Source organism: Rhineura floridana, chromosome 6 (assembly GCF_030035675.1).
Source record: "Rhineura floridana isolate rRhiFlo1 chromosome 6, rRhiFlo1.hap2, whole genome shotgun sequence".
Taxonomy (NCBI): domain Eukaryota; kingdom Metazoa; phylum Chordata; class Lepidosauria; order Squamata; family Rhineuridae; genus Rhineura; species Rhineura floridana.
In genome coordinates, this window is record NC_084485.1 from 156,167,235 (window position 1) to 156,409,335 (window position 242,101).

At 43.4% G+C, this 242,101-nt stretch overlaps 2 protein-coding genes and 1 long non-coding RNA gene across 8 annotated transcripts; 2 read left to right on the forward strand and 1 right to left on the reverse strand.

The window, feature by feature from the left end:
- Positions 1–15,372: 15,372 nt before the first annotated feature.
- Positions 15,373–45,618, forward strand: LOC133388077 (torsin-1A-interacting protein 1-like). Its single transcript, XM_061634251.1, has 8 exons — positions 15,373–16,582; positions 18,711–18,785; positions 22,356–22,430; positions 23,570–23,614; positions 26,246–26,335; positions 28,179–28,247; positions 38,240–38,278; positions 39,143–45,618. The coding sequence occupies exons 1-8, from the start codon at positions 16,108–16,110 to the stop codon at positions 39,949–39,951; spliced, it is 1,677 nt and encodes a 558-aa protein (XP_061490235.1). The 5' UTR covers positions 15,373–16,107; the 3' UTR covers positions 39,952–45,618.
- Positions 45,619–53,198: 7,580 nt separating this feature from the next.
- LOC133388078 (uncharacterized) lies at positions 53,199–64,582 on the reverse strand. Its single transcript, XR_009763655.1, has 3 exons — positions 62,271–64,582; positions 56,247–56,327; positions 53,199–53,530 (listed from the first exon to the last, which is right to left on the reverse strand). It is a non-coding gene; the product is annotated as an uncharacterized LOC133388078 (long non-coding RNA).
- Positions 64,583–66,760: 2,178 nt separating this feature from the next.
- Positions 66,761–209,213, forward strand: CEP350 (centrosomal protein 350). Of its 6 annotated transcripts, none has more exons than XM_061634242.1 (39): positions 66,761–66,806; positions 85,297–85,382; positions 86,222–86,265; positions 95,621–95,735; positions 99,796–99,922; positions 103,103–103,677; positions 104,581–104,694; positions 105,021–105,137; positions 105,344–105,493; positions 109,232–109,881; positions 111,005–111,126; positions 112,309–113,306; positions 113,933–114,086; positions 115,453–115,595; positions 122,574–122,763; positions 123,336–123,544; positions 123,645–123,808; positions 124,318–124,428; positions 131,440–131,580; positions 131,849–131,982; positions 135,786–135,905; positions 142,838–143,001; positions 144,471–144,664; positions 145,824–146,008; positions 147,539–147,626; positions 166,052–166,198; positions 166,891–167,042; positions 175,244–175,366; positions 181,055–181,254; positions 181,688–181,878; positions 183,423–183,570; positions 184,415–184,575; positions 185,648–185,784; positions 193,072–193,154; positions 194,290–196,313; positions 200,265–200,666; positions 201,728–201,874; positions 203,923–204,045; positions 205,260–209,213. In XM_061634242.1, exons 2-39 carry the CDS (start codon positions 85,310–85,312, stop codon positions 205,422–205,424), a joined length of 9,285 nt encoding a protein of 3,094 aa, XP_061490226.1. In that variant the 5' UTR covers positions 66,761–66,806; positions 85,297–85,309; the 3' UTR covers positions 205,425–209,213. The 6 variants fall into 6 exon arrangements, with proteins under 6 accessions (XP_061490226.1, XP_061490225.1, XP_061490224.1 ...); XM_061634241.1 differs by lacking the exon at positions 66,761–66,806 and adding an exon at positions 66,815–67,001; XM_061634240.1 differs by lacking the exon at positions 66,761–66,806 and adding an exon at positions 66,815–66,985.
- The last annotated feature ends 32,888 nt before the right edge of the window (positions 209,214–242,101 follow it).

Below are 242,101 nucleotides of genomic sequence, written 5' to 3' on the forward strand. Positions count from 1 at the left end.
ATTATTATGGCCAGACTCCATGGCCAATGTAGACGCCTAATATAAGTGTAATACAAGTAATCGGCGGGATTCAGTCCTAGTCCTACTCAGAATAGATCCAATAAAGTTAATTGACATGACTAACTTAGGTTCATTACTTTCAATGGGGCTACTCTGAGTGGGACTTAGTTGAATGACTGCATGGAAAGTTTTATCAGTGCATTTGTCGAAATGAGTCCAAATGTATACACGTCCTTGCTGAAAAGTAGAGGTAAAAAATATTCCTAACTTCACAAGAACACTAACAGGGTCTGAGTTCACAGTGAATGACTAGGAAAGAGATCTTGGGGTTGTGGTGGCCAACTCAATTAAAGCATCAACGGAGTACAAATCTATACTGTAATCACACTTGGAATACTGTGAAAGTGGCTGTTGCCTGCTTGCTGCTTCTTAAAAAGGATATTGTAGGTCCAGATAAGGGTAACCAAAATGGTGAGGGGACTAGAGCATCTCTCCTGTCAGATGGCTACAGTGTTTCAGGCTTTTTTATTTGAGGGGGAAGCAAGTTGGGGGGGGACACCTGGTTTGCCACTGGGGAAAACAGGAAGTTGGGCTATACAGCCCTTTGCTCTGATCCAGCAGGATACTTAACAGAAAATTGCCAGGTTTCCTTCTGTCTGTTATTTTGTGGACTTAGGATTTTTTACTCAGCAATGCTCAAGAAAATTTTTATTCAGGATTACAGCTTAAGCCAGTGGTTCCCAAACTTTTTTCCCCATGGACTTCTTAAAAATTGCTGATGGTCTTGGTGGACCACTTAATTTTTCTACCTGTTGTAGCAACTGTAACATGCTGTGCTAGGTGCCATCTGATTTTAAATTTTATTTCTATTGCTTTTTTATTTTCTTATATTGTATTTTATTGTATTTCAATGTGCATTCTATAAAATTGGAATTGTAATACAATAAAATACAATATAAGAAATAAAAGGAAGAAAAAGAATTTAAACTTAACAAGAATATTTAATGTGGACATGCCACGGATCACCTGCATGAAGTTTGCAGACCACTGGTGGTCCATGGACCATAGTTTGGGAATCCCTGGCTTAAGCAGTTCTGATTCCTCATAGCTTACCCAACTGTCTTTTAAAAATACTAAGTTCTTATCATAACCTGCTACCAAGGAACTAGGGTTGCCAGGTCCATGGGTTGAGACTGATCCTGTATCTTTAGGAGAAGAGAAAGTCAACCAAGTGCAGGTGTTCTTGCAACTCTGTAATGGGAAAAACCACAAGGTGGAATTCTCCCTTCCCCCTCCACAGATACAGAAGACCTGTTGGAGGCTGGGCCAGGCAACCAAGAGGTCTTCTGTATTTTTTAAAAGTTGTGCAGGGTGAAGGGAGAATTCCATCTTGTGGTTTTTCCCATTACATATTTGCAAGACCACCTGCACTTGGCTGACTTTATCTTCTCCTAAAGATACAGGATCAGTCTCAGGCCAAGAACCTGGCAACCCTACAAGGAACTGAAAACAACATACCGGGTGTTCCTCCTGTTTTTATCATATGACTTATTTATCATAACAACCCTCTGAGATAGGCTACTGTGACTGATTCAAGGTCATCTATAGAACTTTATGGCTGACTGGAATTTTGAGCCGAAGTTTCCCTGCTGCCAGTCCAACATGCTAGCAAATAAATATATACCACTGACTTTTAACTTGCTGCTAACACGCAAGTAGTTTGCTTGTTTTATAATTTTATTTAATTTAATTAACCTTTTTTGTGTGCTGCTTTGAAGGCCTTTGACCCGAAAGTAACATACTAACATAACATAGATTTCAGTGTTTATTTGTTTGTCCATAAAACAACCTTGTGAGATTTTATAGACAGGGAACTGAGGCTGAGGCTGAGAAACCTGCCCAAGGCTGCTCAGTAAATTCATGGCTGAGTAAGAATTTGAAGCAGAGACCCAGGTCCAGGTCCAGCATGCTCCCTAACCAACAGACAGAGCTTGGAAGTAACTAGTTACAAGCAACGAATTACTTGTAATTCTTTATTTTTTTGAGTAACGAGTGGGCAATTCCTTTACATTTTGATTGTAATAGAACTAGGAGTAATTTTACTACTTTTGTGGAGTAATTGTAACATTTCCAGAATTACTTTTGGGCATTACTTGGGGGGGGCAGGGGAAGTCTTCTGCTCCTCTGATTTGTGGATGAAAATCATGTGCCTCAAACTGGGCTTCTGTGCAGTGTTGCTCTTTCTTCATGCTCTGTGGATGGGTAGGAGGCGACAAGGGAGGAGGCGGAGAGTGAGACGGGTAGAGTGGAGAAAACAATTGTTTAAAAAATGGATAGTGGTGGTGAAGAATGGAGTGGAGGGAAAGAGGATCCGGAGGTCAAGAACATGGATAAAGGAGGAGAAGGAGGCAGCAGCAGAATGGAGATAAAGAACTGTGGAGGTGAAAGATGACAACGTGTGTGTGTGTGTGTGTACTGTGTTTGCACTTGGCACACAAAGCGGCCTCCACCACCCTCTCTGGCTACTGTGTTGCATTTGCAGTATTTTAACTTTTTTGTATCTCAGGGGGAAAATTTTGCTTGAGTGAGTGTCCCTTAGTTGGTGGCAGAGCAGGGTCTGGGAGGTGGTTAAGTGAGAGAGATTATGCCGGCTGGCTGAGGGAGGGGTTGCACTTGGTTTGATGTGCAAAGATCTGAGTAGTGGCCTCTGCCTCCCTCCCCACCACCCTTACCAGAAGAGAGACCACCATTGCTATCTTATGGATAAAAAGAATTATTCTGCTAGCTCTGTACGTGTTTGTTTATTTTTAATGTTGTTTTAGGCTACTTACATGTGCAGCAGCCAAGGCCAGCACCTTGTAGCCATTTTTTAAAGTAACTGAAATGTAATTGTAGTGATTACTTTGGAGGAAAAGTAAAGTAATCAGTTACTTTCAGAACAATTGTAATTGTAACGGTAATTACTACTTTTTTTGGACCATGTAACGTTAACTGTAATTTATTACTTTTTAAAAGTAATCTTCCAAGCTCTGCCAACAGAGGATGCCAACTTTGTTTCAATCTTTAGAGAAAAAGACAGATTTATAAACATACAGGGCTTTTTGTGTGTGACAGTACTCACTGGTACAGGGTACTAGCACCTCTGTTTTTGCTGCTCCTGCGAGCCACTTTTGTGCTGCCTTGACACCTATGGTACTTTTATCAAGATATGAGTACTTGCATCTCATTTTTTACCAAAAAAGCACTGTATAAATAAATATAAAAGTTTCTTACCAGCAGTTTGCTACATTGCTGTAGTGTCCTGGAATTTCCATGCCCATTCTGTGTGCTAGGGAGAAAGCATCACTCACTCATCATTAACAAACAGTGCTGCTGGTGTGAATAAAGTATGTCATGGTTCCAGAAATAACGGTTGAGAATCAGGGCCGGCCAGGCATGCGGGGGCCCTTGGGCATCAGCTTGCCCTGGCTCCTCGGTAGGTAGGTGGGTGGGTGCGCGTACGCACGTGCGCCCCCTGCACCCCCCACAGCCCCCTACCTGTCTAGTCTTTACCATTGCCCTTAATGAAGATGGCGGCCATGGTTTCCCTAAGGGGAATGAAGCATCCGCCGCCATCTTTGTTGATGGCACACGTGCATGCTATGCATGCACATCTCTGCCATCAACTAAGATGGCGGCAGCGGCTTCAGTACCTTAGGGAAGCTGCGGCCGCCATCTTCGTTAAGGGCAAAGACAAAGAAGCAAGATAGCGGCGTAGGAGGATGCTGTGGTCGGAGCTCCGGTTATCTTATTTTATTTTTAATATCTTTCAACATCTTTTGGGGCTCGTATGAACTCCCCCCCCCCTATTTTGGCTGTCCACCCCTTTTGCCCTCTTGTAACTTGGTGTGGTGGTTGAGGTGGTTGAGGTGTTGGCAATAAGAACGCCGCAGAAATTGCAGCCAGAAGTGAGTGTGGCCTACCATCTACTGTGGAGCCTGACGCTGTGGGGCCGATGCCTGACGCTGATGAGAGGGACATATAGGACGGACGAACATCCCTCCCCAGCCCGTACCTTCTTCGGTGCCGCCGCTGCGGCCTGTGCTCCCCGTCGCGGTCCGTGCCTTCTTCACCGTCGCTGCTGCGGCCTGCGCTCCCCGCCGCAGCCCGTGCCTTCTCTGGCGCCGCCGCTGCGGCCTGCGCTCCCCACCGCGGCCCGTGCCTTTTCCGTTGCTGCCCCTGCGACCTGCGTTCCTTGCCGCGGCCCTTTGCCCACCGCCGCTTGGTTGCCTCCTGCAGGGGGCGGCCTCAGGACGCCTCCTGTTTGGGCAGGGGAGCTGCTGGCGGCGGGTGTGGAGCGGTGGGCCCGGGCTGTGGTCCTCGTCTTCCAGCGTCCTCATCCGTAGTGGAGGGGAGGGAGAGGCTGTAACATCAGCAGCGCAGCACGACGTGCCCTCCATTGGCTGCTACGGAGGAACAGGACCTGAGAAGGGGAAGATGGCGAGGCGCTTTGGCCGCTTTGGCCTCGATTAGGAGGAGCCACCGGGCGCGCTGGGAAGACAGTGAGGAGTGGAGATAGCTGCTGTGCGGGACAGGAGAGAGAGTCATGGTGGAGGCTCAGGAGCGACAAGAGGAAAGAGGCCTACCGGCTGCAGGCGAGCCAACCCCACCTTGTGGAGCAAGGAAGACACGGGCAATTTATACATACTTATTTGGGGGTGGGGGGCCTGCCTGATCGGCAGACAGGGAGGAAGACATGTGTAGACCAGAGGGGGGTACTGTGGGAAGGGTGGGGAGCCATGATATTAAAAGGCTAGGCGGCAGATCCTGGAAGGGCGTGGGTGGCAGGCCACGCCAGTTTAGGGGAACAAGGGATAGATGCGTTATATCCATCCCCTGTTCCGGGCCTGTCCACAACCAGAAGATAACTGGGGGATGCAGGACTCCATCCGACCTTCGACTGCTGTTGTGTAACGCCAGGTCTGTGGTGCAGAAAACATTGCTCATCCATGACATGATCCTGGATGAGAACGCAGACCTGGTGTGTATTACGGAGACCTGGCTGGATGAGGCCTCAGCTCCTATACTTGAGGCCATGTGTCCAGCCAGTTTCCAATACGCACAGCAGCCGAGGATTGGTAGGCGGGGAGGGGGAGTGGCAGTTATTTATCGGGAGTCTCTGGTTTTCGCCAGACCCCCTCTCCACGAGACCAAGTTTGTTGATTGCATGTACTGGAGGTTGGGCCCAAAGGGCAGTTTAGGGATTCTACTTGTGTACCGCCCACCCCGCTGCACAGCAGACTCCCTGACCGAGGTGCTCGACGTGGTCTCGAGCGTGCGGTTGTTCTCCCCTAACCTACTGGTTTTGGGGGACTTCAACGTGTACGCTGAGACCGCTCTCACAGGAGCCTCTCGGGATTTAATTGAAACCATGACTTCTCGGGAACTGCACCTTAGTAATGCAGGGCCCACCCATGTAGCCGGTCATGCTATTGACCTTGTGTTTGTCTCGGGAGGGGAGGGAAGTGCTCTGAAAATGGGGGCTGTTTTTTCTAACCCCGTGTCATGGTCAGATCACTACCTGGTGAATATGGACCTCTCAATGCCGCACACCCTCCGCAGGGGACAAGGACCTATTAGGATGGTCCGCCCCAGACGCCTGATGGAGCCTAAGGGATTCCTGAATGCGCTGGGTGATTTGGAGCTGACTGAAGGACGCCCGGTCGAAACCCTGGTGGTGGAGTGGAACAGGGAGATCACTGGGGCGGTAGACCGGGTGGCTCCGAAACATCCTCTCCCCCTGAATAGAGCTCAGATAGCACCCTGGTATACACCACGGTTGCGGGGTCTGAGACAGGAGGTGAGACGACTTGAGTGCCGATGGCGGAAATCCCGCGCCGAAGACGATCGAACACTGGTTAGAGCAGCAATAGCGGCCTACCAGGTGGCAACAAAGGCAACAAAGAGGGAATTCTTTGCTGCCTCTATTGCGTCGGCAGAGTGTTGTCCCAGGAGGTTGTTCCAAGTGGTCCGAAGCCTGGTCGGTCCAGTTGCTCAGGAACCCATGGAGCATTCTAAAGCCTCTTGTGACATATTTGCTAAACACTTTGCTGATAAAATCGAGCGCCTGAAGAGCACGATTCCGTACGCCGTGGATACAGGAAGTGGGCCAGAGTCGGCCAGTTGCATTCCGGTCCGATGGGATTAATTTCAGCCTCTTCCCGCTGAGGAAGTGGACAAGGTGCTCTCTACTGTGAAGCCAACCACCTGTCTGTTTGATCCTTGCCCTTCATGGCTCATTGTGGGCTGCGAAGGGATCAAGGCAGTGGTGAATGCTTCCTTGGAAGAGGGTGCCATGCCATCAGCCCTCAAGGAGGCAGTAATAAAGCCCATCTTGAAAAAGTCCTCCTTGGATCCCCAAGAGTTGAATAACTTCCGCCCAGTCTCTAATTTACCATTCTTGGGCAAGGTGATTGAGCGAGTGGTGGCCAAACAGTTACAGACACACTTGGATGAAGCGGATTATCTAGATCCATTCCAATCGGGTTTCAGGACTGGACATGGAACTGAAACAGCCTTGGTCCCCCTGGTGGATGATATGAGGAGGGCGTTGGATAGGGGTGAATACACCTTCCTCGTCCTCCTAGATCTCTCAGCGGCTTTCGATACCATTGACCATAGTATCTTGTTAAATCGCCTGGAGGGATTAGGAATAGGGGGCACTGTTTTACGGTGGTTCCGTTCCTATCTCTCAGACAGGCATCAACGGGTGGCATTGGGGGATGAGGTTTCAGACCCTTGGCCTCTCACTTGTGGAGTACCACAGGGCTCTATCCTTTCCCCCATGCTATTCAACATCTATATGAAACCTCTGGGAGCCATCATCAGGAGTTTTGGGCTGCAGTGCCACCAATATGCGGATGACACTCTGCTCTATCTCTCATTTAAGTCCTCACCAGAGTTGGCTGTGAACACCATGTCCAAGTGCCTGGAGTCCGTAAGTGTATGGATGGGAGAGAACAGGCTGAAGCTAAACCCCGATAAGACCGAGGTGTTGCTCGTGGGTGACAAGAGAAGGTTGGGAGATATAGACTTGGTACTCAACAGGGTGAGATTACCCCTGAAGGACCAGGTCCGCAGTCTCGGGGTCATTCTTGACTACCAGCTGTCCATGGAGGCTCAGGTCTTGGCAGTGAGCTGGGCAGCTTGGTATCAATTACATCTGATACAGAGACTGCGACCCTACCTTCCTGTGCATCTGCTCCCACGAGTGATACATGCCCTGGTCTCGTCCCGCTTAGACTACTGTAATGCGCTCTACGTGGGGTTACCCTTGAAAATGGTCCGGAAATTACAACTGGTACAGAATGCGGCGGCACGCTTGATTAAGCATAGCTGTCGCCGTGACCATATAACTCCGGTGCTAGTAGACCTACACTGGCTACCAGTTGTTTACCGGGCCCAATTCAAGGTGTTGGTGTTGACCTTTAAAACCCTATATGGTTTCGGCCCAGTTTATCTGAAGGACTGCCTCCAGCATCACCAATTATGCCGCCAGACGAGATCAGCCTCACAAGACTTCCTCTCGGTCCCACCAGTCAAAACAGCTAGGCTGGTGCGGACCAGAGAGAGGGCATTCTCGATTGTGGCCCCCACCCTCTGGAATTCCCTTCCTTTTGACCTTCGACATGCCTCCTCCCTTATGGGTTTTCGCCGAGCCTTAAAGACCTGGCTATTCAGGCAGGCCTATAGGATTTCTGGGGTGGATTAGTTTTATGATGTATTAATTGAAGGCTGGTTTTAGATTAACTACTGATTGTGGTTTGTGATTTGTATATTGTATTTTACTATGTTAATGTACGTCGCCTAGAGTGTCCGTTAATTCGGACAGATAGACGACTCACAAATAAAATTTTATTATTATTATTATTATTATTATTAAGGGCAATGCTAAAAAGCCGGATGACAGGTAAGTGGGGGGCGTGGGGGGGCGGATCGTGGAAGGGGAGTGGAGGGCCCCTCAGGGGCTCCTGTAGCTCCAGGGCCCTTGGACCAGTGCCCAACCTGGCCGCCCTTTAGAACCAGCCCTGTTGAGAATACAAAGACTTAAGAAGAGCTCTGCTGAATTGGACCAAAGGCCTATTTAGTCCCACATCCTGTTTCTGGGTGGCCAGTAGGGTTGCCAGGCTCAGGGCCTGAGAATGATTCTGTATCTTTAAGAGAAAAGAAAGCAGCCAAGAGGTCTTCTGTATCTTTAAAAGTTGTGCAGTGGGAAGGGAGAATTTCACCTTGTGGTTTTTCCCATTACAGGGTTGCAAGGACACCTGCACTTGGCTGAATTTTCTCTTCTCTTAAAGATACAGAATCATTCTCAGGCCCTGAGCCTGGCAACCCTAGTGGTCAGTCAGGTGCTCTTGGGAAGACTACAAGCAGTTCCTCAGCAGCTGATATTTGAGGCATACTGCCTCTGATCCTAGAGATAATTATCAGCCACCAGAGTGGCTATATACTATAGCCAGCATGGATTTTTCACATTCCGTAATGTTAAATTGAAAATACCCCCCATGCCATTCTGATGCTTCCCATAAGCTCATTTCAGAAATGCTTGCTTAACAACCATCTAAATTTTCATGGCAATACACAAAACACTCAGAGAATTGAGAGTTCAAAGTGGACTTTTTTCTTCAGCTCATAATTTGTTGAAATTAATTAAAAATAGCCATGTTCACAGAGTACCTATAATCCTGTTACTGACTTTGCCCCATACTCTGACCTTCATCTTCTGCAGTTTAAAAGAATGCATGGTTGATTTTTAATTGAGTTCAGAAATTTAGCATTGAAGTAAATTATAAGGGAGGGCATGCTCAGTAAGAACCAACTGTCAGCATTCTAAAAGCCAGACTCACAGCTGCTTGGCTTGGCTAATCAGGTCCACACCCAGGCCAGAGCTTTATTTCATTTTAGACAGTCATGTCTTTCCCCAAAGAATCCTAGGAAGTGTAGTTTGTGAAGGGTGCTAAGAGATTCCTATTCCCCTGACAGAGTTCCAGCGGCCAGAGTGGTTTAACAGTCAGCCACTCTGATTGAACTTCTGTGAGGGGAACAGGGCATCTCCTAGCAACTCTCAGCACCCTTCACAAATGACACTTCCTAGGATTCTTTGGGAGAAGCCATGGCTGTCTAAAGTGAAATAAAGGTCTGGTGTGGATGTGATCAGTGACAGGTTTGGTTTAAATTTGGGTGGGAGACTGCATGTGCCTGCTGTAGAATAAAAAGGTGGGGGAAACGCTGAAAAAGAATTATACTGTTCACTATGTTTTCCTTTTGGAAAGGAAAGGAAAGGGGCTTCCCCTCTGCCCAGTGCCCAGTCTCTTCTCCTCCCCTCCCCCTCCCCTGCCCCTCCCCTTCCTGCCCTCCTCCCCCTGCCCCTCCCCCAGGTCAGTTTCACCTATCCTAAGCATGATTGCACAAGAGTAAATCCCACTAAACTCAAAAAGCATGCAAATGATCAAACCTGCCCTCCCTGCCTCCCTCCTATCTCCTCCCTCTTCTTCCTGTCTTCACAGTGGAAGATATAGGGCAGATCCCTGAACCTGAACTAACATTTGCAGGAAGGGATTCTGAGGAACTAAGACAAATAGTGGTAACGAGAGAGGAAGTTCTAAGCTTAATGGACAATATAAAAACTGACAAATCACCAGGCCCGGATGGCATCCACCCGAGAGTTCTCAAAGAACTCAAAGGTGAAATTGCTGATCTGCTAACTAAAATATGTAACTTGTCCCTCGGGTCCTCCTCCGTGCCTGAGGACTGGAAAGTGGCAAATGTAACGCCAATCTTCAAAAAGGGATCCAGAGGGGATCCCGGAAATTACAGGCCAGTTAGCTTAACTTCTGTCCCTGGAAAACTGGTAGAAAGTATTATTAAAGCTAGATTAACTAAGCACATAGAAGAACAAGCCTTAAGGGAATGTCCTGTCTCAGTAACCTATTAGAATTCTTTGAGAGTGTCAACAAGCATATAGATAGAGGTGATCCAGTGGACATAGTGTACTTAGACTTTCAAAAAGCGTTTGACAAGGTACCTCACCAAAGGCTTCTGAGGAAGCTTAGCAGTCATGGAATAAGAGGAGAGGTCCTCTTGTGGATAAGGAATTGGTTAAGAAGCAGAAAGCAGAGAGTAGGAATAAACGGACAGTTCTCCCAATGGAGGACTGTAGAAAGTGGAGTCCCTCAAGGATCGGTATTGGGACCTGTACTTTTCAACTTGTTCATTAATGACCTAGAATTAGGAGTGAGCAGTGAAGTGGCCAAGTTTGCTGACGACACTAAATTGTTCAGGGTTGTTAAAACAAAAAGGGATTGCGAAGAGCTCCAAAAAGATCTCTCCAAACTGAGTGAATGGGCGGAAAAATGGCAAATGCAATTCAATATAAACAAGTGTAAAATTATGCATATTGGAGCAAAAAATCTGAATTTCACATATACGCTCATGGGGTCTGAACTGGCGGTGACCGACCAGGAGAGAGACCTCGGGGTTGTGGTGGACAGCACGATGAAAATGTCGACCCAGTGTGCAGCAGCTGTGAAAAAGGCAAATTCCATGCTAGGGATAATTAGGAAAGGTATTGAAAATAAAACAGCCGATATCATAATGCCGTTGTATAAATCTATGGTGCGGCCGCATTTGGAATACTGTGTACAGTTCTGGTCGCCTCATCTCAGAAAGGATATTATAGAGTTGGAAAAGGTTCAGAAGAGGACAACCAGAATGATTAAGGGGATGGAGCGACTCCCTTACGAGGAAAGGTTGCAGCATTTGGGGCTTTTTAGTTTAGAGAAAAGGCGGGTCAGAGGAGACATGATAGAAGTGTATAAAATTATGCATGGCATTGAGAAAGTGGATAGAGAAAAGTTCTTCTCCCTCTCTCATAATACTAGAACTCGTGGACATTCAAAGAAGCTGAATGTTGGAAGATTCAGGACAGACAAAAGGAAGTACTTCTTTACTCAACGCATAGTTAAACTATGGAATTTGCTCCCACAAGATGCAGTAATGGCCACCAGCTTGGATGGCTTTAAAAGAAGATTAGACAAATTCATGGAGGACAGGGCTATCAATGGCTACTAGCCATGATGGCTGTGCTCTGCCACCCTAGTCAGAGGCAGCATGCTTCTGAAAACCAGTTGCCGGAAGCCTCAGGAGGGGAGAGTGTTCTTGCACTCGGGTCCTGCTTGCGGGCTTTCCCCAGGCACCTGGTAGGCCACTGTGAGAACAGGATGCTGGACTAGATGGGCCACTGGCCTGATCCAGCAGGCTCTTCTTATGTTCTTATGTTCTTATGTTCCTCCTCTCCTCCCTCCCCCTTCCTTCCCCTCCCCCTCCAATCCCCTCCCCCATGATCAGTTTTACCTATCTTAAGCATGATTGCATGGGAGTAAATGCCATTGAACTCAATAAGCATGCAAATGATCCCCTCCTCTTCCTCCCATCACCTCCCTTTTGCCCCTTTTCACCCTTCATTCACCCCTCCCTCCTCCCCTTCCAATCCCCTCTCTTCTCCCCTCCATCTCCACCATGGTCAGTTTTACCTATCCTAACCATGATTGCACAGAACTAAATCCCATTGAACTCAATAAGCATGCAAATGATCAGACCTGCCTTACCCCTCCTTCCCCTCTTCTCTCCTTCTCTTTTCTTCCTCCCCTTCCCTCTTCTTTCTTCCTCCTCCCCTGCCCACTTCAGCCCTTCCTCCCTCCCTCCCCCATCAGTTTTACCTATTCTAAGCATGATTGCACGGGAGTAAATCTCACTGAACTCAATAAACATGCGAATGATCAAATCTGCCTGCTGCCATCCCTCTCCTCCCCTCTGCCCTTCCTCCTCCTCCCCTCCCCATACCCTGTGGTCTGTTTCACCTATCTTAAGAATGATTGCAGGGGAGTAAATTCCACTGAACTCAATAAGCATGCAAATGATCGATCCATTCTCAGCAAACTTGCACAGGATTCCATTTCTTACGTCCTGGATTAAAAAGCAGAGAAATTCAGTGATAGGCAAAAAACCCTTGCAGTTTAAGAACATACTTATAGCCTACAGATATTTCTATCAAACTTCAAAAAGCAGGGAAATTGGGCAGCTATAATGAATGCACCAGGGGAGCAGGAGACCTGACCTCCTCTCTGAGGTATTGTGCTGCCCTGCAAATTTGTCAAAATGCAAATACAATTTGGGTTGGTCTTTCACAGTCCAATTCACTTCCTGTGTAGCTTGGAAGAATTTGGTAACATGTGCCTCTGAGCATATGGTGAGTGGTGGCAACACCTGCAATCAGCCCAAATAACAGAAACAAGACATGTGCTGTGCTGTTCTTGTTTTAGCAGGGAGGAAGCAACAATATTAAGAGAGTTGCTAGAGTTCAGATACTCATTTTAAATATGTTTGATTTACTTTGCCATTTTAGTGAAGTTTGCTATAGTAAATCATTTTCTTTTGCTTCTGTTTCTGTGAATATGTGAAGTACAGCAACACTAAAAAATATCCCAAAACAATTGTGGAATAATGCACTGACTATGCTGCAGAATAGTTTCCAATGGACATGAGGAGTGTCTCAGTTTGCACAAGATAAAACAGTGGGAGGTGAAATATATTCTAGCAAAATTCTAGGCGTGCTCTATGTTTTTAATTGACCATGACCACCTTTCCTGAAGTGAAGTGGTTTAAGCATAGCAGGCTGAAAACATGTATCTTGGGCAGGCCAAGTTAATTCCCCCCCCCAACAGCTAGATTCATTGCTTATGTAGTAACATATTGTAATAAGTCTGATTTTACATCAAAGTGCAGTTTCAGATTCAACTGTTAATGCACCCAAAATAGAAACAGAACATAATCTCTAGTTTATACACAAAAGGCTGTCTTCACCATCATATGACATTAACCAATAAAAAGGCTTTGAAATTAATAAAAATAAATTTGACACAGATTTCTAGGATGGATGATGAGAGAAATATATGTTTCTAGGTTAGATTCTCTATAGAAACAGTAGTAACACAGGAAAAAAGCAAAGTAAGAAGAACACCAACATACAAAAATGTAATTCTCCATCTTTGGAGTTGGCAGGTGTTGCCCCCACTCACCATATGCTGCACAGAGGCATATTACCAAATTCTTCCAAGCTACACAGGAAGTGGATTGGACTGTGAAAGACCAACCCAAATTGTGTTTGCATTTTGATCAATTTGTAGGGCAGTACAATATCTCAGAGAGGTCAGGTCTTCTGCTCCCCTGGTGCATTCACTATAGCTGCCCAATTTCCCTGCTTTTTAAAGTTTGATAGAAATATCTGTTGGCTATAGGTACATTCTTAAACTGCAAGGGTTTTTTTTGCCTATTAGTGAATTTATAGCCATCATGACTTCTTACTTTGATACCTTTATCCTCCCTGAATCTGTTTAATTCATTGACAAATCTTATGTTTGCTAGTCATAGAACCACTCCAGGGTAAAATTTCTCAATGCACAAGAAAAAGAGTAGGCTCTCTCACTGGCAGCTAAGATAATTACCAATAATACACCACCTTTTTAAGAACTAGGGAGAAAGGCATTACTAGGAGTTTAACACACAGGAATAGAACTGACACAATTGTATGTGCAGGAGGTTTTTGAAATGTCACCTATTTCAATCAGTCCTCTGTACAATATCAAAATTAATATGAAAAATGCATGTTTCTGGGCAGCAGAAGGAATTTGTGGGTTAGAATTTTTTGTAATCCAGGACAAAACAATTTAAAAAAAATATTTAAATAGGAAAAAACAGCTCCTATGTGGGTATGAATTCAGTCCAAGAGGGGAAGCAGAGCATTCAGTGCAATCCTAACATGTCTACTCAGAAGTAAGTCTGTTAAGCTCTTTCTGGGACTTGCAATGCAATCCATTCATGTCTACTCAGAATTTAGTCTTGTGTCCAATGTGCATAGCATTGTAGCCTTATTCCCCTATGAAGCGTTCTTAGGGCTGCAGTCTAAGAGCACAATACTGTACATGCTTTAGGCTGCAATCTAATGCATACATCCCTGAGAAAAAGCTCCAGTGAACACAATGGTTGCCAGGCCCAGCCTCCAAGAGGTCTTCTGTATCTTTAAACGTTGTTCAGGGGGAAGGGAGAATTTCACCTTGTGGTTTTTCCCATTACACTATTGCAAGAAAACCTGCACTTGGCTGAATTTTCTCTTCTCTTAAAGATACAGAATAATTATCAGGCCCTGAGCCTGGCAACCCTAGTGTGGTGCCCTGCCTTGGATCTGCTTAAGTGCTGTATAGCAGGTGGCAGCAGCATGGTCTGAAGCAGCCTTCTCCAACCTGATGCCCGCCAGATGTTTTGGACTACAATTCCTATCAGCCCCAGCCACCATGGCCAATCATCAGAGTTGTAGCTCAAATCATCTGGAGAGCATCAAGCTGGGGAAGGTTGGTCTGAACTAATCAAACTTAAGGCATCTCTGGAAATTATGGGTGGGGAGGTATATAATGATGATAGCAAAGCATGTGAGAGAAGTGAAGTAACAAGGTCTTCTGAGGAAAATAGAAATCTGTAATTTTCAATAGTGCCAGCAATGCACATAGTGCTTTACAAAACTGCAGAAGTTCCTGCACTGAACTCATAGTTTCAACCATGGGGAAGACAGCAACAAGCAACAGAGAAAGGGGAAGTTAGATAGATAAAGAGTGCAGTCCTGTGTATGCTTGCTCAGAGGTTAAGTCCCATTGTGTCCAATGGACTTTATTCCCTAGTAAGTGTATTTAGGTCTCCTAATCTAGTTTTTTGAAGAGAACTGAATGGGAGTTACTTTTGAATAGACTTGTATAAGATTGTTTTGTGCAGCAGCAAACCTATGCACATTTACTTGGGAGTAATATCCATTGAACTTAATAGGATGACTTGTGAGTGAACATGCATAGGTTTGCTCTGCAAACACATATGCATTGGTAGCACTTCCAAACACTTTATTACATGAAAAATTATACAATGTTCCTGATACATGCTTTACATTCATCATTTGGGCTGTGTTTTACACTTCGGCAGATGTTTGTTAACTGAATCTTATACCTTTGTTAAGTCTAGCAGGGTTTGGAATGCAGTTGTACTTAATATTTACTAACACTGTAGATCTATGGTCTTATTGTTCTAAACTGAGATGTCCCAGCTGCAAAAAATACTGAGGCCCTGAACCTGCAAGGATTTTGTATATTAACTTTGACTTTAACTAGGCTAATAGTCTTGAGTAAAATTAAATGTAAGAGCTCAAATGCCGTAAGTTATGCAACCTGATCTTAATATTAAACAATTTATATTTATATAGCGCCATCCACGTACATGATACTTTACAAAGAAAGATGGTTTAACAGGCTTGTAGGAATCAAGACAGACGGGTGCTTTAAAAACTGAATCCTTCCTAGTGACCTATTTGGTTTTACAAGCAGCTGCTGGGCCAGGCGTTCGTTTCATTTGCCGATTCCGGGATTAAGCACCGCTTGGGAGAATGGCCGTGGCTTGTTTCGCTTGAGAGCACACTTCTCTTGGCAACCACTACAAAGTCGCTGCCCGGAGCCTTTTCCAGCTCTCTGGTTGGTTTGTTATTCCCACAGGAAGATGGGAGGGGAGACGCGGAGGCACCGATGACAGGCTCAGGATCCAGCTGCCTATCAAAAGTAGCAGCCTGGAGCGGACCAAATCGGCTTTCATCAAGGGAAGCTGTGTGCGTTGCGTAGGTCGTTTTCTTCTGAAAGGGAAAAGAGATACGGAAGAGGGGAAATAACGGAACGTCAGGGAGCAGGGGGCAAGGAGAGAGAAAGCAAGTAATATTTTGGGACAGCAACTGATAAGAGCGAGGAAGAGGAAAGAGAGAAAATAACTTATTTGCGCTGTTCTTTCGGCTCTTCGTCAGAAATAAAGAAAGGTGAGGGCAATGCGCTAGAAAGAGCGGGGATCTAAAGCAGAGGAGACGACAACATTAAACACCCGGGGAAGCAACTTCTCCCCAGCCGCTCTGTGTGTTAGCCGGGGTGAAGGCAGCCAGCAGTGGGCCAGAGTGAGGCTTCTGCTCCGTCGGGTCGTGCCAGGGAGGAGGCCATGCTGGGGGGGAAGCGGGCGGCGTCCTCCGACTCTCAGCGCGAGAGGGGGGGGCTGGCGAGCCCGCTGTTCTGTCACGTGACGCCCAGGGAGCCCCTGAGGAAAATCGCCTCTCAAAATGGCGGCGGGTTTGTATGCCGCACCTCGACTCCCGCCTACCAGGTCGGAGGCCGCCGCGGGGGGCGGCGAGAAGTGAGGTTTTCCGAGGAAGTGCTCGAACACTCGGCCGAAGGGAGCCCGCCGCGGCTGCACACGGTTGGGACGCCGGTCAGGAGGCAGAAGAGCATGAGGGCAGCGGAGGAGGAGGAGGAGGAGTTGACGTTGACGAAGGAAGTGGAACTGAACGAGGAAGCGCCTCGGGCGGCGCCGTACAGCCTGCGGTCTGCCCAGTGGGACCCCCCAACGCCGTTCAGGATGCCGAAGAGGGCAGAGGATCCGCGGCCCCCACGAGACGACTCGGCTGGCTCCTCGGAAGGTGAGCCGCTGCTTCGCTAGCGTAGAGCGCGCTGTGTCGGACCTGGCTGGCCAGGCGGCTGCGCCCAACTCTCAGTAGCTTCCTGTGCGGTTTAATTAAAAGGCTGTGCTTGCGGGTGGGCTAAAGGAGAAGTGGACGTGGTGGGGATGGGATTTGTCTCTGCAGCCTCTCCCGCAACAATTCTTTCTTAGTTCAGTATAGTGCTTTTGGAAGGACTGGCCCTGGAAGGCTACTCTTTCGGATAGTAACTGCTTTTGAGAAGTGAGGGGGGCAGGTATTGGGCCAGCACATGAACCCATTTCACTAAAACAGGAACGTGAAACATACGGCTCTGCTGATGCTGTTGGACTGCAGCTCCCATTATCCCTGACCATTGGCTATGCTGGCATAGCGGCTGATGGGAGTTGAGAGTCAGACATCTGTTTCCCCACCTCTACCTGAAGTGCCTTGTTAGTTTCTGTTGTCATAGACATCCCTTTGGCCGCACTTCTTTTGTGTCTATAATGGTATTGGGGTGAGGTAGGGGACACAAGGAGGGAGGGCTGGATTGTTTCCAGTTGTGGACATCTGGCTTACAATTACGAAAGTGGAAGAGGACAAAAGGTGTTCAGTCTTCTTGCCACCCAAAGGCAATTCTCTGCTTCTCCTCCCTCTCCATTGTAACTGTCCAGATGAATGGACCACATCCATTGTCTAGCTAGGATGAAGGACGTGTAACTGCCAGCAAAGGAAGTAGAGGTGACTTGAGCAGCTATGTGCAATGTGGATTGGTGTGTCATTATGTGAGAGACACAGTGACAGTTCTTGCACTTGTAAATGGTATTGGTTAAACCCAAAAAGTCTGTGTAAGCTGAATCTTAATGTAAAATAGATGCTCTCCCATAAAGAGTTTTGATCGTACGGTTTAAAGGCTTGCTCTCTTTCCCCCTGTCTTTCAGTGCTTACTTTTGCAGAAAAGGAGTCTCAATTGCTTTTTTAAAATCTAAAAAAAGGTAAAGGTGTCCCCGCACTTGTAGCACGAGTCATTTCCGACTCTTAGGATGACGTCTTGCGATGATTACTAGGCAGACCGTATATATGGGGTGGGATTGCCAGTTCCATCCCCCTTTAAAATCTAGTTTTGAGTTATTCTTGCAGCATGTCTCAGCCAGTTAGTGTACTTCACTATTGGAGGCTTTCAGCTAAATAGCTAATTGACATCTGTTATGAAAGCTTTAGGAGACTCTAAAGCTTAGGCATTATCATTGACACTTCTGAGCTGCTCTGGGAGCCTTTGTTTGCTGAATAGTGGGGAAAATGCTTTACATTTCATAAATACTGGTTTGCTTGCTTAAAGCTATTGGAACCCTTTAATGTTTTGGTTTTTTTAAACTCTGTAGAACCTTTAACAGCTTTAAAAGTTGAAAGATGGGGTGCTAGAACCAAGTTGTGCTTTTATCTCTCTCTCGTGCTTCTTTCATGTTTTTGGACTGTAGCAAAAGCATATTCCAGCTTATTTGGAGGGACTGACTTTTGCAGCTGATCTTATGTCTGTTTACTTGGAAGACAGCTGTCCTGTATTCAGTGGGGTCTTATTTCCAGTGAAGTGTGCATATGGTTATATCCTCGGGCTGCAGTCCTTATTCATGCTTACCTAAGAGTAAGTCCCATTGTTGGGCTTGCAGCTGAGAAGGTGTACATGTGATTGAGCTGTTAGTGTTTACTTGAAAGGTGAAAATTAGCAGCTTCCATAGAATTTCTATCTAAATTCTGCTTTGGAAGTGTGAAGGACAAGGGGAGAATAAATTTTGCAAGCTGAAACAAGCCTTAGGTTTAGTTTTGGTTTCCTTTCCTCATTTTCAACAAACTATTCTGAATGCACAAAGGGATAGAATTGCATTCAACAAAAATTAAGTGATTGAGAAAAAGGGGTTGTGAGGAAAGTCGTGGTATGAAAAAGGTTACTTTGAAAATATATTTAGGAATCGTTGAGTAATGAAAAGCAGAATAAAGTTCTTTCCAATGTTCTAAATTTTGAACTGTTTAATCTGTATGTTTATTTCATCTTTGGAATTTTAGGAAATTTTTATTTAACATATGAATGTTGGCATAATATTTCATTTCTGAAGTGTTTTTTTGTACTTTGAAGATGAACCTTCTCCAATCAAAACTAGAAGCAAAACAACCAATAAAAAATCAAATGGCCAAACACAATTGCAGACAGGTAACCTTGGGTTTGCTCAGTGTGTTATCTTCTCAAAGCTTTTGCTATTTCAGTATATGTATATCGTATCTGAACTTGGTTAAATTGGCAGAATGGTCTTGTCACAGAATGAATATTGGTTTTTATATTCACAGGCTGATGGAAAGAACTTGTTTTCAGCTAGGAAATTGGCATTAGGCACTGATTGAGCTCTGCTAGAGTAAAAGTGAATAGTGGGGTATAACACTTCTTGGCTTGGCTTCAAATATGATAATGGCAGTTCATATTAAATGATTCATCTTGCTGTGATAATCATAATGATAACCAAGTGTTCATAACACAGTTGAATACTTACGTTTGGTTCTGCTTTTGAGCATTGGCGATACAGGTAGCCCTATTGTCTGTGTGCTTTCTCAAAGTAAGTCATAGGCCCAGTTGCACAAGACTGTAAAACCATAGTTAATTATTACTGCAAACTCATTGACAGTGCTTATTTTGTTCCTCCTTGCTAGTACATAAGCGAAACAAAATGATCCCTGATTTAGCATTATGTCCAATCTGTGGATAGTGGTTTATTTTGCTCTGAACAGCATTAGTTCTTGGCTTACTACCTGTCGCTTGCTTGAGTGAAACAAATCATTTCCTGCAGCTTTGACACGAGGCTGACCTGGGGATTATGGTTTCCTGTGTAGGGAGATTCAAAGTGGGCATGACTGATGCATTGTAGTAAACTGTTAAATAAAGTTTGCCATGACATGCCAAGAGGTCACAGTGTTAAATATAGCTTACCTCCAGGAAAGTGAATTTAGGATTGCCATCATAGTTTTTTTCTTGATGAAACCAAGAAGATTGTTTATTAAATTTATATCCCGCCCTTTCTCCCAGAAGGAGCCCAGGGAGGCAAACAAAACACTAAAAGCACTTTTAAACATCTTAAAAACAAGACTTTAAAACATATTAAAACGAAACATCTTTAAAAAAACCTTTACAAATAGATTTTAAAAAAAATTGTCAAAGATGTTTTGTTGTAATATGTGTTAAAGTAATTCCAACACAGACTCAGACTAAGGTAAGGTGTTAACTTAAAAGGTTTGTTGAAAGAGGAAGGTCTTCAGTAGGTGCCGAAAAGATAAGAGATGGCACCTGTCTAATATTTAAGGGGAGGGAATTCCAAAGCGTAAGTCCCATAACACTGAAAGTCCACTTCCTACGTTGCATGGAATGGATCTCCTGATAAGATGGTATCTGCAGGAGGCCCTCACCTCCAGAGCACAGTGATCGACTGGGTTTATAAGGGGTAAGACGATTTTTCAGTTATCCTGGTCCCATGCTGTACAGAGCTGTGTACACCAAAACCAGGAACTTGAACTTGGCCTAGTAGCTAATGGGCAGCCAGTGCAATTCTTTCAGCAGCAGGGTGACATGTTGGCGATATCCTGCCCCAGTGAGCAGCCACACTGCTGCATTTTGCACCAGCTGTAGCTTCTGGATTAACCTCAAGGGCAGCCGCACATAGAGTGCATTACAGTAATTCAGCCAAGAGATTACCAGTGCATGGGCAACAGTATTCAGGCTATCCCAGTCCAGAAGTGGCCACAGCTGTCTTACCAGCTACTGAGGTCAGCTGAGCCTCTGCTGACAAAGATGGATTCAGGAGCACATCCAGGCTGCAAACTTGCTCTTTTAGAGGGAGTATGACCCCATCCAAAGAGGGCAACTGACCAATTATCTGAACTAGGGAACCACCAACCCACGCACCTCCATCTTGCTAGGATTCAGACTCAGTTTATTGGCCTTCATCTAGCCCACCACCGAGTCTAGGCACTGGTCCGGGGCTTGCATGGCCTCTCCCGATTGAGAAGTTACAGAGAAATAGAGCTGGGTATCGGTGTACTGCTGACACCTTGCCCCAAATCTCCTGATGACCACTTCCAAGGGCTTCATAGAGATGTTAAACATCATTGGGGGCAAGATGGTACCCTGCAACACCCCACAGCACAACTGCCAGGAGGGCGAAAGACCATCGCCCAGTGTTATCTGAAAATGACCCTGGAGATAGGATCAGAACCACTATAAAACAGTGCTTCTGATACCATCCCACCAAGTCAGCTCAGAAGGATACCATGGTCAATGGTATCAAAAAGCCACTGAGAGATCAAGTAAGAATAACAGAGTTGCACTCCCCCTGTCCTTCTCCAGATAAAGGTCATCCATTGGGGTGACCAAGGCTGATTCAGTCCCATAACCAGGCCTGAACACAGATTGGAATGGGTCAAGATAATCGGTTTCATCCAAGAGTACTTGCAATTGCTGCACCACAACCCTCTCAGTCACTTTCCCTAAAAAGGGAGTATTTGTGACCAGGGGGTAGTTGTCACAAACCAATGGGTCCAGAGGGGTTTTTTCAGGAGTTGTCAGATCACTGCCTCTTTTAGGGTGGCTGGGATCACTCCCTTCTACAAAGATGCGTTGACTACACCCTGCATCCACTCCGTCATGCCCCCTTTAATAAGCTAAGAAGGACAAGGGCTGAGAGGACATGTTGCTGATCGCATTGTCACAAGCACCTTGTCCACATCATCAGGCTGCATAAGCTGAAGCTGATCCGAAGAAGTTGCAGCAGATGTTGTACTGGGCATCTCATTGGCGACTACAGTAGATGTGGATGGGCCATCAAGATTGCTATGGAGGCAAGCAACTTTATCATCAAAGTGCCTTGCAGACAATTCACAGTAGGTCTCTGAAGGGTCTAAAACCCCATTTTCAATACGAAAAAGATCCATTGCATGGTAACTTGAGGATGTAAAGGAGGCAGGGAAGTGGGCCTTCTTTGCCGCCCTCACCACCACACAGTAGGCACAGTTATGATGTTTTACTTGTGCCCAATCAGCCTTGCAGCATGTCTTTCGCCACTTGTGCTCTAGCCATGCTATCTAGCCATGTGCTTTAGACTAGCTATCTAAGTGTTTAAAGAGGAAAATAAAGCTTCTTTGGATACCAGTGGCGTATTCCCGTTATTTAAGATCTTTTATTATCTTTTATTGTTACTCCAGCATCCTAGGGTCAGTAAGTTCACATTTAAAAACAAGTAAAAAACTAGTACTGAAAACTTTAGTTGTCAGAAAAAGTTGCTTAATTGGTGTAACTATTGAAATGAATTTAAATCTGTTTTTCCTCAATGCCTATTATACTGATTAATGGCTATTACCTGTTTGATTATGCTCCAAACCTGGAAGCATTTACTTGTTTCATAGTCATTGGTATATGTTCTTTGGAAAAAGTAGTTTAGCAGATGATGATTTTGATGGTCTTGTGAATATTTGGTGGGGAGAAAGAGAGACTAACAGGTAGTTGGGAGCATTTTTTGATTACATCTTCAAGAATGCCTTGCTTGTATATCTTTAATGTAACATGTAAGTGACAGGTATATAGAACTTGTGAAGGCCAAACATGCACAATCACTGTCCCAGAGTCATTAGGAGCTCATGGGTTGCATATTCTACTTGTGTTCTCAAATTGATGTATATAAGTGGTGGTAGGAGCTACTTGATAACTGAATTCCTTTCATTCCTAGTTTGTTTCCTTTAACAGGGAATAAAAACATCTTTGGAATTGCAGATGACTCTGAACTTGTTCGACCGTCTATTAGAAGAAGTCCAAGGACAGGTAAAATGTCACCTTCTACAGCAGTCTTGAGACAAGCTCTGTAGTGCTCTGATATAATATGTACAAGGCTTGCAGGTACAGTAGGGCCCCGCTTCTCGGCGTTCCATTAATATGGCGTGAGCGGGGCGATCAGCTGGGGGGGGCTGGAGCTCCCTGCACTCCAGCTGATCGCGCTGGAGGAGGGGAAGATCAGCTGTAGCGTGCTACAGCTGATCTCCTCAGGGGCGGTCAGACTCGCGCACTCCAGCCGATTGCACAGGAGGAGGGGAAGATTAGCTGTAGCGAGCTACAGCTGATCTCCTCAGGGGCGGTCAGACTCCTGCTCGAGCTGATCGCGCCCGAGGAAGGGAAGATCTGATCTTCTCCTCCTCTGGTGCGATCAGCGGGTTAGGTTCCAGACTCCCACGCTACAGCTGATCCACTTTTCTGCAGTTTTCGCTTTCCGGCAGGGGTCTGAACCTAACCTGCTGTATGAGTGGGGCCCTACTGTATATATTCATGTGTACAGTATATTCAGAAATTAAGAAATGTGACTTTATTCACCTGTTTCAGATTCTGTCCTAGTTCAGGTTCATGCTTCATGCAGCTCCTTTTTCCCTTTTTGCTGCTCATTTTGCATGGGTAGGGAAACAAGCCAGGGAGTTACAGTTAAGCATAACTCCTTGTTATATCTGAACTGAGAAACTATGATTATGGATAATGGCTTCCAAGGAAGTCAGGATTTGGAAGTCTCCTGTAGATGATGGCTTCAAATTGTGGCATGTTTGGAAGTCATTGGTTTCCTATTCAGATGCAATGGGAAGCTACAATTATCTGTGACTTGCTGCCCCACTCACACAAAGGGAGATGGGGGGCAAAGAGGCTAAGCACGTGCATGTCCTGGATTATTAAACCAGGATTTGATTGTTCAAACACATCCTCTGTAACTGACACTTGGCTACTAATTTTTGTGCCTTTATTGATACTGGTAAAAATACAGCTTTGCATTTCCAAAAGGATTGTGGAACCTAGAGCTGAAGTAAAAGCATTTTTCCTTGTAGAGTTATGCGAAATCTCACTTCATCAGAAACTGCCTGCCTTTTTCCCCACTTCTCATTAGAAGTATTCATTGATTCATGAATAATTACTTTTCTTAACAGGATTTTCTTATGACCAAGCCAGAGACTCTACAATGAATAAATCAGGTTGGGTAATTTTCCTTTTCAATTCCTGAAGAGTAGCCATTATCATCTGTTAAAACAAAAATGGTTTTCTGGTACTCTAAAGCTAATGTATTGTGGCATAAGCTTCTTTGGACTAAAGGCCGCATTTGTAGATGTGTGAAGTGCTATCCTCACAGGGAGATACATTCTTACATACACACTGGTACAAAGGGAAAAATGTAAACAGTGGGACCAAAAGGCTTGTGAAATGCAACAGTTTGTGATAATGCTATGCAGAGCTCAAGTTTATATATATCTCACCTTTTCAAATAAAACATTTCCAAGTGCATTACTAGACAGTGATAGCTAAATAAAACAGCAGTCTGATTTTTAATGCTGCCATTTTGTCAGAGATTAAAATCCCAGGCCTATATTATTTAAAAGGTTATTGCCACAAAACAATAGACTAAATGCTGTAAAAGCTACGCATAATTGAGGAACTGTGCTTAATTTGAAATAGTGGCAGCACCTGGAGGATGGTGTTCATTGGTGATATTTTATCAGCATGCTTACGTTGGAGGAGGTGCTTCTTACCGTGAGGATTCGATGGTGGTAGATAATTATAATTTTTGTCATCGCTGTTTGAGTAGACATGTAGTGGTTCTGTCCCAATGAGTCACAACCCAACCCATGTAGCAGGTCACACTTTGGATCTAGTGTAATCAACTAAACAGGAAGGTGGGGTATGAATATTGGGGATTGCTAGTTAATTCCCTTATTTTGGTCAGACACCTGCTGTGGTTGAAGCTTGTAATGTTTCCCCTTTGCAGGGGTGGTGGATCTATTCATATGGTCTGATGGAATCTAATTGATTGCTACATGTTTTTGGAGTTTTCAGTTGGTATAGCTAGTGGTTGTGTCAACACTTCAATGACTTTGTGAAATGTGGAAATGACTAGAGCAGTTGATATAATTGCTTCTGAGTATCCTCTCCCATGCTGTGGAACTGACTAGACTACTAGTAGAGGCCACTCTACTACCTTCTAGCAAGTTTCTGAACTCAATTCAGTGTAGTGGTCTTAAGCTTTAAAAATCATATTTGGCTTAAGATTTATTGAGCTGCTGCATTTTTGCATCAGTCCACCTTCCCTCTCAGAGTTATCTGAGACCTCTGTCCAGATAGAGCCTTTTCAGTGGTGGTGTCTTGCCTTTGAAATCTGTTCCCTATGAAGACCAGCCTGGCACCTTCATTGCTATCACTTAGGTGAGGTAAACAAATCTTGATTCTCCCAGGATTTGAAAAAGTGCTAATTTAAATATTTTTAACTTCATGCAGTCATGACCTTTACTCTCTGCTTTGGATTGTTATTATTTTAATTAGTATGCCTTATATTACTGATTTTTAAAAAATTGTCTTATTACTTTGTTAGCTGTCTCTGAGATCATAAATTTATGTTGCAGATGCAGGTATAAATTATGTAAATAGTGATCTCTTACCTGCATTCAATAGCTTTGGTAACTTATATTCAAGTTAACTCCCTGCCTCCTTTATGAACTCTGTAGTTTCTCAAGTAGCCCTGCCAACTGAGCATAACCAGGGGAACCTTATAACACAACACATCTTTTAGTTTTTTGAGGTGCTTCCTTTTCTTCTTGAACATTCCTTTTATTCACTATTCCAATGGATTTTTTTTTTGCTGAACTTCATGTACATCAAACATTAATTCAGCCTTTGTAGTATACAGATAAACCAGAAACCCCCCGATACCACAGACATATGCTTGAATTATAGCTTTGTTGCCTTATTAAGCCTTTTAAGTTGAGACCTTATCCCAGTCTGCGTCTGTGTTGGAATTGCTTTTTAATATGTTTTTAAGCCTGTTTTTGAAAAACAATACGTTTTTAACCTTTTTTTAGATGGCTTGAAAGCTTTTTAAAAAATGTTTTTAAAGATGTTTTGTTTCAATTTATTTTAAAGTCTGTTTTTATGATGATTCAAAGTGTTTTTAGTCCTTTTGTTTGCCATCCTGGGCTCCTGCTGGGAGGAAGGGTGGGATATAAATCAAATAATTAATAAATAAATGTCTTTCTTGAAATATGAGGCATTTAGTTCAGAATAACTACAGTAGGGCCCCGCTTTTTGGCATTCCTCTAACATGGCAGCACCATCGGGGCAATCAGCTGGAGCGCAGGGAGCTCCAGCTAACAGCGATCAGCTGTAGTGCACGAGCTCCCCGTGCTGCAGCTGATCGCTATCAGCTGGAGCGCAGTGGCTGGAGCTCCCCACGCTACAGCTGATTGTGCACTGCAGCTGATCAGATGGAGCGCACAATCAGATGGAGCACGGTGGCTGGAGCTCCCTGCACTACAGCTGATTGCACGCTACAGCTGATCAGATGGAGCGAGGGGAGCTTGCATGCTACATCTGATCGCTGTCAGCTGTAGCACGGTGGCTGGAATACAGTAGGGCCCCACTTTCCTGCGGTTTTTGCTTTTCGGCAGGGGTCTGGAACATAACCTGCCATATGAGTGGGGTCCTACTGTACTCATTTTAATGTGTTAGTTGAAAAACATGACTGACCAAAACTGAAACCTAAAGATGGGCATGTCAATAAATATGCTGTTAAATAGTTGTATTGCCCCAGCTCTGATTCAACATTTTTATGTTTTCAGAATGTGAAGCAAGTGAAGAGGAAAGTGAGAGAAAAACTGGGAATAGGCACGATAATTTTCAGACAACAAGCAAATTCCAGCTAATGGAAGGTAGCGGTTGCCTGTTTTTCTATTCCTTTCAGGGTGTCAGTTTATGTGCTGTGTGATCATTTTGTGCAGTTTTCTGGAAATCTAGGTAACATACAATATAGGGCTATTCATTGTGGCCCCCTGTTAGCATTTTACAGCATAGAAGAAGTGTGTAAATCCATTAGCTTTTGTGTGCATTGTCTGAGACTTTCTTTGGATCCGAGCCTGTTTCTACAGGTGGCAGTTAGACATGCAATAGAACACAGAGTGAGCCCTGTTGGCAAAGGCCAGTCTTGTCGGCAAGCTGTTTCCACAGTGGTCAACCAAATAGCTATGGAAAACCTGTAAGTGGGACAGAGCATAGTAGTACTCTCCCACTCATATTCCCCAGTAACTGATATTTGGAGGCATGCTGCCTCAGTTCCTCATGACTAGTAACCACTTAGCCTTGTCTTCATGAATTTATCTAACCCTTCTAAAGCTGTACAAGCTGGTGACCATCAGTACATCTTATAGCAAATTCCACAGTTTAACTATGTGCTGTAGGAAGTGCTTCTTTTTGTCTGTCCTAAATCTTCTAATATTCCGCTTCTTTGGAGGACCTCTGGCTCTAGTATCGTATGAGGGAGGAAACCTCTTTATTCACTTTCTGCACACCATGCATAATTTTATACACTTCCATAATGTCTCCCCACCCGTGCTTACTTGCTTCCCCCCTTAATTAAAAGCCCCAAACATTGTAGCCTTTTCCCATAAGGGAGTTGCTTATCCCCTTGATAATTTTGGTTGCCCTTTTCTGCATTTTTCCAACTCTACAGTTTTTTGAGGTGCAAAGACCAGAACTGTCACCGTATCCCAAGTGCAGTTGCACCATAGATTTGTATTGAGGCATTATAATATTGGCAGTTTATTTCAGTTCCATTCATTATGCTCCCCAACATGGAGGTCACTGTTTTCACAGCAGCTGCACGCGGGGTTAACATTTTAATTGAGCTGGCCATCACAATCCTAAGGTCTCTTTCCTGGTCAGTTCCAGCCAGTTTAGACTAAGTCAGTGTATATGTGTATTTGGGAGTTTTTGCCCCACTGTGCATCACTTTACACTTGCTTACACTGAAGTTTTCCATTACCATTTTAATGCTCACTTCCTCAAGTTTGGAGAGATCCTTTTGGAGCTTCATGCAATCACTTTTTTGTTCTTACCACTCTGCTTAATTTGTTGACATCAGCAAATTTTGCAACCTCACTGCACTCCCCTAACTCCAGATCCCAAAGCACTGGTTCCAATACAGATCCTTGGCTTCATGGATTGTTTTTCTTCATTGCAAGTAGTGTCCATTTTATTGTTATAGGTGCTTTCTTTATTTCTAACCAGTTATTGAATTATAAGAGGGCCTGTCCTCTTATCCCATGACTGCTAAATTTGGTCAGGAGTCTTCAGTAAGGAGTCTTTGTCAAAAGCTTTTTTGAAAGTCTCAAGTATACAATGTCTGTTGGACAATCCTTTTGCTGATGGGGACCATGACTTAGTACTGTGGTGGATACAGCCCATGATCTTTTCAGCAAGACTGGATGCATTTTGGAAGAAGCGTTCATGTGGTCTGTATGTAAGGCTTACCTGACCTGTTTGTTTCATTTCAGGCATGCGTACTGTTAGTTCTGAATAAAACTTTTCCAAATTGTTAAACTGCTCTTCTTTTTTGTCGTGTAGGAACCTATCCCTGTTCTTTCCATGCTATTCCTACCTCTGGTACCAAAGTTTCTGTTAAAGAAATAATGTCCAGGAATGCATGTACTTTGTTAACTGAGGTATTACTGTACTTCCAGTGTGATTATGTATTTGTTTTTGCATCCTCTTTTTTAGATTCGCAGTGTTTTGTTCAAAAACCACAAGGATTTGATCAGAAGACAGCTTTAAGGGCCAGAATACGAAGTATGTGTTCAACTTTAATTTTTGTGAGTGTATGCATAGGAGAGCAACTTGTTTGCTTCTTAAAAAATAACTTCCATATTTATATCTTTCGGTTGAATGTGTGGTCATTATTCATTTATTAATTGTGCGTATATAACGCCCCATAGCCAAAGCTGTTTGGGCAGTTTACAGTAACTAAAAACATTAAAACAAATATACAAATTTAAAAACACATCTTTTAAAAACAATTTAAAACACAATTAAAAAATTTAAAACAATTTAAAACACATGCTAAAATGCCTGAGAGAAGAGGAAAGTCTTGACCTGGCGCCAAAAAGATAACAGTGTTGGTGCCAGGCACACCTCGTCAGGGAGATCATTCCATAATTTGGGGGCCACCACTGAGAAGGCCCTCTCCCTTGTTGCCATTCTCCGAGCTTCCCTTGGAGTAGGCACCCGGAGGACGGCCTTTGATCTTGAACGTAGTGTACGGGTGGGTTCATGTCAGGAGAGGCGTTCCATCAGGTATTGTGGTCCCAAGCCATGTAAGGCTTTATAGGTCAAAACCAGCACCTTGAATCGAGCTCGGAAACATACAGGCAGCCAATGCAAGCGGGCGAGAATCGGTTTTATATGTTTGGACCAATCTGGCCGCTGCATTTTGCACAAGCTGCAGTTTCCAAACTGTCTTCAAAGGCAGTCATTCTTTCTATGGTAAATGATTAACACTAACAGGATGATATGGTAGATCTAGTTTTCCCCAGGTAGCATGCCATGAGCGCCACCTAGTGTCCAAAGACAGGAATGCACAGGAGTCAAGACTTCCGCTGCCCCTTCTGGTTTTATCCCAGTCCATTCCTGCCTTCATCCTAAGTTGGATCCTACCTGTCTTAGCTATCAGCTCTATTTGTGAGTTCTTTCCTGTATTGTGTCCCTGTTTTTTCACGAGTTGTTTCCTTATTTCTTTTAATCTCTTGCTTTAAAAACAACTTTCTTTTTCATTTTATCCCTGCTGCCCCTTTGGCTCTGGCCAGCCTCCTGCCTTGTGGGTCAGCCTATTGCCCAGTGGCTGCTGTGGCCCCTCCACCTCACGACTATCCCCTTTCCTCTCAGTCGCCCGGAGGCTGCAACTTTCTTCCCATCCTTGGCACCTGATCCCAGTCTGTGGCCGTGGATCGCCTCTTCAGCTGTGGCAGCCAGTGGTGCAGATTGTCCCATCAGTGACTGCCTCCTGCCCACGCACTCCAGAGTTCACGGCTCTGTCTCTGGTTGTAGTCTTACAGTCTCTTCTCTTGACTACCATTTTGTCTCCTCTCTGCTTCCTACCATTGCAAGCCTTCCCATGCTTCTCCCTTTTTGTATATGGCTCCTTTCTTCTGGTTCCTATTGTAGCCTTCTATCTTGCTCGTTCCTTCTTGCCCTCATTGCCTCTCACCCGTTTTTTTTAATTCTTGGCTATTCTGTACTTGGCTGTCCTGTCCTGTCCTTTGGCTCCGCCTTCAGTGCCTGCTTCCTTTCTGTTTTTCCTCTTCAGACAAGGCAGAAGTAAAAAAAAGGGCAATTTTTTTCCCTACGTTTTGGGCTGAAGTGTGTTTTTGGTGTTTTTGGCTGCGTTTAGAGGTCTAACCACTCCCCTCTACTGTGTGCAGTTAATTTTGATCTTGGCTGCATTTAGAGGTCAAACCGTTCCCCTCTGCCATAGTTAATTTTGTCCTTGCTAATCCACCGCACTCCTCTACCTGTGCATGTGTTGATTAATCAGGAGTCTAGCCATCTCACACCTGATACCACTCCCATCTACTGTGTACATGTAACCATGGCTGGGCCATCCCATGCTGCTTTTGTGGATGTTTCAATTGAGCAACAGCATTCTGACATGCAGCAGCAGTCATCTCAGCAGCCATCAGTCCCATCCACCTCACGGATCTTGGCAGAATCCAAATCTCGTAAGCACAAAGCCTCTAAGCCTTCTAAATGCACCGAGAAGTTGTTTTTCTCGGCCAAACAGAAGGCTTTGAGGAGAGCCCACCCCTACTTCCTGAAGTGACTCATCGGAGGCCATAGTGGAGGAGCAGCCTCCTGGGCAACACAGGCTGGAGGCACTCTGTCCTGTTGACTCCTCAGATGAGGAATTTGAAGAGTTTCCAGACCAGTCCTCTGGAAAGGCCCCTGATCTCCTTCCCTGCCAAGTGGTCTCTAAAGCTCAGCATACTGCCCATGCTTCCTCACAGTTCTCCGAGCCACAGGCATCCCTTGATCCCCAGTCTCCTTATGTTCCTCTGCAGAGCCTTCTCTTGAATCAGGCCTTCCTTTCTAAATTCAGAGATGCTCTGCTTGTGTCTCTTGCAGCTGAACCTTCTCCTGACCCTGTGTTTCAAACTTGTCCTCTGCCTCCTTCTGAGGAACAAAGGGCATCATCACCTAATCCCTTTGACATTCCTCGGGGGAAGGGTTCAACATATCGTCAATACTGAGGTTAACCCATTGGATCCCGTCATCACTCCTGATGGTGAGGAGGCCGAGTAGAGTGGTGAGTCAGACGGGGAAGAGGACCTCTCACAATTGACTCTGACTAGCATGCCCTATTCTGTAAGGCCCTAGCCACCTTGGGGCTGGAAGGTTTGGACCCTGAACCATTGCCTGCACCTGGCAAGGGTGCCAGGGTGCTAAAGTTACCTAAGTCTACTGTCCTTGCCTTTCCAGTTCTGGATCCCCTGGATAGGTTGGCACACGAGGAATGGGGCCATCTGCTCCAGACTCACCAGGTGACTGCTTTCCCCAACAAATTTTTAGCTCTGACCTTTACAGATTTCCTAAAAGTCCCAGTAGTGGATGGGCCCATCTCGAGTCTTGTCTCCAAATCTCTCCTCCCTAAAGAAGGGGATTCGCAATTCAAGGACGCCTCAGAATGCGGACTAGATTTTGCCCTCAGAAAGAATCATGATGCATCCGCATATGCAATTCAGGCCTCCTGTGCTGCTTCTTTGATGACCAGGGCGTCCATGATGTGGATAGGTGAGTTGCTGGATGAACCTCAGCCTGATCCAGTTTGGCTCCATAAGGCTCTAGTCAAACTACACAAGACTGCAGCATTCATGGACGACACGACACTCGACGCTATGCAGTTTGTTGCTATAGCTATATCCACAGGGGTGGTGGCTCATGGTACACTTTGGCTGTGCCATTGGGATGCTGACAGCACAGCTTTCAATGGCCGCTTGCTCTGGATCTCTGTTCTTCGGTGATGAAGCCCTCAAGGCAGTGCTGGTTGATCCTAAGGATAAGAGCAAGCCTGTGTTGGCCATGAGGATCGTCAAGCTGCTCGCAGGTCTTCCTTGTACCCCTACCAGCAGCTATTTCAGGCCCAGTGGTAGAGGCTGGGATTTTTGTCCATCAAGATGCTATTTGGACAAGCAGCGCTTTCCCCATGCATTCTCAACACTAGTTTTCCGGATGTCTGAGGCGCCCTTCCGCCCCTAGTCTGGGAGGGCGGCAACAGCACCAGTACTGACACCATCAGGTTTCTCCACTTTGCCAGCATTTGGGAACACATAACCATGGATGCTTGGGTAAGAGACTCCATGATTCGTGGCTACTCCATAGAATTTTGACAACTTCCCCCTCACAGATTTCTTCCCTCCCCCATGTCCAAATCTCTGAAGAGGTGCTCTGTGATGTCAGAGCACCTCTCTGTTACTCTCCATAAGGGTGATAGAACCAGTGGATTTAAAAGACTGCTACTCAGGCATTTACCCCATCTTGTGCCAAAAAAAATCACTCATGGAGAGCAGTTTTAGATCTCAAATTTCCGGACACTTTCCTCAGACTCTGCTATTTTAAGATGGAGTCTCTCGTGTCCATCATGGAAGCTCTCTACGAAGGGGACTTCCTCACCTCTATCAATCTCAGGGAGGCCTGTCTTCACATCACCATGCTCCCTGCACATTGATGTTTCCTGCGGTTTGCTGATGGCTGGGACTACAGTAGGGCCCCCTCTTTTCGGCGTTCCGCTAATACGGCAGCTTTCAATTAGAGTAAGGCGCCACTCATATGGTGCTTGCTCCGCTTTTACAGTGTTTTTTGGGCATTGGGCACCATTTTATTGACGGAATTCTGCTTTTCAGCGGGTTTCACTTTTTGGCGGGGGTCTGGAACATAACCCAGCGTATGAGTGAGGCCCTACTGTATTTCCAGTATAGGGCCTTACCGTTTGGCCTTTCTACAACTCCAAGAGTGTTCATGAGTGTAGTGCATATCAGTCTCCTGGGCATACACATCTATTCCTACCTGGATGACCTTTTGGTGAGGAAGCCTACCAGGGCACAGACTCAGGTTCATGTACACCTCACTCTAGCAGCTTTGAGGAACTATGGCTTACTTGTAAATCTGGAAAAGAGCCATCTGCATCCAACACAATGCCTACAACACCTGGGGACCATTTTGAACATGAATTGTGCATTTTTTCCCCTCTCCTGAAAGAATAGTGTCTACCATCCAGATAGCTCGTCACCTGCGGTCTTGGAGAACAACAGATGTCATGTTACTTGTCAGAGAGACTGATGCTCCTATGGATGTCATTTTGTTAGTAGATACTGACTGACAATCTGTTGAAGGGCACTCACTTTCAAGAACCTGAGAGGACCCTTATTACAACAGATGCCAGTCTTCTGGGGTGGGCCCCCACTGCAACTCCCTCTTTATTCAAGGCACATGGATGGCATCAAAACAAGCCCTAAGCATCAGTCTGTTAGAGCTACAAGCTGTGTGGCTAGCCCTTCTTCACTTTCATCAGAAGCTTTCACTGGCTGATGTTCTCATCCGGACTGACAGTGTGGGCATGAAGGCAATTTGCACACCATCGGGGAGCACGCAATCAAAGACTCTGCAAACAGAATCAGCCCTCAAGTTCAATCTGGCCAAATGCCACCTGCTTTCCCTGAAGGCGGAGCACCTCAGTGGTGGATTAAGCATTGCTGCAGCAGGTCCTGCCTTGGGAATGAATGAATGAATGAATTTATTTTGGTCATCGACCAGCAGATATAAGACAAAATACAAGGCCAAAGGACAACAATTTTAAAACTGCGTCACTAGTCAGAAATATGCAGCGTAAAAAAACAACATTTAAAATACAGATAATATCTTCCTCCTACAAACAATAGCAGCTGCACAAAAACTAGCCACCTTAGTTGTGACCTGAGGATTCTGATCTGCTAGCAGATAGTATACATATCTGGCATCAGGACCCCTGGGCATTTTTTCTAGAAGCGGAGTAATAAAAATATCACAAAGGTCACGGTAAAAAGGGCAGTACAATAGAACATGACCCACAGTCTCCACTTTCCCCGCATCACAAGGGCAAATCCGCTCACAGTAGGGAACTCTCTGGAATCTTCCTTCCAGCACCACAGAGGGTAACACATTAAGTCTAGCTAACGTAAATGCTTTTCTATATTTAGCAATATTCAGATTTACTAGGTAATTCGTGGAAGAGAAAACTTGCCCGTTGCTCCAGAAATTGGGATATGCTGCAGCCAAGCTTAGGTTGATTTGCAGATCAATGTCTCTAATTCGTTGGGAGATGGCTGCTTTAGCCTTGAAATAGCCTAGGTCTAAAACAGCTTTCATTGAAAAGCAGAGAGCTTGTAATTTATTACTCACTGCCTGTTTCCATTTTGACTGGAAGGTGTCTGTTAGCGTCAGTGGGGCGAGTCCTAAGGGGGAAAATACCATCTTCAACCAGAAATTAATCCTATACATCCAGGCATGGGACTCTATAAGAAGTAGCCCTACCTCTAACCGTAGGACTACGTTGGGCACACAGCTAGGTACACCAAGTATACTTCTGAGAAATTTAGTTACGGATTCTAATGGGGCATAATTACCATAGGCGCATAGCTGTGAACCATATAGCATTTGAGCTATAACCTTAGCCGTAAAAACCTGCGAGGCCGAAGGGATGTATTGTCCTCTTTTGATATAGAAAAAAGAGAGTAATGCCATTACGCTCTTCTGGGCATTCTCGATAACGTTACTTATTTGTGCTTTGCCTTGGGAATGGAAATTGCATCTCAAGATGTTCCATCAGCTGCATCGCCGGTTTGGTCCTTTTGCAGTAGACCTCTTTGCCTTGTGTCAGAATGCACAGCTTCCATAGTTCTTTGCAAGGTACCATCAAATGGGAGCAGAGGCAGTCAATGTGTTGTCAACTCTGTGGCCAAGAGGGCTCCTCTACACCTTCATTCCAGTTCCTCTGATGGGATGGGCCATCTGGAAACTCTTATCAGGAACAGGTCCAGGTGATTCTGCTGGCACCCTTCTGGCTTCCATCTGACCAGCGCAACCCAGGCTGCCCTCAGATCTCATTCCCTGGTCAAACATTTCCTGAAAGGGGCATCTCTTCTCCCGCCACCAGTAGCTCATCAGTTCCCATCCTGGAGTCTTCAGAAGGCCCTGCATGCTCTGCAGTGTCCTCCATTTGAGCCCCTTTGGTCTGTTTCGCTACGCCTGCTTTCCTTCAAGGTGTTCTTCCTTGTGGCAGTCACCTCTGCCCACAGAGTTTCTGATCTAGGGGATTTGTCCACCACCCGTCACCTATGTGTGTTTCACAAGGACTTTGTGGTGCTACGTACAGATCTGGCTTTTCATCCTAAGGTGTCTCCCACCTTCCACTGCAACCAGGACATCATTCTACCCTCCTTCTGTCCTCTTCCAAGTCATCCTCTTGAGAAAGCCTGGCACTTTCTGGACACTCTTCGAGCCCTTAAAGTCTGCCTACCCAGGACTAGGGATGTTTGCCTGACAGAATCTCTGTTCATATCCTTTCACCCAAGGACATTGGGCAGGAAGGTTACCAGTTCAGTGCTGTCACATTGACTATGTACCTGCATCACCCTGGCCTATGAGCCCCTTAAAATTCTGGTGCCTCCAAAACATCACAGCCCATTCAACTAGGTCGGCAGCAAATATGGCTACCTTCTCAACCAATGCTCCTATTGCAGATATTTGTAGGGCTGCTGTTTGGTCTACACCAAATTCCTTCATTAGGCAAAATAAAGAAGATTGTTATGCTTCTGCAGATGCCTCCGTCAGTAGGCGCATATTACAACAGGTGTGGCCTCTTCTTAGGCAGCCTGGGTCCACGCTCCTGGGACTGTTTTGGTACAACCCTCCTGATGGCATGCTACTTGGGGAAAACGGACTGTTGGTCTCACCTGAAAGGTGGTTTTCCCAGGTATGCCATTAGGGCCCTCCCTGCTGCGGGGCAGGAGGTTGCCTATCCTGTCTGGAAGTATGCAATCTGCATATGGTGATTTGTTTTCAAGTTGCACTGTTCTAAATTGTTCTTCGAATTGTTGCTAAGGCTGCTTTCTCATATTACTATTATGTTGTGAGTCGAAATGTGTTTTAGTTGCTGTTCTGTTTTTTCCTTTGAGTACGGTGTGTGAATTATCTGGAATACCATGGGATAAGACTGGAAGGCGCAGCTGAAGTCTTGACTCCTGTGCATTCCTGTCTAGGTGGTGTTAATACTCTTCTGATGGCATGATACCTGGGAAAACCACCTTTCAGGTGAGACCAATAACCCGTTCTGGAGAGTGGTGGAGAAGAAATTTAAGACTTGGGTTTGGGAGTTTAATGACCTCTTTAATCTGAAGCATTGTATTGTATTCAACGTTACCATCCTGGGCTCCTACTGGGAGGAAGGGCAGGAAATAAATAAATAAATAAATAAATGTAGTTGTCCTGCTTACGCAAGAGTTTCCACTTGCAAATCAAGTTAGACGCTGTAATTGATACAGTCTCAGGGGATGTAACTTTGGCTCCTGTCTGTCCAATAATGATGGATTCTTTTCAGTTTGTACAGCCCGAGGATGTGGACAAGATCCTTGGAGAGGTGAGAGCCACCACATGTGTGCTAGACCCTTGCCCTTCCTGGCTTATTAAAATTGCCAGAGAGGGACTGGCTGAGTGGGTGGGGGGAGTGGTTAATGCCTCCTTACACCAAGGCAGAGTTCCAGGTTGCCTAAAGGAGGCAGTTGTAAGGCCTTTGTTAAAAAAGCCCTCCCTGAACCCCTCCATAATGGATAATTACCGGCCAGTGTCCAATATTCCATTTTTGGGTAAGGTAATAGAGCGTGTGGTGGCCTCGCAGCTCCAGGGATTCTTGGATGAAACAGATTATCTGGATCCATTTCAATCTGGTTTCAGGCCTGGTTATGGGACGGAGACGGCTTTGGTCGCCTTGGTGGATGACCTACGCAGAGAACTGGACAGGGGGAGTGTGTCCCTGTTGGTTCTGCTGGACCTCTCAGCAGCTTTTGATACCATCGACCATGGTATTCTTCTGGGCCGCCTTGCTGGGATGGGACTTGGGGGCACTGTTTTGCAGTGGCTCCATTCCTTCCTGGAGGGATGAACCCAGAACGTGGTGCTGGGGGATTCCTGTTCGACCACTTGGCCATTGGCCTGTGGGGTCCCTCAGGGCTCAGTTTTATCCCCTATGCTATTTAACATCTACATGAAACCACTGGGAGAGGTTGTCCGGGGGTTTGGGGTTGGGTGCCATCAGTATGCTGATGACACCCAACTCTATGTCTCCTTTCCACCTAATTCCAAGGAAGCTGTCTCGGTTTTAAACCAGTGTCTGGCGTCAGTGGTGGACTGGATGAGGGTGAACAAATTGAAGCTTAATCCAGACAAGACAGAGGTGCTCCTGGTCAGTCGTAAGGCGAATCAGGGAATAGGGATACAGCCTGTGCTGGATGGGGTTACACTCCCCCTGAAGACACAGGTTTGCAGTTTGGGTGTGCCCCTGGACTCAGCGTTAAATTTGGAGGCCCAGGTTTCTGCAGTGGCCAGGAGTGCTTTTGCACAATTAAGATTAGTGTGCCAACTGCGCCTGTTCCTTGAGCTGTCTGATCTGGCCACGGTGACACATGCCTTAGTTACATCCCGTTTAGATTACTGTAACACGCTCTACGTGGGGCTGCCTCTGAAGACTGTTTGGAAACTTCAGTTGGTACAACGTGCTGCAGCCAGAATGCTAACTGGGGCTGGTTACAGGGACCGTACTACCCCCCTGTTAAAAAAGCTCCACTGGTTGCCAGTCTGTTTCCAGACACAATTCAAAGTGCTGGTGATGACCTATAAAGCCCTATACGGCTTAGGTCCAGGCTATTTATCAGACCGTATCTCCCTGTATGAGCCTGCCCAGGCCCTGAGATCCTCAGGAGAGGCCCTTCTCTCAATACCCACGTCTTCCCAAGTACGACTAGTGGGGACGCGAGATAGGGCCTTTTCGGTGGCTGCCCCTAGGCTTTGGAATTCCCTTCCTAGGGAGGTAAGAATGACCCCCTCTTTGCAGTCCTTCCGCCGACAAGCAAAGACCTTCCTATTCCAACAAGCCTTTGGCATTGGAGGCTGTTAAGGATCGGGCGTGAAGGGTGCTGCGTTGCTCATGTCTATTATATCATTTTTAAACAAGTCTGAACTGTTTTAGCTATATGTGTGTATGGTTTTAATATTGGAAGTAGTTTAATCTTATTTTAATGTAGATTTTATATGTTTTTAATTATATGTATTTTTAACTGGAAGCCGCCATGAGTTCCAGTTTTGGAAAAATGGCGGGGTATAAAGATAATAATAATAATAATAATAATAATAAAGATAATAATAATAATAATAATAATAATAATAACAATAATAATAATAATAATAACGATAATAATAATAATAAATCAGAACTTCTCTTCTCCCAGTGCACCCCTCAATCTACTCCAGAGGGTTGGAGAAATGCAATCTGGACAGCACCTATTACGAATGCTTTAATGTCCTTTTGACAATTTAAATGGATAGATATCACAAACTCCACATATTTATTTAATTACTCTATAGTAGATATAAATCTGTGATCTCAAAAGCATTCTCCTGGATCATGAAGCTAATGGAATTTGATTTGAAAGTAACTGGATTGGACTTGTACTTTAATCTCTTCCCTCTTATTTATATTCCAGCTCATATGCCAAAGAACCATCCACAGGCTGCTCCCAAAAGTAAGATATCTTCTCCTTTAGGACTGTCTGTGGTTGTTGAGAGGTCTGTTCATAGAGAAACAAAAATCCAAATACTGTATTGAAATGTGCTTGGCCACCTTGCAACTCTGTAGTACTTATACAGCTTGCTTGCTTGCTTAGTCTAGGCTTAGTTGGGAATTTTTTGTGGTCCAGTGGACCAGATTGTTATCTGTCCCTACCCAGCTGGCCAACTCTGACAGGTGGATGGGACAGCCCATCTGCCATATCATCTGACATCATAATGGCATCAGGTGATTAACAGGTGGGAGATCCTGCCCAACTGTCAAGAGTCTGTTGCACAGAGCTTCCCAAGTGCCTAATAGCCAGCTGGTTGTCAGGTGCTTGGGATCCACAATTCAAGGGTCTTTGCCAGCCTTATGGTCAATGCTGAGCATAGGGCTGGCAAAGGTCCTTTATGTAGCGATTGACTGCACAATCAAGTTTCCCACAGAACTTCAGGAGACAATTCTATTGAGACTGAAAAGTTTTGACGTAAAGAAGTTGTTGACATAAAGTTGTTGCTGGCATTCAATAATATGGAGACTGTATAAATGCTGCCAATTACAGACTTAGTCTGCCTCCTTGTGCTGTGTGAGACTTTCACAATATTTCATTTATGAACATTTTTGTAAAAACATAAACAAAAGTTAACACTTTACACAGATGGGAATCCTTGTATGTTGCTGTTTTTCTGGAGGTCCGGTTCTTATGAATTGCCATAGTGTGCCTCTCCATCAGCTGCAGATTATGTTGAAAATCAGCCAAATAATAAAAGAAACTTCAAATGATGAAACTCATATGTATTTTTCTCTCTCCTCATCCTCTGTGTTGTGTGCACACTAGGTTTTACACAGTCTAATTTGGGACACTCATTTACAAGGATTCTGCTTGTAGCAGTCTGTCTTGCTGCTGGTGGATGGTATGTGTTTCAGTATGCTTCATACCGTACTCTAGAATATGAGCAAGCCCTGCAAACTATTGCCCTGCAAGCATTTCAGAACCACATGAAAGAGCTAATGAGCAACTACCCAAGTCAAGACAAAAGGTTGTGGAAGAGAATCCAAGCGCTCTTTGAGAAACGCCTCAACTCTTCTCAACCACATATGGAGCCAGCTATTTTATTGCTTACTGCTGCAAAAGAAGCTGAAGATGCCCTCAAATGTTTAAGCAACCAGCTTGCTGATGCCTTCTCATCCTCTCAGAGTGCTGCTACAATAAAAATTGATGGGGCTAGCAAAGCCACTCTGGACAGTGATGTTGTCAAACTCACTGTTGATGAAGAGTTGAGCTCTGGGTTCGAGGGAGGCAGGAAGGTAGCAGTAGTGCATCAGTTTGAGTCGCTGCCTGCAGGTTCCACCCTGATATTTTACAAGTACTGTGACCATGAGAATGCAGCATTTAAGGATGTTGCTCTAGTCTTAACTGTTCTCCTGGATGAGGAGACTCTAGGAAAGGACCTCAGCCTATTGGAAGTTGAGGAGAAAGTGAGGGATTTCCTCTGGAATAAGTTTACCAACTCAAACATGCCACGTTCCTATAACCACATGGACACAGACAAGCTGAGTGGGCTGTGGAGCCGCATATCTCACTTGGTTTTGCCTGTGTGGCCTGAAAGTGTCCTCCCACAGGAAAACTGTTTACAGGTGAAATAATTTTTGAAAAAAGAGAATGAAAACACGACACAGCATGTACATCTACTAATAGCTGGCTAGGGCGGGTTCTTCCAGTTTGGTAGTCAGAACTGCCTCTTAAATGTGTGCTTCAGGAGTCAAAATAGGATTTGCTCCTTTGCAAAGAAGCTGGAAATTCACAAGTTAACAACTTGTAGAGCATAACATAGCTCTGGTTAGTTGTCAGTCCTGTAATTCTTACAGTTCAGGATCTAGTATGTGAGGAAAAACAATGTTGCTAAGACCATCTAGCTGCGTTTGAAGGTAGCTTATGTGGCTGCAGAGTCTTTTCAGAAAATACCACGAATGGGAACAACAAGGCAATGAATAGAAAAATCACATGGTTTGCCTTTTTTGTTCTTGAAGCTAATTAGAATAAAATGAAAAGTCAAAGCTGTGAGTAAGACTTCATATATCAAAAAAACAACTGTCTTCCATTCATCAAGATCTGTGACTAAGTCTCCTATAATTGCAGACTCCTGGGAGTTTCCGTGTAGCCATGACCTAGGTCAGATGTGAGGAACTTTTGGCCATCCAGATGTTGTCGAACGACAACTCCCATCCATCCTAACCATTGACCATGGTTGCTGGGAGTTGTAGTTCAGCAACATCTGGAGGCCAAACTAGTGTCTGGTTTGACTGAAGTAATGATTCAGTTCAAAATCTGTAGGCAGGAGTGGCAGACCTTGTCACCTCACACCGCACTCCTGTCCAGATTCTAACTTTGGGATTGGCTGCACAATGCTAGTGCTTTTAATCCAAAACTACAAGTCTCTTCAGTCTGTTGATCCACTGCCAAAATGGCCTGCCTTTTGTGTGCCCCAGGAGGATGAGATCCAGCCTTCCTAAGGACACATATTTGTACTTGTCCAACAAGATGAAGGAACCACTGATTTAGATTAACCCCTGGTTCCAGTAAGCTTTAAGACTTTGATTTGAAAAAGTGTTGGATTGGTCTGCTTTAAAGTAAGTTCATGGGTCCTTTCTTGAAATAATTACTCCTCTGAAATTTAAGAAGATTAAATTTGAAATATTTTTAGATAAGCACAGGTTTTAATAGTATTTCACATAGGGCAGAGTGGATTTATTGCAGAAATGCGAGACTGAAGGCTGCACTCCTTGTATGGATTTTTTCATGAAGGTGGAGCTTTTCATGTAAAATCTTAACCTGACTATGTGTACAGTGTGTGACCTACATATTTTGAATGCCCCATTCCAAACAGTCCTACAGTCCAGGGCGGGCCAAACATCTTAATCATATGTGAATGTATGTACTTGAATGTGAATTATAATACGCAAACCTCAGGACTTTGATACTGGTTATTATATCATTGAGCCGCTTGGATTTTACTGTGTTTGAGAAGCTTGTAAAACCTGCATTTTGGAGATATGTTCTCAGAAAATTACCTATCTTGCTTTTTTAAGACTTCCCAATGTGCTATCCTTTGTCCTCAAGTGTATCTGCAATAAGTGTATAAAAAATGGAAACTACTGCTATCTTTGGAAGCGCTATGAAAGCTCCTTGCCATGTTCATAGAACTCCTTCTTTTTTAGTTTTTGCACACTGCCCAGCTACACATTCCTTACTCGTGGTCAAAAATGCTTTACTGGATTATATTAAAACTGGCCTTCACACTTTTAAGAGAAGATTCCTGGGCCCTAACACTTAAGACACTGGAGTGTGGAAGCCAAAACACATGAGAAATGTTAGCTTATATATATGAAGAAGGTCTTAGGAAAGTATGTACTTCATTTTTTCCATAGTCTTACAAGGCAAATACTTTTAATAATTATGGTGAGTTACTTATAAGAAACACAGACTGTTTGGAAATGTGAACCTATTTTAACTATTATGTTTTAGTTGTAATATTTCATATTTGTATTCTGCCTTCCTTTTGGAACTAAGCTTGAAGCATGGAAACATCTGCTGGTATGTTCTACTGATTGACAGAGCAGGGGGAAATGGGGCAGGTGCAGAGACACCATATCCTATGCCCCTTAATTTCCCTGACACACCCCAGGAACTGGCATAGTTTATTCCCGTCCATTGCAGTCAGTTGCTCTTCCAGCAGAACGTCCTACCCCCAGTGTAAGGTAGGATTGCTCTGTATGTTGTTTGAAGCTCATTAAAAGGTTGGAGGTTCCAAACCCACTGGTTCTATAATTTAGGAGCAACCGTAGCCGAGGCCACCAACTTGCCAGAAGATGGAAGTATCAGAAGATAATAGCTGTGCTAGATCTTAAAGAGCAGGAAGGTATGAGTGTATAAAAGTGCTCCCCCATCTATTGTAGGCCCAGACTGTAAAGGGCTTTTAAGTGTAGGTACTAGAATTTTGATTCCCCCCCCCCTAGAACAGGAGCTGGGAACCATTAGAGTTCATGTCAACAACACCTCCCAAAATGCCATTCTGTATGGTAGGTGAGCCCTTCTAAGCAATGAGGTGGGAAGTGGAATTTGTTCAACATTTTGTACAAGCTGACTCAATTTTAGGCAGTATTCTCACCCTGCCCAATAGCACCCTGCACCACATCCTGTACTGTTTGGGAGAGCTCACCAATGCCCCAGAAAGGCTTTTTCAGGGAGGAGGAGGAGGAGGAGGAGGGGATGGGGAAATCTTCCTTTCATGAACTTAGGATCTGCACCTATACGTTCCGTGGTCCTGTATATAGTTTTGCTTAAATAATTAAAAAAAATAGATTTGTGCTTTTGTGAGCTACTTGGCTATTCCTTAGAGCTTCTATAATTATAAAATATTTCTTATGCTCTATTGGGGCAGTTTACATATTTTCAGATTAATGAGCAGACAAAATAAAGAGTGGCAATAGTGGCTGCTTTGCTTAGTAAGCGTATACTTTACCTTTTGTGTAGGACTTTTTTGGCAGTGGGTACAGGAGCTTCAAGGCTACTACAGGTTGCACTGTTCATGAATTGAGCTTCATTAACAATCAACAAATTGGGATGCAACATCTGTTAATTCCTGCAGATCAACAGTACAGGTTTAGATGAGAGTACTGCCAACTTCTTACCATGTATGCCAGGGTACTTTTCAGTACTACCTTCAAGGTTATTTTCACATCAAGAGGAGGAGCTTTGCAGTGAGTTGTCTTGGTATATGAGCAGTGTTCCTACAACAGTTAGGTGTTAGCTAGTTTGTGCTTACTGCAGATAATGTTTTACATCTGCATTACCTTCCATGCAAAGTTTGTTTGTTATTCATAAGCAATATCATGTGGACAATCAAATTCCATTTAATAGAATAGCTAGTGTTAAAACACCTGTTGCTTGCTGGTTTTCAACTTACAAAAAGACATAGTACTATGGTACTTTGAAGAACATTTTGCTGTTATGTCTCTAAATATTAATTTTAGAGAGAGAGGGATAGAAACATACATTAATTGGAAAGCTGTCTGTTGTACAGAAGGCCAGTATCTTAATTAATAAAAGCAGCTATTCCAAATTGAGGACTGAGTAATACTTTGCATTAAGTTCCCATTTAAAATATCACAGTTCAAAGAATAGCATTAAAACTATAGAATTGGTGGAGGCTAGTAGGAGTAGAAATTTTACTTTTCTAAAGGAAGAATGCGTGCACATTATGTTCCCAGTTCTCATTTTGCAGCTTCCTTCAGTTCTATCAAATTTCAAAACTTGATAGTAGAAGATGGGTTTTTGTGTGTACAATACTCTTTCTGGCCTTAACAGGTGGAAGGAGGGAGGCCTTCCCAAAATACCAGCAGGCTTCCTTTAATGCTGTTCATGGATCTTCTTTGGTTTCAGCTGTAACACCCAGCTGCCTCTCACTATTTTTAGGAGTGTGCAAGAGTGTTATGGAGTGGAAAACTTTCCATTGCCCCTGTCTTGTAGTCACAATAAGGCTTCTTTACTTATAGTCTATCTCTGCTTCACTGCCGGGACCTACTAGTGTTTAGGTTACCCAGCTATGATTTACTTGCTTTGTAAGATTGGTAGAAGTTCAGTGAAACAGCTTTAAATGCAAGGTCACTTGGTTCTTCCTTCACTTGCCATCAGTGCTTATTTCCAGCAGGTAAAAACTTTACTGTGTTTCTAAAATCTTACTAACTATTGAAAAAGGTCACCAAAAAAGGCATTTGGCTTTTCTACAAATGAGCAGGGTTGTTTTGTCTGCTGCAGGCCTGCAGTTTTAAGTGGGAAAACACTGAATGAAACAAAACCTTTGAAGTGGGAGTATCTTTCTCATTTGGTTTTAGTGGAGTTCTTTAAATACTAATTAGAGGGGAGGGAGTGTAAATTGCTGTGAGTAGGAAATGATGGTGAATTTTAAAAGGTGCTAGTTGAGGTGCCATACAACAGTATTACTAATAAATTAAGCAAGCCATGGAATGTTCAAGAATGTAATGATACTCTACTAATCTGATTTAAACTTGGAAGGATTAAGTGGTCTATGACTGGATTAGAATGGGAATAATCAGTATTTGCCAGTGATTTTGTATTGGTGTATATGCTTACAAGCAACTTGAGCACACCAATCGTGTTACCATTTTTAAAAAATCCATTCTAAACTACTAAGATCTAGACTGTATGCTATGTAGGGAAAACCTTGCGTACTAGAGGCTTTGGCCACAATTCTGCACTTAGCTACTTCGGTTCTGTGGAAATCAATGGAATGGATTTATGCTTGTGTAGATCAAGCCAAGGTTGTATTACTGCTAAACAGTAGCTTGATTCACATCTAATGACCAAAGCATGTTTTAATTGTCATGGCAGTGCCTCTGTCTCATGCAGTCAGATACCCTTCCTCATTTCTTGGTTGGGGAAGCCATACAGTTTATGGTTACATTTGGTTTAGGAAAATAATGGTTTGCTTCCAATCCAGAACTTTTAATTTGAAATAGATTTCCAATTCTAGGTTGGAGGAGAAATATGGCTTATGCAAACTGTAGTGTCTCTACTTTGGAGCAAAATTTTCCTTAAACCAGAAAATGAGGGAGGGAGATGCAACATCCAAGCTGAAGAGTTGCAGTTGTGATAGCCAAAGTATGGTCCACCTAAAGCAGGTGTAAGCTGGCCCTACCATTAGGCAGAGAGAGGCAGCTGCTTCAGGTATATGATACTGGGTTTCATGATAGTAGCAAATTCTTCTACGTTTTATAAAATTGTTGCATTTTTACTGCAAAGGAGGGGGGAAAGTGCCTGTTGCATTTTCTGCCTTAGCTGCAAAAATAACTTTCTATATCGCCTACCATGATTTGTATGTGTGTGAAGGGATGCCCGATTTGCAAATTTACTGCTTCTAAGAGACAGTTTACATTTTATTGCAACAACATAAGATGTACTTCCTTGTTTAGTTCTATGCTGCACCACTGGAAAAGATGCATTTTTCCTATCAAGGAGCCATGTCATTTTGCCCCCCTGTGAGATTCTGAAGGTACTTTTTATTGTCATGGGGAAGTGGCTGTCAATATTGTGTACTAATATGTGAACTAGGCCTACAGTGATGACTATTCAGCTCTTTTTAAAAAGGGTTTTGAAAGCTTTATTTAAGACTTTAGAGGTTTATAGAAAAAGGAACTAATGTACACCTGTCAGCCTTTTGCAGTACTTGGTACAGTTATGCAAGATTGATCAATGTCACTGGATTATCAATAAAGGTGTTGCTTAGAAATGCATATATTTTGGTTACTTCAGCCAGATACATCTATTTCCCTTTTAACACTTACCTAACACCAGTGGAGTCAGTTGGTTCTTTAATTGCAAATCTTTACGCTTTAGACAACATAATATTTTGTTCAATAAGGAAATTATATTTGCTTGTAATAACTCTATAATCAACATTGATCCCCAAGGAATGGGTCCCTTCTAAGGCACAGTTTTCCTTGTCCTTAGAGTGACACCTTCCTTCCCTGACACCCTTATTCTCCATGACAGCAGGGGAGCTAAAATGCTGGGATTGGGCCAGAGCTATAATGTCCCTGAAGGCCTCAACCCATCAATACTGCTGCTTCTCAGCTTTTCCAGCTTAGCCACCTTGGCCTCAAGGGAACAAGCTGGTTCCCTGGGAGTCAGGAGTTTGTTGCACCAAGGACACACACACAACCTCTGTTCAAAAGGCAGATAGTCATACATGTGGCAAACACTGAAAAGCCCTTGCACTGCTCCTGGCTTCCCACTTGTGTAACTTTTTTTTTTTAAGTTTGAGTTACTTTATTGGGTGCTTTGGTTTTTTTAGGTCAAGGAAAGGAGGGAAAGAGCTGGGGTTCCCCTCCCTAGGTTGTTTTAAATTTATATGCCTTGCTAGCCTCATGAAAACCCTATTCATAGGGTTGCCATAAGTCGGAATCGACTTGAAGGCAGTACATTTACACTTTAGTCCTTACATTTGTGAAAAGTGACTTAATGATGAAAACTCATTGTCCTTCCCTATGTTAAGTAGCAACACATGATTTTTCAGAATTGTTTTTCTTGGGTGCTGAATTTGAGTTAATTTGCCCATAAGAGTTAGGACAGCATCTGGTGACAGTGAATGGTGATAATCCCTGATGATTGTTGTGAATGGCCTCAAATGAATATGGTCACAATCACACTTTACATTTAAAGCAGTATCATGCCACTTTAAGCTGTCATTGCTTCCCCCAAAGCATCATGGGAACTGTATCTTAAGGGAGCTGAGAGTTGTTGAACTGCCTTCAAATCAATTCCAACTTATGGTGACCCTATGGTTTTCATGGTAAGCGACATTCAGAGGTGGTTTACTATTGCCTTCTTCTGAGGCTGAGAGGCAGGGACTGGTCCAAGGTCACCCAGTGAGCTTCATGGCTGTGTAGGGATTCAAACTCTGGTCTCCCAGGTCGTAGTCCAAAACTCTAACCACTACACCACACTGGCTCTCTGAGAGTTAGGAGACACCCATTCTCTCCACAAAATTGCAACCAGAGTTCCCTGCGAAGAGGAATTGATTGTTAAATCACTCTGCAAATTGTAGCTCTGTGAGGTAACTCTCAGCACCCTTAGCAAACTACAGGATTCTTTCGCGGCAGGATGAGTACTGCGGATTGCAGGGCGGGAGATCCCAAGCCGCCTGCCATTCCCCCGTTCTACTTACCTTTCTCTATGCGTTTTTTGGCTGTGTGCACTGTGCACGCAGGTTTGCCATCCATCAAGATGGTGGTAGAGGTTTCACTAAGGGGCTGAAGACTCTGCCGCCATCTTGGTTGATGGCACACATGTGTGCTACATGCATGGTTCTAAAGGGCAGCCAGGTGGGGCACTGGCTGAGGGCCCCTGTGTGCCCCTTCTGCAATCTGCGGCAGGATTGCTGCTGCGGATAGCAGGCAGGACCTTCAGAGCTGCCCGCCATTCCCCCGCTTCACCTACCTTTCGCTCTGCTGTTTTTTGCGGCTGCATGCGCTGTGCGCACAGGTTTGCCATCAACCAAGATGGCAGCAGAGGCTTCAGCCCCTTAGGGAAACCTCAGCCACCATCTTGATTGATGGCAAACCTGTGCGCACAGTGCATACAGCCAAAACAACAGCACAGAGAAAGGTAAGTAGACTGGAGGAATGGCAGGAGGGTGAGGATCTCCCGCCCTGTGATCCGTTGTACCAATCCTTCCGCGAATCGCAGAAGGGGAGTGCGGGGGAGCAGGGCAGGCTGGTGCCCAAGGGCCCCAGCATACCTGGGGCCATCCTTGTCTCCACAGCTACCACTTTAAATACAACAGGGCCTCCCACCTGCTGCTCTGGGTGGCCGAATACAGCTCCTCAGCCCCGTAACTGCCACTTCTCTACCCAGCAGCGTGTAACGGCTGAAACAGAAATCGGGGGCAGACCACCCAACTCTCCGCAGGTGCCTCACCCGAATTCCTTGCCTCCGACTCGCACAGCTGGCCAAAGGAATCCACTTCCCCTCAAGTGCAAATCAGAAAGAATGTGAAAGCGCAAGCCCGACTGTTGCGCCTGCGCATGATCTCATCATTCCCTGTCAAGGACCCCAGATGCACCGGTCACTCGCGCGCTTGCGTATGGGACACCGTACTTCCTTTTCCCATAGAGATAAGAAAAGCAGTAGGGTGATACTTTTTTGGTCTGTGGTGTACATAGCGAATTTCCTGGTTATTTCTTTTGAAGTTTCAGCTGTCTTTTGTTCCCGTAGCAGCAGTAGGCGGCAGTTGCTCATAGAAGAGAATAGAGAAATTCAGGGCCGTATCGTTGTAGTGACTTGGAAGTATCGTGTTCCACTCCCAAAGAAGAAAAGACAGAATTTCTTGCTCTTTCAAACTCAGGTCTTTTGCGGAAGAAACGTAGGGTGGGTTCATTTATTTGTTTGCCCTGTAGTTGTTTATTTTGCTCTTGCAGATCATATGCACAATGCTGACAGCCAGTGGCGTACCAAGGGGGGGGGGCGGTCCGCCCCGGGTGCCCACAATAAGGGTGTGCAATAAGGGGAAGGAGTCCTTCCGCCCCCTGCCCCCCAAATCCTGATTCTTCAGATCTCTCCCGGAGCATATCACTTAGTCTTGCCAAGCCATGTGATCTGGAAAACCAGAACTGATATGGACCGGATTTACGCGGCAGCGGAGCGGGGGAAGCGGCGGAGGAGTATAACTGAACTTGGTGGGTCTCACTTCTAGGTGAGCAAGCCCAGGATTGCTCTGCAAATCAGTTTTAACTCTTACACGTTTCACCTTCCTGGGACCAAGGATATCTAACCCTAAGAGCCACAGGAGTAAAAGCCTTCTGCTCTCCCTTAAGCCCCACCCACTGGAAGCCCAGGGCAGCGCCGGAGGGGAGAGAGGCGCTCTCCGCGCTCGCTCAGGGGCGGCTTCCCATCTGGGCACCTGGGCGGCCGCCGCCGCCGCCAGAAGAGGCTCCCGGACGATAGGGGGTCCCCTTGGGTCTGATCCGGCGGCTGCAGGGCTCTCCTAGTCTGCTGAGGCCCTTCAGAGTTCTTGCCGGGCTTGACAGCCGCCTCGTTGCTTTGTGGGGTTCTGTTTGGTCCTCGCACCCTCCCCCCCCCGCTCTGATCTCCCTTCCCCCCCGGGGAACCCTGCCGGCACCTGCCTGCTTAAACGAGCAAACAACCCGGGGAGGGGGGGCAGGCCCCTTTCCCAAGGAGCAGGAGGGACAGACCTGTAGTGGGGGGGGAGACTAGGGGGCCCTCCCCCTAAAAAGCCCTCCACCCAATTTTTTTACAAAAATAATTACCGTTATTACGGGGGGGATTCTGGGGGCCCCATTACTTTGGCTGGTGCCCCTCCCGCGGAACTTTTCGTCTGGGCCCGGGAGACGGCAGAAAAAGTAAGGGGTGCACCACGACGCTCTTTGCAGAGCCCCTCCTCCAACCCTCCCACTCTTTTTTGCAGCCTCTGCGCCGGGGTTTTGCATTCCTAGAGAGGCTTCTGGCTGGGGGGGGAGTCATTTCCGGCCCTCATTGGGGAAGTGGAGGGAAGGCTTTGCAGAGGTAGGAGCACCTGGGGGGAGAGGGCATGCATGCATGCATGGGGGGAGCCACAGTGGAGAGGGCGGCGCAGCACTGCTCGGGAGTAGAGTCCGTCTTGCACCACGCGCAGGATCTCTCACTCTTGCTGTAAAGATCCTGGGGCGCACTCTGAGCGAAGCCCCCTCCCTTCTCTGCACCTGGGAAGGGGAGAGGTGCAGCCGCCGCTGCCAGTCCGGGATGGTGGCGGGTGGACTGGCCAGGATCCGGCAGTTTTCCTACACGACTGCTGCCTCTCCATTTTAAACGTCATGGCTTTGTAGCTTTTGCACGCAGACCAGCCCCCTGGGGATCCGGCCCCCTTATGGCCAGAGCAAGGGAGAGCTGAGAGGGGGCAAGATGCGAACGCAGGAAATGGGTCCATAGATCGGTGAGTCTTCTAGCTCAGTACTGCCTACACTGACTGGCAGCAACTCTCCAGGATTTCAGGCAGGGGACGTGCAGGAGATGATGCAGCCGTTGGGAATTGAACCTGGGAGTTTATGCGGGCAAACCAGGTGCCCTCAAAGGCCCAGCCCCATTACCACTAGCACTTCCCAGCTGCCTCTCCCAAGGCAGCAAGAGGCAGGTGCTGGAGAGGGAGCGGTGTCCTAGGAGAGGGGCTTCCGGTCGTTCTGTGGCTCTGCTTGGAGTTGGCTTCTGTGCATGCACAGAGTGCGCCTGATTCCTGCATGCCTTGGGCCTGTGGAGGGAGGGACGTGGGCCGGAGCTCAGTGGCAGAGCAAACTGCTTCTGGGCGCAATGTGCAGGCACAGTCCTTGGCATCGGGACCTGGGTTCGAATCCCCAGACAGCCATGAAGCTGACTGGGTGACCTTGGGCCAGTCACTGCCTCTCAGCCTCAGAGGAAGGCAATGGTAAACTCCCTCTGAATACCGCTCACCATGAAAACCCTATTTGTAGGGTCGCCATAAGTCGGGATCGACTTGAAGGCAGTCTGTGTCCATTTCCCCCCCCCACGAAAGGATTACTGTATAATGAATATAGATATTACACAATGCCACAAGAATGAAAGTAAGATTATTATATAATGTGACATAACCTGTTATTCATTTCCTTTATCGCAGCAAGCAATCTGACCCTAAATCTGTTATATCTAGTTCTTTTTGTTTGTTTCTCTTTATAAGGTTGCTGGATTCCATTTTTTCATTTCCTCCCTTATCATTTTATGTGACATTATCATCCCTGTTAACTTTATAATTGATCTCACTATTTTGAAAATCTTCTTTTGGACATTTCTCCAAAAATTGGCAGTACAAGTCCTTAGTAACTCCCAAATACAAAACTTGGAGAATTCTGCAGTCCTATCCATGTCTACTGAGAAGTAAGTCCAAACTGAATCCAACTGGGCTTACTCACAGGTAAGTTGCTTTTGGACTGCACACCTCAGATTGTCATCTTCTCTAGTTAGGCAGCAAAGGCTCTGAGCAACCATAATTCTTTAGTGCAGCCAAGCCAGCTAATTGAATATGACTCTACTGTACGTAGGAATGTCCCTGACCTCTGAGGCCTTCCTTCTGAATGCTGGTTACAAAAAATGCCTGTGCAAAAAAACCATTCCCCTCAAACCAGATGTGAAAATCCTAAGTGCTGATCACCTCTAGGAATAGAGGAACTGAATCAGAGACTGCTGTCTGCAAGCCTAGGAAATCAATGGCACAGTTTCCATTGATTTGTGTAGATTTGGACTGCTGGCAAAGGGCATTCCTTATTTGTTAATGGCGTCACCCTAGTTCAGCTTGTTATGGCCTGTGGTCAAACAAATAAATGATCACTTTGCCTCAGTCCAGTAGTCGCACTGTGAAGACTCTAAGAGACTCCTAAATCAGTTGATACTATACCTGTGCATAGATAGCAGTTATTCCATTCATTAAGGTATTGTTACAGCACTACATCTAGATGGGTGTAGATGCAGATGAAGATCCATAGAAAGCACTAGTGTAATTTCAAGAGCAAGAAATGTGGCTGTATAAAGCTAAGCATCTTTCTCTGCACACACATCTGTGGGGGCAAATCAATGCACAAATGCTGAGCAGAATGCCCTGGAAAGTTTGTCTGCACAAGCTGTATTTAAGCAAATAAAAGGAACACAAGAACAACTGTGCTGTAGCCTCAGTGGCATTGTTCCAATAGGATTTGGTGAACTGAAGTATAAGCTACTTGACTGTGGATGCCTGAATGGGGAAATGTTATCAGAAGTTATTGATTTCTTTAACTGTTCTATATAGTGGTTATATTTGTATAGATTGTATTTGCATTATACTTGCCTATTGGTCCCACTTTGCCCACACTCAATATAACAACAACAATAATTACCATATAAGAGATAATGCACTACACAACATTATTACCTAACTTTTCTTATTCTGAAAATCCCTGTCATTATTACGTACTCTTTTGAGAGTTTAGCCTGAGTTCAAGACAGAAGGTGCAAACCTATTTGAATCCGTGAAAGAGGAGCAAAAACATGATTTTAGTTTTTAGCCTACTATATTTATTATTATTATTAATTAAATTAACTATGCTAAAGAGAAGGGATTTACATTGGCTTCAACTCCACAATGAATGGACCTAAATGGGCTAGTGATTATATTATTAGAACCAATGTTTTCTTGATGATATAAGCTGGTATATGCTGCAGCAGATCTTACTTCCAAGTAGATGTCTCTAGAAACAGGATGTTCAGTCAAAAATTTTTTTTTAAAGTTGCACAGAAGGCAGTACAGACAGCATATGGAGAAAGAGATTAATAGCGTGTTTTTTAAAGTAATACATTGTAAGTAAATGTATCAACCAGCTTTTTTTTTTTTTTAGCAGCCAAAGTAGCTGTTAAAATTAGTAAAATGCTTATCTAACATCTGTTCCAATGTGTACATTAAGTAGTTTTTGGTCAAAAGAAGAGTTCCATGTTCTCTCTATTGAAGAATTCTTTATATATTGGGAGGGTGGCTAAAATATTTTTACTTAAATATCATCATTCTTTTAAACTTCACTTATGCTTGACTTTTGAAAGTTGGGTCCTAATTGTGCAAGTACAAAACAGCAAAGAGGGTTTTGCTGGGAGAAAGATTTAAAGGAATTGGCCAAAAAGGTTTGATTTCTTACCTGAGTACTGTAATTAGCAAATGAACCTAAGAATTAGGCATCAACATGTAAAAGTGCCCATTAGCACATTTCAAATGAAAAATAATTTTTACTGCAAACAGCAAAACATTCTTAAATATAATCTTCAGATATGTTTAATTATGCATTAGCTTGGATTAATTTGAATTAAGTCATTTTACAGGTAGTATCTTCCAGTGCTTATATAAATGGCTGTTGAGACACAGAGGCATTTTTATTTGTATAATAAGCACATGGCCTGCACAATAAGGGACTTTGCATTCTCATATTATCCACAGTGTTAAGACTTACTAGATTTACGATATCATGGAAATTGATACACAAATGCATTAAGCCCTACGGACTATCCCCACCAAACCAATTATCACTTCCCTTGAAAGCATGACATCAGGAGCTGGTAATGGGATTGTACATCCACTGCTAGAGACTTTGTCAATCTGGTGCCCTCCAGATATTTTGGACTACAACTCTCATGAGCTTCAGCCAGTGCTGCATGTAGCTTGTGGGAGTCGTAGTCCAAAGCATCTGGAGGACATCAGGTTGACAACAGCTGCAATATTATATACTATTAGCAATTCTATACTGTTTTACCATACAGTTGTTTAAATATTTTTAATTTTTTAATTTTTTTTACTGGCACGATTATATATACAAAGTTCCATAAAAGAAATTTTTCACTGTCTGCGTTTCTTTTCTGGCCATTATTATTCGTTTCATTTCATGATTATTACTGAAAATAATTTTGTCGTATAGAGGAGGGGGGTGTTAAAAAAATGATCTGCTCCGGGTGTCAAATACGCTAGAATGGCATCTTGTAAGGTCAGGAAAACTTTTTCCCTAGTCCGAGGCCCTGAGGCCATGGGCAGCCTTCTGGGGGCTGCACGCCAATGGAGGACGAGGCTGGGACAAAAGAAGGTAGAGGGCTGGATTCGGTGTTATCCTCCCATTGTAGGAGTGGATGAAGCTGAAAAAGATTGGATTATGTTACAAACTTGACGGTAGAGATATTCCTTTGTTCCAGTGGTTCCCAACCTCCCCACCAGCACCAGCACCTGGAAATTGTTGAGGATTTTGGCGGACCTTGTAATGATTTTTCTCCCAGTTGTAGCAATTGCAATGTGTTGTGCTAGATGCTGTATGATTCTCAATTGTATTTTAACTGCTTCTTTGATTTCATAGATACCGTATTTATTTATTGTATTATAACTTGAATTCTATGGCATTTAAATTGTACTACAATAAAATACAATATATAAGAAATAAGCAAAACTACAATTAAAATAAATATGAATATTTAATGCATCTTCAGACACAAATCCACGGCCACGCTGTGGACTATGAAGTCTACGCAGACTCTGCTCTACTTCTAGCACTGCAGCCGGGTTCCAGTTGCTGTTGGCTTTGAGATGGCCTCCGAAGCTTTGATATTTTTAAGACCTTGGGAAGCCACCTCCCTGAATCAGGCCCTTGGTCCATCAAGCTCAGTGTTGTGTACACTGACTAGCAGCGACTCTCCGGGGTTTCAGGCAGGGGGCATTCCCACCCCTACGTCGAGATGCTGGGGAACTGAATCCAAGACCTTCTGCATGCAAAACAGATCTACAGAGCTACAGCCACTCCACTCTTATCACTATGTTTCTAGCTGTTTGGTAGTTTTCACTAGTATCTCTAACTACTGAGTTGTTGTTAGTTTATTTAGAATAATAGGCCGCTTATGGGAGGCTTACAGCAGTCATTATGTGTAGACATATACAATCTCCTACTGGGAGGAAGGGCGGGATATAAATTTAATAATAATAATAATAAATAAAATTACAATAATATATTAATAAATAAAGAAATAATGTAAAGAACTGAAGATTTAAAAACAGGGCAACACTAAAGATCATTTGTAACAACAGGTTGCAAACGTTTAAAAAATCCAAGAGTCTGGCAAAATAAGAACTAGCCAAGCTTCCTGAGTAAGGTGTTCCACAGTTTTTAATGCCACTACTACAAAGGCCCTCTCCCTCATTTGTGGGTTCGCTTGGAAAAGACTCATGTCTTTTCCTCCTGTATGCCTCCTCCGTAAGCACCAATAATTGGTAGCATATGTATCTCTTCAGCAGTGTTTCTTAGCTGATTTGATGACTCCTGGTCATATTTAAATCTGTCTATGACTTGAATTGCTTTGATTCATTGGCATATTTCACATTAACTCTTAGAATCCCTACTTCAGTTATAGAACTTACCATTTGGAATGAAATAGATGTCATCTGTTAAATTTTTAATATCCTTTAATTTGAGATAAAGTTTTCTCACTAACTTCTCAGTAGCCAGATGGTGAATAGCTAGCATATTATAAGAGGCATTTTTTTCCATGTTGTATTAACTTTTACATGAGAAGTTCTGTCTTCCACTTCGTGGAAACATTCATCATATTTTGTGGAGAATAGGGGCTATATCTGTTATTTAGTTAGCTAGTTAACATTTGTTTTATGGTTATATATGTATTTGATTATAGTTGTGGGATGCCTTGGCACCTTTTGTGGTGGGAATTGTGGGATTTTTAAAAAATAAATAAATATTTGCTATCATTCCTGCTATTTCAGATATCCAGTGTGAGTGCTATTGACTGGCACTTCCCACACACAAGAAGGAGGTATTGGCAAGCTTCAGAAAACCCCATGGTTTGTCAAACAGCAAACATATATAAAATGTTGAAAAAGAACCCTCAGTGGGGGAAACCTGCAAAAACATCCAAGTGAGAACTGAGCATGCTCAGTGACTATAGAATGTTGGCTGATTGTTTGGAGCAAAACCCAGAAAACCAGATGGGAGAGGAAAAGGAATGTAGTGCTTGCATGAGGGCATAGCTAACAGACTGACAGTGCAATCCAACAGTAGCCGGCAGGATGGGGAGCTCCACGGCATCTACCTGCAGCTTAGGAGCTGCCGGCCTGGTAACTTGTTGTGGCACATAGGTCAGTTCAGTATGGTTTATTTCCTATCTCATTCCCTGTAAAGTGAAATTACCATAAATGAGGGAAAGTCTTTATGTCCCACTCTTTGGGACAGTAACAACAGGAAGAAGCATGCAAGTCTGTCATACCATCTTGATATCCCAGCGCTACAGCCTGTCCCTGGAAAAAGAAAGCTACAAGCGACTCTCTAGACTATACAAGAACCACCATTACAGCTTTAGGTCTGCATGTATGATTCCACTAATTCTTTGTGTATGAAGAGACGGCTGATACAAAGAGATGTGCCTCCAAAGAGTGACACAAGTGTTTTCAAAAAATCCTTTTATTTTACAATTCTACTTTGCATTTTCTAAATGAGGTTACCGTATGTATTTGTGGTTTTGTATTAACTTTGCTTTTTACATAATGAAAAGTTGTAAGAACTACTGTAAGCATTTTAACTCAGAACAGTTTGATTCTGCTGTTTGTTTAAATGGGGTCTTGTTATTTTAAAGGTTTCAGTTTACTTTATTAATTTGTATGCTTTATATGAATATTTATTTATTTTTGTTTCTGATACAAAGAATTAGTGGAATCATACATGCAGATCAAAGATATAATGGGGGTCCTTGTATGGTCTACAGATTCACTTAATTAATGCTAGGATGTGCCTTCTAATTTTAACATTTTCAAAAATGCATGGCTGGTTTTTATTTATTTCACATTTGAGCAACTTACACTGTACTGGTATTAATTATTCAGTGATCTATAAATAGACTTCATTATGTAATCCTTCCAGTGTGCAGTTTCCAAGAACTCCTAAAATACAAAGATAATTTTGAGTTGCAGAAATGCAGGGACACTTTTTTGGATCAATCAATCAAGTTTATTGCCAGACCGTAGGCCATCGCAATGGGCACATAAAATTTAATTCCATACAATTAGATATAAAACCATCTGCGCTAAAAACAGGCATGTTAAAACCCCGGAACTAAAACATTAAAATATTAAAAACATTATAACATTAGTCTCCAATATTCCTAGGACCCCAGATCTATTAAGTGCTTGGCCCTCAACTTTTGAGCGGCTAGGGCGAAATGGGCCACCCGATAGGTGACCCAGTAGTCGTTATCGGCTAAAAGGAAGGAGACAATTTGATCCTCCCAGCGAGGACCTTGGCAATTGATTACGATGTCCAAAAATTTGTTTCTTGGATGGGCGTAAAGTGGACAATCAAGTAAATAATGAGGTAGATCTTCCACCTTTCCAGATTGACAAATACACAGTCGCTGGTCCCGCGGAATCTGTTGGTAACGGCCAGATAAAATAGCACTTGGCATTGTCTGAAATCTCAGGGCTGTGAAGGCATATCTTAAATGAGCAGGTAGGGGGTATGACAAGTAATTTGCCCTTGTATGGCCAGCTTTAAATAAACCATACCACCTTGTGAACTTGGAATTAGAGATTACCTATCTGTCCATCCATATACAGTGATGCTCTATCTGTTCTCGAATTTTAAACCTGTTCTGTAGGGAAATAGATTGAGATGAAATATGATATTGATGGTATATCTTCTGAAATTTGGAGTTCCAAACACTATCTCCCACTGCCATATCAAGACAGGCTTTCGCCAATATCTTAGTTGGTGCATTTGTTAACGAAACCCAATATGTCAGCATAGATTCGTGTATTCGAGCGCTGACAGGGAGGAGACCAGATTCGGCTCTCAGAAACGCAGCAGGAGTACCCGGAGGTAGACACATTAACTGTCTAAGGAAGTTATTTTGAATGGTTTCTAAAGAGGGGACCGCCCAACCCCATATGGCCGCCCCATAGATGATCTGTGGAAGGACTTTATTCTGAAAAATTTTCAGAGCGGGGGCCACAAGGTGGCCCCCTGCAGTCCTGTAGAATCTTAGAATTGTCCCCGCGGATCCAGAAGCTGTAAGTTTAGTGGCGGCAATTTGTTTTTTCCAAGAGAGCGTATCTTGGAACTGAATCCCAAGATATTTAAAGGGATGGCATTGTTCTATTGGTTGGTTCCCAATGGCCCATTTATGATTACTGTATCTTTTCCCAAAAACCATTATCTTTGTTTTTTGATAGTTGATTTGTAGATATGGGAGTGAGTGATAGGAGAATCATGTCTGCATATAATAACATTTGGACCTTCCTGCTTCCCACTGAGGTGGGAAAGAATTTTGGGCCTGCCAATTCAGCAACGATATCATTTAGATAAAGGTTGAATAAAATAGGCGCTAAAAGGCAACCTTGTTTTACTCCCTTGTTTGCCAAAATTGGTTCTGTCAGGTTATTTCCCACTCTGATTCTCAAGCTGTTATTGGAGTATAGTCCCCTGATTAGGAATAGAAGTCGTTTATCAATATTAGTGCGGGCAAGCTTGGCCCATAAACGACCTCTATCGATAGAATTGAAAGCAGCCGCCAGATCAACAAAAGCGGCGTAAAGATGTTTTGTAGGACCGAGCATTGAATGTCTGGCTAGGAAATATAGGGTGGCGCAGTGATCAATGGTACTCTGTCCTTTTCGGAACCCTGCTTGTTCAGGGTATATCACTGCATTGGCTGCTTCCCACTCCTGTAATTTGAGCAGAAGAAATTTGCTGTATAGCTTAGCTCCAATATCCAAGAGGTTGATGGGCCAATAATTATTGGGATCTTGTCTCTCCCCTTTTTTAAAAATGGGAATGACAATGCTCTGCTTCCAACCCTCCGGTATAATGCCATTATTAATCTGGGTGAACAATTTAGCCAATATGGGAGCCCACCAGTCTGGAAAGTTAATAAAAAGTTCGGGAGGAATCATATCTTCACCCGGTGCCTTACCCCTTTTTAATGAGGAAATAAGAGGCTTGATTTGAGTTACCGTAACCGGGGGCCAGTTAGAGAGATTTACCTCCTTGTCGAGCATAAAAGGGACTGTAATTAAAGCAGGGGCTGTATAAATCTTGGTAAAATGATTAGACCACCCAGAAGCAGATATTTGTCCAGTTATGAGCTGCCTGTATGTTCCAGTCCCCCCGGCTACCATGTCCCAGAACAGACACTCATTTCCCTCCACCATCGCTTGGTTAAGCTGTTGCCATTGAGCTCTTACAAACAGGGCCTTTTTTTGTCTTAGCAAGGCCCTGTATGAGGAGCGGAGATGGACAAGGTGGTCATGACAGAACGTAATTGGGTCCCTTATTGCTCTGCGTGTGTAGTTAACTAATTGATGCTTGGCAGTTTTACATTCGAAATCAAACCACCTCGAGTTCGCCGGGCGAACAGTCTTGTGAGGATCCTTCAGGATCAACAAAGGTTTAAAAAGAAGAGTAATACGTTGGTAAGAGTTAAGAGCATCTGTCTCATGGTCCACAGCTGCTTGCCTGAGTGAAAGCAAAGGACTGCTTTCCAGAAATTGCAAAATGGAAGAATGTATGTTTGGGGACCATCGTACTCTGCGGTCAGCTATTTGAAGTCCCTCCATGTTTGGAAGAACCGGGGGGGGGGGCAGAGGGTGGCTCAAACTGAAAACTGTCAAGGTGGGAAAATGATCGCTTTCAATTCTATCTAGCACTGTAAATTTACAGACCTCCGGGATTAAAGCCCTTGAAACAAGCGTAAAATCTATCACGCTAGCTCCCCAGGATGTGAGGTATGTAAATGGACCTTTGGACAAGTCCAAGTCCGAGCCATGTAAACACTCCAGGTGGTGTACTTGGATAAGTTCTACTAACCTCAAACCTTGTCTATTTGCTATCTGGTCTTGAGAGACCCTGGCATTCAGGGGAATGACAGAGGCCGGGCCTTGATTTGATGAGGGCCCTTCAATCCACCCAGGACCCAAACTGGCATTAAAATCCCCACAGAGTATTACCCTATAAGAGGGAAATTGGCATTCCAGGAATGATAGGAACTCAGATAATTTGTCCCATATACATCCTTGGCCTAACTTTTTAGCCAAAATAGGTGGAAAATAAACATTTATAACTATAAGGGCGCCTATCGAGGAACCAGTTATCCTCACGCCCTGAACGTAGTGATCACAATTTGGGTTCAGAACTTGGATGTCTACAGTTAAATCAGCAGAAATGAAAATACATAGGCCCCCACTAGCTCTACCCTTGATGCTATGTTTGATCGCGGGGAGTGTAAAAACTCAAAAACCATTTAAGAATATCGACGTGTCTGACGTCGCCCAAGTTTCCTGGAGGCATATGATCTTAAAATGCTGGAGAAAAGGAGTTAGGTTAGCTTCCCTGAATTTGTTAGTCCATCCCATTATATTCCAGGAGAGGAACGTAAACTGTCAGTCTGTACTAAATACATCTGCCGAATGGATACGACTAAACTGTGCGTGCGTAGAAGAAGTCAACCTGGGCAAGGAGTCCATTCTATAAGACGCAGGATGCGGAGGTAACACAGTTTGTGCTTGAATTAAATTTTGTTCCTTCGGGAGATGAGCCACCAACTCGTTCGTCTCCTCTGGGTTTTCTTCAAAAGGGGGGGTCGGGTCCTCGTCTGCTTGCTCGTGAATGGCCGAGAGGCGCAGAGTAAGTTGTACCAGCCTATTTAGAATTCCATCCCTTTCATTCACCGGTAAATGGCTGAAGGACTGCAGCAGTGCTTGTTCCTCCTTCACCATAGAGTCATCTGTCCGCCCCTCATGATGATTTTCCTCGCAGGACAGTGTATACTCGGGGGCCGAGGGGAAAGCAGAAGTAGTATCTCTTCCCCCGGTTATAGTCTCCGGAAAGTTCAAGTTCGAATTCAAGTTCAGGTTCAAGTTGGTAGATCCACCAGAATTCAGAAAGACTGTCGGCCGAAAAGCGATCTTTTGAACACTGGGGCAAACCCTTGGATCTTTGGTCAAAACCTGATTTTCCGGAATTTTTGGAGGGTCCTCTTCTCTTCCAGTTTGATCCTGGGAATTCAGGTCAATCAACAGACCAGGATTGGACTGCATCGGGGAGTACACACTTCTCTGAGATATATAAGAGTGAGTAGTTAGTCCCGTAGGTGGTGCTAAATTTTCAAAAAATCTTGAGGTAACTATATCCAACTTGGCCAATGATTCCTTATTAAGCCATATTTGGTTTGCTACCTCCTGAGATATAAAGGTGACCACCACTCGGGCCCTATTGTTGTGATAGTAGAGATATTCTACCTGTGATATGTCGCTTGTATTTAAAGTCAGTATCATCGCCTTACGTACAGTATCTATAAAATGGCGTTTTCTAGTGGCTGAGAGAATATGACCCCATGGCTTGGGGTAATTTTCAAAAGCCAGCTTTTTCCTGTTCAAAACAAGATTCCACCATGGCTTTGAGTCTAGGGGCGTTATGTCCTGTGTCATCTGAAAGCCCACTAGTGCATCGTGCCAGGGATCCTGATGTGGAATATAGCCAGATGGGCTCATAATGGGGGCCTTGCTCAAATCCACCTCATCGGGCAGGAGAGGGAGGGAGTTAGGTCCTCCCTCAGTAGGAACGGAGGAACGCTCCTTGCCGGGATGTTTGTCCTGCATCGGTCTTGGCTTCTGTCGACCTTCTTCTGCTACATTGTCCAACAGGTTAAACAGCCTTTTAAAATTCATCTTATTACTCTGAGAAGGTTTGTAAGACTTTAAGTTTTTACTCTTTTGTAATTGAGGTACCGGACGCCTTTTTTTACCCCGGGAAGACTTTTGCCGAGACAGCGCTGCAGGCGCAGAGAGCTTTGCTGGATGAGCTTGAGCAGTGGTTATCAGGGTAGCCTGTAAATTTCGTTGTAAGGCAACTAAGGTTGTTAAGAGTGAGTTGCATTCGTTCAAATATGCTTTAACATGCTCCAGATCTGACGCCAACATGAGCAGCCAACCCTTTAGGGCCGGTCCTATGGTGCCATCTCTTAGGGAGGGATGGATAAGTTCCTTGCCTGAAACTAGATTTCCGACCTGATCCAAGGACCTGCTGGAGAAAGAGCCCTCCGCCATAAGTTGGAATATACAGGCATTCTGCTCTAGAGGAGATTCATGTAACATGTCCATAGCCTCTTGCAAGGATTTATCAGTGGATTGTTCACAAATGCCTGTAGGCGCCGCCATGCAGCTAATACCTTTTGGAGATGAGACGTTGATTAGGTTTTGGTTTTCAGCCAGCACTATTTCATCAGCCAAATTCGCTGCAGTGGGATCCCTCCAAGTGCTATGGGAGAGGGCTTTAAGGGAAAGGGACCAATCCAAAGGAGTGGATACATGCCTACAATCCCTTTCAGTGCGATGTTGTGATATTGTTGAAAAAAGTTTGTAATTTTTTGTTGTCCCCTTAGCTCCTTAGGTGGGTTTTCAGCCTGCCTTGATAGTGGGGAAGTTTCCTCCGAGGCCTTTCCCCGTCTCCTCTTTTTCTTTTCTTTTTCTGGCAATCTTTCTAGAGGAGAAGCAAGTCCTAAAGCTTTTCTCCCCTTCCTTGTTTGGACCATTATCTAAGTTATAATTCTAAAACTCAGTAGAGCAAAAAATAAATTAAAATGTAACTTGAGCCATCTGGCTATCTGGTAGTTTACAGGGTTTCAAGGCTGCAGACTGAATAGCACTTAGTCACTGCAAGTTTCTTCAGCCGGTTGAATTACTAGACTAAAAGGGATGGTAGGGCGTTTGTTTATCATATAACTCTCGTCTTTGAACAGAAAGATAAGATTAATTAGAAAGTAAATTTACAGAAGTCAAAGACGGGAGCAAAAAAGCTCACCCGATGCCGTCAACCGGAACCGGAAACCTTACCTGGCAGGGGAGACACCATGATCACTTTTTTGGAGCTCAACGTCCAAGTGGATTGGCTAATTTCAGTAAAAATATCCAAACGTTAATGAGAGTTACAATTCAACCTATACATGTTTATTCATAAGTAACTTCCACTGTGCTCAGTGGGAGTTACTCCCAAGTAAGTGTGTCAAGAATTGCAGCCTGAGCCTTTTATATCATGCAAAATGTTAGCTTGCTTTGACAGTCACTTTTATAAATCTTATTGCAATAAACACCCGATTCTATTTCTTGGGTACATCTTAGTCAAGAGTGGTCATGCAAGTTCTGGATTGGTACCTGGATGTATTGGTTTGCTGGATGAGGGCCAATAACCTGAGGCTGAATCATGACAAGACGGAGGCTTTGGCTGGGGGCGTTCTTGTGTCTGCGAATTGGGTAATTTGCCTGTTTTAAACAGGGTTGAATGCTCCCTTAAGGAATGGATACAAAGTCTGTAGGAGGTTGTCAGGTGAGATCCAGGTGGCCTCAATGGCTAGGAATGCACTGATCCAGCTGTGGCTGCTATGCCAGCTATAACTGCTTCTGAACAGGGAATGCTTCTGGACAGCCTGTCCACAGTGATCTGGATGTTAGTAACCTCAAGACTGGATTACTGTAATGTACTCTATGTGGGGCTGCCCTGAAGGCTGGTCCAGAAGCTGCAGCTAGTGTGGAATGTCAGAACAAGCTGAAACTAAATCCAGACAAGACAGAAATGCTCTGCGTCAGTCGTGGGACAAACCTGGAAATAGGGAATTTGCCTGTGTTGGATGGGGTTACACTCCCCCTAAAAACTCAGGTTCGCAGTTTGGGTGTGCTTCTGGACTCGGCTTTGAATTTTGAAGCACAGGTTTCTGCAGTGTCCAGGAGCGCTTTCGCCCAGTTAAGACTGGTTGGCCAACTGCGTCCGTTTCTAGAGATGTCCGATCTGACGAGAGTAACACATGCCTTAGTTACATCCCGGTTGGATTACTGCAATGCACTCTACGTGGGGCTGCCTTTGAAGACAGTTCGGAAGCTTAAATTGGTTCAACGTGCAGCAGTGAGAATGTTGACGGGAGCAGGCCTTCGAGCCCATACAACGCCTTTGTTACAACAACTCCACTGGCTGCCGCTTCGCTTCCGGACTCAATTCAAAGTGCTGGTGTTAACCTTTAAAGCCCTACACGGCTTGGGCCCTGTCTATTTGTCAGACCGGTTGTCTCGTTATGAACCTTCCCATTCTTTGAGGTCCTCGGAAGAAATACTTCTTACGATCCCTCCAGTCTCACAAGTTCACTTGTCAGGAACCAGAAATAGGGCGTTCTCGGTTATAGCTCCTAGTCTCTGGAATGCTTTACTGATTGAGGTTTGGTTGGCTCCTTCACTTGCGGCATTCCGCCGTCAGGTGAAGACGTTCCTTTTTCGGGTTGCGTTTAACTATACGTAGAATAGGAATTTTAATAAATCATGGTAACAAGTATATAATTATTGTATTTTTTAACTGTATTCGATCTGTGTAGATTTGGTATCTTATTGTTTTATTCTTTTTTATGTACTGGTTTTAGGTTGTTCGCCGCTCTGAGTTTCTGGGGAAAAAATAGAGTGGGCTAGAAATATTTTAAATAAATAAATAAATGTCATCACTTGGTTGTTAAGTGAGGCTGCCTACTGTGGATATATAACGTCACTTTTGAAAGATCTGCACTGGCTGCCGCTTTGCTGCAAAGCCAGGTTTACCGTTTTGCTGATGATGTAAATGCTCCAAGCAACCTAAGACTGGGTTACCCGAGAGAGCCCTTTCTTCTGCACAGATCTACCTGGTCACTGAGATCTGAAAGTGAGGCCCTCCTGGTTATGTTGCAGCCTGCCAATGCTCATCTGGTCGTATCTAGGGGAAGGGCCTTCTCTGCCATGGCACCCACTTTATGGAATCATCTCCCCTTAGATATTAGACAATAACCAATGATAATGGGCTTCCAGCACTTACTAAATACCTAATTTATTTACTCAGGCCTTTGCGTCCATTAGTATGACTTGCTGCACTTTAGCCATTTGTGAATACTGATGTATATTTTATTGTATTAGTTTGAATGTACTTGCATTTTAGTGGACTGTGAACTCTCTTAATATTTTTGGATCATGGGCACTATATCTATGGTTTTAATTAATTAAATGAATTGATTGCAATGAGGAATTTTATATTTCATGTACCATGGTAACAAATAAATTTCCAGATATTAAAAATAAATATCAATACAATTAATTAATTGCAGAAAGAATGAATAAAAACAACTCTGTACACTCTGCTGCTTAGAACATTTTGAGGAATGTTGATAAAGAATCCAAGAAAAATGTTCTATTGTGGGAAAGAAGGTAACCTGCTACAGCTTATTATTAGTATATTCATTTTATTCGCAAAGACGACAGAATATGGAGAAACCGATTGGTTCCCCATCGGAAAGGATGTAAGACAGGGGTGTATTTTACCACCCTATTTGTTTAATCTATACGCAGAACATATCATACGGAAAGCGGGACTGGACCAAGATGAAGGAGGTGTGAAAATTGGAGGGAGAAACATAAATAATGTAAGATATGCAGATGATACCATACTACTAGCAGAAACCAGTAACGATTTGAAACGAATGCTGATGAAAGTTAAAGAGGAAAGCACAAAAGCAGGACTACAGCTGAACATCAAGAACACTAAAGTAATGACAACAGAAGAGTTATGTAACTTTAAAGCTGACAACGAGGACATTGAACTTGTCAAGGTTATCAATACCTTGGCACAGTCATTAAGCAAAATGGAGACATTAGAAATTAGAAGAAGGCTAGGACTGGGGAAGGCAGCTGTGAGAGAATTAGAAAATGTCCTCAAATGCAAAGATATATCAGTGAACACTAAAGTCAGGATCGTTCAGACCATGGTATTCCCAATCTCTATGTATGGATATGAAAGTTGGACAGTGAAAAAAGCGGATAAGAGAAAAATCAACTCATTTGAAATGTGGTGTTGGAGGAGAGCTTTGCGGATACCATGGACTGCGAAAAAGACCAATAATTGGGTGTTAGAACAAATCAAACCAGAACTGTCACTAGAAGCTAAGATGATGAAACGGAGGTTATCATACTTTGGACACATCAAGAGAAGACATGATTCACTAGAAAAGACCGTAATGCTGGGAAAAACAGCAGGGAGTAGAAAAAGAGGAAGGCCAAACAAGAGATGGATTGATTCATAAAGGAAGTCACAGACCTGAATTTACAAAATCTGAACAGGGTGGTTTATAACAGATGCTGTTGGAGGTTGCTGATTCATAGGTTTGCCATAAGTCAAAATCGACTTGAAGGTACATAACAACAAATGAACATTTTCATTTTCACCAGACTACATTCTGGAATCATTAGTAATTATATTTGAGAATATTATAGTTTATTCCTAATGCTCCTGTAGGTCTCTTGTAAAAAAGGAAATCTTGTGTTTTCCCTCCTAATAGGCCATATCTTAGCAGATAAAATCAAGGAATATTCATGTATGCCTATGAAAGAAGTTCCATTCCTTCCAATCTAACTTCAGCCATAGCTGGGAAAGTTTTCAAAAATAATCTTTGGCCCTAGTTGATGCAGCATGGGCACCTGGGTATTGAGAATTCCCATAGAACATGATAGAACCCTGTTCTTGTCCCCACTAGCCTATCATATTAAGCAGGCCTTTGTGAGCCTCCCACATCCCCAGCCTCTTGTCCCTCTCTGTCTGATGCAACTTACGTGTGTTCTGGAACATGAGAACTCCTGCCGAGGCAAATGTAGGGGCTGGATGTGGATTTGGGAAGTGTGTACAGCCCTTCAGTTCTGCCAGTGCAGCTAGCCATTTACCTATGTGTGTGCCCAGGCAAGGGAGGAGACAAAATGGCTCTAGCGAGCCATATGAGAGACCTCTGCATACAGCTGTGCGCTATGAGTGGATCAAAACCTTTGATTCAAAAGACCACGGGGGGGGGGAGCCAAGCCTGTTAATGATATTCATCTTCTGCTCAGGTATGTAACTGTTGGGACTGTCGGACTCAGTCAGACTGAAATACATACTTTCTGAGACACCAATCGCCGTGCAAACGATGGGCTTCCTGAGGCTTAACTGGACCCTCAATTCGGTCCCAGGGCCGGCGCCAGCCTGCCCCGGGCCCCGGCACTCCAGTTCTGCGATTCGCGGCACGATTGGTACCGCGCGTCGCAGGGCGGGAGATCCCAACCGCCTGCCATTCCCCCGCTCTACTCACCTTCTTCTGTGCTGTTTTTTCGGCTGGCAGGTTTGCCACCAACCAAGATGGCGGCCGAGGCTTCCCTAAGGGGCTGAAGCCTCTGCCGTCATCTTGGTTGATGGCACGCATGCGTGCTACACGCGCGCAGTGCTGCCATCAAACAAGATGGCGGCCGAGGCTTCAGCCTCTTTGGGAACATTGGCCGCCATCTTGGTTGATGGCAAACCTGCGCGCGCACCGCGCGCAGTCACAAAAAACGGCAGAGAGGAAGGTAGGTGAAGCGTAGAAATGGCGGGCGGCTCTGAAGGTCTTGTCCAGCTATCCGCGGCAGCAATCCTGCCGCTGATTGCAGAAGCGGGGCGGAGGAGCCCTCGGCCAGTGCTCCACCTGGCTGCCTGTTAGAACCGGCCCTGGGGACGAGGTTCCATGTCGCTACTCTTCCTCGACCGGGTATAGTCCGATTGTGGTGCGGCTTTTTTTAATAGCCCGGCTCTGTGGTTCAGCCTGTTCTTTCCCCCGTCCACTTGTCTCCTCTCTGCCCCCACTCCCTTCTCTCTGCGGTTCGGCCAGGGCTGTCACGGCTTCTTCCTGGTTTAAAGGGACAGTCTCTGTTAGGGTTGAGGCTCCAAGATGCCGTTCCTGTTTTAAAGTGTTATCCCTTGTTCCTAGCTATCACGACCCAAGGGCCCATTATGGGTTATTAATTACTATGCGTCTTAGTAACTTTGTTCAATTTAAAATATCTAGTGGTTACAATGGAAAATGCAAACTGAAAAAAAAGTAGTAGTATAGGTTGGTTCAAAAGTTTGTATAAAAGTAATAACTTTCATAACTGGACCAGATTTGGAATTGCATTAACCTATTGGGATACAGATTGTGTTTGTGTGTAGACAGGTACCTGCACACAGGTGCACTTTTTTAGAGTAATGCGAGCAAAAACGACAGATCTTTGCCACCAGGAATCTTACAGTCTAGGGGGGCATGATCTAGCCATGCACCAGCATCCTGTTTCCCACCACGATCAACAGATGCCTCTGATAAGCCACAAACAAGCAGCTAGAAGACAACAGCTCTCTTTTGCTCCCCAGCAAATGGTAGTCACTAGCATTTTGGTTCTGAATGTGGGCACTCCACTTAGCTGTCATACCTAAATATTTTAGATGGCCCTTGTATTTCTCTACTCTCATTTTAACTGTCTAAGGTAGTGGTTATCTATGAATTCCATATATTATGTGTTGTTGTGTGAAGTAGTGCTTTCTGTTGTCTGTCCTCAGCTTACTATCAGTCAGTTTCATTGGTGACTTTTAGTTTTAATATTCTAGGAAGGGGAGAAGAAGTTATGCCTCTACACCATGCATCAGTTTATGAGCCTCTATCATGCCTGATCCCCCCACTATTAATGGACTTTTTTTCTAAAATAAAAAGCCCCAAACAGTTTTAAATTTTCCTTGTAAGAAGGGTGCTGCGCCCCCTTGATCATTTTGGTTGCCCTTTTCTGCAGCTTTTCTACATCTACAGCATCCTTTTTGAGATTGAGGATCTAGAATTGCACATAGTGTTCCATATGTGATTGTATCTTGAATTTTTATACAATATTGTACAGCCAGTCTTTTTAAGAAATAATTACTAGCATTTAATTCATTTTTTCATGCTGCACACTGACATTTTTTGAGCTATGCCCAAGACGCTAAGATCACTTTCCTAGGATGCAATCTAATACATGTCTACTCAGAAATAAGCTTCATTGAGGTCAATAGGACTTACTCCTAGGAGAATGTGTTTTGGATTGGATGCAATGGCAATGGACTGCCTTCAAGTTGATCCCGACTTATGGTGACCCTATGAATAGGGTTTTCATGGTAAGCAGTATTCAGAGGGGGTTTACCATTGCATCCCTCTGAGGCTAGTCCTCCCCAGCTGGCCAGGGCCTGCCACAGCTGCACAAGCCAGCCCCTTCCTTGTCCGCAACTGACAACTGGGGGACAATTGGGCTCCCTGGGACTATGCAGCTTGCCCACGGCTGCACAGGTGGCAGGGCACGTAACCCCTGAGCCACTCACTGTGGGGGTGATCTTTAGCTGGCCCTTGACACCCAGGAGACACGAGCTGGGATTTGAACTCACCGACTCTGGACTCCCAGCCAGGCTCTCCTCCCCACCGTGCTATACCAGCCTTCTTGGATTGGATAGTTAGTAACTTTTGGTTCAGACCCCATCATGTAAGTCAGTGATGGGGAATCAGTTTGGGGATTGCATTCCCTCATGCGTAACCTTCTGGAGCCACATGCCAAGAGTGGCCAAGGCCAAAGCCATATCCATACCTCGCTGACACACATTTATCCATGCAGGCGGCTTGGGAAAATGTGCAATTTGTGCAAGTTTAACTGGATCTGACTTTTCTCTTTCTGGCACTCCTTTCCACTGACTCCTATGTCCCTCCACTTTCTCCCCTGTGGTAGCTCCATTTCTCCCCCCCCATCTCCCATATCAATCACTGTTCCCCCCAGTTGCTGCACTTTGTGTTCAGCTCCTCAGCCTCGAAAAGGGCATGGTCACCACCTCAAGACAAATGGGGCTATGAGTGGTCATGGTGGTGGTCAGAGGCTTCATAAGGAGAAGGGGAAGGCTTCAAGGGTGCCATTGAGCTTATGGGCACCATTTTGGCGACTCTAGGCTTAATCATTCTGTACGCCTAATCATTCTATCCAATTCATGATTCCATAATCTACCAGGAATTAATGTTAGGCCAAGTTGCCTGTAAATCTTGGACGACTCCTCCACCCCTGTTTAAAAATTGATGTTATATTGACTACTTTGGCTCCCTTTTCAAAGGTTTGGATTTTAATGACAAGTTGTATTTCCTCAGTAGAACAGCAGTTACACGTTTGGGACCTCTGAGGTGTATCCCATCCAGGACCAGTTACTTGTGAAGGACTAGCGTCAATTCTTTGCTCCCCAGGCGGCTTAGGATGCCTAGATTGATGTCCTTCTGGTGACACATGAATATCTTTATATTTGTCCATGATTTTAAACATCTGTGAAGTTTTTATTAATATCATTCTTATTTGCTCTTTTAGGTATTGTGGCTTTATTGCTTTTATTATTTTATTGTTGTTGTATATTCTGTTTCCTCGTAAACTGCCCTGGAGTTTTTTTTATTGAAGGATGGGATAGGAATCTGTTAAATCAACATACCCTAGAATGCCTTTTCCTGTTGCCTCTATTTCACACAGTTCTTTGGATGCCCCCTCTGGGAAAAAATACTGTAGTTCAGGTGTGGATATGTCAAACAATGTCTGCAGTGAAATTCCAACACAAATAATTTATTTAGTTTCTATACGATCTCATCCTTTTGCAGTCCATCTAGCAGTTCAGCTGTCATCCTGGCTGGTTTCCTGCTTTTGCTATTTTAAAATAATTTGAATTGTTTGCCTCAGGGGCATTGGTTGTTCATAAAAAGATCCAGGGCTCTGAAAAAAGTGGCAATCATATTGAACTGCCTTTCATCACAGCTGTTGCAAAAAGGGATCAGACAAAATGGAGCGTAGTATTATCAGGCAGACTTACCTACCCATTCTTACAGTTGTTTACTGAGAGCTAAGACTTGCTGTGGAGTTGGTCATTAAGAGAGAGGCCATCTGTGTCACTACCAAAGAATAGGTTGGAATAAGCACACATTATAGTATACACAAGAGAACATGCATCGATGAAGACACCCAGGACTGGTGAGGAAACCTTAGTATCCCAAATGTGATGTACTAGGTAGAATGTTGAATTTGCTTTAGGGAGACTGTGGTTCAGTTCCCTGGATAACAATGAGCTACTCATTCTCTCAACCTAACCTATCTCACAGGATTGTTGTGAGGATATAATGGGATATCTTTTCTACATTGCCTTGGATGTCATAGAATTAAAGAAGGCAAAGAAAAGAGCAACTAACCAGTAGGTTGGAGCGTCTTCCCTAGTAAAACAGATTTTGTATTTTTGTGGTGGGAGGTGGGGAGAGAAGACAATTGAAAAGGAGCATGATAAAGATTTAGAAAATTATGAATGGGGTAAAAAGTAGAAATAAGTGTATACCTCTCTGGGGCCATCCAGTGAAACTGATTAATAGTAGGTTCAAGATGAACCAAATGCAACAGCTCTTCACATAAGTGTATTGCCACAGAATGGGATGATATGCATGAGACAGTTGAACTAAACTGAGCGTTACTGCACATTCTTGGGGAAGTTCTGTATAGGAGATTTTGGTTGGAAATCCAAACCAGTCTCAGTCCCACCTGTAACCTGCAATATTACCAGTGTATTCTGTCATCAATCAGTCTTTTTCTATCCCTTTCTCATCCCTCCCCCACCTGCAATATGTGGAAGGTGATAACATAAGAACAGGCCTTCTCAGTGGTGGCTCCCAGCTTACGGAATGCTCTTCCCAGATTGGCATACCTGGCAACAACCTTCCTTTTTACTTGGGCTTTTGGCTCTTAATTTGAAATGCTTTAAGTACAGGTGGCCTCTTTTAGTGAGACAAGACCTGTGTTTTATTTGCACAGACGTGTTTTGGTTGGTTTGTTATAACTGGTTTTAGTGTTTGTAAATTGCTTTGGGATGCTTTTGCAAGGAAAGCAACTAATGATTAATAGCATGCAAATAATTGATTGTATCAACATTAAGAAATTGTTTTTTTTTAAAAAAAAAAAAATCTCATAAAATAAATAAATGTAAATACTGCCTTCAATTCCGACTTATGGCGACCCTACGAATAGGGTTTTCATGAGGCTGAGAGGCAGTGACTGGGCCAAGGTCACCCAGGGAGCTTCATGGCTGCGTGGGGATTCGAACCAAACTGAGTTAAAATGTCTGTCTTTAATGTCACCTTTAGTTAGAGACTGGTCATGTGGCTGTTCAGTCACCCCTTTGCTAAAGTCCTTGATTCTCAGATATTTCTACCAAACCTTAAAGCATATGGTGAGTGGTGGCAACACCTGCCATCTCCAAAGATGGAGAATTATATTTTTGTATGTTTGTTGGTGTTCTTCTGACTTTTCCTGTGTTAGTAATGTTTCTACAGAGAAGCTAAACTAGAAAATTGTATTCCCCTCATTATTCATCCTAGAAATCTGTGTCAAATTTATTTTCATTAATTTCAAAGCCTTTTTATTGGTCAGTGTCATATGATGGTGAAGACAGCCTTTTGTGTTTCAAATTGGAGGTTATGGTCTATTTCTATTTTGGGTGCATTAACAGTTGGACCTGAAACTGCAGTTTAATATAAAATCAGACTGATTACAATATCCTGCTACTTTAGCAACGACTCTAGTTGTTGGAAAAAAGAGGATGCATGTTTTCAGCCTGCAATGTTTAAACCACTTTATTTAAGGCAAGGTGTTCACGATCAATTAAAAACATAGAGCACACCTAGAATTTTGCTAGAATATATTTCACCTCCCACTGTTTTATCTTGTGCAAATTGAGACTCTTCTGAGGTCCACTGGAGACTATTTTGCAGAGGTCAGTGCCATTATTCCACAATTATGTTTGGAGTTTTTTTAGTATAAATTTTGCAAAGTGTTGCTGTACTTCACATATTCATAGAAACAAAAGCAAAAGAAAATGATTTCCTATAGAAAACTTCACTAAAATTGCAAAGTAAATCAGACGTATTTAAAGTGACCATCTGAACTATATCAACTGTCTTAATAATGTTGGTTCCTCCCGGCTAAAGCAAGATCAGCACAGGACATATCTTCTTTCTATTATTTGGGCTGATTACAGGTGTTGCCACCACTCACCATATGCTCAGAGGCACGTGTTACCAAATTCTTCCAAGCTACACAGCAAGTGGATTGGACTGTGAAAGACCAACCCAAATTGTGTTTGCATTTTGACAACTTTGTAGGGCAGTCCAATATCTCAGAGAGGAGTTCAGGTCTCCTGCTCCCCTGGTGCATTCACTATAGCTGCTCAATTTCCTTGCTTTTTAAAGTTTGGTAGAAATATCTGTGGGCTATAGGTACATTCTTAAACCACAAGGTTTTTTGCCTATTAGTGAATTCCATTGCTTTTTAATCTGGGAGGTAAGAAATGGGATCCTGCGCAAGTTTGCTGAGAATGGATTGATCATTTGCATGCTTATTGAGTTAAGTGGGATTTACACACACACACACCAGGCAATCATGCTTAGGATAGGTGAAACTGACCACAGGGGATGTGGAAGGGAGGAGGGGGAGGAGGGAGGGGTGGAAAGCCAGAGGGGAGGACTGGGATGGGAGCAGGCAGGAGGGGGAGGGGAGAAGGAGGACAGATGTGGTCGTTTGCATGTTTATTGAGTTCAGTGGGATTTACTCCCGTGCAATCATGCTTAGGATAGGTAAAACTGACTGGGGGGGAGGGACGGAGGGCTGGAGTGGGCAGGGAAGGCGGAAGAAGGAAGAGGGGAGGAGAAAGGGAGAGGAAAGGGGAAGGAGGGAAAAGGCAGGTCTGATCATTTGTATGATTATTGAGTTGAATCGGATATACTCCTATGCAATCATGATTAGGATAGGTAAAACTGACCAGGCTGGCCCTGGCAGCCAAGACGTCTTCTGTATCTTCCACAGTTGGGCAGGGGGAAGGGACAATTCTACCTTGTGGTTTTCCCCATTACAATGTTGCAAGAACACCAGCACTTGGCTGACTTTCTCTTCTCCTAAAGATACAGGATCAGTCTCAGGCCCTGAACCTGTCAACCCTACCTCCTGCCCAAATTTAAAACAAAGCTGTCCCACAAAACAAAGCTGCCACATCCACACCAGGCCTCTATTACACTTTGGACAATCATTATTTATTTATCTATTTATTTAGCGTATTTATATACCGCCCCATAGCTGAAGCTCTCTGGGCAGTTTACAATAACTAAAAACATTAAAAACAAATATACAAATTTAAAAACACATTTTTTTAAAAACAATTTAAAAGAATTTATCATGGCTTCTCTCAAAGCCATGGCTCAAAGCCAATCATGGCTTCTCTCAAAGAATCCTGGGAAGTGTAGTTAGTGAAGGGTGCTGAGAGTTGCTAGGAGACGCCCTGTTCCTCTCACAGACCTTCAATCAGAGTGGCTGACTGTTAACCATTCTCTCAGGGGAATAGGAGTCTCCTCTCAGCACCCTTCACAAACTACACTTCCCAGGATTCTTTGAGGGAAGCCATGACTGTCTCAAGTGAAATCAAGTCTGGTGTGGGTGTGGCTCTCTTATTAGCCAAGCCCAGCAGCTGTGAGGCTTTTAGAACACTGACAGTTGGTCCTTACTGAGCATGCTCTGCGCTATCATTGGGTCCCAGCCAAAATTTATTAAATTAATTAAAAATGAACCAGGCATTTTTTTAACTTTTAAACTGCAGTAGATGAAGGTCAGAGTATGGGGCAAGGTCAGTACTAGGATTACAGGTACTCTGTGAACATGGCTGATTTTTAATGAATTTCAACAGATTATGAGAACTCGCAGAAAAAAGTCCAAAAGGGCTCTGAGTTTTTTCTCTCTTTTTAGACTTTGAACTGTCGACTCTCTCTGACTGTTTTGTGTATCACCATGAAAATTGACAGGGTTGTTAAGCAAGTGTTTCTGAGTTCAGAACTATACGTTTTGTAAGGTTTTGTTTTGAAATGAGCTTATGGGAAGCCTCAGAATGGCATGGGGGGATATTTTCCATTAAACATTGCAGAATGTGAAAAATCCCCGCTGACTATAGTATACAGCCACTCTCGTGGCTGTATAATAAAAACTTGAAAAGGAACTCTCTTTTGGAAGTTCTGTCTCCACACAATTGAATTGTGACTACGGTTTTCCTATCTCTATGGATGTTGTTGCTTCACTTTCATGTTAGTCTTAGCTTTAACTTCCGTCATTGGCTTCATTAAGATCAGTGGATCTTAGTGCTATCCTGTGCATGTTTACTAAAAGTAATTCCTTCTGAACTTGTTGAAGTATACCCCATGGAAAATGTGCATAGGATTACAGCTGAGCAGCACAACCCTGTTCAACTTTACTCAGCAATAACTCCTAAGTTATTCAATAAATAAAACACTACAAATGCAACAAGAATCTCACGTCAGGTTCAGGAAGAAAAATATACTCTGAACTAAAAAAAAAATAACTTCCAAATAATAAAATAGCTCCATGTGTAGAGTGTAATATTTTTATTTTTAATATTTTTATTTTTATTCATTTATAGAGTTAAATTGCAGAGTTTCCCAAACTTTTTTTATTTTTTTGTTGCTGGACTACAACTCCCATCAGCCCCAGCCGGCATGGCCAATGGTCAGGAATTATGGGAACTGTAGTCCAGCAACAAAAAAATAAAAAAAGTTTGGGAAACACTGGCATATTGCATTACCATTTTAAATTGTAGAATTCTTATATCTTCACCATGGTGCTATGAGGTGGATGAGGGGACTAGTGACTTTCCAAGAGCTGCAAAATTAATAAAGTGCACTAGCCAGTGTACAAGAATGGGCAGCCACAATGGACAGTGCAGTATTTTTACCATTCACTTTTCCTTGGAATGTAATTGACACCATTCTTTGATATACTTTACTCTTTGATACTCTTAGGTTGCTTCCACACGAGCTCTTTTCTCCAGAAGTTCCATCACTTGTTCATTCACTTTTTACAAAGAATCCTGAAGTTGTTCTTGTTGGAAGTGGGGCTTTGTTCTTTTGTTTATGTTCCAGAAGGGAGATAGAGTTAGGGTCCTCCAGATGGCTAGGCTTGACTACCTTTACCTGTGATGCTCAGACTGACTTCCTTCTGTCGTTAGACTGATATGCTTAGGGAAGCTTATCTGCCCCTCCTCCATCCGCCCTTTCCCTTCTTTTCTTCTTCAACTGTCTGAGAGAGAGGACACACCTTTGTCTCTGCTGTCTCCCTCTGGAGTCATGAGGGCAACTCCCACGTCTGGGCGTTGCGCCTCCAATTTAGTTAGAACTAGGTATGCCTTTGTGATGTTCCTGCTTATATTGTAAATATGGTAAGTGCTGTTTATATAGAAGACATATGGTAAGTGGAGTGAAAGAGGAGGGGGGAGTACATGAGCAGTAGAATGCTGGATGATTGGCTGAGTGTTTGAATGGCTGGGAGTATAAATGGAAGAATGACAGTTGAATCTGGGAGGTGGTGAATTGAGGAGGTGGATGGTGTTTGGAAGTGGAGTTGTGGAGAGTGAGTCGGAGTTCTGAGGCAGTTAGTAAGAAGTCAAGTACCTAACAGAATATAGATGAAACCATACGCTTGTGAAACATTCCTTAAGTAATCTTGTTATTTCTAATATTAAATAAAGGGGGGAATATACAGACCAGAAGGGAGGGCAAGGTAATTACTAAGGCTGAACAGAAACTGTATCTAATGGTGGCAGCGGTGAAGGGAGATATTGTAACAAGTCAAGTATCCAGAGCAACCCAGAGTTGTATGCTTTAAATATAAAGATACAAGGGGGTTGGGAACAGCATAGGCACACAGTCACAAGGTAACAAGCTATAGAGAGACTTAGGCAAAGTCTCTGGGAGTTTTGGTTACAGAAAGTGACTGGTGCTGCTGCCTAGCAGTGGGATCTAGTGAGATCTGTGCTAGAGCTGTAAAGGGTAAGAAGAAAACCTGACGTTCCTGTCTGCTGGTAGCCGCAAGTGAGAGCTTCACTGGTGGTGCTGGGGAAGGACGTCACAGCCTTCCTATCTACTATGTATTCCTATAAATAAAGTAGCTTTTCTTAATTTACTAAGTGATCTCAATGCAGGGTAAAAGCCTGCTACTTAGGTAAATGCACACACTGGCACACACCCATCTCAGACCGTTGACAGTCTCTGCTAACATTTATACAAATTTACACAACAGTTCTCAGTTTGTTGAATTCCAGTATGTTTTCAGGAGGGTTAATAAAATGCAGTTGTAGTGCTGACTAATACAGGTCAATTTGTCACTAATCTCCTAGCTATGCTGAACAGGGAGGGATAAAATTATCTGAACCTTCAACATTGGAGAGTACATTTGCTGATACAGGATTTACTTGGAAGTGAACATAATGGAAAGGATAACCCAGTGTAACTAGTATGGAATCTCTGTTTTAAGTCCACTTCCAGCTACATGTGAAACAGCAATAGAAGTAACCCTGGCTAAGACTGGCCATCCCTATTTCCACCCCCCAGTGTGCTTGCCTGAAATGTTACTCCTTTTGTCACTGATCCTCAGTTGTTAACACAGTTCAGCCAACATGTGAGTAAAGCATGTTGAAATGTGAGAGAGGTCATGTACCACTGTTTTAAGACATATTTACATGTGTAGTGTTGATTCTAGTGCTGTGATGTAATTGTAAGTATGGATCTATGTAGTGGTAGTTGTTCAAGATCAGGGGTAGGCAACATTTTTTCTGTTGAGGATTGTATTCCCTCAGCGCTAGTCTACTGGGGGCTGCTTGCCACCAGTCAGTGGAGGCACCGCTGACAATGGGCAGAGCCAGAGAGAGGTGTTCTGAATGAACTAAACTGGAATAAAGACAGCCCCGCTTACATTTTTCACTATGCCTGCCTCAAATTAGTATTCTCAATTCAGTGCAAGGCTACTCAGAACTAAGTCCCACTGAATTTGATAGTACTCCTGGTGGGAGGAAGGGTGGAATATAAATCAAATAAAGAAATAAAGAAAATAATTACATTTTCCTAGCTTATGCAGTGGTTGTAAAGATTATTGAGATGACATGTGCGAAGTGATCTGAACACTCAAAATACAAAAATGAATAACAGTGTGCTGCATTCCATAGTGTTTATTGGATTACTAGCCTTTGCATTCCATGGACAGAGAGCTGGGCAATTGTTATCTGTTTGCTGGTAATATCTCTATTAGTCTAATGTGTTCTATGTAGAGATGGCTGTGAAGGCTACATAGACTTACAGTTTTTGGTTCTAATTAATTAGGTTGTACCCAATCGGGTTGCTTAGCTGACAGCAACAAGTTGTATTCAACTAAGTCCTACTCAGAGCAGACCCATTAAAATGAATGAACCTGTTAGTCATGCCTATTAATTTCAGTAGGTCTATAGTGAGTAGGTGAGAGCCAGTGTGGTGTAGTGGTTAAGGTGTTGGACTACAACCTGGGAGACCAGGGTTAGAATCCCCACACAGCCATGAAGCTCACTGGGTGACCTTGGGCCAGTCACTGCCTCTCAGCCTCAGAGGAATGCAATGGTAAACCCTGTGTGAATACTGCTTACCATAAAACCCCTATTCATAGGGTCACCATAAGTCAGAATCGACTTGAAGGCACTCCATTTCATTTTTCATACTGAGTAGGACTAGCATTGAATAACACCCAAAACTTCCGTAAGAGGATAGGAGAGGGAAGCAATTTTCAGTGAACACTGCAGATTTGGAAGAATTTATCACAGAAAAATTGCCATTCTGCTGAGAAAAGCTTTGCTGTCAGTTGAGCAATACTGCTGAATACAAACCATTCACTGGTAGGGTGGCCAGATCAGAAGCACCCCAAACCCTGAGATTTCAGGGGCAGGCCCCAGTGATGTCATTAAGCATCAGCCACAGTTGCTTGGAGCATATCACTCAAACAAAAAAATTTCTCTGATTGGAAATTAAGATAGAAATCTTTGCTAAATGAGGGTGTTCTCAGGTTCAGCTAAGTGACGGATCATTCATTCTCACCTGCTTAGGGAGCCTGGATAGGGGACATTTAATCTAGCCTATGTGTTTTGGGCAAGACCGGTTTAAGTACCCTCAGGTCACCAGAAGGCCGTTGTAGGATGAAGGGAGCCTAGAACTCAATAGGACTTACTTCTGAGTAGAGTATGTCACTTGATGGTGAGTGTAGGACAGGTAAAGCTTGATAAAGTGCTGAATTCAAAAGGAAGGTTGGTAGTTTGCTCCAGTGGCAACTGTAGCTCAAATCTTCCACTTTCTGAATTAGTGCCTTTTTTTGTTGCAGGCCAAGCATGGCTGTAACAATCTTTTCATTTTGCCTAGAACATCATTAATTTTGCAAGAAGAGTAGTTCTTTTAGTTAAATCTTTTGGATATTTTGTTTGTTTCATTTGAACTTTATAAATTGCATGATGCTCTTGTGATGTATGATGTCTTCTGAAAATTGAATGCTTACATTAATCCTCCAAAAGTGAGTGAACCTTAAACTCTTTTATGAATACTTCAGACCCTTCTGTTAAGGCAGTGATCTTTGTTTTTTTTCAGATCTAGAACACGTTCTTATGCCCTAAGTGCAAATAGAACCCACTTGAATTGTTCATTGTGTGCACTTGTCTTCTTAACTGGTCACCTTAAAGAGAGTTCATGTGATATAATCATTCAAAAAGTACAGGATTTTCTACAGAATCTTGTTACGTATGAACCAGGGATCCTGGTTTAAAATAAATAATTTTAGTTAAGGAAGCCTGCTTCATCAGCCTTGGTTTGAAATTCACTGGTTTAGAAACAGGCCATTGTTTTAAACTAGGATCACTATTGTATGTAACGTTGAATCCAGTTTCGTTCTTCCAAAGCAAAACTAAACTTGGCAGAAATCCACCTCCCAGTTGCACAGTGGGAGAGGGCAGGTTCACAAGCCAGACGCTTTGCTCATGCATGGAGGGACTTGTCCACATAGCACCAAATCATGGCTCAGTGCTATGTGCAAACCAGGCCACTGACCGCCCCAAGATCACCCAGTGAACTTCCATGACAGAGCTTGGATTTTACCCTACGTCTCCCTGCTCTTTGTCCGCCACTTAATGACTGTACCACACAGTTCAGCATCTCATGTCTGTATACCTCTTTTCCTGCTAGAATTGAAGAGTCCATCTCTAGTTTCTGTATGATTGCAGCAGCTGTGGGTTCAAATATACAGATCTTCCACTGTCATGATTAGTTTCCTGCCCCACTACAGGTGTTAATACAATCATCTCAGCAATTATAATCAATCTGCTACTGTAAAAGATTAAAGGTGTGCCTGCTGAACATATTTTTAATCTCTAATAATCACTGACTATTTTTTGCATGTCACTGCCATTCAACTCCCAACCTACAAAAATGTGGAGGAGGGATCAGGCCTCTTCCTAATGCTGGAAGGATACTTTGGGCTGTGATCAGAGGGAGTCCTGGCGATTCCAGGAGGGGGTGTGGGGGCAACTCAAGCTCCCACCGCTTTGCAATAAAAATATAGAAGTGTGAAGGGGAGTCATAAATTAGGGGTGAGCAGTGAGGTGGTCAGGTTTGCTGATGATACCTAATTGTTCAGAGGGGTTAAAACAAAAAGGAATTGCAAATCAGCTACTCAATGAGGAAGGCAAAATGATAACAGATGACAAAGAAAAGGCAGGAGGGCTCAGTTCCTACTTTAGCTCAGTCTTCTCCTAAAAAAGGTCTATGACCATCTTGGCAAACGTGAAGTACCAGATGAAGGGGTAGGATTGCAGCTTGAGATTGATAGACAAATGGTCAAGGAATATCTAATTAATTTGAACGAGTTCAAATCTCCAGGGCCCGATGAACTGCATCCTAGAGCAATGAAGGAATTGGCTGAAGAATGCTCAGAACTATTGTATTATTTTTGCAAAATCATGGAGGATGGGTGAAGTGCCAGATGACTGGAGGAGGGCTAATGTTATCCCGACCTTCACAAAGGAGGAACCCTGGAACCACAGACCAGTCAGCCTGACATCAATCCCTGGGAAAATTTGGAGCACATTATAGAGCAGTCAGTGTGTAAGCACCTTGACAACAATGCAGTGATTACTAGAAGCCAACATGGATTTGTCAAAAACAAATCCTGCCAGACTAATCTTATCTCATTTTAACCTCCTTGGTATACTGTGGGAATGCTGTGGACATAATATTTCTCGACTTCAGCAAAGCTTTTGACAAAGTGCCCCATGATATTCTGATTGGCAAACTAGCTTAATGTGGCCTGGATGGAACAACTGTCAGGTGGATCCACAGTTGGCTCCAGAATTGTACTCAGAGAGTGCTTATCAGTGGTTCCATCTCATACTGAGGCAGAAGGAATGAACAAGGTGCCTCAGGGCTCAGTCCTGGGCCTGGTGCTCTTCAACGTTTTTATTAATAATTTGGGTGAGGAGGTGCAGGGAATGCTTATCAAATTTGCAGATGATACAAACTTGGGAGGCATAGCTAGTACCCTGGAAGACAGAAGCAAAATTCAAAGGGATCTTGATAGGCTGGACCTTTGGCCTGAAAACAACAGAATGAAAGGTAACAGGCATAAGCGCAAAATTCTACACGTAGGAAAAAGAAACCAAATACACACTCATAAGATGAGGGATACTTGGCTCAACAATACTACATGCAAGAAGGATCTTGGAATTGTTGTTGATCACAAGCTGAAAATGAGCCAGCAGTGTGATGTGGCTGCAAAAAGGGCAAATGCTATTTAAGGCTGCATTAACAAAAGTATAGCTTCCAAAGTACTAGTTCCCCTCTATCTGGCATTGGTTAGGCATCATCTGTCTGGTTCTGGACAACACACTTTAAGAAGGATGCAGATAAACTGGAAAAGGTTCAGAGGAGGGGAACAAGGATGATCAGGGACTGGAAACAAAGTCCTATGAGGAGAGACTGAAAGAACTGGGCATGTTTAGGCTTAAGAAGAAAAGACTGAGGAGAGATATAGCACTCTTCAAGTACTTGAAAGGTTGTCACACAGAGGAGGGCCAGGGTCTCTTCTCAATCATCCCAGAGTGCAGGACACAGAATAATGGGCTCAAGTTACAGGAAGCCAGATTTCAGCTAAACATCAGGAAATACTTCCTAACTGTTAGAGCAGTACGACAATGGAACCAATTACGTAGTGAGGCTGTGGGCTCTCCGACACTGGAGGCATTCAAGAGGCAGCTGGACAGCCATCTGTCGAGTATACTTTAACTTGGATTCCTGCATTGAGCAGGGAGTTTGACTTGATGGTCTTATAGGCCCCTTCCAAATCTATTATTCTACGATTCTGTGATATAGTTAATCTCTTACAATCACTGGCTATTTTTTTGCATGCCACTGCCATTCAACTCCCATCCTATGATTTTCTTCTTTATATACTTGCCAACCAAGACTTTACTTCATGTATTTGATAAAGTGGACTTGAGCCCATGAAAGCTTATGCCACAATAAATGTATTAGTTTTTAAGGTGTCACAAGACTCTGATTGCTTTTGCTGCAAGAGAGTAACACAGCTGGCCCTCTGGAAATGTTTAATTTTGACCCTCAGGTGGCATGACTAGAGTAGACCTCTGTTTGCAACTTTGGAGAGCTGCTGCCAGTCTGAGTAGATAAGTCTTGAAACAAGACAGTTTCATATATTCATATGTCAAGATTTTTGAAAGACACTTCGGACTTGGGACCGGCAATCTTTTAAGTAAAATTAATTTTGAACAGAGTACTAGTAATTAATAGTTTTTACTGTTTTTTCTTCAGGATTTATTGGGATAACAGGGAATAACTGAACTTTTATACTAATTAAAATTATTAAAACATAGTTTGCAGTTTGATAACATGATGGCAAACTAGCAGATTCTGCTCATGTGTAAAATATATGATGTGGCAGATTTCCACCTTGCTCTTCTCCATCACCTGTCATTGTAGCTTTCCATAAAGTACACATTGCAGGGCAAAACTTTCAACATGTTAGTATTTTTTCTCTTTTCAGTTCAACTCCAAACTTGCGTTTGATTAATGTTTTGAACACTAGTGTCAATTGTTGGAGCAGTGGAAGTTAAATGATATTTCATGAAGCTTCCTGGATTTCTGCTATTTGGAAGTTGGTTCATTATGAGGCTGCTCTTAAATGAACTGCAGGTAGCTATTATAGTGTGCTCCTTGTGATGTTCCTTATATTGTAAATATGGTAAGTGCTGGTTATATAGAAGACATATGGTAAGTGGAGTGAAAGAGGAGGGGGGAGTACATGAGCAGTAGAATGCTGGATGATTGGCTGAGCGTTTGAATGGTTGGGGGTATAAATGGAAGAATGACAGTTGAATCTGGGTGGTGTTTGGTGGTGAATTGTGAGGTGCAGGTTGGAGAGAGGTGGATGTTGGAGGGTCGGTGTTGTTGAGAGTGAGTCGGAGTTCTGAGGCAATTAGTAAGAAGTCAAGTACATAACAGAATATAGATGAAACCATAAGCTTGTCAACAAAGTAATTAAGTGATCTTGTTGTTTCTAGTTCTTAATAAATATTTCTTGGTTGAACAAAAGCCTGATTCCTTCAGCTGGGAAACACATACCAGGGGGAATAGCAAAGTAACCAAGGCTGAACAGTTGTATCGAATGGTGGCAGCAGCGGATCGGAGGAAAGTGTATCCAGTCCCACAGAGAAACCCAGGGCTGTATGCTTCAGTGTAAGAGGCTGAAGGGGGGTTTGGGAATTACCTATACCCATAGACACAAGGTATCGAGATAGCCTGGCAGGGACTAAGGCACAGTCTAAAGGTTATAAGAGATACAGAGTGTGGGGTAGTAAGGCCTAGCAGGGGGATTTGTTGAAATCTGTGCTAGAGCTGTAAAGGGTAAGAAGAAAACCTGACATTCCTGTCTGCTGGTAGCCACAAGTGAGAGCTTCACAGGTGGTGCTGGGGAAGGACGTCACACTCCTCAGCTTTGGGCCCAGTTTAATTTTAAGGAGGAGATTACACATTATGTTTGAGACTTCCTGAATTCTCCAAGTGTCTACTGCCTATTATGCAATGCATGAGCTCTTCCTATTTATAAAGTTTCAATCTTTGCTGAAGTGGGCTTAGTGGGCTTTGTGGACACTTTTTTTGCAGTCAACTCAAGGTCAAAGTTTATTTTGTAGATCTGAGTTTTTTCTTGTGCCCCTCAATCTCAATTTTTTTAAAAAAAGCATTCTCAACATAGACAAGAATATTGCCAGTATTTTAGGATTAGAGGTAACTTCAGCTTTGTTTTCTTATCTATTTAGGCTTTCTTTACTGATTGGCGGTTTGAATAATATAGATGGGTAGGACGTTCTTCTACAGCTGGTATAGCACAGTGGGGAGGAGAGCCTGGCTGGGAGTTCAGAGTCTGTGAGTTCAAATCTCCGCTCATGTCTCCTGGGTGTCAAGGGCCAGCTAAAGATCACCCCACAGTGAGTGGCTCAGGGGTTACGTGCCCTGCCACCTGTGCAGCCATGGGCAAGCTGCATAGTCCCAAGGAGCCCAGTTGCCCCCCAGCTGGCAGTTGCGGACAAGGAAGGGGCTGGCTTGCCCTGCCACCTGTGCAGCCATGGGCAAGCTGCATAGTCCCAAGGAGCCCAGTTGCCCCCCAGCTGGCAGTTGCGGACAAGGAAGGGGCTGGCTTGTGCAGCTGTGGCTAGCTGAGCAGGCCCTAGCCAGCTGGGGAGGACTAGCCTCAGAGGGAGGCAATGGTAAACCCCCTCTGAATACCCCTTACCATGAAATCCCTATTCATAGGGTCACCATAAGTTGGGATCAACTTGAAGGCCATTTTCATTTTTTTCCAGGACATTCTTATGTCATATTAGCCTCTAAAATTTAGACGGATAATTTGGTAGGAATAATGGAACTGTTTGAAAAGTAGGCCATGTGCTAACAAACTTTTGGCATTTTGAAGTATGATAATTCTTAACACTTGATTCAATAATTTGTTCATTTATGACATGACCAGTAAGTCTGTTAATTGTGTTATCAAAATTTCACAGGGCACATATGGAGTGTTCCTCCCCATAGGCAAAACTATAAACTTGTAAGTGCCATTTAACTTGTGGTGCAGTCCACAGTTGGGTTAGATATGCTCTAATTGCAGATGAATATTTAGAATAATCAAAGGATGTTCTGAAGTAGTGGCATAGTAGTTTAGAAAGAAAGGATGTCCTGTGATTTGGAGGCTATGGAGTCTGATTCTGCAGTCACCTTTTCATATAAAAAATCAAATTCATAGTGAATAGGTCTGGTTTGATATAGCTAAATGGAACCTCCATGTACAGAGGCACTATGCTTCTGGATATCAGATGGGGTGGAGGGGACAGGGGATGTGGATACCATGGCCCCGGCCCAGAAATCCCCAGATGCACTGTCTTACAGCAACAGCCCTGATGAGGAGATGGATCTTTTTCCTGATCATTCCCATGTAAATGTACTGGCACTGGAGCCCGCATCTCATCCCCTGAACCCTAGGAAGCATCTCCACTACCAGACTTTGATGACTGGACCACAGATTCCTCAGAAGATCAGGAGAGCCCTGTGGAGCTATTCCCAAAACAGTCTCCACAGCCTGAAACCCCACGATTAGAAACGGGTAGCAGCTGCAGGAAAAGGCACCAAACCTTTAACCTAGATGCAGCTTGTGGGGTGGAGGCAGCTTCCATCTTTAATGCCCTCACACTTGCCGTAAGATACTGCCAAGATAGCTTGTTTTTTCTCTCTCAGTTGCTGGACTATTAACTCATGGTCCCTTTCCAAGATCCTAACCTTACCTTGCCTTCTGTTCCACAACCCTGGGCCTGTGGATCACCACCTTGCTCGGGCTACCTCCTCCCCATGTTGGTGGACGTCACCATGTATCAGGAAAGCTAGATGGAGATTGGTAGCCTGGCACTTCTTACAGTAATGTTTGTAGTTACTGTGTTAGTTTGTGAGAACATACCATGCACATTTAGATGTAACTTTTGCTAATTATAACAATCAAAATTGTTCTTTTTATTCTCTGGATACACTTAAATGATTTTGTTTCATTTGACCTCAATGAATGTTTGTTTGTGTTTTAGGTGAATTGACAGGATGTGGAGCCACAAGCTGAATGAGGTGCCTTTACAAAATCCAAGGTCCTCGCAGAGTAGGGATTCCATCAGAGGTTTGTTTTGTTACCTAACTTTGAAAGTAGTTTTGCCAGACTCTTTCTCAGACCTTGGCAGCATGTGCCTATTTCCTGCAATTTTGCCCTGCAAGGTGCAGTAGCTTCCAGATCTGGGTTGAAATACAAGTAGCTACTGACTCTGGAAAGGTGGTCAAATGCGGAATGTTCGTTTTCATTCTTTGCTCTCAGTTTCTGTTAATATGCATTCAGGTTGCCATTTGCAAACTTTGCAATAAAATTGAATTAAAGAGTGTTAAAACTGCAGTTGGCACAGCTTGTAATGGAAGCTGCATTTTCTGTGACGAAAAATCCTCTTTAAGCTATTTACAGCTAGTAGAAAATTAGCTATTTAAAACAAAGGAATCATAGATATAATAGCCTAGCTTAAGCTAATTATTTTGACTCGCCAGTTAAGTTCTTAGTGTTAGCATCTCTCTTAGTTAGCCAATGCTACTACACTTTTAAGTTTGAGGGACTGCTCTCTTTATAAGTTACCTAATTTCTATACAGTTTTCCTATGCACTGGATACCATTGCAATAAGAATCAAAAATATAATTTATCACATACAAATTAAAAGTTAAAGCATGAGCTTCTCTCCCCTAAAGGGAGTGAATGAGAATGCCAAGTAATTAAGCATGCAAAGAAAAAATATTTTAACTGAGATATGTTAGTTTTAAAATGTTATTGAGGCATGCAAACTATTTGTCATTGAGGCAGTTATTAAACTGACAGGTACTGTTTTATTGCTTTATCACTTGTTGTCCTGGACAACTTTGGGAGGAGGGACTGGATATAAATTTAACAAATAACAACTTACTTTGATTTTTTTGTGCAGACTTAACCACAGCATGGGATGCTTTTTCACAGACCAAGGCAGCAGTAAGTATTCTTTTAGCACTGAAACATGTGAAAGCCAGTGGAAGTAACATTGTATACACCAGTTTTCCACAGTTCTAAATGTGTTAAATGGAAATTGAGAATTTTTGTGAGTGGCTTGAAAATGCTAGGTGGTTCAATTTTTTTCTTTCAGCAATGTAGGCCACATTTAGATGATCATATATTTGCTTAACGAGCCAAAAGATGAACAAGCGTTTTGCCTGCACATGTAGCCCCTTTTCTCTTCCATTTGCAGTGCAAGCACTCAAGCAAGGAGATGTCTAACCATAGTAGGCCAGGACATTATTATTATTTATTTCGTTTCATTTCTAGACCGCCCATAGCTAGTAGCTCTCTGGGCGGTGTACAAAACTGGATTAAAATACAATAATATAATAAAATCAATAACACATAGCAGCAAGTTAACTAACAAAAAATTAAACGTAAAAACATTAAAATGCCTGGGAGTATAGCCAGGTCTTAACCTGGCGCCTAAAAGAAAGTACCGTAGGCGCCAGCGTATCTCCTCAGGTAAGCTGTTCCAGAGTTCGGAACCACAGTTTGAAGTGTGCGGGCTAAAGGCTTGATCATATCAAATTGAGAGATGATTGTCTGAGCCAGGTTCAGAAATCGTGGCCAAAATACCTACTGTTGCAAGCTACAAGTTACATACACCAAGAAAAAATAACCCACATATAATGTAGCAAATATATATATTCTGTCTATCTGTCTGATATATCCTGGGAGGAACCCCCCCCCCCCCGATATTCTGGTGCCGTATGCAACAGGATCAGGAATAGGTTTTCTTATTGGAACTGATTACACTGAAGCTGGGGCCACCCCAGCAGTAGTAAAGGGGTGTTGCTGTGTCAATATTTGCCATCTGCCTCAGTGCAGGTGTGCCATACCAAGAATGTTTGTGTTCCATGAGAAAAGATGTGGATGGCTACTGTGATGGTATTGCAGCATACACAGTCCTAGCAGCTCATTCATTCATTCATTTCATTCATTGGCGACCACTTGTGGCCGAGTAAGATTGTCTTCTAAGATAAGGTCTTTAATAGTGGGTCCGTAAGTGACTGTGGAGGCCAATTCTGGATCTACACAGCCTCCCACAGTGAAGACATAGGTTTCCAGATGGAAGATGGTCGCGATGAAGATTTGTTTGACGTGCCTTCTGCTTAGTTGTTTGTCCCGTTCGCCCTGTATTCGTGCTTCTTCAAATTCCACAACACCTTTAATAATAGGTGACCTCCATTGGGGACATTCATTTTTTTTTTAATACTAAATGAGAGCCCAAGCTTTCCATATGCTTCTGTAAATATATTTAGAATAGTTTGATCTTTCTCTGAATGTGTGGAGACTACATTATCATTGGCATATTGAAGTTCTACGACAGAGGTTGACATTACCTTACTTTTTGCTTTCAGCCTACTGAGGTTAAAAAGCTTTCCATCTGTTTGATATATGATTTCCATACTAGTAGGAAGTTTCCCCTCAATAAGGTGTAGAATCATAGCAATGAAGATAGCAAATAAGGTAGAAGCAATGACACATCCCTGTGGATTGCTCTGAAAGCCATTGTTGTCCAGAATTGTTGCTGTCATGTTGTCATGAAGGAGTCGCAAAATATTCACAAATTTATCAGGGCATCCAGTTTTCAGAAGGATGGTCCAGAGAGTGGTTCGATTCACAGTGTCAAAGGCCTTAGTCAGATCAATAAACACCATATATAAAGGTCGATTATGCTCCTGGCATTTTTCTTGAAGCTGTCGTGCAGTGAAGATGATGTCCGCTGTCCCCCTGGAAGGGCAGAAGCCATTTTGAGATTTGGGGAGGACTTCCTCTGAGATCGGCAGGAGGCGATTTGCAAGGATCCTTGCAAGGATTTTACCTGCTGTAGCAAGAAAAGAGATACCTCAATAGTTCCCGCAGTCTGTTCTATCACCCTTCTTAAAAAGGGTGATAATTATGGCGTCCCTAAAGTCTTCCGGGATCTCCTCCCTCATCCAGATTTTTTCAATGAGCTTATGAAGTTGTTGTGTAAGTTCAGGCCCACCTTCTTTAAAGACTTCAGGAATCCCATCAGGTCCACTAGCTTTGTTCTTCTTCATTTGATTGATGGCTTTACTGACTTCATCCAAATCAGGGGATACTGCAAGCTCGTCTCTAGTTTGTTGTTGTGGAATTTGCGAGAAGACCTCATCAGCCACGATAGAGTTACGATTAAGGAGGGTTGTGGTAATGCTCTTTCCAGCACGGTGCAGTAGACTCTTTATCCTTAAGACGTTTGCTACCATCCATTGAACGTAAGGGATTTGTACTGTAATTTGTTGGTCCATAAATGGCCTTGGTGGCATTAAAAAAGCCCCGTGCATTGTGAGCATCTGCAAAGTGCTGGATTTCTTGAGCTTTCTTTATCCACCAGGCATTCTTAAGTTCTCTAGTTCTTCTTTGGACCTCAGCCTTTGCACTGGCATAGATTTTTTTCTTTAGCAGCACAGTTAATGTCTTTCTGCCATATCTGGAAGGCTTTCCTTTTCTTGTTGATGATATGTTCAATCTCACTATCATTCTCATCAAACCAGTCCTGATGTTTCTTAGTTTGGTATCCAATAGTTTGTTCACATGTTGCAATAATGGATGTCTTCAGTTTAATCCAGTGTTCCTCAACATTTTCAGGGAGTTCCGTCAGTAGATGTTTCTCGAGAGTTGTTTGAAAGCAGGCTCACTTAATAGGATCTTGAAGGGCATGGATGTTCATTTTACACCTTGGTTTTCTTCCTTGGAGCCTACGTTGAGGAACAATATTAATGGCCATAGTGAATTGAATTAATCTGTGATCTGTCCAGCAGTCATCAGCACTCATCATGGCCCTAGTGAGGAGTACATCACGACGATCCCTGGCACGGACAATTACATGATCTAGGAGATGCCAGTGTTTTGACCGAGGGTGCTTCCATGATGTTTTAAATTTATTTTTCTGACTAAAGAGTATGTTTGTAATAACAAGATTATGCTCTGCACATTTAGTCAGAAGTAGAATTCCATTCAGGTTGCTATTGCCAACTCCTTCTTTCCCAATGGTTTTTGGCCATAAATCAAAATCACACCCAACTCTTGCATTGAAATCACCCAAGAGGAAAATTTTATCCTCTTTAGGTATCTCTGATAAGATGGTGTCCAGGTGGTTATAAAAATGTTCCTTGAACATCAGCATCTAATGTTGGTGCATAAGCGCTTAGAATAGTTGCCTGCTGTTTTTTGGCAAGTTTTAACCAGAGAGTTGAGAGTCGTTCATTAATGCCAATAGGAATTTCTGACAAGAGTTTCACAAGATTATTTTTAATAGCAAAGCCTACTCCATGTATTCGTCATTCTTCTTCAGGCAGTCCTTTCCAGAAGAAGGTATAACCTCCTTTATCTTCCTTCAGTTATCCTTCTCCTGGTCTTCGAGTTTCTTGGATTGCTGCTATGTCAATATTAAAACGTCTCAACTCCCTTGCGATGATGGCAGTCCTGCGTTCAGGACGTTCACTATCTGTATTGTCCAGCAATGTCCGTATATTCCATGTTTCAAAATTCAATTGTCTTTTGCGACTGCTAAGTCGTGACCCCACTGGACATGGTAATCCAGTCAGGGAGAAAGATGAGGCAGACTATGTTTAGGGCACCTTTTCTAGCCCTCTTCCCATACGGGGTGAGTAGAGTGGTTCCTGAATAGGACTGCTCAGTTGTGGACATAGCTGCCGAACAACTCAACTGCCTCGGTCCTTGAGCCACAACGACTGAGTCTGTATCCACCACTCATGTGCCAGTCCATGACTAGGGGCTTCTGGATTTCACAGTCCTGCCCCCGTCGCGATTCGCTGATTGCCATGGGACTTTTGGTTTGGTTTGGTTTGGTTTGCTTGGAAGACGCCTGTGCGTGAATTTGTTTTATGTGGGGAGATCGGCGCACAATGATCAACACACAATCTTGACAAAAAAAGGCTTTGATCCAATGGCATGGATACCACGACGATTGGAAGTCTTGTATCTGCTGCAGCCTTCATCCACCTTCACAGCCGTTGTAACGTAGACATTGTTATCCTCCGCCTGTTCTGCCGTTGAGGACTTTCTTGAATTGTTCTTTGTCTGGTTCCTCTCTTGACCTTACCACCATGGGTGACCCCGCTGGGAGTACATGACTCCTGATGACATCACTCACAGGGTTCATTGGAACACGCAAGCCCTTTCACCACTACAAGGTGACGATCCAGCTCAACAGCTTCTGTGAAAGCTATGTTTATGTGATGTTGAGCCCCAGGGTTCGCAGGGGGAGCAAGAGCTGTCATTGCCTACACCCCCACTTCCCCAGCTGGTTCAGGATGAAGAGTCAGAGGCGGGAGAGGGTTTCAAGGACTTGGAAGAAGGAGGTGAATTCGACAGACCGTTAGTTCCCACAGTAGCGTAGAGTAGCCCAAGTAGAGTTCGCTCCACCTATAGATGCCCCTGCTGAGCCGTTGGGGACAGATCTCTCTCTTGCGGCAACTCCAATCCCCCTGAACATTCAGCTGGACACTTCAAACGCAACCCCGCTAAGGGAGGCCCTGCCCCCTGCTGTTGCGCCGGCACCTAGCGAGCCTGTTTTGTCTGATGAGCTGACAGAGGCTCTCCCCCTCTTCGCCCCGTGCGAGACGCTGCGAGAAGCGGGTTGGTCAGAAGGTGGACCTTCGGAGGAGTCAGAGATTACGGGCGAAAACCTTCCCTACTAAAGGTGGCACACTCTAGTCTTAGGTGCTGAGTCAACTTCTCCACATTCTGTAGAGACTGCTTAAGTAACTTAGTTAACATCAGTAGTGAGCTAGGCTAGTTAGGCTTATGAGACGCACTGTTTTTGATTGTAAGAAAGCAAGAATTATTATTATTTATTATTATTTTATTATTTTTAAAACTTATATACCGCCCGACCAGCAATAGCTCTCTGGGCGGTGAACATAGATACAATAAAATACAATATAATACAAAAACATCAGTCTAAAATCAAATTTCACAATCTAAAAACAGCAAAGGCTAAAATCAAATTACAAACATTACAATCATTAACAAAAAATTAAAATGCCTCGGAGTAGAGAAAGGTTTTAACCTGGCGCCGAAAGGATGATAGTGTCGGCGCCAGGTGAACCTCCTCGGGGAGACTATTCCATAGTTCGGGAGCCACCACTGAGAAGGCCCTTGATCTTGTCACTGCCCTCCGGGCCTCCCTATGAGTCGGGACCCGGAGGAGGGCCTTCGTAGCAGACCGTAGTGTACGAGCCGGTTCATAGCGGAAGAGGCGTTCCGACAGATATTGAGGTCCCGCGCCGTATAAGGCTTTATAGGTTAATACCAACACTTTGAATTTGGCCCGGAAGCGTATTGGAAGCCAGTGCAAGCGGGCCAAAACAGGTGTTATATGGTCAGACCGCTTAGTTCTTGTTAGCAGTCTGGCCGCCGCATTTTGCACCAGCTGTACCTTCTGAACTGTCTTCAGAGGTAGCCCTACGTAGAGCGCATTACAGTAATCCAAACGTGAGGTTACCAGAGCATGTACTACTGATGTAAGATCCTCCTTACTCAGGTAGGGACGTAGCTGGGCTACCAATCGAAGTTGGTAGAACGCATTCCGTGCCACAGAGGCTACATGAGCCTCAAGTGACAGGGAAGAGTCTAGAACGACTCCCAGTCTACGAACCTGTTCCTTTAGGGGGAGTGTAACCCCATCCAGGACAGGATATATATCCACCATCTGATTGGAAAAACCATCCACCAACAGCACCTCAGTCTTATCAGGATTGAGTCTCAGTTTGTTAGTTCTCATCCAGTCCATTGTTGCGTCCAGGCAACGGTTCAGCACATTGACCGCCTCACCTGAGGAAGATGAAAAGGAGAAGTAGAGCTGCGTGTCATCAGCGTACTGGTGACAACGCACTCCAAAACTCCTGATGACCGCACCCAATGGCTTCATATAGATGGTAAAAAGCATGGGAGACAAAACCGAACCCTGCGGGACCCCACATTGGAGTACCCACGGTGTCGAGCAATGTTCCCCAAGCACTATCTTCTGGAGACGGCCTGCCAAGTAGGAGCGGAACCACTGCCACGCAGTGCCTCCAACTCCCAACTCCGCAAGCCTCTCCAGAAGGATACCATGGTCGATGGTATCAAAAGCCGCTGAGAGATCAAGGAGAATCAACAGAGTTACACTCCCTCTGTCTCTCTCCTGACATAGGTCATCAAACAGGGCGACCAAGGCTGTCTCAGTGCCGAAACCGGGCCTGAAACCCGATTGAAATGGAACTAGATAATCGGTTTCATCCAATAGCGCCTGGAGCTGGTCAGCAACCACTCGTTCCAAGATCTTGCCCAGGAATGGAACGTTCGCCACTGGTCTGTAGCTGCTGAAATCCTCTGGGTCCAGGGAAGGCTTTTTCAGGAGTGGTCTCACTGCTGCCTCCTTCAGACAGCCAGGGACCACTCCCTCTCACAAGGAGGCATTTATCACTTCCCTGGCCCAGCCAACTGTTCCCTCCTTGCCAGTTTTTATTAGCCAAGAGGGGCAAGGATCTAGTACCGAAGTGGTTGCACGTACCTGTCCAAGCACCTTGTCCACGTCCTCGAACTGAACTGACTGAAACTCATCCAACAAAACATGATAAGACTGTGCTCCAGACACCTCACTAGGGTTAACTGCTATAAAATGAGAATCTAGGTCCCGACGAATGCGTAAGATCTTATGCTGGAAGTGCTCAGCAAACTCATTGCAGCGGGCCACCGAAGTATCTACAGTGTCCTGAAGGCCTAGATGGAGTAGCCCTCGGACAACTCTAAAAAGCTCCGCTGGGCGGGAGAGAGATGCCTTAATAGTGGCGGCGAAATATTGTTTTTTCGCCGCCCTCACTGCTCCTATATGCCGCTTGGTGAAAGCACAAACCAGTGTATAGTTGCATTCATCAGGAGTTCGTCTCCATCTCCGCTCAAGCCGCCTCCTATCTTGCTTCATCGCCCTCAACTCTGGAGTATACCAAGGAGCTGAATGAGCTCTGCAAAGGAGAGGGCGCGCAGGAGCGATCGTGTCGATAGCCCGGGCCATCTCCGCATTCCACAGATTAACCAGGGCGTCAACAGGAGCGCCGGTCCTATCAGCTGGAAAATCCCCCAGAGCCCTTTGAAAACCTTCAGGATTCATTAGTCTCCGGGGGCGGACCAATTTAATAGGTCCCCCACCCTTGCGGAGGGAAAAGGTTGCTGAAAGTCTAAACTTCAGCAAGCAGTGATCTGTCCATGACAAAGGGAGAGATGTAAAACTCCCCACATCCAGATCACTATCCCCATGTCCAGTAACAAAAATAAGGTCGAGTGTATGCCCCGATATATGTGTTGGGCCACTAACATATTGGGACAGCCCCATGGTTGTCATGGAGTCCATGAAGTCCTGAGCCGCCCCAGACAAAGTAGCCTCAGCATGAATGTTGACATCCCCCAGTACTAATAGTCTAGGGCATCTCAACAATACCTCCGAGACCACTTCCGTCAACTCAGTTAAGGAAGCCACTGGGCAGCAAGGTGGGCGGTACACCAAAAGGATTCCTAGTCTGTCCCTCTGGCCCAACACAAGGTGCAAACATTCCAGACCAGTAACTGCATGGACATGGTGCTTGGTGAGTGAGATGGAACTCTTATAGACCACAGCAACCCCACCTCCCCGACCCTCAGATCTCCCATGATGCTGGACCAGGTACCCCGGTGGGCAGATCTGGGAGAGACTAACTCCTCCCTGTTCGCCCACCCAGGTCTCGGTTATGCATGCCAGATCGGCTGCCTCGTCCATAATCAAATCATGGACGAGGGTTTTTTTATTATGAACCGATCTGGCATTAAAAAGCAGCAGCTGGAGATCTGAGAGTTGGCTGAGAGGACAACCAACAACCCTGCGGGTATGAGAAGGACCGGAACAAGGCACAGCCACAACATGTCTGGGCCGCGTTCCCCTTACCTGGCACGTCCTTCTCATAACACCATACCTCCCTCTGCCCATCACTACGGCAATTGGGGCCCCCTCATGTCTCCCCGCTAGATGGAAAGATCTCTTCCCCAGGCACATTATAAACTATAAATACAAAAAGAAAAAGAAAAAACTCAAATACATAAAATACACACTCTCACAACATGCATTCATATAAGCACCCAGAAAGAAAGCAGCAAGAGCAGCAGCCTCTCCTTCCCTTGGGCGATGGTCTCTTCCTCCTGCAGGCACTGGGTCTCCCAGGCCACCTCAGCCAGCCGGCTTATGTATCCCTCCAAAGAGGGACAGGTGGTAAGAATCAGTCCTGGCTTGCTGTGTTCCTGGGGCCTGGTCCTGCAGGATGCAGATCTGCCAGGCAGAAGTCCCACAGGGAAGGGTGGTGGAGGTAGTGGTCCCACAGCAGCAGCAGCAGCAGCAGCCGCCTCTCCTTCCCTTGGGCGATGGTCTCTTCCTCCTGCAGGCACTGGGTCTCCCAGGCCACCTCAGCCAGCCAGCTTATGTATCCCTCCAGAGAGGGACAGGTGGTGAGAATCAGTCCTGGCTGGCTGGGTACCTGGGGCCTGGTCCTGCCAGGCAGAAGTCCCTCAGGGAAGGGTGGTGGAGGTGGTGGTCCCGCAGCAGCAGCAGCAGCAGCACCGCAGCAGCAGCCTCTCCTTCCCTTGGGCGATGGTCTCTTCCTCCTGCAGGCCCTGGGGAGCCTCTGTCTTCTGTGTCAGGCTCTGGGCAGGACACACAGCACATGGGTTTATTGAAAGTAAAGGTGTTTCTTTGGCAAGGAAAGAAGCTGGATTAGTCCTCCTTTCATGAGGATATTACATTAGCTGTAGCAGCATAAGGCACTGTTGCAGTCCCTGAAGTCACCTTACAACGCTGGACTGTTTAGCCTTTTCCCTTCCTCTAGCTTGAACATCTATATGAACAGGAAACAATAAGTGAAGTGCTTCCTGTACTTTCCCTAGACTAGTGTCTAAAACTACTGTACAAGTTTCATTCCTAGCACATGTATTTGAACAGTGCCAAATATTAACATCTATTCTTGTTGTTCATGTTTGGAAAATGTCACTTATGTTTTCAGCATAACCTGCTTTGAACCCATCTTCATTATCTTATGGGATTCCACTATGCCTGATTGTACAAAGCCTCAGTCCAAACACAACTCCATTTTACTCTGGTTGGTAGACATTTCAGCCATCCTTTGTAAGCATATCCAGTCTGTAAAACGGTGGTTTGCCTGCTTATTTTATGGATGAGAGAAGGGTTTTAAATATTTAATTCCTAATATACGTATTCTTTTATATGTCAACATCCTAGCTGCAGCACATTGAGAACAAATTGGACGTGGCTCCTAATAGCACAGCTGTGTTGGATTCAGTCATGGACAGCAAAAAGCCATCTGCCGGTGCTACCAGGAAAATAAGTAGGAAAGGTATGTATTCGACTAAAAGGCCCTTGCCACAAATGAGTTTTTGGGTACTCAACACTCTAAATTGGGATGTTTGTTGCATACAACCCACACATTTGGGGGATGAAAAGACTAGAAGATTTGGCATGGGAGACAAAAGCTCCTGTCATGTATTATGACATAGCATACCCTTGATCTAGTCTTATTTATTTAATTAATTAATGTATAGCCAGCCCTTCCTTCCAGAAGGAGCCCAGGGCAGTCAACTATCACTGGGTATTAATATTCAGATCTTAGCTGTTCTCTTCAGCTTTTTTCTCTGGTCTTTTCCCCCACACCTTTGTCATCCACTCCGTATCTCCCAGCTTTCCAATTGTCAAAACCTCAACTCCGACTGTCTCTTCCTTAATAACTGTTAACTCCTCAGCTGACTGGAACCTTCGGCCAACCAGAGTCTGCTGGCACCCAGATCAGTCGGAATGAATTTACCTGATCCATGCCTTGCCTAATAAATTCTCAAAGCAGCTGCTTCGCTCTCCTCTCAGAACTTGTCACCTGTCAGTACCGCTAACTAGGCTTGCAACACTGTAACAGTACAAGGCCTCAAACTTTGACAGTCACAGAGGTCACAGAATATTTTTTGTACCAAACACAAACAGGCATATACTGCATTTCTCCTCAGGGTCCAACAATATCTGGAGGGCCACAGGTTCCCTAGCCCTGTCATAAACAATGAGGACAAGTTTATCTCCTATATTACAAGGGTTCACAGCATGGTTTGTTTCCTCTGTTTTGCTGGCCCAGGCTCCTGCCCGGCACGTTCACATATGGAGCAAAGCTCCTTGGCTCCTTTACCTTTGCAGTGCAGGTGTCTGTGTAAAGGATTAGGCATTGGCAGACACCACAGAGGAAGCATCAGTTTTGCATCAGTTATATTCATATGTTGCTTCAGTAACTTTGGAGTATATCAGATACCCTCATTAACAGGACTCATTGGCTGACCCGCAGTGACTGGGAGGAGCAAGAGCTCCGGATGTATGCTAACACATTATTCTGCACCTAACTCATTTACAAACAGCTACCACAAGCATATGCCTCTGTTTGGGCACCTGTTAACCCTGGCAAGAACGAAAGTATCTTCTAATGAGCACTGATCCTACCAGTAAACTAATTAACAGTTATTTGCATCTCTTAAAGTCAGGATGCTCCTGCTCAGCTTGGTTCCAGGAATTGTTTTGCACCCTGCCGTTTGCACTCAGCACTCCAGGTCAAGTACAATCTGGACTTAGGATTCCTATTCAGTTGTGTGCACAGCCTGCTCATTTGCTCCCTAAGCCATGTTAACATACCCACGTTTTATTTTTGGTGGGGAACCTGTGACCCTCCACATGTTGCTCAATTAAAATTTCCATCATCCCTGACCAAACTGTCCCTGTCATGAAATCTAGCCCCCAAGAGCCACGATTTACATGCTTCAGACCCAATTCCCACCCTTTGGGCAATTGATCTGGAACCCGATCACCAAATTCCCCTTGCCAAGGCTGTGCAAACCAACACCAACCCTGCAAGGTAGAAGATAGGCTGCCACCACCCCTTCACTGGTTCAACTCTGAGCTAGGGGAACTCAGAGCCCAGAAATTAGGTAAACCAAGGCTCAAATAGACAAGAGCCAAACAGACACTCCTTGTCCAGAAACCTCTGGTTAAACGAAAATACACTTCTGCTTAACTGCTTGGTAGTTTGTGGTCAAATGGCCAAGGTGCTGGATTCAGAACCAACTTCCCCCTCAATGAACACACCAAGTTAATAAGAAATAGCTTTATTAAAAATATTAAGTGCACATTAATATATAGCAGCAATACAATTCCTCAAAATCACACACCCAACCAGGGGTTCAGGTATAACATAAGAGAGTTCAACACACAACGGAAAATTACAAACTATCTATCCTGTCTATTTACTTAAGAGGTAGTTGATGTAAGTCTCATCTCTCCTCAGAGAGAATAGCATCAGGTAAGAAGCAGTGGAACCCCCCCTAGGTAACCACCCATCAAGATGGAATCCCAGGGGAACATTCAAGGGAACGTCCAGGGGAACAAAGGCTATGGGGCTCAGACCCTATACTTAAGGAAAAAGAACCCTAACGGTCCAGGATGAATTAACCAATCAGGGGCTTTCTGATGTAATCCTCTTCCCGAAGCTTCTTAACTTTTTCGCGCCTTGCAGGCCCCCCTCCCATCGCTGATCTCAACCTGCTCAGGCCCGCATGGCCTTGAGTACCAGGCTCCCAGCAGATTAGCAGAGATAAACAGGTGTTTCTGTTAGGCCTCCCCAACTGCTTGCAGCTGGAAACGAAACTTAAAATTTTCCTCTCACAGAGGAAGATGTAACTCCCATAGTCCCTTGTAACTGAGCCATGATACACAAACCAGGTTAACAAATGCACAGAAATTTACAATTTCATGACAGTCCCCAGCCCTGTCTTGGGCACTCCCACCCACCCACTGCCCTAAAGCAAAATCTTTTAAATTCTTAGTTATTAAATTCAACTTGCTCATTCTTGCTGACCACCTTTCATGGGACCTTCCAGGACAGGTTACTCCAATCCTAACTAGCTCCCTTCCCTGCTTTCTCTATTCTGTTTTTTGTCTCCCCTGTGTATGTGTGTGGGTTTTGTTTTTTTGGTTTGGTCAGTCTGTGTTTCACCCACTTTTGTGAGGATTGTAAGGAACCCAGGGCATGCAGTCAATTACCACATTCTGTGGGGTTCATGGCAGCCTATGGAGACTTGCCTATTTTCAGTCTCTGCATCATAGATAAAGAAATTCTTAAGTTTCGCATAAGTTGTATACAAGTGCTCAGTTGCTTCAGTAATGTTGGCCTACAACTGTGACCCTGGCCCTGGCCCTGGCCCTGAACTCCTCCGTAACTGTGCAACTTGAGAAATCTGATCCTACTCCTTCTCTTCTTGGAAGAGTTAATGGCACTTTAACCCTTTTATTTGAGCCCCCCCTGCATCTAGGCCTTCTTCGTATCCTACTGGATTCTTCATGTCCCTCTCAGTTTTTTAAATGGCAGGAGTGGTGAACCCAACAGTCCATGGGCCAGATCAGGTCAGCAGAGCCATTTGACTTGTACTGCTAGCTCCTTCTTCCTCCCCATTGGGTATGTTTGTGTGTGTGTATGTGTGTGTGCATGAGAGAGAGTGGTCTGTATGTCTCAGTGTAGTGCCCATGTGTGAGTATGCATTTAGTGGCCATTTGGCCACAGTCTCTCTGCTGGCATACCCTTGAGATGTTGACCAGCTTTGAATTTGACCCTTAAGCTGAAAAAAATTAGCTACCTCTGATACTATGGCAATAGTAAGATTCTCTGCATCTGTCTATCTCTGTCAAAGCAAGTATAAACTCTTGGTCCAGACAGGATGATGTGTGTCAGTTTTGCTTTTACTAACCATTTTACTTTTTGTAAACGTTATGGCAGTTTGATCTACACAATGATTTTACTTTCTGTCACCATTTTGTAACACTAAACAAACTTTTGGTTTGCTCAAGTTGGGACTTGCTGATCTATTTAACTGCCACTTGATCATTAAAGTGTAGTCCAATTTCCCTGTGGTGTGCTGCACCTCTGGGCCCACAGTCTTGAAATATCATGTCACCAGGGTGAAACGATCAGCATGTGTGTAGACTTGGTAATGGTATGCTGAGATGACAGAACACCTTGGCAATGGCTTCTGCATTGTTGTGATAGAACGCTTAGTTATAGCTTACCCGTTTTGACATTTGCCTATCTAGAACTATTTGATACTGATAGTTGAGTCAGATGGCTGTAGACAGGGACCTCCAAGTTACAACAGCATTACAAAGTTACTTGTTTGAAGTAGATATATTTTTCTTTATGCTTTTAATATGTTTTACAAACTTCAAAAATCAGTGTGTTACTTTGCTCCGATGGCTAAGCTCTTGTTTCTGAAAGCTTGCAACTGCTTTTAAGAGACACTGAAGAATTATTTAATGTATTGCACTGAAGTGTTAATTGATCCCCCAGAGATCCATGTAGGATTCCTCGGTTTCTCTTTCAGCCTGCAGGTCTGCCAGCCAAAAGAAGGAGAGGTCCCCCCGCTGCCCTCTTCGTGCTACCACTTTGGATAGCAACGTTGAAAAGAGAGAACGTGTTGAATTTCGTGAACCCCTTGTGGCCTCTTTCAGGTTAGTATGAAAGAAAAGGAATGTTTTACTGACTATTGGAATCAAACTGTAAGCATGGCTATTTTTAAGGAGCTAATATTTATTTATTAACTGGATTCCTACCTTTCAGATGTCAGTTGCACAAGGAGGTGGGGGAATGAAGGAGGAAGAGGGGAACTGGCCTACTAACTCTGTTGTATGTTGGAGGTGAGCATTAGTGGGGAGGAGAGAAGATGTATGCCATACAGTTCAACACTCCGTTCATGCTCAGATAAAGTGCTCAGATTTAGAGCTGGTAGCCAGCTCCAGTCTGGAGCTCTTTAGTATTATGTAGCATAGCAGGAGATTTTCAAGGAGAAAATTGAAGAGGGGGAGAATCCTCTGCCAGCCCTGCTCATGAGCTTTCCAGAGGCCTCTCTCTCCTGCTGTTGCTCCCCAGCAATTGGTATCAGCATGTGATTTCTTAACCTGGAGGTTCCATATATAGCTAGGCTTAGTTAGCACAACTACAAGGCTCCTGTTCCAACCTGGAATGCTGAACAGGAACGCTCCTGTTAGGGACTGGAGACACACAACATTTTGTTGTAGGTTTCTGCTTGTCTTTCCTTCTCATAGAAAAGTTGAATGGTCTAGTGCTTTTCAGCTGGACACAGAAAATAGAGTCACTCATGGACAAAGTAGGGCGTTCTGCATATGCTGCACATTTTCTCAGGTTTGCCAAAAGTATTTGTAAATTGGAAAAGAGAATACATTTACAGGGGCATTGCACATTCCTCTACCTCATTGTTTCCAGACCTGTGGGTCATGACCCACAAGTGAATCATGAAGCCTATGCTAGTGGGTCACGGTTTTTATAAGAACATCCAAATAATTATTGCTTTTGCTCCTTAACTAGTATGATGAATACCTCTTATGACTTCATTTTGCTGACATATTATAATGCTGTATTGACACTTGTAACTGAAAATTTGGAAAGTCTTGAGTCTTGCATTTCATTTTAGCACTTGGGAACCACTCTCTGGCGGCTGGCGGCAGATGCAGTGACGGTTTGCCGTGAGGTGCTCCTGCAGGAGGTTGTTCCGAGTAACTAATACAGCTCGCCTTTGCACAGGCACTGAAGGTAGCCCCCGTACATCAGAGGCGATCTGTAGTAGTCACACAAAACAACTCCCCCTGGGAGCACCTTGTGGCAACCTATCAGGGTGATCTGAAGCTTGCTTACTTTTTGTTCACTACTTTGCTGCTGAAGAAACAGGGAAGTTTGAGTGATGTCACTCTGATGTAACAAAGTTATCTTTGTGCAAATGAAAACTCAATGTGTGTGATAGGGCCCTCAAAGACAAATTTTTGGAAGTGAGACTATCAGAATTTTGCCTTCATGCTGTCACACTACGTATCCTGAGCTTGCTGATGAAGCTATCTCTGTGCTGCAGCCATTTGGTAGAACTATTATTTCCCAACAATAACTGCTGTGAGGATGAAATACAGTAGCAGACTATATATCAGTAATGATCTGAGACTGTCTGACAAGCATCAAACCTGTGTTGACCTATTCATTGGCAAAATGTAAGTTCAGCTATCCCACTGCTACTTCCCAAAATTGACTTTATCATTAAAAATATTCATAATTCGTTATATCCAACACTGCTTTTGCAGAAGAGTATCTCTTCAGAATAAATTTTTGTAGTTTATGAAGCAATATCCTGTAGTCAGTTGACTGGTGTTCTTCAATCCCCATTAAAAGATCTGTGAATAACAAAGTCCACATCAATAAGGGTGTTCATTAAATCTTTTCTGGGATGCCTCAAGTAATGGTTATAAATAGGTTAACTTTCAATTAAAATGCATGAAACGAACAAAACAAATTCATGAAACCAACAGCTGCCAAAGACCTACGGTCAAAAATTCATGTGACAATAAATTGATGGCTCACCATACCAAGTAAATTTGGATTTGTGAATTGCCATACCAAAAAGGTTGGGAACCACTGCTCTGCCTAATTTCCTCCCTTGTGTTAGGGATGCAACAGAAGTTTTGAGAACTCTCAGCATTTCAAAGCTGAGAGAATTGATTGAAGGAAAACCACCGCCTCTGATTTTAGTCATCTCTTGAAGAACTCTGAGCTGTGAAGGGGCAGAACTCCAAAAGCTTAAAGTATCCTGGAAAGAGGAGTAAAGTTAGGGTTTTCAAATGCACAGTGTGAGATGTACATTTGCTAACTCCAGTTCCCACTGCCAGTCTCCCATGCACTATGGGGAGGAAGAGATAAATATACTCCACTGTACTGCTCATGTTCAGTGTGCAGTTGTATTACCATGCTAGATTGCTGAGCTTCAGGACTAGGTAAATGGGAAAAGTATTCATCTAGCCCCAGAGATCAGCAGTCTTGTGATACTCTGCATCAGGAGGGCACGGATCAACAGTTTTTATACTCGCCACAGGTAAGCAAAAAATGGAGGCAAGCACCTGCAGCCAAGAAAGCTGCTGACATCTTTCCTGTAGCAAAGGCAGACAGGGAACATTCTGGTTTCAGCTGATGCTTGATAGAGAGGCTTGGAGCCCAACCAGCTCACTTAGCCTTCTTGCAGGAAAAAGAGGCAGAGAGTATACCAGCTTCAGTTGCAGCAGTCAAGGCAGTCCCTGCCACTCTTTTGTGCAGGAAAAGCAGTGGCCATGCTAGTTTGGCCCTACATGACTAAGATGCTCTGGCAGCTGCCAAACCACCCCCAGCCTTCCTCCCAACTTTGGAATTGGGGAGAAGGCAGGGATTGCTGCACAGCTGCTGATAATCCCTGCCCACCTTTATAGTTTCAGAGTAAGGAAGGACTTGTCACTCATATCGCTCACTAGACGGCAGTGGCACTCTTCCCATGTAAACATGAATGTCAAAAGGAGGGTTCCCATTTATCTCCCTTCTCCTTGCAGTTGCTTTCAGGACCTTAGTGTGTTTCCTCTAAAAGGGAAATATTTTTAAAGGCATTTTATTATGAAGAAGAACTTGAACTCTCACGCATTCTGTAGTTTAATTTCAAGATGAAGTCTCATAAGAAATTCAACAATAATAAGAATCATTTGGCAATCGGATACTTGCACAGGGATAGCAGTTTTCCATGAAAAAAGTCTATTATATCTTTTGTTTCGTATATACTGTATGATGATTAAAGTGGTTTATTACTTCTCACCTTTATTTTTCATGTTTAGGGATGCTCCATGGTCCCCGTCATATAAAACCTCTTGCCAACTTAGATGTTTAAAGCATAAAGAAGCAGGAAATAAGTCAGAAAAAATGAATCGTATAACATATGAAAAAGGTGAACCAGATTTTCACAGCAGAGATTTCAAAAGCCCATCTTCTGCAGATGAAACTGTAGTTCGATATTTGAATGACCGACCAGCAATTGATGCCTTACAAAGTTCACAGATTTTCTTTAAAGCTGTATCAGAGGAGGAAAAGACTGAGGAATCTAAAACTTCTCAGAGTACCACAACCCAGGATGATGAACTCAAAGAACTGCAGTTGGTGGAATCTTCAGCTTCTTCTGCCAGTACCTTCAGTGCCCACAGACTAGATATTTTAAAGCAGCATCAGCATGATGTCAAACTGGAAAAACTGAAGGAACGAATTAGAAAGCAGTGGGAGCTTCCAGAAGAATTGAGTGGCAGAGGGAATAATCTGGAATATGGTGATGACCTGATACCTGCTGTAGCTGCTGAGAATATAGTGACTCCAAAAGTCAGAAAAGTAACAACTGCACCTCCTGCTCCCTCATATAAAGGTACATAGTTTCTGAATTGAATCTGTGTGAGGAGAGAGAATTTATTTGGCTTGTGAAGCAAAGATTGTGGTTTCTATTGTAACACCCTACCTAAGAAAGAAACATATTAAAAACAAAGGATTATGATTTCCCACCTTCCAAACTTTACTTGCAATTTCCATCCATGAAGGTGATTTTTTCTTCGGATGCATTGTCCATGAGTCAAATTCACAAGCCTTGGATTGTGCCAGGCTCTCTGTAGAGGTTATTTGCTTTTAGTTATTTTAGATTATTTGACATTGTTTTAACTATCATAGCTGGAAACTATTTTGATAGCACAGTTTTCTGATACAACTTACGTGAAATTACTGATTGCACATGTACAGCAATCACACAGTAGTGTTTGCATTTTCATAGTTCTGTAGGCATGAGTCAATAATGTATATAAGTTATGCAGAAGTTTATGCAGAACTTCCCCCCCTTGCAATTCTTTTTTGCTGTCATGTCTCTTATCTGATACCTCATAATTCTACACATAAATTTATCATTTCACCTGTTTTTATGTAGCATAAATTTGAAATCGGGGTTTCTTTATTTTTGGTAGTGTATGTATCAGATGAGAGCCAGTGTGGTGTAGTGGTTAAGGTGTTGGACTACAACCTGGGAGACCAGGGTTCGAATCCCCACATAGCCATGAAGCTCACTGGGTGACCTTGGGCCAGTCACTGCCTCTCAGCCTCATGAAAACCCTATTCATAGGGTTGCCATAAGTCGGAATTGACTTGAAGGCAGTACACATCACACACATCATGTATCAGATGCTTAAAACACATTAATTTTCACCACATAATGCATTGATTGCCTTTAAGTTAACAGATTGTTTTAAGGCAAAGTCAGCTAAATATGGGTACTTTACTTTGTTAGGGTTCAATCCATCAGAAGCCAAGATTCGTACTCCTGATGGAAAGGTGTGGCATGAAGAGGAATTTCTCAGTCTCAGTAGAGAGTTATGTCATGACTTAGAACTCCAATTAGCAGGTAAGTATTAAACCCAATTTTATGAATATTCACGTGCAAAGCAAAGAACTGCTACACATTTAATACACACAACTAACCTATAAATTAACACCTTATAGCCCTACTTCCCAGACATCTTAGATTTTTTTAAAAAATTCAATTAAAATTGACAACACACTTGAATTCTCACACCTATGAAGTCTAACGTGAAAGCATTATGTTGTGTATTAAAATTCTGATAGGTCTGAGATTTAGTCTTAGCTAGGAAGGCAAATTGCTACTGTTCTCATACATGGCTTCATGTATTCTTCTAGCTGTGCTAATTGTTCTTGCACACTGTTTTTCAGAAGAGGATTTGGCAGTGAAAGAGACACCTGATGAAAAAAAGAAGGAGAAAAAAGCGATCAGACCAGTACGCAAAATCCAGAAAGTGACACAGCTTTCAAGTCCTGATTCCAAACCAGGTCAATTCAAGTGTAGCTTTCAAACAAACTTTGGCTTGTACTCTTTCAACACTGTTCAGTTTACATCTTTCCTTCCTTTGATCCAGGCACCACTCCACCACGGGTGTTATCCCTTCTCTTTATACAATCCTTGTTCTGTCTTGCAATTTACCTTCCTAATGAAGCACTGGAAAATTAATCTGTATGTCTTTGGTTCTTTATTTTAGGCGGCACCAATGCAATAACTACATCATCCTGGCGGGAAGGACAAAGACTGATAATGAAGCTACTAGGTCCAGCACCCAAAGTAGTAGAGGAACAGGATAAACAACCAGTATCCTGTGACAGAACTGGGAGAGATAAATCCACTAAATCTGGTAAGCTGACTTTGTACAGCATGGTTTTTAAAAAAACTTTAATGTTGTATAGTGTGCTTCTCAGGTGACTGCAGATAGTCTGTTTATGCTGTAAAAAGCAGTTTATGTACTTGCCTGGTCTTCTTTGTTAGTTTTTAAAAATTTTGTTGAAGTTTTTCTGTGTCCCAGTCCCACAGAACTTGGTGGGATTTAATTTCAAGTAATCAGCCTTCAGATAATGCTGCATTGTGTTTCTTTATACGGCTGACAGGAAGATCTGTTTTCATATACCTTTTTGGTGGGGAACTTCCAGCCTGTGGGCAGATTAGGCCTGGCAGGGGTCCTAATTAGGCTCATGGAGCAGTTTCCCCCAAACCGTCATATGCAACATCAGGTGTGGGGCAGATAACAATGCAGCTACAAAGGAACAATCAGGCACCTTACAGTGTGCTCCTGATTGCTCCTAAACAAGAGGGGCTCGCGTTTGGTACATTTTTAATTTTGGCACCCTTCTAGAATTGGTTCTGCTCAGACATTCCCAAGTGCAGCCCCTGCCAAAGTCCTGCCAATATTAGGGTGGTGACAGTAACCACTTATCCGTGCCCTGCTGAGATTGCCTGTATTCCAGAGTTCCCGACTGGGAATGGGATGCTGACATATTAACCTGTATTCAGGTACTCTGATCGTCTTCTCTGACAGCGCAGGGTTTGACCAGGGTGGGGAGATTTTATTTAACTAAGTGGTAAAATGTTATTCTATTTTTCTTGTTGAGCAGGATTGCCTTGTTATATGTCTCAACCCTTCAGCATGGGACAAGCTATGAATCTAAATTTAAACTCTGCTAAGAACACTTGTCTTTCTTTTCTTGTTCTATTGTACGATAGTTTCAAAAGTGTTTTTGTCGTTTGCTTGAGAATTTTGCATGTACATTTTCATAAAGATTGCTATCTATTTGATTTGGACATCTTGTGCTCTAAAAAGGGTATTATGCATCTGACCTAAGGATTATCAACTGGAAAGACAAGAGTAGCGCACATTTGAGTTGTATATAGCAGGGTAGGGAACTGACGGCCCTCCAGATGTTGTTGAACTACAACTCCCATTAGCCTTAGACAGCATAGCCAGTGGAAGGGATGGTGGGAATTGTAGTCCAGCTGCATCTATGGAAGATCACAGGTTTCCCCATCCCAAGTCTATAGTCTGAGGAGCTTTCCATGGTCTCCTGAACAGAGAGAGGCTTTGGTGATAGCAGTGTATCTTTTAACTCAACCATTACATTGGGAATCTGTACTGGTTTGGGGTGTTTGTTCAACTGACAGACTTGTGACAATTACTTGTTTTCCATCCTAGCTGACACCTTTGTTGTCACTGTCACTATTTATTCATCCTGCCTTGTTGTAGAACTTTAGGGCAGCTGGGGCAGACGAACTCCCTAGACGTATCTTACAGTACTAATCTAGTAGTAGAGAAACTAAGAAAGTAATACCACATCAACTTTAATCAGGCTGCTGGCTAATTGAACATTACACTACTGACAGTTTTGTAAGTTCTCCATCCAGTACGGGACGGGGTAAGATAGCCTGAGTGCAACACATCATGTGTGACTGTAATTGCAACAGAACCGCGTAATTGGGACCCAGCTGGCTTTAAGTTTAGTTAATTTTAGTAAGTGAAAGGGCCTGTGGCCACGAGGCACTACAGTTAAACAGCCTTGTTTTTTTCCCACCAAGGGACTCAAAGACATAAAACTAACAACACTCTTACATAAGAATTCATTTAATTTTCAGCTTCTTTCTTGGCTGTGGCTTGAGCTCCTCAGTAATATTGGGTTGCTGTTGTATATGGTCTCAGTCTTTAATCCCTTTCTTCTAGGCATTTCATTGTCAGTGTCTTACCCCACAAGAACCGTCAACATTTCTGTAGGCTGATCCAGGTTCCATTCATTTTTGCAGAATAATTAAGTCTTCAGGTTTGCCTTTATTAAGCTGCCACAGCTGGAGTCTTTTATCACATGAGTACCTCACAATGTTTGGTTCAGGCCATTTTACTTTAGAAATGCCAAAATCTATGTGGGAGTCGCTTTAAGGTGCATAGTGATCTTTAATATTTTTTTGCCCATCACCATTGTTGTGGAACCCATATAGCAGAGCTGGGGAACTGGATCCATTCAGCAGATCCTGGGTTCTCCCATCCTCAGCAAACCATTTTGACAGGTGGGCAAAGCTCACCCACTTGTTTATTACCTGACATCACTGTTTATTGAATTAGTATCACACCCTTCCTCTGAAAAGAGTGCAAGGGGCAAGCACTTCTGTGATTAAAAAATACAATTAAAAACATACTTAAAACATTTGAAAATGATGATGTCATATGATCCATCTACAAAGGAGAATTTAAGCCTCCCAAGCAGGGCTTGAAGTTACCACCAATCAGCTGATCACTGTTGACTTCAAACTCTGCTTTCTGCAGGGGTCAGCTGTGCTGCTGAGTTCCGATCACAGCAGGACTGAAATCAGCCCGTCAACTGATAGGTGTTGACTTCAACCTCGGCCTTCTGTTTGAATCGGCTGCACTGATTGGTGGCAACAGCAAGCCTCCCTTGAGAGGGAGGGAGGGAGGGGGGCTGTTGAGCATCCATTGCAACCCTTGATCAATTGGTCGTTATGACAAATTAATTTGCCTAAGTATTTGATTCTCTAAATTAACTAGTTAATTAGCTGGGGAGGCTAAATTCCATTTCAATTTAATGAACTTCTGGGTTGATTCAACAGAGTAATCAAGCACTTGGTTCCTGAGGTATAATTTTTTTTTTTAAAGGACTGATTGTTGCCATTGGCAAAATGTCTAAGGATCAATCTAAAAGTAATCCAGAGCACTAAAAAATCTTTTAAAACAATCTAAAACCATGGAGAAATTAGCAGGAGCAAGTGGCGTGGTAGCGCCTGTAGTCCGCTCAGAAAAGAAAAAAGACAATTAAAAACACAAGCAGCTGTGGCATACCCAGAGATAGCTGCCATTTTGAGTTCTAACGCAATGTTCTAATGGCAATGGGTGGCCCATTAGCTCCTGTGGTAGTGGAGAAATTGGCCAGAGGTGCAAACAGGAGCCTAACGAACCCTGCAAGCACTGTGACAGCAGAGCAATTGGGGAAAAGATGACCAAATGAAAGGGAAAAAATAAGGGGTCATTCTTACCGTCTACACTGCTGGACCACAGAAGAGCAGCTTCTGATTTCCCTATCAGAACTAGGACCCAACATGTGTATCCAAAATGTCTTGAGATCCTGTGTATAGATACCAATAGGACCAAGCTACCAGATTATAGTTTCTTAATAGAAACTCTGTGTGTATGTGTGTGTGTTGTATGCATGTTGTAAGAAATCATCTTCATGCAGTGTTCCATCACTGACATTTCAAGCGAAAATCTGAGAAAACATGGAACACAGCAGCCTTATGGACCACTATTTCTATCTGCCATCCCCAAAGCGTTTCATGTCTTCAGAGTTTTGCAGTTGGTTCCTCTGTAGTGCTTGCCTGAATGTCTTTAATTGTTTTTGCCTTTCTAAAGCATTCAAGTGGATAGATTTTTGACACTTAAAAAAATCTGTAGAGTGAGAGGTAAAATAAAAATTGTGCTTTCCTCACTTCTCATATTTTCATGTTTAAACAAATACCATCATTCACAGACCCTCCTTCCATAACAAGCCATGAAATCCACAGGTGGAATATATCTAACACTACTTTTGTCTCACCATCCCAGCAACCCGTGTTAGTAGGACAGAAGCTCATTTCAAGTTGGATGTGACCGTAAAACCCCAATCAAAAAGTCCTGAAAAATCACAGAGTAAAGTAAGAATGGAGAATAGTCTGAAGAAAAAACACTCTGCTCTTCAGGATAGAAAACAGGGAGAAGACCATGTAAACAAGGAGTTCTTGCCAGTGGAGATCCGTGGGATTCTTGATGACCTACAACTGGACTCTGTGTCTCAGGGTACAGAACAAGTGAGGGATGAAGAAAGTCAGAACCAAAACTCAGCACCTGCTGCCTTTATTAGAAGCCACAGCCCAACCAAAAGAAAACCAGATAAGCTGTCTGCCATTGAAGAGCCTCAAGTCACTTCTAAGAAACGCCATTATGATTCAGATGAAGTTCGCCAGTATATTGTTAGACAGCAGGAGGAGAGAAAGAAGAGGCAAAACGAAGAAAAGAAAGCACAGAAGGAGGCAACAGAACAAAAAAATAAAAGACTTCAGGAGCTTTACAAGAAACAGAAAGAGGCTCTTGCTAATAAGACAAAGAGCACATTGGCTCCTGAATTAGCCACCAAGCAATTACAAGAAACTTATTCTAAACTGTTACTGGAACAACCCTTGCTGGAGGAGCCACTGCCCCCTGTAAAAGAAGTACAGGTAAAATAGCTGTTTGCAACAGTGAATGGGTTCTTTCTTGCTGTTTGAAAATTTGTATGCATGATTTTTGAAAAAAGATTTTTTAAGAATTTGGAGCAGAAAATAGTAAGTAGTGGGTAACGCTGGAACTGAACTTTTGTTTCTGCCTGCAGTGTGGAACACAGGCAGAAGAAAGAAATGCCCAGACAGAAGTGGGTTAAAATGGTTGCAACTTTTACAGCTCACAGCATTTGTCATGGCTAGAATCCAGACAATGGGCAGCATGTGTGGGTGGAGTGTTGGTGAAGGCAGGAAGCTCAGGCCCATCATGGCGCAGACTAATGCCGTCCCTGTAACTTGTGTGTGGCAGTCCTTGTGAAGTGCTTAGACCTTGAAGTGACACCTCAAGATCCAGTTCTCTTCATGGAGGGGGTCTCTGCCCAATTGGAGCAATTCACTGTTTCTTGCACCAGCCCCCCATGCCCCATCCCACTTTGTGCCATGATCCTCCAGGAAGGCTTTTTGGAGAGGGGATGATAAAGTCCCTTTGTGAGAGCTTTCTCCTTTTGCGGTATATAGGATTCAAGCCATCACATATACTTATAGCAAACTTGATTCTCTGAATGCCCATCATAAGTAACCAAAAGAGCACCATGCATACGCACAAATGATGTACTGAGAGAACCCTAAGGTTTGCAGAAGGAGAAAAACTTTAGGGGAAAAAACCTTGAGGAAAACTCCCCGAACACCTCACTGACGATTCAGCAGTCCCAGTGGTCATAGAATGCTGACTGATTGGGGGTGGAGGAGACAGAAAACCATGGACGAGGGGGAATAGAATGGAGTATCCTGGAAGTGGGCATGATGCCAGCCTACTAGCTAAAAACAGGAGTACTTCACACTGCAACATTTTGTTGCAGGCACCACTTGTGTTTTAATATGAAAGTGAATTATTCTTGCCAAAGGACCAGCTGGTGTTTTCTTATTCTTGTGTAGCCTGCTTTTATTATGTGTGCAAAACAAATGTCGGTTGTTGGCTTTGTCACTTGGGACTCTGTCACATTTTTTAGAACAAGATTTTCTCTTCATTGTTTCTAACAACAGATTTCCATGTTATTAAAAATATTTTTATTTTTCTTCCCAGTCCACACCTGGATATCAACCATCTGGAGAATCTGACAAGGAGAACAAGGTGCAGGAGCGTCCTCTCAGTGCATCCTCTAGTAGCGATATGTCTCTCTCAGAACCTCCTCATACTCTCATTCGGTAAGAGAGCAAGTGTGTGTTTAAGCTGCTTTTAAGTATTTTAAAAGTACTTTTAATGCTCCTTTTTAATGGTCCTGACTTAGCAATATAACCTCCATAACAACAGAGAGATTTGAAGACTTTTCCCCCAAATGACACTGAAATGTTAAAATTCAGTACTTTAGAATTTTATATCTGGAATACTTCATATTATAAGAATATGCCACTGTATGAAATATAGGTTGAAAAATCAATGATGTTCTTTCTGCATAGCGATTGCTCTGGATGTGCTGCGATTCTGTGACAGTGCATAAAAGGTACAAAATTATTTTGGGATAAATAATTCAACAAAATAAACGGCAAGATTCTAGCCCTTATTGTTACACCAATATTATTGAAAGCTTGTGGGCAATGCGTACTGAAGCTTCAGAAGCCCAAATGGTGACTTGCCAAACTTCCAGCGGTTGGGATAGGATTGAATGCCCTGATTAGCATCTTTCCTCTCCCCATGACCAGAAAAACAAGAGGAAAAATTGTATAAAATACTAACAAAATGTTGAGCAACATTAAGTGAGTTATGCAAAATGCTCAATTTATAGTAATGGTAGAATTCAGCCTTCTTTTGGTATAGAATTTAGAAAGCTTGAGTGCAGAGTGTTTATCTTTTAACATTTACACACAGTTCTGCACTTGAGCACTTTTCATGCTATGTGATAACTACTCAAGTGCTTCATTTTGTGTATTGTATTATATAAAATCATGTGTAGGTATGTGAATTTAAAACTTGTTGTGATTGGATAATTCTTTAGGGGTACTAGGACTAGACCTCCAAGTGGGTTATTCATGTATGGGCATAATGTTTAAATTGGGGATATGCATATAAAATCCAGCATGTGTTGGCCTGAACAGTATAATTGGTATTCCACATAAAATCCAGTTACCGACTTTGTTGATTTTACTGGTATTAACTCTTTTGAAATCTTACATTCATGCATGGACAACCAGTGCCTTAAAGATGGAACAGGTGTGCCTTCAGTGGGATGGGAAGATGCATTGTTTCTGTCCCCATGTATAGGGGAAATAATCCAATCTGGGGTCAAAGGTCTAGTTTAAAAAGTGATTTCATATATGTGAACATTTAATTGTTAAAGGTAAAGACTTTGTTCTTTCAGGTTTATGAGAGTTCACCCTTTTTGTTTTTAGGAATAATTTATTGGACCCTTTATGGATTCAGCCGGACAGGCTGACTTCAAAAGTCCAACGTTCTTGTTCACAACCTTGTACTGTCTTAAGTGGAGAATTCTTCCCCCAGCCTTTGTCCCAGGATCATGTGGGCATCTTGCAAGAGGACTTTGACTCTGTATTATCAACTAGGAGGAGTCACAGCCCAGCTGTAGGATCCATGCCTTTGGCATCCCAGGCATTTATGACATCTGCTGTACAGCCCACCATTAATCAGTATAAAAGTAAATTGGACCGTATTGAAGCTCTGAAGGCAACAGCAGCTTCTCTGTCAAGCAGAATAGAAAGTGAAGCCAAGAAATTAGCTGGGGCTAGCATTAACTATGGTGCAGTGTGGAATTCAGAGCATGATTTGTTGCAAGGAGATCAGGGTGATGGCTACTGGGCAAAAGCCAGCAGCCCCCCTATGAAAGAAGATGATGTCTTTTCAGCCAGGCTTCAGAAGATGTTGGGTACCTGCATCTCTCATACAAGTTTTGATGATAACCTTCCTGGAGTCGGAAATCTTAGTGAGTTTAAAAAGCTCCCGGAGACTATCAGTCCTCATGCTGCCCCTATTAGCCTTCCAGGCAATTACAAAATGGAAGGAATATTGGGAAATCTATCCAAAAAAAAAGCATGCTCCCCTGGTGCTGATAGTAAAGCTATAATTCTGCATGATTATAGCATTGATTCAATAAGTGAGGGGCCACTCAGTGATGGTCCCGCATCTGAAGAGGAAGAAGAAAAACATGAGCACCCAACTTTGAAGACCGCAGAAGTGTTAAAGGTAAAAGAATTCTGTGTGGCAGATAAAACTGGCTATGAACCCATAAAAGAATTTCAGAAGGAGGCAGAGAAGTATTTGCCCATTTTTACACAGATAAGGAGTGCCCCAAGACCTTGGGAAGAACTGGCAAAGGGAAGTCCACATAGTGTCATCAACATCTTTACAAAATCTTACCAGCTGAGTGGAAAAGGTAAGGAAATGGAAGACTTATTGCTGCAACTGGTATGTTGTTGAATAATTGTCAAGATAACTGCACTTTCATGATATATACTTGAAATCCTGAGGTTCCGCTCTTCTAAATGATGCTATAAATCTGTAGCTTAGTTTTTTGCTGATACCAGTATTTATTGATATGGAGGAAATTTCCAGTCCCATCTGGAAATGTTGACATCTCTTTTACATTGAAATCACTTAATGCTCTTCAGATTGGACCTGAACATTGTTGCCTAGAAAGTAAATTTCCAAAATCTTCTGTATAGCACTGTAAAGAGCCTGTGACTCTAGTCATTTATTTTAATGGGTTTTGGATCTCTGTCAGATTGAACTTTTGTTGAAATACAAACATCTTTCTAAAATACAGATTATATGTGACTGTATCCAGCTAATTTGTTCCATTAGCACAAGAATTTCCACTTCTACAACAGAAGTCCCCCCCCGTGCCCCCCAAATCTGTTCTAGGGGTTATTTCCATCCCCCTGGAGCAGATTTGGACAGGAGGAAGAAGAGACAGGGAAAGTTCTGTTGCACAAGCTCAAATCCTTGTGCTGATGAAAAAATATTTTTTTACCATGGTGTTTACTTTTTCCCCTATTACAGGATTTGAAGAATGGTCAGGACAAGGATCACCAACTCAGCGATCTTTATTCCCAGTCATGAGCCCTCCAGCTAGCATTGTTTCATATGAGGATGACTTCATCTCATCACAGGGAAGTGGAACCATGACAGACAAAAGAGTTTCTCTTGAGCCCAGGTACCTAATGAGTTTACAAATGGCAATGAAACAAAATTGAAGAAAACGTATGTGTCTTGAAGAATGTTTTGCCTGCGCACTAAGGGTTGTCTTTCATTTCTCAGTGAACCGGGAATTGTTCCTTGTTAAAGAGTACATCAAATCAGTGGATTGTGGGATAGAGCAGAGTAAAGTATTGTCTCTTTAAAACAGCTTTCCAGTCTCAAACTAATACTGTTCTTTAGTGGTACAAATGGTACTCAGCTCAATTGTTTTTGAAAATCCAGAATTCTGATCCTGAGAACTATTCAGTTATTGCAGAATTCCTATGTTGATGTTTTCAGTTAGGATTGCCAATAGTTTAGTCAAATAATTTTAGAGATTAATTGATTAAATCTAAATAAATGTACATATTTTCATACTTTCAATATAGGTAATTTAGTATCTTGAAGGATATTGGAGAATGAGAACTCACAGATTAACAAACAAAAGCTGTTGCATTGTTAAAAGAAAAGGCATCTGTAACAGTTTAATTCCTTACTACGATGACTTAAAAAAATAAAATAAACATGCTCCTAACAATCAGCCTAGGTTAATTGACTGCCAGAGCAATCCAACTGCTGGAAAGCTGGCAGAGGGGGTGCTGGCAGAGAAGGAGCTGGCAGAAACCTCTGCAGGATCCTCTTCACGGGAGCCACCAGCCTGGCTGAACACAGGCTCTGTTGGGAGCCGCGCGCATGAGCCAGCTGGAAAGCACCAGCTCCATCAAACAGGCTTCCCAGGGAGTAAGCGCTCCCCATGGGCCTGAATGGAAAGTTAAAAATTTCTTTTACTCCACTGGCCTTTTGGCCAGCAGAGTTTCAGGGGGATCAGGACCTGGGGGAGGGATCTGAACGCGAGAAGGATCTTGTCAGTCCTCCCTGTGGCTCCGTCCCTGTCACACCTTCAGAACGCCCCATTTTCAGGGCTTCCACTGGTCCTCTCTCCCCTGGGCTGGCCGTCTCTGGCAGACCCTTGCTGGCACCAGCAGGCTCCTGGCAGAGCCCATCTCTGTCACAGCAGAGGGCTGCTGCTGCCAGTGGAGACTGGTGCAGCTGGGAGCTTCCCAGTACAGCCGGTGCTCCACGGCATCCAATTCTCCCCAGCCCAGTGGAAAGATGAGTTGGATTTCGCCCTAAACCATCTTTAGCTGTCTCCAAAGTGATCTTAAATTCAGCTGCTTTTAAAAGTTCTCATCTGGTGTCTGGAGTGGCTTTATTAAGACATTTCAGATATTAACTTTACAAATAGTTATAATAGTAAACTGTTGTAATTGGCCATAGCTTTGTTTAGATTGATATAACTGAGAAACTTTGGCAGTATTTTAATTCCATGCCTATATTGACAGTGGCAGCAGCCCCCCCCTCAAAGAAGGTGCCACCAGGAAGTCACTGTATGAGCTCCAATCTATGGAGTTTATATCCTCAGGAACACCATCTGCAGGTTCTTCTCGTTCATCTGCATCTTCTAAAAAAAGAGGTAAAAAGGAAAGTAAGTGCCATTTACTATGCTTGCATATCTGTCATTTGTATAGTAACGTAAGTATATATTTCTTCGAGTGGAGTCTTGCAGAGGGATGTTGCCAGGAAACCCTACCAGAAACTTACCAAGCATTGGGGAAGAGCCCCTCCTTACACTTTTCTTTAGCCAGCTTTAGGCCATAGACAATGATCAAGGACTGAGACTGTTGTCCCCACATCAGAGATAAAAGAAAAGTGGTCCTGGATATCATGCTTTTAAGTCTGTTACATCATGTTGACCAGTAGGGTATCAAAACAGAGCCATCCACAGACAAGAAGAGGTTGTCTCCATATTCAGGAAAACTCACAGGTACTCAAAAATTAAGATAACCTGAAGCAGTTCAATGGAGGATATTATTATTAATTATGTTTATTAGCTGCTTTTTTCAAAAATCATTTCAAAGCAACTTACAAACATTAAAAAGATAATTAAACAAGAATAATAAGCTAAAATATTCACAATCTATGCGTAAAATAGCAAAGGTGTGTGCTTTTTGCCATGCAGGAATCACATAATTTTTTTTTAAGTAGAAGAGAAGAAGATTGATTTCCCTCAAAGGACTCTTAATAGTTTATTTTATTTGTACCACCTCACCTTTCTGCCCCAAAGGACCCCAAAGCAGCTTACAGACATTTTTAAAACAGTTATAAACATATACAAAATACGATAGTAGCATCAAAACTGCCAGATTTAAAGACTGTCTGACAGCAGCATCATAATATTAGCTTGCCTTGAAGGCCTTCACAGAAAACATATCTTCACCCTCTGTCGAAAAGCATGAGCATTAGTACGAGTACCACTCAGAGTAGAGCCATTGAAATTAATAGGCATGGCTAAGGCTGCAATCCAATAAGTGTTTACTCAGAAGTAATCTCCAATGGGTTCAATGGGATTTACTCCCAGGTAAGTGTATATTGGATTGCACCCTAATTTAGGTTCATTAATTTCCGTGTGGGTAGGATTTAGTTGAATATAACCCTGAGTCAGGCCCTGGGCTCCTACTAGGAGGAAGGGTGGGATATAAATCAAATAATAAATAAATAAATATTCTATCATTTTAGCACCCTGGCTGAAAAGTCTCCCAGTGCCCACCAATCTTACCTTTGAGGATGGCGAAGTATGGAGCAGGGCCTCAGATGTTGTCCTGAGCCCTGAGTTATATGCCAATTTGTTACCAGGCCAAGTTCAAGGTGTTGGTACTGGTATATAAAGTCCTTAACACCTTTGGACCAGTTTACTTGCAAGACATGTTACCCCATATGAGCCCACTCAACCACGTTGATCTGCGGAAAAGGCACTGTTACAGGTGCCACATAATACTCAGTCTGCACTTGTACGAAATCGTTCTTTTAGTGTGGCAGCACCTACTCTTTGGAACTCCCTGCCTATTGACATCAGGCAGGCACTGTCATTGTATTTCTTTTGGCACTTCTTTACTTTTATTCTTTTTAGGCAAGCCTATTCAGACACATAGATGCTGATCTGTTTTAATGTCTTTAGTTAGTAGCTATTTTAATTGTTTCAAATGTTTTTAATTACTTGTTTCTGTTTTATTGGTGATTTTTAATGTTTTTTGTAAACCACTTAGAGGTTTTTACATTCAAGCAGTGTATAAATTTTGTTAACAAAATAAAACTACTATGTGAGATGGGACAGTCTTTCAGATATCCTGGTCTCAGATTGTTTGAGAGTATAAAGGTCAAAAGCAGCAGCACTTTGGATTGGGCCTGGAAACAAACTGATAACTGCAGATGGAGTAATATTGAAGTTACATGCTCTGTGCAGCATCTCATCAGCATTCTAGTGGCTCCTAAATTGAAATCTTCCAATAACCTTCATCAGTAGTTTCATGTAGATGTTAAACAGCATGATGGATCCTTGTACCCCATAAACCACTGACCATGTGGTGGAGGAAGTGTATATCATCTTCCCTCTATCCTGCCCTTCCTTCCAGGCAAGCTAACAACAAAGTAGCAAAACAGTACAGTTAAAAAGAAAATAAAACATGTTCTCCTGTGCATGTAAGATGATCTCAGGTGGGTTTTGAGCTCCTTGTGTTCAAACACAGAATAGCACGATTTTTCTTGCTTTTTCTAGCTTCCCCTTAGCTTTGGGAAACCAGTTTTTCTATTCTGCCTTCACTGTGTGTAGTCGAATTCTTTGTGCTCTCTGCTCATTTCTGTGATTCTGCCCTTCTTTCAGGCTGGTATTCTGTGGGTGTCTGTTGTATTTGTGTGTGTGTGTGTTGTCTTTTTCTGTTCTCACTAACCAAAAAACACACACCTCAATAACACTTATTTTATCACGCCCGCCATTTTCTCCTTCTGCCGTTTGTCCTCTCCTCCACAACAGCCCAAGAGCTGGCAAAGCAGTACAGCTGGCAGAGCAAGCCCTTAGCCGCTCATCCTCTGCGGCACGATCTCCCGAAGGCTATGGAGAAATCTAAGGAAAAGTTGGCAATGCCAGTAAGGAAGGCCCCGTCGCTGCCACTCTTACCACAACTTCCAGCCTCCCAAGATGCTTCCACAAATGCAGCAGGAATTCTTACAGCTTCTGCCAACCCCTCATCCAACAGGCCAGAGGGTGCTTTGGCGGTCTCATGGGTCATAGGAAGGGACTCCTCAGCAAGGTCAGCAGCGGCTCTCATGACAGTTCTTCAGCCCTTTACTACAGTGGGTCTCGGAGACTGCAGGGAGCCAGATATTAGACCCATGTTACTTTTACTGGAATGGCAGCCTCATTAACAGGGAGAGTGCAGAGCAGGAGGGGGGGGGAAGCTTTTTGGCAGGAAGCTCTGCACAACAGCTTGCCTCTGAGGGTTATCTGAGTAGGGCTCTAAGGGTTGAAGAGCAATTATCGGGATGAAGAAGACCAACACAGAAGGGATTTAGCAACAGTCTTCCCTACTAGGTCTTCTAGGTCTTTTGTGGATTTGCGGACTCAGCTACTATGCAGTCTAGCCGTCTCCCAGTGTCCTCTCAAGCATCCCTCTGGATGGGAAGGGCTCAGCAGCACACTTCCTCAGAGAATCTGTAGTCTCATTCCCCTTCTATGCAGCTGCATCTAGCTCCAGACATACTACTGCAGCTGAAAGATACTTTGTTAGCAGACACGTCTAAAGACCTGTCTGCTACCTTGCAATCTTTGCTGGCTGCTGCACCTAGTCCTAATGTCATCATTCAGCCTTCAGGGGCACAATTTCAAGGGGCTCAGCTGCCTCAGTCTGCTCAGCCCCAAAATCCTCAGGTCCAGATTACACACCCTCAGCATCTTCGGAGGTTTCATAAGCATGCTTCACCGGAGCCTGATGCAGTACCCAGGGGAGGGATTCGTCAGCTATCCTCTGCTGAGGGTTCAAAGGCAGTTCATATACATTTAATTGTACTGGGTGAAGCAGAGTGGAGTGGGGAGTCTGAGTCAGAAGAGGTTTCTTCCAATCGGGTGTTTCAGGAACATTACTTACCATTGCTGTGTAAGGCCATGGAGGCTCTCAACTTGAACACTACAGAGGAGGCTCCTTCACAGGATTCTTCATCCTCCAGAATGGCTTCTAAGTGCTCAGATCCCAAGCCTGGTCTCAAGTGCTCAAGCTCCCGTCTTTGCTTCTGAAGGTCATTAAAGCAGAGTTTGACACCTTTACTAAAAAGTCTGTACCCATTGCAAATAAATATTACCTTCTGGATCAGTCACTTATGGGCCAATTGAAGCCCCCACTCATTTATGCCCCAGTGCAAGGTCTAGTAAGTCACTCCCTAAATCCTAAAGTTTCGGATGTGCAGCTCTAGGATGTGATGGAAGAAAGTTGGACTTAGGCCTCTGGCAAGTGCACGATACCAGCACTCTATCAATAAGGGCTATGGCCTTGGCTTCAGTACTTGCACGAACTGCTTTGCTATGGTTGGAGGAGCTATTCAACAATTCTTAGCAGAATCCTGCCTGGGTTCGAAAATCTCTGCTGAAACTTTCATGGGTGGTGGCCTTTACATCAGACAATGCAGTCCAGTTTTTGGCTAGAGCTTTTACAGCTGGTGTATTTGGCTGGAGAACCCTGTGGCTTTGTCACTGGGACGTTGACCCCACTGCATGCTCTAACCTGGCTTCAGAAGTGTATACAGGAGGCAAGGTATTCAGGGATTCAGCCTTGGAGAAGGTTTTAGTGGAGTCCAGGGATAAAAGAAGCCAATGCCTTCCTTTTAAAAGGAGAAGGACAAGCACAGTCCTTATCACCTGTATCCAACCAGTCAGTCCTTCCACTCATTTCATTCCTTAAGGCAACCAGGTTGGGGCAGAGATGTTCGGTCTTTTCGACCATGGGTCAGGCAACGTTTCACTCCCCATAGCCAGCAGTAGCAATTCTCTGGGAAGCCTGGCTCCAGTCAGCAGGTATCAGGGAACAAACACCAATTCTGACTACGCCCTTCCCCCATGGGTGGTTGCCTGCAGAATTTTTCAGACAAATGGAGCAACATCATTTCAGATCGATGGGTGCTGCAGATGCTAAGACAGGGTCTCAGACTAGAACTCACTGCATCACAGGCTCATCCCATCTCCTTTTCCAACAAATCTGGTCAAGCAAGCCAGAGACCCAGGAGGCTATTCACCGTCTCCTGGACACTGTGGCAATTGATCCAGTGCCATCAGGGGAGCACTTCTTGGGTATCTATTCCCTCTTCTTTACAGTAGCCAAGAAGAATGGATCCTTCCAGACAGTATTGGATTTAAAACATCTCAATCAGTTCATAAAGTACCACAGGTTCTGGATGGAGACCTTGATGTCCATGAAGGAGGTTCTCAGGCAGGGGGATCTCCTCTCATCGATAGATCTCAAGGAGGCTTATCTACATGTTGCGGTTGTCCAAGCCCATCATCGTTACTTCAGGTTTGCAGTGAATTGTCAGCACTACCAATTCTGGGGGAATGCCCTTTGGTCTGGCATCAGCTCCCAGGGTGTTCACCAAAATTGTGATCACCCTGGTGGCATACCTCAGAGTAGAAGAGATTCACAACTACCCTTACTTAGATGATCTGATTCGCTCACCGTCTCTGGAGAAGTCATGACTGAACCTTCATACATGGAAATTGAGCAGAAAGCAGGCCTGCTGGTTTCTGTGATAGACACCATGCTGGCTCCCAGAAGGCCTTCCACCATGAAGTTATACTAGCGTATGTATATGTTGTTGTGCACTGAAGAGAGCAGCTCTTAAGGAAATTTTATCTTGTCTTCAAGATGGATTTGGCGATGGGTCTACATCCTAACACTCTCCATTGCCAGGCGTCAGGTCTCTTGGCCATCCTCTCGAAGACACAAGATAAGCCTTTAGGTTCACATCCTTATTTGAGGTGTTTTCTGCATGGAGCGACCATATCTTCACCACCTACCAGCACCTTTTTCCATCCTGGTATCGTCACAAAGTACTGATGGCGCTTCAGAAACCACCATTTGAACCTCTTAAGTCCATCCCTCTACATTCAGGGTGCTGTTTCTGATGGCAGTTACTTTGGCCAGACAGGTCTCTGAGATGAATGCTCTATCAGTGGATGAGCACTGTTGCATTTTCCAAAAAGTCAGGGTCATTTTATGCACTAATCTTTTCTGTCCTAAAATCCCTTCTACCTTCCACTGTCAGCAAGAATTTGTGTTGCCTTCCTTCTGTCCCTCTCCTTCCCACCCATCTGAGAAGGCTTGGCACTCTTTGGATGTGCATAGGGCCCTGAAAGTGTACATTTCCAGAATGAAGCCTTTTCATAAGACAGACTGTTTCTTTTCACCCTTTTTCGTTGGGGGAAAAAGTTTCAACATCCACTTTATCCAGATGAATTAAGGCTTGCATTTCCTTATCTTACACCAGTCAGAATTTACAGCTGCCAGCTAAGATCATAACACATTCTGTCAGGTCAGCGGCCACCTCAGCAGCCTTTTTGCTTAATGTACCTCTTCATGAGGTATGTAGAGTGGCCACTTGGGCTACTCCAAAGACATTTATCAAGAATGATAAGGTTGATAAGTATGCCTCGACTGAGGCAGCCTTTGGGAGATGGGTTCTGCAGTTCATTCTCCCAAAGTTATAGGAAACCCCCAGTAGGTTCCCATCCTTTATGGGTCAGCTTGGGTATGTCCCACCTGAGATCATCTTATATGCAATTCCAACCATTTCATTGTCCCCAATTCAGAGAACAAAGAAGTTGAACAAACCTTCTAAGGTAAGAGGACATCTAGGAGCAATTTATGTCATCTATCTCAGTTTGCTTCTGAGTACAGATGATTCCCCCCATCCAGGACTAGGGATCCCAGTAAGCCTAAATGGTCTTGTATACTGTAGCGGTTAAGAGACAGGTATAAATAGCAGAAGTCACTGGTTCAGATCTCACCTCTGTTATGAACTCATTTGGTAGCTTAGGCAAACCACTCAATATCAGTCCCCTTCACCTACAATATGAGGGATACTAACCTACCTCCCAGGGTTGTTGCAAGTATTAAAAGATGATGCACTTGAAAACACTCTCTGAACTATCTTTATACTGTGGCATTGTGTAAAGTATTAATATATTTCACTGTTTGTAACCTGTAGGTGTTTGGTAGATAAAGGCTTTAATCATGATCCAGACAAAAATGTGTGCCAGACCTATATATACATTGGGGCTTATCAGTCTCTGTTTTGTCTCTCCAGTATTTCCTTTCTGCTGAATCATGACCCCCTCACCAAAGGTTTCTTCCTCCAGGAGGTATATTAGGCTTAGAGAGAATGATTGGCCCAAGATCATGCAAGGGGCTTCATGACTGATCTCCTTGTTTAGAAATTGGCCTCCACTGCAGGCATGTGCGACACTTTTCCTAAACGGGAGTGTGCATCCTGGGTTGAAACGTTCTGCAGAGGTTTGAAATCTAAAAGAAAAGCTATTTTTGTTGATTTTTTTAAAAATGCTGTTTTGCCGAAATGTGTGTTACAGAGACAGAAACTTTCAGCACAGTTCCAAATGCCTGTTTGAGGGAGGAAAACAAAATGTTGCCAGGATCAGACTATGGACTGCAACAGGCAAAGAACTCTTTACCTAGTAATGGAGTATCTAATAGACAACAAGAGCAAAACCCAGATTCTGACAGCACTTTAGAAGAACTCTCTTGTTACTCTTTGATGAGGTAAAGTGAACCACTTCAGTTCAATTGCATATTACCAAATTATGGCTGATGTCATAACTCTCTTATAATTCTAAGTATGTGATATAAAGGTAACTAGTTCTAATAATGCTTATCATTTATATAGAGTTATTTTTAATGTATATTATTTCAGCAATAATAACATGGTGATAGGATGTACAGTGTTATTCATTCATACATTATGCTGTTCATTTGGAATAAAATTTTGCAGTAGAGGAGTAAAATCCTATTCTCTCATACCGCACTACTTTACTCTAGCAATAACTTCAGTATTGTCCACAGTGGAGAACACCAACCATATTGTTTAGCAATAGTAAATTACAGTTGTTTTTAAAATGTAAATGCAAATGCACCCTTAGACTCTTCTGTAGAGTAATTCATTCCAGGGCAGTATTTTTCAAAATTTGGCCCTATTTGTATTTCGTTTTTTCTCATAGAAACCTTAGAATTTTAGCTGAAATAAGAGGATAATGCTAGATGCTCAGTACTCAATGTGACTATCCTATCTTGAAAGATTAAAGTTTTTTTCAGTTCTTCTTTGATTTTTCTGTTAGTCTGCCAGATAAAGTAAGATCCCCAAGAACTGCAGGCTCTCCTCAGTCTCCTAGCTTACAGAAACCATTGGATCCTGTAGTAAATGCAGCAGAAAAAACCCAATCCCTTTCAAGCTCTCCAGTGACTGCAGCTCCTGGACTGAAGCCAAATCTTGCCTTCTCTGATATGAACCTTGGAATCAACAGGACAGGAACAAGTGGCATGAATGGTGAGCTGGCAAAAAAAAAAAAGTACAAGGCATGGTGCCATTTACCCCTGGTATGTTTTTTAAAAGCACAGGTGCTTAATATCATGTATTTACCTTACAGGACCCATGCGCTTCTCACCTGCTGGTCTTCAGCATCGTATGTCAGCAGAGCTTCATTACTTAAGTGCAATTGAGGAGTCCGTTCGCCAGATCTCTGATGTAGAGCGGGTGCGGGGCATATCACTTGCACAACAGGAAAGTGTTTCACTGGCTCAGATTCTGAAGGTAGCTGGAGAAGTTCTTGACTCTGCCTTAGTTGTGTATGCACTTCCTCTGATGTATCTTAGCCAGGGCTTAGAACTGTTGAGGTGGGGCTAAGAGAATTGTGACAGTTGAAGATGAATATTGGCAAAGCGAATAGGTTCTTGTTCAAAAGAAGGAATAACTTTGAAATCTACGATTCCTAAAAATGATAACCACAGTTGTCGGAAGTACCTGTATGTAATTTAGATAGCTAATATCACAAGTTTTATTGATTGGATGTTGTGATCTTGGTATGATCAGGATGGAAGTTGTGAACTTTAAGAAATAGGAAATAAAGGATACTGAAGCATGAGATATACTAAGGATGCCAAAGTATAAATGCTTATCATTAATGAAATATTTAGAATTCACTAACTGAGGTATTAATATCCTTACTGAAATATATTCAGTGTAAGCTGCCTTGAATGCTTTTTATTCAAAAGGCCAGATATAAATTGATAAACTAAAACTAAACTAAATTTAATCCATAGGCACAGCAGCAACGACATGAGCGTGACTTGGCTCTTTTGAAGCTCAAGGCCGAGCAAGAGGCTTTAGAAAGTCAGAGGCAACTGGAAGAGGCAAGACAGAAAGCAGCTCAGGTAATAAGGTCTTTCAGACATGAAAAACATGAAAGTAGAACTTTTGTCCTTCGGAGAAATGGAAAATGGAAATGGACTGCCTTCAAGTTGATTCTGACTTATGGCGACCCTACGAATAGGGTTTTCATGGTAAGCGGTATTCAGAGGGGGTTGACCATTGCCTTCCTCTGAGGCTGAGTGAGAGGCAGTGACTGGCCCAAGGTCACCCAGTGAGCTTCATGGCTGTGTGGGGATTCGAACCCTGGTTTTTCAGGTCATAGTCCAACAGGTGCTAACAAATGCTAATTTGAGGCCCACAAATGGTAGCCAATAAGTTAAGAAATCTCACCATTTTGATAGACTTCAGAAAAATACTTATTCTAGAGGCACAAGTTCTTAGGATTCACCAGCCTGTTGGGGCCAGTGGGCACAGTTAGAATTTTGAGAGAGTGATGGGGATGCCAGTCACAGAATGGCTACCATGGGGGAGTATGACATATTGCGAAGTGGCTGCCATGTGTTAGTTTGGAAATTGAGTCAAGGCCAGTGTAAACCATGGCAAATCCTGGCCAATGCACTAACACTCATTAGGACCCTCAGTCGAGGTTTGAATTTGCTCAGCAGCAACCCAGTGGAACAGATTCAAGATTGTAACTTGAAACAAATCACTATTATTATAATAATAATAAATAATAAATTTTATTTCTAGGCCACCTATCTGGCCGCACAAGCGGCCACTCTACGCGGCGTACAAGATAAAGTAAAATACAACATACAAACTACATAAAAACCCAAGAACTACCATATAAAACGAAACCGAACCCACCCATAGCTAAAACCAATGGCGCCCAAAAGAAAAAAGAAACAAAACAAAAGACAAAAACCCAATTATGCAAAGCTTAATGGTATTATGAAAACTTGTAGAACTTACAGAAAATAAAACAAATTACATGGAATATTTGAAAGTAAAGCAACTTATTAATGTACATATCTAGATTCATCTCAGTCTGGATTCGTAACTGATTTTGGAACAGAATCAGTCTTGGTCACCCTGATGGATGACCTTTATTGTGAGAGAGACAGGGAGAGTGCGGCCCTGTTACTTCTGCTCAGTCACTCAGCAGCATTTGATACGATCGACCATGGTATCCTCCTGGACCAACTCAGTGGGATGGGTATTGGAGGCACTGTATTACGGTGGTTCCGCACTTACCTTCAGGGTTGCGTCCAGAAAGTAACACTGGCACTTGTATTATGGGGTTCCACAGTGTACTATTCTCTCTCTGGTGCTATTCAACATCTATATGAAGCCATTGGGAGTGGTCATTAGGAGTTTTGGAGCAAGGTGTCGGCAATATGCTGATGAGGCTCAGCTCTATTTCTCCATAACATCTGAATCAGAAGAGGCTGTGAACACTCTGGATCGATGTCTGAATGCTGTAGTAGTGGACTGGATGAAGGCCAATAAGGGAAGATGGAGGCTCTTTGGGTAGGTGGTTCCCATGTCTGGGAGATAGGCAGGTTACCTGTTCTGGATGGGGTCGCACTCCAGGTCCAGGTCCCCAAGGACCAGGTCCATAGCCTTGAGGGTACTCGTAGATTCATCTTTGTTACTAGAGGCCCAAGTATCCTCTGTGGCTAGGAGCGCCTTTTACCAACTTTGTCTGGTTTGTCAGCTAGTGCCATTCCTGGGCAGGGATAGCCTGACCTCTGTAGTCCATGTGTTGGTAACCTCGAGGCTGGATTACTGCAATGTACTCTATGTGAGGCTGCCCTTGGCTGTGGTTTGGAAGCTCCAGCTGGTGCAAAATGCAGTGGCCAGATTGCTGATGGGAGCATATGGTTGACAACATCTGACACCACTTTTAAAACATCACTAGCTGCCCATCTGCTACCCAGCCAGGTTCAAGGGCCTTGTATTAATTTACAAAGCCCTAAACAACTTAAGTCCAGGGTATCTTAGGGACCACCTGAACCCTTATATTCCAGCTTGATCACTGAGAGCTTCTGCGGGAGCAGAGCAGCTCTGCTTGTTCCCCAAGTTGGCAATGCTCATTTAACATAGAAACAAAATCGAGCCTTCAGTGTCATTGGCCCAGTTCTCTGGAGTGCTCTGCCAATAGAGATTTACCAGGCACCTTCGGTTATAATTTTTAAGCACCTGGTGAAAAACTTTCTGTTTCACCAGGCTTACGCAAGCAATTAAGAAGATGCTTTTTTTTCACAACAATTGACCTTTGTTTTTATGGTGTATTTAATTTTTTTTTAATTCTATGGTTGTTGTTGTGTTAAACATGTAAACCGCTTTGTTTTTAATGAAATAGCAATATACAAATACTTTTATAAATAAATATCAAATTTAAAGCAATTTGATATAATTTCTATAAACTATTTAATAATGGTATGAACTAATAGTGTTGACAAAGCAATCAATCTGAGTAAATTATATAATTGCCTAACTTCCTCCCACCTAGTTCCCTACCATATCAGAACAATAAGTTCCATGGTTACCATTCCAAGGCAACAGGCCAGGCCTTGTGGCATTCTCTTCAGCTAGGTGAACCACACAAAGCAGGGCAGGTAGCAGACAGCAAGGAAGAAGAAAGAAAAACCATACCCCCCCCCCGAAGAACTGACTGAAAAAAAATGAATATATATATTATATTGATCAATAACTAGACCCAGGGCATGGACTTCTCCATTAATTTTTTGTAATTTAATTACATTGGCGGACCCACATAAGACATAGACTGTGAATTACAGTAGGGCCCCTCTTCTCGGCGCCCCGCTTTTCAGCATTCTGCTAATACGGCGCCAGTGGGGCAGTCAGCTGGAGCTCCCTGCTCTCCAGCTGATCTCGCCAGAGGAGGGGGAGATCAGCTGCAACGCGCTCCAGCTGATCTTCTCCTCTTCCGGTGCGATCAGATTCCCACGCTCCAGCTGATTGCGCCCGAGGAGGGGAAGATCAGCTGTAGTGCGCTACAGCTGCTCTGCTTTTCGGCAATTTTTGCTTCGCAGCGTAGGTCTGGAACCTAACCTGCCGTATGAGTGGGGCCCTACTGTACCATAATCTGCCTGGGAGGGGGGGGAAGAGTAACCCTGCTGTATCAGCAGCTCTTTAACACACTCCAGCACTGGCTTGTCAAACATGTTACGCTTTTACTTTTGTTTTGGCTTCATGGCTAATTGCTGCAACTCTTTATTATAATGCTGAGGTCTCAACTAGTGGCACAAAGATCCAAGGAGCTTACACAGTTATGGCATAGTATCTTCCATCTTGATTCATCATGGCTGCTTTACTGTACTGTAACTCACAATAGCTGCTGGGTGTTCAGGTCTAAGAGGGCCCAGATTAACACTATGGTAGTGTGGCATAACACAAAATGACTTTCGTATGGGCATGGCGTAATGGCTGCCACATCGAAATATTATGTTGGTGTTCCCCAGTAGTTAGAAGGGCTCTGTCTTCTCAGGATGGTAAACTTCCCTCATAGTTCTCTAAATTGTCCGAGATTACTGTAACTTTGATGGCAAAAGTGCTACCTCCATGCAGACACCATTGATACAGTATCTGTTGACATGTGTGATGCATCGTTCTGTTCAGTTTTGTGGGATCAGTTTCAGTTATTGATGCCTGAGAATGTAGACAAGACACTTGCAGCTGTATAGCTTACTACATGAACTCTTGACCTGTGCCCCTCCTACCTGGTTTGTGCCAGCTGTGGAAGGTTGACTGGATGAATCTAGGGTGTGGTGAATACTTTGTAGTTTGACGGGGTGGTGCCTACTGCCTTGAAGGAGGTAGTAGCACTGAAAAAGAAGAACCTACCCTGGAAACAGAGGCTTTTGCCATCTACCACCTGGTCACTCATATACCTTTCTTCGGCAAGGTGATTGAATGGGTGGTGATGATTCAGCTGCAGAAGCTCTTGGATGAAACTGATTATCTTGACCCATTTCATTCTGGGTTCAGGGCCAGTTTTGGGGCAGGATCGACCTTGGTCACCCTGATGGATGACCACCTCTGGGAAAGGGGTGTACAACCCTGTTGATTCTTCTGGATCTCTCATTAGCTTTAGATTCCATAAATCAAGGTATGCTCCTGGATTGTCTATGTGAGTTGGGGGTTGGGGCTCCGTTTTACAGTGGCTTCATTCCTACTTACAGAGTCAGTTCTAGAGAGTACTAATGGGTGATTGTACCTCAGTCCCCTGGCAGTTGATCTGCGGGATGCCATTGGGCATAATTTTGTCCCCAATGCTATTTAATATTTACACGAAGCCACTGGGGGGCATTATTCAGAGGTTTGGGGCAAGATGTCACTGGCATGCTGATAGCCAGCTCTGTTTCTCTGTAACATCTGAATTGGGAGAGGCCATGCATATCCTAAACTGGTGCCTGGATGCAGTCATAGGCTGGATAAGGATTAAGAAATTGCAACTGAAAACTGACAAGATGGAGACCCTATGGCTTGTTCATTTGCAGGTCTAGGAATTGGTCTGTGTACCGGCTCTGGATGAGGTTGCACTCCTGAAGAAGTAGTGCTTACGCATGCTGGGCTCCTACTGAGAGGAAGGGCGATATATACATCTAATAAATAAATAAATAAAATAATAGATCCATCACTGTCACTAGAGATCCAGGTGTACTGAGTGACTCCCATTGCCAACTTCAGTTGATCCACCCACTATGACCAAAAACTATGAACTAAAAATAAAAACTTCAACTATAGCATCACAACTGAATACTGTAACTTGAGTGACCAATTTAAAAACAGAATACAACTCCTATATGCTGAGTCCAGTGCATGTGTCTTGGCAAATGGTCATCTATTGGAATGATTTTTATCAGAATGGTTTTTTATTGACACTGAGAGGCATCAGGCAGGGCTGCCCATTTTCTCCATTTTTGTTTGCTTTAGCCCCTGGTCATAGCAGTTATTTTGGGGTACAGCTGGGTCAAGTCATCAAAAAATACTAGTATATGCTGTTGATGTTGTACTAATATTGACCCAGCCACAGACATCTTATAAAGAGCCTATACAATCACTGCCTGTATACACGATCAGTTATAAAAATTAGAATGGATAGGTCTGAAGTTTCAAAATAAAATCAAAGAGGAGCTTGCACAACCAACAATAGTACCATTGACATTAGAATGGTAAATATCTGCCCATGTGCCTAAGAGATGATTTAGCAGAAATTGTTAAACTCAAACCATAAATGATTATGTAAAGAAATTGAACAAGAAGTAGAGTTCTGGACATCATTACCAATATCTTGCGTAGAAAGGATTTCTACAACTAAAATGAATAATGTCTCTATGCTGTTTTTCCTGTTTATAAATATTCCATTGCAAATCCAACTCGCAGTCTTGAATATGTGGAAAAATGACTTTGGAGTTTACCTGCTGTTTTGAATAAGTGTTTATCATTTTGTACACTCTTTAACTGTGTACTTATTTCTTAGCCACAGAGGTAGTAGAAATACTAGAATGAGGTACAATTTTTAAAAATGAGATAAAATAAAGGGCTACGGCAAAAATGTGTTTACGTTCACACTTAGGGGAATTACTGTGGTATTTATCAGTTCCAAGGCTCACATAGTTTTCCCCCCTTCCCAGGGAATGACAGGGAAATGAGGGCTTTGGATCCAACAGATCAAACGGTTGGAATATCCCATTCAACCTCCACCACTCTCAGAACATCAAGGGTATGGCAGAGGTTTCCACAGCTGCACTTGGGAGCCTTAATCCATAGACATGTTCCCCAGACCATCGAGAGGGAGGTCCACAACTCCGACTCCTCAGCTGCTCTGCAAAGAAGCATAGGATTGCTCCTTTGATAATCTGATCCATAAGTACTTCTGCAGGACACCCTTCCTATGCCCAGTAAAATTTAACCTATATTGGTGCTATATTAGGATCCTGCCCTAATGCCAAGGGGCTGGACATCCCACATTCAGGTTCTTCAGATCAAGGCAAGTCTACATTTTCCATAAAAACAAATAGTTCAGGTACCAAATGCTATATATTTGGTCAACCTGGAATTGTGTGTCAAACACGTTTTCATCATTTTTATCTTTCCTTTTCAATGGATCTAAGCTGAGTATGACTATGTTGGATACAACTCCATGACATCTGCTCTAATGAGCACATGCTTGTTGTAACATACATATTGTCCAAAGAAAAGGATGAAGAAGCTGAAATTGTTTAGCTGCACTACGTTAGTCACAAATTGAAATAAAATGGTTGATTTTCTTTTCCTAGTTATTTACCATGAGTTCCATCCATTTAATAATAATAATAATAATAAATTTATTTTTGTTACCTGCCTCTCACTCGGAATGCAGGTCCCAAGGTGGATTACATAGATTAAAAAATACAAAGTGTACATAAAACCATACAGAGATTTAAAAATACAAAAACAGACAAAAAAACCCTATGTATAAATAAATCCATAAAATCCTCTAAAACATCAGTATAATGGCATGGATAGAGAGATTTAACCAAATGCTTGCATAAAGGGATGGATCTTCAAACGGGGAGAGAGAGGGCATATCTATAATAACAGGCTTATAATAATGGGAAGAGAGAGGGCTTATACATTTTATGTATTTTAATTGTATTCTGTGCATTTTAATTTACTGTAATGTTTGTGTTTTTATTGTGTATTTTATTATATATGTGTGCTATTTTATTGTAACCGCCCTGAGTGCCCTGTTGTAGGCTAGAAGGGCTGGATAGAAATATTTTAAATAATAATTATTATTATTATCTCACCTCACAAGGGAGGGCATTCCATAATCCATTCCATTTATTGTTCATTATTGCCTGAACTGATTTTTGCTGCTTGACCAGTTTTGGTTATCACGTTTAATGAAACATTACTGCCAAATTTCCCAAATTCACACATCCTCCCTTTTGGCACGTGCACACAAAGGAGATACAAAAACATGTTTGTCACATCAGAATTCTAGTTTGGCCCCTTTGGCACCTGGACTAAAACAGGACAATTTTTTAAAATACATCTAGGCCCATGCAGAGTCTCTCCAGCAGCTGGTTCAGTCACAGCAGGAGGCAGCAGAAAATCTACAGGAGACGACATGCAAGATTGCAGCTCAGCAAGCGGAGGCTGCTCTGCTCACCACAGACGCTGCTCGCCAGATACGTGAGGTTAGATTCTGCTATGAAATCCTGGGTGAGCTTGGCTTTGTGCAGATTGGTTCATAAAGCTAGCTGGCTTATTGCAGCCAAGAGCTCTTCGATAGAAAGGAGCTTTCTGCTCTTTCCTGTAGTAGTGTATTGGGAAAGGAAACACGCTGCCTATTTGTGGGGTGGGATAAAAAAGTAAATATTTGTAACATGCTTTGATTTCTGAAATATTAACTCATGGAAAGTACTTTGATGCTTATGAAACTTCTCGCTGTGCTCCTTTATTCAGATGACAGAGCTTGCACGAGCCCAGATCTCTGATGCCGTTGGGGCTCCTGCAGCCCCAATTACTGCATTGTTCGACCAAGAGCGGAAGCACCATTCAGCACTCGTAAAGCAACTAAAATCTCACAATACAAGCAGGTATTTTATATCACAGTTCAGTTCTTGGAGTAGATTATATTTCACCGGAGGCATGCAGGAAGACTCCAGAAACCACCCCTGCCCAGTGTGCCCAGGAGAGAGAGGTATACATGATGTCAAAAGGAGTACTAGGCGGCTTCCCAAGTTTGCTCCTTCACTTTCTTTTCCCTGTTTTGTCTATAAACAACAGCTGCTTCTTTCTCTCTGCTGTCTTGAGCAGCTTCTTCTTTCTCTCTCTCTCTCGTTTGATTTTCTACACTAGCAGCCAATGCTGTAGCCAGGCAGGCCATTTCATGCCAGCATTGGGGTGTTGAAGGGGATTCCTGAGGAAAGGTAATGAGTGCTTCTCCCATGCATGTAAGATACTCTCAGGTGGGACTTGAGCGCCACCTTGTGGTCAAGGCAATATAGCACTCTTAGATTTCTCAGCGACATTGGCGTTACCTCAGATTTGTGGTGAATGGCCAGCACTTTCAGTACAGAGCAGTGCCCTTCCGTTTGGCATCTGCCCTCAGGGTGTTCACAAAGTTTGTGGTTACCTGGTGGCACACTTCAGGCTGACAGGAGTGTACGTCTGTCATTACCTAGACAATCTACTGATTGGATCACTATCAAAGTCAAAAGCTTGGGAGGACCTTTCCTGCACACTGGTATGCATCAAAGACCATGGCTTCCTTGTCAACCAGCAAAAGAACCACCTCCATCCATCCTATTGTATTCTACATCTGGGGGCAATAATACATATGGAGGTGGGAATTATAGCGCTATCACCAGAATGAGTGGCCAAGATCCAATCAGCAGTACACTCAAGTCTTCCCACTTGGTGGATCTCATGAAGCTGGCCAAAATCCTGGGACTCATGATTTTAGCAATTCAGGTTACCCCTTAGGCGAGACGTCATTCAGTGGGCATTGTTGCCATTCCAGAGCAATATGGCATCCCAGCACCATTGCTGGGTGCTTCGGTATGATATTATCTTCAATGGTGGTTGTGGACCTCAAATCTGCAGCAAGGGAATTCTCAACAGACAGTGGTCCAAACAGATGCCAGCCTAACGGGCTGGGGTGCTGTGTACACCAGCAACATGGTACAAGTTAATTGGACTTTGGAAGAGGCTGGCTTTCCGATCAATCTCTTGGAGCTATACCATCAGACTGGCCCTTCAGTACTTTGCCACAAGGAGACGCCATGGGGTGGTATTTGTGTGCACTGACAATATCATGGCCAAGGTCCATGTGAACTGGCAAGGAGCCACAAGATCCCGAATTCTTCAGAAAGAGGCGAGGATCTTCATGAGCTGGGCAGAAGTACATCTGGACTCCCTGCTTGCAGAGCATGTCAAGGGAGAGGACAACGTGCAGGCAGACTAGCTCAGCAGACAGCTGATACAGCAGGGAGAATGGAAAGTACATCCAAAAGTGTTCAGACAAATACACAAAAGGGTTGGCAGGATCCATGTGGACCTGTTTGCCTCACCTCAGAACCACCAGGTTTCCCAGTTCTTCTCATGTTATATAAATCCAGCAGCAGAGGGTACAGATGCTCTCACGGCCAAATAGTCCCTTGGAACTCTATATGCCTTTCCACCAATTCCTCTGCTATCTTGGGTCTTATGTCAGATTCAAGAAGAAACACCTAAGGTGATTCTGGTAGCTCCACATTGGCCTCGTCGTCCATGGAGATAGTCAGTCTGGCGACATCCTCCCCAGGACCTAACTCAGGGGTGTCTGGTTCATCTAGATCCAGCCTGGATGAATCTTCATGTGTGGAGATTGACCAGGAAAGACTCTTGACAGTGGGTTTACCATCAGCAGTGGTCAATACCATGCTGGCATCCAGACAACTGTCCACACTAAGATTATATCAGAGTACATGGAGAGTCTTTTCATCATAATGTCAAGAAAGACACTATGTACCCAGCAGAGCTAGTCTTACTTTGTGACGTCAGGCGTCGGCTCCTTTGGCAATCTTATCTGTCCCCAGATAAACCATTGGGATTGCACCGTTTTGTGAGACGTTTTCTTAGGGGAGCAACTATTTCATCTCTGCCGTCCCAGCACCACTTCCCATCCTGGCATTTACATAGTGCTGACTGCCCTTCAGAAACCACCATCTGAGCCTTTGAATTCCATGCTTCTACCCATCTTATCCTTCAAAGTTCTGTTCCTGGTGGCAATTATGTCAGCCAGAAGGGTTTTGGAAATGAATGCTCTATCAGTGGATAAGCCATTTTGTTTTTTCCACAAAGAGGGTAATCCTACATACTAACCCTCTTTTCCGTCCTAAAGTCCTTTCCTCCTTTCATTATCAGCAGGAGCTCATCTTACCATCTTTCTGTCCTTCACCTGTCCATCCGGTCAAAAAGGCCTGGTATTCGTTAGATGTGAGACAGGCTTTAAAGGTGTACATCACCAGAACCAAGTCATTTTGTAAGACGGATTCCTTGTTTGTATCATTTCACCCATCTACCTTAGGTAATAAAGTGTCCTCATCCACCTGTCTCGGTGGATCAAGGCTTGCATGTCTTTAGCTTACACCAGTCAGAATTTGCAGCTGCCAACTAAGATCATGGCATATTCCACTGGGGCAGCAGCCACTTGGGCATATTTCTCCCTCAACACACCCCTTCACAAGGTGTATAGTGCAGCCGCGTGGGCTTCTCCCAATGCATTCATTAAACATTACAAGGTTTATACATAGGCCTTGGCTGAGGCAGCCTTTGGCAGCACATTCTTCCAAAATTATAGGCAGCCCCTCATTTTTCCCCACCCTTCATTGGTCAGCTTGGGTATGTCTCACCTGAGAGCATCTTACATGCACCGGATCAGAGACCTTTGGTCTTACTGTGAAACGGTCTTCTATGCACATGTAAAGATGCTGTCAGGGACCTTCTACAAGTTCAGGTTCTTCCTACATTCATTCTTCTTAGCAGAGAGTACCATATATTGTCTGTTTTGCATGCACCGTTAGTTTTATTTTCTGTGTTTTGGCTTGCCATGTAAGAACTGGCTTCCTGAGGCTAAGGGAAAGCTAGAAACATCATAAGAAATTGAACAGTGCCATGTTGCCTTCCACCATAAGGTAGAGCTCAAGTCTCACCTGAGAGCATCTTTACATGCACATGAAACACCGGTTTACAATAAGACCAAAAGTTTCATTTATGCTTGTTGGATTTGCTTGATAGTCCCCTCAATTGACTTATTGTAGGCATCAGGGAAGACTTCATACATAGAGCTCAACCACCTATCTGCACATTCTGTCTTCACCTCCTCCCTTTACAGCAGACCTTGCAGTGAATGGGAGAATGAGGGTGAGGCTCATACCCAACTGAAACCTGGTAAGAAAGGCCAATACAGGCTCTAGGAGCCTTTGTCAGCTGCTCCACAAACTACTAGGGTTAGAAGATGGAACCCCCAGAGCCCTGTTTCACAGACCACCTGGCGGACAATTTTCCCTCTCCTCTCAGGTGACTCATTTTGTGCGGAACAGGAATCCCGTGCCAATATACGATGGGTGCTCTGGAGTGGCGAGTATCAGAAAGCCTTCCCTGCTCTTCCCTGTTTCTGTGCTTGAGAGAAAGTAGATATAGTTTTGAAAACACCCACACCACTTTTTATACAGAACAAAGCTAAATACATTTTCTAGTGACTTACATTCACTGATACTTAATTGGATGTTTCTCATCTATTTATTTCACTTTAACCATTTTGTCTTTGAGGCTTTTTTCTTCAGCTGCTTAAGTCAATTATCTGGAACATTTGTTTTGATTTCCCAAATTTCTCAAACTTTCTTTTGTTAAATAGGAAAGCAGAATCAATTACACCTTCACAAAGTAAAGAGGAAACAGGTGACTCAAAACATCATTACTCTCCCTCATTTGATAGTTACTCAGAATCATCGCGATCAAAGGCACACGATCAGAGGTGAGAAGCAAGATTTATGCAGTTGTCAATTATAAATGTAGCAGAGGGAAACTTTGAGTAGTACTTGATGCAGGAGATGTCAAGTTTAAATTACTTTTCTTTAGCTGCTGTAACATTTCCAGTTCCTTTTCCTTCACTTACTTCAGATCTCTATATTTTATCGTGAAATGAAAGCCATTTGAGAATACTCTTAAGGAACTTGCTGTGGGTGCACAAATTGCAGCGCATGCCAGTTTACTCCCCCAAATCAGTTACATTTGATCAAAGTATGTCAGGAGAGAGGGTGTTAACCCCCGAGGTAAATATAAACTGCAGTCTTTACTGTTTGGCTGTCAGATTCATTTCAGAGGTTTGAAGTGTGTCCTCCTTTGCCATTGGCTCAGATGTTATGAGATGTTTATGAACATTGCCGTTCCTAAGGAAGAGAGTAGGCAATATAAATTGTTAAAAATATGTAAGAATGGGGAGGGATGTGCACACATCTGGGAGTGAAAAACTGGTATGGGACCAGTGCGAAGGGGGAAATGGATATAGGTGAGGTATTGCACATATGCACATTCACCTGCAAATCTACACAGGTATGCTCTTATTGCTCATGTGGATTGTCATTATATAGCGGTGCCTATGGGCATCTGTGTGAAGCATTTGTTCTGTAAACCAGCCTGATTTGTAAAATCCTTTTTTGCCATAAGTGTGAAAGGGGCTTGCACTAGCTATGTATTCAGGATTATAACTGTGATTAATTAGTGGAGAAGTTAGTAAAGAAGCTGTGTGATGGTTGTGATGTTCCTATATTAATGTATATATGGTAAGTGTTGTTGTTTTAGAAGATACATGGTAAGTGGAGTGAAAGAGGGGGAGTGAATGGGCAGTAGAATGCGAGATGATTGGCTGAGTGTTTTAAAATGGCTGAATGTATAAAAGGGAGAAGAGAAAGAGTGGATTGCTTGGTGGGGTTTAAGAGAGTTGTTTGCCAGGAGAGCGTGAAGAAGGAGGGAGGTGGAGTTCGGATTAGTATTGAGTAAAACCATATGCTTATGTGCCTTAAGAAGAAATCTTGTTAATCTTGTTAGCTTTGTTATCTTTAATAAATACTTAATTTGGTTTACCAAAGGCCTGATCCTTGGCTGGAGTTTCACAGACCAGAAGGGAGGGTAAGGTAATGACCAAGGCTGAAGGGGAACTGTAACAAATGGTGGCAGCGGTGAAGAGAATAACAATACCAGTATTCAGAGTCTCTGGGAATACTAGTATTGGGACGTTACTGGTGGTTGCCTAGCAGGGGGATCTGTTGAGATCTGTGCTAGAGCGGGGAGAGAAACCATAAGAGAGAGCGGTCCGGACTGGTGGAGTCCCTGGTGGTGCCTAGAGACAGGCAGTAACCACGAGCAGGTAGGAACCTGACAGGGAGAGCCAGGGAAGGACACCTCACATGTGGTGGCAGTAGCGGTGGGATACGAACAACAGAGAATCCAGATACGAATACTAGAGAATCCAGAACAGTGGTGTGGCAAACAGAAATAACAAAACAAGATTTCTTGTGAGAGTGACTGGCAAAGAGTGTGTGGCAAAGAGTGAGTGAACTCAAACACCATGGCTGAATACATAAAAATGAAAAGAGAGGAGCTGGTGGAGAAGTGCATAACATTCAATTTACCTCACGAGGGTAAAGGGGTAGATGAATTGAGGGTAGCACTTATAGGATTTGCAACTGCCCAGCAAAAACAACCTGTCAGGGAAGAGACCCCAGAAGGATATTTAAGCAATCCCGCTTATATAGAGTACTTGAGAGAGAAGTTAAGATGGGAGGCTGAGGAAAAAGACAAGCAGAGGGAGTTGGAAGCTGAGAGATTGAAGATGGAAGCTGAGAGATTGAGGATGGAAGGTGCAGAGAAGGAAAAACAGAGGGAGTTGGAAATTGAGAGAATGAGATTGGGGTTTGAGGAGAGGGAGAAGCAACGAGCATTGGATGCTGAATTACAAGTAGAAAAGTTAAAATTTGATAGAGAGAAATTTCACTCTGAGGAGACAAGGAAAGACAGAGATGGAGCAAAAATAAAAATTACTCCAAAGGACTTTGCTGTCTATGAGCCTGGTCAAGATCCTCAAATTTACCTCAGCACCTTTGAAAAAGCAGCTCAGTTGTGGGGGCTACCTGAAGATAAATACATGCAGTATTTATCAAACCTGATTAAAGGGGAATTGGCTGAGGTATACCAATATTTCCCCTCAGACAGGCCCGTCACCTATGCTGAGTTTAAAGAGGCAGTCTACAAAAGATTCAGACTGGGGCCTGATCACTTTAGAAAGCTTTTCAGAAACTGCCAGATACAGACAGGGAGGTCTTTTGTGGAACTGGGAGCAAAGTTGATGGATATATTTGGAAAGTGGATGAGTAGTGCCAAAGCTCAGTCAGTGGAAGAGGTGAAAAGCCTCATGATACTGGATCAATTATACCATCAGTTACCACCAGAAATAAGGCTCCTGGTCAAAGACCGTTCCCCTACATCTGTGCAGGAGGCCGCAGAGATGGCGGATCACTTCGCCTCCAATAGAACTGGCTGGGTGGGGGAAACATCAAGAGAGTTTAAACCCAGACCATATAGTGCTGGCAGAAGGGATGTGGTACCACAGCGAGTGAGTCCTCCATTAAAATCTGAAGGGCACAGGACACCCCAGAGTGGATCTGTGTACCCTAAAAGTGAGGAGAAATTATGCTACAAATGTGGTAGACCGGGGCACCTACGTTTTCAATGTGAGGTTGCCAACCCCATTAGTAATCCTGCTCAGACAAGGGCAGTGAAAACAGAGCCCAAGGCTTTAGAAGCAGCGAAAAAGGTTCAGTTTTGCCAGATAAACTGGACAGAAGTAACAGACCTTGATTCAAGTCTGAGAGAGGAAGTGAGTGTACAAGGAGCAAATTATTGGGCATTGCTTGATACTGGTGCCGCTCAGACATTACTGAGGCCAGATTTAATAAAATCTGAGGTAATATTACCTCAGGAAACTGTGACTATCCAAGGAGTGAGGGGTCAACCAGAAAGTTTGCCTGTGGCCCTGGTGGATATGACTTGGAGAGGCCAAGAGGGCCGATATAAAGTAGGCATTAATGCCCAGCAACAAGAACCAGTAATACTGGGAAGGGATGTAATGGGCGCCCAAGGAAAGATCTATGTAGTGACCAGACAGCAACTTGGCAGAGAAAAAGAAGCCATATTAAGGGGGGCTGAAACAAACAGGGTGGAATCTGTTAACCAGCCTCAGGTCACCATAGCAACCACTAGCAGGCCTGCTGAAGAAGACAAACTGTATCAAGTGGTCTCTGGGGAAGAAGCAGATCAATTCAGGGAAGAGCTGCATCAAGATATAAGTCTGAAGCAGATAAAGGAACAAGCGCTGACCCAACAGATTCCTTTCACTGACAAACTGAGGAATCAAGTTGTGTGTGAGAATGGGATTTTATATAGACTGTGGATGCCTGCTGAGAGAAAGGGTGAATGTGAACCAGTGAAACAAATGATGGAAGTGGTGAAAGAGAATTTGAGTCATGCACAGGAGAAGCAAAGTTACTGGTATGACAGAACAGCCAGAGAACGTGTGTATGATGTGGGAGATATGGTTATGGCGTTCATACCCAGGAAACATGACAAATTACAGGCTAACTGGGAAGGACCATATACCATCAGAGAAAGGCTTGACACAGTGACGTATGTAATCACCACAGACCAATTAAACAAAAGCAAAGTGGTTCATGTAAATATGTTAAAGCCTTACCATACCAGGGATGCAAAGGTGTTGCAAGTTACCTTATTCCCTGAGGGAAGTGGGCCTGAACTTCCAGATTTGGTACAGGAAAGCAAAGACAAAGGAGGGGTAGATCAAGTGGAATGGTCAGAGGAGGTAGAGGAGGAAGTAAAAGAAGAGATTCTGAGAGTTTTGAAAACCTATAGGAATCTCTTTAGCAACAAACCTGGCCGAACCAGTATAGTTATACATTCCATTGATACTGGAGATCATGCCCCAATCAGATCTGTTCCGTACCGTGTGAATGGGAAAGTTTTGAATGAGATCAAAAGGGAGGTGGAAGATATGCTGGAATTAGGAGTGATCAGGGAATCCATCAGTCCCTGGGCCTCAAGTATTGTCCTGGTTCCGAAAAAAGATGGAACGACAAGGTTTTGCATTGATTATCGGCTAATCAATAAAATTACTGTCCCAGATGCGTATCCTATGCCTAGGGTAGACGCTATGTTAGAGTTATTGGGGGCAGCAACCATTATCTCTACACTAGATCTCTGTAAAGGATTTTGGCAAATGGAACTAGACGAGCAATCCAGAGCCAAAACTGCCTTCAGTACACCAGATGGGTTATATGAGTTTGTGACCTTACCCATGGGACTAAGGAAATCACCAAGTTCATTTCAGAGGCTAATGAATACTGTGTTGCGAGGCATGTCAGGTTTTGCAGTGGCCTATATCGATGACGTGGCCATTTTTAGCAAGTCGGTGCCTGAGCATGTCCAACACCTGACAACAGTATTGGAGGCCTTAAGAAAAGCAGGCCTCACAATAAAAGCTAAGAAATGCCAGTTTGGACTAAAGGAAGTAATCTATTTAGGACATAAGGTGGGGAGTGGGAAAATCACCCCCTTATGGAGCAAGGTGGAGGCAATACAAGCGTGGCCGATCCCCTTAACCAAAAAACAAGTAAGGGCATTTCTGGGTGTGGCTGGATTTTATAGGAAGTTTGTGAGAAATTTTGGGGAAATAGCAACCCCCTTGCATGAATTAACAAAGAAGAAGTGTTCTGAGCGTGTGGTATGGACGGATGAATGTCAGAAGGCTTTTGATCTACTGAAGCAAGCCTTGTGCCAAGGACCCATATTAATAGCACCAGACTATGAGAAACCATTCATCGTGGCTACAGATGCGTCGGACCTGGCGCTGGGAGTCGTCTTGCTACAGGAGAGAGAAGGCACTAGACATCCAGTGGCGTACCTGAGTCGCAAGCTGACGCCGAGGGAGAAAAACTATTTGTCGGTCCAGAAGGAGTGCCTAGCGGTCGTGTGGGGACTGAACAAGTTGCGCCCATACGTGTGGGGACGAAGATTCACAGTGACTACGGATCATCGGGCCTTGTTATGGTTGCAGACTATGAAAAACCATAACACTATGCTGCAGAGGTGGTCCTGGGCCCTACAGGACTATCAAGTGGACTTCCAGTTCATAAAAGGCAAGGACAATGTACTGGCCGATGGACTTTCCAGGCAAGTGGCTGGGACTGCAGTGACGTGACCAGACAGAGGAACAAAGAAAGACATTTTTCCCCATAGAGACTTTTATTTGTTAACGCGACGTATAAATCCTGGAACAGGAATAATACTCTGCTGTTGTTTAAGGGGGGGGGGGAAATGTGATGTTCCTATATTAATGTATATATGGTAAGTGTTGTTGTTTTAGAAGATACATGGTAAGTGGAGTGAAAGAGGGGGAGTGAATGGGCAGTAGAATGCGAGATGATTGGCTGAGTGTTTTAAAATGGCTGAATGTATAAAAGGGAGAAGAGAAAGAGTGGATTGCTTGGTGGGGTTTAGAGAGTTGTTTGCCAGGAGAGAGTGGAGAAGGAGGGGGGTGGAGTTCGGATTAGTATTGAGTAAAACCATATGCTTATGTGCCTTAAGAAGAAATCTTGTTAATCTTGTTAGCTTTGTTATCTGTAATAAATACTTAATTTGGTTTACCAAAGGCCTGATCCTTGGCTGGGGTTTCACAGACCAGAAGGGAGGGTAAGGTAATGACCAAAGCTGAAGGGGAACTGTAACAAATGGTGGCAGCGGTGAAGAGAATAACAATACCAGTATTCAGAGTCTCTGGGAATACTAGTATTGGGACGTTACTGGTGGTTGCCTAGCAGGGGGATCTGTTGAGATCTGTGCTAGAGCGGATAGGTAAACCATAAGAGAGTGCGGTCCGGACTGGTGGAGTCCCTGGTGGTGCCTAGAGACAGGCAGTAACCACGAGCAGGTAGGAACCTGACAGGGAGAGCCAGGGAAGGACGCATCACAATGGTGTCCTGGTTTCTTTCTGCTCTGAGACTTGGGGACCATCCTTGCAGCATTGGTGCTTTTAAGCCAAATGTGACCATGAGGCAACCTTATTTTCATGGGTCACTAATCATTGGACTTAAACCTTCCTTTACATCCGCATAGGACCCTGCTGTTCCATTTTTACCACATAATTGTTTTTTTTCTAACATCCTCTTCCCTTTTGCACTTGAAACACTTCCATGCCTTATTGGAATAAAGGGATACATTGGCATTGTAATTTGCCCAGTTTCAGCTTTTCAAACACAATGTGCCAGGAGCAACTGTGCAGAGCCAAACTGCATGTTGTGGCAAAATTCCTTGATTCCAGTACCTCGTGTTTCTTCTTCTAGTTCAAACCTTGCAAACCTTTTGAACCACCAAACTGAATGCAGCCCATCAGCCACGCATCGTGGCCTGCAATGGGCTCAATAAGATATAGCATACTACAATATATAGCCTGTTGTTGGATCACAAATTGTGCAGGCCTATCCAAGTATTTCTTTCAGCTTATGTGTTATTGGTGCACTGAACTGGCTAATCTGCTGTATTTTTGAGGATTTAATGCTAATTGGATACTCTATGACATGAATGTGAACTGAAGATTCTTCTTCATGGTTTCTGTGCAGTCACATAATATGGCCATTCAGAAACATTCTAAAGTTAGGCTAGAGATTTGGTCGGCACCCCACACTCTGTGTGAGAGCATCCAGAGTTGTCATACGTGTGCAGCAGCCCACCGTTATAAAAACAAGTATGTACTTCCTGACTTCATTATTTGGAGGCCTGCTTTACAACCCTAGTCCAAGTTTCACTTTTGGACTTTTGTTATGCCTTTTTATTAAACAGCAGCAGCAGCAGTCGCCAGGAAAGTCCTTCTGTTCCATCTTCCAAGGAGACTAAGAAACTTTCCCGTCGTGAAAAGCCAGGCAGCTCCATTGAAGAGGAGGCTCCTACGGCAGTGAATGATTCTCTGAAGAGTAATAGTATCCCATCTATTCCCGATGAGAGAGGTTGGTTCTCGGATATGTACTTAAAGTACTTGGCGCTTGTCCCTAATTCTACTCCAGTCTTTAGTTAGTTATTTGTGACCTCTCACTTTGCCCTATCAATGGTTCTGCTTGTGGGGTATAAAAAGTGGTGAAATATTTATCTGGCTTTTGCATGCACTACTCCTTCCTCACCCCAGGCCATGCTCAATTACTTTTATATTTCATATTCTGGTTAATCAGCCCCTTTGGCACCTTGAGCTTGTTGGGAAATCTTCAGCTTGATATTTGACACCATGATCACTACACTGAATCCTGGCTAGCTGTTGCTTCCACCTTCTGTTGTTCTGGGGGCTACTTCCTGTTTCCATTGCTCTGGGAATCATTGGATGTTCCTTTTTTACAATAAAGACAGTTTGTTCAATGATGTGTATATTTTTATTTATACATGGATGTTGTGCAAGATTTCCTAAGTTTAATTTTTGTATTACGCTGTGGTATATCCAAGCAATGGGACTTTGGATAGGGTTTAGTTCTCAGTGGTTTAGAGTATGCTTTCTGGGAGAAAAAGTGATTTGCAGTTTGCAGTTCTGTTCTGGGCGAAATTGAGCCAACTTCTGTGGTCCAAGAAACATGGGTCTCCAGGAGGCAAGTTTAGTTCCCATGCCAACATTCCTGATTGAAGCCCTGTTAATTTTTTACCCCATACTTTCTGATACTCATTTTAGGGGGAGAAAGTGCTGCCATTTGGGGATGATATCTTCCCAAGCCTGGATGTCCTGGATGCCATTGAAAGGGCATTTGTATATATATTTATCTGCAAGGACAAGCATTTTGCTCGTTTAAATGTAATTCAGAGTCCTACTGTCACATCTACAGTATTGGCCATTCAGTGAGTCCCCATTTATGTGCGTTGCTCACTTGGATAAGCTATGTGTTCCATTACAGTTTACAAACTACTTCATACGTTTCCTGCTCTGTAATGAAAACTTGAATAAATCTTTTCTCAGGTGGGCACTAGGACACCACCAAGGCAGGCTGTCACCTTCCAGTCACCTGAAGGGAGGAAAAAATGTCATCACTCCAAGAGAACCAAGAGTTGCCCTTCTCTTGGCGTGACAGTTTGTTTTTCCTCTCTTGGCATGACAGTTCATTTTTCCAGCCTCGCTTGAAGCAAACTTGATTTCACTCGTGTTCTTTTGGTCTGTTTTATTCTGGTTGTGTGTGTGTGTGTGTGTGCCTGTGTGCTGATGTTTTACGAGTGTAGTGCTTGGATGTACGAGTAAGTTTGTGTTGAAGTTTTGTGTTTCTGCCCTTTTATCAGGGCTCTCTCCTTCCTGGGATATTTTCCCTCTCAGAGTCTAAGTCTTACTGTGTGGATTCCTCTTTCTAATTGATTATCCTCCTTGCTAATTAAGTCCTGCTCCCCCTAATTAGTTATTCAGTTGACTGTCCTGTCTGTGTTCAGCTGATTTTTCTGTTTTTCTCTTCAGACTCAACTTCTGTTGCAACAGAATATTCCCTGAAATTTGATGAGTCCATGACAGAGGATGAAATTGAAGAAAAGTCCTTCCGGTCCTTGCTACCTTCTGAAAGTCACCGCCGGATCAATATGAAGAAACGAGCTCACCGGGATTATTCTGATGAGGAAGCTTCCCCTGAAAAGACCCCCATATCACCTGTTAAAGTAAGTTTTCAATATGCTGTGGCCACACATTTGAGACTTTTCTAGTTGCTTTCAGAGCCTGTCTGTCAATTTTCATGAGCATGTCCTATAGAACATGCACACATGAACATCACAATTGCGCAGTAGGCACAACTTAAGTTAGTTTGTGAAGTGAGATATCACTAGAAGAAAAGTAGGGAGGGCACAAAAGTAGCAGAGCAGAATCTTTAAATGTACAAGACAGATCTTATCCTTTCAGAATTTCCTCAAACCAAAATATCTCCATTTATATCAGCACCCTGATCCTTAAGTATTAACGTGGAAATAAATCTAACTGATTTGGTTGGATTTGCATCAATGAGTTTGTACATAGGATTGCAGCATTACCTAATATTCAGATATAAGATTTGATTTATTCCTAATTTATAGTTCCTAGATGCCACTAAAAACGTAAATCTGAGTCTCCCCTCCCCATCAGTGAACAGTAATGGGAATTCTTCTTCAGTTGTGCAATGCATGCAGACCCTTTTTGGAATCACAACATTGGAAGCAGACCTTGGCATAGACTGGATTGTCTCATTGGAAGGAGATTTCTTGTCCTCATGAGATTGAGACCTGCAGGAAAGCCCTTTGCAAACAAGATCGCGCAGCATAAATTATCCCGTTCTCAGGGAGGGGGTAGAGATGCAACATCTCCTTCCCCCAGTCCCCTCCCTGTCATATGTTTAGTTAGGGGTTTTTTTTAACCCTGATTAAACATGAGCCCTACCTCTGAACTTATTTGGGAGTGGCTCCGAGCCAGGGTGGGTGGCCCCCAGGTTGACCCAGAAAGGATCAACCTGATACCCCACTCTGGAGTGGAGCCACAGGGCAGATAGAGAGGGTCTGTGCACAGACAACCTCATTTGTGGGCAAAAAAAAGGACCAGGGAAGGAAACTGCACAATACTGTAGTAAGCCCATGTGTATTTTCAAAGCACATGCATGCTCACTAATGAGCTGAGCTCAGCTTTTCATTCTGTGGTGGTTTGGGGAGGCTGCTTAATCCAAGAGGTGGCATGCTCTCTAGTAATGCTGCTGCTTATGTTTAAAAAGGTACAATTCCTTTTATACAAACATTTTGGCAACTATATTATGGTTTCTGTGGAAAGTGACATTTTAAATCTGTTTTCTTGTACTAGGAGCTAAACCTGCCTTTCTCAGGAGGGCAAGATAGCTTTTCTAAATTTACCATGGAAATGGTGCGGCAATACATGAAGGAGGAAGAGATGCGGGCAGCTCACCAGTTATCACTGCTCCGATTACGTGAAAAAGCACTGAAAGAGAAGACAAAGGCTGAGCTAGCCTGGCTAGAACACCAGAAAAAGTAAGGGTAGTTAGACAACATAATAGCTCATAGTCGGTCTTAGGGTTTTATGTTGACTTCTTGGTTTTTCTATCAATTTTGTCAAATTCTGCTTCCAAACCCCTCATGCAAATGTTCTGAATGACAGGAAAGAGTGACTCAGCTAAGGAGTGCTTTTGTAGTTCAAGGAATTGATGTCTTGGAGCAAGGTTGGTGAACAGGTCTGGCTCCAAAGTTACTTCCACAGGGCCACCAGGAGCCCAATAGATTCAAATGAGGTCTGATCTTTTAAACAATTAGCTCTCGTTCACCTGAAAGGACAGAAGCAGTGAGTCTATCTATATGTTTCATATTAATTTTAATATATTGCTCTGTCATATGTATTCTTGAAAGCCAAAACCCATCTTACTCTTGGTGGATCTTCCAGGCAACACAGTCATTCTTCAGCTGACGATCTTCTTCTTCTCCACACATGTGCTCCATAACTGTCAAGTACTTAGTGCTAGGGTTCCATTTCAGAGGCTACTGTCTGGAGAATTGAATTGCCTCCAAGAATACAGTTTGGCTGTTCATGCTACAGAAAGCCCTAAGGCCTCTGTCCTGTAAACTGCTATGTCTTGGGATATATGCTGCTACCCAACATAATAAGCTAATGCTCAAAAATGAGCAGTGCTATTGTCTCGCCAAAAAAATCATTGTTGCCAAATACCTGGTAACAGAATCACACTAGATTATTGTCTGCCTAGGAAATGGAAGTATAAATGAAATGGTAGCAATTGGATCCACCTGTTCAGGAGTTGGCTAGTGTAGAGTAAGGTAAAACATGCCTGTATATTCTTTTAAAGCCAATCCACATGATGTAGAACCATTTTCAAAAGATTAACTAGATTTGCGTTAATCTGCTGGAACAAAATGTTAATGGAAGTGGGCCCTAACCATTTTGATCAGTCCTATTTCGCTAGCACAAGATGACATGGCAAGCTGTATTGGTGCATATAGTTTTATGTGGTGTTGCAGCTGTGTGTATCTTTGAAGACCAGCATTCCAATCGGTATGTTTAAATTGCATTCAGAATAAATTTGGACATGGAATTGAAATTGAATCATGTGGGGGGAAATCAATTGTGTAGCTTTATATGTTACCCATACTTGAGCTTATCTAGCTGAAGGCAAACGTTTAAAAAAATTCTTCAGAGTGGTCTCTGTTACTTTGGCTTATCTATAAATTATGTGTATTTCAAGACATTGCATTTTGTAGACAACCTCTACATCAGAGGTAAGGAACTGGTGCTCCTCGAGACGTTTTGGACTCCTAATTCACATCAACCCCAGCCAGTGTGGTTAATGGTCAGGAATGATGTTGCTGTAATCTGAAACACCCAGAGGACACCAGGTTGGGGAAGGCTGCTTTATGCATTTGCTAGCATTGAATGTTGGAGAGAGATTTATTACCAATAGCAAAGGAATATAAAACAATCCATAACTGCCAGAATGGATTCAGGGAATTGCAATGCAGAAGTGAGAAAAGCGGAACTTTTCTTGATTCTCACAGGCGTTTACGAGACAAAGGAGAGGATGACAAAATGCCACCAATCCGAAAGAAACAACGTGGCCTACTTCTGAAGTTGCAGCAAGAGAAGGTAAAAATTGCTTTTAAGCCCAGCTGTGCTGGGTTTCTGCTCCTTGGTCAGTGAATTTTGATCTGGTATAATTAGGATTAAGAGACCTTGCTCATCCTGTGCTTTGTGACTCCAGAATATTGTGTACTATGAGCACCGAATAGATTCTTTAGGGGCTCCATTTGATAGTAAATGCCGTGCAGGAGAAATCCTAGCAGCATGTTCATCCATCTGCACAGTAAAATCACATTTTGTACCGGTCAATGCAAGCATCATACTCTTAGTCATTGGAAAGACTCTGGATTAGGACCAAAGGAACAATAATGCATTCATATAAATATTTCTAGGGCAAAACATTGTAGATCCTGCAAGAGAACAATAGGACTGCTTCCAAGATTTTAAGTCAAATGAGCATTGTAAAAGTTTTAAACTCATGACTTGTTTCTATATATTTTGATAATACTTAAAATAGATAAAAATATGATGAGTTGGATCCAGGCGTAGTAATATTTAGAGGAGACCCACTGAAATCAATGGGACTGAATTTAGTCATGGTTGACTAAAGTTATATTAACTTCAGTGGATCTCTCTAAGAATGTTTAAGTTTGAATACAACCCATTTTCCACAGAACAGTTGGAATTCTGTTCAGCTGTGTACATCCTTTTTGATACTGGTCTGGTTTGTGCATAACACTAACTCATGACTTTTTAAGCCTTGGCTTAGTGTTAAGTGTGAACCCTATCAAGCAGTTTCTCTATTGTTTGCTGCCACTAAACCATGATCTGAAGCCATAGTTTGTTGTTGGCTTACAAACCTTGGTTTGCTTTACCTAAGGCTTAACATTATTTGTGAGCCCACCACCCTTCCTTTATCATGATTTGTTTGGCTGCCTTACCAAGTTATAAAGACAAAAGGCTAGAGCAGCTGGAGGTGGGGGAAAAAATAGTGGAAGACACTACCTATGATTTATTTGAACTTTGGGGACAACGTATGGTTAACTTGTAGAGTTTTTTTTTAAAGAAACCATGGCTTAGTATCTTGTGCAAACCAGACCATAGTATAATATGCTTGGTAAATGTGCAGTGTATAACAATAGGAAGTTACTTCGTTGTATGTACTGAAAATAGTTTTGAAAATTGGTCGAAATGTCCTGAAAGTTTCATCCTAGTATTTAAATGGTATCATCTGTTCACATGTTACACCATCCAATAGTATACACTGCTGGTAATTGTTTTTTTTTAGGACTAGAACTCTTTATAATGTGGTTTTGGTTTTGCTTTATGCTACATTTATGATGAAATATGTATTGACAAATTCTTTTGTTCAATGCCATTTATGTACTCAGCATGACAAATCATTATGCATTGAGCAGACAGATCCTTGCCCAGAGGAGCTTGTAAGCTAAATTTCAACATTAGGGGAGGTGGCAAAGGAACAGGAGGAAAGGGAGCCACAGTGTCATTTTTTGTTACTATCATTATTATTACTACTACAAATACATCATTAAAACAGTTTTAAAAAACCTAAAATCACAACATCACAAAAAATAGAGTGGGTCCTAAAACTCTGCATCTCAGGTGTCAAAGGCCAGGCTGAGGAGGTGTCTTCGGCATTTGCTGAAAACTGTATAGTGAAGGTGCCAGACATACCTCTGTGGGGAGGGAGTTCCACAACTTAGGGGCTGCCACAAAGAATGCCCTCTCTGGGGCCACCACCACCGCAAGGTTCTTAGGGTGGCAGGACTACCAGAAGGGCCCCTTATGCTGATCTCAACACCTGAGAAGGTCTGTAGGGATGGAGGTGGACTTTCAAATATTTGGGACCTAAATCATTTAGGGTGTTAAACACTAATGTGAGCACCTTGAATTGGGCCCAGAAACAAAGTGTCCACAAACGAGTCCACAACCTATGGTTAGTTTTAGTGGCCAGCTGAGAAGCCAATCCCATCATGACATCCAACTATATTATATAGGTTTGTCAAAGCAAGTGTGAATTTCATTAGACTGAAATGAGTGATATATTAATAACGTAGACATTTAGGTTCAACACAACATTTTTTCCTGTTCATCCACTTCATTTACATGGCTTTTGACAGTGTTTCTTCCTTTCAAATAAAATAATATTTAAGGCTTATTTTTTTAAAAAATATACAACATTGACACTTATTGGTACAATGACCAAGTTATGGGGAAGTATGGGATTTGGCTTGTAAGGTGCCTATTAAACTCTCTGACCAGGTTGCAAAAGTGAAGAATGACCAGTTTGTCAAAAAGAATTAGTCCCATGGCATCTTTAGCATTAGCCTATGAAAACGCCTTAAAATTGGTAACTAGTTGTATGTGGTTTTTCATGTTAGATCACTAAAACTCTCTTTTCATAGATTTGGAAAAGCTACACTAGGGATTATTTTTTAATCGGTATTCATGATGAAACTGGATTTTTGACATGTAATATTCATTTTGGGCCCTGAATGGCCCAAGAAGTTCTACTGAAAATTGAATAAAGGGAGGGACAAGAGAAAATCTGCTTTATTCCAGTTGTTGTTGTTGTTATGTGCCTCCAAGTCGACTACGACTTATGGCAACCCTATGAATCAGTGACCTCCAAGAGCATCTGTCATGAACCACCCTGTTCAGATCCTGTAAGTTCAGGTCTGTGGCTTCCTTTATGGAATCAATCCATCTCTTGTTTGGCCTTCCTCTTTTTCTACTTCCTTCTGTTTTTCCAAGCATTATTATCTTTTCTAATGAATCATGTCTTCTCATTATGTGTCCAAAGTATGATAACCTCAGTTGCATCATTTTAGCTTCTAGTGACAGTTCTGGTTTAATTTGTTCTAACACCCAATTATTTGTCTTTTTTGCAGTCCATGGTATCCGCAAAGCTCTTCTCCAACACTACATTTCAAATGCGTTGATTTTTCTCTTATCAGCTTTTTTCACTGTCCAACTTTCACATCCATACATAGAGATTGGAAATACCATGGTCTGAATGATCCTGACTTTAGTGTTCAGTGATACATCTTTGCATTTGAGGACCTTTTCTAGTTCTCTCACAGCTGCCCTCCCCAGTCCTAGCCGCCTTCTGATTTCTTGACTATTGTCTCCATTTTGGTTAATAACTGTGCCGAGGTATTGATAATCCTTGACAAGTTCAATGTCCTCATTGTCAACTGTAAAGTTGCATAAATTTTCTGTTGTCATTACTTTAGTCTTTTTGACGTTCAGCTGTAGTCCTGCTTTTGTGCTTTCCTCTTTAACTTTCATCAGCATTCGTTTCAAATCATTACTGGTTTCTGCTAGTAGTATGGTATCGTCTGCATATCTTAAATTATTGAGATTTCTCCCTCCAATTTTCACACGTCCTCCTTCTTGCTCCAATCCTGCTTTCCGTATATGTTCTGTGTATAGATTAAGTGAATAGGGTGATAAAATACACCCGTTTCACACCCTTTCCGATGGGGAACCAATCAGTTTCTCCGTATTCTGTCCTTACAGTAGCCTCTTGTCCAGACTATAGATTGTGCATCAGGACAATCAGACGCTGTGGCACCCCCATTTCTTTTAAAGCATTCCATAGTTTTTCATGATCTACACAGTTAAAGGCTTTGCTGTAATCTATAAATCAAAGGATGATTTTCTTCTGAAATTCCTTGCTCCGTTCCATTATCCAACGTATAATATGGTTCCTCCGTGAATGAATCTGTCATCCTTGCATCTCTTTTATAGAGTTCTTCAGTGTATTGCTTCCATCTTCCTTTTATTTCAGTGTGTTCCACTGTTGATTATTCAACATCCCTACTCCTGGTTTAAATTTCCCTTTCATTTCTCTAATCTTTTGGAACAGGGCTCTTGTTCTACCCTTTTTATTGTCCTCTTCTATTTCTATACAGTAACTATTATAATAGTTCTCTTTGTCCCTACGTACTAGTCGCTGTATTGTTGCATTTAGGGTTCCGACTGCGTTTCTATCTCCTTTTGCTTTTGCTTTCCTTCTCTCTTTAACCATTTGAAGAGTTTCTTCAGTCATCCATTGGGGTCGTTCTCTCTTTTTAACTAGAGGTATTATCTTTTTGCATTCTTCTCTGATAACGTCTCTGACTTCATTCCATAGTTCTTCTGGTTCTCTGTCAACTAAGTTTAAAGCCTCAAACCTGTTCCTTATTTGATCTTTATATGCTTCTGGGATGTTATTTAAATTGTATTTTGGCGTTATGATTGCTTTGTTGGTCTTCTTTAGCTTTACTCTGATTTTCAATACAACCAGGTCATGATCTGTACCGCAGTCTGCTCCTGGTCTTGTTTTTGCAGAAAGTATGGAACTGTTCCTCAGGTGGTCCTACATCATGTGGGATATAGCGCCATCTAGCATCCGAAGGCAAGAATGGATCAAAGTCAAGACCTGGGGCGTCAAGCCCCTCCCACCCCAGTTCATTATTGCCTTCGTACCGAGGCGTTTGGATCTTCTAGTATAGCAGTTTATAGCTAAGAGTTTTTGGCGTTTTTCGTGTGTGATAGAGTGTGTGGGACTGATTGCATTGTTGTCTTGTCTCCCCCTTCCCTCTTTCACTGTTTTTGTTTCTGTTTTTTGACTCATTTGTTGGGGGAATTTTTTCATTTCCCCCCCCTTAGTATTTCATTGGGAGTTCTGGTGGCTGCCGTTCTCTCATTGGAGATTTTTTATCTCCCGTGAAACGTCCTCTGCTCGCAAACCGTGGCGGCGGTTCCTCTTTTTCAGCTCAGATCTCTACCCCCTTCCCTCTCCCAGGCTACGATGGTTTTTTACTTTTTTATTTTTTCCTTAGTTGTTTCACTGAGAGCTGTGGCTGCGGCTCCACGTTAAGCTTACGTCGGCTGCCATTTTGTTTTCCCTTTGTCCAGGCGCTTTGGCGAAGACGTGCCTTGGCTGGGGGCTCGTGGCGGCAGCTCCCCCTTGGTAATTTGTTTTTATCTAGGCTGGTGTGGCGTTTGCAAGCTTAGCAGCCTGCCCGGGAGCCTGCAGCTGCGGCTCCCCATCCTGATTCTAACTCCTACTGCCACCTTGCCTTCTCAGGCGGCAGCGGCGGTGGCGCCTCATTGTTGCAGGCAGAGCTTGCAACTGGTTCTTCCCCTTTCTATTTGCCTCCCTGACCTTGCTGGTCGGTCCTAACTGTTAGAAACAAGCAGAGCCCCTTGTCAGCCTGCCATTGCTCCTTCTCCCTCCCGGCCGCCATTTTGTTTTTGAGTTTCCTACCCTTTTTACGGGCGCCATTTTGTTTTCCTCCCCATTTCCCGCCTTTTTTGTTCCTTGCTTGCTTGACTTTATAGCTATTTAGTCAGGCTCTCCAAGTTTTGAACTTAAGCATACTTTATAGAGAAATCCTATCAGGCTCATCTCTTCAACAGTCTCTCAACTCTTCCTGGGGTGTGTACTAAGCCCCTTACCCACACAACTTACTGGCACTGGGACTGGTCTGCACTGCAGCTGCATATTGAGACTGTACATTCTCCCCCATCTGTGGGCATGTACAGAAGTTGAAGTGGCCACATCACTGCTACTCTGTGCATTTGCGACTGTACATCCTCCCCCATCTGTGGGTGTGTACTACAATACCTCGCCACACCGCACCCACCACCTCTGTGCGTGTGTTGGTGATTATATACCGTGTGTTGGTAGTAGTCCCTCGCAACACCGCACCCCCCACCTCTGTGCATGTATTGGTGATATATATACCGTATCTCTGGGCGCATAGTATGGCAGATCAACACCCAGACGTGCATTCAGCTGGGGCGAAACAACCCTGCAAGACCTCGCATCACAAGTCTGCCAAGCAAAATCTGCCCAGGATTCACTCCAAGGCCGTTGCTAAAACTAAACACCTGTCTAGCCACAGTGCCACCAAGCGAACACGTTACATCTCTGTTCTGCATTCTGAGGCTGCTAGCCAGGAACGATTGACAGCCCTCTTTCACTCTCCAACTGAGTCGTCAGAAGATGACTTCGAGGGTTTTCCTGACCAGCCTGTGGTCTGCCCCTCTCAATCCAGTATACCACACCAGACCAGTGAGCCCCCTGCTGCTGTACCTCAACAGCCTGCTGTGCCGCTATCAGGGCAACTGCCTGTCTCTGTACTAGGACTGCAGTTATCTCCTGAATTCCTTTTGCAGTTAAAGGATATGCTGAGCTTCTTATCACAAGAGCAGTCAAGAGCCCAAACAGCTCCATTGCTCCAGCACAGCGAGCAGCGCCTCTCCTGTGTTCCAGCTCCGTGTGGCTGTTCTGATGCGGTACCTCCCCCCTCACCTAACCCATTTGATGTTGTTAGCGGCAGGATTGGAAATGAGATTCCTGGTTTGGAGGACCCAGAGTATTCTCTTCAGGCCGAGGGAGATGAGTGGAGTGACGAGGCAGAAGTCGAGGAGGACTCCTCCTATCGCCTATTTGATGCAGCCGACTTTCTTCCCCTTGCTCATAGAGCTCTCGGCACATTAGGTCTTCAGACTACACAGACAACCTACCACTCCTCCTATGAAAGGGGCTAAAGTCCTCAAGTCTCCAAAATCAACGAATCACTACCTTCCTGTGCCAGACTCCATCAGCAAACTGGCCAGGGAAGAGTTGGATCACCCGCTGCAGGCATGCCGCTTTTCTATTATGGCTAAAAGACTTTATGCACTGGACCTGAACTTTATGCATTGTTTGCATATCCCAGGCATTGACGAGCCAGTCTCTAGTTTGGTTTCGTGATCGCTCCTACCAAAACAGGGGGACTCACAACTGAAGGACCCCTTTGAATGCTGCACGGACTAAGCTCTGCGTAAAACCCACGAGGCTATTGCCTTCACTATTCAGGCATCTGCTGCAGTTTCCATCTTTTCAAGAGCGTCTATGATGTGGCTGGACAAACTCTTGGATGATACCGACCCAGACCCTGTCAAGCTCCGAAAGGGCCTGGTAAAATTACATAAGACTGCAGCTTTCGTGGCTGATGCCACATTAGATGCCACCCAGCTGGGAGTGCAAGCCCTAGCCTCACAGGTGGTAGCTCGGTGCACCCTTTGGCTCAGGCACTGGGACGCTGACTCTATGGCCAAGGGCAACTTGTCAAGGGTGCCTTTCTCTGGGTCCTTACTCTTCGGAGACAAAGCCCTCAAGGCAGTCTTGGTAGACCCTAAAGACAGCCGAAGTCCAGTATTGGCCACTTCCAAGAGAGAGGATCATAGGACGTTTAGACGTTTCACCCCATATCGCTCCTTTCAGGCCTTTCGAGGAGCGTGGCCTGTGGGACAGGGCCGCGACTTTCAATCTTCTGACTTCCGCTCCTCCAAGGGAACCTGGAACAGACAACGCTTCCAGGGCAGAATCCAGAACCAGGGAAGTCAAGGGGCATCAACTTCATAATATGGCAGGGGAGCTCGTCAGCGCAAACAATACTGACACTTTCCCTGGAGGGGGCAGATTGCTAATGTTTGCAAGTCACTGGTTGCGTCTGACACGGGTCACTTGGGTCAGAGATCTCTTCCTTCATGGTTACGAATTGGAATTTTGGATGACCCCTCCAGACAGGTTCATTCCCTCCCTACTACCCAGAGTTCAAGACAGGCGCCGGATCATGTGGGAAGCCATCACTCATCTTCTCGACATAGCGACTATAGAAACAGTACCACTGGAGGAGAAAGCACAAGGGGTTTACTCTCTCCTATTTGCAGTTCCCAAGCAAGATCTGTCATGGAGGGTGGTGTTAGACCTCAAATTTGTCAACCGTTTTGTGAAATACCGACGGTTCAAGATGGAGTCCCTGGCGTCAATTATAGAGGCTCTACACGACGGGGACTTTCTGGCTTCCACAGACCTGAAAGAAGCATACCTTCATGTGCCCATCTGTCTGACCCACAGACGTTTCCTTCAATTTACCTTCGGCCCCCATCACTTCCAATATCGGGCAATGCCTTTCGGACTCTCGTCGGCCCCAACAGTCTTCAACAAAGTACTGCTAACCCTGGTGGCTTACCTCTGCCTCCAGGGCGTTCACATTTACCCTTATTTGGACGATCTGTTGATTCGGGTGGGTTCCAGGGATCTGGCCCTCTTTCACGTTCACTCTGTCCTCTCGGTTCTGTGCACTCATGGTTGGCTTGTCAACCACGACAAAAGTCAACTTCAACCAACTCGGAGATTGCAACATCTGGGCGCAATTCTAGACACCACACAGGCCATGGTCTTTTTATCACCAGATCGGATTACGGCCATCACACAGATGGCTTTACACCTCTCATGTCGATCAAGGGCAGACATAATGCTTCTGGCAAGGGCTCTGGGGATGTTTGTCTCGACCCTCCACATTGTGCCATTGGCTCGACACCACACTCGACCCTTACAGTGGGCCTTACTCCCTTTCCAACAGGACATTGCCATGTCCAACCACCGAACAGTCCCCCTGCATCCATCTCTGCGGGCCTCATTCCATTGGTGGGCGACAGTAAAAAATCTCAGACAGGGAACCCCATTCAGAGAGCCAGACAGAACTGTAATAACGACAGATGCCAGTCTGTCCGGGTCGGTGCCCCACTGCAATTCCCAATATGTTTGGGGTGTTTGGTCCAGCACAGAAGCAAGTCACTATATCAGTTGTCTGGAACTGAGAGCAGTCCATCTGACTCGTCGGTATTTTCAACCTCTGTTCCTTCTGGGCCACATACTGATTCACATGGACAATACCTGTGTGAAATCACATCTGAACAGGCAAGGGGGCACCAGGTCACAGTGCCTCCAGACGAAGGCTTCTCAACTCTTCGACTGGGCCGAAATACATCTAATTTCACTGAGAGCAGAACATCTCAGTGGTGTTTTAAACGTTGCGGCCGACTGGCTCAGCAGACAACAGGTGATCCAGGGAGAATGGAAGCTTCATCCCACAGTGTTCAGCCTTCTCCAACGACGGTTCGGCATCCTCTCGGTGGACCTGTTTGCCTCCAGTCACAATTATCAGCTACCTCGCTACTTCTCCAAGTATCTGGACAACAATGCGGAATCGGTAGATGCACTGTTGACTCAGTGGCCAGCAGGCCTCCTATATGCCTTTCCCCTGATACCGCTACTGAGCAGGACCCTCAGGAAGCTGCGACATGAAAGGGCCCGTCTGGTCGGCCGTGGTTCTCTGATCTGCTCTTCCTTTCAGTGACGGACTCCTAGAGGTTGCCGCTCAGACCAGATCTCCTCTCTCAGGGTCCCATTTGGCATCCAGATCCCGAATGGCTCAATCTGACAGTGTGGCATTTGAACGGGGACATTTGATTCGTTCAGGACTGTCACAGGAAGTTGTGGACACAATTCTCGCATCTCGAAAACAGTCAACCTCTCGTATCTACCAGAGTGCCCTGTTTGCCTTCTCTAGCTGGTGTGACTCTCAAAACATACAACCATCTCAGTCTAATGTTCAACAGCTCCTGCAATTTCTACATAGAGGCCTGAAGATGGGACTTAAACCTAACACCTTGCATCGCCACGCTGCCACCATATCGTCTATTCTCTCTGTCACATCTCCTAGCCTTCCTATGGGCTCACACCCACTTGTCAAACATTTTTGAAGGGGGCCGCCCTACTGTCGCCAGCAGTTTGTCACCGCTTTCCTTCGTGGAGTTTATCGAAGGTCCTGCAAGCCCTACAGCAGCCTCCTTTTGAGCCCCTTTATCTGTGCCATTACGACTTTTGTTCTTCAAAGGCCTGTTCCTCGTGGCGATCACCTCAGCAAGAAGAGTCTCAGAGTTGGGGGCACTGTCCTCGGCCCGCCATCTCTGTATTTTCCATAAGGACTCAGTGGTACTCCGTCTAGATACTTCCTTCCAAGGTCGTTTTGGCGTTCCACTGTAACCAGGACATTGTTCTGCCTTCGTTCTGTCCGGATCCTGTCCATCCACTGGAGAAGGCCTGGCATTCGCTAGATGTCTGGAGGGCCCTCAAGACCTACCTGTCTTGAACCCAGGACATACAGTCAATGGATTCACTGTTTGTATCATTTCATCCTCGTACTCTGGGGAAAAAGGTGTCCAGTTCTACGTTATCTTGTTGGTTGTGTGCCTGTATTGCACTGGCCTATGAGTCTCTTCAGCTGCCAGTGCCTTGTAACATAACGGCACATTCAACTAGGTCAGCAGGCACTACGGATGCTTTCGCAACCAACGCCCCTCTGGCAGAGATTTGCAGAGCGGCTGTATGGTCTACCCCAAATTCTTTCATACGACATTATAAGATAGACCATTACGCTTCTGCTGATACCTCCTTCGGGAGGGGTGTATTACAACAGGTTATTTATGACAAGTAGCCAGGGGGCAGTCCCTCCCTATTAGGGGCTGCTTTGGTACATCCCACATGATGTAGGACCACCTGAGGAAAATGTACCATTGGTATCACCTGAAGGGTGATTTTCTCAGGTGGTCCGACATCATGGCCCTCCCTGTTGGAGGCTATTTGCGTTTTTTGATACCTTGCTAATTATCACTCTTCAGAGTTATACTGTTAAACTATTTAGCCAAGTCAAGACCATTTTGGAACTGTTTAAAATGCTTGTGATCTTTGGGTTATTATTTGGGACAATATTTCCTTGCTGTTAGGCCTGTTGGTCTTTTCTGTCTTTTCAGATATATCTCACTTCGGTCTCATCACGAATGAACTGGAGTGGGAGGGGCTTGATGCCCCAGGTCTTGACTTCGACCCATTCTTGCCTTTGGACGCTAGATGGTGCTATATCCCACATGATGTTGGACCACCTGAGAAAATCACCCTTCAGGTGATACCAATGGTACATTCTCCACCTTCTGCTACCAATTATATAATCAATTTGATTCCTATATTGACCATTTGATGATGTCTATGTGTACAGTCGTCTTTTCGGTTGCTCAAAAAATGTGTTTGCAAGAAACAAATTATTGGCTTCACAGAATTCAATAAGTCTTTCTCCTGCTTCGTTTCCCCATTTCCCCACAATTCCTAATTCTTCTCTGTTCCCTACTTTTGCATTCAAATCCCCCATGATTATCAGCACATCTTGTTTTGGTGTGTGATCAATTTCCTCTTGTTCTTCTGCGTAAAATTTAATTTCTCTTCTTCTGTGTTTGCTGTTGGAGCATAGACTTGGATGATTATTATATTAAAGGTTTCCCATTTAATCCTATTGATATCACTCGCTCAGACCTCGTTGTAGCTCCTAATTGCTTTTGCTACATCACTTCTCACTATTAAAGGAACGCCATTTCTTCTTAATTTCTCATTTCCTGCATAAAATATTTTGTAGTTGCCTGTTTGGAAATGTCCCATTCCTGTCCATTTTAGTTCGCTCACACCAAGTATTGTAATGTTGATGCGTTCCATTTCTTGCTTGACAATTTCTAACTTTCCCTGGTTCATGCTTCTCACCTTCCATGTTCCTATTGTGTGTGTCGTACAACTCCTTACTCTCACATCTGTGCGCATCAGCCTCTGGGCTTCCTTTCAGCTTTGACCTAGCTGCGTCATTAGTCACAGCGCTACTCATACTTGTCCTTTGTTCTTCCCAGTTATAACACTTTCTCAACTTCTGATTGTTTCCAACTACAAATTTTGACTCCCTTTTATTCTTCTAAAACTGCAGTCTTGTGCGTATTTATATGGGAGTAATTTCCATTGAACTAAGTGGAACTGCTAACTATATATAGGATCATTCTGTAAAACACTGATCAAAACCTTGATAGTGTGCTTAGCAAAAGGTCTACCAGTTGTAATGCAACTTTTCAATTTTTAGTAACAAGCAAAATGATCTTACAAAAAAAAACTATTAGCATTTCAAAATGCTTGTTCTGAAATAGAGCAAATTTTAGACTGCGAGTTTGAGCTAGGAGCACCATCAAATAAAGGAAGAGAAAAATCAATGAATCCTTATGATTCTTCTTACTCCTTTTAAAAAAAACCCCTTTTATTTGTATTGGTATACAGTTTGGCCTTTTATAGTTCAAGCAGTTTGAAGTGTTTGTGTTTTTCCAATCTAAGCTGTGACTGGAAGGGCTTGCTGATCAAAAGAGAGAAATCAAGATTAATTTGTCATTCTCTCTCTGTTCCCTTGTCTCTTAGTTTTTGGTGGGAAGCCGTGCTTGCTCCACTGAGCAAAGATGAGGCAATTGGTGATCTTTCTGGCTCCTCCCCAAAACACACGTCTTTTAAATAAAAATTAGGCAAGTCTTATTTATTTGTTACTTTGGGCGGAGTCAGGCCATGCTGCACTGACCCGCAGAGACGGAGAGGAGGGGCTTCCCGGCCGCCCCCTGGGTACATCCTCCCCACAAGGACATACTCGATTTTTGTATGGTATTTTAGTGAACCTGCCCTCCATAACAGCCGACGTATGCAAGCAAGTCTTCAGGAGTCCCTGATAAACTTGCTTTTCGGTCAAGAAAGAGAAATATGGCCAAGACTCTTCCAATAATTCGAGGAGGAGCGGCTTGGTGGCGGCGTGGCAGCCGCGGAGGTTGCGGCGCCGAGGCCGAGAAGCCGTGGGAACCTTAGAGCGCCGGGAAGTGGCGGTGAGAGCGCTGCAAGGACTAACAGGCGACGGCGGTGGCGTGTATGATGAATGAATGTGGAATTGGGGTGGAAAAATAGCTTTGACTTAGTCTAATTTTATTTTTGAATTTCATCTCAACTTCCGAGGGTGATGCTTGTGAAGAGAAGAGACCTAGAACTGCCGTCCATGTGCAGAGTGCGGGATTATGTATGATATGTGAATTTTAACTGGATGTGTGGGTGTCTATTTGAATGTATGGTGTGTGTGAGTGTGTATTTTATGTACTTTAGTTTTTGGTTTAATTGGTTTAATTAATTGGTTTAATTGGTCTAATTAATTTATTTTAAATTAGTAAATACTGCTGCTATAGGGCACGGAGGCGGGTCTCTGGACTAATTTTATTAGGGTGGGTGGCCTGCTGATAAGCAGATAGGGATAGAGGCATGTGTAAGCCGGAGAGGGAGGTGGGGGGCCAAGTTATAGGAAGTTTGGGCGGCAGGCGCTGGAAGGGTGCTGCTAGCAGACCACGCCGGAATAGGGGAACATGGGACAGATGCATTATATCCATCCCATGTTCCGGGTCTGCTCAGAACCAGACGGAAACTGGGGGATGCAAGGTTCCTACCGACCTTCGACTGCTGTTATGTAATGCCAGGTCTGTGGTTCAGAAAACCTCGCTCATCCATGATATGATCTTGGATGGGCGCGCAGACCTGGCATGTATTACGGAAACTTGGCTGGACGAAGCCTCTGCTCCAATTCTTGAGGCCATGTGTCCGCCAGGTTTCCGTTACGCACAGCAGCCGAGGGTGGGAAGGCGGGGAGGGGGTGTGGCAGTCATCTATCGAGAGTCCTTGGTTTTTGCCAGACCTCCCCTCCATAGGACTCAATTTGTTGATTGTATGTACTGGAGGTTGGGCCCGAAGGGCAGTTTAGGGATCTTGCTGGTGTACCGCCCACCCCGCTGCACGGCAGATTCCCTGGCCGAGGTGCTGGAGGTGGTCTCGCCTGTACGGGCATTGTCCCCAGAGCTGGTAGTGCTGGGTGACTTTAACGTGCATGCCGAGGCCGCTCTCATAGGAGCCCCTCGGGATTTCCTGGAAACCATGGCTTCCTGGGAACTGTACCTAAGTAATACTGGGCCCACCCATGTAGCCAGTCATGCTCTCGACCTAGTATTTGTCCTGGGAGAGGAGAGAAGTGGTCTGAAGTTGGGAGTGATTCTTGCCACTCCTGTGTCATGGTCAGACCACTACCTGGTAAATAAGGACCTATTAAAATGGTCTGCCCCAGACGCCTGATGGATCCGGATGGATTCCTGACTGCGCTTGGGGATTTGGAACCTGCTGAAGGTCGCCCGGTCGAAACCCTGGTGAAGGAGTGGAACGTGGGGATCATCAGGGCATTAGACCGGGTGGCTCCGAAACGTCCTCTCCCCCTGAATAGAACTCAGCTAGCACCATGGTATACACCGCGGTTGCGTAGTCTGAGACAGGAGGTGAGACGACTAGAGCGCCGGTGGCAGAAATCCCGCTCCAAAGATGTCCGGACACAGGTTAGAGCAGCAGTAGCTGCCTACCAAGTGGCAATAAAGGCAGGAAAGAAGGCTTTCTTTGCTGCCTCTATTGCGTCTGCGGAGTGCTGTCCCAGGAGGCTGTTCCAGGTGGTCCGGAGCCTGGTCGGTCCAGTTGCTCAGGAACCCTTGGAACAGTCAAAGGCCTCCTGTGACTTATTAGCAAAACACTTCACCGATAAAATCGAACACTTACGGAGCTCGATCCCGTGCGCCGTGGACACAGTGGATGAACCAGAGTTGGCCAGTTGCATGCCGGTAAATTGGGATCGGTTTCGGCTTCTCCCTTCTGAGGAAGTGGACAAGGTGCTTTCATCTGTGAAGCCAACCACTTGTCTTACTGATCCTTGCCCTTCGTGGCTCCTTGTGAGCTGCAGAGAGAAATTGGGCGAGGGGATCAAAGCGGTGGTAAACGCATCCTTGAAAGAGGGTGTGATGCCATCAGCCTTCAAGGAGGCAATTGTAAAGCCCATCTTAAAGAAGCCCTCCTTGGATCCCCAAGTGTTAGATAACTTCCGCCCAATTTCGAATCTACCATTTCTGGGCAAGGTCATTGAGCGAGTGGTGGCCAACCAGTTGTCAGCACACTTGGATGAAACGGATTATTTGGATCCATACCAATCGGGTTTCAGGACTGGTGACGGAACTGAAACAGCCTTGGTCGCTCTGGTAGATGATTTGAGGAGGGCATTGGATAGGGGAGAATCCACCTTTCTTGTCCTCCTCGATCTCTCAGCAGCTTTTGATACTGTCGACCACAGTATCCTTCTGCTTCGCCTGGAGGGATTGGGAATTGGAGGCACTGTATTACAGTGGTTCCATTCCTTTCTCTCCGACAGGTACCAACAGGTAGCATTGGGGGAGGAGGTATCAGACCCTTGGCCTCTCAATTGTGGTGTGCCACAGGATTCTATCCTCTCTCCCATGCTATTTAACATCTATATGAAGCCGCTGGGGGCAATCATCAGGAGATTTGGGCTGCAGTGTCATCAATATGCGGATGACACTCAGCTCTATCTCTCGTTTAAATCTTCACCAGAGTTGGCTGTGGAGACCTTGTCCAAGTGCCTGGAATCCGTGAGTGGATGGATGGGAAGGAACAAGCTGAAGTTGAACCCTGATAAGACCGAGGTACTACTTGTGGGGGACAAGAGAGGGTTGGGCGATATTGACCTGAAGTTCAACGGGGTGAGTTTACCCCTGAAGGACCAGGTCCGCAGCCTTGGGGTTGTGCTTGATTCCAGGCTGTCCATGGAGGCTCAGATTTCGGCAGTGAGCCGGGCAGCCTGGTACCAACTACACCTCATACGAAGGCTGCAACCCTACCTTCCTGTTCACCAGCTCCCACAGTGGTACACGCCCTGGTCACCTCTCGTTTGGACTACTGTAATGCGCTCTACGTGGGGTTACCCTTGAAAACGGTCCGGAAATCACAACTGATACAAAATGCGGCGGCTCGACTACTTATGAATAGTCGCCGCCGAGATCACATCACACCAGTGTTGTTCGACCTACACTGGTTACCAGTTGTTTTCCGAGCCCAATTCAAGGTGTTGGTCTTGACCTTTAAATCCCTACACGGTTTCGGCCCAGTTTATCTCACGGAGCGCCTTCAACGCCACCAATTATGCCGCCCGACAAGATCGGCCACACAGGGCCTTCTCTCAATCCCGCCAACAAAAACAGCCAGATTGGCGGGTACTAGAGAGAGGGCCTTCTCAGTGGCGGCCCCCACTCTTTGGAACTCCCTCCCACAAGATCTCCGGCACGCCCCTTCCCTGAATGTATTCCGCCAGGCCTTGAAGACCTGGCTTTTCAGCAGGCCTTCGGGGTATCCGGGGAGGGTTAATGGTTATAACTGTAATGCCTCCTGCCCAGTTTTAATACTGTTGCTGCAGATGTATTGTTTTATATTCTATTACTGTATTCTATTAATTGTATTTTAACATTTTGTAAGTCGCTTAGAGTGGCCATTGGCCAGATAAGCGACGAAGAAATTAAATTTATTATTATTATTGTTATTATTTATATCCCATCCTTCATATAAATCACAAGGCAGGTGGCAACAATATTGAAACAATAAAATAGAATAAAAGAAACCAACATCTAATAAAACCGACAATGCAGTAGTGAGAATAGATGATCGACAGTAGATCCAGTCATACTCATTACATACTCATTAGACCAGGAGCTAACATTCATAAGTGCCTGGGTAAACAGGTGGGGGTCTGGAGAGGTGACATTCTGAAGTCTAACCACTGCCATAGAAATAGATTGGCACGCAGTGCAGCTGTTTCAGGATATGTGTTTTTTGATCCCTGACAGTTGCCCCTGTCGGTATCCCAGGAGTTGCATTTTTCACCAGTTGCAATTTCCCCATCATTTTCAAGGGCAGGGCCATGTAATGTGCATTAAGGTAATCCCAGTGAGGGGTCATCAGTGCATAGGTCACTTGGCTAGACTACCTTTGTTCAGGAATGGCGGAAGCTAACATAGCAACTAAAGCTTAGCAAAGGCACTCCATGTCACTGGGGCCACCTGGGACATGAGATATACATGTAGATTCCTTTATCTCCACTTATTTTTAAAGTTAAAATTAAAGTTAAGAGATATAGATTTCTTTATCTCCACTTATTTTGAAAGTTAAAATGGGTGGAGGTATAGTATCACAGTTAAATTTTAATACTGGGCTGAGCCTATTGTTATTGCTTAATTTATTCAAGTCACAGACAGGGCAGGAGCATTCCCCAGTGCCTGGAGTTGCTGATACTGTGGTGACCAACCATGGCAAGCCCACTTACAGAAGCGTGCCTGCAAAGGTCAGTTTCTGCGGAGGTGGTAAACACATGGCACGATGGGTTATGCTGCCCTCTTGTGTCTGAAGACAGGAAACACAGGTCTTTCTTTGTTCCCAGCCTCCTCTTAACCAGTCCATCGGCGTGGAGCATCATGTCTTGGCCTGGAGCAGTATGAGAAACATGGAATTATACATATATTGGGGTGGGGTGAACAAAGCACTCCTAAAAATACTTTTCTGAAGCACATTTATAGATTATAGATTTTGATGAGGCTTCAGAAAGAGGCACTGGCCTTCCAAGCACCTACTAATAACGTGGCCCTTATTTTTTTTCTTATAATAAAGATATAAAAGCCCTTACTGAGTTTATAACTTCTTGGCCTAGCACTCATTCTTTGTGCTATCATGCACAATGATTTTGAAGCTTCAGTACAATTCAAGTTGAAAGCTACCTTCAGCTGGCCCGCTGCATTTTTATTTAATTTATGTTTAACATGTATATTTTTCTCAGAAGCAATATTTTATGCAAGAGTTCAACTTCAAGTAGGGAAGCACACATCTAGATTATATAATGAATTTTGATAACAGCTGCAGGTGATAGTCCTATGCATATTTGCCTGGAAGTAAGTCCTGTTGAATTGTGTGATGAATTATTTTCATCTGTGAATGGAACAGGATTCACCTGCACAGAATGGGCCTTTCCTGGCTCTCCTTACAGCCCCCTGTGTGCCAAAAAGTCTGCTTCTGGGGATTGATGGACTGTTCAGAATGATATGGGATATGATGTGGGGAGCTGCAGATGGAATGGGGAGTTGGAAGAAATTACCTCTCTCCTTCCGTGAATATAGGAGAGATTTAGGGTCCAACTCATGCGATTTTCTCCTGGGTAAACTTACAAAGGATCAAACTATGTGCTTAGAAGAAGAAGAAGCACCTACACCTATTGATGTTTGTATACTCCTCTGGGAGTTTTTTTTCTTTTTGGCTGAAGAATGGGGTAAAAATGCTGTAGACAAAAAAATACACAAAATGGTTAAGTAAACATTGCCCGTACTCTCAAAGTTTGAATCTGAAGCAGATGTGATGCATGAGGAAAATGAGGATAGATGAATGTAGAAAAAAGAAAATTGGAGATGAGATACTAAGTTCAGAAAGGGGGAGAAAGTGGAGGAATAAAATCCATGGAAGAAAAAGTAAGTTTCAATCAGTGCACAATGAATAGGATTGGAAAGAACAAAAAGATGAATTTTATCAAGATTAGACCCAGTAAAACAAAGGAAGTGGGAAGGAATGTAGATTGACAGAAGAGAAAAATTAGAAGCTGGCAAAAGAGTTCAGAGATCTCATTGCTAGAATAAGACGCTTTTAGTGAAAAAGTATAAAGAAACCAGTAAAGATATGAAGGGGGGAGGGGAGAGAGAAGTGATCAAAGCAGCAGATGAAAATTAACAAACTGAGCAGCAGAATGAAGAGCAGAATTAAGAGGCTAAATATAAGCAAGAGGCAAGCCTGTAAGAACATTACTACTCCTTTTTGTTTTGCTTTATTGTGCTTACCCATAAAGGCAGAAATTAAGCGTCTTCAGGAAGCCAATAAGGCAGCCCGGAAAGAGAGACAACTGATCCTTAAGCAGCAGGAAGAGATAGAGCGGATACGTCAAACCACTATGAAACTGCAGGAAAAACTGAAGTCTGCCGGGGAAAACAAGCTGGTAAGCTGCACTGCAGGAGCTGGAATCATGCCTCTGAGGATAAGCCTGTTAATTTTATTTGTACCATTGCAGTTTTCCAACTGAAGAGTGAAAATTCATTAAGAAAGGAGGGATATACATTTTTCAAATACATAAACTGAACCTGAAAACTTTCTGGCTGATAGTGTTTTAATAAGACCAACTGCACGATGGTAACTTCTAAAAATAGAAGATTTGTTCTTGTTGGAGCTGCAAATTATCCTCATAACCCTAGAGGTTTCTCAATAACACTGTATTCTCATTTTATATTAAGATGTTGATTTAAAGTGTGTATAAAAATGATATACAGAAAATGTCCCTGAAAACAAAAACCCATCACACTTCTCAGACACTTCACAAATACTTCTTGAGTTAGTTTCAGATTTGGGTGTCCCCTTCCCTGTATGGACAGTTTTCAGTAAAATAATTTCAACTTCACTTTTTAAGTTTCCTTTTGGAGATATAGAAATTGTTGTTGCAGTTATTTATTAGATTTGTTAGTTGTTTCCTGAAGTTCTACAAGTAACTTACAACATTGTTTAAAAAAATGAATAGATTTAGGAATAGATTTAGAGATAACTTTCTTCTATTGCAGCACTTGACAAAACTTAGGAATCAGCATTAACACACGTCTCAATTTTTATATGTTGACTATTTTGCTATTTTTGTCATAGGAGCATTGCAGTGGGAATGATATAAAGCAAACCCACTCTTCAAGCCCACTGCCAACAGATGCAGAGACCTGTAGCCCTTCCTCTATTTCCAGCTGCGAGACCAGTAGCATTATGCAGAAACTAAAGAAAATGCACAGCCGAATGGATGAGAAGTAACTACTTTTTTTTTAATTTTATTGATGACATCAGTAATTTGTTATGAGGTTAGTTACTTCTTCAGAGTTTGTTTTTGCTTCTTGCAGATGCAGCGGCATTTCAGCTTAGTTAGCCTCACTGATGGTTTGGCTCTATACATTGAACTTATGTATGAATGTGTATGTACAAAACAGCCTTGCCATCTAGTCAAGTATCTTCTGCTCTAGGGGTAGCCAACATAACGCCCTCCAGATGCTGCTGGACTCGGAACTCCCATAATCCTTCACCAGTGGCCATGCTGGCTGGAACCGATGGGAGTTGGAGTCCAACAACATCTGGAGGGCACCACATTGGCTACCATGTGCCTACTCGGACTGTTAGCAAGCCACTCTCTAAGGACCTGGGCAGAAGGAGACTTCCCTGCCCTGCTAACTGAAATCTCTTTTTTAACTGGAAATGCTGAGGATTGAACCTGGGACCTTCTGCTTGCAAAGCTTGTGCTCTACCACTGAGTTATACACAGGGTCCTCTGGTGTTGAGGGCACACTACACCAGCAACAGGGCCAAAAAAATACATTATTTTAATTCATAATGCTTCATAAAGAGGTGTCCTTTCTCTTTAGATTTTGTTATCTCTGAACAAAATGTGTTGGTTGAAGCTTAACCTTGAATGCTCAAATTCAGCAGAAGAACAATTCATAACATAAGATGTTGCAGCTTGAGGTTCTGTATTGGGTTGAGTTCTTGCAAATATGGTGGGAGGAGAACTATTTTAATTGAGGAATATTTTATTTGTGTCATAAATAATAATAGACACCTCCCCACTGGTAAGGACTTGCAACCATTATACTCCTTTCACACTACAAGGAAGAGCTTGTAGTGGTAATGTCAGATAACAAGTGGACCTAATTGTCAACATTTCAGCCACTGAAAAAATTATTTTGATTGGTTCTGTGCAGAATTTAAATTTCTATCCTTTGGGGGCAGGGGGAGAGGCAGGTCCAGGGTTTCATAAGTGTACTAGGGCTTTTTGCCCACATCCCAGCCCTTCAAAAAGTTGCTCTTGAACATCAGAATACCATCTAGAGAGGCATCCAATGCACAGCTAGTACTAGGGGTTGCAGTAAGAAGCATATTTCAAGCTAAAGTATATTTACATGTACTTAGTGTGAGAGTTCTTTAATAAAAATATTCTGCTAAATTACATAGAAACATGTGGCATATTCATAACAACTAGCAGCTTATCTGGCCTTTTCATGTCCAGAATTGGCAGATCTGCAAAGAAAAACAGGATTAGCATAATTTGTTGTAAAGGGTCAAAAAGGCACAGACAAATTATCGCAGTCTGTGTCTGTTGGAATTGCTTTTTAATATGGTTTTAAAGCTTTTTTAAAAAAAAATGTTTTCAAAGACATTTTGTTTTAATATGTTTTTAAGGATGCTTTGTTGTAATATATTTTAAAGTCTGTTTTTATGATGTTTTAGAGTGTTTTTGATGCTTTTGTTTGCCGCCCTGGGCTCCTATAGGGAGGAAGGGCGGATTCTGCTCTTGACTCTTCCACCAAAACTAGGTTTTGTCTGACAGAGTTTGTAGGATTCCTTATCTGAGGAAGTATCAGTCTAAAGGTGAAAGAAAAACCTTTGTCTGTGGTTTGCATGTGAACAGGAGCATGCTCTGTCAAAGAATTAATCCCTTGAGATTCTGGCATATTCAGTCCCTTAACATGGAGCCCTCCTAAACAGAAACAATGCCTTATGTTGCTTTACCTTAGTGAGTTCTTACTGTGTTTTGTAACTCATAGTGCCTGTAGGTAGCATGGCTTTTGCCTTTTAACAACTTTCTCAACCGGGTGATTTGTTTGGCTTGAACAGTTTTGCTATGTAGACATTTTAGTAGAGATATTGTGGTGTTGCAGAGCAGTATTTGAAAATGGAAGTGTGAGTGGAATGTGAAATCGGAAGAATAAACCAACTACTAGTGAAAAATGGCAGCAAATGAACTCCTGAATTTATACTAGTTTTCTGCATCCTCCTCCTGTGCATGTAAAAGATATCAGGTGTGTAGCTAGCTCCACCTAGCAGTTGAAGGCACTGTTGAATTTTTTTGCAGGCACCTCCTGCTCTGCACAGCTCCTTGCCTCAGTTCTCTTCTGCCTTCACCAAGAACAGTTGATCCACTCTCTCTGCTCCTTGGTTCAGGCCTGTATTGTTTGTGTCTGCGTGTCTGTTATTTTCCCCAAGTGCTTCTGTTTTCATTCTTCTCACTGTCTCCCTTCTGTCTCTTACCAAAAAAAAAAGTTTTTCTCTCTTGCTCCCAGAAACCTCACCGCATTGTGAAGCCGCCCAAGAAGGGGGTGCCCCACCTTCCCCAGAACCAACACTGTCTTGCCGCTCCCTCAATGCCGCTCCCTCAATAACGCTCCCCCCACCAGCCTCGCAGCCTTACTAGCCCTCATTGGGGCCTCAGCAGCAAGCTCCCTAGCAGCCTCAGCGCCTTTTTCCCCACACGAGCAATGGCGTCGCCTAGAGAGCGCCGCCCAGGAGGACTTACCTTCCTTACCGCCACCACCAGCATTTTCCCGCCCACGGAGGGCTACGGCAGGATGCTCCAGCTTCACAGGGATTCCTCCTGCCTCCCCCCCCCCACCAACAACACCAGCGAGGAGGCATAGCTGCAATCATGGCACCAAGCCCCCATAAGCCCTGCAGTGCGGTTGCCCCCATGGGGAAAGCAACCCACAAGTCAGAGAATCCATCAAAGAGGCCAAAACCACTCCCGACTGCCCAAACCAAATGCCGCACCACCACCATTACCTAGGCAGGCCCTGGAGCCTTCGTTTACCATGGAGAGCCAGGCGGAGGCAGTCATGCCCTGCCCCTCTACCAACAGGCAGAAGGTGGCTGTGGAACATAGTTCAGCTGACAGGGCGGCTCCAAAAGGCGTGGCACTTAATGAGAACAGGTGAGTCAGTCAGAACTGGCAAGACCCTGATAATCCAAAGGGAGCTGCAGGGAAGGACTCTCACAGCACCACCTGCAGGACGCAGAGAGACCAGGAATCCTTATCTGAGGAAGAAGGCATGCAACTTCGCCCTGCTTTAGACTATTTTCTCTGCTAGATCCTCCCCTGAGGAATTCATAGGTTTTCTTGAGGCATCTGAGTCTCACCAAGCCTTGCAAGTGGTGCAGGAGTCCTCCATAGCCCACTCATCTTCAAGCATGCAACCTCCACCAATCCACACCATCACCTGACCCTTACACCACCTCTCAGGGTAGGCACACTGGACCTCCAGATGAGACATCTGTCGACCCAGACAATGAGCTAATCGCCCTTGATGAAGAAGAATGGAGTGGAGACTCGGAATCTGAAGAGATTTCAACCAACAGGATATTTCAGGAAGCTCACTTCGTTCCTGCCCTGTGTAAGGCAATGGAAGCCCTCAGTCTAAACTCCCCAGAAGACCCACCAACCCCTTCAACATCTAGGGTTGCAGCAGTGTGTCCAGACTGGAAAGGTGTTGGACTACGACCTGGGAGACCAGGGTTTGAATCCCCACATAGCCATGAAGCTCACTGGGTGACCTTGGGCCAGTCTCAGCCTCATGAAAACCCTATTCATAGGGTCGTCATAAGTTGGAATTGACCTGAAGGCAGTACATTTACATTTTATTGCAATTCAAGAAGGCTGTGCCAACTGCTAACAAATACTACATGCTGCAGCAACACATCATGGACCAGCTGAAAGTCCCACTGGTGGACGCACCCATAGTCAATTTACTGAATCAATCCTTGAAACCAAAGGACTCAGATGCTCACCTCAAAGACACAACAGAGAGCAAAATGGAGCAGGGCCTCAGGAGAATCCATGAGGTTAGTGCACTTTCCATCCGGGCAGCAGCAGCTTCTTCCTCGGTCTTTGCAAGAGCGTCCCTTCTCTGGCTAGAGGACCTACTGGACAGTTCACAGCACGTTCCAGCCCAAACCCGAAAGTCTCTTCTGAAAATATTTCAGGCGGTGACCTTTATGGCCGATCCATCTATGGATGCCATGCAGTTTTCGGCAAGGTCACTAGCAGCAGACATTTTCACGCAAAGGACCCTGTGGTTGCATCACTGGCAGGCTGATACCACAGCCCGCTCTAATCTCACTTCAGAACCATACGTGGGAGGCAAGTTATTTGGTGATGATGCCCTAGCGGGAGTCTTGGAATCTAAGGAAAAGAAGTCTCCCACCAGGAAAAAGGATGACAGAAGATCCTTTCGGAGATTATTCCACCCTTATCTGACATCGCAGTCCTTTCGAGGCTCCAGGACATCAGGAAGGGCAAAGGATGCCCAGGCCAGCCGCCCTTTCTGGAACAGACAGCACATCCAGACCAAAAGCCAACAACACTTTCCCTGTAAGTCGGGGTTCAGATCCCAGTCATGAGAATAAGCATAAATTCTGATGCCAACATTCCTCCAGTGGGAGGCCATCTCCAATGCTTTGCTCAGCGGTGGGGGAATATGTCATCAGACCGATGGGTATTGCACACCCTCCAGTACGGCTTGAGGTTGGAATTCACATCCTCAACCTCTGATGAGATTCATCCCATCTCCCCTCTCGGCCTCTCCAGACAAGAAAGACAGTGTTCTACAGGTGATTTCCCATCTTCTACACATTGTGGCAATAGAAACAGTCCCGACAAGGGAGAGGTTTTTAGGAAACTACTCAATATTCTTTACCGTTGTGAAAAAAGATGGCTCATTCAGATCGGTACTCGATCTGAAGAACCTGAACGAGTACATAAAGTACAGCAAGTTTCACAAGGACACCTTGCTATATCAATCAGGGAGGCACTGAGAAGGGGAGATTTTCTCTCATCAATCGACCTCAAGGAACCCCTACCTTCATGTCTCTATTTTCCCACCTCACAGACGCTACCTCACGTTTGCGGTGGGAGGGGATCACTTCCAGTATAGGGCTATGCCATTTGGCCTGTTATCTGCCCCCAGGGTATTCACAGATATTGTGGTTGCTCTGGTGGCACACCTCAGGTTGCAGGGAGTCCATGTCTTTCCCTACCTAGATGAACCTGATTCAGTCCCCATCACTACACAAGGCTTGCATGTCACCTTGGCCTGCCTTAAAGGATCATGGCTTTCTAATCAACCAAGCCAAGAACCAACTATTTCCATCCCGCTCCATAGTACATCTGGGGGCTACTGTAGACTCGCAGCAGGGAATCATAAGGGTGGCACAGGACAGAGTGAACAAGATACAGGCAGCAGCATCACATCTTCTGGATTCACCTTCAGTACACCTCATGCCACTGGCAGCGGTCCCAGGCTTGATGGTTTCAACCTTCCAAACTATTCCATGGATGCATCATCACTCTTGCCCCCTGCAGTGGGCTCCACTGCCCTTCCAAGCCAAGATAGCAACCAAACACCACCTGAGGGTGGTACTGTCTCCAGTAGTCTGTCCACCCCTACAATGGTGGACACATGAACCCAGTCTACTAAAGGGAGTGCCATTCCAGGGCTCCCCATGAACTCTGATCACCTGGGATGCCAGCCTAATTGGCTGGGGGGTCATTTGTGATGGCCAGCTGGTACAAGGAATATGGTCACTGCAGGAATCAACACTTCCAATCAACCTCCTGGAACTTCAGGCAATCCGTCTGGCCCTGAAACACTTTGCACAGTTCAGGCAATTGGGGGCGGTGCTTGTCAGAATGGACAATGTGTCTGCCAAAGTTCATTTGAACTGTCAGGGAGGCACACGCTCCCCCCACCTACAGAAGGAAGCTTCCCTCCTTTTTCAGTGGGCGGAAACAAATGTGGATTCAATCCTGGTGGAATACCTCAGAGGGGAGGACAATTATCAAGTAGACTGGTTGAGGTGAGAGAAAGTAAACCAGGGGGAGTGGAAACTTCACCCAATGATCTTTCAGGAGATAGTGGTGTGCTTTGGCAGAGTGAAAGTGGACGTCTTTGCCATCCATCTCAACCGCCAAGTAAAAAGGTTCTTAGAGGCGGAGGAGATAGATGCGCTGACATCTCAGTGGCCTCCAAGTCAGCTATATGCCTTCCCACCACTTCTGATCCTCGCCAGGGTAATACAAAAAATCTGGGCCGAAAGGGCAACAGTTCTGCTGGTAGCCCCTTGGTGGCCAAGGAGACCTTGGTTTCCAGAACTCCTCGACCTATCTGTCGATCCCTTGTGGCAAATTCCCCTCAGGTAAGACCTGCTGTCACAGGGACACCTTCTCTGCCCAGACCTAGGGTGTTTGGTGCTTCATGTCTGGAGATTGAGAGGCGATGTCTCTTGGAGAAAGGCATTCCTCCTCAAGTGGTAGAAACGATGGCCTCTAGACACCCTTCCACTGTTAGAATATATGAGGGTACATGGAAGGCCTTCTTGGCTTGGGCACAGAAGAAAAACATGCGTCCAAGGAAAGCGGGTATCAACGAAGTACTATCCTTCCTACAAGATGGCTTAGCACTGGGTCTCAAGCCAAACACCTTGAGGCACCAGGCTTCGGCATTGTTGGCTATCCTCTCCAGATCTCCAGACAACCCACTAGGATCTCATCCTTTCTTTTTTCTACAGGGGGCAACTATATCAGCGCCACCTACAGTTCATCACTACCCGACTTGGGACCTGCACAAGGTGTTAACAGCCCTACAAAAGCCCCCATTTGAACCTTTAAGTCAAATATCTCTTAGTCTGCTATCCGTTAAGGTCCTATTTCTCATGGCCATTACTTCAGGCTGTAGAGTGTCTGAGCTGAATGCCCTGTGTGGGTAGACATTTCTGTGTTTTCCATAAGAATAGAGTAGTTCTCCGCACGATCCTTTTGTTCCAAAGTTCTGTCTTCCTTCCACTGTCAACTAGAGCTGGTGCTTGCCGTCTCCTGCCCTTATCCCGTTCACCACACAGAGAAAGCATGCCACTCATTTGATGGGAGGAGAGCCCTTAAAGTGTAGATTTCTAAACCAAAATCAATACGCAAAACAGATAGTTTGTTTGTATCCTTTCACCCAGCGTCACTAGGGAATACGTTTTCCACTTCTACACTAGCTAGATGGATCAAAGCATGTATTACCTTGGCATATGCTTCTCTGCGACTGGCTCGCCAGGCCAGAATAGTGGCTCACTCCATGAGAGCGGCAGCCACATCAGCAGCATTCTCACTCAGTGCCTCTCTGGTAGAGATTTGTAGAGCAGCTACATGGGCCACTCCTCATACATTCATTAAAAACCAAGGAAGACGTACGTGTCCCCTGAGGCAGCTTTTGAGAGGAGACTGCTACAGCACGTTCTCTCAGACCGTCGGTATTCTCAGCCCAGCGATGTTCCCACCATACATAGGTCAGCTTTGGTATGTCCCATCTGATATTACCTTTTACATGCACAGGAGAAGAGGCATTTGGTCTTACTATGAAATGGTCTTCTCTGTGCATGTCAAAAAGTGATATCAGGGCCACTACTCAGGAGGGCTGGGCTGCCATTATGATCGTAAAATAGGCCTAAGCGTAGAGAGTGTATGAGTGCTGTTGTCTTTCGTCTTATTGGTGTGATTCCTATTGTTCCTCTTTTATTGGCTTGTCATTGAGAACTGAGGCAAGGAGCTGCACAGAGCAGGAGGTGCCTGCAAAAAAAATTCAACAGTGCTCTTCTGCCCTCAACCGCTAGGTGGAGCTAGCTACCCACCTAATATCATCTTTTGACATATACAGAGAAGACCGTTTCTTTTGATTTTTTTAGCCAGCTTTTAACCAGCTATGTGCTGAAGCTGTAGCTATTTTCTCTCCTTTGGAAGGGTTAATGTGCTTAGCTTAGGAGAGTTAGAGTCCTCATTAGTATGAATGAGCCTACTAAAACATATCTTTGAATTCTTGTTCAAATGATGAGAATACCAAGCCTTTTAAAATTCAGTACTGAAATGGATAGGTGGAATGCCCCCCACTTAGCAGCAAGAAAAAGCACCTCCTCAAATGCAGCAAGAGTAAGAGATGTTCACTAGTATAGAAAGCGGCAAGACTTTTTTTGTCCGGGAATGAAGGATTGTAGGCAATGCATGGTTATGTTCTGTTGCCTTTGGAGTCTCTTACTTGGGGACAGATGGGGTGTTTGACATTTGAGACCCATTTTTGCTAGATGTTCTCCTGCTCTCGCTTTTCTGTCTGTCTCTTGCTATCCTGGCTTAAAACTCTTCCTCCTTATTTTGTAGACACTGCTCTCCTGTTCACTACTTCTTCTCTGTCTTTACGTCTCACCACTGGGCTTCTCTCAGTGTCTGTTTTCCCAACCTCCATCCCAAATTCCAGCTGTATATCTACAACCAATTGGTCAGGTAACTTTCTACCTTTTTCAGTGGTAGACTCTTTGATCGAGCATGCTCTGTTCAGTTTGACATGACTAGGAGGCTCTTCGTGAGGATGGGTTTTTTTCACAGTTCTTTCCCTCTCCTCTGTAAAGGCTTTAATCTGGTGATTCGGTGTATGTGGCTGGTAGTCTCCTGATTCTCTTAATGCATAAATCAGTATTGGAAGACTGTGGTTTAGGCAGATTCTGGGATTTAATTTGTCTTTTAACACCTACTTATCACCACCAGTGTTGTCTTTTTAACTGTATATAAATAAAATATCTTTCAATTGCAAGATGTCATTCATCTGCTCCCATTAAACTTTTCAACTGATTTGAAAAAAACACTGGTGCCTCGCGCATTGCCACCTTGGTAGAAATTCCTCCTGCACAAACAAAACAATTTCAAATACTCCACATAAGTGAACACAAATCAGAGTTCAGAATAATAAAGCAAACTAACACAATTTGTTTCTGTTTCCAGCACTGAGTTTGAGGTATTTTCATAGGTTGATAAAAAGGCATGGATACTGAGATAAGCAGAGGGAGGTACAACAAGCAAAAGCTGAAGGCTGTTGGCCAGGAAGAGACATGTGAGAAGAGACATGTGCAGTTCTGAACTCCTGTTTCCTAGACACATGATGGCTACTTGGCCTAGCTCCCATTCTTAGACAGTTTTGAGGCTTCACAAGATGTTTGCCATACATTCCTTAGATTTTCCCTGTAATTCTGAGCTTCATGCTTGCTATTTTTTAATGAAGGTAATGTGTCTTAGGTTTTTAGTTAGCATGAGACTTTGATTTTATTTCTCTTTAGAAATTCAGCCATAGATTTAGTGGACGTGTATAGGTAGGTGAAGTTGACAAGAAGCACAGCTCTGAAAATTCCTTTGGTATTATGAATATGGGGTAAAGGCTTGAAGTTATTGGCTCAGTGCTGCAATAAGAAAAAAGGGAGAGCTAGAGTTAAAAACTTAGGGATGATAGAACAAGTACATTATTCCACTGAGATCATCAATAGAGACTTTCAGAAGCGTTACAAGAACTTGTACAGTTCAACAAACCCCCCAGTGAAAACAATTAGGAAATATCTGGATTCAGTGAACTTATCACAGTTGACTGAAGAGGGCAGATCTACTGTATGTTAGAAGAACAAATTACAAGTTGAAGAAATAATAAGGAATCTAAAATGAGGAAAGGCTCCTGGACCAGATGGAGTCACCTCTTTATATTATAAAATATATAAAGAGCTTCTTGTTCTTCCAAATTTAACCAGTTTGTTTAATGATATACTGGATGGATCCCCCCTTCCAAAAACATGGTTAGAAACTAAGATTGTAATGATCCCGAAACCATTCAGGAATCTTAAGTAGGTTGATTCATACAAACCAATACTGTTAATTAACCAAGATTATAAAATATTTGCTGCAGTTGTGGCAAAAAGGCTGAAGAGGATTCTTAGTAAATTGATAGGGGTGGACCAGACTGGCTTTGTTCCTTGCAGGCATATTGCAGATCCAATTTGGAAATTATTAAATGTCATTCAATATAATAAAAATTATTTCACCCCTTTAGTGGTTTTAGCCATGAATATTTTTAAGCCTTTTGATATTTTGGAATGGGGTTTTTTGAAGGAAGTAAACTCTAAAATGCGATTTGGAATAAAAATTAAGAACATACTATCTCAAATATACTCAAAATCTACTGCAAAAGTTAGAATAAATAATTTGGACTCGGAACCATTTGAAGTCTTGCGAGGAACAAAGCAAGGATATGCGCTCTCCCCATTTTTGTTTAACTTAGCACTGGAGCCATTAGGAATTCAACTGTGTCAAACATAAGAAAGCATGGGGGTTAAAACTGGAGATTGAGAGTATGTAATAGGGCTTTATGTTGCTGATAATATTCTTACTATTTCAGACCCGCATCAAGCTGCAGTAGTAATTAAAAAGGAATTTGAATTAATTGGAACAGCAGCAGGACTGAGGGTCAGTATTCATAAATCAGAGGCCCTTTGTTTTAACATACTTCCTGGGGCCCAATGGACCCTCTCAATAAAATTACGAATACCCATTTGTCATACTAACTTAAGATATATGGGAGTTCAAATTCCTAGAAATTTTAATAAATTGTATAAGGAGAATTATGGGAGGGTATAGCAGATCATTAGCAAAGATGTACAATGTTGGAAGAAGGGTAATAATACATTGATGGATAAACTGGCCATGACTAAAATGATTATATTGCCAAAATTGACTGACTTGTTTCAAGTGCTTCCAATTGAGTTACCATTAAGGCAATTAAGAATGCGGCAACAACAGTAGAACCAATTAATATTTGGCCAAAAGAGGATAAGGGTTAGTAAAAAAAAGGATTATATTTAATGATGAAACCAGGGGGTGGAGTTTTCCAAATTTGGAATTATCTTATTTTGCAAATCAGATAGGTCACATGATTCCATTTATCTTGGGTGATACCAAAAAGCATTAGATCACTCTAGAACAGACTGAAGTAAATAGTATTCTGTTAAACATGATTGCTTTTCTAAAAAATAAGTTTCATGTTGTGTCAAAAATGGAAAATAAATTCACGCAAGCAATGCTCCGGGATTGGATAAAGAAATCAGCAGTATTCATCCCAGCTATATCTTCATGGATTCCCTTGACATTCCACCCTTCATTTTTTAATAAGCATAGGGCTTATAATATTTTAGGGTGCCTTGTGAAGGGATTTATCAACTTAATGACTTACATAGATACCCCATTAAATGAGGAAAAATTGAAAAATTGGTTACAGGAGATCCCACTCCCATGGTTGTTATGGAAACAGCTGAAAGATATTTTAGGCCAATGGTAAAGGAAATCCATAGAACCTCAAGGTTTGAAAAATTGGTGATGAGCTACTCTGATTGCTCTAAGGGGTGGGATCTAATATATATATATATATATAAGATTTTAATACATAAGACAAACGGAGACACCCTAGATTTAAAAATGTGGTGGAAGCAAGAAATGGGTATTCAGATAGATAGAGAAGACTGGGTGACTTTGTGGAACAACTGCCATTTACTTCGATATCCATCAAACAGAGAGCTCTAACTGAAATTGGTATACAAGTGGTGTATGACACCTAGAGAGATCTCATTTATGCAACCCGCAATACAGCCTCTCTGTTGGAAATAGGTACCTATTTGCATATGTGGTGGGAGTGCTGAAAAATCCAAAGGTTCTGGGCAACAGTTACAGGAAAAATAGGACGGATAGCACAATAGTATATTAATTTGTCCCCACAAATGATGCTATTGAACCTGTTCCTGAATGAAGATTCGGAATTACAAAATAAGAAATTAATCAGTTTTTTATTATTAGCGGCATGGCACACCATAGCTCAATTTTGGAAGGATCTGGCAGGTGTTAATATAGAGTTTTGGTATTGTATGGTATGGGAGACAGCATTACTGGAAAAGCTTACAGATAAATTAAGGATGGGATGAGAGATAAGAGAGAGAGACAATTTCACAGTGGTTTGGTTTTATTATTTATTTATTATATTTATATCCCGCCCTTTCTCCCAGTAGGAGATTTGTTAATGAACAGGCTAAGGGTCCAATAGTGCCAATAGCATATTCTTGGATATGGAACAGTTGATGGATAGTTAACCAGGAAGTTGAACCAAGCTCCATGAAATCATTCTGTGAAGGCAAAAAGGGGAAATATTAGAAATTAATAAATACTTAATTAATTAATATATACCATAAACAGAGACCCAACTTAACACCTGAATTTAAGGAATTGATGAATGAAAATATAATGATGAAATTGATGTATGAAAATATAATGATGAAGTCTGTTAATTTTACATATATATAATTCTTTCGTTATGTTTTTATGAGTTTTTAATCTGAAGAAATGAATAAAAATTATATCATGAAAATATAAATCTCTTTGGTTGAAAGATACCAAAGGCCAGGGCGGGGGGGGGGGAGTGCTCCCTGTCATCAGATCCCTTTACTACTTCTGAGTTGGAGAATGGAAGCGGCCAGCCACACTGGAACAGCAAACGGACAAAGCAAACTATCACAAGTAATCACCATCATACTGTCTGTTGGATGCTCATGCTTATGGACTTAAACCTTTGAAGCTTGAAACGATAAGCTTCCAATTAAACCTTTGCCTGAAAAAATCTTATTTTAACCACACAAACACCCAAGCCTAACTAGCAGTAAAGTACAATTTTATACATGTGCTTCTTAGCTCTCACTGAAAGTGTGGCTCCCATCAAGGGAGTTATCTGGCAATTGTCATTGCACTGTTTACAAGACATCTGGGTTCAGCCCAGAAACACTTTTAGTAGTAGCACACAGCTGTAGCATACCATCAATTTCCAATCCCATTAGCAATGAGAACTTTTATATTCTGGAGCAGAAGTTTCATAAATATAATTTTCATTTAGTCCTTTTTAGACACTTAAGATAACAAGAATTTAGGTGAAAGTGAATAACATGCAGTTGGGCCTCCTTTGTCAAGTTTTTTCTGCTGCTAAGGAAAATTAGTGAATAATCTCTTTAGGAAGAAATCTTTCCTTGTCCCAGTCCCCCTCTTCCTTTTGTCATATATGAAACTAAATACTTGGATTTTGTTGCTTAGTAGTTTCAGGAACTGCTAGCAAAAAAGTTCTGGGAATTGATTTCAGTTTGTATCAAGGTTCATTGGAAAGTCTCTGTAGTAGTTACCTTTTAAATATCTCATTCTTTGCTCACTTGATAAACTTTTTGCAATCTTCATTTTGTGTCCCATTAATCAGAATTGGCCCTATTAGACAGGATGATATGGTGTGTCTTCAGAGGGCAATTCTTGTTGGTACAATTAAAGGGCAATAAATTATCAATTATTATATTTATACTACCACAGGGAGGCACTCTGATTTTTCTGACACTACAGTTTGGCTACTTTTGTGTTTACTGTTTGTATTTCTTCAAGCCCCTTCTCATGGTTGATAATATTTAGGAAAAGCTATTGTTTCTTCAATCTCTTGTAACTTGGGGCCATGGAAAAAATGTTTGGATTGATAGAGATTGATGCATGCCATCTCAGAAACTGCTTTCTGGATGATTACATCATGATGTTCTGGGTAACAGAATGTGCCCAGGAAGAGCTTGATGTATAATTCCTACCTCAGTTTGTTGGAAAGAGATAATCCTGATTTCTATAACTGTTTGAAAATAATCCAGACTTGGAGGTGAATAGCTGTGTTGCTAGCAGTGCAGTTATCATACTAGGTTATCAACCTAGGCCTCTGTTACCTGAAATAACCTAGAGCTTATTTGTAATGTTTTTATATTCTGTGCTGCTTGCTCATGGATCTGATGAAAGATCAGTCTGAATGGGAACAATCTTTCTTTTTCCTTTTCCTTCCTTCCCCTTTATTTATTCATTTATTTGGGCAGGATGTGCAGAATTATGTAATTATGTGAAGTGACAGGCATTAACCTCTGTCACATCCAACCAGGTGCACTTCTTTGTGTATTCTCATTGTATTCAATGAGCAATCATGGCAATAATTGAAATACTATTCTTAAATAATCTGTCTTATGCCGAACATGTTAACTGACAGTCAGATACATTGTCTCCTACACCTCGTGGCATTGGTAACTAATTTCTCATGGTTTTGTTTGCCAGATTCTTGACTAAGCGTGAGCAAAAATTGATGCAGCGTCGCCAGCATGCTGAAGAACTGCTACAGTGGAAGCGCCGCTTAGATGCGGAAGAAGCAGAAATACGTCAAATAGAGAAACAAGCATTGGCTGCCTGGGACAAAGAGCTAAACAAAATAAAAGCAAACAGAAAGGGGGCAGGAGACCAGAAGTCTGCCCACAAAGGTACAAAAATGAGAGAGTGCCTTTGAGTAGGACACTAGCGAGCATGCTTCCAGCTAGGTTCTGGTTGTGTGGGAAAGACTCGTTCAAGTGGCCCATCCCACAATATGTATGAGTAAGATACCTGGGTCTTGCTTTTTATCATTGGCGTCATTACATACTTCACATAATTTCACTTTATAATGATGACCCCAGTGCTATAAGTAACTATGAAATATTTATATCATTTAATTTGAATCATTGTCAGATACATTTCACTGCTTTTTGCTTGCTTGTTTTTTACTTCTCTGTGACACTCACATAGGGATTTGTGAAATTTTATTTGTCTCCCCCACTATAATAAAGGAGAATTAAATACGCAGTCAAATAATAACTATGTATGTGAATGTGGTAGGAATTCTTGCTCAACTGACTGTACTGTGCTTTCTCATCTTAGAAACAGTGCCACCTTGTTCTTGCCTGAATAGCGAAAGTTCTGTCCCTGAAGAACTGGGTGCTCTAGTTGTGGAGTCTGGCCCATCAAAGGTCTCTGAGCCGCAAGAGCAGTTGCAAAGCCTAGATAACACCCTTACGGAAGAAATGGCTTATACACAGGAAATCGTATCAGCTGCCTCACCTGGAAAACATGTTAGTGAACTTGTTTATCACAATACTAAAAAGCACATAGAAACTGTGTTGTGTTTGCCATCCTTTAACCATAGGCTTGATTTGAGTGTTATACCATGACTATATATTGCATATAGCAATAAGTCAGGAAAGAAAATGTTTGAAGTTGTATTTACTTTGTGAAAAAAAGAGCAGCATTAACCTTCTGGTTCCTGTGACTTCTGGTATATCTGTTTAAAGGGCTTTATGTGCAGTGATGAAAATACACCTTAGCCATATATTTAAAACTACACTGCCACTAGCGTGCTAATCCTCTTGAAAGATGCCAATTGTGAGTAAGTAAAAATGTTTTCTATTGAGAAGTAGCACAGGCTTCACTATGATACAAAAATTAAACGTATGCGGTGCCCCAAAAAATGGTCTTCTTTCAAGTATTTATGTGCTTCCTTTCAAGTCAAAGCTCTTCCAAAGTGGCTTATAAAAGATAATTATACTAGGAACACTGCTGTAGTTCCATTTACACTTTGGGGTCCTGGACTCCAGCCCTACCTGTATATAGAATGTAACGCATTCCCTAGAGGTTTGTGCCCATACAGCTACAGATCTGCAGGACAGATACTTTTACAAGTCCCATATAACATTTGTTCTGCATTTGCAAGAAATCAGTCCTTTAATGTGGCAGCACCCACTCTTTGGAACTCCCTGCCTGTTAATTTTAGGCAGGCGCCTTTTCTGTATTGTTTTTGATCCCTGTTGAAAACACTTTTGTTTTAGCAAGCCTACCCAGGAATATAATTTTAGCGTGCAATTTTAAAATGTGGTTTTAGTAAGTATAAAGGTGTTAAAAAAAACTGGTTTTTATTTTATATTTTTATTTTTTTATGTAACTTGATTTTAATGTTTTCTTTTATTGGTATTTATATGAATATTTTAGATTGCCTTTTATAAACTACTTAAAGGTCTTTTGTGGAATATAGCAATATATAAATGTTATTAAATAAATAAAAGAATTGGCAGGCTAGGAGGGGGGAAGTGGTGAGCAGGAGAATATGATTGCATAAAAATGATTTAATCATCTTAGAAGTAAGGGGGATGGATGTGACACGCAGGCAGACTATTGGTAACCTCTGTATACTTTCCCTTCCCATTCCTACCCTCCCTCTCTCTTACTTTCTTTGATCCCCTTGTCTAGTTTTGTCTCTCTTTCTTCCCTCTTTGCCCTGGCTTTCCACCTTCCTATCTGTCCCTCATCCATCCCTTTCTTTGTGTCTTTTTCCCTACTTGTTTATATTTCTGTTTGCTAGAAGTTGCTGCATCGAGTCCAAAACAGATCAAGTATACTTTCTAAAGTATAGGTAGAAATGAAACCTCAGCTGTCCCTGAATATTAAATTCCATTAAAAAGCTGCAGATGAAACTCATAAAAGTTCACAGATGTTTAGTAGTTTGCTGTAACTAGACAGTTATGATCAGAGAATGTTTGTAATTAGTTCATTGAAAGTGATATAATCATGCCTTTTTTTAAACGTGGATTTTACAAACGTATTTTCTTCCCTCTTTGAATAGTCTCCATCCAAAAGTAATACATCCCTGTCCAAGCAAGAGTCGTCTAGCAAAGGAACCCAGAGAACTGGGGGACAGCAACATTTATCTATAAAATCTCAGGATGTATCCTACAGTTGGTCTGATGAGTCTTTGTCCATGACCCAATCAGGTAAGTGTTGTTTACTGTCTTGTGTTTCAAACATACATCAAGCTTCTTCTAAAACTGTTACATAGTATTTTTGGGAAAAGTGCACATTGATGGTTTCAGTTTACGAAGATTGTTCACTATATTACATATCAATGTCTGTTTTTCTCCACCACCCCCTTCTTTTCTTTTCTTTTCTTTTTTGGACTGAATCACTAAAAGATTTTGGTATGAAAATACATAAGTCTGAAAAAGCTGGGAATGCTATCAAAGTTCCATTGAATTCAACTTTACGTACGTGCTTAACTGTGCTTAAGTTCATTGATGTATAAATAGGACTTAACCACACTTAAGTTTATGAAGATTGAAACATTAAATATTAGCTTACTCATGTATCACCCCCAAACTAGATGGCACTTTATAGTATGAGCAAAAAAGACAGGGCCCTGACTCAAAAGGGTTACAAAGGGAGGGGCAAGGATAAAAAGGGGTGAATGTAAGCAAGTGAAGCTGCATGTTATGATTGTGCTGAAAGAGCACGGGTTTAAGCAGTGACGTCATGGAAAAGGTGGACTTTGCAGGAGACTGCACTATCTATTTATTGTACTTATATACCGCCCCATAGCCGAAGCTCTCTGGGCGGTTTACTACGTAGATGTTCTAGGATCTGTTGTAGCCAGTTTGCTGTTGTATTTATTGTACTGATTTATAAAATATGTTACCCAGTTTTCATTACAAAATAACCCCAAAGCAAGGTACAATCCCAATAAAACGCAATAAAATCATATAATTGTTCAATAATGAATAAAACAGTAAAAAACGTAGTAGTAGGCATTGTCTCTGAAAGTATTAAAACTTTCCTTATCAGAAACTACATCTGATCAAAGTGATATTGAAAGCCGTATCTGGGCTCTGAAGGATGAGTTACAGAAGAGAAAGTCTATGGTTTACCAACTGAAAAAGGAACAGAAGCAGAGGCACAAGGAGAGACTGAAAGCCCAAGAAGCCAGTTTGATTAAACAGTTAGAGGTAAGAATTAATTGAAAAAGGTGCTAAATCAAGGGTGGGGAAACTTTTCTGGCCAGTGGGCCAGACCTTAATCTTCCCACCCCTGGTGGGCGTAATTTGAGATGTGGACGGGGCTGCCCACCTGCCAGTCACCTTGACTACATAGTGATGTCAGGTGATGCTGTGCTTTAGAGCCCTGATTGTTGAGCCTTTAAATCACAGTGCAGAGCTGCTTGAAAGCCCTTTGTTAGCAACCCCACATTGCTCCTTAACTCTCCAGAAATTGGAGGTTTAAAAGGCATCATGGGATTGTTTGGAAACGGGCTTTCAAACAGCTCTGGGCTGCTCTTTAAAGCTCCTGGTTTTCGGAGGTTCAAGGAGTGCTGGGAAGAAGAAACACTTTCCATTGAATGAAAACAACTCCTCTCTCTTTGAGCAAGGTGTGCTCCATCAGTTGATTGGCAGGTAGGAGCACACCTTGCTTCAGAAAAGGAACAATTAGGGGCTCACTTTAAGCTCCCAGTTGTTCTTTTGAAGCCCTGCCCATATGCAACCCACACCTGAATCTTATATGACATCAGGTATAGGATGGGTGGGTGTCACTTCCCCAAAATTTCCTAGCAGGTCAGGTCTGGTCCGCAGGCCAAAGGCTCCCTACTCCTATGTTATTGATGTATAAATAGGACTTTAATTCCTATGTTAAATAGACCTATTTGTCCTCCAACTTCATGGTAACAGTGTCACTATTTTCATGTTTCCTTTTAAAATCCACAATCTTTAAAATAATAATAATCTCAATTTAAAGGTTGCAGGTTTATTTATTTTTTAAAATCTGACACTGGGTAGTATGGTATTAGTGGCACGGACAAGAAGAATAGGGGATAAGAAATATGCATAAGCTATTTGTAAAAATAAATTATCTTCAGTAAAAAATACATTGGCATATATTCAGTTAGAACGTCGAAGTAAACATAATTAAAAATTAAACAAAGTAATGTTTTACAAGAATGTCCTTCACCATTTATATCTGTCCACTGATTTTCAAAGTGAAAATTAAAGCTCTCAGACTCTAACCTCTTTCATACATCATCAGACTTACGATGAATTCATCAAGAAGACTGAAGCAGAACTGAGCCAGGATCTGGAGGCAACACCTACAGCTAAACCTCAAATTAAAACTCCATCTTCAGCTACTGAGAAACCAAAGATCAAGCCACCTCCACTTCATAGGTAATACAGGTGTCTTTCTAAGCTGCATGATACATCTTGGAAAATGTTTCTGTCCTTTCCAGACACCTAATATATATGCAAAGTTAAATATGTTTGTTTTCTTACACTGAGGCAGAGATCAAAATGCACTGGGAAATTTATTTATTTTTAAAAACACTCTAGCCAGGTAGCAAGTCTTTATCTTACGTGTAGACTATTTCTCTGTTTTTTCAGCATTTCCATCCTTCCTTTCTTTAAAAAAAATGCACAAAGGAAGTGTAAAAACAAAAGATCAAAATTTAATCAAAGCAAAACAGTACATTAAAACGTCAGTTAAAAAGACAAAATCAGTGCAGAAACCGTCAGAAAAGGTCAATTTCATGTAAGAATGACCTGCTGAAAAAGCAAGCCTTTGCTGCTCATTGATAAGTAAGCAATAGTAGGGCCAGGTTAACTTGTTTGGGTGGTGTGTTCTGCTGTTGTGGCATCACCACAAAAGCCTTGGCACTCATGCCCACTGTCCGTACTTCAGATGTGGGGGTGGAAACAGAGCAGACTCACTATCGTCTATCTCAAGTGTTCAGCAGATTCACATGGGTGCTGGCAGTTCTTAAGATATTCTGCTTTTTAAAACCTACAGTTTGAATTGAACCCAGGAACAAGTTAATGATCCTGTATTGTACAGATGATACAGGGTCATATGCAGCCAGTCACATTCTGAACTGATTGAAGCTTCCAAGTTATCTTCAAAGACCCACAGCAGTTCAGTGTAGAAATGGCCATGGCATGTGGCTGTGGCTAGGTCTGACTTCTCAAAGAAAAGCAACAGCTGGGGCAACAGCCAGAGTTGTCAAAAGTCATTGGTAGCTACTGCTACTTCCATCCAGGAGAAAGGCTTGGTCTAATAGCAGAACTGATTTCTGATGTGGTGTGCAATCATAGCCAAAACAGGCTAAATCACCAGAACCCTCAGCCAACAATATTTTCCTTTTATCTGGAGTAAGTTTCATTTTGTTTACCTTCATCCATTCCATAACTCATACCAATTTAGAACTACTTGTGACCCATAGACTAAAAGCTGAAAGCAAAATGCGGATTGCATTCTAGCTCAAATCCCTGGTGACCTCCCTCAGCAGTTTGTTGTAGATGTTGGAAAGGGTGAGATGAATTGGATCTTTGTGATACGGTAAGCCAAAGGCCAAGGGATGGAACAATGGTCTCCCAGCACCTACTTGCTGAGATTGAAGGAAGGGTCTAAGCTGCTGTAGAACAGCACCTCCTTAGTGGTTCTTGTCAGAGAATCCAGAAGAATGCTGTGGTCAATGGTATCAGATGCCACTGAGAGATCTAATAGAACCAACGGGATTGCACTCACCCTGTCCATCTCCTGGCGCAGGTCATCTGCTAGAGCAATCAAAGCAGTTTTAGTCCAGTCAGATACTAGATTGGAATGAATCTCAGTCTGTTTCAGCTAAGACTGCCCGGTGGATCACATGTTCAAAGACCTTGTCTAGATATGCTAAATTAGAAGCAGGATTATCATTAATAAAATTAGCAGGGTCAAGAGATGGCTTCTTTAGAAGGGGTGGCACAACAGCTTCTATAAACCTTTTCTTAAAGAGGTGGTGACTGAGGTCCTGTCTCCATTATACAGTCATGGCTTCCCCCAAAGAATCCTGGGAACTGTAGTTTCATAAGGGCACTGAAAGTTGTTAGGAGACCCCTATTCCCCTCACCAAGCTACAATTCCAACAGTGGTTTAACAATAAAAAAACCATAAGATTAGTCCCTCTTCCCAGGGATCTCTGGGAATTGTAGCTGTGGGAGGGAAGATGAGTTTCTTAACAACTCTCAGCACCCTTATGAAAGGGTGCCCAGGACACAGTGCCCAGGAGTCTTTGAAGGAAGCCATGACTGTTTAAAGTGGTATAATAGTGCTTTAAAAGTATGGTGCAGATAGGACCCTAGTCAGAGTGGATGCAAATAGCTTTATCTGAATAGTGTGTTACAAACTTGTCAGAGTGGACCTTTGAGGTTTCCACAAACTTCTCCCAAAAGCCAAGTTGCCAGACTAAGATCCATCTTAACTCAAATACCCCCACTGGATGATACTGTGTGGATGCAGCAGTACTTGTGTTCCATGGGATTCAGCCCAGCTTTTTCATCAATTGTGCTCTAGCCATTGCTCTCCCTTATGTTGCTCCTAACTCAGGTTAGGAGAGCACATCTAGGAACTATTATGTTGTGTCATCTCCTCATTCCCAAGATCAATCAGGATGCCATCAGGACTTACCATTTATATCAGAAGGAAAATACCCAAGAGACATCAGGGAACCATCTGGATACAGAAGCCAGGGGATGGGGAAGAGAACAATGTTCTAGCATTCCCCAGTCCTATAGAGCAGGGGTGGTGAGCCTGCGGACCAAAACATGTCTGCCATGCTGTTTGCTCAAGCCTGCCAGCATTTATCCATCACTGTGCTGGGTGTGATGGGGAGATCAGTCACTGTCGTTGCTCTTCAGAGATCAGTCTCTGCTCTTCAGAGATTGTCTTCTCCAATGCAGCACAAGGGTGGGAGGGGGGGAGAGAGTATTCTGTGTGTGTGGTCTGCATTTATGTGCGTTGTCTGAGTGTGGGGTGAGTATACATGTTGGGTGGTATGTGGAGAATTTGTCAACCTTGAATATGACCCTCAGACCAAAATAGATTCGTTACTCCTGTTGTAGAGGATAGGAACTGCAATAGGAGCAGAAACCTAACCAAGTGATGATCTCTTAATGACAATGAAAGCCATGGTGTATCCTGCCACCATGTATAATCTAAGTTGTCATGAAGGCTATTGTAGTTGTCCTGAAGACCATGAAATCTTAACACCAGACATAAATGTTGACATTGGCAATTAACAGCTGGGGGATGGAAGAATGCTAGACAGAATGGTGGGTGGGACGCTAGAAGAATCCCAAATGTGTTTTTATTTATTATTTATTAGATTTATATTCCGCCCTTTCTCCCAGCAGGAGCCCAGGGCGGCAAACAAAAGCACTAAAAATGCTTTAACACATCATAAAAACAGACTTAAACATATATTAAAACAAAACAACCATTAAAAAGCCTTTTAAGTTGAGATCTATCCCAGGCTGCGTCTGTGTTAACATTGCTTGTTAATATGTTTTTTTAATAATGTTTTTAACCCTTTTTAAAAGATGTTTTAAAAGCTTTTTAAAAAAAATGTTTTTAACATTGTTTTGTTTTAATGTATATTAAGGTCTGTTTTTATGATGTTTTAAAGTGTTTTTAGCGTTTCTGTTTGCCGCCCTGGGCTCCTGCTGGGGGGAAGGGTGGGATATAAATCAAATAATAAATAAATAAAATAAATAAAATCTTTAAAAACATTTTTTTAAAGCTTTAAAAAAATCTATTTTTTTTAAAAAAAAGGTTAAAAACACATTAAGAAGACTGGGATAAAGTCTCTACTTAAAAGTCTTGTTGAAAGAGAAAGGTCTTCATTAGGTGCCGAAAAGATAACAGAGATGGCGCCTGTCTAATATTTAAGGGAAGGGAATTCCAAAGGGTATCTGCCACTACATTAAAGGTCCATTTCCTATGTTGTGCAGACCGGACCTCCTGATAAGATGGTATCTGCAGGAGGCCCTCACCTGCAGAGCTCAGTGATTGACTGGGTATATAAGGAATAAGACGGTCTTTTAGGTATCCTGGTCCCAAGCTGTATAGGAGTTTGTACGCCAAAACTAGAACCTTGAACTTAACCCAGTAGCTAACAGGTAGCCAGTGCAATTCTTCCAGCAGTGGCGATACCCTGCCCTAGTGAGCAGTCTTGCCACCACATTTTGAACCAGCTGCAGCTTCTGGACCAACCTCAAGGGTAGCCCCACACAGAGCCCATTACAGTAATCCAGCCTGGAGGTTACCTGTGCATGGACAACAGTGGTTAGGCTATCCTCGTCCAGAAACGGCTGAAGCTGGTAAAAAGTACTCTTAGCCACTGAGGTCACCTGACCCTCTAGCGACAAAGATGGGTCCAGGTGCACCCCCAGGCTACCGACCTGCTCTTTCAGAGGGAGTACGACCCCATCCAAAGCAGGCAACTGACCAATTATCCAAACTCGGGAACCACCAACCCACAGTGTCTCTGGCTTGCCAGGACTCAAACTCAGTTTATTGGCCCTCATCCAGCCCACCACCAAGTCCAGGCAGCAGTCCAGGGCTTGCACAGCCTCTCCCGATTCAGTTGTTATAGAGAAATAGGGTGGAATATTGTCAGTGTACAGCTGATACCTTGCCCCAAATCTCCTGATGACCATTCCCAAGGGCTTCATATAGATGTTAAACAGCATTGGGAACAAGATGGTACCCTGCGGCACCCTACAGCACAACTGCCAGGGGGGGCCAAAATCACCCAATGCTTTTCTCTGAAAACCACCCTGGAGATAGGATCGGAACCACTGTAAAATAGTACCTCCAATACCCATCTCACCAAGCCGGCCCAGAAGGATACCATGGTCAATGGTATCAAAAGCTGCCGAGAGATCAAATAAGAATAAGAGGGTTGCACTCCCCCTGTCCTTCTCCCAGTAAAGGTCAACCATCAGGGCGACCAAGGCCGATTCAGACCCATAACCAGGCCTGAACCCAGACTGGAATGGGTCAAGATAATCTGTTTCATCCAAGAGTGAATGCAGTTGCTACGCCACAACCCTCTCCATCACCTTCCCTAAGAAGGAAGTATTTGCAACTGGGCGGTAGTTGTCACAAACCAACGGGTCCAGGGTGGGCTTTTTCAGGAGCGGTTGGATCACTGCCTCTTTCAGGGCAGCTGGAACCACTCCCTCCCACAACGTGTTGACCACACCCTGGATCCACTCTATCAAACCCCCTCGGCAAGCTTTAATAAGCCAAGAAGGATAAGGGTGGAGAGGACATATTGCTGGCCACATTTTCTTGTGCACCTTGTCCACGTCATCAGGCTGCATCAACTGAAACTGTTCCCAAGAAGTTGCAGCAGCCGTTGAACTGGACTCCTCACTGGGGACTACAGTAGATGTGGATGAGGCATCAAGATTGCTTCGGAGGCGAGCCACTTTACCCTCAAAGTGCCTTGCAAACAATTCACAGTGGGCCTCCAAGAGGACTAAAACTCCATTTCCTGGAGTTGATGTCAATAGATCCCTGACAATGTGAAAAGCTCCAGTTGACGGCTACTTGAGGATGCAATGGTAACAGAGAAGTAGACCTTCTTCACTGCCCTCACCGCTGCACAGTAGGCACAGTTATGATGTTTTACTTGTGCCCGATCAGCCTCACAGCATGTCTTTTGCCACTTTTGTGCTCTAGCCGTTGTCCAGCCTATTTTATTGCCCTTAGCTCACTGGTGTACCAAGGTGCAAATCAGGCTCCACAGTGCTGGAGAGGGCGCTTGGGGGCAAACATGTCAAGAGCCCAATGCAGCTTGGTGTTCCACAACATGACAAGGGCTTCAGCAGGGTCACCTGCTCTATCTGCTGGGAACTCCCCCTGGACATTAAGGAATCCTGTGGATTCCATTAGTCTCCAGGGGTGGACCATCTTAATCTGTCCATCACTCTTGGGGGAGGATCTGAGCCATAAGTCTAAACTTCACCAGGAAGTGGTCTGACCATGACAGTGGGGTGACATCCACACACACCAGCTCAGTCAGAGGAGCTGCCGGGCAGCAGGGTAGACAGTACACCATCAGCAACCCTAGTTTCCTGTCTCCTTGGCCCGACACTAGGTGCAGGCCCTCACAGCCAGCTCCTAGACAGAGTGGTTTCCTGTAGACCACAGCAACTCCTCTCTCCTCCCCCCATCCCTGCAGCCTGTGCTGGTGTTGCACTGAGTATCCAGGTGGACAAAGCTGGGTCAGATTAACTCCTCCGAGCTCACCCACCCAGGTCTTGGTAATGCACACCAAATCAGCACCTTCATCCATGATCATATCATGGATGAGTGTGATCTTATTGTATACTGATCTGGCATTAAACAGCAGCACACAGAGACCAGTGGACACAGCAGATGAGCAACGAGGAACCCATCCATGAGAGGAGTGGGAGCAAGGAACAAGGCATGGATAGCTGTGTCCTCATCTGCTATGGTAGTTCACCACCTCCCTATGGCTATACCTGCCTCTACCCATGATCACTGAAATTCGGTTGGCATCTCCCATGTTCCTCCTTACTAAGACTCCTCCTAAACACCTGATATAGACCTGGCAAGAGTCAACCAACAAAACCTACCTGAACCAATTATCCCAGTATGCCTTTGAGAGAATTGGGAACAATCAAACCCACTCATTATCTTTCATGTAGGGCACACCTTTCCCCCGCCCATCTCACACCCAGGGAGGGCCAGCCCACAGACTCACTCTGAAGGCATCTGGCAACTTTCTCCTGTTGTTCAGTTAACTGCACAGGCTGTCACCCTGCACAGGAACTACACATGTGCCATACACCCTCCCCACTACCAATGTCCTCTAGATTGGTTTTTTAAAAAATAGAAGGGGGTAGCGCCCTTGCCTTTAGGACTCCTTAAGGGGCAACCCTGCCAGCGGCTGTTTTGAAAGTCCAGTGCCAGGTACAACCAGACTTTGGCAATGTACAACATGTTGGCCTGGTTATTCAGAATAAAGTCCTGGATGACAGATGTTTTGCCATTCACTGGCCTGCAATTGTCAGTAGCACTTGCTGCCTATTACATCTTCTGATATGGCAACCATGATACCCCAGATTGAGGAAGGGCTAGAAAGAGAGAGTTGTGTTAACCCCTGCATCCTCTGACCTGACCTGACCGCATCGCCATATCTCTCTCTGTCCAAAATCTGACTACTGGTGGTTGCATGTCCCTTAACCTCCCCATCCATCACAGCCAAGGCCCCTGAAATTATAATTACAAAGCCGGCGGCCTAGTAAATACAGAAGTTACCCGCAGAGATTATGTAATATACAAACAAGTATATTGGGCATAAAATAAACCTGAAGTTTTGGACTACAACTCCTATCAACTGTAGCTAGCATGAGAGGTTGGCAGAGGTTGATATAAAGGGATAAAATGTGCAAGGTTTGCCGACAAACCTCAATTAAATCTTCTGTGTGAATAAATATATCTGTGGTATATCTGTGGTCTCTTTCATGTCAAAAGAACTTAATCTGGAATTAAATTTTCTAAATGGAAACAAGGAGAGGCATGTATGTTTGAAACTAGGAAACCTTCTGAGCTATTAAACAGAATGCTGTGTTTTCGGATAGGTCAGTTTCTTTTCTTTGTTTTTAAAGATCGGAAGCAACGAAAAGTTGGAAATCACTACCTGATTCTGAACGTCCTAGAGGGTCCTTGGAGTCCATTGCAGAGCATATCGGTACGTAGGTTATGATGTTCTGTTTTGTTTATTTATTTACTGCCCTTTTCCCCAAAGGGAGCCCAAGGGGGCAAACAGTGACAAAACACTAAAAATATTTTAAAAAACACTTAAAAATGAAACATTTTTAAGAACATCTTAAAAGCCAAACATCTTTAAAAACTTACCTTATCCCAGTGTGCATCTGTATTGCATCTACTTAAAAAGCGTGAGTGGGGAACCTCGGGTCCTAGGGCCAAATGCTGCCCTCTGGGCCTCTCTGTCTGTCCTACAAGACTCTCCTAAGTTCACATTGATTCTCACCAAGCCATGCACCTCACTGACCCTGCTCTACACACCTGGAGTGCTTTTGCCTGGCTGGAATGTGTTCTTGAACTATAATGCTGACTCTATAAAGGTGAGAATCACATCCAATTCTCCACCCATTTTTGCCTTTGTTCCCACCCACCCACTGGTATGTGGCCTCCAGAATGTTGCCCATGAGGAAATACAACCCATGGGCTGAAAAATACTCTGCATCCCTGCCTTAAAATATGATAGTCTGGATCCTAATTTCCCTTTTGTGAATGGAACAGGGCTTTCCTCCTCCCTTCCCTCTGGAGCTCTCTCTCTGCTCTTATCCCATATCTTTCCTTCAACTTCCTGGATATATTCCAGAAAAATATGGAGTGATTAACAAATCAAAATGTATCTTGATGCAACCGTTAGATTGCTAAATAAGTTTTCACTGTTGCAGACCTCCAAAACTTTGGACATGCACTTCCACTTCTCCCCTCTCCTGCTCCCACCCCCACTCTGTCCATCACTGTTGCCCTTTTAGTGAAACACTGAAAATTTAAAAATATCTGTGAAAGGTTTTACATGTGTATTTTTGAGTTGATTGTGGTGGTGGTGGTGGCCTTAACTGACATGCTATTAAGCCACCTTGGGTTATTTTATAAGAAAGGTGTGATATACATTGTTTTAAATGATTAAATGCCCAATTGACTGCATAGTTGTTTAGCCTAGCTATCAAGGATTACAGTTTTCCATTAGAAAATAGGTATTCTTGACTTAACTGCTTTAATAAGATTAAATTGCAAATATTATCCAAAATGATATAAATATTTCAGTTCTTTATTTTCTCCCCCTCAAGATATTATCTCTCATTCTGAGAAATCTGTGTCTGCGTACACCAAAAAATTCATTGAAGCAGAAATTCGGACAGAGGAACATTCACAAATGCCTTCCCCACTCTTAAAGTCCCCAAGGAAATCTAGAGCAGAATCTGGTGATTCATTGGACAGTTTGGCCTCATCAGCTCTCTTCAAAGACTTAGGAGACATAAGCAAGACATCCCATGTTTCGCAGAACAAGTTCGAAGATGCAAAGAGCTATGATTCTCTTGTTTCCACTAACAGATCTGTGGTACAAGAGGAAATAGAATCTGTAAAATTAGAAGAATCTGAGGCAGAAGTAGTTTACAAGGTTTCTGAAAGTTCTGATCCCTCTGCTTTTGATACAGAACAAAAGAGTTCCCCTCCAGCTTCTCTAAAGACAGATGCGTGTCCTGAGGCTGAACTGTTGGAAAATGATCAGATGGACCTGGCTTTTGTATGTGTTCAGGAAACAAAGGAAATCCCAGAGGAAAATTATAACGATGATGAAAGTGCCACTTCAGTAAAGTCTTCTCGTACATTGAATAAGGAGTTGCTGAAAGGAGATTCTTTGGTTTCAGAAAAGATTTCCATTTGCAACGAGCCGTCATATTCTAATGACTTTGAAGTGGCTTCCTCAAGAAAAGAGATGTCGAAAAACGCGATACCTCTTCGTGAATATTGCAAGGATGATTTTGACACATCCACATTGTCTTTTGAAAAAGACTGTAGGTCACAGGGAGAGAAATCTTGGTATACAAAAACTCTTAGGAGTAGTATTGGAAGCATCGATGAAGTAAGTGAATGTCTTAGTGACAAGTCTTTGTCTGTGGCTGGCAGTAATCATTCAGAGAGATTATTAGAACTGAAGTCACCAACAGAATTTATGAAAAGTAAGGAGCTCAGTGATGTGGATAAGGAACCAGTTCATGTTGATTCATCACTTGAGGCTTCCAGTTCCAGAGCAGATGAAGAAGAAAACATTTTGATAGATTTCAGCATTGGTGACAGAGTACTTGTGAGTAACGTCCAGCCTGGTACACTGAGATTCAAGGGCCTGACAAATTTTGCTAAAGGTATTTGGGCTGGTGTAGAGTTGGAGAAGCCTGAAGGAAACAATAATGGCACTTACGATGGCATTCAATATTTTAATTGCAAAGAAAAGCATGGTATTTTTGCTCCTCCACAAAAAATTTCTCGGATTTTGGAAAGTTTTGATAATTACATGTCCACAACTGAAAACTCGTTCTGCAAACATAAACTAGATCACCACCACAAAGTGAATCAAAAAGTAAAAGAAAGTCCTGAAGAAAAGGAGAGTGAAGAAAAAAATGGAAGTAAGAAATGCCCCCAGAATAATTCTTCAAAAGGTGCATCTGCCTTAGAGGGCTCGCCTGCAGCAGAAGATTATATAACATTAGCCTCCCAAAGAAACCATGTGACAGCAGTTATTACTGCTGTTGAAGAATTTGATCAAGAACAGAATATTATTGATTCTATAAAGTCCTCTGTAGATGACAACAGCATCTTATCTGCCTCAGTTTCTAATGCCCGTAGAGAGGCTTCTGCAATTGCAGTAGAAGAAAGCTTGGACAGCATCTTCCCTGAGAAATGGAAGCAGCAGCATCAACAGCCCTCGTGGCAGGAGTATACTGAACAGTCAGATAGTCTTTCTCCTGGAGTTTTGGAGAAGTCTGCCACTCCACTCCTCGACCTGCTGACAAAAGAAAGAAGCCATTTAGAAGCACAACTTAGAGTACCATCCCAAAAGGAGGGAGAACTGATAGATCAACAGAAAAAGGTTGGCTTACTGGCTGACCGTCTCCTGCAGGCTTTTGTGAAGGACACAGTCAATCAGCTGCAGCAAATCAAGAAGGTCAGGAATGAGAAAATCCAGTGTAGCAATCAAGAACTCTGTGCTATCCAAGAGAAACAGTTGGCAGCTAACAACCTACAGAGCATTCTGATTTCTGAACTCGACGATGGAGAAGAAGTTTCTTCACCAGACATGTGCCCCAGGCCTGTAAGTACAGTTTCTCAGAAAGATTCTGAAAATTAATTATGTGGCAGTGCTTCAAGCTATCAAATATAACTCGCTATAATTTGATGGATTACCTCTTGTAACAACACTTTCTGCATTTTTCCCAGTAAGATACTGTAATTATGACATGTTTTGTGGGGAAAGCTGCTTAGGCTCTCATAAGGAAGTAGAATTCTTAATTACTTTGAATAGCAGACCTTCATGTCATATCACAAATTGCTTTTTGGAATGCCATTGTTTCAAAAGCAATTGCTATGCAGCAGAGGGGGTGACCTGTTTGGAAGAACAAAGTCTGAATTCTTCCTTTGGCTCTTAGAATCAGTCCCATTTTGGGAGCTCTTGGCCATTGGGTTTATCATCTGTCACTTGGAGTACAGTAGGGCCCCACTCCTACGTCGGGTTACGTTCTAGACCCCTGCCGAAAAGCTAAAATCGACGGAAAGTGGGACATTGCCCAAAGCCTGTTGCTGCTCTGGCACGATCAGCTGTACAGTACAGCTGATTGTGTGCTCCAGCTGATCGCTATCAGCTGGAGCACGGTGGCTGGAGCTGATCAGCTGGAGCACGCAATCAGCTGGAGTGCGGGGAGCTCTAGCTGCTGTGCTCCAGCTGGCAGCGCTTGGCCCTGAAGCTTCCCGCGTTACAGCTGATTGCCCTACTGGTGCCGTATTAGCGGAACACCAAAAAGCAGGGCCCTCCTGCATAGATAACCCTTTTCTGTGGGTGCATTTGCCACTTCAAATTGCATCCAATTCTGCCACAGCAGTAACTGTTTTGATTTGTCCACATGCTACTGCTGGGGGACATGTAACTTTTGCTGGAGTTCTGAACTACTTGCTTGCAGCGGGCCTTTGAAATTAGGCTGAGGTCTGCATGTCACTCTAGTGCCACAGGTAGCCTGCCCTACCTTCTCCAAGGATGTGAGGAGTGACAAGAGCGAGGAGAAACAGTAACAGCTTCAATGTTCCTTGTCCTCTGCAATGGTGCATATTGGACCTGGTTGGAGAAGGAAAGTAAATTAACACATTTGGCAATGGCAAAATGAGGACATTTTGCCCAAGACACCTCTCTAGAGAATTCTGGAGCAGACACTGCTATTATTCCAACAAATTATTTGCAGTTGCTATTGTCTGGAGAGGTAGCTTCTGGGTTTATGTTGGAAGTTTTCTTTTTTTTTCTCCCCAATGGCGGTAGTGGAAGGTTCCCATAGAAATCAGTTGAGAAATCCAGGATTTTAGTGTAGCTGTGATTTAAGAGCTCTGTGTTAAGCGCCTAAGCAGTTCTTTATACAAACACATTGCAACATGTCAATCCAGAAACAAAAACAGAGGTGATGCTTTTTTGATCTTGCTCTGTGTGGAAAATTTATTTTGCTCTCATATCCAATGCAAGTACAGTCCATTATCCCTGTGTTGCTGGGACTTGCAGGAGGAGGCTTATGACAACTCTGTAGTATAGTCCACTATTAATATTGCAGATTAGAGGTGAGGTGGAGCACTGTTTGGGTTTCCAGCCACAATCTCGATATACTCTTCCTAGGTTGCAGCAAAGATCAATCTACTTGCTTAGATTTTCCCACTCAGGCCCCCTCCTCACCCAAATCCATTATGATGTGGTATGTAGAAGCCTTGGTCTCCACTCCCTTGCCTGCAGAAGCATGCAAGGCTACAATGCTAACCCCTGGCTAGCAGTGGTGGTCTAGATGGACTGATGCAGTGAGCACTGTATTCACAACTCCACTGCTTGCACCAGTCAGGGCAGAGGGTCAGGAAAAAAATCCCCCTTCACTATGCCAGCTCCCATGTGATGGCAGCAGAGCCAGCTCACGATCCAGTGGATCTTTTGCTAGCCCAGTCCAGCCCTCAAAATGCCCCCGTTCTGGAGTTTCTGCTGGGTACCATTGTCAGGAATAACACTGGTGGCAGCTTCCACCTGCTTGCCATTTGGGTGGGTGCGTTAGATGCTTCTCACTAGTGGGCTTTCCTGCCAGTGGCAGAGCTCCCCACGGCCAGAGTGACATCTCCCCTCCATCCATAAAACAAGCTAAGTGTAAATGTACTGCCTTCAAGTCGATTCCAACTTATGGCGACTCTGTGAAGAGGGTTTTCATGAGGCTGAGAGGCAGTGACTGGCCCAAGGTCACCCAGTGAGCTTCATGGCTGTGTGGGGATTTGAAACCAGATCTCCCAGGTCGTAGGCCAACACCTTAAACAAGCTATCATTCTTTAAATGGAGGTTGCCATATCTCTCAAGTCACAAATTCAGAAGAAGACAATTTTTCCTGGAAGGGGGAAGCATTTCCCCTCCATCCAAGCCACCTCCTGCATGGTGGACTGCAGGCAGGCCTGTAGCTGGGAGAGGGGGAGATGTAGCTTGTTTTAAGAACAGAAGCTGATCCTGAAAAAACCAGCCAGTAACGTGAGCCTTGAAGAGTTAAATATCAGAACTTTATATTATGGGCTAGAGTTAGACTCCGCCCCTTGGACTTTCCTTTGCTCTGCTTTTCATTTCCATTTTCACTTGTGTTGTCTACCCAGCCAGCCATAAAGCAGCAAGTTTGTTTGCCTGCAGTAAGAAGGAAGAGTTTGTTTATTCTGCAGTGATTATAACGAGTTGAGCAGGATTGGGTACTTATAGCTAAAGGGTGAAATAAAGACATAAAGTGATCTGGAAAAATTGCTATCCTTTATTCTTTTTAAAGCATTCACTATCCCCACAATCATAGTAGCTATTTCTTCTTTTTCTTGATGATGGCAAAGGATGAAAACAACCCTGGAGGAATAGTAATATTGCTGTGTACATTACATTTAGCTAGATGGCTGGCTGGACACCTAGGCTGCAACTCAGGCCTAGTTTCTGATTTTCCCAATATGAGCACCTCAGCATGCAGCCTTTTCAGGGTTTCTGGACAGAAAAATCAACCCAGCAACCAGTAAAAAAAATTCCAATTGCTTTCCACAATTAGTTTCCAATTGCTTAGTTTATCCTTTATCTAGCAGCCAGTTAAAAAGTTTTCCCTTGATTGTCCAACAGGAAGCAAAATCTAAAGGTCAGGAACAAGACTAGAAGTAGAGAGTCTCACCACCCTATAGTATTTATTTTCTCTCTGCCCTTCCATGAACCTGTAGTATGGACAATGTTATTTTTCAGGTGGAATCTAAAACTGAGATACCTAACACAGCATCAGAGCCAAAATCAGGAGCTCGCTGTCCTTACCAAATTAGTTCAGTTTATGAAGAATCAGAACACAAGCACAGACCACAGGTGACAGGACTGTAGCTATAGGCAAAATCAAGCGTTGAGTCTCGTACTCCTGGGGATCTCTCAAAAAAGGGTGAGATAATTCATCATATTAAACTTCATTAATGTAAGTTAATACACTGTCTAGATGGAGGAGTGAGGGGGAAGGTCACTTTCTTTCTCTTCCCCTGGCGTGGCCCTCACATCTTCACCACCGGTGGGGGGGGAGAGATTAGCTAGCACTGTGCACCTCTCCCCCTCAAATGCCCCACCTAGAAATGTGGTTGTCCCATCTAAGCAGGAAGGCTGGCTACAGGGCTCATTGCGGGAGGGGGCAGTTAGATTGCCTTGTAAGTGTCTGCATTTCTTCCTTATATAAAATAAGACCTGGATTAGAGCAGGAACTATCTTTGCTTCTACCTTTTGTTTCTGAGTAGACAAGTTGCTGTCTAGTTATATGTATGCTAAAATCTTGGATTTCTTAATTTTCTTGTGATGGGCATCTCTCACCTGTGCCTTGCAGGATGGAAGGGAATCTAAAAACTGGAACCTATGTCTGTCTAGCAGTTAATCCCCATTCCTTTCAATAGTTATAGACTTATCTGGGATTAATGCCTAGCAGATTCCACTGTGTATCAAAATATGATATGCTGCAGAGAAGAGTTACTGCTGTTCTTTCTTCTCACTGTACAGGAAAGCCCTGTCTTTGGTGCCAGTGGGCAGGAAGAACTTGCGAAGAGGCTGGCAGAACTGGAGCTTAGCCGGGAGTTCCTAAGTGTATTGGGAGATGACCAAGATTGGTTTGATGAAGACTTTGGCTTGAGTTCTCACAAGCTCCCTCAGAAGCAAGCTGAAGAATCAGCTGTATTGCCTAAAATAGAGCCCCCCAAAGTGCCTCTCAAGCCCTGTGAAGAGCCACTGGCTGTCCCACACACTGCAGAGGAGGTGGAGGGCCTAGTGCATGCAGCAGCTGAGGAATTATGGAAGTGCAAAGAGCTGGGGCATGATCTTCAGGCTTTCAGGCTTCATAGAGACATCAATGATTCCCCCAAAGATGATGACATTGAAGCTGTTAGCAAACAAATCTATAAACAGGTACAGCTAGAGTGACTGTTAAGGATTGTTGGTCTTTGACCCATGTGAAGAGTACCTAAGGAAGCCACAATCCTTTGAAAAGAGAGGACTATACTCTGTTGGCCTCCCTATACACATATATATAACTAGGAGCTTTGCCCTTGCATGCTTCATGCACCAACCCCTCCAGGCATCCTGTCAACACCCTCGCAATACCCCCCAGTGCCTCCAGGCATTGGCCGCCATGGGTCCTTCCACCTCACCTGGTCCTGTGCCGCTGCATGCCCGTGCTGCTGCCTGTGGAGCCATTCCATTCTCATCAGACGCCACTGCTCCACCACCTGGACTGCTTATCAGCCCCCTTATCAAATGCCATGGCCCCCCTACATCAAATCCCACACAGTCTAGGCCACCACTGTGCCACATGGGCCGCTTACTGGTCACCCGGGTGCCCTGTCTGCTGCCACCTCCCTACGTAGGCTGCTTCCCAGCCTCCTCCTCAGGCTGCTGCCTCCCCAACTAGGCCTCTTATCAGTCTCCTGCCCCCCTTCCTTTTCCCCCCACCCCACCACCGTTGAGCCCAGTGCAGCTGGGTCATGCTGCAGTTTGCAGTGCCATCTCTCTGGCCAAGTGAACTGCAGTGTGATGGCTTAGGGGCTTACAAAAATATAGTGTGTGTACATCCCACCTTTCCTTCAAGGAGCTCAAGGCAGCATTCATGGTTCTCCTCCACCTCAATTTTATCTTCACAAGAACCTGTGAGGTAGATTAAGCTGAAAGATAGTGACTGGCCCAAGGTCACCCAGAGAACTACATGGCCAAGGAGATTTGAATCCGGGTCTCCCCAGCCTTAGTCCAACCCATAGTTATACAGTAGATTGGGGGACATTAGAAAGAAATTCTAGAAACTATACCTCATCAGAAAGGCTCACCTTCCACACTGAGAGCCACAGCACCAGAATAGCTGTAATCATTATGCAGATGTAATTGTAATCCACAGACTGCATGTTGATTGTCCTAGATAAATACCACTGAAACTATTTTTATTTTCCATCTGTATATTCTTCCTTATATTTGCCAAGGCTGTATTTGACTTAACAAGAGAGATTTTTGAAGAAATCTTTGCAGAAGATCCAAATTTGAACCAACCCATATGGATGAAACCGTTCAGGATTACATCTGGTTATTTCCGTCGAGTAAAAGATCCAAATGACCTAGAGGAGATCAAGGTAGGAATGAAGCTGTTAATTTGATTTAGGGGCACATTGGGCACACTTCATCTGTAAGTCAAAAAATGTATAGAAGTAGATTGCCATTTATCTAGAACTGGTAACATGGTTTGATGTTTGTCTCTGAGAACTAACTGATGGAGTCCTACAACCCAATCCTGTGCATCTTTACTTAGAAGTCAGTTCTACTTTGCTAACAGGCTGAGGATTTACTCCAGAGTAAGTATCCATAGGATCACAACCTTTCTTATTTTTCCCCTTTGGTTGCTTGTTTTATTTTCTGATTTAACCTATCGTAGATCAGATATGGGAGTAGACAGGGCCGGATTATCCATTAGGCTTAGTAGGCTGAAGCCTAGGGCCCCAGAGCTCTTGGGGGCCCGCAATCCACGGGAGCAGGACAGGAGCCGCGGATCACGGGACAAGAGCTTCCGAACCGCCTGCCATCCCCCCACTTCACTTACCTTTTTCTCCGCTGTTTTTTGCGGTTTGCCATCAGTCGAGATGGTGGCTGAGGTTTCCATAAGGGGCTGAAGCCTCTGCTACCATCTTGGTTGATGGCACACATGCATGCTACACATGCGCATTGCTGCCATCAACCAAGATGGCAGCAGAGGCTTCAGCCCCTTAGGGAAACCTTGGCTGCCATCTTGATTGATGTGCGCAGTGCGTGCAGCCACAAAAAAGCGGAAAGGTAGGTAAAGCGGGGGGAATGGGATGGGATGGGACGGCGGGTGGCTCAGAATCAGCCTAGGGGCCGCCCTCAGCTTAATCCGGCCCTGGGAATAGAGCTGATGTGGAAAGATCCCTACTAATCTTATTGTTTATAAACCTTAGGTGCTAGTTTGAATCTGGATTAAGATGAATACTTGGCAGTATATTTCCATACTAAGTAAAAGTAACAAGCCAAGGGCTAATTAAGCTGTGGAATTTCTGTGGATAGAAGATATAGATAGAAACAGTAGACTAACTTCCCTTCTGTTGAACAGCCACCATGGAAATGACCTGAACAAATCTTGGCTGTTTTGCCTTTAACTAAAGCTCTTGTGTAAAGCCACAGGTGCTTTGGAAACCTGCTCCACTCTGATGCCTGTGGCATATAGGACTGTAACTCTGATGCAGGCATGATATGACATTGCTTTAACATTCAGAGATGTCTTTCTGTTACCAGAGTAAATTAATACTGGCTGGTTTTGCCCCAAAGTTTACCTACAAGCTTTGCGGTCATGGCAATAATCAAAACATTGATAATCGATGGCATTATCAAAATATTGTCAAAAGTCTGTCTCATCAATTATCAGCGCCTAAGTCTGTCCCATAAAGTGCATATTACCCTCATATTCTTGCAGACTTAGGCGCTGCTATGCATATGTGGCTGCTCTGACTTATATTCTGGGAAGTAAAGTTGGTGAGCTATTATGGTTTACAGATAAGTTTATAGTAGTTACTGCTGCAGTTAGGTACAGTAGGGCCCCACTCATACAGCAGGTTACGTTCCAGACACCTGCCGAAAAGTGAAACCTACTGAAAGCGGAACTCCGTCAATAAAATGGCGCCCAATGTCCCCCAAATGCCGTAAAAGCAGAACAAGCTCCATATGAGTGGGGCCTTACCCTAATTGAAAGCCGCCGTGCTAGCGGAACGCCAAAAAGCAGGGCCCTACTGTATCAAGTTATTTTATTGTAACTGAATTAGCACAATTATGAGAGACCCCCCACCACTTCCTGGATTAAATTTACTGCATTTTGGTTCTGAGAAAGAGGCTACCTACCATATGTATTCTTGCCACCTCTTGGGATGAATATTCATAGTAAATAGAATTTTACTTTGTTTAGTTTCAATATAAACAAACAATGTGTTCTCAGAATTTCCTGGAAAATTACCAAGGAAACATGTTTAGATCTTCCACCGTGTACATTCCAGATCGAGCAATACACAACTCTTTGTTAGAGATCGTCCACCTATGAATTGTTTCTAGAGAAGATACTGTGAATAGGAAATAATACTTTCAAATACATATGCATTCGTTCCTATCTCCCTTCCCCTAGAGTTTCATAGCAACTGAGGTGCTAAGACTCTTAAATTTAAAGAAGGAGCTCAGCAACAAAACAGACTGGCAGAAAATGATGAAATTTGGACGCAAAAAACGTGACAGAGTGGATCATATACTGGTCAGTACATGTTTTAAAATTATACTTTGTATCTAGAAATTAGTCACTGAAACCTTTTCTGGTTAGATATCAATAAAAAAGAGTTCATCTACTTATCAACAAAAATAATTTATCCTTCTCTGCCAAAGATCCAGCCAAAATTAAGCACATTTAAAATCCATTCATTTCATTAGAATTTATTTAAGGATTTAACAGAATCTGTTAATTCCTGAAAACAGAATTTGCTTTGTAATAAACTTCATGAGTAGGAAGAACCCAGGGTTTACCATATTTGGCTGGCCTTGCTAGCCAAGCCAAAAATTGTGTTTGCCAGCTTCCTCTCCCTTCCATGCTGGCTTGATGAAGGCTTCACCCAGTAGCAGCCGAAGGGAAAAAACACACCCCACTCTTTCCTGCAATGAAAAGAATTGGCGAATATTCCAACCTCAGCTGATACTTGATGGCAGTTGTCAGAGCCCCATCACTACGAAGCCGCAAAGGAAATGGCTGGCACCCTTTCCTGCTCCCAAACACAGAAGGGTAGCGGGTTTGCTGTTTGGCCCTGCATAGCCAAAAAGATCCCAGTGCCTTGTCCACCCAGCTGCCAAACTACACCCAGCCTTCCACTCAACATTAGAGCTGGGGAAGGGGTAAGTTCACCTTGCAGCTGCTGAGACAATTCTCAGCTATTTCTGTAACTTCAAAGTTAGGAGGAAGCCACACTGCTTGTCACCCTCGTTGAGGGTGTCCCCACACTTAACCATGACAAACATGGCCGGTGTTAATATGCCTGGCAAGGACTTTAATTTGAATTGCAACAGCAGAATGAATTGCTTGTGGAGTTGGAAGAGTTTAGGGTTTTACTTCATCTTAAATGGATATGGATATACTCTGTCATGCTGTAATTTCAGTGTATTGCTCAGTATGGATGGGGCTTAAAATCACTTACTGTTTACGAGGCAGACATTTCAGTGGAATGGAGGTAATACAACAACTGAGCTAAAGTCCTAGAGTAGGGAGTGAGTGTAGTAATTGATAAGTGCAGGTTATAGCAATATTTTCAAGGTTTAATTTTAAGCTACAATATAAATGGCTACTTTATCATCTTGATTTCCTGAAGCTTGCCCTAGAAAAAAGCAAAGGCAGTTGCAGGCTTTAAAAAGAGTATATTTATTTAATATGTTTATATAAATGTGTGTTTAATAGTAGGGATTTTGTCTCCTCTAAATTCTAAGGTGCAGGAATTGCATGAGGAAGAAGCTCAGTGGGTGAACTATGATGAAGATGAGCTGTATGTGAAGATGCAACTGGCAGATGGGATTTTTGAGGCCTTAATTAGAGAGACGATTGATGTTCTTAACCAGATCAACGAAAAGCAGGAGAAGCTGCTGCCTATGTGACATTGAAGTTATATGTTTGTCATAGCAATGCTGTTACCGGCGTACAATATGGTCTTACATCTCCCCCTTTCCATGCTGCCTTGGGAGACATTACACTGGATTTGTTCTAGATGTTTTTCAATAAATGCTTTTTGCCAATTCAGCACTAAGTATAGCAGCTGACACCTGTGTGAGATGTTGTGTTTGTGTGGCAGCCCTGTTACAGGGACTGTCCATTACAGGTATTGTAAATGGCTGGGTTAGAGCACCAGACACCCAGCAGTGGAAACTAAGTCATTAGTAAACATTGTTCTTCATTTTAATAACTGCTGTTCTAGTCTCTTTTTAATTATAATAATGTTGTTAATTGTCTTAATAATTTGTACTACATCCCCAAACCTACATCTGTTCCTTACAATACGGTTTTGTTCTGTTCTTCCATTCATTTCCATCGTTTTGTCTTGAAATATAGACTTAGATAGTGTCACTTGATAATGCAAGGAAAACTGAAGGGCCTTGAGTTCTGTGATCAGCTAAAGCTTTTTTCCTTCTGCCTTTAGGCAGAATGAAAAGCTGGTATAATTTTCCTACTCCTCCGCTATATTTTCTCAGTGAACCACCAGCTGCTCCTAACTAAATGGGTACTCAGGATTCTCTCAGACACTTGACATGCGAGAATTGGAAAAAATGCTTGCTCAAATGTAGGCGTTAGGTCCCTTTACTTCTTCCTGTGCTTATCACCCTACTGTAATGTATTGGCAGAGTCCTTACTTGAACTCCATAGGATTAGAGTGTAATGTACCAAAGAGTGATGCCCAGTGCTTGATTCTGGACTTGTTTTGTATGCATGTCGACTTTATTTTAACTTATTTTATAACTTGTATGTTAAAAATATGCCTAGTGCTACACTGATTGCATTACCATAGGATTTAAAATACCAGAAACATCCATATAAACTGTCTTTGTGCATTAGCACTGTATATGTGCTATAAATATAGAGATGCTTAGCCTTTGTGCAAAAATTCAACATCAGAGTCTAAAGATACACGTGTATGTTTTCCACTGGGGGTAGAGAAAGAGTATGAAGAACAACAGACTGTTTGAAGCTGTTGATTTTGCAGAGAGAACATCTGAAATGGGATGTTAAAAACTCCTCTGCCACTCCCAAGATTTCCCATATGTGCTTCTCGTGTAGGACACAGCCACTGTCAAACATGGCGTGCAGCATACTAGCTCCTCCTTCCTTCCGCCCTCAACCCCAGTGTTTCTGCAAAGGAACACAGATGAGCAAGGCTTGAATGCTGATGCCTTAATATGCAATCTGGTTTACTTGACATGATGTATTGAATCAAAGCAGATTCAAAATCTCTTAACATATCTTAGCATGGAGACAACTCTCAGAATCATGGCAGGAGGCACTCCAAAGAGTTTGTGAACCAAGAGGTGTAGATGGGAAGAGTTACACCCTTTTCCCATTCATTTCATTTAGTTCTTGGGCTTCCAACTAAGTATACCTCTGCTAATACTCCTTTAGTGATCTGTGCTTTTGAAATCTTTGACATTTGTTTGCCTTTTGCACAATGACACACAACCAAGGTAGCTCCTCCCATTTACAGGCTAAGCAGAGAATTGGTTGGCATCCAAGCAAAAATGCCCCTCTCAGATGTGGCATTGCCAGCATCTCATTTGTAAATTTGCTGTATTTAGTCTTATCTACATGAACTAAAGGAACAAAAGGACATGGAAATACTTACCATGTCTACTTATTAACATTTTACTCTCACTGTGTAAGAGCTAGGTGCCAATAAAAAAAAAAGATGGAGCAAGCTGCTATGATTTGAGTCTCTCTTCATATTGAACCTAAGAGTTGTCTTAATGCTTTTTTAACTTGTAAACAACAACTGCTGGGGTTTTTTAAACAAGTATGATGCCATTTTTGACAGTGTCTTCTGTTACTATTTCTGGGCCACCCATTAATTTTTAACTCCTAGATAAATTGTTTGAATCAAGGTAATTTCCAAGTGGAGAGGGAAAATCACCTACAAAACTGATAGCTGCATATCTAAACTAGAGACAGAGTAGATTAACAGAAACAAGATAAATAGTGATGCATTGTACATCCTAAAGCTGTTGCCTTGAACATAGGTTGTGTAGGAGAATAGCCTCAGCCTCTCCAGGCGTAGAAAAGGCCTGGAGATTTCCTTTGTAAAACTGCTGATGTGAGTGAACACAGCACTGACTACCAGTTCAACCTTTTCAGTTCTAAGCAGCAGCTGCTTACATAAAAATAGTAGCTTTTTTTCCTACAGGCAGTAGATTGTTCTTGCAGGTTTTAGACAACAAAAGTCAAATTGGAGGATCTTCTACTCAAAGACACAAGGTTTCTAAAACATTATGAAATACATGAGAATTACCTCTACCTCACCCTGAGAGGTCCTGTGTTTGTATCTATGTGAAAATGTGTAGTGTTTGTTTAACACACGCCTTTGTCCCCCAGATATGTGTGTGCTCCAAAGCACAAGCTTTCCTATCTGTCAGTAAGACGTGTCATTTTTGAATACTTTTTGACATACATGCCGACATAGGAGTAACCACCCTGTGTATAATGAATGACAAAGAGGCCATTAATGTAGAGTCCAATGAGGAGCGTGGAGAAGTGTCCTTTTCAGGATGGATAGCTAACGCAGCACAGGGAAGTTGGAGGTTTAAGCAGCTGCTGTTTTTGTGGAGAGTATACCATGAGAATTAATCTAGGTGACACTGTTGTAGAATTTGCATTAGAGAACATGGGACTTGACCATTCTGAGCCCAAAAGTAAGAGAAACCATCAAAAGCACAGCTAGAAAGAATGGATTAAGTTTTAAACGTACTGCCATTATTCTAATCTGAGGTATTGAGGTAAAATGCACAGAAGACCAGGATTATGCAAATACAAAGGGCACAAATTCTCTATGTAGGATTGTCTCTGATCTACATATTTGAGAGACAGTCCCCTAAAACATACTGTTCAAGTCCCATTTAGATGGATGGGTATTAGAATGCAACTATACTCTTGCACAATTTCCATTCATTGTGCCCTGTAGGCTTTAACTGCCTTTCAGAAAACAACTTCACTAACGTTCTGTGGCCTGTTTGGGAGTGGGGAGAGACCTATTGATGATCTTTGAAAACGTGGCCTTAGCATTTTTGCAATACTTGAATAAAAGAAATTCAGGAGCACAGCATTCAGAGACCATTGAAGTAACTGCACCATGAAGACTTTTTCAGATCGCTTTTGCTACCTTAACAGAATTGACTGCTTAAGTTCCAGCAGCAAAAACAGTTGACACTTGCAAAGTGTTTCTTTGTAAACTATAGGATTTTTTTAGTATCATTTACAAACACTGGTCAACATGGGTAAGCAAAACTCTCAGCAGAACTAATTTGAAATCTAATGTAGAAAATGAGAGTGAAAAGCTGTACTGTAATACATTGGAGTAAATGGGAGTTTTTCTTTGATTTTTTGCAGAGCCTTTTTATATACATTAACAGAGCCGTCTTGAGAAGACCCTGCTGCCCTGTGTACTGTATTGTGCAGATACTAAGCTGTGTGTGTGTGTGTGTGTGTGTGTGTGTAAATAACTTTTTCAAACTGGTTCCCAGGCCAATTTCAGCTAACAGTCGCACACCTCTGTGCACCACGGCTCAGTAAATTACAGGGTGTTAAGGTTCTTGTAATTATAATTGTAAAATATCCAGGGTAGTCCCTGTGTATACCAGTATAAATATCTTTGTTAATTTGAGATGTACTTTAAGAAATAAAACTGTAAATAAACTGATTTATAAATTATTCAAATTGTTACCTTCTTTAATATAGTGCTAATTCTGTGTGTATGTGTGTCTTTCATCCATTTAAAGAAGTAGAGGAAGCTCAGTGGGAAAGGGTGACAGTTGGGAGCAGAAGAGCGAGAAGACACCCATCACCAGTGGAACTACAAAACCACTTACAGGCACTTGAGGATGAGACTAGAGGACAGTCTGCAGGGGAAGAATTACAAGAGACCTCACGTGACAGTGAGCAAAAGCCTGAAGTTCAATCAAGCAGTGGCAATGAAACCATGCCCCACAACGAGAAGAGTAGTAGTGGTGGGAGACTCCCTACTGCTTGAGATTGAAACCCAAGTATGCAGAGAAGATCCATTGACTCACCAGGTATGCTGCCACCCTGGAGGTTGGATTAGAGATGTGATGGAAGGGTTGCTATCGCTCATAAAGACCACTGACATATATCTCTTCTCATCCATGTGGGAATGAATGATACTGCCAAGCGAAGTTAGGAAGAAATCATGTCAGACTTTGAAGCTCTGGGCAGGAAACTCAAGGACTTTGGGGGCCATATAGTTTTCTTGTCCATCCTTCTGGTACTTAGAAGAGGATTAGAAAGGGAAAGAAAAATACTCCAGGTGAATGACTGGCTACGAAGGTGGTGCCGACATGAGAGATCTGGATTCTGGGACCACATGCTACGCTTCCTGGAAGATGGACTGCTGGCAAGTGTGGGTTGCACCTTACATGGACTGGGAAGAATGTGTTTGGCCACAGCATGGAGATATTCATCAGGAGAGCTTTAAACTGAATCCTAAGGAGGAGGGGGACGTAAACTTGGCGGTAACAACTAACAAAGGCTTGTGCATGGTAAGAGGAACTAAGGGAACAGTGATAATGGGTCCCAGTAAATAGTCTTCATAAAAATGTAGGAAGGAAGCCAGGCCTTAATCACATGGTCTTCGATGTCTGTATACTAATGCCCAGAGTATGGAAACACAGGATGAACTTGAACTCAATACAGGAGAGTAAATATGACTTGGTAGGTATAACTGAAACTTGGTGGGATGACTCCCATGACTAGAATATAGCGATTGAAGGATATAAATTCTTCAAAAAGAACAGAAGGAATAGAAAGGGAGGCAGAGTTGCACTATATATAAATATATATATATCCCTGCACAGAAATACAGGAGGATGAGTTTGGTAGCTCCGCCGAAAGTGTCTGGATTAAAATAAGTGGGGCAAGGAATTAAACGAACATGGTAGTTACTACCGACCACCCAATCAAGGAGAAGATTGGGATAAACTTTTGCAAAGCAAATGGCCAGTGCTTTGAGGAGGCATGATGTAGTAACTTCAATTATCCCAATATCTGTTGGGAGACAAATTCTGCCAAACATGGCCCCTCCAAGAAATTCCTGATGTGTTGGAGATACCTTTATCCTACAGAAAGTGGAGGAAGCAACTAGAGGATCAGCTATCCTTGACTTGAGTCTAACCAACAGAGATGACTTGCTGGATGAAGTGGCAGTTATGAGAACTTGGGGGGGGGAGTGTCCCGCCCGAAGCCAAGAAATCCAGGTGCATTCGGTTCTGTGAGTTTTTCTCTTTTTATTACAGTTACAGCAACTTCAAAAGCCTTTCAATTCTTTCATCTAACTATGCTAAGAATTATTTCCCCAACTCTGACTAAGCATGTCTTCAAGCCTCAGACATTGACGCAGCAAAGGATCCCCCCCTTTGCACACCTTAAGAGGGCTTGACTTTTGCGCAGTCTCTAGCTTCTTAACCCCGATTGTTCCTCTACGCGCCTCAGAAGCCTTCAAGAACAGGGTGAAGGGGGCGTGATCTCGGCATCCCCCTCAGAATGGTAGGGGCTAGCAGTCTGTTCAGGTGTGGGAAACTGCTGGGCGCCTGGCTGGGGACCAGCAGATTGGCAAGGTGACATCTCAGGTGCGGGCAAAGGGTGTGTGTCCTTAACAGTCTCTACCAGCCCGTGCTGCGTTACCACAGGGTGCCAGGAGCAAAGAGGGCTGAGCTGTCCAAGTTGGGGGCTGGGGCACTCTGTGAATTCCCAGTGCAGGTACGCATCCTCTGATTCACCCTTGACTATCTGGGTCCCCTCTGCCTGGCTCACGACAGTAAGTGACCACAATATACTAGAATTCTTTATTTTAAAGGAAGCAAAAACTGAGAGTAGCCATATGTGTACCCTGGACTTTAGGAAAGCCAATTTTAACAAACTCAGAATAATGGTAACTAAGGTTCCATGGCAAGCGCCCCTAATGAGAAAAGGAGTCCAAGATGGGTGGGAGTTTCTAAAAGGGGAGTTTCTAAAGATACAATGGCAAACAATTCCAGCAAGGAAAAAAGGGGGAAGACCAAAGAAGAAGCCAAGGTGGTTTCACAGAAAACTTAGAGATGACCTAAAAACAAAAAAGGACACATACAGGAAGTGGAAAGAAGGCTAGGCCACAAAGGAAGAGTACAGGCAGGTATCACGGAATTGCAGGGATGGTGTCACGAAGCCTAAAGCTGAGAATGAGCTGAGGTTAGTGAGGGATGCTAAAAGCAACAAAAAGCTTTCTTTGGGTACATCCATAGTAAAAGACAGAGAAAAGAAATGGTGGCACAGCTACTCTATGAGGATGGCAAAATGATAACAGATGACAAGGAAAACACAGAAGTGCTCAATTCCTACTTTGGCTCAGTCTTCTCCCAAAAGAGAGGGTCTATGACCCTCCTGGGAAACGTGAAGTTGAAGGGGCAGCATTGCAGCTTGAGATTGATAGACAAATGATCAAAGAATACCTAATCACTTTGAACGAGTTCAAATCTGCAGGGCCCAATAAATTGCATCCTTGAGTATTGAAGAAACTGGCTGAAGAACTCTTGGAACCACTGTCTATTATCTGTGTGAAATCGTGGAGGATGGGTGAAGTGCCAGATGACTGGAGAGGGCTAATGTCCCGATCTTCAAAAAGGGGGAACCGGGGAACTACAGACCAGGCAGCCTGACATCAATCCCTGGGAAAATTCTGGAGCAGATTATAAAATGGTCAGTCTGAGGAGAAACTGAAAGAACTGGGCATGTTTAGCCTTGGGAAGAGAAGACTGAGGGGAGATATGATAGCACCGCTCAAGTACTTGAAAGTTTGCCACTCAGAGGAGGGCCAGGATCTCTCCTTGATCGTCCCAGAGTGCAGGACACGGAATAATGGGCTCAAGTTACAGCAAGGCAGATTTCAATTGAACGTCAGGAAAACTTCCTAACTGTTTGAGCGGTACAACAATGGAACCAATTACCTAGGGAGGTGGTGGACTCTCTTGACACTGGAGGCATTCAAGAGGCACCTGGACAGCCACCTGTCAGGTATGTTTTAAGTTGGATTCCTGCACTGAGCAGGGGGTTGGACTCGATGGCCTTATAGGCCCCTTCCAATTCTATGATTGTACCTATGAGAACTTTTAAGATTAGCAATGGTGAACCTGTAGCCCATCAGATGTTGCTGAATTCTCAGCCCTAGCCAGCACTGCCAATGGTGAGAGATGATGTGAGCTGTAATCCAGAACTTCTGGAGGGCCACAGGTTTCTTCTTCCTGCTTAAGAGTTTATTTGGAAGACCTACTCCAGGGATATGAAAACTTTTTCCACCAAAGGGCCACATTCCCTTCTGGGCAGCCTTCTGGAAGCCACAGTCACTGGTGGGCAGGGCCAGAGACAAAAGCTGGCAGAGCTAGGAATATAAATGGTATATTTGTATAGTAGGCTAGTTTCTTCACACTAACACACTCCCCTCGATCCTGTATCCAGACAAGCAAGAGTCATTATCAGAGTTCAAGGACATATTCCAACCAAGACAAAACAAGACACGATGAACGTGTAGACTTGGGGGGAAAGGGTGTGACTTAGGGAGGTTCTGTGGCCTGAGAAATGTTCCAAGGGCCAGAGAGGCCTGAGGTTTCCCACCTCTGCCCTACTCCATGTCCCCCATCAAATGAAGTGAGGGAAAGGGCCTTTTCGATAGTGGCACTCTGGTTATGGAACAGCCTTCTCAGAGAGGTTTGGCTGGCCCTGTCCTTGCAATCTTTTCAGCACCAGATGAAGACCGGTCTGTCCACCCAGACCTTTGAAATAACAAATGTCTGGTCATCTCAGTTTTTAAGTCTGTTTTAACTTTCACGTTGCAGTGAGCTTGGTTTTCTTATGTGGCTTTGTTTTTAATTGTTTTATGTTTTATTTGTTTTTATAATCATAAGCAGTTGCCCAGAGAACTGTCACTACCTCCACTGTCAGAGGCAGTATACCTATCTCTGAATACCAGTCACTAGGAATCACAAGCAGGAGAGTGTTGTTAACGCTCATGTCCTTCTTGCTGACTTCCCGCAGGCATCTGGTTGTAAATGGGCAAATCTATCCATTTTGGTTTCTTATTCTCCAATTCTTAGGTTCAGTCTTCCACATTTCCACATCAGTTTGCGATATTTTTTTTAAGTACTCATAAAAATTCACCAGCATTTTAGTGTGGATTTCTCCTAATACACACATTTTTAAATGCAATTTTGCCCAATACACACATTTTTGCAAAGCAATTTCCCTCAATATAATGCATCTTTGCATGCTGTTCTCACTAGTATATGTAGTTTTATATGCATTACTTGGCTGGAAAACTGCACTGCAAAATTTGGAGAAGTGTGAATGTTGAATGCTGGCCATGTTCCAGTTCATACATTATTTCAGAAATCCTGAATTAGGTAAGTTGACCTTTTAAATACAAAATGAATCTAATTACGCTCCCATCCCTACAGTTGGCCATTGAGAGGACAGAATGGCCCTTTGGTCTGATCCAGCAGGGTTCTTACATTCTTTCCTCAGCATTCAAGCAGCACCGGAAGAAAGCCCTACGCTTACTTTGAAGACCTCCAGGTAAGAAAAACATAATTTGTGTTAAACATCATAATCCTATGAGGTAAGTTTTGCAGTCTTTGAGTTTTACAAACAGGCACTAAGACAAAATATAGAAATATTCTCAAGGTTGCCTAAATAGTCCATAGCTGAACTGAAACTTTGACCTAATAAAACTTTCAGTGGCTGTCGGCTCAGTGACTCTGACTGCCCACCTCCCCTCCAACTTCCAGAGACACCCTTGAGTGTTAAGATGATCGAATGTGCCATGTATTATTTTAGATTTTTTTTTATTGCTCTCATGTGGAAAAATCTTCCTGCAAGTAGAAGAGATTGAGTATTTACGTGGAGAAGTTTTTTTTTTTAAATGGCATCCTCCACCTTAGAGATGTGAAGGCCTGGAAAAGAAAATAGGGAAAAAATGTGGAAAAGACCCTGTGGCCCTTGGGTCTCTTCCCACTTTTAGGAACAAAGAAATCTGCTTATACTGACTCAGGCCATTTGGTACCATCTAGCTCAGTTACTGATGACATGGGCTAGCATTGGCTCTCCAGGATTCCAGGCAACAGTCTCTTCCAGAGATTGAATTTTGGACCTTTGCATGCAAAGCATATGCCCTACCACTGAGCTACAACTCTTCCCCTGTTTAAAAAAGTATCTTTTAAAATTGTTCTTTTCAATCCACTAATGAATGCACATCATACCTAGGGCAGATCCACACCATTAATTTAAAGCACATTCAACACATATTTGAAGCTCATTAATCACACCACAAATCATGGGGACTAGTTTAAGGGCGGTGGGAACTATAATTGTGAGGGGGAAACTACATTTCCCAAGATTCTTTGGAGGAAGCCATGTGCTTTAAACATATTGTGTGGATCTAATTAAACTGCCTGCATGTAAATCATTTTAATTAGTTTTTTTAATGGAAACGAGCTATAAAGTTTAGTGGGTAACTATGGGCTACTCACTATCTCTCAACCTGATCTGCCCCTCAGGATGAAAACAACAGAGGGGAACCATGACCACCCCAAGGAAGAAGGGCATACTTAAAATGTAGAGGAAATAATGATGTACAACCATAGTGTGAAATCAGATACTTATCGGGACATAGTATGAAGAATTATTTATAGAAGCATGACTATCAAATATGTTTATTTACACAACCTGTAAAGATATTTATAGTACAATCCTACATTTGTTTACTCAGAAGCAAGTCCCAATGTATTCAATGGGGCTTACTCCAACAGGGAAGTGTACACAGAACTTTAACCTCAAGTGATAAGGAACTTCACTCACCCAAACCAAAATTCAGAATCATGCCACTTTAAGCTATTTTGCAACTGTTTATACTTGTTTTTATAGTTATTGGATTTTAAAGGGGTTTGTTTCTTATTGTGAGCTGCCTTGGTTTCCAGTCTGCAACCCTACCTGACAGGGTTGTTGGGAAGACTCCATACACACACACACACACACACACACCCTGGAGATGTAAAAATACACACACACCATATAATAGTTTGTCAAAACCAGTTGGTTATTGCAGAACATTTTTTTTAAATCAGTATTAGTTTCCTACATAATCATAGCAGTTATACCTCAGTAAGACCTGCCTAATTGCTTAAAAAATAGGATTAGAGAGGGAAAGATTTACAACACAAACACAATTCTTTGCTATGTTCACTCAAAAGTCCCATCAATTTACAGCACATTCCTAACCATGTCTACTCAAAAGTAAGTCCTGTTGAATACAATGGGGTTTATTCTGGGTATGTGGGATTAGCATTGCAGCATTACTCCCAGAAAAGCAAGTACTAGATTAAAGCTTCTTATTGGGAAGGTTTTCAAAACACTGCCCTCTTCAAACAGAAAAAAATAAACTTGTTTGACTCTTGCACACAAGAGAGAAAAAGACTGAAAGCTATGTTGTGCCTTCAAGTCGATTACGACTTATGGCGACCCTATGAATCAGTAACCTCCAACAGCATCTATCATGAGCCACCCTGTTCAGATCTTGTAAGTTCAGGTCTGTGGCTTCCTTTACGGAATCAATCCATCTCTTGTTTGGCCTTCCTTTTTCTACTCCCTGCTGTTTTTCCCAGCATTATTGTCCTTTCTAGTGAATCATGTCTTCTCATTATGTGTCCAAAGTATGATAACCTCAGTTTCATCATTTTAGCTTCTAGTGATAGTTCTGGTTTAATTTGTTCTGATACCCAATTATTGGTCTTTTTCACAGTTCATGGTATGCGCAAAGCTGTCCTCCAACACCACATTTCAAATGAGTTGATTTTTCTCTTACCCGGCTTTTTCACTGTCCAACTTTCACATCCATACATAGAGATCGGGAATGCCATGGTCTGAATGATCCTGACTTTAGTGTTCAGTGATACATCTTTGCATTTGAGGACCTTTTCTAGTTCTCTCACAGCTGCCTTCCCCAGTCTTAGCTATTGTATTGATGGCCACTTGTTCAGTACATTTTTGTCTCTTAAGGTAGCATTTCCAGTGGCAATAACATCAGCCAGAAGGGAGAGTTAGAGGCAGTATCTTTCTATCCACAGCTTTTTTCCCATCCCCATAAGGTGGTTTTGCAACCCAGTCCACCTTTCATACCTAAGGTCAACACAGTGTTCCATCAGTTCCAGGAGGTGGGGCTACCTTTATTGGATAAGAACACTTAATGCTCACCAGAGCACAGCTGGTGCATTTTAGAGGTAGGAGAACACTACACCTTATCTACTGGGAACCAGGGACTTGGGGAACTCTGAGTCTTGCTTTGTGGCTTTTGTCAATCCTTTTGCTGGGAGGAAGGCCTCTTTCTCATTGTGTCTAGGTGGTTCGGGGGTGCATAGCACAAATGGCCACCAAGTAGCATCTGGCCCGTTTCCTTGGTGGTGCGGTGGCTTCCAACATGTTTAAGGATCAGTTTCCTGTGCCGGAAATTTTTAGAGTAGCAATTTGGGCTTCTCCTTACACTTTCTTGAAATGCCACAAACTGAGTGCATTTTCGTCATCAGCTGCAGCCTTTGGTAGGAAGGTCCTTCAGAAGGCTGTAAGGCAGTGAGGTGAGGGACAGAGGAAGTTCATCCAGGTTTTTGAGACTGCTCTGCTATATCTCTAATCAGGAATGTCATCCATCATCCTCAGGCAAAAATGGAAATTTGTCTTACTATGAATTTCTGTTTGCTGGGGATGATGGATGACATTCCACCCACCTCTCCTTTCTCTGCTGGCAACCTGAGGGGTGTGAGTTACGGCTCCTGACACGGCTGTGCATATGGTTAGGCATTTTTCTGTCCTCTCTACATGTGTGTGCTCCATTGGTTTTTGAGGTATCTGTTCTACTTGGTGTAGTTAAGTGCTTTTTTGTTGTGCTTTTCTGTTCCCTGTTGGCTTCTCTTTTTCTGCTCAGTACAATTTTTCAACAGTTAGGTTGTTGAAAGAATTGAAATTAGAATGTCGGCATGGGATCGAGGAGTTGTCTGCTGTGCCAGTTGCTCTGGTGAGAGGGATGACTCGTCTCCCTGAAGAGGATGCAAAAGGCTTTAGCGGACCCTGCCTGTTCCTTCCAGTAGGAGGTGTCATCCCTAATCAGGAATGTCATCAATCATCCCCAGCAAACAGAAGTTAATGGTAAGACAAATTTCAGTTTTCTCTCCTTTCACCCCCGGTTAAATAAATGTAATCTCTCTGACCTATGAGGAACCCAAGAGTTAAAGGTTACTGGCTGTGGGTTCTGGACTGAGTTTATCTATCCTGAGACAGAGTGGATTGATTTAAGTCGAGGCTATTTAAATCAATTTAAATCAGCAAGAAGAAAGGGTGGTCTACATTGATTTTAAATCAACTTGCCCATTGATACTACTTCATATGTTTCCTAAACAATGGTCAAATCTGATAATTAAAACCATGTTATTTTACAGCTAAATAGAGGATTATTTACATTGTTTCTTACAACCACATATTGCATTTCCTAGTCATGCACTCTACATTGTGCATGCTTTCATTTTTACCTATAGAGGGAATAGATTTAAAATATTCCCATATAGGGTCTTTCTTATGGCCAGCATCCATGGCAGTTTGTAAGGTTAGCAGCAGAATTCAATTTATTCAGAAGTTATTTCCCTTGAGTTCAAAAGGGCCTTTTCCTAAGTAAGTGGATATAGGACTGCAGCCTAAGTAGGAACCTGAACAATGCACAATTTAGTTTCCATTCTTCTTCACAATTTAGTTTCCATTCTTTTTTCCAGTGTTGCTCCTTCCTGCTTCACTTAACCCAGGTCCACCCTCACAAGAAAGCAGCAAAAAAAATGAAACACTCATGACTGAAAGGTCAAAACAGGGCTGCGAGTTACTGGCAAACTTGAGCAGTTCATTTTCTTCAGGTGAAGATGAAATGCTACGTTTGGTAGGTGAAATACAAATATTTGCATCTGATAAATGATAGGGTTAGTTCTTCATTAGTTCCAAAACCTTTATTGTAATTTATCTGGTAAAAGACATTGATTCAGTTAGAGGTTAATTGTACAGCCAGCACAGTCTTGTAAATAAACCCCCAAAAGTTTCTAGCAATGAAGAAAAAACCTTGTCTGTTAGATGCTGACAGAGCTGCATTTCTATACTGGGTGCAGAGGGGGGACTGAGCACTTCACCCATCCTCTGCCAGCTTGCTACTCACCTGCATAGAATTCCTGGTCACCTATGTCTGCTTGGCTGTTTCTTAAATACAAGGGTGGGCTAGCATGTTTCTATCCACTTTATTATTTAAGAGAAATGCAGCAGTAGTAGTAATGGCTTTTTTGTGACAGTACTTTCAGCAGTAGAGTACCATCACTATTTATTTATTTTTGCTACCCATGACAATCACTTTGCACTGGTACCCACAGCACTATTATCAATATACGAGTACGAGCACCTCATTCTTTTACACACACACACACAAAAGCACTGTTAATACTAACAATTAAATTTCTTACCTCCCTTTCACCATAAGATCCCAGGACAGGTAATATCAATGTCACATACAAGATTAAAATCAACTTAAACAATTTACAATTGGAAGTATAGGGTATGTCCTAAAAAATTATATCTCAGATGCCAAGATTTACAATCTTAATTATTTTTTTAAATCTGGTTACATTTTAAAAATCCAATTTTTAATTATTATTTTTATATTGCATTTTAAAAATTCAATTTTTTAAAAAACATCAATTTTTATCTGTCCTGCCCCCATAATACATGCTGTTTGACCTCTGGTTTCCTTCTCCCAATAACTAGTGGAAGTTTAGTGTGGCAGAAGCAATACATCCTACCTCTGTGTCTTTGCGTGACACTGCCGCTGTTCTCCACCAGTGGATAATTATATTCTGGAGCCAGTTATTCCTTCCACTTGGTCTAGGAGGCAAGGCCATGCAAATCAGGCAACTTTGTCCCATCCAGTAGGAAAACAGCCCCCTCTCCCTCCTGGTTCTAATCCTGCATGCTTTGTGCTGACAGGGTGTGTCAGGAGTATGAGAGTAAGGCTCCTTTAAGAGCTTAGCTTGGATGAATAAGGAGTGAAGGAGCGTGGCCAGTTGCAGAGAGTGAGTGGAACAGTACAAGCTGGAAGGTTAATCATGATTGAGGTCTCCTTAAAACTCAGTGAGTTACAAAAGTTTCTAGCTTTGTTCCATAATACAAGGAACAATACATGGTACCAGGAATGGAGTACTGATCCACTGAACGATTGTGAAGCTTGAAAGAGCGCATAAGAAGATAGATGGAACAGCTTCATGTTAGACATGTTAGAACTCTCCAACCATGTTGCAGACAACTGGAGAAGTTTGGCCTGTTTGTGGAAGCCAGTAGACCTGTGGAGAAGGTAGGTAGGTAAAATGAAGGTAGCCTTTTTATTATCTATTTATCATCTTTATTTCATTCCATTTATTAGTCACTTCCTATGAAATATCTTAAAGTGATTTAACAATAAATAAAGCCAACAGTTAGGACAATTCCATATATAAAAACCATTTCAAATCCAATACAGACACAGACTGGGATAAAAATCTTCACTTAAAAGGCTTATTGAAATTCATTGGGTGATGAAGAGACAATACAGACAGTTCCTGTCTGAATTGCAGTGGGAGGGAATTTCAAAGGACAGGTGCCACCATGCGAAAGATTCCAACATTGTACAGAATGAACCTTCTGATGAGATGGTACCTGGAGGAGGCCCTCTCCTGAAGAGTGCAGTGATTGGTTGGGTATATAAGAAGTGACACATCATCCTTCTCTCAAGTTGTATAGAGAATTGTACACCAGTGCCTTGAACTGGTAATCTTTCGGGGGCCCAAGCTGTTGATTTGTTTAATACCTTTTCACTAATGGCAGAAGAAAAATCTTAAAATGATATTGTGGTCAGCAAGTTTGAGGAACATTGTATGCCAAGCATAAATGAAACTTTTCGAAGATACGTTTTTCATACAAGAGAACAAGATGAGACAGCAATCACACAAAAGAGAGTAGATTTTGTTGGAAATAAAGAGTTCTGCTGAGTGTGTGGACAGGATTATGCCTTCTAAGAACCATAGCAGAAGATGGAGGGGGGTCCAGTTCAAAACTTAAGTTTGACTGTATGGAACAGCAAGCTAAATTCTGCCGACAATATGGCAGTGTGCATGCATCCTAGCAGTGAAGGGCCTATGGAAAAAGTTGCAACAAATGTCAGAAGATGGGCCACTTTGCTAGTGTCTGCAAGCAAAATCAGAGTAGTAAAATATTGCTGCAGTATGTGCATACAGGAAGAAGGCAACTGTGCTTCAGATGAAGAGGAGTTCTACATAAATGTTTTACAGCAATCCCCCTCACCAAAGGACTGGAATATAAGCTGGAGACAAACTGTGCAGTGAATTTTAAGCTTGACAGTGCAGCACAAATGAATATGATTCCTGCAAGTGTGGCAGCTGGGTTATAAAGGAAACCCAACCAGAGAGACAAATTAAAAGTGAAATTAAGAGCATATGGAGGAAGAATAATACCGACTGTGGGTATCTGTGAACTGATAATTAAATGGGAAAACAACGTTCAAAGTATTTGTTTGTTGTGTATCTGATGATGACCCACCTTTATTAGGATGTTAAACATGTGAAGCAGAGGGTTTAATTAAAATAATATACTCCATGGCAGAGCAAACAGGTAGTAACATAGAAGACCAATTTACTGACATATCTGAGGGTATTGGTAAACAAAATATGGGATATAACATCAAATTAACTATACAAAATAGACCAACTGTCAGCCACAGCAGCCCATGCTGGTGATCAAAAAGCCTAGATGAGCATGGACCAAAATTGGCACAGACCTGTTTGCTTATGCAGATATCGTCTTACCAATCAATACCACAGCTTCCTAGCCCATTGGAAAAATCAAGTCCATTTTTGCTAGACATGGATTCCTAAGATTGTTCAGATAGGTAATGGCCCTTAGTTTGCTTGTTATGAGTTTAAGAACTAAGATGCTGGGTTCCTTCATAATATCTTCTGTCATATGACCTTGTTGAAAACACAGTCCAAATGGTAGAGAAATTGCTAAGGAAAACATAGGATACAGGTACTGACCAATACTTGGCTTCACCATTGGAACATGGAAATGCTGTCACTATACTTTTGTTTGGAAGGGTTGTATTGTTGGCGTGGAAAATATGAGTGCCTCAAGTAGCAACCCCAAATGGATCTAAACTATCCCCTTGTAGGCTTATGAGTGTTCCAAAATGCATCTCTCCTTAGCCTTTCCTTCAGGCTTGAGCTAAGTATGTGTTAATTCTTTGTAATTCTGCCGCCTGTGTTCCTGCCGCGGCTCGTGCTTTCTTCGCCGCGGCTCGGGCCTCCTCATCGCTGCCGTTGCGGCCTGTGTCTCTCTGCCGCGGCTCATACATCTCTGTCTCTGCGGCTGTGGTTTGTGCTCCCGCCGTGGCTCGAGCTTCTCCACTGCCGTTGTTGCGGCTTGCAATTTTGCACCTTCCACCGCTGCCGCTTGTGCTTCCTCATTGTTATCATTGCGGCCTACGCTCCTTGCTGCGATTTGCACTTCTCTGCCGCTGCCGTTGTGGTCTGTGCTCCCCGCCGCGGCCCATGCCTCCTCCGCCGCCGCTGTGATCTACAATCTTGCCGTGGTCTGTGCCTTTCCATCGCCGTTGCTGCGGCTTGTGCTTCTGCCGCCGCTGGACGCCCTGAGACGCCTCTGTTTTGCTGGGGTGCGGAGGACTTGAGTTATGGCTCGATCACGTCTTCACTGCCCGCTTCATCTTCGGTGCCTTCACCCGTAGCGGAGAAGGGAGAGGCCATGACATCAGTGGTGCAGCGCGGTGCGCCCTCCTTCGGCAGTAGCGGTGGAGTAAGACAGAAAGCAGGCCCGTGGAAGGGAGCAGACGATGAGGCGCTTTGGCCACTTGGTGTCGATTAGAAAACGGAGTTATTGGACGTGCTGGATAGGCGGTGGGGAGTGAAGAGAGCAGCTGTACAGGACGGGGAGAATCGTGGGGGAGATTCGGGAGCAACGAGAGGCGAGAGGGCAGGGGCCTCGGCTGTAGGCTGCAGGCGTGCCAACTCCACTTGTGGATTAGGATCAATCTATATCTACTTATTGGGGGTGGGGGGCATGCCTGATCGGCAGACAGGGAGGAAGGCATGTACAGACCGGAGGGGGGTGTTGTGGGAGGAGGGGGGAGCCACGAGATTCCAAGGCTAGGCGGCAGATTCTGGAATGGCGCACGTGGCAGGCCACGCCAACTTAGGGGAACAAGGGATAGATGCATTATATCCATCCCTTGTTCCGGGCCTGTCCACAACCAGAAGATAACTGGGAGATGCAGGACTCCATCCAATCTTCGACTGCTATTGTGTAACGCCAGGTCTGTGGTGCAGAAGACATCTCTCATTCATGATATGATCCTGGATGAGAACGCAGACCTGGTGTGTATTACGGAGACCTGGCTGGATGAAGCCTCAGCTCCTATACTTGAGGCCATGTGTCCAGCCAGTTTCCAATACGCACAGCAGCCGAGGATTGGTAGGCAGGGAGGGGGTGTGGCAGTTATTTATCAGGAGTCCTTGGTTTTCACCAGATCCCCCCTCCATGACACCAAGTTTGTTGATTGCATGTACTGGAGGTTGGGCCCGAAGGGCAGTTTAGGGATTCTCCTTGTGTACCGCCCACCCTGCTGCACAGTAGACTCCCTGACCGAGGTGCTCGACGTGGTCTCGGACGTGTGGTTGCTCTCCCCCAACCTATTGGTTTTGGGGGATTTCAACGTACACGCTGAGGCCGCTCTCATGGGAGCCCCTCGGGATTTCCTTGAAACCATGACTTCTTGGGAACTGCACCTTAGTAATGCAGGGCCCACCCATGTAGCCGGTCATGCAATTGACCTTGTGTTTGTCTCGGGAGGGGAGGGAAGTGCTCTGAAAATGGGGGCTGTTTGTTCTAACCCCGTGTCATGGTCAGATCACTATCTGGTGAATATAGACCTCTCAATGCCGCACACCCTCCGCAGGGGACAAGGACCTATTAGGATGGTCCGACCCAGACGCCTGATGGAATCTAAGGGATTCCTAAATGCGCTGGGGAATTTGGAGCTGACTGAAGGATCCCCGGTTGAAACCCTGGTGATGGAGTGGAATAGGGAGATCACTGGGGCGGTAGACCGGGTGGCTCCGAAACGTCCTCTCCCCGTGAATAGGACTCAGATCGCACCCTGGTATACACCACGGTTGCGGGGTCTGAGACAGGAGGAGAGACGACTAGAGCGCCGGTGGCGGAAATCTCGCACTGAAGACGATCGGACACTGGTTAGAGCAGCAATTGCGGCCTACCAGGTGGCAACAAAGGCAGCAAAGAGGGAATTCTTTGCTGCCTCTATTGCGTCGGCAGAGTGTTGTCCCAGGAGGTTGTTCCAAGTGGTCCGAAGCCTGGTTGGTCCAGTTGCTCAGGAACCCATGGAGCATTCTAAAGCCTCTTGTGACATATTTGCTAAACACTTTGCTGATAAAATCGAGCGCCTGAAGAGCATGATTCCGTATGCCGTGGATACAGGTAGTGGGCCAGAGTCAGCCAGTTGCATTCTGGTCCAATGGGATCGGTTTCAGCCTCTCCTCGCTGAGGAAGTGGACAAGGTGCTCTGTACTGTGAAGCCAACCACCTGTCTGCTTGATCCTTGCCCTTCGTGGCTCATTATGAGCTGCAAAGAGAGACTGAGCGAGGGGATCAAGGCAGTGGTAAATGCATCCTTGGAAGAGGGTGCAATGCCATCAGCCTTCAAGGCGGCAGTGATAAAGCCCATCTTGAAAAAGTCCTCCTTGGATCCCCAAGAGTTGAATAACTTCCGCGCTGTCTCTAATCTACCATTCTTGGGCAAGGTGATAGAGCGAGTGGTGGCCAAACAGTTACAGACACACTTGGATGAAGCAGATTATTTAGATCCATTCCAATCGGGCTTCAGGACTGGACATGGAACTGAAACAGCCTTGGTCGCCCTGGTGGATGATATGAGGAGGGCGTTGGATAGGGGTGAATACACCTTCCTCGTCCTCCTAGATCTCTCAGCGGCTTTCGATACCATTGACCATGGTATCTTGTTAAATCGCCTAGAGGGATTAGGAATAGGGGGCACTGTTCTACGGTGGTTCCATTCCTATCTCTCAGGCAGGTACCAACGGGTGGCATTGGGGGATGAGGTTTCGGACCCTTGGCCTCTTAATTGTGGAGTGCCACAGGGTTCTATCCTCTCCCCCATGCTATTTAACATCTATGTGAAACCACTGGGAGCCATCATCAGGAGTTTTGGGCTGCAGTGTCACCAATATGCGGATGACACTCAGCTCTATCTCTCCTTTAAATCTTCACCAGAGTTGGCTGTGAATACCATGTCCAAATGCCTGGAGTCCGTAAGTGGATGGATGGGCGAGAACAGGCTGAAGCTAAACCCCGATAAGACCGAGGTGTTGCTCGTGGGTGACAAGAGGTTGGGAGATATAGACTTGGTACTTAATGGGGTAAGATTACCCCTGAAGGACCAGGTCCGCAGCCTAGGGGTCATTCTTGACTCCCAGCTGTCCATGGAGGCTCAGGTTTCAGCAGTGAGCCGGGCAGCTTGGTATCAATTACATCTGATACAGAGGCTGCGACCCTACCTTCCTATGCATCTGCTCCCACGAGTGATACATGCCCTGGTTTCCTCTCGCTTAGACTACTGTAATGCGCTCTATGTGGGGTTACCCTTGAAAACGGTCCGGAAATTGCAGCTGGTACAGAATGTGGCAGCACGCTTGATCAAGCATAGCCGTCGCCGGGATCATATTACCCCAGTATTAGTAGACCTACACTGGCTACCAGTTGCTTACCGGGCCAAATTCAAGGTGTTGGTGTTGACCTTTAAAACCCTATACGGTTTCGGCCCAGTCTATCTGAAGGAACGCCTCCAGCATCACCAATTATGCCGCCTGACAAGATCAGCCTCACAGGACCTCCTCTTGGTCTCGCCAGCCAAAACAGCTAGGCTGGTGCAGACCAGAGAGAGGGCATTCTCGGTTGTGGCCCCCACCCTCTGGACCGCTCTCCCTTTTGATCTTCGACATGCCTCCTCCCTGATGGGTTTTCGCCGAGCTTAAAGACCTGGCTATTCAGGCAGGCCTACGGGATCCCTGGGATGGAGTAATTTATGATGTATTAACTGATGTTTTAGAGTAATTGATTATTGTGTTGTGTTTTGTTGTATAGTGTATTTTAATCTGTTGCTGTAAGTCGCCTAGAGTGTCCGTTAATTCGGACAGATAGGCGACTAACAAATAAAATTTTATTATTATTATTATTAAAGTACTGGCATTTAGAATCTGCTGAAGTTGCCTTGTGTATCTAGGACACAGGCAAAGAATGTGTTCCCTGCAAAGACGCATTTAACCCTGAAAAGAACAAACATGTTTGTTCTTTTCCAATAAGTCATGAAGGGTCTGCCTCAAAGGGGGGGTTGATAACTTTAAGAACAGGAAGACAGGAAGAGTGAAAACGCACCTTTTGTTCTTTTATTACGTCTGTATTACGACTTTGTTTGATGACTCTGTCTTTCATCTGTTTACTGTTCACCGTGCCCTAGTGGGCTATAAATTGTTGCTTCTTCCTAAATAAACTCATCCATCTGGCCATTGCTGTCTCCCAGTTGGACCGAGAGCTGCTTTGTGTGGGTGGAACCTTTGGCCAAAGATCTCACTGTGTGTAAATGTGTTTTCCTTCCTAAGCTTGATTCAGGGTCCAATCCAGCTCGTGCCTTACCTGGGCAAGGAGGCACAGTGAGATTGATATTGAATCTCACCCAACAGTATGAACAAGGTTGCGCAACTTATTAAATACTGAAGGAATTGTGCAGTCTGAAGGAAACTTACGGAAAGACTTTATGAAACTTAAACAAGAGACATACTATGATAAGCGCTCACAGAACTAACAACCGTTGCAGCCAAATTAGCAAGTACACATTAATGATAGCTCAGTATGGGCACAGACTGCAAAGGGTATTATGGAAGAAGCTCCACAGTCCTATACTGTCTCAACATCAGATAGTCAGGAGGAATAGACAGCATTTTCAAATCATAGAAAGGAATACTGAGGAACTTGAACCCAAGGCACAACTTGCTGAGAAAGCAGATTCTCAACAACCTAACAATGTGATTGTATGCTGGCGCAACAGTTGGATAATCACATGCAGGGTGAACAAATCATGAACAAGTCCTTAGAAGCTCTACAAGATAACACAAAGCACTGCAGACACTAATAGAACAATGCTGAATAGACTTAGATGCTATTTGTATAGAGGGAAGGTTTTTAAAAAAACTTAAGAACATAAGAAGAGCCTGCTGGATCAGGCCAGTGGCCCATCTAGTCCAGCATCCTGTTCTCACAGTGGCCAACCAGGTGCCTGGGGGAAGCCCGCAAGCAGGACCCGAGTGCAAGAACGCTCTCCCCTCCTGAGGCTTCCGGCAACTGGTTTTCAGAAGCATGCTGCCTCTGACTAGGGTGGCAGAGCACAGCCATCATGGCTAGTAGCCACTGATAGCCCTGTCCTCCATGAATTTGTCTAATCTTCTTTTAAAGACATCCAAGCTGGTGGCCATTACTGCATCTTGTGGGAGCAAATTTCATAGTTTAACTATGCGCTGAGTAAAGAAGTACTTCCTTTTGTCTGTCCTGAATCTTCCAACATGCAGCTTCTTTGAATGTCCACGAGTTCTACTATTATGAGAGAGGGAGAAGAACTTTTCTCTATCCACTTTCTCAATGCCATGCATAATTTTATACACTTCTATCATGTCTCCTCTGACCCGCCTTTTCTCTAAACTAAAAAGCCCCAAATGCTGCAACCTTTCCTCGTAAGGGAGTCGCTCCATCCCCTTGATCATTCTGGTTGCCCTCCTCTGAACCTTTTCCAATACAGGTGTATGCTGTTTCTTTTCTTGTTACCTACTATTTTATATGGTCGGGTAGTGGGTGTTTGCTGTTATTTATCAGAAAAGGGGAGATGTGAGAGTAAGGCTTCTTTAAAAGCTGGGCTGGAGAGAACATGGAGTGAAGAGGCGTGGCCAGTGCTTGGAATGAACTAATACAGATTAACTAATTCACTGAATTAATTCAAAAATCTCTTAATTACACCTGAAAGTAGTTCCATAATTTCCAGGTGAACTGAATGTAAATTAGATTCCTTTTGTGCTGGAATTTGGGTGATTTTTAATTCCTTTAAATTTCATTTTTGGGTTTCATTGCATTTAACTCCGCATTTGATTGCGAGCATCGCATTTACCATTTTTACTTATCTGAAAAGTGATGCTGCTGTTGAAGCTTAAAGACAATTGTTGGGACTTAAATAAAATAATTGTTCACATTGCACATTTTTTTTAATTTTTTTTAGTCTTAAATATATTTTATACTTTAACAGAGCAGCTTGTAAAATTCTGAAGGCTGGGGAAAAATGCCAAGGATCCTGTGGATGAGCTGTGAATTGAACCAGAATGGAATTAGTTCCCTTTGGGGGGGTGAACTGGAACTAATTCTTTTTTAAAATATGGCCAGCAGCAGTGAGGCAGTTGAACAGCCCACCCTGGAAAATTAGTCATGATTGAGGTCTCTTGTTTTAAACTCAATAAAACATTTATTGTTAGCTTCCAACAGTTTCTAGCTTTATACAAAGAACAACACGAGGGGTTCTTATTTATTAAAAAAAACTTTTAAAACATCTTAAATAATTCTAATACAGATACAGACGGGCATAAAGGTGTCTTCTTAAAAGGCTTGCTGAAAAGGGAAGGTCAACAATAGGCACTGAAAAGACAACAGATGGTGCCTGTCTAATATTTAAGAGGAGAGAATTCCAAAGTTCCACTTCCTATGTTGTGCAGAACGGACCTCCTGATAAGATGGCATCTGCAGGAGGCCCTCACCTGCAGAGTGCAGTGATTCAGTGGGTGTATAAGGAATGAGAGAAGCTTTCCTGGCTCCAAGCTGTATAGGACTTTATACACCAAAACCAGCACCTTGAACTACCCAGTAGCCAAGTGGCAGCCAGTGAAATTCTTTCAGCAGCGGGTTAACATGTTGACAATATCCTGCCCCAGTGAGCAGTCATACCATCACATTTTGCACCATCTGCAGCTTCTGGACAAAACTCAAGGGCAGCCCCACATAAAGCATATTACAGTAATCCAGACTGGAGGTTACCAGTACATGGACAACAGTGGTTGGGCTATCCCTTTCCAGAAATGGCCACAGCTATCTTACCAGCTGAAGCTGGTGAAAGGCACTCCTAGCCACTGAGGTCACCTGGGCCTCTAGCAACAAATATGGATCCAGGAGCACCCTCAGACTACTAACCAGCTCTTTCCAGGGGAAAGCAATCCCATCCGAAGCAGGCAACTGATCAATTATCTAGACTTGGGAACCACCTACCCATAATGTCTCCATCTTGGTAGGATTCAGATTCAGTTTACTGCCCTCATCCAGTGCATCATCAAGTCGAGGCACCGGTCCGGGCTTGCATGGCCTCTTCTGCTTCAGATGTTACCGAGAAACAAAGCTGGATATCTGCGGCTGGGTATCTGCTCACACCTTGCCCCCAGTGGTTTCATATAAATGTTAAACAGGACTGGGGAAAACATGGTACCCTGCAGCACCCCACAGCACAACTGTCTGGTGGCCAAAAGACAATGGCCCAATGCTATTACTTGAAATCTGCTCTGGAGATAGAATCAGAACCACTGTAAAACTGTGTCTCCAATACCCATCTCACCAAGTCAGCTCAGCAGAATATCATGACCAATGGTATCAAAAGCCACTGAGAGATCAAGTAAGAATAACAGGGTCATACTTCCTCTAGCCCTCTCCCAATAAAGTTTATCCATCAAGCCAACCAAGTCTCATTCATCCCCATAACCACACCTGAACCCAGATTGAAATGGGTCAAGATAATCTGCTTCTTCCCAGTGTATTTGACAATTGTGCCACAACCCTCTCAATCACCTTTCCTAAAATGGGGGTGTTTTGCACCCAAGGTGGGCTTTTCCAGTAGCTGTTGGAACATTGCCTCTTTCAGGGTGGCTGGGACTACTGCCTCCCACAAAGAAACATTGGCCACACCCTGGGTCCACTCAGTCATACCCCCTTGGCAAGCCTTAATAAGCCAAGAAAGGCAAGGGTCGAGAAGACACGTCGCTAGCCATTGTCGCAAGCACTTTGTCCATGTCATCAGGCTGCATCAGCTGATTCCAAGATATTGCAGCAGACAGTGCATTGGGCATCTCACTGAGGGTTACAGTGAATACAGAATCTCAGGGGCCAGCACCTTTACCCTCAAAGTGCCTTGCAAACAATTCACAGTGGGCTTCCGAAGGGTGTAAACTGTATCTCCTGAAGTAGATGTTGACAGACACCAGACAATACAAGAAAGCTCTGCTGGCCAGCTACTTGAGGATACAATGGAGACAGCGAAGTTGGCCTTCTTCACCACCCTCCCACTGCACTGTAGGCATGGTTATGTTGTTTCACTTGTGCCTGGTTGGCCTCATAGTACATTTTTTTACTCTCCACCCGCCTTCCATGGGGCCTAGTTTTCTTTCTACTTATTTGTATTTACATTATGATTGTTTTATTGCTCTTTGTTTGGCATCTATGGGCAGGACGGCAGGGGCATGTCAAAGGGTCCTGCGTCCATCTATACTGCCCTCCCTTTATACAAATAGTTACAGTCACAGGGAATGGTCAGTGTGATATCGGTAAGGCTGGCCCCCTTGCCAGTGAATGTACAGGGTTGAGGATTCTTGCTTTCTCCCTGCCTCCGTATCTACATAGAGTCCTTGTACGTTGAATGTTAGTTCACCTAGGTTATCAACAGCAGTCATTTAGTGCAGGCGGAAGATAGAGGAGACCCCACTCAAGAATTCTTGAGTATTGGGAGGTACCAGAAATTTTCTGTTCAGGAGTCAGACTTCAGACAGCAGAACAGTCTTTATAAGATATGCTATTTATTCATAGCTTGTACACTTGAAAGGAAGGAAATGGACTGCCTTCAAGCCAATCCCGACTTATGGCGACCCTATGAACAGGGTTTTCATAGTAAGCGGTATTCAGAGGGGGTTTACCATTGCCTTCCTCTGAGGCTGAGAGGCAGTGACTGGCCCAAGGGTCACCCAGAGAGCTTCATGGCTATGTGCAGAAACAGAAAAATAGGAATACATATCAGCATGAAAAAAGTTGCTGGATATCCATTTAACATCAAAGTATAAGACTTTGAAGGCACGTCTTAGTTAAAACAAGTTACAATAAATGAAGGAGTTAAACTCGAAGTTATACTACAGAGCCAAAGTTACAAAGTACATGGAAATGCATGTCATAATACATCACCCATCCGATGTCTTGGATGGAATAGATGGATGGTTCTCCTGCTTTCTTCGACCCCCCCACTCCAGAAGAGCTGAGGGGTAATGAGTGCTATAAAACCTGGCCTTTCATACCTTTTCTTATCAAAGGGACGGCATGTTCCCATGGCTTTATCAGTCATGCTGCCTGCTAGAAGCAGCTATGCCACTTCCCCTTGAGAGGAAGCAGCTTTCTTTCAAAAGAGCTGGAAAGCGCTAGCTGACTGCTCAGACATCTATCTCTATGTATGTTCCAACTGCTTTCATAGGAAAATTACAGCTTTCTTTACTATTTGGCCCTTATGCATGAAACAGACTTTATAAGCTATTTCAGCAAATCTTAAGCATATTCTAAGCCATGTAAGTAAATCTGAGCAGATATAAATGACTTCAGCACATTTTATGCATATTTCAAGCCAATATCTGAGCTGGCCCATTACAAGTAGTTCTCATCAGCATTTGGTGTCACAACACACTAACCATCCCAGTCTATGCCAGTGATCCTGCTCGAGGGCTGTCTCGCAAACAGGAAGTACTTCATTACTTCCTTACTTCATTTGTTCAAGGAAGACAGTTCCTTTCCTAGCAGTTCTGACTCATCCTTTTTCTGGAGCTGGTGTGAAAAAGGGGAAAACCCTCTTCCAATCCCCTTCCAGGACCTTCCCACATCTCCAGGTAAGCAAACTCTGAGGTAAGGAAGCCCACTGAATGAGGTCTGCTTCCCTGGCTGTGGTTGCCTCCTTCAGGGACTCAGGAGCACTCTTCACGCATGGGCCACTAGCTCAACAGGAACTCTCACCTGCCCCTCTGGTATCAACCTGCCCCTTCCTTCAGAGCTCTGTTTATAGAAGGCTCTGAGGCATTTTCAAGGCCATTCCCTGCAGCTGCATCTAACTCCAGCTGTTTTCTATCTGAGTCCTTATTAGCAGATCCTGTGGAATGGGCCCGATTATGCATCCAGCAGGAGGGTGGTTCCTCACACTTTTGTAAAGCACCTTTGGAATATGATTGAATGGCAGAAGAAATAAGAATAATTTCTGTCCAACGCCTCAGTTTCAGAACCTGGTTTGTTCTGATTCTGGTAACCACAATTTCCCAGTTCAGATGTAATGGGAAATTATGGTTAATTATCTCCAGGGGTCTTCAACTGTGGTGCACTGGGAGTGGAGGAAGACAGGACACAAGGTTTCTCAGACCGCTTAGTGTATGTCAGTTTCAGATTTCATCTTTGAAAGCTGTCTCTCGGCCTTAGCTGTCCCCATATGAAATATGGATATAATGCAACCTTATGGGGTTGTTGTAAGAATTATTAAGACAATGAATGGGAAGTGCTTTGAACGGACTAAAATGCTATTTAATTGCCACTGGGCTCCTTCTAGGAGGAAGGGTGGGATATAAATTTAGAAAAACTATTACTACTACTACTACTACTGTATCTTAAGGACTGCCTGACTCCCTATGTTCCATCTTGATTGCTGAGATGTTCTGATAGGGCACTTTTGGTGGTTTTCCCATGTCCCTGAGGTTTGGTTGGCCTCCACCAGGGACTGAACCTTTAGTGCAGGGGTTCTTAACCTGGGGTCCACAGTCCCCCAAGGGGTCCATGGATAGATTTCAGGGGGACTGTGTATTTGGATGGGAAAAAATTGCATCTTTATTTTCACTCACCTCTAACTGAAATTTAACATCTCCTTCAACTATGAATGTAGGCAACATTTCTTATTTCTCATTTCTTAAAAATCACCTAAAAACATTGTATTTATTATTTATTTAATGATAATTATTTAATGATAATGATAATGTTATTTAATTTAATTTTTGTAAATTGTATTGTTTTTATTGTATTTTTATTGTATTACTACACCTGTGTTTATTTTTCTTTGTAAGCCACCTTAAGGGCCTTTGGCCAAAAGGTGGGGTATAAATAAAATTTAATAATAATAATATTTATTTTAGAAGAAGCACTGATAATTGTATTGAGTATTTTATTGTTAATAACTTCATGCCTTCTACAAAGTATGTGTTTTACCATATCGAGCTTACTGGTCTTTATGATAACCCTGCAAAGTAAGAAACTAGTTTTCTTTATTTTTTCTTATTTAAGGGCATCTAGTAACTCTATGGCAGAGTTTGTATCTGAATCCAGTACAAATCCACCTGCCTTTCTACTGGTCCACTTTGTCTCTTCTCTCTTCCCCTTCAATTTTCCTTTTTTGCAAAATATTTTTAAGATGTATATATGTGATTTTATTGTACTACACTTTTATGCAAAACATTCTAATCAGCTATTGGCACAGGCTTATGAACTAAACTTCCATTAGATACATTAGTTGAATGTGTCACAAGAGCCCAAGGCTTGCTGCAGCTTGTTCATGTAGAGTAGAGAGAAACCATGATTTCTCATTATGTCTGAACTGGGCCAGTAAGTAGTCATAGAAGTGGCTTCTGGGCACTGGAACCTCATAAAGTTTCTCTGGTTGGAGAGAGAGGGCATCCAGGTTTGCATAATAAACATGAGGTAGCTCTCTGATCTTCCTTGATGAAAGAAGAGATTCACAAAGACATATTTGAACCCAGAGGAGAAAGGAGAACGTGACTTTCTTTCTGCCAGTGGAAAAAGACTGGCCTGGCATGTATAGTGAGCAGGCAAAGAAAGAACCATCCTGTTCCCAATGAGGAACATCATGTTAAAATGTCTTCTGAGTTTCCTGGAAGATCTATTCATTGCCTTTATTACTAATGTAATGCCATCAATTAACTATGAACATACATTGGCTTGGTCATCTTTTTAATGCAGCCATCCAGGGCTTTTGAGGTGACTTCACAAGGAAGAAAAGAAAACCACAAATTTAATCTGTGTCTGGCCCAAAGTCAAGTTTAAGAAAAAGGAACTGTTGAGAGAACCACAAAGTGAAATATAATTCTCCCCTCCGCTATCGTAGTGCATGCACACATACACCCCTGTGAGGCCTAGACATGAGTGTTAAGAGTCCGTTCCTACTTATGTTTACTTGGAAGCAAGTCACACTGAATTTAACCAAAGATGTTATATAGTGGTTAATTTAAATGTTGTTTCAGCAAGCCCATCCAGATATGTAAACAAGTTGTGTATACCTGTCTTAAACGTTTGCTGCTTTTATTTGTATATTGATAATTGTTTTAAATTATCCACTTAGGGATTATTTGCTGAAGTGGTTTATAAAATGTAAATGTACTGCCCTCAAGTCGATTCCGACTTACGGCGACCCTACGAAGAGGGTTTTCATGAGGCTGAGAGGCAGTGACTGGCCCAAGGTCACCCCGTGAGCTTCATGGCTATGTGGGGATTCAAACCCTGGTCTCCCAGGTCGTAGTCCAGCACCTTAACCACTACACTACACTGGCTCTCAAAGTGGTTTATACATTCATCTAAATAACAAAATAAAATAAAATGTTATGGCCACCAACTTAGCAACTGACTGCATCTTACATGCAAGGCGGTGCATGAGATACTCACTTGCAATTTGTTTAAATCGAAAGCTGCTTTGGGCGGGGTGAATTTAAAGTGGTGAAGTGGCATGGGGTACTCTGCATCTGCCCTCTTTTGAAACTTATTTTTGTTTTGTTTTTAAACAGGGAGTGGGTCTCCAGTACATATTTGTCCAGTTGCCTGTAATGTACAGCTAGCTAGCTTTAAAATGGATTTGGCAGATTCAGGTAGGATAAATATAAAAGCTATTAGCTGTGATGAAAGCCAGATGAACCCACGTTCAGAGACAGTATATCTCTGAGTACCAGATGCCAGGGGCACACTATGGGGGGTGACTATTGCCTTCATACCCTATTGGTGAGCCTTCCAGAAGCATCTACCTGGCTACTGCCAGAAATTATTGAACTGATTCAAGAGGACACTTTCTGTGCTTTTACATAAATTCCAATATGTCAATGCAGAAGCAAATGAAGAAGCTGCCCCCCCATTGACTCCTGGGAATTCCTAAGTGTGCAAGGAAGCAGCAGTTTGGGGATAAAGCAAGGGGTGGCACTCTAGTTTGCATGGTTACCCATGTTGTAAGCCGCCTTGTGCATAAATTGTTATGGAAAGGCAGCATACAAATAAACAGTGATGGTGATGACGATGACAATGATCCCCCAATTCTTAACATACCAGCTGTGTTTCTGTCCACCTACTGCTTCTTCCTAAACCAATGCTACCTCTTCTTAAAACACAGATCGTCGATGTACACAAATCTGGAGATTCTGCAACAACACAAATTTCTGCTCCACAATAAAACAAGTGGATTAATACAAAACAAACACACTCTTAAGGCAAATGCGGTTTTGGGCTGCATAAACAGAGCTATAGTTTCCAGGTCGAGGGAAGTAATAGTCCCACTATATTCTGCATTAGTCAGGCCTCATCTGGAATACTGCGTTCAGTTCTGGGTGCCTCATTTTAAGAAAGATATAGACAAGTTAGAGCGGGTTCAGAAGAGGGCGACGAGGATGATAGCCGGCATGGAGAACAAGTCTTATGAGGAAAGGTTGAAGGAACTTGGCATGTTCAGTCTGGTGAAGAGAAGGCTGAGGGGTGACATGATTGCACTCTTTAAGTACCTGAAGGGCTGTCACATAGAGGAGGGTACAGATTTGTTCACTGCTGCCCCAGAGGGTAGGACTAGGTCTAATGGTTTTAAGTTGCAGGAGCATAGATTCAGATTGGACATTAGAAGGAACTTCTTGACAGTAAGGGCGGTTCAGCAATAGAACCGACTGCCTAGGGAGGTGGTGGGATCCCCTTCGCTGGATGTCTTCAAGCAGAGGCTGGACAGCTATCTGCGGGAGATGCTCTAGCTGTGGATTTCCTGCTGCGAGCAGGGGGTTGGACTCGATGGCCTACAAGGCCCCTTCCAACTCTATGATTCTATGATTCTTAGTAGTGTTACGTTTGTACATTCCTCATCTAGAAGTTGATTTTTTTTTGTACACTGTTCGTTAGCTGATCATGTTGCTGTGCTGTTGATGGTCTGCAATGTGCACGATTCTCTTTTCTGTTGACTTGTGCACCCAGTAGTTTCCCAGCCTCATCTGAACTCTTTTCCTCTACCTACCATCATCCCCCTAGCCACACATTGCTTCTGTTATAAATGCGGCCTTAGAATAGTTATACAATGTTCCATCTCTGGGAATTTCATCTCTGGGAAAGGTTTATCTCGTTTTCTGTATGCACTAGTGTTTAATAGTTCAGAATTGTCCCAGAGGCATCAGCCAGGACAGGATGCAGCTGTAAGTTAGAGGCACTTCATTTTGGTAAAGCAGCTACTGCTGCGGCCAGCTGCAGGAGGCAAGAGGTTTGTTCTAACCTCTCATCAAACTTTGGAATTTTAATTGCTATTTTAAAAAATTCTGCCTTCCTACACCAAGCAGAACCTGTCACACTGAATGGCTGGGTGGAGTTCTGGGAGGATAATAGGCCTAGCAAATAAACAAAGCCATAACAAGTTGTATTAACAAAAGTTAACAGGCCTTAGGAGCTCATTGGCTGGGAGGAGCAGAATGTTGAGGGACTGATGGGGTGTTAACTTAATCTGGGGCCCAGAGTTGTTGCTCATTGCCTTTCAGTGCCCCAGTAGAATGTGCAATGGTCATGAGGTGTTATAGTTATACAGTTCATGGCCCAGGCACCTGAAAGTGTGATAGTTGCACATGTTCTGGTGGGTAAGGGTTGCAACAAAGAAGGGATCAGGACAAGGGAGGATACTGCTGACAGTTCCTACAAATATGCAATGACTAAATTTAGTCAATTGTATGTCACAACTTTAATCCTGAATGCAGCATTAATAGAGAGAAAGAGAGTTTTACCCATGGCTAGGTTGTTAGGGAACAGGCACTAAATATATTAGGAATGTCTAAGTGTAAAGAGGAGTATCTTTGCAGGGAATAGTTCACAAGAAATATTTTCGAGGTGGATCACATGTTTTGATCAGAGCTGGAATTTAATCCAAATACTACTCAAGATTAAGAAATCAAAGCAACATCCACTTGAGGCTCTTTTTCCCTTTCAGTACCCAAATGCTCCAGAAAAGCTTTTGTTGATAAAAGTCTAATGTAATTTGATGGGGGAGGGTTAATTTGAAAGGGAAGTCCCACTTATAAATCAATTAGTTTATATTATACAACCCATGCAATAGGCTTGCATTTTCTCTTCTTGGAGTGCCTCAGGAAAGAGACTTGGCAGGAATTTAATAGAATATCATGTAATCGTGTTTTTCCTACAACACTTGCTTCATTATTTTTTACAAACCATTAGATTTTTAGGTTTCTGCAGTGGCCAGGAGTGCTTTTGCACAATTAAGATTAGTGTGCCAACTGCGCCCGTTCCTTGAGCCGTCTGATCTGGCCACGGTGACACATGCCTTAGTTACATCCTGTTTAGATTACTGTAACGCGCTCTACGTGGGGCTGCCTCTGAAGACTGTTTGGAAACTTCAGTTGGTACAACGTGCTGCAGCCAGAATGCTAACTGGGGCTGGTTACAGGGACCGTACTACCCCCCTGTTAAAAAAGCTCCACTGGTTGCCAATCTGTTTCCAGACACAATTCAAAGTGCTGGTGATGACCTATAAAGCCCTATACGGCTTAGGTCCAGGCTATTTATCAGACCGTATCTCCCTGTATGAGCCTGCCCAGGCCCTGAGATCCTCAGGAGAGGCCCTTCTCTCAATACCTACGTCCTCACAAGCACGACTAGTGGGGACGCGAGATAGGGCCTTCTCGGTGGCTGCCCCTAGGGTTTGGAATTCCCTTCCTAGGGAGGTAAGAATGATCCCCTCTTTGCAGTCCTTCCGCCGACAAGCAAAGACCTTCCTATTCCAACAAGCCTTTGGCATTGAAGGCTACGGATAGGGCGTGAAGGGTGCTGCATTGCTCATGTCTATTATATCATTTTTAAACTAGTTTGAACTTTTTTAGCTATATGTGTGTATGGTTTTAATATTGGAAGTAGTTTAATCTTATTTTAATGTAGACTTTGTATGTTTTTATTTATTTATTTATTTTTAAAACTTATATACCGCCCGACTAGCAATAGCTCTCTGGGCGGTGAACATAGATACAATAAAATACAATATAAATATAAATATAAAATACAATAAAATACAATTATATGTATTTTTTATCTGGAAGCCGCCATGAGTTCCAGTTTTGGAAAAATGGCGGGGTATAAATAATAATAATAATAATAATAATAATTTTAAGGATCAAGCAGGAATAGAGACTTGCCTAGATTGCCAGTAGGTGGGATGAAAATGGGTCCTTTGTATCCACAACTGACATAAACTGAAGACTGGCTCAGACATTCAGGATGTCCCTGTGATGCATCCCAGCTGCCCCATGCCTGCAGAGAGATTTGCACGGAGAACAACTCTGGCCATGGATACAGCCGCAACTTCCTGGTAGCAATTTTCACATTTGCATAAAGTACATTTATCCGGCACTATGACAATGTGAGTGACTGAATGTACAGTATATCCTGCCATAAGGCACAGCCAGGGCTCTGAATTTTTTTTTAACTTACAATTTGTTAAACAATAAAATTTATAATAGATTAAAAACAGTTAAAAACAAATCTCAAACGATAGTAATGTAAAATAAAGAGATATGATTTTGGATGGTCTGGGTTATATTGTTCTCCAGAAGAACGTGTCTCCAGTTTGAACCAGGCATGGCACACAAGGGTGTTAAATATTGGAACTGGCCCTGGTTGTGTTGTGTGTTGAGTCTCTCACCATCAGGAACTTCCTGAGGAAGTGATGTTTCTTTTGAAAGACTAACCACTCAAGGGCATCAAACTATACTTGCCCTATGGAAAAGAATGAGACCACCTGTAATCTCTTATTTAGGAAACTCAAAGGCTTTCTTCCCTTGCAGCACAAAATATCAGGCTAACCAAGATCGAAGCAAGATAATGCAAAAGATGGCACTGCATGCTAAGTGATTGCATCTTGTCTGCTGTGCTGGACCATTCCCTAGCCCAAAGCAGCCTCTTATAATAATAATAATAATAATAATAAAATTTTATTTATGAGTCGCCTATCTGGCCAAACCAACGGTCACTCTAGGCGACGTACACTGATACAATAAAATACAATATAAAACCAGAAAACCACATTCAATAATTAAACTAAACAGCATTAAAAACTAACCCATCCCAGAAATCCCATAGGCCTGCCTGAACAGCCAGGTCTTCAAGGCCCGGCGGAAACCTATCAGGGAGGGGGCATGACGAAGATAGAAAGGAAGGGAATTCCAGAGGGCAGGGGCCACAATCGAAAATGCCCTCTCTCTTATGAACCTGCATCTTCTCTCTGGACTCCATGAGAGATACTTCCATGATTCTCTCTCTCCACCAACCTCAAAATACAAGGTAAGAATCTTTCTTGGCATCTTCCACATAGAAATGAGCCTAGGGGAGCTAATCAGATCCTCCTGTGCAGAGGATGGGGATGTGAAAGCAATTTAATACAATTCACATTTAAAGGCTAACCTACCTAATTTGCACTTTCCAAAACAATATGTGAAACAAAACAGAGCTATTTTTAGAAATTCGTACTTCTTTGAATTTCACAGTACAGTTCTCTTGCCAAGTAATGTGTACGCAAATGCATGTACTAGGGCAAAGTGTGCATAAAATGCAGATATAAGTGAAAATAACATACAAAAATGCAGTATATTAGGGGAAATTGCTTTGCAAAAATGTGAACGTTAGGCAAAGTTGCATACAAAAATTAGTGTATTAGGAACATTCACGCTACAACGCTGATGAATTTTCTTGAGGACTTTAAACAATTGCAAACTAATGTGGAAAACTGCACTTTAGATTGGAAAAATTAGAAACTGAAATTGACAGATTCACCTATCCTTATTGAAGTATCTCTCCTTCTCCATTAGAAGTAGGAGTGGTAGCGGGGAATGCTGTCGCTGACTTTTCTCCCTTCCTGAGTTAATCTTATTCATAAGAACATAAGAAGAGCCTGCTGGATCAGGCCAGTGGCCCATCTAGTCCAGCATCCTGTTCTCACAGTGGCCAACCAGGTGCCTGGGGGAAGCCTGCAAGCAGGACCTGAGTGCAAGAACACTCACTTTCAGGTCTGAAAAAAGAAATGAGGAACATTGTACAGATGCCAAGGTTTGAACCTGGCAGGGATCCACTGCAGAACTGTTTTCTCATCTGCCACAAACTTTTAACACCCCCATTACCAGCGGTCACTGAGACCAGCGCACTTTACTCCTCCTTTCCTTGCCTTCGCGGGTTGGCACAGTTGAATGAAGCAACCCCAAGCCAGGGAACATTATCACACACAAGCATAAACTATATACTGTAGGAGAGATTTGTAATTGGACCCCCTGATATATTCTTCTAGAATGAAGCACAGGAACAAGGAAAAGAAGGTATCACAAAAGGAAAGAACCATCCATGGTTTCACATGGAGAATTATTACTGTAGTTATCTGTAGGAGAACTACAAGTAATTACTTCTGAAAATGAAGCAATGCTGACAAAGACAATGGGTTGTATCCAACATTAATCCTACTTAGAATAGACCCATTGAAATTAATGGGCACAACTAATTTGGGTCCATTGATTTCATTGGGTCTGCTCTGAGGAGAATTGAGTTGGATACCACCCAATGCAATTTTTTAAATTCAGAATTATTGTGAGAGGAATAAATTAGCCTCCTTTAATTCAGATTAGATATGCTAAAATCCATCAGTTCCAATGGGTTCAAGTGTGTGCCTAATCCTCTATTGGATTCTATCATTTGGTTTTAACACCCCAGACTAAGAAATGCAATGGTCAACTAATCTTGACATTACTAACTTTTTATTCCCCATTTACCCTTCCCCCAAAAAACAGGTGACTACAGAAATACAATATTGCCCATATCACCTACAGATGTGTATTTTCCATATAACTATACTGCTCAAATAATACTCTGTCTGTCTGTCATCATCTACCTCCCACACATACATTCTGTCTCCTTGTCATATTTGGATCATGTCAAAGAACATGCCTTCTGGAATTGGTTTAGAGTGAGACCTAACTTTGGGAAGAGAGGGTTTATGGCATTAACATGGATTTGTTGATGTCATAGCTCTTCTACAGCATCTGTAGTCTTTGATACATTGACTATGGAACAATAAAGGATTTTTTGAGTGCCAACCTTTAGTTTTCTCACCTCAGAACTGCTGTTGGGAGAACGTTTCTATGAGCCAAAAGTGGATAATTGACGCCTTCCATTGTCACAGGGCTTTAATTGGAGAGCCTTCCTTAAATAGTTCAGGGAGTGAGGGTTCTAGCCTTATGATCCAGGATTTATTACAGGAGGGATGTGGGACCCGTGGTCCTCCAGATGTTGGCCATCAATATCCATCAGTTCTTGCTACCATGGCCAATGATCAGGAATTATGGGAATTGTAAGTCTACAACATCAAAAGGGCCACACATTCTCTATCCCTGTACTACAGAATGATACTCGTGAATTAAACGTCACTGAACCTCACTGAAGGTCCATTCTTCTGTTCAGTGCTCTATGAATGACAATCATCTGCTTCAGAATGCTTGGAGTTCAAACAAAAAGTTTTAGAGATGGACCACAATTGGCTGATGGCCCTTAGCCCAGGTCTCACCATGACGGAAATAACCCCTATACTAAATATACAATAGCTATTGTCAGTGTGGTGTAGTGGTTAAGGTGTTGGACTACGACCTGGGAGATCAGGGGTCTAATCCCCACACAGCCATGAAACTCACTGGGTGACCTTGGGCCAGTCACTGGCTCTCAGCCTCATGAAAACCCTATTCATAGGGTCGCCATAAGTCGGAATCGACTTGATGGCAGTATATTTACATTTATTATCAGTCTAGGGGTCCTACTTATTTTTCCTTTGGAGTTCCTTCAGATAAGGTGTGTGCTTGTCCCGCCTTCTGCACTTTTCGTCCTTTAAACTCACTATAGCTTGGGCCATAGTTAAACCTCTTTTTGAAAACATTGTGGAGGTGGCGTGAATGTAGCAAGC

Excerpts from the sequence above, each read along its gene's own strand:
- CEP350 (XM_061634242.1), top strand. The coding sequence starts at position 85,310 with ATGTGGAGCCACAAGCTGAATGAGGTGCCTTTACAAAATCCAAGGTCC. Across the intron at positions 124,429-131,439 it reads CAAGACAGAAAGCAGCTCAG|GCCCATGCAGAGTCTCTCCA; the intron begins GTAATAAGGTCT and ends AAATACATCTAG. Across the intron at positions 175,367-181,054 it reads ATCTACAACCAATTGGTCAG|ATTCTTGACTAAGCGTGAGC; the intron begins GTAACTTTCTAC and ends TTTGTTTGCCAG.
- LOC133388077 (XM_061634251.1), top strand. The coding sequence starts at position 16,108 with ATGCTGGGGGGGAAGCGGGCGGCGTCCTCCGACTCTCAGCGCGAGAGG. Across the intron at positions 16,583-18,710 it reads CTCGGCTGGCTCCTCGGAAG|ATGAACCTTCTCCAATCAAA; the intron begins GTGAGCCGCTGC and ends TGTACTTTGAAG. Across the intron at positions 28,248-38,239 it reads TTTAAGGGCCAGAATACGAA|CTCATATGCCAAAGAACCAT; the intron begins GTATGTGTTCAA and ends TTTATATTCCAG.